Source organism: Podarcis muralis, chromosome 12, assembly GCF_964188315.1.
Source record: "Podarcis muralis chromosome 12, rPodMur119.hap1.1, whole genome shotgun sequence".
NCBI lineage: Eukaryota > Metazoa > Chordata > Lepidosauria > Squamata > Lacertidae > Podarcis > Podarcis muralis.
The window spans coordinates 25,153,625-25,441,982 of NC_135666.1; the positions used below are offsets into that span (position 1 = coordinate 25,153,625).

General features: G+C 43.5%; 6 protein-coding genes across 11 annotated transcripts; 2 read left to right on the top strand and 4 right to left on the bottom strand.

The window, feature by feature from the left end:
- Window positions 1–3,606: 3,606 nt before the first annotated feature.
- Window positions 3,607–47,049, bottom strand: LOC114607795 (macrophage mannose receptor 1-like). The gene is made up of 30 exons (XM_028751272.2): window positions 46,920–47,049; window positions 46,140–46,535; window positions 45,536–45,709; window positions 44,476–44,640; window positions 44,033–44,146; window positions 43,363–43,506; window positions 41,667–41,849; window positions 40,114–40,271; window positions 38,444–38,557; window positions 38,097–38,212; window positions 36,399–36,547; window positions 36,119–36,315; window positions 34,444–34,562; window positions 33,045–33,123; window positions 31,164–31,296; window positions 27,146–27,181; window positions 25,190–25,359; window positions 23,434–23,501; window positions 20,913–21,013; window positions 18,776–18,918; window positions 17,127–17,241; window positions 16,206–16,354; window positions 15,539–15,644; window positions 14,420–14,652; window positions 13,295–13,460; window positions 11,559–11,711; window positions 9,707–9,817; window positions 8,101–8,310; window positions 6,850–6,888; window positions 3,607–4,072 (listed from the first exon to the last, which is right to left on the bottom strand). Exons 1-30 carry the CDS (start codon window positions 46,978–46,980, stop codon window positions 3,843–3,845), a joined length of 4,332 nt encoding a protein of 1,443 aa, XP_028607105.2. The 5' UTR covers window positions 46,981–47,049; the 3' UTR covers window positions 3,607–3,842.
- A 5,434-nt stretch (window positions 47,050–52,483) lies between these two features.
- Window positions 52,484–105,074, bottom strand: LOC114607521 (macrophage mannose receptor 1-like). The gene is made up of 30 exons (XM_028750808.2): window positions 104,805–105,074; window positions 98,880–99,281; window positions 96,475–96,648; window positions 94,705–94,869; window positions 93,344–93,457; window positions 92,642–92,788; window positions 90,608–90,790; window positions 84,790–84,947; window positions 84,569–84,682; window positions 82,533–82,648; window positions 80,322–80,470; window positions 79,219–79,418; window positions 78,223–78,347; window positions 77,324–77,411; window positions 75,557–75,701; window positions 72,710–72,751; window positions 72,177–72,340; window positions 71,351–71,418; window positions 69,719–69,819; window positions 69,405–69,547; window positions 66,678–66,792; window positions 65,544–65,701; window positions 64,770–64,872; window positions 63,642–63,871; window positions 62,086–62,251; window positions 59,998–60,147; window positions 58,733–58,849; window positions 56,767–56,934; window positions 54,848–54,889; window positions 52,484–53,027 (listed from the first exon to the last, which is right to left on the bottom strand). The coding sequence occupies exons 1-30, from the start codon at window positions 104,863–104,865 to the stop codon at window positions 52,777–52,779; spliced, it is 4,359 nt and encodes a 1,452-aa protein (XP_028606641.2). The 5' UTR covers window positions 104,866–105,074; the 3' UTR covers window positions 52,484–52,776.
- Window positions 105,075–112,502: 7,428 nt separating this feature from the next.
- STAM (signal transducing adaptor molecule) lies at window positions 112,503–136,632 on the bottom strand. Its single transcript, XM_028751204.2, has 14 exons — window positions 136,396–136,632; window positions 129,738–129,822; window positions 126,179–126,254; window positions 125,993–126,088; window positions 124,812–124,958; window positions 123,167–123,257; window positions 122,688–122,880; window positions 122,004–122,098; window positions 119,936–120,024; window positions 117,615–117,702; window positions 117,325–117,379; window positions 116,268–116,421; window positions 115,563–115,738; window positions 112,503–115,250 (listed from the first exon to the last, which is right to left on the bottom strand). The coding sequence occupies exons 1-14, from the start codon at window positions 136,433–136,435 to the stop codon at window positions 115,010–115,012; spliced, it is 1,626 nt and encodes a 541-aa protein (XP_028607037.2). The 5' UTR covers window positions 136,436–136,632; the 3' UTR covers window positions 112,503–115,009.
- On the top strand, window positions 136,190–158,696 carry HACD1 (3-hydroxyacyl-CoA dehydratase 1). 5 transcript variants are annotated; one of them, XM_028751209.2, is made up of 7 exons: window positions 136,190–136,244; window positions 144,282–144,399; window positions 146,872–146,890; window positions 146,972–147,060; window positions 152,004–152,125; window positions 155,413–155,591; window positions 156,359–158,696. In XM_028751209.2, the coding sequence occupies exons 2-7, from the start codon at window positions 144,304–144,306 to the stop codon at window positions 156,439–156,441; spliced, it is 588 nt and encodes a 195-aa protein (XP_028607042.1). In that variant the 5' UTR covers window positions 136,190–136,244; window positions 144,282–144,303; the 3' UTR covers window positions 156,442–158,696. The 5 variants fall into 5 exon arrangements, with proteins under 5 accessions (XP_028607042.1, XP_028607041.1, XP_028607039.2 ...); XM_028751208.2 differs by lacking the exon at window positions 136,190–136,244 and adding an exon at window positions 136,787–137,096; XM_028751206.2 differs by lacking the exon at window positions 136,190–136,244 and adding an exon at window positions 139,340–139,660 and having other exon boundaries at window positions 146,975–147,060.
- Window positions 158,697–194,697: 36,001 nt separating this feature from the next.
- On the top strand, window positions 194,698–239,925 carry ST8SIA6 (ST8 alpha-N-acetyl-neuraminide alpha-2,8-sialyltransferase 6). 2 transcript variants are annotated; one of them, XM_028750489.2, is made up of 9 exons: window positions 194,698–194,822; window positions 195,092–195,202; window positions 207,457–207,555; window positions 220,091–220,177; window positions 230,090–230,234; window positions 231,652–231,761; window positions 232,357–232,449; window positions 234,414–234,888; window positions 235,481–239,925. In XM_028750489.2, exons 1-8 carry the CDS (start codon window positions 194,728–194,730, stop codon window positions 234,880–234,882), a joined length of 1,209 nt encoding a protein of 402 aa, XP_028606322.2. In that variant the 5' UTR covers window positions 194,698–194,727; the 3' UTR covers window positions 234,883–234,888; window positions 235,481–239,925. The 2 variants fall into 2 exon arrangements, with proteins under 2 accessions (XP_028606322.2, XP_077793020.1); XM_077936894.1 differs by lacking the exons at window positions 194,698–194,822; window positions 195,092–195,202; window positions 207,457–207,555 and adding an exon at window positions 226,306–226,594 and having other exon boundaries at window positions 220,089–220,177.
- A 12,394-nt stretch (window positions 239,926–252,319) lies between these two features.
- On the bottom strand, window positions 252,320–266,454 carry VIM (vimentin). The gene is made up of 9 exons (XM_028750563.2): window positions 265,785–266,454; window positions 264,290–264,350; window positions 258,028–258,123; window positions 257,757–257,918; window positions 255,974–256,099; window positions 254,898–255,118; window positions 254,762–254,805; window positions 254,197–254,279; window positions 252,320–252,684 (listed from the first exon to the last, which is right to left on the bottom strand). Exons 1-9 carry the CDS (start codon window positions 266,342–266,344, stop codon window positions 252,646–252,648), a joined length of 1,392 nt encoding a protein of 463 aa, XP_028606396.2. The 5' UTR covers window positions 266,345–266,454; the 3' UTR covers window positions 252,320–252,645.
- Window positions 266,455–288,358: the final 21,904 nt, after the last annotated feature.

Consider the following 288,358-nt stretch of genomic DNA (forward strand, 5'->3'; position numbering starts at 1 on the left):
CAAACCATGAAGAAATGTGGCTCTCTGGGAAAGATGGTTCGTCACCCATGAGATACAGGACTGTTCTGTAAAATTGTTGTGCATACTGATGTTTCACATAGTTAGTAGTTATGTATTCATTAACTTTGTAGATGTTTGTAGTTTCCAGACAAGACTTAAAGACCCACAAAGAGTCCACTGCAGTAATCCAATCTTGAAGACTAGCAGACCTCCAAGTGTCCCTATTTTCCACGGACGTCCCTGATTTAGAGAAGCTGTCCTGGTTTCTGATTTGATCCCAGAATGCCCTGCTTTTCCTTAGGACATCCCTATTTTCATTGGAGACATGTTGGAGGGTATGGAGTTATATCACCCCTGAGCTGTCTGAAGGCAATCCTGTATAGGGAAGGGTGTTTTTTTCTCTAATGTTTAATGTTTTATTATGTTTTTATATATGTTGGAAGTGGCTCAGAGTGGCTTTGGCAACCCAGTAAGATGTGTGGGATATAAATAGTAAAATTATCATTATGGAATGGGGTGTCCCTATTTTCATCTGAGAAATGTTGGAGGGTATGAACTAGTAAGGCAAAGTTATCCCAGCACAGTTGCAGCTGTTGTAGTAGCTGAGGGTCGTAAAAGGAGCTCATAGCAATGGATGCCCTAAGAATCTATTGAGAAGTTACTGTTCTTCTCAAACATTTTTGCGTGTATTACCAGCAACATCCTGCTGCTTAGAAAAATTGTGCTATTTGGTGCTATTAAAACTACATTCTTTGACACAAATATACATCTTGAGACATGCATTTTAATGTTTTTAAATAATCCAATGTGCTCGAAAGGAGTGTAAGCAACAGAAAATAATGCAGCCAGTTCCATCAGGTAATCAGCAATATAACTTATAACGAGGTCTAACAAGAGGATCATAATCAGAAAGCGATTGGTGGACATTGAACCCTCCCTCCTGTTAACTTCTTTTCCATGTGGCTGGGCAGATTGTGATAAACACCAGCAGTAGCAATACCTGGAAAAGTGTACTACTAGATATGGCAACTACCACACAATCAGATCAGTTCAACCAGGAATCAGATTTGTATTTTCAGAGCAGCATGGAACCCTGATAACATAGAAGCAGTTTTCACCCCATTGCTGTGATTGTGAATCAAGCCTAGACCTGTGCAGATAACTCGAGTGAGTGGAGTCTAGCTTTTTATTATTTATTATTTAGCAAGAATCACTTCCCTGTCAGTGTCTGATGCCAACAATGGAAGCTTATGACCAGAAAGAACCTTTAGGTTGCAATCGCCTACACATTTAAGGCCTGTTAAAATTGATGAGACTTACTTCTCAGGAGCTGTTTAAAACAGCTGTCCTGGCAGCCAGTTCATTTCTGGGTCGAATTCAAAGTGCTCATGCCCCAAATATCTCAAAGACCACCTCCTTCCATACAGACCCACTTTGCTGCTGAAATCGGCAGAGAACAGCTCTTGGTAGTTCCCCCACCCTCAGAGGCTCAGGGGAGAAGGTAGCCAAGAGAAGGCACTCTCTGACAGCCGCTAAACTGTGGAACTCCTTCCCCACAGAGGTGCACATGGCACCTTCGTTATATTGCTTCTGAAAGATGCTGAAGACACACCACTTTCCCCTGGCTTTTGACCTTTGAGGTATTTTTGAGGGTCCACCTCATTTTAATAATTGTTAGTTGTTTTCAGTTGTTTTCAATATTGTGTTTAAGTGCTGTAACCCTCCCTGGTACCTCTGCTAGCTCTGCTCCCACTCTTGCCTTCATATTACAAAATACACAGACTTTGTGGTGGGCAGGGGGAGTAACTGTGAATCAAGTTTCTCCCACCCATAAGAAGAGCCCTGCTTGATCAACCAAAGGCCCATTTAGCATTCTATTCTCAGGGTGGCCCTCCAGTGCTTCTGATGGGGATCTCACAAGCAAGACATGAGTCCAACAGTCTTCTTTCACTTGTGGTGAGTGATCAGAGGGATTCTGCCTACAGTAATGGAAGTAACATAGCCATCATGACTAGATGCCACTGAAAACTTCCTTCTCCTTTGACAGCCTCTCCACCCCGCCCAGTAGCATCTAATTCATTGCACTTTGAGAGCCAGTGTGGTGTAGTGGTTAAGAGCGGTAGTCTCGTAATCTGGTGAACCGGGTTCGCGTCTCCGCTCCTCCACATGCAGCTGCTGGGTGACCTTAGGCTAGTCACACTTCTCTGAAGTCTCTCAGCCCCACTCACCTCACAGAGTGTTTGTTGTGGGGGAGGAAGGGAAAGGAGAATGTTAGCTGCTTTGAGGCTCCTTTGGGTAGTGATAAAGTGGGATATCAAATCCAAACTCCTCCTCTTCTTCTCCTGGCCTCATTATGTTGAGAGCAGCAGCCAATGTGAGTTTCTGGGTTAAGGGAGCAAAGAAATATTTCTTTATCACACTGAAGGAAACAAAGAAAAGCGTAGAGCTTTAAGCCCTAATCAGAAAGGCATCCAAACAAGTAAAATGGCTGAGGCACAATCCAGATGGAAACAAATTGCATATACAAGGAATTGTTTTGCATGCAGTTGCTCTTTCTGAATCAGCACCTTGGCTGCACATATGGAGTCTTTTGTGAATCCTGACAAGTCCGCTCACCCCTTTTGGTGCGGCAGCGTTGCAGGATGGCAGAGGTTCCACAAGGGTCCTGACGACGGAACCATGGCTTCAGTGCCCTTCCTATCAGGAGCCGGATCCTGGCCTGCACCCTGGCGAATGGGGATGCAGGCTGGGATGTGGGCTGTGCCAGAGGTTGGAGCTGACAGAGCGTGGAGGCTCCACTGGGTCCACCCCTTGGCCATTTAAGCAGCCTCCACTGTTTGTTCCTTCGTCAGGTTTCCCCACCCACCCTTGGTTTAGGCTGATAGTCAAGAAATTTGCTGTGGCTACGGTGGTTGCTGTTCTTTCCGGGGCCAGGTAGGAATTTGTCCACTGGGCAAAGTGCCTCTGACCCGATGGTTTTGCCTGCCTCATAGCAACCGTCACAACTGGACTTGGGCATTGGGGAAATCCGTGGTCTTGGATGGAGGGGAAGTTGTAGTCTCTGCCTGCCCCTCCCCTCCAAAAGCTGGGGGAGCCTTTTAAAGGGATCTAGGGGAATGGTCATGTCCACATGCCCAGGGAGGGCCAGGGCCAAAGGCACTCCCCCAAACGGCAGTCCCTGCGGGGGTCACCCTATTTGATGCAAGTCTTAGGAACCCCCATCTGGATTGACCTAGGCGTCACTTCCAGCGGGCAGGCCAGAAGGATTTTGAATGTCCCATGCCCAAGCCAAACCTCTTTCATCTGCATTCAATAAAGTTGTGGCCTGTTTTCATCCAAACTAGTCTTATTGGTCTCTTATTTATCTGAGTTGGGGATTGGGGAGCACGATGCTTGGACCTGCAACTGGCTCTTCAGAAAAGAGTGGAGGAGGAAGGAAGTAGGTTCACCATCCTTGGCCCTTTTCTCCCCTACCTGATGAGTGGGTTCTTAGCTTTCTTAAAGGGCTTTATGTGTGAATGGTTCACTGTTTTGTGGCAAAACTGAAGGATACCAACAACATGATCCTTAGCTTGAACAAAAAAAAAAAAATTCCAGTAGAAAATACTCTGCATAGAATATATTTTTATTGAATAAACATTACACATTCAGAGCATTCTGCATCCTGACTCCGTTTGTAGAAAGTGCCCCTGCATATTGGGACAATTCCCAACGATGGTTACTTCTTTGAAATAAATGAATTATCAGTATAATCCTAAACCTGCTCATTCAGAAGTAAGTCCTATTAAGTTCAGTGGCACTTACTCTTATGTAAATGTGCATAGCATTTGAGCCTGAATGTGTTAATCCCCCTCTTGCTTCTCCACAATAAATTCTGAGTACTGATTCTGAGAAACTATTGTGCTGCCCTGATGCGAAAGGGTCTCGACATCCGCTAGTAAAGTTTGTGGCTGTCTGTGTCTTCTTCTGTAGAAAATATAGACTGCAACACCCACAGCAATAACGATGAGGAGAGCCGGGAGAATCACCATCATCAGTCTGCCTTGCGGTAATGCTGGAACATCATCTTGCTCTGCCAGGGGGGGAAATATATATATGTAAGACGCACAGAGAGAGCATCAAATACTTTCCCCAGCAGAACATCCATACAGACCCATACAGAAGGTTGAGCTGTTGATTCTGCCTGCCATGTCACTACTAAAGACATAGGGTTGCCATATTTCAAACGGTGAAAATCCGGACAGAAAAGTTGTTTTGCGAAATCTCAAAAAAGCCATTTTTAAACTATTTTTATGGGAAATCAGCAAAAACGGCACTACCAACATGGGCTGCCATTCACCCAGATTTCCCCGGACATTTTCCCGATTTCCGCCCAGACACTGCTGCTGACTGCAGTATTCCGTGTATGTCTGGGAAATTCCGGACATATGACAACCCTAAATGAACACTTTCAGAAAGAAGGTGAACAAAATAGTAGTGAACAACTCAGAATTCTTGTACTCAAGAAGAAGGAGTCACCCAAGATGATGAGTGATGCCTCAGTTTGAGAGTTCATTGAGGCCCCAATTATCCCATGTAAAAGAGGCATCCATGCTGCTACAGCCCCTCCAATATGGGGTCAGAGTGAGTGCCAGGAGTGCCAACTTGGCCCTGTGACTGTGGGGGCCACGCAGTGTCAGGCTTCAGGGCTTGGCTCCCCCCCCCCCCCCGGCTGTAGATAAGCAGTACAAAGAGAAAGCAGTCTCTTACCAGTAATAGAAATGTTTAATGAATGCAGCAAAGGAACAAGCGACCATTCTCAGAGTGCAGGTGTTCCCAATTAAGGTTCCTCCTACTTCCCTCTAGTCACTTCCATCCTCTCGTCTCCTAGCCACCTGACCTCTCAATCATTGAGCCTTTTGCACAGCCAGCTTATCTTATCAGTCCCTAGCCTTGGGACTGAGAGGCTGCACATCTTCCAGCGCAAGAGAGTCTGCTAGCTCACTCTCTTCCTGGTCTTCTTGCTTTCACCTCCCAGTTCTGCCCAACTATTACCTTCTGAACTGTGCCCCTCAGTGAACCATTGTTCCAAATCAACACTACTTCACTGCTCCAGAGGAGTTTCAGGATCCTGGCCATGAGCAGGGGGAGGGGTAGGCTCCCACCATTCCTCATCAGAGTTGTACTCCTCAGCCTGGTCTCTGATACGCAGCATGCATGGCCCTGGCACCGAAATTAGTGAGTGCCCGGCCCCTTCATGGGGAACTTTGTGGGTGCTCGGGCATCCAGGGCCCCAGGGAGGCACCTATGGTGAGTGCAATGTAAATTTAATTTAATTACGAACTTTGGACTTTAACTTGTTGTTGTTGTTGTTTAGTCGTTTAGTTGTGTCCGACTCTTCGTGACCCCATGGACCAGAGCATGCCAGGCACTCCTGTCTTCCACACCTCCCGTAGTTTGGTCAGACTCATGTTGGTAGCTTCGAGAACACTGTCCAACCATTTCATCCTCTATTGTCCCCTACTCTTTGTGCCCTCAATCTTCCCCAACATCAGGGTCTTTTCCAAGGAGTCTTCTCTTCTCATGAGGTGGCCAAAGTATTGGAGCCTCATCTTCAGGATCTGTCCTTCCAGTGAGCACTCAGGGCTGATTTCCTTCAGAATGGATAGGTTTGATCTTCTTGCAGTCCATGGGACTCTCAAGAGTCTCCTCCAGCACCATAATTAAAAAGCATCAATTCTTTGGCGATCAGCCTTCTTTTTCTTTATGGTCCAGCTCTCACTTCCATACATCACTACTGGGAAAACCATAGCTTTAACTATACAGACCTTTGTCAGCAAGGTGATATCTCTACTTTTTAAGATGCTGTCTAGATTTGTCATTGCTTTTCTCCCAAGAAGCAGGCGCTTTTATATTTTTTGACTGCTGTAACCATCTGCAGTGATCATGGAGCCCAAGAAAGTAAACTCTCTCACTGCCTCCATTTCTTCCCCTTCTATTTGCCAGGAGGTGATGGGATCAGTGGCCATGATCTTGGTTTTTTTGATTTTGAGCTTCAGACCATATTTTGTACTCTCCTCTTTCACCCTCAATAAAAGGTTCTTTAATTCCTCCTCACTTTCTGCCATCAAGGTTGGGTCATCAGCATATCTGAGGCTGTTGATATTTCTTCCGGCAATTCTTTTTTCTTTGTGGTCTGGGCTTTCTTGTCATTTTTTGTCACATGCGTTATAATAGTGGGACCCAAAAAGGACTGTGGTGGGATAAGTGCTCCTCCTGTGCTTTTTAGATTTATTTTGCAGTATCTACATGACAACATTGGCATCAAAGTACCTATATCTCCCCTCCACCCCAATTTAATCTAGATTTACTCTTTCTGTGAAAAATCTGATCAGATAAAAACAAACAAAACCTGCATCCTATGTCCTATTTGTGATGTGTGATATTAAGCTCCCACATGGAAGTGAATCAGAGTACAAGCTTGCCTTTGGAGTCTGTGACAACTTACAGTTACTAGTCTGAAGGGGTTTGGTGCAGCGATTCCTCAACATAGCCTATGTGAGTAAGCAGCTAGGAGGAGTGACACTTCTGTTTCTGTGTGGCAGCTGCCGTTTCCCTCCCAGAATGCCCTAGAACAATGCTACATCTGGATAATTAATTTTTTTGGGGTGGGATGGGAGTAAATGGTTGCCAGCAGTCATTTTAAAGATGCCCACTACCTGTCAAAGGTAATCCTCTCAAAATACCCTCAGACATTTGTCTCTTTAATTTTGAATTGGAAGGTTTTTTTGGGGGGATGTTTAGTCCAGTGCTCCAGATAACATACATGCCTATACTTTTAACTTGGTTATTTTCATAAAACAGTCTTACCTGTACTTTTTGTAGGTACTCCACTTGCCTCTTCAAAAACTGTAAAATAAAGGATATGCTTAAGGGGCAATAAAATATACCATAGCAAATTACACAATGAAGCTAATGTAACAAGGGGTTTCTAGGTTCCCTTATATAATCAGCCGTGGTCAAGAGTCTGGCTTCATCTCTTTGAGATAGTTGAGGTTTCTGAGCACTTTTCAAAGGCAGACCCACTTAGTGCACATGAAAATAATCCAAGCAGGATTTAACTAAGGTGTGTGGCCAAATGAGATATCTCAAGGAATGTGAGCAGCTCATGCACTGGCTTTAACTGCGGAGATGCACTCCTGGCCACCAGAGAGACCTAGGCATCTGTGCTCAGAAGCATGTCAAAACTGTGAACCTATGTCTTCAGGGGGCATGTTACCCATTCTGGCACAGGCTGAATCCTTATTCCCTGTTCTGCCTTCCAACTGACCAAGAGCTCCTCTATCTTGCCGGATTGAGTTTCAGTTCGTTCGCCCTCATCCAGTCCATTGCAGATGACAGGCATGGTTTAGAACCGAGACAGCTTCCTTGGATTTAGGTGGAAAGGAGAAATAGAGCTAGGTAGGTGTCATCAGCATATGGGTGACACTGAACCCTGAAACCCCAGACAACCACCCCCAGAAGTTTCATATAAATATTAAATAGCATGCGGGGCAGAACAGAACCCTGAGGGACAACACAGGACAACAGCCAATACTGTGCCTCCAAGTCCCATCCCAGCAAGTCAGCACAAAAGGATACCATGGTTGGTGGTATCAAAAGCTGCTGAAAGGTTCAGCAGAACCAACAGGGCCACACTCTTCCTGTCCAACTCCTGGTATAAGTCATATGCCAAGGCCACAAAAGCCATCTCAGTCCCATAAGCAGGCTTGAAACTGGAAACCCGCCCCATCTGGGCAGCAGAACCATAGACGTGAATTCATGGATAAATTTAAGAAGAGGACAGATAAAGATATACTTCTAGTACTATGAATCTAGCCAGAGAAAAGTTAGACAGGAGTGTATTATTGATTCTATACAAGTCTCCAGTCCTATTTTTCTAGAAAAAGAGATGCCGGAACTCACCATGAACGCCTCTCTTCTCTTATAATGGCAATGGCACCCGCCATGAGTTCCAGTGAATTCTGGCTGAAAAAAGACCTGCAACTCTTCTCAGCGTTCAGATACTGCTTTGTATCATAGGTATCACTAAATCAACTATAATAAACATTGAAGTCTTACCTTTGTTTGTTTTACAAATAAATCCACGCGAATGTACGCAGTCTCCCCGGATCCACTCTCCACTATCTCCGTACATGAAAATGCATTCGTTCACATATTCAGGAAAAGCAGAAGAAGGTCCCATAAATTCATATTCTGGATCAAATATGGGGTATTCACCTTTCCAGTTAATAAAATCCAGTGCAGTGTTATCTTCCCATACCCATTCTCCTAATTACAAAAGTACATGATTGTTAGAATGACTATAAAGGGAAGAGCAACACGTTGCAGTGCATTCTATATTGGAAATTCATTTTAAAAGTATACTTGCTGTTCTTCTTCTGAAGCTTTTTCAGTCTGGAACATATGCATGCAACCTCAATTATTGTATAATACTGTACATTGCTGATATAAGCTTATGTCCTACATTTTTCTGCTTGTGAAAAATGGTGAGGATATCTCTGATTTCTGCCATTACTGCCCTCCTTGTCCCCAAACCATATATTTTCGAATGGCTGCTGGCTCTCAGAAACAGCATTTTGATAAAGTTATGTGGTTGTCCTGTGAAAGATGGGGCACTTCAGATCAAAGCCATAATTAACATTGTCAGTTGCTAAACCTCTTGTTCTCCTTTCTCTAAACTAGGAATTACATGTTTTTCATACTTGAAAACTGTTTTGCTAAATCAGTAGCAAATCCCAACAACTCTGTTTTGGTGGCAAATGACTAGCTCTTCTATCTTCATATAATGAACTGAATTAACAATCAAGTAGTAGAATGAGAAGAGGAAACTATCTCTCCCCCCTAATTTTATTAAGTCTGACAATATGGAAGTTTCAGGCAGTCAAATGCAATGCATGTTTACTCAGGCAGAAGTCATAAATGGCTTGGGATCAGGCAACCTGAAGACTACCTGAACCTATTTTAAAAGTGCGCAGATCTTCCAAAGATGCCCTTCTATCTGTCCCACCTACACCAGGTGTCTATTTTAGAGGAAGTTGATAATGGACCTTCTCAACAGCTGCTCCAAGGATTTGAATTCCCTGCCAAGGAAGGCTCATTTTGCCCCCTTGCTGAAGGGACTACATGCTTTTGAGTTAAAGAGAGTTTTGGCCTACTAAGATGATGTGGTTGGAAGTACTCTCTGTTTTCTTCAGTAATTTAATTTTTTAAAAAAGTTTTAACATGCAGCCAATTTAAATGTTCTTCTTAAAGTTGTTTCTCCAATGGTTTGATATTGCTTCTTTATCATTACTTTTTATTGTGGATTTAATTATTGTTAGACACCTCTCTTCCATGGCTTGCACTAGGATGTGGGGAAAGGGTACAAGAAAGCAAACGACAATTCCCTTGGAGGGGCAGAAGGCAAAATGATAATGGACATGCCAGGAGATATTACTCCGAACATGAGTGAGGTTCCCCCCCCTGAATGCTTGCCAAGAGTAGTCATAAATGCAAACAGGGATGAATTTGCTAGCTCTGTTTGCTAACACTGACGGTATTTCCAGCTGAGCTCTTTCATTTCATAAAGAAATAAATGTGTGCCATATTTTAACATACTTATATACATGGATAAATATTACAAATCTGTTATCTTAAAAATAAATATTAAATGTAAAGCAATCACCATCTATATTTTTGAATAATCCTATCCAAAATTCTCGTTGACGGAATTGCCGAGTGTGTTCCACCAAAAATTCCTGCTCAGCTAAATCTTCTATTGAAGTCAAGGTGCTACCTAGAAAACATCAAATGGGTAAAGTCAACTCATTAAAATTTGTCTTCCCATTAAAAATAAACATGAAGGCTAAGACTGGTACTGGCAACAATATGAAGTTATAGAGATCTAAGAGAAAGTGTCTGCCCAGGGGAGGCTGATCCTTTCAGGGCACGTAGGGCATTGCCCCACCAAACTCAATGTGCCCTCGACCAGCCCCACTTTTTTTACTTATAACTGAGGGGCTGCACTTGCTGTCTGTCTCAGAGTTGCCTTTGTATAAGTCAGCAGGGAGGAGGATGGGGACAAACTGGAGCTGGTTGGGTTCTGCCTATCATTGGCTTTAGCTCTGCCAACTTGTGTTGGCTACACTTACTCTTGGCTTCCCTGCCTTCTGCCCTCCGAGTCCAAATGGGCACCAGCCTCTACTGTATATCCATGTCTTTCAAATCTCTGCGATTGCTGTTCAATTGGTTAATGTTTTAGTGGAGAAGAACCTTTGTAACTTCGTCCGTTTATTAAGTGCATAATGAAAAAGAAAGCCATTCAGTCAAATTTCAACAGAAAATAATTTGCAAGGTAGATGCTTCACAAAAAATGGAGCTTTAATACTTAAAAAAAACCACCATAATTCGCCCTGTTCTTCAAGTTACAGTACACTAAAAACATTTCTACAGCTTTCTAGCATCAACCCAAGAGAAAGCTAACACTCTATCAAGATATTTTATATTGATAAGTTGGGGGAAAGATCATCAGAAGACAGAAGCAAAAGTACAGTGTGCTTTTGATGTCGTGTCTGCTGTGCCAGCCTCTAAAGCAGAAGCAATTTAATTAATTCATTTTTTTAATCAAATAGAAATTGTTGCAATGTGATCCATCAGTCTGAAGCAGGATACAAGTTTCATTTAATGAGCTGCAGTGATGCAAGGAGAAATAATAGTATAAGTAATCTGGACTGGTAGATATGGTGGGCAGGAAATGAAAACTGAATGGAGACTTGCTGGCAGACCAAGATGGCAGCAACAGTGGGGTGGGTGACAGCACCTTTCTAGGGAAATGAAGACATGAGTTAGTGAAACTCATTTTCAAGGCACTGGCAACTCTACCCACTTCATCTCCCCTATGTTTGCCTTCATTTGCCAAGTCTTGCATTAGGCACCTACATCACCACCAAGAAAAAGGCACTGCCATTTGCACATACCATTGTAATTCCCCCAACAGTGGAGAAATACTCAGTCTGGGCTCATATGTATTTAGGGGAAATTAAAATGGCAGGCCACAGAAACCAAGCTTTCTGACCACACCATGCCTGCTTGGGGAGAAAGCAAGTGAAGGGGAGAAAGACTGGATGGTGAGTCCATCAGAGGAGAAGGCTCAGGACAGCAGCCTAATGGTGTTGATTCCTGGTGTCCAGCCTGTATACTGGTCTCTCTCAATATTCTTTTAATGCTAAAACTTTCTGTTGTTGGATTCAGGAAATAAGAAATAAGTTTCTGGGTGAAGGGTTATTTCTTCCATTCCTCCTGGTTTGTCCAACCTTATGAATCTTACTGATTAAAACAACACAGTTTTCATCCAGAGAACCCCACTGCCCCAAAGATAACACACATTTGTTGTTGGCAGGAATTTCAGCCTCTGTCTCTGGTCAAAGTTCAGAATCCTATATCCACTATAAGCCCCACTGAACTCAAAGGGACTGTTCTATCTATAGTATTGGATACTAACCACCACTACCACTGATCTGATTCGAAATGGCACCCACCTAGCTGAGTACATCTTATGAATGCTTCTGCCCATGTATTTGACGTAGGGTAGAATTGATAGCAATGAGTCCGAGAAGGAACCCAAGCTTTTGGGTATCCTTTTGATGAAGGGCATTCTCCTAGGTGCTGTGGTTCTTCCGCTGGGATGTCACCTGTTATGGAAAAAACATATTTTTCTTTTTTTCAAAAAATTATAGTTACCTGAAAAATCTATAAATACTAGGGATGTGAAAAACATTTGGACAAATCATGTACAGTGGTGCCTCGCAAGACGAAATTAATCCATTCCACGAGTCTCTTCGTCTTGCAGTTTTTTCGTCTTGCGAAGCACGGCTATTAGTGGCTTAGTGGCTATTAGTGGCTATTAGCGGCTTAGTGGCTATTAACGGCTTAGCGGCTTTAAGAAAAAGGAAACAAACTCGCAAGAACTCGCAAGACGTTTCGTCTTGCGAAGCAAGCCCATAGGGAAATTCGTCTTGCGGAACGACTCAAAAAACGGAAAACCCTTTCGTCTAGCGAGTTTTTCGTCTTGCGAGGCATTCGTCTTGCGGGGCACCACTGTATCAGGAGATGAAGCAGGGTACCTTAGAGGAAATTTGGGCTTGTACAAGGTGAAATGGAATCTGTTCGCACTATTTGCACAAAGCAGGGACCATGGAAGAGCTTGATGGCCATCCAGATATTTGTGCAGCAGCTGCAGGTTTGCAGCTTGTGAAGGTAAAACAGGAAGACACCCAAAGAGTTTGATGAAGTACTAACACCGAGGGGAGGGGCAGGTCAGGAAGCATGGTCAAGAAAATGGTCCCGACAGATGTGTCTTTGGGGCTTTGAAGCCCTTGGCCCACCAGCCCCTCGTGAAATCCCTTGAGACTTCTCAGCCTCCAACTGGATCTTGAAATTGCCCTGTGAGAAGCAGGAAGCTGATGCTCACCCCGTCCTGGAGCTGCCATCCCACTGGACAAATGTGCTCCACTCACAAGGGCATGTAGAGCAACGACTGAAACAAACTGCTTCAGACAAGAGCTTGCTGAATGTGAAAATGAGTGTACCAGAACACCAGCATCACATGACGGGGGAAGGTACAGCAGACATCGCAGTGGGGAGGGGACAAGGAAGGGGAGCTTTGTTTTGATTGACAGGTCAAACTCGCATCAAAGGAGGAAATAAATTCCTTTCATTCTTTCTCACCACAAAATGAATTTTCAAGGTGTCTAGCTCAAACACCCCTGGACAGATGACAGGGTGTGCTTTTTAACCCACATATGCTTCTCTCATGTTTGCATTTTTCAGACCAATTTGTCTACAAAGAATTATGGGATAATGTTATGCATCCCAAAACTGTAACATCTGCTCTTGTGGGTAAAGCATTGCAGTGAACCTCCTGAAACATGGAAGGATTAATAGCTTTAGAAAGTCAACATCACCTGAAAATAAAAATTAGAAAGTTGTAAATGTTTTCTTAAAAACAACAACGCTCCTATGTCTCTTCAGTTAAAACTAGTGGGACCTAAATGGAGTTATCTGATACTGGATTCTTTATTGTAAACTCCACTCTATTTTCACTGATCAATTTGTTATCATTTGAAAGTTTGAATAGTACCATATTCTTCATTTATTTCCTATGAAAGAGGCAGAAGTACCAAGAACACTTTTCTCATCTCTGTGCTCAAATGGGGACCTTATTGAAATTAGAGTTTGATGTCTCATATTAAAACAGATATTTTTCTTTGATTACCATGATGTCGGTCACAGACAGTGAAGAATGTTTCATTGCAAGTTCCTGTTTTCCAGTGACCATCAAGGTCTAGGTAGACACAGGCTATCTTCTGCTTTGGCTCTTCAGGAGCCCAATTAGTATATGTCAGTCTCCGGTTGTTGATCCACTTGTATTGCTCACCAGTCTAAAATACAATTGCACAGTGGAACAACACTTGAAAAAAACCTTTGAGGTTCATTTCCCATAAGATGCACTTCATGTGATTTACTTTGGTTTCTCCTTCATTCTAATGTCCACACACATTCACTCCCTTAATAATCTTTCAGGAAAGTCATTCTGGTATTGTTATATTTATAACATCTGAAGTAATATGGAAAGGTAGTTGCCTCCATTAATATATGCTGGTTGTAAGCCCTTGTGTGTTCATTTGCTGCAGAAAGAAGCAGCATGAAGAAAAGAGAATGTAAATGCAGCTGCACAGCAGAAAACATCTTGAATTGCTTATCTTCTTGCCTGACAACTGACCTTTATATAGGACTTATAAACATAATGTATAATAATTATTATTTTATTATCTGACTGGGTTGCTCCAGCTGCTCTGGGAGGTATAGGATTTACAAGAGATAAGACATATGCGTTGGAGAATTAAGTTACTGCATGAGGAACCTTTTTCTTTTCACAGATGAGAGTGAAGGCAAAGGTTCTTCTTCTTCTTCTTCTTCTTCTTCTTTTGTTTAATCACATGCATGCCACCCTAGCAGGATTCTGTACAGGAGTTGGTACTTCTGAGAATGCTCATGAAAGGTATTACTGTGCTTTAAATGATATTATTTAATGGATATTATTTCTGAATGGGCAATTCCTCTGAGGGTGTGTGTATGAGAAACAGAAAAGGATTTTCTCTCTGGGAGATAAACAAGAAATGCAGAGTGGTTGAGTTGCCTTTGGCTGGAGGGACTCTCTTGGCAAAACCTTTTGGGTTATTATGGATGTTTATACATTATCAATTGGTTATATCCACAGCTGTTTGGGGGAAGTTATGCTCAATAAAATGAGTTAATAAAAGCCCTGCACTTTCTAACTACACACCTTTGAATACAAACCTTTGATGTGAATACACTAATGTTAACTGCATATACTCACCATTTTGCTGTTCAAGCCAATCCACATGGGCTGCCTATATTTTAACACCTGTAGCCACAGGAATGACTGAATGTAGGGATTCCAAATGCTGGCAAGCTCTGCCTGTTCAGAATTGCATTTTTTCCTGGCCTCTTCCCATGTCATTTTGGGGCCAGCAAGAGAGTAACTGCTGTTTCCAAAGAGGGTATAGCCAGAGACTGGAATCGTCATTTCAGAGCGTGATAATGCAAGGTCTATAGGAAAGCAATAAAGAGAAAAGGCAAAAGCTCATTTTACACATTACACTATCCTTAAATTTCATTTCACCTGACACCTAAACAGTTCTGTTTTAAACTGAGGTTGGAAGGCCACCTGCCAGGGATTCTTTAGTTGTGATTCCCGCATTGAAGAGGGTTGGACTTGATGGCTCTACCATTCTATGATTCTGTTAAATTTCTGAATACAATCATCCTGCAACATCTTATACAAAGCTGAAATGAAACATTTAGAAACCTTGTTGTGTACTTTTAAATGTGGACAAGTCCAAGTTTTAATTAAAGACAGATCTGGATCAGACCACAGAATACATTTTCTTTACAATCAAATTCCTAATAAGTATTCACAGACCTATTTGAAACCCATCTTCATTGTTTCCAAAGACTATGCAGTTTTTCAAGGTGGGTTCAATAAACACCCTCCAAGGAGTGTGGCTGTACAAATGGGGTTTGGGTCTTTTTTAAAAAAAAAAAATAAAAAATTGAACAGGTCAGTGGAGAAGCCTGTGATTTGATAAACTGAACTGGGCTCCATATTATTACACTAGAAGAGAACTAAACCTATGTCAGCAGCCTCATACTGTCCTATTTTTAGGATGAGCTGTAGAAAAATCAAGTTGCATATCGGTAGGCACATATAGTAACTATGGTTCTTTGGCATCACGGTTCACTTCAGTGCATGTATAAAATTATGCTGTCATGACTGCTGCTTTCTTTGCTGTATAATAGGGAGTATGGAATCTCTACTACATTGCTGACAATCCGGTTTCCTTTCTGGCCAAAATGAAATGGCACAGAAAACAGGTTGGGACTCATTAAGAAGGATTTAGCAATGTTGTCTGTTACTTCTCTTCTAAACACGTACCGGTGTTTCTTTGGCAGATGTAGCTTTTCTTTGAATAACAATTTCCACTTCTCCAATTTCCTGCCTCTCTTTCAGGTTCCTTCATTATAAAAACGCAGACGGTTTTCTAAGGAACGAAAATGTAAGAAAGTAACAAGTCAAACAAGAGCCACCTTCTCTCTGCCTTTGCACACCTGATGTCTGCCTCTCTTCCCTACTTAATGCTCCACCCACTGATAACCATGGATTACTCTGGACCACCCAACCAGGTGTAACCCACAGTGATCCAGAGCTATATCAGCTTTACTCAACTGATGCCTGGATCTCCCCAAATCAGCCTGTTTTGGTTTGAAACACACCCACCCCAATTTTTTGTGATTTTCATCATTCAAATTATTTTACATTCATTATAACCATACATTAAAGAATTAAACATTGACTTCCCTTCCACCTTTCCACAGCTTCCTCCAACCATCCATTGCAGCTGCACATTCTAGTCATTCCTTATCTTTTCTTTCTCATTTTATCTGTTATAGGATGCACGTAATTGGGGATTTCTGTGTTCTGCCTTTCGACACCAGTTTTACTTGCAATTTTGCAATCTGCTGGGAGGGATTAGATATCCACTATGACAGTAGCTTCATGGATCCAAAAGAAAGAGATGAAAGCCCACACAGGCAGTACTTACATCATAATTCCCAAGTGGGAAGCCTTTGGCCCAGTTTGTATAATAGACAACACTTCTATCTTTCCATACAAATGTGCCTCGACTAAAAGTATTACTCAGTCCAATCCAAGGATCAGTGGAAGCACTTTGTAAATGAAGTGTCAGGAATGCTGAATGAAAATAAAGACACATATTTACATGACAGATTTGTTAAACTACAGTGGTGCCTCGCAAGACGAAATTAATTCGTTCCGCGAGATTTTTCGTCTAGCGAATTTTTCATCTTGCGAAGCACGAAATCCCATAGGAATGCATTGAAATTCAATTAATGTGTTCCTATGGTCAAAAAAAGCCAAACAAAGCCAAATTTGAAGAGGTGCGCAACTGCACCTCTTCAAGCAATGCACCCTGGGTATTAACGGTTTTACTAAAAAGGAAACAAACTTGCAAGACGTTTTCATCTTGCGAAGCAAGCCCATAGGGAAATTCGTCTTGCGAAGCACCTCAAAAAACGAAAAACCCTTTCGTCTAGTGAGTTTTTCGTCTTGCGAGGCATTCGTCTTGCGGGGCACCACTGTAATGTCCTTTATCTAATAAATGGTTAGTATCACTAGATACTAGTCATGGCTAGAATCACATTCCAGTAATTCCTCTGACAGGAAGATACCTTGAGTAGGAGTGCCAGGACTATTCAAATATGAGGCCACTCCCTATACAATATTTGCACACATCTGCAGTCACGCTCATAACTGGCTGGGTGTAATGGAGAATAGGGATTGGGGTGGGGGTTTGTGGAGCTGTGAGGGGATGGGGAACATGGAGCTCGGGTGAGGTGGTTACATAAAGAAAGAAAAGTTGGCAATGGAATGGAAACTGGTGGGTAGGCAGAGTTGGCTACTAGGGGCAGCAGCCCCGAGAGTGTTTTAAAACAACTGACCGCACCTTGAACGACTTTGTTTGGAATACTAGCCAGGTTTCCTCCTAGATCTTCACAAGTAGCTTGTGCATCAGACCAGTTTTTTCTTTCTTCTTCATGAAGGCCAAATAGTTGGAAGCACTGTGAGGGAGAGGGTGTGATAGGAATTTTATGGTCTTAGATATATGGTAATGTTCATAAGCGTACCAACCAAGCACGTATATATATCAGCACAAGAAGACCAACCTGGAACCATTCCTAAACCGACCAAATGTTTTCTCTGCAAGGTCAAAGGAAAATGGAAAAGCCTCCCCATTGTCTTTTCCTTCACAAATCCTGTCTTAAGGGTATGTCTTTGTTTGAATAGGGTGTGACCCTGTGACCTGGTCCAGGAACTAAGTATTTATCACTACAAAAGACTGGCCAGGCTACCCAGGCAATCCAATCAAGTAACCTGCCAGACAGGAGATAAACAACAACAGGAGAAAAACAACATTCAAATTTCTGTTTTAAGACTGCCTTTTCTGCCTTTTTCTGTGATGTAGGTATGATGTATCTGAGGGGTGGTCTTAGATTACACCCCTTCTGTGATGTATGTATGATGTTTCTGGGGGTAGTCTTGATCTACAGGGTGGCAATTTCAAAAGTCTTTATAAGGCCTTCTGCGCCATTTTTCTGGGTTCCTCCTCTCTCCTGCGGGTGAGGGGAGCACCCTGTTGCAACAGATCAATAAAGATCAAGCTTACTAGCTGCTTTGCTTCTCAATATTCTCTGGTTGGCCTCTGTTATTTCTCTCCTACCAATAGGGAACCTATGTAACGACTCTATATGGGCTCTTGGATACCCCATAAAGGAAAAGGGCAATTTTTGTTTACAACAGGGGAAACTTCAAAATTCCATCACCCATGAATTGTTTAATGCAGTCAAGAGTCACGAAACGGTGCCAGGATAGCAGTAGCAGAAACTGATAGTTTAACTGGGTTTTAGAGTCATTGTAACCACCCCCACCCCCGATTCACGAACTGGAGGGGGAATCCCATGGGATCAGGGTTGGGGAGAAATCATGTACTCTAGAAAGGGCAGTTATCTCTGCTGATAGCTCTGCAAGTGCAGATATGCCATTGAGAAAGGGCCTACATCACATGATGCCATCAGACAAGGATGGAGGAGGAAGGCAGAAATGAGGAACAAGGCTCTTCAAAGTGTTGGCTCTAGGAGGCCTGGATAAACATCATTTGGGCTCTGCGTTAGGGAGCAAAACAGTCTGTATTTTTTCAGATGGCCATTTAATAAATGCTAATTTAACTTTAAAGCACGAAAAAATGCTGAACACTTAGTTTGAAGCCACTTTCAATGCTCTTTTCTGTAGCTTGCATATATCTTGAGCTTTTAAAATGCCAATTCCCCTATTTGACAATTAGGTTTTGTTTTGTTTTAGTTTACATTATTTATCAGTTTCACTGTGACTTCCTTTTTTGCAGCTCAACAGACCTTTTCAGTCTTCATAGCATGTACTGAAGGCTGAGGGAGGATGTGGAATCTATAGAACAGAACTATGGACATGGAGGGCAATCTGTGCATATTCAACTACTCTGGAAAAGTATTCATTGTCTGTGCCATAGTATCTGAAAAAAGGCTGATATACCAATATATTTGCAATAGCTGTATTAGTCACCTTGTTACCGAAGAAGTGCCAGCCTTGAGGACAGCCCCCGAGAGCTTCAGGCGTTGTCGGAGCAACAGTTGAAGGGGCAGAACTGTTACGCCTTTCGCAGATAAATCTATTCTCAATTTCACAATTGATGTCATTCCATAAGCCTGAACAGAGAAGTTGTTACAAGTCAACAGGTAAGCTCAAATCACTAGTACAGCCCATCAGGTACGTATTCCAAGTGATAGCTTAGCAACAAAAATAAAATGCAACAATAACAGCTGTACTGCAAGTATACTATGCAGTTTCATATAGGAGGTGATTTATAATGTAATATATATATGGAGTACTTCATATTAGAAATGACTTAATTAAAGCCTCCAAGTTATTAAAACAACATATAAACAACAAGTCGGGGTAGTATTTCCTAAACTCTCTCTTGCTGTACTCCTTTGCTCAGAGAATGCTGAATTACAACCCAATCCTAACAATGTCTAGTCAGAAGTATTTGATTGGTATCTGTGATGGAAAGCTCAGGTAGGCCAGAGTGTGGTGAGGCAGAGAGCTAAGTTGCAGCCTTACTCTGACTGGCTGCGGGTGCAGCTAGCCAGAGCAGGGCGGGCTCACCACTTTGGGAGGGAAAAAGGAAAAGCAGTTGAGAGTTGAGTTCCTGGCATTCATCTGGATGCTATAAATAGCCTCTGAGCAGGGTGAGGAAAATATCCACAGCCAGAGAAAGAAGTCTCTGAGCTTAGATTGAAAGCTAGTGATGAGTGTCCTTCAAGAGTATAAGAACCAGGTAGCTGAATTCGAGGCAGGAGAAGTGGAGTTGCGAGGGAACACTCTACGTGGGTCTCAGTTCAGTAGGAAGGGAATAAAACTTCCAGTGAGAGAAGTATAACTCCCAAAAGATAGGTTGGGTGGGGTGATCCCCTGGTCTGGTATACTAATAGAGGAGCCTCAGTAATTTGATTTACAGAAGGCTGGGAGACTGACAGAAAGTACCAACTTGTTTCAGACAGGGGCGCAGCTTGGTGGGCACGAGGACCATAGGCCTGGGCCCACAAATTTGGGCAGGGGGGGGTCACAAACCAAGTGCCCTACACAGGGATTCCCACCCTGCCCTGCCTGCTGCCGAATCCCTCACTGAATAGCCACGTGGCCAACACGGGGGGGGGGGGTACCTGACAAGTGGCCGCCTGGGCTCCCCCCTACACAGGGAGGCAGGCAGCACAGCGCAGTCCTGTGACCCCTCCGTGACATCTATTATTATTATTATTATTATTATTATTATTATTATTATTATTATTATTATTATTATTATATATTATTATCCAGTGAGAGCTGGACCATAAAGAAGGCTGATCGCTGAAGAATTGATGCTTTTGAATTATGGTGCTGGAGGAGACTCTTGAGAGTCCCATGGACTGCAAGAAGATCAAACGCATCCATTCTTAAGGAAATCAGCCCTGGGTGCTCACTGGAAGGACAGATCGTGAAGCTGAGGCTCCAGTACTTTGGCCACCTCATGAGAAGAGAAGACTCCCTGGAAAAGACCCTGATGTTGGGAAAGATGGAGGGCACAAGGAGAAGGGGATGACAGAGGACGAGATGCTTGGACAGTGTTCTCGAAGCTACAAACATGAGCCTGACCAAACTGCAGGAGGCGGTGGAAGACAGGAGTGCCTGGCGTGCTCTGGTCCATGGGGTCACGAAGAGTCGGACACGACTAAACGACTAAACAACAACAACATTATGATGATGATGATGATGATGATGATGATGTTTCTTGAAAGAACTATATCTCCTGTCAAAATCTTTTGTTTTACCCATTTTGTTATAAAATAAAATCCTTCTCCTGTTTAACTTCCCTATGTCTCCAAGTCCCAGAGTTTTCTTTTGTATAATAGCAAAAATAGCTAGTAGTATAGTAAGAGGCCCCATGCCTCAGTATCCTTTAAAACACTTTAATAACCTGTCCTATCCAAAGGAAGACAATTATTGAGGTTTAACATAATGGATTATCCTCGGTTTAATGTTTTAATTTTGGATGGAATAGTGATTGTGATTCAATGTGTGGTGCCTATTCATATTAATCCTCACCGTTAAGCATGCACATTCTCAACAACTGCTTATAATAGTAACAATTTATTCTAGTTACCTGTTTCACGATACATGATCACACAAAATTCGACTTCGTCTGCAAAGTTAGGTTCCCAGGGTGCCCAGGCTACATAGGTCACTGGAGTTCTATCCACCCAGCTATAGAAAATAACATGCGGTATTTAGTCCTTCATTCGCACTTCATAAGTTTACGATGACTCTTGTTTTGTTTTTAACAAAGAGAATGTCAGGCTAAGAAAAGAAATATTTAGGTGTTGAATTTCCAAGCCTGAGACTTGGCTCTTTAAGAAAAGCTGGCAGCACTAAGAATGCTGAGCAGGATTAATGGATATAATGGCAATTAAAAAACACATTACATTGAAAAACCTTCCTATGGTGAGGGATCAGTGAATGTGGGTCAGTGTGATAGGAAGACCAGTTGAAAAGTACTCTCACCCTCTTCTGGTAGTGCCATGAAAAGCTGAACGTCATTGCTGAACCACATTCAGAGTGTGGTTGGGAGCAGAGGGCAACTAAACTAGGGGTGCACAACATCCAAGCTATGTACAAGAACAGGAGGATTCAGGAAGAGAGGAGAGTGGTGCCCTCTTTCTCAGAGGTGAAAGAAAGTACAGGGAGAAAGGAGTGTGACAGCCTTGGAGGAAATATAACATTGTATGATTGTAATTAAGAGGTTGGCACCGTTAGCCCTAATGCAAATAGGAGAGGCAAAGGAGTGCTGACAGCCTAATAAAAGAGATAATTCTTAGGGCTTGTCAGGGGTCCTTTACCTTTACCTACCTGGAAAGAGCAGGGCTCTATAGGGCACACCTGGCCATAGGGCGCACCTAATTTTCAGAGGGGGAAATCAATAAAAAAATATGATTCCCCCCCCCAGCTCTGGGAGCAGCGGACAGGCTGAACGCAGCCTGTGCACTTCCCCCAGACCTTCTCTCTGCTGTTGCGGGAGGTGGGGGAATTCACCCATCTCTCGCAAAAGCCCACAGGAGGGAGAAGGGACTGACTCGGCCAGTCAGTCCCTTCTCCCTCCTTGGGGAAACGCCCCCAAGAGCGGTGCACTCTTTAAAGGCTGTGCGGCTCCTGGGGGAATTCCCCCACCTCGTAGAAAACCCGCAGAAGTCGTGCAGCCTTTAAAGAGCGCACAGCTTTTGCGTGCTTTTGCAGGAGGTGGGGGAATTCCCCCATCTCCTGCAAAAGCCCACAGGAGCCGCAAACCCTTTAAAGAGCGTGCCGCTGCTGCGGGCTTTTCAACCGAGCTTGTGGGGCTGGCGGTGGGGGGAAGCGCTGCTTTTCCTCACTGCCAGCCTCAAAACCAGGTCGGGGAGCAGCGCGAAGGCGTCACGCGCCTTCCCGCTGCCCCCCGAGCCTGTGGGGCAGCGCTTCCCCCCACCGCCAGCCTCAAAGACCAGACTCTCCTGGCTTCGCTTTGCTATCGCTGAAGCCAGGGAGCCTGCATTCGCTCCATGGGACGCACACACATTTCCTCTTAATTTTTGGAGGGGAAAAAGTGCATCCTATAGAGCGAAAAATACGGTACCTTTTGCCCTGCTCTTTCCAGGTAGGTAAAGGTAAAGGACCCCTGACAATTAAGTCCAGTCATGAACGACTCTCGGGGTTGCGGCGCTCATCTTGCTTTAAAGGTCAAGGGAGCCGGCGTTTGTCCGCTTCCACAGACAGCTTTTCCAGGTCATGTGGCCAGCATGACTAAGCCACTTCTGGCAAAACCAGAGCAGCGCATGGAAATGCCGTTTACCTTCCCACCGGAGTGGTACCTGTTTATCTACTTGCACTGCATGCTTCCGCACTTGAAAGCTCTGTGTCCGAGCATTGTTGTTTTCCTTGCCCAGAGATAGCCCCACGAAGACCTCCTCTTTAGTGCTCAATTGGAGCAAACAGACATTCAGAGTGGAGGGTGGTTTCCAGAGTCTGTCCTTAGCTCTGATTCAGCAGTAAAGAGTGGGTTTTCATGGCAAAAGCACTGGGAAGGGGGTGCTCAGACATGGACACAGAACTTTAAAGCATGGATCATGCCTGGAAAGCAGAGTGCAAAGGTAAGTGTGGGTAAATCCATACAATCCCAGTGGCAAGCCAGAGATGGACGGGAATGGATAGAGGGAAATAAATCCCCCCCCCCCCCCGACCATGAAATTATTTCATTTCCATTGGAAACATAGATTTCTCCACAGTTTGGGGGCATGTGGGTGCTGGATCCTTTGGAGCCAGGCTTTCCCCCTAGCCTGTTTCTGGCACACTCGCTTTCCAGCTTTACTGACATTGATCTTTCATAGCAATGGGACAAGATAGGGACAAAGTAGTTGAATGGAATCTCTCTCTCCAAGATCAGACCTCCCTCTGCACTCCCAGAGCAAGAAATGCAAGCTTCCTATGGCCTCTGTAGCACCATCGCAGTGTATCTGCTCAAAACAGTCAAAATGTTGGCAGAACATCCTTATATCCAGATTATTTTAATGCCAATCTAGCTATTATCTAAGAGAAACTTAATACATAATTACCATTTTAAAATCTGATTTCCATTTTTTATTTTTCTGTTCGCTTACCCAAAACTTCTATCCGGACCCAGAATTAAACCAATGAAAATGTTTCCTTCAGTTCTGAAAGTAATGTCCTACAACATACACAGGGGAAGATGGGGAAGAAACACAATAAAGTACTGGTGTTCTCCAGTTGAAAATATGTCAGTTATTCCACATGAAGTTCAGAGTTTACAAATCAGGCCATATGGAAAGAAGCTAGTAATGATAAACAAGAGCAACAGTGATTGTGCTCTTCAACTGAGTTTAAAAGCAGGGCATGAAACTCATTTCTTTTCTTCAACAACTGGAATCCAGACTAAGTTAGAGAGCAATCCTGGCTCCTCTCTCAATTCATACCTGGACAGTGTGTGTGTGTGTGTGTGTGTGTGTGTGTGTGTGTGTGTGTGTGTTTTAGGGTGGCATATGGTCACCTCAATGCTTGCCCAGAGAGGAATGCTGCTGGTTGAGATGTCTCTGCTGTGGCAGAGATCCCAGCTTTGCCCAGCAGAGTGGGAAGGTACCATTGGTAGTCGTCATTGTCCCGTCCCCTGTCCCCACACTAGCAGTAGTCAGCAGAATCTGCTGATTCCAAAGTCCCGTGAATTTCCCAAGTGCCCTGATTGTTAAGTATAAGTGTTTAAGTGTACATTGAAATGGAAAATAACTGTGTTCTCTGTATGCATTCTGCTGAAAGCGTAGCATGGAAACTTCCACTGAAGCTTAATGCTAGAGAAGCAGAGTGCCTGACAGTTGATAATTTACGTAGAATGTATCTCTGCTGACTCTCACATGAAAAAGGTATTCAGTTACAAATCTCCGTTTTTTGTGTGGGTCGGTCTTTGATCTCTCTTTCTCAAGCACCAGAGAAGAAAGGATGGGCAAATGATTCTCTCCAGGGACAGAGCCTCAGGCTGCAATGGAGCCTGTGGGAGAAACAGAGCTTTGATTTCAGTGCTGAGTGAAGTGCTGAGTGACCCTCCAGGTGTCCCTATTTTCCAGGGATGTCCCTGATTTAGAGAAGCTGTCCTAGTTTCTGATTTGATCCCAGAATGTCCCACTTTTCCTTAAAGGTAAAGGTACCCCTGCCCATACGGGCCAGTCTTGACAGACTCTAGGGTTGTGCGCCCATCTCACTCTATAGGCCGGGGGCCAGCGCAGTCCGCAGACACTTCCGGGTCACGTGGCCAGCGTGACAAGCTGCATCTGGCGAGCCAGCACAGCACACGGAAACGCCGTTTACCTTCCCGCTAGTAAGCGGTCCCTATTTGTCTACTTGCACCCGGGGGTGCTTTCGAACTGCTAGGTTGGCAGGCGCTGGGACCGAATGACGGGAGCGCACCCCGCCACAGGGATTCGAACCGCCGACCTTTCGATCGGCAAGCCCTAGGCGCTGAGGCTTTAACCCACAGCGCCACCTGCGTCCCACTTTTCCTTAGGCTGTCCCTATTTTCAACGGAGAAATGTTAGAGTGTAAGGATCCCCCCCCCCAGCTGTCTGGAGGCAATCCTGCATGGGGAAGTTTTATAAATGTTTAATGTTTTATTATGTTTTTATATATGTTGGAAGCTGCACAGAGTGTAAGATGTGTGCAGTATAATTCGCATAGGATTGCACTGTTAATCTCTGCAAGCTTCTGGTGACACCATCCTGAAGAAAGGGTTTAGCAGGCAACAAAATGGTCACGATCAAACAATTCATCTGGCTTTTTTAAAAAACAAAAAAACCCCAAAGCCTAGTGATATGTGATCAGAAGGGGAAATATATCTCATATATTTCTTACATATTTCCACAAAAACTTGTTTTCACTTCCACTTTCAATAACAGCAAGATCTCCAGCGTGCTTTTTGCAGAATCTCCGGGCTCTTCCTGCAGTTAAAGTTGTGTTACTGAAATAGTACTCAGTGCCATTGAATGCAATCCAGCCGTCTTCAGTTACTTGAAATGGATATGCTGCAAAAGAAGAAGAAATGTCCCCCCCCCCCCGTTTAATTTAAGATAATTTAAATATTATAAAATGAAATACAAGAGTACAAATAAATTTACTTCGCACAACCAGTGGTGAAGCCAAGCAATCTTAATAGTCCTAACTGGGGTGACCCCAACAGTGATGTGTGTTATTTCAGTTTTGAAGCACACCGTGAACACGTCCACCCTCCTGCCCCCAGCACTCCATGCTTTAACACTGCTACATTAGAGTAAACCAACAACAAAACAGCTGTGTGGCCGTAATAATATATACTTGCACCTTGGAGCCATGAACAACAGATTCTGAAGAAAAACTTGACTAGTTCAGTGGTGATGATCATGGCATGATTTGGGGTGGGGGTTGAAATGCAAGTATGTAAGATTGAAGAAAAAGCACTCTGTGCGTGCTTAAAGGTACTAGCTTATATCTCCACATATTGTGGCTAGTCAGCCACCCATATTTGTTTTTGGGCAAGGTGCATGAAAGGTTGGTCATGGTTCAGATGCTCTTGAGGAGAACTGATGGTTTTGACCTATTTCAGTCTGGGCTAAGCACCAGATTAGCCTTCATCCCCGGTGGATGGTATTGTTTGTGACCGAGAAGGAGGGTAGGAATGGAATCATTCCTCTTTAACATAAATCAGTGAAATTTACTTCCAAGTAGACGTGCAGAAGATTTGGGCTAGATGATTCTCAGGATCTCTTTCCAACTCTACAATTCCACGATTCTATGAGATAATTTCTCTCTTAACTCTCAATCACACTCAATAGTTGCCTAGTGCAACTAAACTTCAGACAGTCAGGTTTTTCTGAAGATCCCAGCAGGAGAACCACTCCCAAGGCTCACTAATATGAGAATATGACAATGAGCAGCCAATAATACCTGAAACTTAGGAACATAGGGAGCTGCCTAAGCCAGACCACTGCTCCATCTAGTTGAGTATACTGTCAACACTGCCGGGTAGTGGTCTCCAGGGTTTCAGTCAGGGATCTCTCCCAGTTCTTCCTGGACATATGGTGGACCTAGGACCTCCTTCATGCAAAGCAGATGTTCTACCACTGAGCTACAGTCCTTTTGCATTTTTGTGTAACTCATTTCAGAGGAGTGAGGAAGCCCAGACCAGGGAGATCTACCATTGGCTCCTCAGCCTCGGCCCAGTATACCTGAAGAAGTGTCTCAGCCCAGACACTTAGGTCCACCTCCGATGGCCTTCTTGCGGTTCCCTCACTGTAAGAAGTGAAGCTATAGGGAAACAGTCAGAGGGCCTTCTTGGTAGTGGCGCCCTCCCTGTGGAATGCCCTCCCATCAGATGTCAAGGAAATAAACAACTAGCTGAGTTTTAGAAGACATCTGAAGGCAGCCCTGTTTAGGGAAGTTTTTAATGTCTGATGTTTTATCATTTTATTATTATTATTCTTAATATTATGTTGGTAGCCACCCAGAGTGGCTGGGGAAACCCAGACAGATGGACGGGGCATAAATAAATTGTTGTTGTTGTCGTCATCATCATCAGAAAACTTTCAATGGCTGTAGAGAACTGCTAGAGCAGTCCCCCCCCCCCAACATTCCTTAGGGCTACTTAAAATCTGCTTGTTCTGAGGGAAGGCAGGAATTGGAGTGCCCAGGGTCAAGGAGCACAAATATCTTTGGCTCCTGACAGAAGCATCCTTGACTTGAGAGAGCTGTTTAAGCAGACCCACCCCCACCTTTCATGATGCTGCTTAAGGAAGACCTGTGGGATGTGAGAGAAGACAGTATGGGCCAACATACCAAAATCATTGCTTGGTTCCGGTTTTAATGGTACACCTGAAAAACGAAACATGACAATGAAAGGAAAGGGTTATTTCTAGCATTTCACATTTCTACATTTCTGAGACACAGCTAATAACCCTACGTGAAAGAACTATCAGAAGCTTCCTGTATTCACAACGAGCTTGTTCTCATCAAAATGGCAGCCAAAGCTCTGAACTCTGCAACATTCATAATGAAAGCTAAATTAATTTCACATTATTTTTTCCCTCATCTCAGAAGGCCAGGTGAGTAGCAAGCATGTTTTTTAAAAATAAAAATAAAAAGCCAGTTTCAGCAGTGCAGAAAAAAGTCCTCTTCACTTTGCTTCACGAACTCGTCGTAATTTAAAAGTAATCTTACCAACTCCAATTCAAACCTTGATTTTGTATATCCAAATCCATTTTTGTTTTTATCTTCTTTAAACATCTCATTGACTTGATAATAACGCAACCAATCATTCGCCATACATTTTACATCTTCATATGGCTTTAGCTTCCATTGGTTCTCCATCTCTATTAGTAATTGTTCATAGGTGGCCCAATTTTTACTCATATTTCTCTTTTTTACACTCATTGCCTCAAGCGGCGAGAGCTACCATGGTATCTTACGTTCTAATAAATTTTTATATCTATCCCACACCTCATACAATGACTTTTGAAATATGTGGTTTCCAAATCCTTTATGAACTTTTACTTTGCCATACCATAGATATGCGTGCCATCCGAATCTGTTGTCAAATCCTTCTAGATCTAAAATATCTGTATTCTTCAAAAATATCCCGTCCCTTAACCAACAAAGGCATGATGCTTCATAATACAATTTCAAATCTGGTAGGGAGAAGCCTCCTCTTTCTTTTATATCTGTTAACCATTTAAATTTATTTCTTGGCTTCTTCCCTTGCCAGATATATCTTGAAATTGCTTTTTGCCACTCTCTAAAGATACCAACTCCGTTAATTATCTGGATTGATTGAAACGAAAACAACATTTTCAGTAGCACTCTCATTTTAATAACTGAAATCCTACCAATTAAGGATAGTTTCATTCTTCTCCACACTTCTAAGTCCCTTTTAATACCATTCCATACCGGTGTGTAATTGTCTTTAAATAAATTTATATTTTTTGATGTTAACCAGATTCCTAGATATTTAACTTTTTTAACAACCTCTATTCCACTCAGATGCGGCAATGTATCAATCAAATCTCAGTTCATATTTTTCACTAACATTTTTTTTCTTGTTTAATTTGAAACCTGCTACTTGTCCGAGTTGTTCTATTCTTTCTAGTGCTTTTCTAGCACTAGTTAATGGTTCTTCCACTGTTATGACTAAGTCATCTGCAAAGGCCTTTAACATAACCGCCATTCAAAATCTTGCCTGATACCAAATTTCTTTTGATTTACCCATAATACTGACCTTTGACGCCTATTTTGAACATATGGCTCAACGTTCTGCGCCACTAGTCTGTTACATTGTACATATATGACCACTCTAATAGATTTATTTCTACCTTTTGAATGATATCATTATTCTATTATATATGATTTAACAGTTATTAGCCTACGTGTTGTGTCTATATTTCTGTGATTGGTTCTCATTGCAACACAGGGGTTTGTTTTTGTCAGCTTAAGAAGAGTGGCAAGAGAAATTGATGAACTACCGTATTTTTCGCCCCATAGGGCTCACCGGCCCATAGGGCGCACCTAGTTTTTTGGGGGGGAATAAAGGGGGGAAATTATTCCCCCCCCCCGGCGTGGGGCTGGGTCGGGGGAAGCCCAAGCTTCCCCCGAAGTCGCGCCGGGCCCCCACGGCTTGCGGAGAGTTGCGCGAAGCTCACCCCAGGCTTCGGGATGCAGAGGAAGACCCTTCTGTCCCTCCTCCAGCTTCGCAGGACAAGCGCGTGGCTGAAGGGTCGCTGCACAGCAGAAGGAGACCCTTCTGTTCCTCCTCCAGCTTCCAGGCAGGCGTGTGGCTGAAGGGGCACTGTGCAGTTCTCCCTCTCTGCGCAACACCTCTCCTGTGAAGGAGAGGCGCTGCGCGGAGAGGGAGAACTGCGCAGCGCCCTTCAAGCGAAGCTGGAGGAGGAACAGAAGAGGCAGCTGCCATAGCCACGCGTCACCTCTCCAGCTGGGAGAGGGTCGCAGGGCTATTCCTTAGCCCCGTGCACGCTCTCCGGGCTGGAGAGGTGGCACACGGCTAAAGAGGCTGCTGCCATAGCCGCACGCCACCTCTCCAGCTGGGAGAGGCGGCGCGCGGCTATGGCAATACTCCCACCTCCCGCAAAAGCCCACAGGAGCCGCGCACCCTTTAAGGAGCACGCGGCTCCTATGGGCTTTTCTACGAGGAGGGAGAAGGGACTGACTGGCCGCGTCAGTCCCTTGTCCCTCATGAGGAAAAGCCCACAAGAGCTGCGTGGAGCTTGTGTGCGGCTTTTGGGAGCTTTTCCTGCCTGCACCCCCCCCCATAGGATGCACACACATTTCCCCTTCATTTTTGGAGGGGGAAAAGTGCGTCCTATAGGGCGAAAAATACGGTCTGCTGAGATGGCAAGATTAACCGGGGAAATTTGGAACCAGCAGGACCAGACTTTCCTAAAGTTTGGCCCCGAACACACTGACCAGATGCTTGGAAGCTGTGGCTGGATGGTTTCGTGGGAGCCGATTGAAACTAAATCCTTCGAAGACAGAGGTCCTATGCCTGGGTCAGGATGGCATGGGGATGAGGGACCAACTCCCTTCTCTTGCGGGGGCCCAATTAGTGCCATTGCCTTCCATTAAGAGTTTGGGTGTAATCCTTGACGCCTCCCTTTCCATGGAGGCGCAGGTTACAGCAACAGCCAAGGCGACATTTTTCCACCTTCGCCGCATCAAGCAGTTGGTCCCTTACCTTTCCCGCCCCGACCTGGCCCCAGTGATCCATGCGACGGTCACCTCCAGGCTTGACTACTGTAATTCGCTCTACGCGGGGCTGCCCTTGAAGCTGTTCCAGAAATTCCAGCAGGTGCAGAATGCTGCAGCGAGGCTCCTCACGGGGTCTCTGCCATGGGAGCATATTCACCCAGTGCTTTTCAAGCTGCACTGGCTCCCGGTGGAGTACAGGGTCAGATTTAAGGTGCTGCTTTTGACCTTTAAAGCCCTTCACGGCCTAGGACCCTTGTACCTACGGGACCGCCTCTCCCAGTACACCCCATGGAGAGCCTCAAGGTCCATAAATAGCAACACCCTAGTGGTCCTGGGCCCTAAGGAAGTTGGATTGGCTTCAACCAGAGCCGGGGCCTTTTCAACACTGTCTCCGGCCTGGTGGAACACTCTGCCTCATGAGACCAGGGCCCTGCAGGATCTGATTTCTTTCCGCAGAGCCTGTAAGACAGAGTTGTTCCGCCTGGCCTTTGGCTTGGAGCCAATTTGATTCCCTCCCTCCCTCTCTTTCTTTTTTCTTTTCCTTCTCCTCCTGCGATGAGGCTACATTTTAATATTTTAATGTTTCAATATTTTAATGTTGTATTTTAATTTTGTTTTTTAGTTGTAATCATTCAACTTGTTTTTATTATTGCTTGTAAACCGCTCTGAGCCCGGCGTTGGCTGGGGAGGACGGGGTATAAATAAAAATTATTATTATTATTATTATTATTAAAGGAATGGAAGAAGTTTTCGACATATTTGGAAAGCAACTGTAAGCAATTGACATCGCTTGTAGGGTTAAAAGAAGCTTTGTAAGAGTAATATATAAGTTATTGTGAAAAGAATTAAGAATAGGTACTAAGATTTGAATTTATAGCAATAACTCTAGTAACAAAATGCATAATTAGAAAAGATTTTAGAAAAACATCGGTCAAGGTTGAAGGAAGTCTTATGCTGTGATAGCCAAAGATTTTGAAATGATGTTTAAAAGGATGATATGCTGGAAAAATATGTGTAAAAACCAATAAAACATTAAATAAATAAATAAATAAATAAATAAATAAATAAATAAATAAATAAATAAATAAAGTAATCTTACCTCTCTTTATTTGACAAACCCAGTTGTAATAATTCTCACACCATTCCGGTTTCCACCATGAATAATGTAGAATCACTCCTCTGCAATCTTTGTCTTTGTAAGAGTTAGGCGAAAAGTCTTTTTGAAAGTCAAGCTACAATAGGAATAAAGATTTCATTAGTGATTTACAGAAAAGGAGACAGAGGACTCAGCTACACTGGCAAAGACAAAGTGCTTTATATGCATTGTTTATGCATTCTCACGCTTTGACACCAGATGGTGATATGGAGTTCCATTTTTGCTAACCGGAATAATTAATAATAATAATATATTATTTATACCTCGCAGCGAGGGAACCGGCAGAAGGCCCTTGGAGCTGGACCTCAGTGTCCGGGCTGAATGATGAGGGTGGAGATGCTCCTTCAGAGGTCAGAGGGCCGAGTTCATTGAAGGCTTTAAAGGTCAGCACCAACACTTCGAATTGTGCTTGGAAACGTACTAGGAGCCAGTGTAGATCCTTTAGGACCGGTGTTATATGGTCTCGGTGGCCACTCCCAGTCAGGGGGGGAGGAAGAGGGGTGTGGTGGGGGCGGTCCGACCTGGGTGTCCTCACTGAGGGGGGTAACATTTGGCGCGCCGCCCGTCTGTGACTCACAAGCCTGCCCTGAACCGTTGGGGAAAGGGGGGAGCTGCGCCGCCTTGCCGGCGGCCTTCCCCCTTAGTTTTGACAGCTCAGGGGAGGCTTGGGTGTCGCAGGCAGGTGGTGTGCCGTTGCCACTGCTACCGGACTGCTTCCTGGGAAGGGGAAACCCCCGAGCTGTCAAATTGAAGAGGAAACGGACAAAGGCTGCTGGCAAATTATTGCAGCCCCCCCCCCCCAGGAAGCAGCCCGCCATTGGCAGCTCGATCCACCACCCCCCCTTGGACGCTCGCCTCGCCCCCATGGCCACACCCCCGGGTGCACAGCAGTAGCTAGCTCATCTGCTCCTTAGTTATAGTTTCCGGGTCACCTCCAAAGGTAGCCCCATGTAGAGCACATTGCAATAGTCCAAGCGGGAGATAACTAGAGCATGCACCACTCTGGCGAGACAGTCTTTCTCATACAAAGTTTGCAATGTGTTTAACTGAATGCTTTTTTTATGTGCCTAGATCCAGCCATAGTTTGGTTTGCACTACATGCAAACTGGGTTGTCAGTGTGTTTTTTCCTGTTAGAACATTCCTGCACCAAATGTTCATTTTTATGTAGTGTTCCTTGTTGTTGTTGTTTAGTCGTTTAGTCGTGTCTGACTCTTCGTGACCCCATGGACCAGAGCACGCCAGGCACTCCTGTCTTCCACTGCCTCCCGCAGTTTGGTCAAACTCATGCTGGTAGTTTTGAGAACACTGTCCAACCATCTCGTCCTCTGTCGTCCCCTTCTCCTTGTGCCCTCCATCTTTCCCAACATCAGGGTCTTTTCCAGGGAGTCTTCTCTTCTCATGAGGTGGCCAAAGTATTAGAGCCTCAGCTTCAGGATCTGTCCTTCCAGTGAGAACTCAGGGCTGATTTCCTTAAGAATGGATAGGCTTGATCTTCTTGCAGTCCGTGGGACTCTCAAGAGTCTCCTCCAGCACCATTCCTTACTTAATAATAAAACTATTTTTTTAAAAAAATAAAACAAATCCAATGGGGCAAGCAGCAACTTGAAGCAACTCTGCAGGAACTGCTGTTAAATATTGGGTCCAAAAATGTTATAGCATACAAAGCATATGTTCAAAGACTTTAATGCTGGATATGTCCGTGGCTAAACATTTAAAATACTGCTATGGGATCTGTCAGAGTTTAGTATGAGGGCAGGAGTGCTTGAACCTTAAAACTAATAATAATTTTGGTATCAATACATCAGCATTAATCATTTACTTACAGGGGATCCATCAGTCCAAGAAAATCCTTTATCGGGCTCCAACTCATTTAAACCAATCCAACACAAGCGGTCACAAATTCTAAAATATATAAAAAATAATTATAGAGTGCAGAAAACTGGAAACAAAGAATGGATTTCAATACAGAGATTTGAAACTTTCAAAATAAGGACTATTGATACTTTCTAGGTAAAGGTATTAGGTCCAGTCGTGGCCGACTCTGGGGTTGCGGTGCTCATCTCGCTTTACTGGCCGAGGGAGCTGGCATACAGCTTCTGGGTCATGTGGCCAACATAACTAAGCTGCTTCTGGCGAACCAGAGCAGCGCACGGAAACACCGTTTACCTTCCCGCCAGAGCGGTACCTATTTATCTACTCGCACTTTGACGTGCTTTCGAACTGCTAGAACAGCATAAATGCAACAGTCATCAGTTCATTTATTGAAAGAGTATCAGGTTTCTAGAACAGGTGTGCCATTCAGAGCAGGAACTCCCTGTGTGTTCATATCACATGTGGTCATTTCTTAGGCACACCCACATTTAATGCTGAGTCTGGATCTTTACAGCTGACAACTTTATAAACCCTGAGGCCCCTGTCCTTTTGGGCCCATGGGCACATTTAGGAATTTGATAAAAAAAAATATCACAAGCAACCCAACAAAATATCTGACTAATCACAATGGACATCCCAGTCCTTTCTTCATTATATACAAAAACTGTTTGGTGTTTCTTGACTGTGCCTGATCCTTATACTGTTAGTCCTCAGTTAAAATAGGTACTGAGGCAGCACCACAGCCATTCTCTCCTCTGCCTTCTTTCTGCTATTCTATCACATGTGCCTATACGAATATCTGCAATATCTGTTACACTACTGAAAAAGAAAGGGGCAATTCACATTTCAGATTATGTGGTTCCTTCTCTGAATAGGATAATGATGAATTGAGTGGTTCTCCACAATGAGGCACAAATCTTTAAGGTGATTAAAGGTACTAAGGCTGAGTTGAAATGCTTGCCCTGTTCAACGTTTGCTGCACTGTACATTTTAAAACAAACAAACAAACCCCACAAACCCACAATTTTATGACCTAACAATTTAATGGTATAATAGCAGTGGTACACCTTCTAGGAGCTGCTGGCTGGGAGCTGCCACTTCAAACTTCCCAGAGGCTCTCCCTTTCAAAGAACAGAGCTTGTTCTGTGAGGAGGACTTCTAAGAAACAACATGAATGCGAATTTTTAAAAAGATATGAGTTTTGCTCCAGCTACTGGTTTAGGGGTGTAAATACATAAAATTGGGAAGTTCACATTAAGATGCAAACAGAACAAATTTCTTCCCCATCCCTAACCAGCATTGCTTTTGATTCTGAGGCAACGTGAATAAACATTTTATGGAACTTCCAACCTTCTTAGCAGCTGATGCTCTTCGTTATTGTGAGCAGACATGAGGTTCCCCCCAATTGTTCTACAAAAATCTTCTGCTTCAAACCAAGTTTTCTTGTCCCGAAGGTCTTTGTTATAGCCCTAGATGCATATGAATACAATTAGATATTTGTCACAAACACCAGCTTTTAGGAAGATTAATTGGGATTCACTTCACTTGCTGCACACGGAGACACAGCAAAGTCAGGTGGTACCCAGTGCATTTTTTATTTTTATTTTTTGGTCACCTCACCACCACCACATCGACAGCTCGGGGTAGGCTTGGGAGTCGCCGGTGGGTGGTGCACCGAATGTCAGCCTCCTCAGTGATGACACCCAGGGCGCCCCCCCCTTCCTATGCCTCTGCAGAGACAAGGAGTTGTTTTCGGATGTGGAGGAGTGTTTTGGAGAGAAGAACCACCATTGGGCCCAGACACTGCGCAATAGCCCATAATAAGGTTAGCCCTTAGGGCATCAGGTCAACAAAACTTCCCTTCTTTTTTTTTTGAGACTGGAACTAATGACAACTGCTTTATCCAGAACACAAATTAGCTGCTGATGTAAGAAGAGGCATCAATTAACAGGCTGAAGAACAAAGCAAAAAGCTTATCTTAATTATCGATGATTACAAAAGTTTATGATGGACAAGGTTGCTCTAGATTTTTTTATTTAAAAAAAAACGCCCTTCATGTTATATCACTTTTAATTCTCTGTCCTGTCTGTGTGGAGTGTTGGGAATTCCATTCCACCCTTGCTGCAGATATGTGGGATTGTTACATGTCACATATCTGTGTTTACATTCCAGCACAGATTGCTGGAGTCCCGTGAGCGGAACATCTGCTCTGTATTACAGTGGTACCTCGGGTTAAGTACTTAATTCGTTCCGGAGGTCCTTTCTTAACCTGAAACTGTTCTTAACCTGAAGCACCACTTTAGCTAATGGGGTCTCCTGCTGCCGCCGCGCCACCGGAGCACACTTTCTGTTCTCATTCTGAAGCTAAGTTCTTAACCCGAGGTACTATTTCTGGGTTAGCGGAGTCTGTAACCTGAAGCGTATGTAACCTGAGGCGTATGTAACCCGAGGCACCACTGTACTTTTGTTTGTCTCTCTCTCTCCGAGAAGAATGACAAGGAGAGAAGCCATGTTTTCTTTGTCCTGATTTATGTTCAATAAACGTAGCCTAGTATCCACACCTCAAGCCAGCACTGTTGTGTGTTTACACTGCTGAGTAATGTGTGCTCATGTACAGTAGCATGAGTTGCAGACGCACCTCGGAGGAGGGTGGCTGATGGATCTCTGCAGCGGCAAGGCTGAGAAGGGAGACGGGGCAGTGCATCCCGTTTTGCTGCTTGTGCGCTGGCAGGAACAATATCAGCATTTTGTTGCTGATAATGTTAAAATATTTGGCAGGCAGAAATCCTTCCCAGCCTTCTCCAAACCAGTAATCTACCTTCTGCCCTCTAAATCTTGAACTTCAAATAAACTTAACGAAACTGCACAATAAAAAGAATAACAATAATGTGTGCTGAGCGGTTAAACTGAAACTAAAAGTAGCACTCCCAAAAACCTTTAAGCGTTCACTGACAGACAAAAGCCACTATTTCCCTCTTTGCTCTGCTACTGAAAAATACAAGAACTTTGACTCAAGAGTCAATACTTTAAAGCACACGCTTCTAGAATTGCTTGGGTGCCATCCTTCTGGGCATGGGGGAAGGGGAATTGTTGTTGGGGCAGGAGTTGTCACAATTTCTGCCAGTTGTTTGCAGATGAAAGGTGCCTTCTCCTCACAGTTCACAACATCCCACAATCCAGCTGCAGTCCCAGTTCTCATGGCAACACAGCCCGGAAGCTGCCCTTTTGGAGACACAAGACAAGAGCCACTTTAGTTGAAACCCTTTGTGAAATACAATTTCAGTTAGGCTTCAGGCAGCACCTACCAGGCATTTCTTCATTCCAGTGGGTGAGCAGAACACGGTCTCCATTGGTCCAGTGGAATGTGCCTGGTTGCTTTACATCTGAAAGGCCGATCCAGAAATATTTTTCAGAACGAAAGCCAACTAGACTAGTCAGGTAGGCCTGCTCGTATCTGTGGAGAAGAATACATAACAATTGTATTAAAAAATACATTTGTGTTTCTGTGTGTTTGTGATTTCTAATTTCCAGATTTTAAAATTAAATTAATGGCTTACCATGGGTGGGCCAGCTCTCATCAATTCAAAGGGCAAGGGGTGGATCACAGTGGCCAAGGGGGAGTGGCTACGCTTATAGCTCCATCATCATGGATCAATACATTTACACATTGCAACCTGAGCATGTAGCTGAAAGTGGGTGAACCTCAGCTACACTCAGGTAATATATGGAACCAGTCCTTTTTTTCTGGGGGTACACAAGGGTACACATACCCCTAAACGTTTTGTGAATCTAAGTTTGGCCTCATTGAGGGGCAATATTTCAAACTGAGCAGGAAAATGAGAGTACCCCTAAACATTTTTTTTTTTTTAGAAATAAAACACTGTATGGAACTCATATTTGTACAGCATAATATTAAGATTTTAAGAAGATATTCTAGAAAGCACATACATATTTAAGGTGGTAACACATGGAGGCTGAAAGTCTTAATTGTCCAGGTCCACCAGTAAATCTATAACAAGGAATTAAAGGCTCTCTAGGTAGGAAGTCAAGCCACAGATGGCAGCTCAAATAGGAAATTCACAAGAAACGCAGAACGGATAATTCAAAATGGCAGTTTAGAATCCTGAAACATAATTTGTTGGGCTGAGCTTGCCTGGGTTACAAGTGGAGCTCAGCCAGGCTATGCCAGTACATCTCCCAGGACCCTCCTGGTTCCTCCTAGCCTGGAGGGCCTTAAACCATCATACGCCCTGAAACAGGGACATGGGATGGGCAGCACAGGAGGGAGGAGGATTCAAACTGGATCTTAGGACTGTTCCACTCAGTCACGTGACCTGAGAAGCTGGTGGGACCGATGCCAGCAAAGAGGGTGATCCACACCATCCAACATTTCTCCAATGGAAATAGGAACGTCCCATTCCATAATGATAATTTTACTATTTATGCCCCACACATCTAACTGGGTTGCCTCAGCCACTCTGGGCGGCTTCCAACATATATAAAAACATAAGAAAACATTAAACATTAAAAAAAAACTTCCCTATACAGGATTGCCTTCAGCTGACTTAGAGGGTCAGATAACTCCATACCCTCCAACATTTCTCCATTGGAAATAGGGACATCCTAAGGAAAAGTGGGACATTCCCCGATTAAATCAGAAACCGGGACAGCTTCTCTAAATCAGGGACGTCCCTGGAAAATAGTGACATTTGGAGGGTCTGGGTGATTTAATCACAAATCACAATAGAAGTCGATGGAGAGGGGCTGCTCCTAGGGAAATTGGCCCAGGCTCACCTGGTGACCCTGTCCAGGTCCAAAAAGGGTCTCTGCTCCAGAAGAAGTTTCTGTATCCTGCAGATCTTTGGCCAATCATAAGGCAGCACCTGCAGGTTTCAAACTGAGCATGTTCAAGCCTCAGCTTACCTCACTTCTTGATTCCCATGACATAAATGTTACTTTGCATGTCAACCAACATCAGGCAGGGTGGGGGGAGAGAATAATACCTGTTCTCCACAGAAGTCAGAGATCCCTTGTTTGTTTCACAGAATGCCTGTGCTTCTGAAAATGTTGCAGATGTTTGTCCAATTAAGTAACAATAGGATCCATGCCTTTTCCAGCCCTGTCAAAATATTCAAAAAGTCAATAGACACACGTTATTGCCATATTAAGTTCAGGGCACCTAATTTACTTGGAAAGACCTGGAAAGCTGTCTGTGGACAAACACCGGTTCTCTCGGCCTGAAAGCAAGATGAGCGCCACACCTCATAGTCGCCTTTGACTGGACTTAACCTTCCAGGGGTCCTTTACCTTTTTTCTTTTTTCTACCTTACACAGTTTACTTTAGACTTACTTTCTGGCAATCTGGATTGGCAGTTTCAGCTTCTTCAGAAAGAAATGCCAACGGTTCTCTTTTGCAGATGTAACCAAGTTCCTCTTCACAATAATTATCTGCCCAGTAGCCCCTCTGGAGACAGAAAAGTGAAGAAATATAAATCGCAATCAAGAAGGATCCACTGCCTTAAACATTTTCACTTTTTAACTTTGATGCATTTTTGGTCAATGCAAAACTCTTTATTGTTGTGCATGCTAGAAAACTGCATTTCGCAATTACATGAAATCTATAGTCTAAATCAACGAGGTACAATTACCAAGAAAAAATAATGAGAAGTTGCTAATGACAGGCAAACAGGAGTTTGTAGCATTTGAAAATACTGTACATTTCTATCTTGAGAATTTAAGGCTAATGTGGTCTAATTCACACTTATGAAAAATTTTAAAACACAAAAATTCAGGACTGCATTCATTTGTTCTATTAAAAAATATTTATCTAGGCAATCCAAATTCTGCTATAAGAGCAGTTGAATCCCACTCTCTTTATACGCTGTCTTTAACTTTGCAAAATGTATTCTGCAATTTATTTTTTAACTAATTGCATAATTCATTTGGGGGTTTTTCTGGTTATGGTTAAGAACATCAGAAATGCAGGGGATTGAAGCATTGCCACCCAAAATAGGATGCTTTTCAACTTTTTTGGCTTCCGAAATTTCAACAGACAATTTGCACCCAAGCACTGGTACCAAAGCTATGAAATCGCTTTTTAAAAATGTGAGATTATCAAGACAAATTGTGCCTCTAGCACCACGCTACATGCTATTTTTCTGTTCTCACAGAATTCTAACATACACTCTCCAGAAAAGTGGTTGGCATGTTGGGGCAGTGTTGCAGAGCCACTCTCCTGACCCCAGTGCTACCGCTTACCTGGACAATGCAAAGGTAGCACAGGATAGTTGCAAGTTGGGGCTGTGTGGGCACACCAGTGGGAGTGCAAGATAGATCCTCAGTATTTTATTAGTCCAGTCTTTCACACAAAAATGAATCCAATGGAAATATCCATCATGGATAGGCTGGATGTTGAGGAGTGGTGGGAGGCACCAGCTGGGGAAGCTCCAAGGGAAGAAGGCTCAGAGCCAGGAAATTGGTTGTGGGGCAACAATGCGTGGTCAGAGGAAGAAGAGGGAGCAGAACAGGAGGAAGAGATGTCAGAAGCTGAAGAGGCAACAGGCTTTAGTGAACAGGAAGAGACTGGGGCAGAGGGCAGTCTAGACTCAGAGGCAGGAGAAAAGAGGGGGCGGGAGACAGAGATGAGGTAGCCTGCTGAAGAATCCAGGGAGCCTCCCTCCTCCTTCTGTCACCAGCTCCCCTCTCCTCTGGTCTCCTAGAAGACAGAGAAAAATGAAGAGGGAGGAGCAACGAGAGACACGACAATGGAGTCTTAGGCTGCCAGGGAAGGAACCAGGAGGGGAGCCTTAGAAAGCAGTGGGAAGGCAAGGAACTTCAGTCCTCGCTACTGGTTCATTGGGGCAAGACCTATTGGGAAGGGTTGCTGTGACCACTAGGACTGAGCTGTTTTGTTTCTTTGAATCAAAGAGAACTTCACTGACATCGGGTGCTTTATTGTTTTATTGCTGACGTACGCCTGACTCCAGCTCCTGACAATATTAGAGGTTCCATATTTTTTACCTCTCCATTCATGATGACACAGTCGCTTTGCACACCATTAATTTGTGTGGGTTTTCCTTTTTGCCACTTGGTGAATCTCACTGTAGAGCCATCGCTCCATTCATAATACATCGGAGTCTTCTGGTCATTTAGTCCAATCCATAGAAGATCCGTTGGCTCTAAAAACACAAATGTATCTTATTTGTTTGCTTCCAGATTTTATTTTCGAATGTGTTGAACAGGAACCTACCACACACAGCTTTGTGGTGTACGGTAAGTGCGGCAGAAGAAAGTATTCACCACTCCTTTCCAATTACGCATGTTTGAGTATAGCAAACTACACTGGCGACCATCAGTCCTGAAATGCAGCACTACAACTAGACAGCATCTAATGCCCAGCTTCCCTCCAACCTGGTACATCATTCCTGATCATTGGTTACACTGGCTGGGGTTGATGGGAGCTTTGGTTCAAAACATATAGAGGGCTGGATGAATTAATTGGGGCTGGATGAATCCCTAGCTGGAATTAAGATTGCTGGAAGAAATATCAACAACCTCAGATATGCAGATGACACAACCTTGAGGACAGAAAGTGAGGAGGAATTAAAGAACCTTTTAATGAGGGTGAAAGAGGAGAGGGCAAAATATGGTCTGAAGCTCAACATAAAAAAAAATAAATGAAGATCATGGCCACTGGTCCCATCACCTCCTGGCAAATAGAAGGGGAAGAAATGGAGGCAGTAAGAGATTTGACTTTCTTGGGCTCCATGATCACTGCAGATGGTGACAGCAGCCACGAAATTAAAAGACACCTGCTTCTTGGGAGAAAAGCAATGGCAAACCTAGACAGCATCTTAAAAAGCAGAGACATTACCTTGCCAACAAAGGTCTGTATAGTAAAAGCTATGGTTTTCCCAGTAGTGATGTATGGAAGTGAGAGCTGGACCATAAAGAAGGCTGATTGTCGAAGAATTGATGCTTTTGAATTATGGTGCTGGAGGAGACTCTTGAGAGTCCCATGGACTGCAAGAAAATCAAACCTATCCATTCTGAAGGAAAGCAGCCCTGAGTGCTCACTGGAAGGACAGATCCTGAAGCTGAGGCTCCAATACTTTGGCCACCTCATGAGAAGAGAAGGCTCCCTGGAAAAGACCCTGATGCTGGGAAAGATGGAGGGCACAAGGAGAAGGGGGTGACAGAGGAGGAGATGGTTGGATAGTGTTTTCGAGGTTACCAGCATGAGTTTGACCAAACTGCGGGAGGTAGTGGAGGACAGAGGTGCCTGGCGTGCTCTGGTCCATGGGGTCACGAAGAGTCGGACACGACTAAATGACTAAACAACAACAACAATTGGGGAAGGCTGTAGAAGCCAGTGCCATGTCTCACATTTAACTGGCTTGTGCCTTGTTGTGCTTCCAAAAGAATATCCCTCCATTGTGTTCTTCATCAGGGCAAGGTCTCAATAACATTCCATACTCACATGTGGTAGCAAAAAATGTAAACGTCTTGCTCCCACTCTCATACTCACACAAACATCAAACAACAGGAAAGCAGAACTTGCTGGATGTACGTACGGTAGCCTAGCTGTGAAATGACAAAGCTGTGTTCCATAGTGTTGTGAATACTTAATAAATCTCCACGTTCCCTTCGACAGGACAGCAATGCCCCTTTCCATGTCTTGGGGTGTCTGTTAAGGCGGTAACAATGGCCAGCATATGCAGCCCAGCCATCTGGACATTTAATAGGCTTTAAGCCATCTAAAAAGAGAATAATAATATTTAAGGCAGCATGACTTAATGGATTTTAAAAATAGGAATTATCTGCTGTTACAATGTCATTGACTCACATCCTTAATTAAAATATACAGAATTCAGCAGAGGCAAATCAAGACATCAGTATTAACAAGACAGGGTGATCTGTTTCATCCTGTGAATATATTATTGCCAATGTGGTAATCAACAGTCCTTGTGGTCACTCACACTAAATTTGCGTAGTTTTGCATAGTGGAGCAAGTGGGAGAGGCAACCATTTTGAAGATCCCCTCCTCTACTGAATTAAATGGTAAAATTATACCTGAAAGCATCATTCCACTTGCAGAAGATAATGAGCCATTAGAAGCATGAGGAAACATGCCATAGCATCTATCATCTTGTTTACCCTGACATCAACTTGAGAACATATCTCCTTTCACCAATATCACAGTAGTTTACATAAAAATATAGCTTTAGCAAGGTTTCTGCAACATATGCCTTTAGACCATGCTTGAGATCTTTCCTGATAGATAACTTATTTTTGGCTACTGATAAAATACCCTCTGGCATCTCAATCCACTGAAACGTTTGGCATCGCATACACTGCTACAAATAGCAAAAACCTCCATTACTAGAAATAAGTTTTTGAAATTTAGTTTGGTAAATGAATAGCATTGCAGGACCGGGCATCGGACTTCCCATACCCCAACCTGTATAATAAGAGACCAATAAGACTGGGTTTTTGGTCAAATCAGGCCACAACTTTATTGAATACAGATGAAGGAGGTTTGGCTTGGGCATGGGGCAATCAAAATACTTCCGGCCTGCCCACTGGAAGTGATGTGTAGGTCAATCCAGACGGGGGTTCGTAAGACTTATATCAAATAGGGTGACCCCCGCAGGGACCACCATCTGGGGGAGTGGCTTTGGCCCTGGCCCCGCCTGGCCCCACGGATATGGCCACTCCCCCTGGATTTCTTTAATGGGATACCCCAGCATTTGGAGGGGCTGGCGGAGACTACAACCTCCCCTCCATCCAAAACAAGGTAAAGGTAAAGGTACCCCTGCCCGTACGGGCCAGTCTTGCCAGACTCTAGGGTTGTGCGCTTATCTCACTCAAGAGGCTGGGGGCCAGCGCTGTCCGGAGACGCTTCCGGGTCACGTGGCCAGTGTGACATCGCTGCTCTGGCGAGCCAGAGCCGCACACGGAAACGCCGTTTACCTTCTCGCCAGTAAGCGGTCCCTATTTATCTACTTGCACCCAGGGGTGCTTTCGAACTGCTAGGTTGGCAGGCGCTGGGGCCGAGCAACGGGAGCGCACCCCGCCGTGGGGATTTGAACCGCCGACCTTTCGAACGGCAAGCCCTAGGCGCTGAGGCTTTTACCCACAGTGCCACCCACGTCCCTATCCAAAACAAAGGATTGCCCTAATACTACAAATAGCAAAAACCTCCATTACTAGAAATGTTTTTGAAATTTGGTTTGGTAAATGAATAGCATTCTCGGTTTAATCTCCTACCTGTGGGAATAAGAGAAACATCAAATGAAGAGTTTCCTTTTTTGCAAATGTATCCAAGTTTCTGCTGACACTTTTCATTCTGCCATTTGCCATTCGTAGACTGCATTGATCCACAGATTTTTTCTGTTTCTGGGGATGGGCTGCCTTTAAGCAAGAGGGATATAAACGATCATTGTTTATGCCCTGTGCTAATTTCATTTATGATTTATTTGAAGACTCCACCTTTAGAAGATATCACCACCCGCCTTTAATAAAAACCTTTTTACACACATAGTCAAAACAATATATTTTAAAGTCACCAGCATAGCACAACAGTAAGTTAGCCACTTAACTATAGTCACTCGTAGGTTTTGTAAACCACTTTTTATTGTTCTCTACAATCAAGCATTATATAAATGTTATGAAATAAATAAATGTACATGTACAAAAGTTTGAAAAGCCTTCGTTAACAATGTGAGAGACGGGTTCTGCCTCATCCCAGCAGGAATTGCATTCTAGACCACAAAGAGTTATTTTCAAATGCCACCTGGGCTATTTAAAAGGAATTACTTTAAGCACTATCCACTGGGTTTTAAACCACCAACAAATCCTTGGAAGTGCTTTACATTGGTGACTGACTGTTAAATGGGGGTGGCTTTCAGTATTGATCTCATTGTAGATGCTCACTCACCTGGAGACCAATTTAAATATCTAAAAGGATGGTTGCCAATCCACTGCCATCCATTGTCAAGATCCAAAGCATTCAGACCAATCCAGTAGTAAGTAGATATATCATTTATTAATCCTATTTATGGAAAAGAAAAATTAGTTGAATTGCATTTTGTTGCTGGGGGGGGGGGTATATTTACGATGTGGGGATGGGGTGGGGTGAAACAAAAATCTCATTCCAACATTACTAGGGTTCCCAGCTTTCCTTCTTGTGCAAGAAGAAATTAATCAGATGAAAGCTTTCAGCCGGCATGCTGGATCTAAATTAAATCGCCTTGTGCTGTGTGGGAGGATACTTCAGTATTATGCCATGTAATGTCTGCTTACAGTTTAGACAGCATTTCTTAACTAGCAGAAATCAAATTATACCAATCTTTTCTTTGGGCATGCCTTGTTATGTCCTACCTGTCAGGTACGCTTGTTCCTGTAGATCTGTGATAGTCAGTAATTCTGCATTCTGTTGCTGACAACTTTTTCTTGCTTGGTACCATGTTAGAGCTGAGAGGTAATTGATCTGGTAGAGATCCCCTGTCCATTGGTTTCTGGTCCAGAATAATTCATCACGGTCATCTGTAAACGTGAGTGTCAAATCATCAAATTACCAGTGATGAAGCTAAATCTTCCAGTGATTGATATTTGAATATTTATTAATCTCGATGCCACTTTTCAGAAGAATGCCCAAAACAGTATGCAGAAATAGAGGTGCTTATGAGATCATGGGGAGAACCACTGGCATTGCCCCTTAATCCTACAAGTGTTCCTGCATTTCGTGTTGATATTCAGCATCCAAGGAAGAAACCGACACATATACATACACATATAAATAACCTGGAACCCCACATGCAATCAGTGTTTTAGATCCTAGGCTAGTTTTTGTGAATTGGCTTTCTCCCTATAGAGTCAATGAATGGATGAATAGCAAGCCCTGCCTCACAGGCTTAAACATTAGTGTGTAAGCACATCCTGAAAACTGCACACAAGCAATTTCAAAATGCACAGATGTATAGTTACAAGGAACACAAATCTTCTGAGACATTTCCCCTCTGCTTTGATTTCCTTGCCTCAAGGAAGGAAACTGCCATTGCATGTTTGGTACAATATCAAAATCTTTCCCTCTCTCAGATGCTCCCCAGCAAACACCTAGTGTTTGGGATGTAATCTGTCTGCTTCCTTTATTCAGTGACTCTCCACCACAGCTCCGGAACTCAATTTTGATCTGAATGGAACTACATCCTCCCAAATGAACAACTGCAGGCCTGATTCTGTTGGGGAGCCCTGACATTACGTACAATTCATTTTGCTTCAACTCACAGGGGGGAAGTGTCCCCCACCCATTTCTGCTGTAGTTGCACAATTTTGCAATGGCACCAGTTTCCCTTTTCTCTTTGTAGGAGAAATTTTCCTCTAAGCAGCAATCACATGGTGGGAAAGTAAGGCCTGAAATAAAACCTTGTTAAGTGTTTACCTTTCCTTGGACAGTATCCTTGTAAAGAGTCTCTATCCACATCTGCAGTTGTTCCACACCAAAGTTGTCCATGTTCATCGTCCTCTCTTATGCACTGAGCATGCCATTTATTCCGATACTTGAATGGAAACACACAGGGGGCTCCAAAACCATTGCCTCTTAAGGTATACAGAGCTGAAAGAAATTGGATAGATACCAGTGAGAAAACTGGATAGATACTGGTGAGAACAGAATTAGGCAAAGCGGAAATGATGAAGACAAAGTCCTCAATACAAGAGCTCCACGAATGCTCAGATACACACAGGCACTTTTTGTGTCTGTCAGTTTCCACCATCCATGGAGTTTTCAGCATCCAATCCTTTGCATGGTTGGAGGAATACATGGATGCACCTTTCCACTTTAACTGAAGCGAACCAACACCTGATATCTCCAGGTAGGGGTGGGGAAAACTTGTGGCTGAAATCCAAATGCTATCCAGTTTGGGTTGTTTATTGACATGATTTGAAGTTATGCAAGTAGCATCATGTCTATTTTCACCCCAGATGCAACATGCTTGAACTGCATATACAAGCTGATCATCAAGGACAGATTCTCTTAATCTTACCTTCATAGCCCTTGGAACACAAACTGTCTTTCATTCCATAGACCTTCCAGGTACTGGTGGCTGCTTTAGACAGTGTAACACGGCTTTGGGGGCCACTTTCAGGATTTAAAAATAAGTCTTCCTCTTTGAGAGCAAGGAGGCTCTCATTTCTGCATTCCCATTTCTGAAGTTCACTCGTCTCATTGCAGGGGGAGAGGGTGAGTGCAACCAGGTTTGACTTGGACGGCACTGCCAGGCATAACTTCACTGCCATGTTCAAAATCTGGTCATTGGAAACCCACTTGAAATGTTGCCCCTCATTATCCTCATCACAGTTGTCCACGATGATGGAACCAGATTTCTGAGGTTGTATACAAAGCTTGAGGTTTTCATTATGTATCAGAAAGCTGTCACTGTCTGTAAAATTAAGAAAAATAACAGGAACATGGAGAGAATGTTTCACATACCTTCCAATATGACAACTGCTGGTAAAATGATAATACAAGGATTCAGAATAAGAGGCAATAAGATTGATGGAGAACAGAGAAATGCCTCTCATGCTAATTCTGTAGTTTATTTTAAACTATCCAATGCTGTGCCGTATTTATCAGTGGTCCATAGTATTGTTCTCATGTTTAAAATGCATTTTGTTCTTTTAAACAATTATCCTTGTAGCTGAAATTTCATTGATTTAGCTTTAATAGTACAACTTTAGCTTCCATAAGATGCTTTAAAAGTAAACAGTTAAAAATGCACCTAGTGCTAAGTTCACAATGGTGATGGAAGTGAAAAAGATCTTACCTGATACCTGAAAAGCCGGCTGGATGAGAAGCAAGAGATTTAGGAGCAAAAAGGAAGACATTGGCCACAACCAAACCTACCACACCACTCCCATGGAAATAAGACAAATCAGAGTTTGCTGCCTTTCAAGAATTCCTTGATAAATGAGTCAGGCAGAATGAAAATTTCACTTCTGTTTTTGACATTAGGAAATGCACCATAACATGGCAAACACACACACACACACACACACACACACACACACACACACCATGATCTTGCTGATCTGTTAATCAGCTTCCATGGAAAAGACAGAAAAAACATGGGTTATTGAGGCCATTTCCCTTCACTTAGCCTAGTGCAAGCCCAGCAGATTGTTGGATGAACAGTTTAAAATGTCTTCAGATTTCCCACCACCCGTTTTAGGATTGCATGCTTAGCTCAATACTAAACTTATCAAACAACAAATGAAATGTCTTAGGAACCAACTGTAACTCGTGTAACACTGGGGAATGTAAGAGTGCCTCCAATGCCCTGTTAAAAAGCAAAGATGCTCCATAATTCAGGAATTCAGAATGAAAAGCTGGCATGGGAAGGTGAGGTCACAACACTCGCTTTCTCTCCATTATTCCTCCACTACAGCCTACCTCCAAGTCAAATCAAATCAAAACATGTTTTTTTGCAACGACAGACATGCATGTGAAACCCTAGGATGGGTAGGTGAGAGGAAGTCACTTACGGCGGGCAAATCTGATTTGGCCACTGTTATATACAATTCATAGGTAAGAAGTAGTTAGCCCCTTATTTCCTAGTAAATATTCTTAGGACTGCAGTTATATTAATTTAAAGTTATATTTAAGTCAAAGGAACTGTTCTCAGGAAATTTGTTTCGCAACAGGATGTTAAGAAACCCGTTTCCAACTCCCCAGGAGTAAATTGTAACCAACAAGCAAATGATATTTCCTCTGCAGCTGTGTCTAAGGTGAAGTAAGTTCAAAAAAGAAGAAGAATTTAGAGTTAAATTATTAAAAGGCACTACAGCAAAGAAACTTAAGGGGCTATTTTTTTTCTATTAAATTTATATCAGGCTGCCTGCAAGCTTAAGTATTTTCCCCTAGAAGTAAGTGCTTTTGAACTCAGTGGAGTTTCCTTCTGAGCAAATATATTTAGGATTAGGCTGCCAGAACAATTCCTCCTCCCCCCCCAAAAAAAATGTAAATAGCAAAGTCAACACACATTCAGCTTATCTATCAGCTGTATGTGAAAGCGTGGCATCATTCTTGCGACTGAAAATCTCTGCCTTATTTGCGTTATATCTTGCCTTTCCTCCATGGAATTCAAGATGGCGTACGTGGTTTTCCAACTTCCAATTTCATCCTAAGAACCCTGTGGGTTACATGGAAGTACAGTGACTGACTCATGGCCACTCCATAGCCAGGCTTCCTTGTTAGGTGGGATTGCCACATTTTCAGGTAGAACATTTTTTGTGGGTGGGTGGGGCAAGTTTGTTGAGCCTCATATTGCCATCTAAAAGGAGAAGCCTGTAAGACCATTGACTGCAGGGTCTATAATTACCAAGCTGCAATTCTGCCCTTCTCCAATCCATATACAGAAGCTGATTGGTCTGGCAGTTGAACCTTACTTCAACACTAGCAATCGGGTGGCATCCCGCACTGCACACAATGGAGCAGGTTAGTTTGACCAGCTAACCATCTTCCAAGCAGTGGGATTGGTCATGGCCTTAGGATGATTAGACAGAGGACTGATGCCACCGCCCCCAACATCTGCCATTTGAGGTGCTCCTGATATCTTCTTCACATTACCAAAAAAGCAATAACACAAAAAAACAGACTTGGAGGAAGAGGAGCTGTGTATCAAGTTGCCTTTCCCATAAGAAGAGCCTGGTTTAGACCAAAGGTCTGTGTAGTCCAATATTCTGCTGTCGGAGCGGCCAATCTCATGCCCATGGAAGTCCACAAGCATGAAGTCCACAAGTGCAACAGTATTCTTCCACTTGTGGTCCTCAGCAACTGCATCTGATACTGTAGGTAATATTGCCATCATGACTAGAAGACACTAACAGCCTTCTCCATTGATGCCCTCCCCCAGCATCTAATTCATTAGGCTCTGTTTCCTCTGGGCATCATTACACTTTTCCCCTTGTCCTCACTAGTAGCCACCAATGTGGGGCAGGGGCAAGAAACAACACCAGATTATGAGATTTAAAGAACCACGTGTTATAGGGAGAATGAGGGGGAAATCGGGCTGCTGTTCTCTCGTGTGCATTTGAAGTAGTGCCTTGTTCCACCCTGAGTGTTAGCTGGAAAATAAGAAACAAACGCAAAACAAAAATGAGACAAAAAAGTGAAGTGAAAGTAAACTGATATTAAGAAGTTCCGTAAAAATTTTGAAACAATTATTCAAGTAACGTCTTCATTCTGGTGGCTGCTGTGATTGTCTTGGTCAGGTGACTATCAGCTAATTCAGAAGAACTAACTCAACAGATGTTGAAATGCTGAGGGGAAAAGTGCTAGTAATTTCCAGATGTGCCATAAGAGGTGTGGGTGGGTGCATTTCGATATAAAAATAATCTACAACAGGGAGCGGTTAATGCTTCACTGTGTGAGGGAATGGTGTTTGCCATCTTAAAGGAGGTAATAGGACTGCCACTATTTTAAAAAGCCAGTGCTTGACCAAATTGATTGTCACAACTATTGCATACTTGCAAATACCCACTTTCTAAGGAAGCAATTTCAGGTGGAACTAATGGAGACATACATTCCTGGATGAGACTGTTTATCTGGATCCATTCCAGATAGGAAAAGAGGTAGTAAGGGAACACCTAGCTACTATAATGAGTTCAAATATCCAGGAGAACATATTCAGAGGGGAGTGAGGGGATATGGAGCACCTGTGTTGGGCTACAGTCGTCTTCTTTTTAATGCCAAAGTTCCTCTCTTGACAATATCTGGATAATGTGAATCAAACGGAAACGGAAACACACACACACACACACACACACACAGAGAGAGAGAGAGAGAGAGAGAGAGAGAGAGAGAGAGAGAGAGATGAAAGTAATCTCTGCTATTAAGAAGCTTCCTGAAGATTTTGGAGCCATTATTCAAGTGGACTTTCTTATTCCAATCCCTAGTGTCAACTGTCTTGTCAGACTATTGCTAGATAATTCAGAAAAAGACATAAATGTTATATAAACCTCCTACTAGCAGTTTTTTAGAACTGTCATCAAGTGGGTTTCAAAAATATATAATAAAACTACAACGCTAAGCACACTTACGTTGGAGTAAGCCCTTCTCAATACATTGCATGTGTACGTAAGTAGGGTCTGTGTGTGTAAATTGTGTATGGATGCCTTGGCCCCGCCCACTTTCTGCTTTGACCCCCACCAACCACTGCCAGGCAGACCTCGAGAGCATGACCAACATGGCCCTCAGGGTAAATATGTTCCCCAGCAGTAATAAAACAATAAGACAAAGATAAAATCAGCAAAATTTTAAAAGTCAGTACGCAATCGCATAACTAAATTATCTGTCTCTGTAGGCTTGCTAAAATAAAGTTTTTAGAAAGTGTCTAAAAATATACATCAAGAATACCCGCCTAATGCCAATAGTCAGGGAGTTCCAAGACATATATGCTGCCACATTAAAAGATTGACTGCTTGTAGATGTGGAAAGAAAACTGGTCCGAAGCTGTTAAGGGGCTTTATATACCAATACAGTGGTACCTCGGGTTACATACGCTTCAGGTTACATACGCTTCAGGTTACAGACTTCACTAACCCAGAAATAGTGCTTCAGGTTAAGAACTTTGCTTCAGGCGGCGCGGCGGCAGCAGGAGGCCCCATTAGCTAAAGTGGTGCTTCAGGTTAAGAACAGTTTCAGGTTAAGTACGGACCTCTGGAACGAATTAAGTACTTAACCTGAGGTACCACTGTAGTAAAATGCTGAATAAGGCCCAGTAACAAACCAGCAGCCAGAACAGATCTTTGCAGGGGTACTATTCTGCCAGAATCTTACCCCTGTTAGCAATTGTGCTGCAACATTCTGTACTAAGGATAGCTTCCAGACTGCTTTCAAGGGAAGACCCACAAATAGTGCATTGCAGTAATCTAATGCTTGAAGTACTGTGGCCAAGCCATCCCAACCAAGACTGGCAATAAGTGCCAAGCTACCTGGGATCTCCAGTGGCAAACGTGGATCCAGGAACATCTCCAGATTGCATACCTGCTCCTTCAAAGTGAGTGCTTCACCTTTAGATTGTCACTTTTCAATTGAGTGCTGAGATCAACCTGCTACCTGTAGCACACGACTTTTATCAGCTGAGTCTGAGGCTATGCCTGTAACACTTGCTCAAACCACACACACACACACACACACACACACACACACACACACACACACACACCACTGTCAGCTGTAAGTCCTCAGGCCAGTAATGAAATAGAGCAATTGTTCTTATCTGAGGAGTACTGTACTGTATTTCTCTTTGGGTATATGAAGATCATCAAATGGGGTTTGGTTTCCCTCTAGTGGCTGAAGGCAGGAAGACCTGAGATTCACAGAAAGGAGTTGAGACTCCGCTATATAACATTTTGAATGTGTTGTAAAGTGCAATATACAATTGTGATACTAGAAGGCGAATGTGAGCTATAGCAAATTCAATGCAATTTTCAAAACCAATTAAAAGAAAAAGCATTTTCACAACATTTTAAACATGTGTGTAGATTCCACCTGAGTCTTCTTCATTTCCCTCAACACTGGGACCAGAAGAGGCAGTGGTGAAAATGTGGAAAAAATGAGAGCTAAAATAGGATGCTGTGCACCTAAACAACAAAGAAAATGCAGTACTGTACAGACCCAAGAACTTTTTATTGCTAAGTAACTTTTTATTGCTAAGTTACCTTTACCTGGACTGGAACCTGAGTGTTGGGCTAGAGATACTTGCTAAGTATCCTGTGAACAGAGGAGAAAAGGTAAAGGTAAAGGGACCCCTGACCATTAGGTCCAGTTGTGGCTGACGCTGGGGTTGCGGCGCTCATCTCGCTTTATTGGCCGAGGGAGCTGGTGTACAGCTTTCGGGTCATGTGGCCAGCATGACTAAGCTGCTTCTGGCAAACCAGAGCAGCGCACGGAAACACCGTTTACCTTCCCGCCGGAGTGGTACCTATTTATCTACTTGCACTTTGACGTGCAACTTTCAAACTGCTAGGTTGGCAGGAGCAGGATCCAAGCAATGGGAGCTCACCCCGTCACGGGGATTCGAACCACCAATCTTCTGAGTCCTAGGCTCTGTGGTTTAACCCACAGCACCACCAAGAACACTGCTAATGGTAACATACCTCCTGAATGCTGCGAAATCAACCACACACCCGTGAAAGAAATTTCTCCAGCTAGTTGAAACTTTTCAAACCTCCATGCACTGAAAGAATATCCCTGTGCCATAAGAACACAGGCACTTAAGGTCCATCTGCACTATACATGTAAAGCAGTGCTATACCACTTTAAACAGTCATGGCTTCCCCAGTTTGTGAATATGCAGATATACAAATAAGCATAGCCATTTCTCCATTATTATTAATTCAGCATTTATTTGCTGTATCCATCAGCTCAGTCGTCAACTCAGCGCGGCCATTGGGCAAAATACTAGCTTTGCCTATTTTGAATACAAAGCTGCTGAATTGCCACAAATACCCAGCGAAACTATTGGTGCTTCTAGCATGCAAACAAAAGTTCTGAATCAGGTGGCATTTGGGCAACTATTTTGTAAAGGAAAAACCAGGTTTGGATAGAATGCTTGTGGATTTCAATATGTGGCATCGGTGTTGTTTTCCTGAATGACGGACAGTTTGTATTATCCTGGACTAAATGGCAGCGTGCTCATTGCACTCCATGTTCATCACCAGGTCCTTTATGTCGCTCGTTTCAGGGGTGGAGCTGCTATTGAAATAGAGAGAGTTCTCGAAGTTGTCTTCTGTGAGGACGAGCCGGCTCCTTTTCTTGTAGAAATAGTAACATGCAATGGCCGCTACCATCACAACCAGGAGAGTCACGACAATTGCAGCGGTAACTTTCCTACTGGAAGGCACAGGAATGTCATCTGTCTTTCTCGGTTCTGTAATTAATGCACAGCAGTTACAACAGAATGGTGGAAATTATTATTACTATTGTATTTTGAACTCGGCCATCTTCCCAAGAGCTGTGTGTGGCGTTCAAGGTCCTCCCCTCCCCATGTAACCTTTACAACAACCCTCTCATGTAGGTTACACTGAGACCAAAGGTCACCTATGAGCATCGTGTTAGTTTAAATTTGCTGAAATGGGAATGTTTAAAGTATATTGCCGTGGATGTTTACAGAAAGCCCTTTGAGTTTTGATTGGTTAAATAGCTAATCCCAGTATGTTCTCTAGTAAGCTCTCATGTGGTTGGTTAACTTTGGTCACAAACTCCTTTTGTGTTCTTGAGTTCTCTGTGATGAACACAGGGAGCATAGGAAGTTGGCTGTGAGTCAGTAAGATGTTATAAATACTGCTGTGAGAGAGGGCTGTATAAAGAAGATTCTCTGAACAATGCTGAGAGAAACAGCATTAATGTTCTTTTTCTGAATAAAGAAGACAGAAAGGTCTCTCTAAAGGAATAGAGGGGGAGAGAGCAGTGCCACAGTTAAGGAGGTCTCTGAAATTAAACACTGAGAAAGACTGAAAGAAAATGGATTTAGTCACACAGCTGCATGGCCTATATGGAGTGCAAGGCTGGAAGAGGGAGACAGAAAAATAAAGCTTCTGATTTAAAAAACCGAGTGAAACCTGGATAAGCATATGTCTTGCGAATCCATATATATTATTCTTTACCATCTGTTCTGCAAGTAAAGCTTTTGAATATTTAAGGAATGTCTGGACGATAATGTATTTCCTAAAAGGGAGTGGGTCTCATAAATATCATTCCTCTGCAACACATCATGGCTGAGGAAGCATCCTAACATTGGTTCTCCTCAGTTCTTGTACGGCACTAACACAACCTCCCCCAGCCTGGCATTTGCTCAGTGTTTTGGTCTTCAGCTCTTATCATCCCTGACCTTGACCATGTTGGCTGGGGATGATGGGAGCTGTAGTCAAAAACCTCTGGGCAGCACTAGGTTGGGAAAGTCCACTTTAACCACTATGCAGCACTAAGAGACTAAGAGTCACTCAGGCATAGGAATCATTAGGGCAGGGCTGGCTAATCTGTGGCCCTCAAAATGTTGAACTACCATCAACCCCTGTCAGAATGGCTAATGCTCAGGGATGATGAAAAATTTATCATTCCCTGCATATTCTAAATTAACTTATTCTTTTATTCATCTATTTTGATTATATATTCTTTTGAAACTGCCATTTATTACAGTAATCCTGCCAATGCCTTTGTCTGTTTACAATTTGTTTGTAGATATTCAATCAACCATTTCCATTCTTTTATTAAAAAAAAGTTTGTTATCTTGTTTTCTTATTCTTCTGGTAAGTTAGCTCAACAACATTTATAAAGCACAGCTCCCCCACCTCTGCAGTAGGGGATGAATAAGGGAGTCAATTCGGTGTAGGAAACAGTAGGGGACCAAATATTATTTACTTAGGTCATTTTCTATCTCCAGAATATAAGGTGGTATAAAGGATCACCATACATTTTTGGCATTTCATTTTTATTTTTATTTTTTGAGACAAAAAAACCCAAAACAACAACAACCAATATCAAATGCCAATCTAATTATCGACTGAAAGATATTTAAATTTTAGACAACAAGTAGAAGTGGATGAAGGGAGGCTGAAATGAAAATGTTCTATTCTGCAGGAAATATATTGGCTTTTTATATAAGATACTCAAAAGATAAATTCCACCACGGTATATCCTTAATTTCTCATTTTATTTTTTCTTTATTTTGATTTTATTTCAAAACCTTACCTTTATTTTCTGGAACCTTCTCAGTAGACACAATTTCAATAACTAAAAATTGGAAGAGAAAAACCAAATGATCATGTGTCAAAAGCCTTTTTATTGCATATTCTGATTCAACTGAATTATTCAGCAGGGTTTGAAATGATCTTGGGCAATGTTTTGTAAGGGTATGGGAGACTCCCTCTGGATTTAAAGCATTGGTTCAAAGCATTAAAAAATATCATCCAAGTTTGGTATAGTTTATTTCTGGAATCACTCTTAACTTCAGAAATTGCCTGTTAACTCCCACCACTCTCTCTCACCTCAGAAAGCCCCCAACATTTCCACAACCTCCTTTCCCTTCCCTTTAAACTAGTGATGGGGAACCTCTTCTGGCCATTGGGCCAGATCCTTATCTCCATGAACCCGGTGAGCCAAATCGGAGAGATGGTAGAGTTTCCCACCTGTTAATCTCCTGGCACTACTGTTTGAGCCTTTGGTTTTCCGGGGTTAGGGAACAGTGTGGGGCTGTTTGAAGGCGCTTTTGCAAAGTGCCCCATGCTGCTCTTTAAACGTTGAAAGCCAGAGGTTAAAAGAGCACTACAAGGCTGTCAACCAGCTCCACACTATTCTTTGAACCTTGTTCCAGGAGCGGGTAAGTGCTTTCTACTGAAACTAGAGTTAAAATGGGAGGAAACATTCTCCCATTTCAGCAGCAGTTTCAATGGAAACCATTTTCCTCTCCTGGAGCAAGGTACAACCATCTTGATGGGTGGGGGAGCATGACTTGTTCCAGCAAAGAAATGACAGGAAGCTCGCTGCAGGCTCCTGGTTGTTCCTTTAATGCCACACCAGTACATGCCCCACCACTGATGTAATATATGACAATAGGTGTGGGGTGAGTGGACATGTTTGGGGAAAACGCCTTGTGGGCCAAACTGAGAATGCTGGTAGACCAAGATTGGTCTGTGGTCTGGAGCTTCCTCCTCCTTCCTTAAAACGCTTACATATTGGCTCTACAAACTGGCTGAGCAACCTATGGGGGCAGTGGGGGCAGCAGCACTAGCCCCTCTGTAAAGATAGGGAAGGCGGAAAGCCCACCCCCTGTTCCCCAAGGAGAAAGGTCCCAGCAGTCCTTGGGAAATGGAATTTCCCCAAGGCCTACTGCAATGGAGATGGCACTCCTTTAGATTGCACTGTGGTCAGGAAAAGACCTCCAGTAAAAGGCAAGAATTGATGCTTTTGAATTATGGTGCTGGAGGAGACTCTTGAGAGTCCCATGGACTGCAAGAAGATCAAACCTATCCATTCTGAAGGAAAGCAGCCCTGAGTGCTCACTGGAAGGACAGATCCTGAAGCTGAGGCTCCAATACTTTGGCCACCTCATGAGAAGAGAAGACTCCCTGGAAAAGACCCTGATGTTGGGAAAGATGGAGGGCACAAGGAGAACGGGACGACAGAGGACGAGATGGTTGGACAGTGTTCTTGAAGCTACCAGCATGAGTTTGACCAAACTGCGGGAGGCAGTGGAAGACAGGAGTGCCTGGCGTACTCTGGTCCAAGGGGTCACGAAGAGTCGGACACGACTAAATGACTAAACAACAACAACAACAAAAGGCAAATCTCAACCCCAACCAAGCAACCTCTTGATGGTCAAGGTCTCTGAGGAAGCCGGACACTTCAGCTTCATTATAGAGTTTTAGACATGCAGTGAACTCCCCTCACTTTCCCCTGTGGGTGCTTGCCACCTCCACTTGGTTTTTAAGAGATGGCAACTAGGTTGTGGGTGGGGGGCAAGCTGTGAATCTTTCTCCAGATTGGATTTCATTCAAGATCAAAAAGAATTTGGGCCAAGGCTAAGGTTCACTGGCATCGCTTTTTGCAATGTAATGAATATTCCCCAGAAACTACTAAACAAAGTAAAGTATAATAACTGTATTACATACTTTTAGGTCTTTTGCAAATATACGCCCTGTAGGAACTGCAGTAAAAATTATTCCAAGTCCCAGATGAAGAATACATTTCCACACAGTCTTCATTAGTTTGAGGAGAGGGCTCTCCTTCGTTCCAGTTAACAAAATCCACTACGCTGTTGTCGAGCCATAACCAATTGCCTACGGTTAAGTTAGAAAATAAATGAGAGAAAGAGCTCTAGCAGGTCTGCTTCTAGTACAGTGTTCCCCAACCTTGGGCCTCCAGCTGTTTTCGGACTACAATTCCCATCATCCTTGACCACTGGTCTTGCTAGCGAGGGATGATGGGAGTTGTAGTCCAAAAACAGCTTGGAGGCCCAAGGTTGGGGAACACTGTTCTAGTGTATGTTGAACAGGGTTTTCTGAACAAGGATGTGGAATTTTCACTGTGTATAATATATCGGAACTGCTGGGCATGCTCATTGAGAACTTGATTCTTAATGATGTCAATACACTAAAATAAATGGGTGTGTGATTTTCAATTATGAGACTAAAACACGGGAGCAGGTGATTTCCTGGCCTACATATCTGTGCCTGGAGGACATCATGCATGATGCAGTGCTTGGGCTGGCCACCAGATTTTGCAGATTTTTATATCATTGTGGCAAATTCAGCTGCTCCCCCCACCCCCGATCACTTTGGAGCCTCTTCCTACAGAATTCCTCAGCAGACAACTAAGCAAATATAAAATGAAATTGTGCACAATATTGATTTGCTTCTTCTCTCAGCTGAGTTACTTGCCAGTAAAGATGTTGGGACAAGATGGTCATGATCTCATTGGTATAGGGTAGGGGTGGGGAACATTTTTGGCTCAGCGGGTGAGATTATCTTTTCCATATCTTGCACAGTAAGCCATCCACCTGCCAATCACCTGGTGTCACAATCACGTTAGGTGATCTTTTCAAAGCATTATTTTGTGCAGCGCTTTGAAAGCGGCTCCAGAAGATCAGCTGATGGTATAGCCCTTTCCAGGATGTCTGTACACATCCTTTCAGCTGAGCCAGGTTTTTACCTGCTCCGTATCTGGTGACATATATGGCATCAGGTATAGGGCAGATGGGCACGCCCTTTCTAAAATGGCCTCATGGGCCAAATGGGGAGGCATATGGAGGCTCATTAGGCCCACAGCCTGGAGATTCTCCCACCTGGTTCAGAGAGCCTAGCATAATTGGTGGTACAGTCAATAAAAGACTTACAGTGGTGCCCCGCAAGACGAATGCCTCGCAAGACGAAAAACCCACTAGACGAAAGGGTTTTCCTAGTTTGAGTTGCTTCGCAAGACGATTTTCCCTATGGGCTTGCTTTGCAAGACGAAAACGTCTTGCGAGTCTTGCAATTTTTTTTCGCTCCCCCCCCTTTTTCTAAGCCGCTAAGCCGCTAATAGCCTTTTAGCCGCTAAGCCTTTAATAGCCGCTAAGCCGCTAATAGCGCTAATCCGCTAAGCCGCTAATAGGGTTGCTTCGCAAGACGAAAAAACCGCTAGACGAAGAGACTCGCGGAACGGATTATTTTCGTCTTGCGAGGCACCACTGTATTTAAATTGTAAACCCAAATGTCTACTTGTTCATCTTCCTTAATAACTTTCTATCTGTTTAAATTGTCAGTTAGCTAAGCAGGATATACTTAAGACTTGAATTTTGTAACTGGTTCAGCATTAAAGCAGTGCAATTTGTAGAATCTGATTTTTTAAAGAAAAGCTTACATTTTGGGCTGTGACCAGGATGATTGCAAATACCAGGTCATCTACCCTGGTTTCCTCAACTTTCACTTACAAAGGATGATGTGCTGGTGAAAAAGTGGAGTTTTTAAGACGGTAGAGTTAAATTTCTGTCTTTTGAATTTGGCCAGATATGATTAACATTTAGATTATTTAAGTGTATATGATAAAAACATTCACTGATTACATAAGCATACACTAAAGATTAAACAAAAAATGTACCATGTATATTTCTGAACATTCCTGTCCAAAACGTTCGCACTTTACTTTCAAGAGCTTCCACATTTTCTGCCAGAAAATGTGATTCAACTGCATCAACTACTGAAACCAGACCACCACCTGCAAAACATGAGTAAGAATTTAGGTGATTAGAATGGCTAATTTCTAATTCTCATGCTCTGAAGACTAACTCCTGGGTGGGACTGTTAATCGGGCAAAATGAATTTTTGCAATTCAGAACGCTAGATAGTATTTTGACATTTAAGGAAAAAAGATCATCTCCTTCCCTATGTTTGATACTATTTATTTTTCAAACACTTGCTGACATCAAGATGGGCTGACCATGGCAGATTCTACACACGCCACTGAAGTATTTTTATTAACCCACTCACTGTGTTTTCTATGGAGTTACGTATATTCACAAACCGCTTTTTCATATTCTAATCTCTTTTATGCAAGACATACTCTCTTTCACTAAGCTGAGGTTTGCAATACCTCCATCACTTGTCTCTGGGGGAAACTGTTGTAAACGTAAGGATGGGGAAGTTGGCAAATTAATCACAAAGCTTTGAAAGATATACACGAAAATGTTCACCCAGCACCTGCACAAAGCACTTCAGGTTTAGAGTCTGCATTCATCATATTTCAGCTATCCCAACCTTCCTCTGTTGTCTTTCTCTCTACTTTTCACTACTGCTGTTTGTTGGGACTCAGCCTTTATAATGGTCTTTGGAATTAAGGAATAGGCCTTAGACAGCTGCTAGAAAACAGTTAGGGCCAGAGGTGCCAGCTTGCGAGGGCAATTGGAGCTGGGGGGGACGTCACAAACATGAGCATTGTGCCTCCCTCCCTAAACCAGGCAGAAGCTTCCTGGGCTTTGGGAAGGAGATGCCAGCTTTAATACTTTAATACTCTACTTTACTGGGAACATTTAGGGGACTAGCCTAGTCCCCCTAGTCCACTGATTGCTAATAATCGAAGGTTTTTGGATACTCGGGTACATATTTCTCAGGTCAAGATATACTAAGTCCCACCTTAGGTTGAAGTTTCTGTTTGTACTAGATCTCTCTCTCCTTCTCTCTCTGATCAACAGAACGAAGCTTTCTAAGATGCTACAGTTTAGTGTATGATTTGCTACTAATCTTGCATTTTGTATAGGCCTTTTGCTGCTAAAAGCCAACTCACTCCTAATGGAAAGGGGGAGATTATCGTGTAACTAAACAAGATGTAACGTCTTGCATCTTGCATCTATATGGAAAGGTACTTACCTAATTGTAAACAAGCTAAAGAAGCCTGAGGCCAAGATTTTTTAGATGACGTCTCAAAGTGGTAGCAGTGGCCACGGAAAGGAATCCACGGTGTCTCCAGGGATTCTGGGCACTTTCCAGGTAGTTGAGGTGGCTCAGTAGGTGCCTTCACTATTTGGGGGGGGGGAGGGGGAAGCAGCAACTTGTAATTCAATTAATTTTCCATCAGATTCTCTATGCTACATCACAGATAGGTTTCTTGCAGGAGGAACTTAATAGAAAGTCTGCTGGCGCAATTGAGACAGTCCTATAACTGGTTATCAAAATGCCATTTTTAAATTAAACCGTTCATAGTGCACAGGTACCAATGAATTGCTAGTAATTCAGTGAACTGGAAAATCCAAAAACGGTGATTCAAAAATAAAGGCAACTAACATTGTATTTCAATATCTATACTCTGCTTGGGATAGTAGACTTAAAGATAGCTGTAAATAGATTCTGAAAAGAGAACTTGGTTACCTGACAAACTTCCTCTCCCCCAAAATAAACTAAGGGTACTTCCACACACTGTGTTTTAATGTGGAATTATCACTCTTTGCCTTGTGAAAAGTGAGGAGAGATTGGCATGATATTGAATAGGGGATGTACCAACCGAAGTGTAGAAAACAGTGCAGCTTACAGTAAGGTAAAGGTAAAGGACCCCTGGATTGTTAAGTCCAGTCAAAGGCGACTATGAGGTTGCGGCACTCATCTTGCTTTCAGGCTGAGGGAGCCGGTGTTTGTCCACAGACCACTTTCCAGGTCCTGTGGCCAGCATGACTAAACCGCTTCTGGCACAACAGAACTCCTTGATGGTAACCAGAGTGTACGGAAGTGCCATTCACCTTCCTGCCACAGCGGTACCTATTTAACTACTGGCACTGGCATGCTTTCAAACTGCTAGGTTGGCAGGAGCGGGGACAGAGCAACGAGAGCTCACCCCTTCACAGGGATTTGAACCACCAACCTCCTGATTGGCAAGTCCAAGAGGCTCAGTGGTTTAGACCACAGCACCACCCACGTCCCTACACAGCTTACAGTGGGAGACCAATGACGGGCCAATGCTAAAAACAAAACCCCCCAATCCCAACCCAGTATGGAAACATTCAGAGTAAGAATGGAAAAGGCACTAATTCAGTTCCTTTCCATGTCCTCTTTGAATGACTCATGATATTTCCCCCTCTGGATCATGGTAATGAGCCAAGATATGACAGGCTGCTTTCCACCATGTGACATGAGCAGGAAAGACTGGGCACATGCTTCCCCTACCCTGTCCAACCACATTCGGCCAACCTTCACCCTTGGGTTTAATGTGGGAACTTCCTGACCACCAGACTGATGTTGAACCATGCAGGGATTTTTCCCATACCAGGCCTAGATTGGACCAAGGTTTTATGGAGGTGGTGGGTTCTGCCCCACTGAGTGAGGTGGGAGGGCATTATTAATTTGTAAAAGTATTTATACAACACCATTCATAACATATTATCAAAGTGGATTACAATGACAGTACTTAAAACCACACAATTAAAACCATCTAAGAAGCTTTAAAACATGCATCAGTTAACTATTGTGGAAAGATGTATTCTTAATCTCCTATTTAGGCAGAATAAAAAAGTTTTCAGCAAGTGTTTAAAAGTTGAAACGGAAGGCGCCTGCTGAATCTCTGTTGGTGGAGTGTTCTGGGCTGATGACACTTAAGGCGCCATTACTTGTTGTTGTCAAATAAGCCTTGCCAATTTAGGGAATGGCATGTGATGCTCCTGCAGATGGATCTCAGCGATCAAGCTGGGATATAAGGGCTCAGGAGGTCCCAAATGGATAAGTGGGATAATCTTAAGGAATTAGCAGGTAGAAAAATGCTACAAATTTAGTCCTTTGGAAAATGGCCCAAGTTACACAGGGGTGGACCTTTCAAAATGTTTTTGTTTATATAAACGTATTTTGAAACCTCTGTGAAATGCAAAAGCCATGCTGTTCACTGCAAAAAGGCTAAATTATCTTGCCTGTGTGGCAATGCTTCAACCTGAAAGACAAGTAGTGAATGAGAAGTGTTGCTCTTCATTTGCTTACCGTCAGAGTGTTTACAGAGTGGGAAATAATGTTCATTGCATGATCCTGTCTTCCAGGTTCCATCCAAATCCAGATAAACACAGCCAAAATTTTGTTTTGGTTCCCCTGGAGCCCATTTTGTGAACTTCATTTTGAACTTGTCAATCCATGTATATTGTCCATCGGTCTGAAAAAATTAGCACATTAGCAAAATGCATTGAGTATACAGGCTGAGACGCAGACCATTACAATGGTGTCAAGAATCACTGCCATCTAAAGTACAATCTCTAGGTTTGTGCTGGTTGTACATTCTATATATAGAAGGAGAAGATGAGAGATTGTAAACAGCGAGGTCAGAGGACAGGAAATGCAAAGGTACAGGCAGTGATAACAACTTTTTTAACAATGACTGTTCCCAAAAAAAACCCCCAGTGACTGATAACATAGAACTCCTGGCATTGGTAACCCACTTTACACATGTCAATTCATCCCACAACTGATAGCATTGAATATCTTGATGTATTGCAATTCAGTGAAACATAGCAGATAGTTTGGTGTCAACAAACCCTGTTCTCTGCATGTGATTCCCACTGCATGTGATATTCTGAACAGGGCTTTTGTCCTTGTAGCATAGGACAGGAAAATCTAACCGACTCAGTATACTGGAAAGTGAATTTAATATTAATCTCCTTCACCTAGGCTTCATTTGGATTGAACTTACTTACTTTGCCAAAACTATATTAGGCATTACAAATATAGGCCATCATAAAACATCCATATATACAATTTCAAAATATATACAAATAAACAGCCATGTAAAAATATGTAACTAATGATTTTCACTAGAGTTTCTTCCTGCTAAATAGTGCCATTCATCACCCTAAGAGATACTATTGATAAAAAGTCAGCTTCCAGGTTAATATCAGACAGATAGAATCTGATATTTTCATTGTGCCATGATGTTAGACTATTCAGGAAAGGGGATGGCATGTGTTTGTGTAGCTGGTTGTTCAATGGATAGTAGAAAAGAATATGTTCTACTGTGTCCGGCACATTCAAAAAACATCCACAATGTCTATCATTTCTGGGGATGTTTATATATCTGTCCTTGACAAAAGCTGAGGGGGAAAGTTTCAGTTGGGCTAACGTAAAGGGCCTGTGTTGGACTGGAATTATTAATTTTGAAATATGGGACACTGTTATCTGTTGTGTTTGAATCATAAAACTTGGGGGAGCAAATTTTATTTACAGCTGACTCGTTTTGTTTTTCAATGTCCCTTAATCTGATTTGAATATTACAATACATATATTGGTCACTTGAATTGTACAAGAGTTCCAAGTCAATACCGATACGATTTTGCTATGTAAGAGTTGGAACCATCTGGGTTTATAAGAGTCCTTAAGTAAGTTAGAAAGCAGACTTGAAATGTTGGCTGGATTGAACTGAATGTGTATTGTAACCTATTGTCCTATTTTAATTGCATGCTGATTGAATGACCTGAGATAAACAAATAACTAGAAACAAATATAAGCATCCATATTAAGGCCCCTTCTAGATAAATATGTGATGTACTTACCACATTAGTATTGAGGCCAATCCACACTGGGCTTTTATACTTCAGCAGCCGCAACCAGAGGAATGAGTGGGTGAAAGGGTCTAAAATGCTAGCAAGGCTAAAGCTTTGTTGTTCACAACTTTTCTGAGCATCTTTCCACGCCATTTTGCTTTCAAAGAAGAAGTAGGTATTGTTATTGTAACGGATACGATATGCTGTTGTGGGTGTTGGAAGAACAGGAGTTTTGGGGTCTGCAAAAGGGAAATTAAAACCAATGCAGTGTTACTTTAATTTAAAGAAAAAAATATAAAGGAGAAAAATAACTTTATAGACATGGGGCACTATCCAACTAACTTGCTCCATCAATTACGTTTTCCACTCATGCCACAGAATGCCCCCCTCTCTTCCCCCATATGGCCTCTAAACCTATTCTGGGGGTTCCACCAACCCTCCAGTGCAAATTTGGGGAGGATTTGAGGTACATGTGGAGAGAGGGGAGGGGACAGAATCCGTTGCGCAAATGGAAATACATGCGCTGACAGAGTAAGTCAGTTGGATGCTGCCCATAAGCTTGTGACAAGATGTAGATTGGATAAGTCATTGCATGGAGGTAAAGGGATGGAATGGAATGCAGCGGCCACTCCTTTGAACTGGGATATCATATGCAGAAATGTACGTAAGGAAAAGCCACAGCTCAGTGGTAAAGATAACTCAAACGCAGAAGGTCCCAGGTTCAGTTCCTGGCACCCCCAGTTAAAAGATCTCAGGTAGCTGAGCACTGCAAGAAAGACCACCACCTGTGACCTTGAAATAGGATGCCCATAATATTTTTCTGTACGCATATTATACAGTATACTATATCACTGGGCCAGAGGTGCAGAAAATGACCATAGCCATGCCTTGAGGTATACCTTGGCAACCTCCAAGATCCAAACTCGATGTGGCAAAAAGTGCTCTAAAACTGTTCCATGTGTCCAAAGGCCACCTTGCTATCTGGGCCACTTTAAAACCATCGAATTGGAGAACTGGAGATTACCTTCTGCAATGCCCTTTACTGAAGCACAGAGGAAACCATGAAAGCTTAATCAGGGCTTGCAAGAGATTTTCTTCTAATGTAAGCAGGGGAAACAGATTAGCAGAAGTACCCACCTGTATCTGTCTGGCAAATGTAGCCTTTTTTCTCAGAACAGTGAAAATGTCTCCATTTCCCCGATTCTTGAAGAGGCCTGTTTTTCATTGCGACACAATCTTCCTATGAAAGGAGAAGGAGGAGAAACAAGTACTAGAAATAGTAGTGGGATATTCAGAGCATCTTTGATTTCTTCCCGAGCTATATAAATCTAATTGCAGAGAGCCACCAGGAGTAGAGTTGGGACATTTCAGATCTGTACGCTGTTGCCCCTTATGAAACCTCTTATTTATTCCCATGCTCCAGGGTGATTCCACTAACCCAACAACCTATTCATTTTCCTTAACATCATCAGGCTTCTGAGTCAGGCTTGGGCTTTGGCCAGGCAAAGTGTCAGAATTGCCCTTGCCTTCCTAGCAGCTACCATAGGATCTTGTTTCCCTACCTACTAGATGTCCCTCTGCCACAATTCCTTCTTGGAACTCCTGCCTCAAGTTCAAAATACAACTTGCAGTCTGTGGTGCATAGGGCCTGGTTTTATGGCAAAAAGTAACTGAAAAATACTGCTTTTCAGTATTATATTTTTCCAATTCAGTATTGCTGGAAATTTTGCTGTTACTATTAACAATTAACTTACTTTTTGCTCCTTCACATTGCCTCTTTTTCCCTCACGGTATGGTTCTGACTTGAGGCCATGTACAGGAGAAGCTTGTGGGAAAGGAAGTGTTGAGGGGATGATATGGAGCAGTCTTCCAATTAACATTTGCCATATTGTGCGTTCATCAAATACCTACCCTCTCTGCATCGTAATTAGATGATGGGAAGCCTTTTGCCCAGTTGGTGTAACTGACTCTGCTTCCATCTGTCCAGAGGTACATCTCTTCTGAATTGATATCATTGAATCCTATCCATGCATCCGTTGGGAAATTGTTCAACTGGGAAGTAAGGAAAGCTAAGGAAGGAAAAGGAAAAGTGGAAGGAAAAGCTGACATCTCCAAAAACTGAGACACTATTCAAAACCAAACAGCCTTGAAAAACACTGAGTTTTGGAATGAATGAAAGGAAAGGGGAATGCCTTGAAAATTAAATATATATACTATTATTATTGTTAGAAAACACAGAGGACTATGAGAAATGTTAAAACCACAACTGTATGTTTTAGATTCTGCTTGAGAGTGCAGAGAGAATTTCAGTGTTTCATAACTTCAAATACTGAGCATTATTACATACTCAGGCATCAATTGTATTCAGATGGTATTTTGAACACAGGCAGACTCAAGCCTACATATTTGGTTTTCACATCTAAAGATGTGAAGGTCCTTCCGCTCCTCCTGGAAAAATTGTGGGAAACTCCATCCTCCCGTTTTTTGGTTTTTCAACATTTCAGAAACAAATGGGGGAAGTGTCCTTCCCCCAAACACACCTGGAGAAAACTCATGGTTCCCCCCCTTCCTGCTCCCCTTCCCAGGTGTCCCCATCCCTACATGAAGAAAAGAGCTTTGAAGTTTCCGTTTTTGGCTTCTTGAAATTGTTGCCTTCCATTCCCAGGTCCCTGCAAACAACAGTGTTTACAATGTTTGTGCAAACAATATTTGCCTCAGGATCAAGCGGTGATTTGGGATCCAAGCTCACAGGCAAAGTATGGTTTGCCATTATGTCTAAATGAAGTAATGGGCAGGTGGCCATGCTGTCAAAAACGTTTTTGTAGACTTTGTTGTATCATTGTTGCGCTATACAATTCACATTTTGTTTTGTAATCAATAGAAGATGAGTATCAGTATACGATAATACTATTACAGCCTTTCATTGCATACTGAAAGAGATGGGTGTGCAGACTGATGGCACATTAGCTCCAGAAAATATAAAACTGAAGCAATATTTTGCAAGTATTACTTGTGGTTGCATCTATAGATGCAAATGTGGAGTACCTTGAACCCTTTCACTAGATATGGTGGCCAGGTTTCCTCGTAAGCCTTTGCAAACTGTTCGTGCAGAATCCCAATTATTTCGGTCTTCATCTGCCAACCCAAATACTTTGTAGCACTAAAGAAATTGAAGAGAGAATGATTAAAAAATAAAGAAATCTGAGTATAATCTAGGTCTAGGTAGGATTGTCATCTTCGAACTCAGAAAACAGACTTTGGCATTTAATTCTCCCTTTACTTTAAAGCTGTGTTCTTTTTTGCGCTTGAAATATGAACATTTTGAAATGCTTGCAGTTGCTTTCCTCCCCTACCCCCCAAGCTAGTGAACCAACCATAAGGGTTGGTTCAGATGCCATGCTAAGCCACTGCCTGGCACATAAATAGGACCTCTGTTCACATGCTCCATCCTTCCATTTGTAACTTTCTGGTCTCAGTCAACCATAGTTTGCCATTACTTCCAAATCAGTAAACCGGCCCCAACAAACCAGCATTAGAATCAAACTATGGCTTTATGTTACATCTGAATTAAGGGTATGTTTACATTACTGCTGGAGAAGTAAGATCTGAAAACATCCAGAAATATTTGTAAGAAGAACCTTCCCAAAACTCAATATGGAATTTGTCTTTTTAATTAAACTCTTTATTAAGCATTTTCTTTTTCAAAATAATTGGTGAAATTAAGTTAATTGTACCACAATTGTGGTTACCTTAAAATATTTGTGATAAGTTATTGAACCTCATATATATAGACTCATCTTAGCTCAAGCATGCAAATACTATGTCAGCTTCAGATATTTAAGAATCCCAGCTTTTTCTCTGCTAGGCTGTTTTCCTGGACACAATAAGCCAGCAAATTAACCTCTGATTTCTTTTGTACACTGTAGCTATTACAACTCAAACTTTAGACATTGTCAAATTGGGGTGAAGACGGAAACGACGATTCACAGGTGACATCACTTTCAGTGCAGGATTGTCAAAAGCAAAATTTCATGCTGAGCCAATCTGTTGCCAACCTTGTGCTGTGAAAGGCACAACCTTCTCACATGCTTCTCTATTAACACAGAACATAGGAAGTTGCCTTAAAAGGTAAAGGTAAAGGACCCCGGACAGTTAAGTCCAGTCGCAGACGACTCTTGGGTTGTGGTGCTCATCTCGCTTTACAGGCCAAGGGAGCCGACGTTTGTCTGCAGACAGTTTTTCCGGGTCATGTGGTCAGCATGACTAAGCCGCTTCTGGCGCAACAAAACACCGAAACCAGAGCAGCACACGGAAGTGCCGTTTACCTTCCCGCCGGAGCGGTACCTATTTATCTTTTATATATATATATATATAAATTTTTTATTAAAGCTTCAGAAGTTTTTTATAACAACAAAACAGAACAATACAATAGCACAGACAAACAGAAAATAAAAAACAAGTATAATTTCGACCCTTATTTTCTTATAACTTACTTCCCCGACTTCCTCATACCTCCCCTTTCTGTATTCCAATTTCTAATTTATTATTCAGCAAATCCTTCCCTTGTTTTTCACTTAATTTTTGACCTTTCTTTTCTTTTTTACTTATCCATTACCTATTTATCTACTTGCACTTTTACGTGCTTTCGAACTGCTAGCTTGGCAGGAGCTGGGACCGAGCAATGGGAGCTCACCCCTTCGTGGGGATTCGAACCACCAACCTTCTGATTAGCAAGCCCAAGAGGCTCAGTGGTTTAGACCACAGCGCCACCCACATCCCATAGGAAGTTGCCTTATAACAAGTCAAACCACTGGTCTGCCTAGTTCAGTATTGTGGCTGCTGACTACCGGTGACTCTCCAAGGTTTCTGGGAAGATTCTTTCTCAGCCCAGCCTTGGGGACACTAGGAATTTAACTTGGGACCTCTTCCACACAAAGCATACCACTGAGCTAAAGCCATTCCCCTGTAAATTTATATAAACAAAAACTTTGCAATTAGAGAGATAAGAGGGGGGAGGGAATTATTAATATTACAGACACAAGGCCTCTTTTTATTGTGCATTCCAGATGATTTGTGCTCATAATGCTGTAGGAACTGTGACACATGATGCTGCTTTCAAACTTTTGCAGCACTGCTTCATTTCCAATTAGCACACATCCTATTGAAATCCCATACCCTTTTTCTTTTTTACCACAAATGTCCTGCTTCATTTCTGTCCCACTTCTCTTGTTCTATTGCAACTCCCAGCAACAATAATGTGGTAGCGCTGAGGAAGCACCACAGAAACAACTGAAGCAGAATGAAGCCACCACTCGTGCACAATTATAGTGTCCATAACATGTTGGACCACATACCCACAACACCAACCTGGAGGTGCCCCAAACAAATGATACACAGCGCAGAATGGAAAGTACCAGATAAATGAGATCCGTGCTCATTTTGATAGTGACCAGCTGCATGAGCAGAGATCAGTGGCGTAGCGTGGGGGGTGCAGGGGGGGCCGGCCGCACCAGGCGCAACATCTGGGGTTAGGGCAAATCCACGGGTTAGGGGGCGCAAATCCACAGGTTAGGGGGCGCAAATTACTTGCCTTGCCCCGGGTGCTGACAACCCACGCTACGCCGCTGGCAGAGATGCATTATGATGGGGGTCTGCCAATACACATTTTGAATATACAAAAAATAAAAACAGACAAAGCCATGTGGGACAGCAATGTACATATTTATAGCTGTTTCCCAGTGTTCCTTTGAAACAAGAACATTATAATGGTACCTTGTTTTCAAACGAAAGCCATGATTCTGGACATCCTCCCGGAACAGAAGGGGCTGTAGGAGCAACTGTTGCATTGATTGAACTGTTGTGTCTTTCACATATGAAAGGATTGGGGTGGCCACAGTTTATATCATTCCAAAGGCCTAAACAAGAAAGAATAAGTGATCTGCCATAAAAGTTAAACCGTGCATTGCATTTCGGAATACCGTTCACCCTGTACAAATAAGATGCCTTATTATTTTTCCTGGAAATTTCATGTGCACGATGTGTTGCCACAAAAAAAAAAAAATGTCGGCAATCGGCAGACTACCCACCTGTCCTTCTGTAAATGACCACACAGTTTTCATCGTTGTTTGCAAAGTTGGGTTCATGCGGTGCCCAGGCTAAATACTGCACGGGGGTTCCGTCCATCCAGCTTAAAGACAAATTATTCGGTTATCTTCATTTGTTTTCAACATGGCTTAAGGTGCAAGGGAAATTCAAGGGTAATCTTTAGGGAGCGGGGAACCAATAGCAGCTTCGCAATAATGACTGCAGCTTAAAAATCCAAGCTGTGGCTCTGAGAGCTGAACTAGATACAAAGGAAAAACACTGTGTTTGATGAAGATTCCTTGTCAAAGAAATATAAAGCAGGATTACGAAGTCCTGTGAAGGATGCTCAGGGGTTGGTGTGGATGTGAATCCCTCCTCTGCCTGCAACCTCTTCCCTATCTGCTTCCATCATAATTTGTATTTCAGTTCCACTAAGCAGCCCAAATATGACCTGGTTTGGAGTTTGAGGGCTGGGTGTCATCAGGATGTGAATTCCATGTTAATTTCCTTTAGTCTGCCCATGAGTCAGCTTCACTGGATCAGTGGTGGACTTTGGGCTTTAATATTTCAGCGGTGCCTTGTGCAACCCCAAAATTCACCCCCCCTTCCATTGTTCATCATTTTTGCTGCACCCCCTGCAGCACCCTCTCGGCTTTGCACCCAGTACAAGTGAATGGATCATGCTCCCCTAAATCTGCCTCTGGCTGGAACTAGAACCTTAATTCTAGTATTCTAAAAAGAGAGGGAGAAGGACTTCCCTCTACTTTTTTTCTACATCATTTTATAAACCTTGATCTTGCACCCCCTCAATTCCATGCCCTTTTCAAAACTAGAAAGCCCTGCATGTTATACAGTGGTACCTCGGGTTACATATGCTTCAGGTTACATACACTTCAGGTTACAGACTCCACTAACCCAGAAATAGTGCTTCAGGTTAAGAACTTTGCTTCAGGATGAGAACAGAAATCGTGCTCTGGTGGCGCAGCAGGAGACCCCATTAGCTAAAGTGGTGCTTCAGGTTAAGAACAGTTTCAGGTTAAGAAGGGACCTCCAGAACAAATTAAGTACTTAACCCGAGGTACCACTGTATCTGTGTTTGCACCATACATTTAAAGCACATTCAAAGCATATAACCCTAAACGCAAAACTTTCAGTTTACCACTTACACAGCTACCCTTCCCAGGATGGGGAAGAAGGTTACTTTAAATTTATACAGCATACACATTATATACATCCCCACTAAGTTGCTGCAGCCTTTTTCCAGCTCTGCAATATGTGTGCACACGCGCAGAGAAGTTACAGAATATACTGTATTGGGCTTGATTCTCTATATAGTACTACAATGGTACCTCGGGTTAAGTACTTAATTCGTTCCGGAGGTCTGTTCTTAACCTGAAACTGTTCTTAACCTGAAGCACCACTTTAGCTAATGGGGCCTCCTGCTGCCGCTGCACCGCCAGAGCACGATTTCTGTTCTCATCCTGAAGCAAAGTTCTTAACCTGAGGTACTATTTCTGGGTTAGCGGAGTCTGTAACCTGAAGTGTCTGTAACCTGAGGTACCACTGTAAGCATATTTATCTAGTGTTAATAAATTGAGTCACATAATAAGCGCCAATGTTTTCTGTTTACTTACCTGACGTCTTTATCAAGGCTCAGTTTTAAGCCAATGTAGTAAGCGTTGGTCCAGTCGTTTTTTGAGATCTAAAGCATGAAGATGAAAATGCTATGTCTGAGGCAAACATTAAGTTTTTATACAACAAATGGCCATTGTAAATGTAATCCCTTCAAAAACACATCGAGAATAACTAAAGTCCCTAGCTACCCAGGTAACTGGGCCTTCTGAAACTTATTTAAAACCCTGAAAAGAAAAGAAATTTGTTATTCCAGGTCTCCTTCTATTGGACTGAACCCTGTGGAGGCCTCTAGGCACTCAAAACCTCGGGGGGGGGGGGCTTGTAAAATACCTCCTAATATGTTTTTGATTTTTAGAGAGAAATCAAGCAAGCATCTTCACTGTTCTCTTCTCAATGCTTGCTAAAAACATTCTTGTTTAGACAAGCCTACCCAAATACATAGAAAGCTTAGGGAATTTTAATCTGTTTTAAGTATTTAAACTTTTGTATGTTTGAAAGTACAGTTGTGAATATTTCTTGATTTTACTGTTTTATCTTTCATAAACTGTTTTGAGGTTTCTTACAAATCAAGCGGTGCATGAATCTTACAAAATAAATAAATACATAAATAAAATAAAATAAAGATGTTTAATTTAAATGGCAAATTGCTGTTACTCGGGGATAACAACATGAAAGGGAACAAAAGGTATGCCGAATTTCTAAAGCCAAATTTCTAGAGCAAGTGTTTCACGAAATGAAATTTCTGAAAAGGCATAGTCTTTTATAACAAAGAATGCTTACTACTCTGAAGTATTTATTTGAGGAAATAATAAACTAGCGCCTTACATATTTTGTTAAGAATCTTCTTTCAGTGTAGCTTTCAATGACTGCAAGATCTCCAAAGTTCTTCTTGCAAAACTCACGTCCTGTTTCCATAGGAGCAGTGTAAGTGCTGAAATAATACTGCTTGTCTCCATTGATGAGCCATCCATCACTGCTATATTGAAATTCTGCGAGAGAGGTGGTATGGATTAGGGGGCGTGCATCGCTAACCACCCCTACCTGGGTCACTTCCTGCATCAGATCTGGGCTTTGAATAAACTTCTTAAAGCAATAGGGCACAGTAGGGTAGAGCAACGAAGGGGTGTGTAAAAATTATCTGAGTAGGTTAGATCCATAGATGCCCCATCGCGTCTAGTTTTGGACTCTGAGCAACTGATGTGGGAGAAGCTGTGCTTGATAACCTTATTCCTGAAGTGCAGCTCTCAAAGAAATTGGAAACCTCCATCTGCTTGGGTGGAAATGGCAACACTCACTTAGCTTCAATCCCTAGTTATTGACATGACATGATTTCTTCAAAGGAAGCAATGCAAACTTACTTGGTAGAGGTGGTTCTGTTGGTTCAGGCTTTGGTTCTTCTCCTGGGGGAGGAAATGTGATCCACACATGCATTATGCTATTAAAACCAATAATTAAGCAATGCCTTGGGGTGATCAAGGCAGTAGGAGCCCCTGTGCTGCTGGAGTTTGGTGAAGAGGAAGTTCAACAATATCTTTTTAAAAAAAATATATTCTTAGTTTTTAATTTAACTATTTGTACACATATTCCATTTGTTCTTCAAAACATGTTATCTTATTCACAAATGCAAACCAAAATAAATCAGTATTTCTTCACGTGTGAGTTCCCTCCACCTCCTTGCGACTCCTTACTTCTTCCTTATCTTTTAACTGTGTTTTTCCCCCTTAGTTCACTTCTCTTACATAAAGTATACATTATCTATCTATTATTTACCTTGCAAAATTTAGTCAAAACACATCAAAGATTTTGTTTGAGAACAATGTTTTCCCAAGTACTCTTTGAAGCAGTCCCACTCCTTTTTAAACCTTTGGTTTGGTTGATTCCTGATCACCTCTGTCATTTTTTGCTAATTCCAAATATTCGCACAATTTAATTTGCCGTTCTTCCTTCGTTGGTGTCCTATCCCCCTTCCAATTTTTAGCAACCAGCATTCTCGCTGCTGTTGTAGCATATAATAACACCCTCCTCTTATCAATTGAGATATCAATTTTCAGAACGCTCAGAAGAAAGGCTTACGGTTTTTCCACAAATGTTTGTCTGAACATTTTTTTAAAATTCATCATAGACAATACCCCCCCCCCCTTTTAAAATTTTATCACAACCACACCACATATGGTACATTGTTCCTTCCACTTGCTTATACCCCCAGCATACATTTGTATTTGTTTTGTATATTTTGGCCAATTGGGAAGTTCAACAATATCATCCAGTATGTTGAACTGGGGGTTAGGATTGCTCTGCCCAATTCCCACATTATTTCCAAGTGGTATTTTAATATTATTAAGTTGAATTTGGATTTCTGTGTCACTCATATTTCAAAAGGATCTCATTTTGTAACAAAAATAATAATAGAATGACTCTTCACAATGGATTTTGAATTTGACAAATGGTGCCAAAGAAAAAATGGCATAACTTTTTTGTATAAAAAAATTGAAGTTCACAGCGATCCCTGTGAAGGTGGCTACATAATATGTTCAGGCAGAGTTTGATAGATTGCATACAATAACTGAAAATGTGAAAACTGGTGATCATATTCTAAGGTAGTGGTCAAACTATTGGGTTTTATTCTTTTGCAACTTTTTTTAGCACATCCGCTTACACTTAATTCCTCCCTAATGCATTCACCTTCCTCTAGTTTGGAACAGTGGTCTAAGGTTGTGGTTCGAGGACCCGACCCCCGCAATGTGGAAAGAATACACACGGACACGTGATATAAGGTTAATGGGCAAGGAAAGGCCACAACTTTATTGATTACAGCAGTGAAAAAGGTATTGGCTTAGGCATTGGATTTGAACAAGTGGGTTTATTCACCAGTAGGTGGAGCCTGTTGATGCCGATCCAACTATAGGCTCACCCCTAATGTCACCGAGGGTCGTGCCATGGCCTCCCGCCAAGCAGGCATCGGACAGAATACACGACCGCCAGATTCCTTTAACGGAATACCCCTAAAAATTGAAGGCATAGGCGATGGCCACACCTAGCTCTTTGACACAGCACAACACATTATTCCAATGCCTAACCGCCACCCGAGCCGCAAGGCTCGCCGCCAATACCCTCACGGCTGTAACCAATCCCGGATGCTATTAATGACGCTATCTAACCAAATGTCGTTCCCCAGGTCTGATAAATGCACCCCGTCATTCCGATATAAGGCGTGCTCGCCAATACGGATACGGTCATGATAAATGATTCGGCCATACATGAAGTGCACCCAACGGGCCACTGCCCGATTTACGAGTTTCCTAGCGAGAGGACGAAGAATGAGGCCGGGCGAAGGCTGTCGCCGCAGCAAAAGGCTGCTGAACACGCCCCCCCTCAGGCACCTGGTTGGATGCCTGCTGAGGGGCGTGGGCACCAGCCAGGTGAGGTGAAGGCAGGGGGCTAACGCGCCCTGCTAGGGGCGGAGCTCGGGCTCCCGCCCACAACCACTCCCCTCTCTTGCAGGGAGGAGAATCTATGCTTCAAGGTGGTCTGTTTATTGAGATTTGTTTGAAAGGTAGGTTGGATGGCATTTGCTATTTCATGAGCATTTATTTGTTGGTTAAGGTTGCATCAAAGCAACCTTAACCAACGGAAGCAGAAAGCAAGTCATCTTGCTAGAGCTAAAATGGAAGTCTGCGAAAGTTGATAGAATTTCAATCAAAATTTTGAATTTAGAGTTTGGCTTCTAACTCCGAAATTCAAGAGGATTCCAACAAAAGGGGGAAAGAAACTTTTGACTAGCTCAGCTGAGCAGGATTACCACCAGATATGCAACATGACCAATACCTTTTTTATATAAAGGATTTCAGTACAATTAGGGCATTCCTTGGAGAAAAATTATCCAAAGGTTATTCACTAGCAATGTAACCAATATTTCTTTTGTCTCTGATCAATCAAGACTCAGGGCTGATTCCACTCGCTTTGCTGCCGACTGTATTTCAACTCTGCTGACGCCTGGTATGAAGTATTTATGGCAGCTTTCACACCATAAACAGCCACAGATTTATTATTGTCCACATCTTTGAGATGTGTATGTGTGTGTGTTGAATTAATCAGAATGCTGATTTGTTTTTAAAACATTTTTAGTATTTATTTATTTTTAAATACCGTAGTATCACAAGCAATCTTCTGGTGACGTTACAGCTTAATAAGGCAAGAAATCTTACCTTTTTTAATCTGACAAATCCAGTTGTACAAGTCCTCACAGTGTATATCATTCCAGCGCATCCGATAATTTGCATTCAACTCTCCACAGTGCTCAATTTCATTGTAGTTATTGGGCTCTCCATACTCCCAGTTTGTATATCCAAGCTGAGGAGATATAAGTTCGTTACATTGCTTGTCTGGAAATAAGGTGGTTTCATTTTAATGAAGGGTGCCTTCACACAGCAGGTTATTGCATACTCAGCACTGATCAGGCATGCAAATTCTTTCGCAGTGTCCACACTGCATTGTCCTCATCAAAATGCCATCTACAGCCTAGGACTCTCGTACCTATGGGACCACCTCTCCTAGTATGCCCCACAGAGGACCTTACAGTCTGCAAATAATAACATCTTGAAGGTCCCGGGCCTCAAGGAGATTAGACTGGCCTCGACCAGGGCCAAGGACTTTTCAGCCGTGGCCCCAGCCTGGTGGAACACTCTGTCACAAGAGACCAGGGCCCTGAGGGATCTGACATCTTCCCGCAGGGCCTTTGGTCAGGGTTCAGTTTGACTCCCCTTTCCCCCATAAGAACTTGCATGAAAGTGGCCTCCCAACTTTTCGCACAAGCTCATATAAGTTCAGCACAAACAGCAGGGCCTGGTGAGCATTGAAAGTCTAGGATGATTCTAGGATGTATTTTAATTGATTGCTTGATTTTATCTTGATGTGTTACATAATTGATGTTAGCTGCTCTGAGCCTGGTTTTGGCTGGGGAGGGTGGGGTATAAATTTATTTATTTATTTATTTATTTATTTATTTATTTGTTGTTGTTGTTGTTGTTGTTGTTGTTGTTGTTGTTGTTGTTGTTATCTCCCCCCATTTTAATATGTATTTACAGTGCAGGGGGTTACACAACAGATGGAAATGTTAAATCCAGATGAAGTAGGAAATTAATATGGGATGGCATTTTGTACAGATGATGCAATGTAAACGCTGTGCAGAACCTGCACAACATAAGCAGCACTAAATCTGCAATAAAGTGCCATGTAAAAATGCCATTATTATTATTATTATTATTATTATTATTATTATTACCCCACCCATCTGGCTGAGTGGCCCCAGCTCTCTGGGCATCTTCCAACACATAAAAACACAATAAAACATCAAACAATAAAAACTTTCTGATAAAGGGCTGCCTTCAGATGTCTTCTAAAAGTTGTATAGTTGTTTATCTCCTTGGCTGGATTTATACTCACTCTTTAAGCATTCTAGAATGATGTTTTTGATATCATTCTAAAACATAAATACATCCTACTCTTCCTTTTCTACAAGGTCTACCCACTTATTTCACACGGGGAGAACTCTCAGCGTCCTCTGGTGTATCAACTTAATAATGCATTGTTGATGTCTTAAAATAACATTGTATGATTATCATAGTTATCCTTAAAAACCACAAGTATAGACGAGTCCCTTGACATCTAATGGCAGGGCGTTCTACAGGGCGGGTGCCACTACCAATAAGGCCCTCTGCCTAGTTCCCTGTAACTCCTTGCAAACTTCTCCTAATGGAACTGCCAGAAGGCCCTTGGAGCTGTATCTCAGTGTCCGCGCTGGTGGGGGGTGGAGACACTCCTTTGGGCATTTAGCATTTTGCAGTATTTGGTTTCAAAACTTTATTTTTAGCATAATTTTCAGGCTCTGTATGTTCATTTGCTTCTCTTGGTTTTTGGCACGTAAGTAGTAAAATTGGAACCACAATATTTTAAAAACAGTGCAAGTCACTCACTGGAGAGCCATCGCTCCACGAAAATCCTTCAGTTGGACTTTGTAAATTTAAGCCTAGCCAGAAATGTGAAGAGCTGAATCCTTGGTCCCTAAGATATCACACAAACATAAGGAGACTTGGGTAAATAGACATGTTGCTTTATGAAATCACTTTTAAACTAACCCAACTATGTTAGCTTGTAATTGTAATGCTTAGTTTCCAACTAAGCTTCTTGGCTTGTCTTTGAAATAAGATTCACTTTATGCAGCTCAGTATTCCGCCTCAAAGACCATCTGCTTATTACGACATATGTTATTTGTCACAGAGTGTGTTGTTTGCTATTTTTCCAATAGTCAAGTCGTCTACTGGTCTTATTTCTGTCAGATCAATACATTTCCCATCTGAGGCAGAACCACAAATATTTCCCCTTGCCTGCTCTCTGCCCAAATCGAGGTGCATAATGCCCAAGATGAGTCACGTTGTTTAGGCACCTTGATGCAGAAAATCCCACAAACACAAATCTCCCCTCCTTGACTAAAATCTACAGTTATAGTTACATTGAATAACTAACAATTCACCCAATGGCACCCAAAATCAGCTGATTGGAAGGACTTCCCTCATTTGTGGATTCACACAAAACGGTACTGCACAAGAGACTAAATGGCCATTTCCATCTTCTTATATGTAACATCCACACCATGGATGCACTCTTCTGCCTCTTTAATAGTCATGGCTTCCCCGCAAAGAATCCTGGGAACAGTAGTTTACTCCCCACAGGACTACAACCATCAGCATCCTTAGCAAACTGCATTTCCCAGGATTCTTTGGGAGGGAAAGCCACAACTGTTGAAGTGGTACAAGAGTGCTTAAAATGTGGGTGTGAAATAACTATGATAACATGGATAAATCAATTTACTCACGACAAATAGCGCTGCAGTGAACGTTCCTCTTGTGAGCTACTAATGGAGGCCAGCTCACCTCCCATGGCTCTACAAAAACTCTGAGAATCCGCCCACGATTTTTTATCATCACTCCTCATGAAAGCCTAATGATGATATATTATTTTACAGTTAGGCACAATAATATCTGCACATGACAAAAGTAAGAAACATTGCTTCATAATAAGGGAAGTTATAAATTATGTTCATTATAGCAAAATAAATCTAATATAATTTAGATATTTTCAGTTCAGCTCAGCCAGTGCTTTTCTTCTAGAAAAAAATGGTGATGGAACTGTGTACCCTTGAGTACCCTCAGAAAAAGAACCACTGAGTTCAGCTAACACATTGTTATCATCATCTCTCTTAAACCAAGTCAGATGATTGGTTCACCTAGCCTATTATTATCTATTCCAGCTGGCTGCTGCTTTCCAAGACCTCAGACAAGTCTCTAACCCTTTTTCAACAGAGAGGCTGGGGATGGAAGCTAGAACCTTGTGCATGCAGGACAGATGCTCTATCATCAAGTTATCTATGGTACTTCAGCTATATCTGGAGTGAGAAAGGAGGACCACCTGTGTTACTGAGCTAGTCCAAACTTCACTTGCAATTTCTCAGGTATTTCCCCTCCAAATTGTATCCAAGCTTTTGCGCTATACGTTCTTTAATAGCCCCGTGGCAAAGTTGCCAGACACAACCTTTCGTTAGGGAAACTACAGGTGCTGTGTATATCCGTAAATGAACACAATTGTTACAAAATGGCAATAAGCCTTCAGTGACCTCTTTCCTAAGTGCTGTATCTCTGGACTCTCCCACTGCTTGGAAAAGTGGGAAGAACATAAGGATGAGGGAACACAACATGTTTTTAACAAACGTTTCCTGTGCTAACTACAAAGACAAATAGATGTAAACAAACGGCAGCACATACCGTATTTGGTAAGATTCATTAAAAAAAAAACTTGCAATTGAATGTCATACTTTGAAGCACAAGTTCCTACTGTCACTTGGACTCCAGCCGTCAGCGCATCTGGGGGCAGCAGTTGTCGTTGGTATCGGCGGAGGAGTCACTCCATCAGCAAAGCGCTTGCAGAGGAATTTTGCCTTTGTCTCACATTTCAGAAGATCCCATAAGCCACCTGTGATTCCAGTCCTCATGGCAACACAGCCTGCTTTTCTCCCTTCGTGGGACATGAAGAGAGACACACAGGGCCATGTAATTGACACAAAAAAGGAAAGGGGAAAACACATCCACTGCCAATTAGCAACTTAACCCCTAGATTTGTTTTAGCATAAAATCTCAAGGGTTGAAAAAAAAACAACCAAATTGTACAATCAACACAGCTTTTTTTCTTGAGATCTGTGCTGGAGGGGTTGCTCAGAGGTGCTCAGCTGTGGAGATCCTGGTTTGGTGGCTCCAGTTGTGGGACCCTGCCTTTTAAGAGATTTGGCAGGCCTCATTCCTAGCAATCTTTGAGAAGTGTTTGATGTATATTGAGGGTCTTGTGTGAGCCTCTTGGATTTCAGTTTAATGCAGTTTCATTGTTTTATTTTGATAGATTAAATATAGAATTATTATTATTATTATTACTGCTGTTATTCATTATTACTATTGTCATTAGCCACAATTCATGAGCCGATCCCAGGGTAGGCTACAACTATTTAAAATTCAGAATTTGTAATGCTGTAATTTTAAATATAGTTGTAAGCTACTTCCTAGAGAAAAAATTCTCAAAGAACAGGGAATAAATTTATGAAAAAAATAAATTCCTTTTGTTCTATACTGCAACAAAGCTGAGGTTTAAGCAAGGGGCTTTCAAAAGTAATACATTTTCAGATCTAACCAGGTCTGCAAAAACTTAACAAAGCAACTTACTTATACCTTGAGCAAGCAGAATGGAAAGTTTAAATGGGGCAAGGTAAGTGCCAAAGAACAAATATATTTATTTGTTCTTATGTCTGTGAGCAGTTCTGTCTACAAAACAGACAGAACATTCTGTGTAATAAGGAGAGTAGTCAGAATTTTGCCTTTCTGCGGAAAATCCAGGCATTTCACAGTATCTCTATAGAATAGGTCTACAAACCTGGCATTTCAACATTCCAGTGGGTATATTCGACAGTTTCCCCACTGGCCCACAGGAATGTTCCTCTTTCTTGTATGTCAGAAAGACCAATCCAGAAATATTGTTCTGGCCTGAGCCCAATCAGACTAGTAAAATACGCTTGTTCGTATCTGCAGAAAAGGAATAAAAGGCAAAAGTAGCATTTCATGTCTATGAAATGTTTTGTAACAAAACCCCTGCAAATGTAGCCATGAAGTAGCATGGGCTTGTATATCCATCTACTGTACAAATAAACGTGTTGGCTCCACTGAGATGGCACATTCATCCCTATGGGAATAAAATAATGTCTTTTTCAGGAAGGAAATATTACAACACCCAAGAAGGTGCAAGGGACCAGAGGAGGATGTTCAATGTTCAAACACTGCAGAATTAATGTTCAGAAATAAATCTTGATCCTGGGGGCATGTTCTGCCCTAAGCCTCCATATGCTAACCGTCTAAGCCTACAGGGCTTGGATCCTAAATTTCCATTTGTGAATTGAAGATTTCAGATTTATGGAATGGGCCTTTCCCACATATCCTTTCCCTTTGAAGCCCTCCAACCCATACCCCTTAAAAATGTTCTCCTGGGGGTTAGAGAACAGAACCGAAGATGTTGTGGGGGCAGGGGTCCTATGGAAGAGGGAATGGGCAGAAATTACAAGAATGGAGGAGCAATTTTAAATAATAATAATAATAATTTATTATTTGTACCCCACCCATCTGGCCAGGTTTCCCCAATCTAAGGTATGGATTCTCCAAGTTTGAAATTAAATGTTCAAGTTGTATACCAATGACTTCCTAAGTAAAACATAACACTATCACTTCGAGTGGATGCAGTTAAACACGCCTAAATTCCATGCTCCCACCTTCCTAACCCTTCCCTGGCATGTTCCCGCCTACCCTTCTCTTCCTGGCCTTAACAATAGCCAAGGTTTATGCTGCTACTGCTCTAAACTGTGGTTAATAGACACCACAACTACCATTTTTTATCTGTGATATAGCAGGGTGAGCAACCTCTGGCCTGTGGGCTAGATACAGCTCTCTGGACCCCTTCCTGCCCATACAGCCCTCCTGGTCCCCTCCCATCCATCAGTTTTTCAGAGGAGAGTAGCCGAGAGGGAAAAGAGCTGTGGAGTTGTGCAAAGGGTACAATTGCAGCTCCTTCCTCTGCAAGAAGGTCTTGCTTCAAGAAGACCAGAGCACGGAGAAAATATTTCAGCAGAGACAGGTGTTCCCTGCAAATACGCCAAAAAGTCATCCATGAATTTTTCAGTTGCGTGCATGCATACGATTTTTACAATGCAATTGCGTTTTGAAGTTTTCTTTTTTCTTTTCAAAAGCCCTAAGACTTGCAGTTGAGCTTGCATTTATGCTATGTACATATTTTTGCTGGGATTACAGTGGTGCCTCGCAAGACAAAATTAATTCGTTCCGTGAGTTTTGTCGTCTTGCGATTTTTTTCGTCTTGTGAAGCACGGTTTCGGGAAAGTTTTGGAAAAGCTTCAAAAATCACCAAAGTCTTCAAAAACCTCAAAAAAGGCTACCACACGGCGTGCTATGAGTTGCTCCTCGAAGTCAAGTCGCAACTGTATTAACGGTGTTAAGAAAAAGGAAACAAACTTGCAAGACATTTCCGTCTTGCGAAGCAAGCCCATAGGGAAAATCGTCTTGCGAAGCAACTCAAAAAACCAAAAACCCTTTCGTCTTGCGAGTTTTTTGTCTTGCGAGGCATTCGTCTTGCGAGGTACCACTGTACTGAATTATTTTTGACTTTTGCATATTCTGGACAGAAAAGGGGCAATGCAGTGCTTTTGCATTTTATAACCTATTAAAAAATGACGTAAAAGACGGAATGTGCAACTTGAGTGAAATTACTAATAAATCAATGCCTCTGTTTCCATGAGAAATAGCTTTGTTGCATAATATTGAGGTATGGTGTATGAATCTGGCTCCTCCCATTTTTATGTCTAGTCCCACCCACTATCGGCATGTAGCCACTGGCAGCTTTCCAACAAAATTATGTGGTCGTCCACCTGAAAGAGGTTTTTCATCCTGCCTTAAATAGAAGACGTTTTAGGGAAGAAAGAATCCTGAGTTTTCTGCATGATGGCACCAGGCCTTACCTTAACAAAAATGTCATATTTTCACTTCAGACAACTATTATTATTATTATTTTAAACAAAATAATTACCTGTCTGCAACAGAAGCTAAATGAGCATTGTCCTTTATACATGTTTGATTTGCTTCTGCAAATGTTGAATATACATTTCCAATCATGTAGCAGTATAAACCGTGTCTTTTCCAGCCCTGTTTGGAAGGAAGAATAATGTACTTTACAGACAGCCTGTGAGGTCAAGTGTGCATATTATAACCTTTTAAAAACTCTGTTGAAGACTGATGAAGGTTGAGTAAGACACAAAAACAGAATGAAAGGAACAAAAACTGGGTGAGTGCAGAAAGTAATACAGATAAAATACTTCCTTAAATGAAATAGGATATTAGGAATGTTTAATCAGTAAAAAGGCGCTTTCCTGTAGGGATATCCGTTTCATTAAGAGTCTATTGTTTTATAGGGATATTAAACCAATTTGACTTATTATTGCATTTGCTCTGCTCCCTTGTGCAATTATGTTTGTTTGTTTTTTCACTTTCTAAGCATGAATTCTGTTGAAATGATTTTTTGGTGGATCTGACAATTGTCTACTGTTGATGTTGGAAGATGGTCAGTTCCAGCTAATCAAGACTTTATTTTCCCAGATTAAGGGTTCATCCAGACTGCCTTCTGTACAGCATTTCTAGGCACACATCTGGGATTTCCTGGTCTGTGCCTGAGAGGGTTTTGGTTTTTTGCCCCACCACTTTCCCCGGGAAAGCCCATGTTCTACCCCTGAATCAGAGCAAATAGCAACCGGGTTGAGAACTTGATTTTATTTAATTATGCCAAGCGAATAACAACTGTTTATTCCTGTCTTTTACTATTTCCCTTCCAATAAAATAGCTGAGAGAAAAAACTCTGCACAAGAGTGAAAAAGACCAAAAAAGGAGGGGGAAAGGTTAGGATCCTGACAAATGCCTGGCGCATAAAACAAGTTTACAAAATACCACTAATTCAATCTGCATTTTCCTAAATTAATGCTTCCATGGCCAAAATACAAAACTTACAGTGAGATGATTGGTTTAATTCCACCACATCGATAGAGATGGTTTTGTTGGTTTTTTTTTTTTTAAAAAGAAGGCTTACAGTTACAAAGCAAGTAAGATAAAATGGCACATAAAGACACATAACTAAAGACACATAACTAAAAAAAAGGGGGGGTATCAGGCAGATAACATCAAGACGGTTAAAGGTCTCAGATTCCAAAAACTTCAGCCAAACAACCTCCACCGTAGACCAAACATTAAAAGCCCGGATGAATAAAACCATTTTTACCCCTGACAAATATCCGTAAGGCTAGAGGCCAGGAATATGGACCTGAGCAAGCCTCAGACAGGAGGATGTTGTGCAGGTTTGTTGCATGTTTGTTGTGATATGCTTTTTAAAAGATAAGCTGGTCACTTGCTATGGTTCTGCAGAGCATAGTGGAGGTGGTTGGAAGAGAACCTGAAGAGAAGGGGGAGCCTGGGGGATTTTTTCAAATGAATAACCACAATGTACAGTAGCTACAAAGGGACACGGGTGGCACTGTGGGTTAAACCACAGAGCCTAGGACTTGCCGATCAGAAGGTCGGCGATTCGAATCCCCGCGACAGGGTGAGCTCCCGTTGCTCGGTCCCTGCTCCTACCAACCTAGCAGTTCAAAAGCACGTCAAAGTGCAAGTAGAGAAATAGGTACCGCTCCGGCGGGAAGGTAAACCGCATTTCTGTGTGCTGCTCTGGTTCGCCAGAAGCGGCTTAGTCATGCTGGCCACATGACCCGAAAGCTGTACGCCGGCTCCCTTGGCCAATAATGCGAGATGAGCGCCGCAACCCCAAAGTCGGTCACGACTGGACTAATGGTCAGGGGTCCCTTTACCTTTTTACAGTAGCTACAAGGTTTCCAGAATAACTAGTTATTAAGAGCAGTGACTGGTGGCAACAGCAGATGACCACCCCAGTGTTAGGTAAGCAACCTGCAGAGGACACAGGAACGAGGTTTTATCCCTTGTTGCATTGTAGGTGCTGCTCATTGAATGTGAGCACAACAGTGGGCCAAAGAGCCACTGGGAATTCTGTATTGATCTACTTACTTTCTGGCAGCCTTCTTCGACTACATCTGCATCTCCCGGAGTTTCTTTTAGTGGTTTGCTTTTGCAAATGTATCCATGTTTCACATCGCAAGGTTGATCTGCCCAGAACCCTTGCTGCATTGGACAAAAGGAGTTTCTTGGATAAGATTTGTGACATATTTAGACAGGAATATACTTGGTATAGTAGAAGCACATTGAATGAGCCATCTGCTTCACTTTACCTTTCCTTTCATAACCACACAGTCTTCTTGTCTGTTGTTAGCATGTGTTGGCTCTCCACGCAGCCAGTTGGTGTATGTTACAGGAGTCCCATCCGTCCATTCAAAGTACATTTGAACCTTGCGGTCATTCAGCCCAATCCACAATTCATCAGATGAGCCTAACAGGATGAGCATAGGCAAAAATGACACTCCGTTGGATGCAGATGAGCAAGGGGAAATGTAAGTAAATGCAGTACATGTGAAAAGGATCTAGGAGTCTTGGTTGACCACAAACTTGACATGAGCCAACAGTGTGACGCGGCAGCTAAAAAAGCCAATGCAATTCTGGGCTGCATCAATAGGAGTATAGCATCTAGATCAAGGGCAGTAATAGTGCCACTGTATTCTGCTCTGGTCAGACCTCACCTGGAGTACTGTGTCCAGTTCTGGGCACCACAGTTCAAGAAGGACACTGACAAACTGGAACGTGTCCAGAGGAGGGCAACCAAAATGGTCAAAGGCCTGGAAACGATGCCTTATGAGGAACGGCTAAGGGAGCTGGGCATGTTTAGCCTGGAGAAGAGGAGGTTAAGGGGTGATATGATAGCCATGTTCAAATATATAAAAGGATGTCATATAGAGGAGGGAGAAAGGTTGTTTTCTGCTGCTCCATAGAAGCGGACACGGAGCAATGGATCCAAACTACAAGAAAGAAGATTCCACCTAAACATTAGGAAGAACTTCCTGACAGTAAGAGCTGCTCGACAGTGGAATTTGCTGCCAAGGAGTGTGGTGGAGTCTCCTTCTTTGGAGGTCTTTAAGCAGAGGCTTGACAACCATATGTCAGGAGTGCTCTGATGGTGTTTCCTGCTTGGCAGGGGGTTGGACTCGATGGCCCTTGTGGTCTATTCCAACTCTATGATTCTAATTTCTGTGCAGAATGTCTAAGGTCCAGGCACTTTGCTATTGAAGCAGCACCACGTCAGCCACTGCATACCTAAGAAGAACTATTTTCTCCAAGGCCAACCTGCTGGCAATAAATGTTACTCTGGTATTCAATAATGGGATCTCAGTTTCCTCTACCCACACATGAATTAAAATCTGCTCATTATTTTTAGCTTGCTGTTCTGAACTATTTCCTGTAAACTACTCCAGCTCTCCCCAGTGTGGTGTAGTGGTTAAGAGCAGTAGTCTCGTAATCTGGGAAACCAGGTTCGAGTCTCCGCTCCTCCACATGCAGCTGCTGGGTGACCTTGGGCTAGTCACACTTCTCTGAAGTCTCTCAGCCCCACTCACCTCACAGAGTGTTTGTTGTGGGGGAGGAAGGGAAAGGAGAATGTTAGCCGCTTTGAGACTCCTTAAAGGGAGTGAAAGGCGGGATATCAAATCCAAACTCTTCTTCTTCTTCTTCCCCAAAAAGGAAAAGGTTTCTTTAATAGTGAAAAGGGACATTACGCCTCTTCTTTAATTAACCAAAGTGGGGGGATGAAAAAATTAAATGTCCTTTAAGCCAGCTTTCACTAACTTGATGTGCTGGCTGGGGCTGATGGGCATTGGGAAAGCAAGCAAACTGAGAAGAAATGCAATTTGGATTTGGTAATTACCGTATTACTGTTCTTATCCTTTGAATTATTTGTTCTCTTTGGACCAAGCTTCCTATGAACATCCCATGGGATGTGAAGCAGAGCCTCTCTTACAGACTTTAACATCTGGGCATGTTAAGTACATAAGCACATAAGAGCAGATCATTTCAGTTCAGTATCCTGTTCCCCACAGTGGCCAAATCATATACCTCTGGAAAGCCCACAAACAGGGCATAACAGCAATACATCCCATTTGCCACAATGGTCCTGTAGTAGCTTGACTATCCCATGTCATTTCCAGCAATTGGTACTCAGTAGCACACTACTTCTTGTACTCAGAGACATATGCCTGACCAAGATCACTTAGATCTTCAAGGATTTGTGCTTGGATTGGAATCCAATGGAACTGGGCAAGAATTGCTTTGTGTGGCCAGAAGTGCCAGCAACGAAAGCAGAATCTGCGTTCTGAGCCAGTGCAGCTCTCAAATAAATTTTGAAGAACAGCTGCACATAAAATTGTAGCGTTGAAAGGGACCTTAGGGTTACATGCAGGTGACCCGTATGGGGAATCGAACCCACGACCTTGGCCTTATCAGCACCACGCTGTAACCAACTGAGCTAACTTTAGGGACAATAAACATAAAGTGTTTGCTGTATCTCAGACCTATTATTGATAGTACTTTAGTGTGGTGGCATCGTTCTTTAACTCTAAAATCTGCCTTGGGCTAGTGCATAAATCAGAATATAGATTTCAAAAGCAGTAGCAGTGGCGTAGAGACTGAGTAAAAAGTAAAAAGTAAAAAAAGTAAAAAGTAGAGTAAAAAGTTGAGGCATCACCTTGCCAACAAAGGTCCGTACAGTAAAAGCTATGGTTTTCCCAGTAGTGATGTATGGCAGTGAAAGCTGGACCATAAAGAAGGCTGATCGCCAAAGAATTGATGCTTTTGAATTATGGTGCTGAAGGAGACTCTTGAGAGTCCCATGGACTGCAAGAAGATCAAGCCTATCCATTCTTAAGGAAATCAGCCCTGAGTGCTCACTGGAAGGACAGATCCTAAAGCTGAGGCTCCAATACTTTGGCCACCTCATGAGAAGAGAAGACTCCCTGGGAAAGACCCTGATGTTGGGAAAGATTGAGGGCACAAGGAGAAGGGGACGAGAGAGGATGAGATGGTTGGATAGTGTTCTCGAAGCTACCAGCATGAGTCTGACCAAACTGCGGGAGGCAGTGGAAGACAGGAGTGCCTAGCGTGCTCTGGTCCAGGGGGTCACGAAGAGTCGGACATGACTAAACGACTAAACAACAACAACAACAAGCAGTGGCGTACAGCCATTGGACTAGGGGAACTAGGCTAGTCCCCTAAATGTTCCCCTGGCACCTCTCCCCCAAAGCCCAGCTTAGGTAGAGGGTGTGAGCCTTCAATGGGTCCAAGAGCCCTCCTGCCACCTTCCCAAAGCCCAGGAAGCATCTGCCCAACTTAAGGAAGGAGGCACGATGCTCACGGGCATGACATCAGCACACACACACACCAATCACCCTTGCAAGCTGGTGTCTCTGGCCCTAACTGTTCCCCTATGAAAAATTTCACTACACGCCACTGAGCAGTAGCAACAAGGAAAGGGAAATTATAAGGGGGGGGGGGAGACAATGCTCTGGGACATGAGAATTTGCACAGAGGGATGAAGGGTCACTGAATGGGCTGGATGAGAGACAAGCAGAGACCGCTGATTTCCTGCAATGATCTCTCACCTTCTCTGTGCAAATATCCATGCATACCCATAGACAGAGGAGCAGATATGAAGAGGGAAACGATGGAACTGGTAGGAATCTTCCACTCATGGGCCCTAGCACATCAGTCATAGGCTGGATGGATTGTTCTTCAATGATAGTTTCCCAATATATTTTTTTTAAAGGCTGCATGCAGCAATATTCACTTGTCACCATATATTTTTAAAGAACCAGCAGCAAGTTAATAGCTAAAAGTGTGTTCATGGAGTTTCTTGTCCTTAACTGTAAGAGATGTCACCACTGAGGCTGAATCCTGAACCCGAGCCCAAACATAACAGGTGTTTCCTTTCCACTGACCTGAATCACTAAGAACAAGATGGTGCTGCCAAGATGTGTACACAGGACTTCCTCTGACTAATTCAACATTCAAGCAGAATGTAGAACACTGTTTGGTTTTTCTGGCACCCACTGTCATTATAACCTCTGCTTCATGACAGAGATATTGCTTTTAAATGAGATTTTCCATTGCTCCTGGTCCTGCATTCCTGACACTTACATAATGTCCCCCCCCCCCCGTTTGTTCCCGCAACAAGGTCTTCTCCCTCGTTTTCCCACTACAGCACATCTGCATTACGCTGCAAGACACAGGATCCAGCCAGCTAGCGCAGAAAGCTATGGCAGAATCCTCAAAACATCACCTCTCACTGAAACAACTTTCTAGACTGGTTCTTTGAACGGCTTAGTTGCCGAACAAATCAGCTCCTGAGCGCCACAAACCCAGAAGTAAGCGTTCCGGTTTGCGAATGTTTTTTTGAAGCCGAAAGTCTGCCGCGGCTTCCGCTTGAGTGCGTCTTGGTTTCTGAATGGTTTCAGAAGTCGAACGGACTCCTGGAATGGATTAAGTTCGAGAACCAAGGTACCACTGTACATACAGTATTGACTAGTATCTATGTACTTCTTAAAAATCCCAAAGGTCTGTATCGAAATAATCCCAATTCTGCAGCAAGAAAAGATGTACTTTGTGATGTACACAAATTTTAAATTTTGTATTCTGTTTTGTTCTGTTATTATACCCACGAAGAATGCTAACAAGTTGTTCAGGGTTTCTGATGTCCCACCACTGAGCATGATATCTTATTCAGCAACCCCTTCTAGCAAGCTATCTTATTCCAGGTCAGACTGCTGGCCTATCTAGCCCAGTATTATCCTCACTGACCTGTAGCAGCTCTCCTGGATCAAATGAAGTTGTCTTCCTCAGCACCTGCTACCTTTGAATCTGGCACCTTTTTCAAGCAAAGTGTTTTCTCTACAGCTGAGCTAGATAGAAAAGCTTCCTCCTATTGAGTCACACCACTGGTCTATCTGGCTCTGTATTATCTGCATCAGGGGTGAGGAACCTGTGGTTCTCCAGATGTTGCTGGACTACAACAAAGACACTGGACATCTCCATACTTGGAGATGCTGGGATTAAGCCTGGAATGATTCGCATGCAAAGACACAGAGTGATGGCCCTTCACTGCCAAGCCTTCTCTCCCAGCTGTACCGCCTGCTCTGCATTTTCTGCCCTTGAACCAAATCATAGCACTGGCACAGCCCAGTCAAAGCCATTAGTCCAGGGGTTGTCAACCTGGTCCCTACAGCCCACTAGTAGGCGTTTCAGGATTCTAGGTGGGCGGTAGGGGGTTCTATGGCACAAGCTGAATCCTCCTTCCATTGAGCACTGGTGGGCAGTAAGGAAATTTTACCGTCATGAAAGATGCATTAGCGGGCGGTAGGTATAAAAAGGTTGACTACCCCTGTGTTAGTCCTTGGAACCTTCTGAGCCAATGCGTTCTCTTTTTCCCACTGGCTTAGCATTGACATTTCATTAGGTCACTACAGATAATAATAATAATAATAATAATAATAATAATAATAATAATAATAATACCCCGCCCATCCAGGTGGCTCCCAACAGAATATTAAAAACACAATAAAACATCAAACATTAAAAACTTCCCTAAACAGGGCTCCCTTTAGATGTTTTCTAAAAGTCAGGTAGTTTTTTATTGCCTTGACATCAGAAGAGAGCGCATTCCACAGGGCGGGTGCCACCACCGAGAAGGCCCTCTGCCTGGTTCCCTGTTACCTCACTTCTCACAGCGAGGGAACTGCCAGAAGGCCTTCGGTGCTGGTCCTCATTGTCCAGGCTGAACAATGGGTGTGGAGACGTTCCTCCAGACATACTGGGCCGAGGCCATTTAGTGCTTTACATCTATTGTACCTCAAGCAGAACAGCCTCTCCGCAGATGCATCTTAATTCCCACAAGCCTGAGAAATTGCTAGGCTGACACATATGCAATCACAGACAAAACACTAGAGAAGAAAGCTTTACCCAGTTGAAAAATGCTGCGAAATAGCCACTAAAATTCTTGATACCGTTGTAATATTTATTAATCCTAGATGGAATGAAGCAGGTGCCAGTTATGTAAACTGCTGCTGCTACACAAACATGCTAATTGTTAAGATACCACGTGCAAATACTCACTGTACCCAAGCTGGGAAATTGTAAAGCTGTACTCTTCAACATTGTGTATACTCGCCAGATCTCCACCTTCTTTTCTGCATGATGCTAAGGCATCATTCCACAAGGCCGTTGTTCTGTGAATCTTGTAACAGTGGCCTGCATATGATATCCATCCCTCAGGACACTTAATATTCACATTTGTTTCTGGGAAAACAACAGCCACAAACAATGATCAAGTAGGCACCTATGCACACAATGCTGTATAGATTCCACATAATGTTAGGGGCATGCACATCAGAAGGTTGGCAGTTCAAATCCCTGTGACAGGGTGAGCTCCTATTGCTCTGTCCCAGCTTCTGCCAACCTAGCAGTTTGAAAGCACACCAGTGCAAGTAGATAAATAGGTACCACTGTGGCGGGAAGACAAATGGCGTCTCTGTGTGTTCCATCACAGTGTTCCATTGCATAAGAGGTAGTTTAGTCATGCTGGCCATATGACCAAGAAAGCTGTCTGTGGACAAATGCTGCCTTCCTTGGCCTAAAGTGAGACGAGCACCGCACCCCATAGTTGCCTTTGATTGAACTTAACCATCCAGGAGTCATTTACCTTCTTTTACCTTACATACACACACCTTTTCCTCATCACTTAAGCCCCATCTTCCTCCAAAGATTTCCTTTTAGTCCCCAATCCAGCACACACACGATATTGGTGATCTAAGCCTCCTCCACAAGTTTACAAACCATCATAAATTAAGTCTGTTTCTTGCACATGCCCTATTGATAAACAGGTGCATCAGCAGGGAAACTCTGCTAAACAAGCTCCCCACTTTATTTAATAAATATAATGATTGTGTCACTAAAAGGAGCAGGGAAATCTTTTAAATAACGTAGAAATGCATTTAGGAAACACCTGGGCATGTTTGCGTAGAATGCTGAAAGGGAGTGGAAGGAAACTGTGACAACGCTTTGGCTTAGCACACAGGGATATTTATCAGAATGTGCTTTTAAGAGCAAAGTGGTGTTTTCCTGTCTCTCAGTGTCAGCGTCTCTGTTACAAATAATGGAATTTGCTGCCATAGCTGTCTAGGATCTGGATGCTTCCTTCTCACACTGAAATGTAAATACAATGCTTTAAATTCCAACTTCTGATGCTGAAGACATACACATTCTTACATTTCAGGTGGGCTCTACCATAAGGGGGCCCAGAATTGTCTCGTCAACAGCAGACTTCTTCAAAACAAAATATTTTGCATTCTGTTTTCCTCTCATGTTCTCTTTGGATAATACAGCAATAAATAAACCTGAAGCCATGGGCCAGTTCATAAAGAAGACTTTGAGCATGCAGAAGCCTTTGGCTGCCAGCACAGGGAAGGAGGCACTACTGAAGAAGGAGGATGGATTATTGAAAGTGGAAGCAGCTGCTACTGCTGAAAGGGCAGAAGAAGGTTCTTCATGGATGGCTGCAGGAGCTGTCAAAGTTTTAGCTGAGATGCTTGCACATACTAGGGATGCTGACTGTGTAGACGCCTGTGTTAAGCAGCCAATAGACCCTTTTGTAAGAACAGAAAACAATACTATCCTCTTCAAGAACTGGGTGTTTTAAAGACTCCTCTTCGTAGAGCTTTTTGAAAGAACTCCAAAATGTGAAGCTTTCCCTTTTTTCATCAGCCTACTGCCACTGTGGGTGGCGCTGTGGGTTAAACTGATCAGAAGGTCGGCAGTTCGAATCCCCGCGGCAGGGTGAGCTCCCGTTACTCGGTCCCTGCTCCTGCCAACCTAGCAGTTCAAAAGCACATCAAAGTGCAAGTAGATAAATAGGTACCACTCCAGTGGGAAGGTAAACGGCATTTCTGTGTGCTGCTCTGGTTCTCCAGGAGCGGCTTAGTCATGCTGGCCACATGACCAGGAAGCTGTACGCCAGCTCCCTCGGCCAATAAAGTGAGATGAGCACCGCAACCCCAGAGTTGGCCATGACTGGACATAATGGTCAGAGGTCCCTTTACCTTTTTACTGCCAACTTCTTAAGTACACACTGTTGTATATTCATCAACCTACCTGAAGAAATAGTGATGGAGTTCAGACTGGAATTCTCTTTTTTACAAATGTAACCAAGTTTCTGACTGCATTCTAGAGTTTCCCATTTGCCATTTTTACTGGGATTAAATGTTCCACAGGTTTTCCCAGGCTCTGGAGAAGGACTCCCTTTAAGAAACGGGCACAAATAAGAAGGATATTCACTTTACAGAGTTCAAGGTCTTGGCTACAAAATTCCAATGTAGCCAACGAGCGTGTAAGAGGCGTTTTCTACATAAAGTCAGCTCAGTAATCAGATCAGCACATTGAAGTGATCCAGGCTGCAATTTTGCTCATGGCAAAAGTGCTCAGTTCAGTGTTTCGCCTCAAGATTTCAGGCCTTCAACCTATATTTGTAATGAACATATGAATGATTTCTCACAAGTCATCATGGCCAATGATAGAGATGATGGTATGTATCATACATACATATGTTCATATCTGGAAAGCAATAGCATATTGGACCCAAGAACACATGTTTTGGAAATCTAAACAAAAATTTCAGGATGAGAAGATGAAATGGGGCATCATGAACTGCATTCTTAGTGGGGAAGGGACATTTGAAATTGTGTGGTTTTTTGCTGTTGTTGTTGTTCTCTACTGCAAAAAAAGAAGAAAAACTAACAGAAAATTGAAAAGATGAATGCATTTAGAATATATAAACACCCAAACAACAGTGGTTACCTGGTGCCCAGTTTAGGTATCTGAAAGGATGGCCACCACTCCATTGCCATCCACTGTTGGAGTCCAAACTGTTAAGACCAAACCAGAGTTCAGTAGTCAAAGTGGAAGTTAACCCTAAATGAGCATGCAAAACACAGCAAGCCATCAGTCTCAGGAATGCGGACTCCACAACAGGCAGTAGTAATTACAGGTAAGTGGGTAAGGATGAGCATCAAAGTTGCAGAGCGGAGGAGAATTTCAACAATCAAAAACTTATTTTACCACTGCAGCGTTAAGAAGGGAGAAGCACCATCTGCCAATAGTTTCCTTTGTGGGCACAACAACCCCTTACTGAATTTGGTAAGTCTACCTCTAGACCTGCCTTTCATGCTTACGACAAGAAGAACCAGACAAGATGGAGCCAAGTTCTACCAGGCTGAAGTTTAAGCCTTGCAGAAAATAAGCATTTGCAATCAGTCTCATGCACTCACTCTCCTGGATCGTGGTTATCAAATACATGAAGTAAGATTTAAAATGTGCAAAGTGCTTTTGGCTCACCACTAAGTCTCCATAACCTGTTCCTACATATCTGGTGTCAAGAAGTGTGCCTCCCGCAGCAGAGGGTATGAAACATTGGCTGTTTGGACTGGGGCATCCGTTTTCAGAGATTAGGCAATAAATTTGATCACTTCACATTGAAATTGAAAATGTGAAAAGAGGATTGAGCAAATAGTTCCTGGTGAATGAAAATCAATTTTTCAGTATGTGCAAGAGAGTCAAACAACAAACAGGACTCTATATAAGTATGAGTGCATGAGTTTAAATTCATTGTTGCTGTGATAAGGCAGTGCAAAAGTAGGATTCTTAAGCTTGCTTTTGACATTTATGAAGCAAAGCTACAAGATCACTTTTCAAATGTTACCTTCACACAGGGGAGGCAGAAAACTTAGGAGTGCCATTCTCACACATTCAGCTTATTGTGTTCATGTCTAGATATTATATAGAATCATAGAATTGCAGAGCTGGAAGGGACCCTGAGGATCATCTAGTCCAACCCCCTGCAATGCAGGAATAGGCAGCTGCCCCATATGTGAATCGAACCTGCAACCTTGGCGTTATCCGCACCACACTCTAACCAACCGAACTATATGGATACACTTCTTTCTGTGCGATTGGGAATCCTGCTTTTTCAGAGTTCTCAGTCATAAAGACAAACAGACAGGCATCGCAGAAACATAAGATCTATGCACCTGTTAATGCAGAGAGATCAGGAATGGGGATAATGCAAGTTCTGTTGTGCAACTTTCAAGTCTTCCACTTTAATTTATTTGGGATATAATATATGACATGCTACAAAATATCCGCGCACGTGGATAACTTACCTGTTAGGTACATTTGCTCGTGTAACTCAGTAATTCCCAACAAGCGTGCACCTTGTTGCTGACAACTTTTCCTCGCTTGGTACCAAGTTAGAGCAGCGTTTGAGTTTATCTGGTACTGAACATTGGTCAAATGGTCTGTATTCCACAGCTTGTCCATTCCGTCAGCTATAGGGGGAAATAAAGACAGGCTTCCAATGTTCGTTATGACGAAACAAAAAAAGCATTATTTAGTTATAGAGTCTGAATCCATAGTCCTGAAATTAACATAGACATATAACTGTTTTCTGAACTGAACTGAGGGACCTCAGAAACACACCATTTGTGGTAGGTGACTTCTGCTTTGTTTTTTCTAAGGTAGCTTGGACATGCCCTCTCAAACAATGGATATCTAAAGCGTATAATAATATTTTCCTGTTTCTGTCTGGATGTTTCTGTCAAATCTTCACCTCCTGTGGTCTCTATTGAGCCAGACAGTTTGTGAATTACTTCTACTCAGTGACACAGACTGCTTTCTGAGCTGGCTGGATCTATAGGTTTGGCCATTCCTGTTAGTTTTAGCTGTTATCTTTCTGCTTTAAACATCAATAAAGATTTATTTAAAATGGAACGACAAGCTACAATGCGACCCCAAGCAGTGGGACTGTAATAATATAGTGCTAAAATTCATAGGAAAATTCCTCCCGAGTTGTTCTTGGGCTGTGTAGAAAAATACAAAGTTTTGACATTGGGACAGTCAGACATGTGATCTTCTTTGATTTTGCCTTTATGTGTTTCTTTTCTTTTTGTTAAATGTGGTGACTTTTAACCCTTTGCCCACACCATGGTCCTGATAGAAACTGCCACATTCCCCCCACCCTTGCTATCCACAATGGAAGCTTTTCTCCAATTGCAGATAACAGGCACAAGGACACCCTAGCTCCAGTCAGGACCCCGGCCAGAACAAGCAGTTAATGTTGGTTAAATCATTACATCCCTGCCCTTTTCAGAAAAGTTGCCTATCTTCACACTTCGATAATATGCACATTTATGTATGTTTTATTGACTAAATGATCAATTAAAATAGTCAGTGGTTTTAGCCATCCACATTTAGCCATATATTTAAGGCACAAAACTTCCACCAAGGAATCAAGGAACTAGAGTTTGTTAATGGTTCTGAGAATCGCAACTCCATGATGTAAACAACAGTTCTCAGGACTCTTTGGGAGAAACAATGTACAGTGGTACCTCGGGTTAAGAACTTAATTCGTTCCGGAGGTCCGTTCTTAACCTGAAACTGTTCTTAACCTGAAGCACCACTTTAGCTAATGGGGCCTCCCGCTGCTGCTGCGCCGCTGCTGTGCGATTTCTGTTCTCATCCTGAAGCAAAGTTCTTAACCTACTATTTCTAGGATAGCAGAGTCTGTAACCTGAAGCATCTGTAACCTGAGGTACCACTGTACAGTCACACCTTGGATCCCAAACGCCTTGTGACTCAAACATTTTGGCTCCCGAACGCAGCAAACCCAGAAGTAAGTGTTCTGGTTTGCAAACATTCTTTGGAAGCTAAACATCCAGCACGGCTTCTGCGGCTTCCTCTTGAGTGCAGAAAGCTCCTGCAGCCAACTGGAAGCCAGGCCTTCGTTGTCGAATGTTTTCGGAAGCCGAACAGACTTCTGGAACGGATTCCGTTTGACAACCAAGGTGTGACTGTACTTTAAATATATGGTGTGTACATAGCCTTAGATAGTGACATTTCATGATCCAGGCTAGAGAAACAACCACAGAACTTACATTTCAGTGGGCAAAAGCCATATTTCCTGTCTGTATCATAGTGTCTAGTAGTTGAACACCACAGCCAGCCATCGGACCTGCCAACATTTGTACACTCTGCGTACCAGTTACTATCAAACTGGAAAGGGAATACACAGGGTGCTCCATTGGCATTGCCGCTCAGAGTGAACATGTCTGGAAAGAAAGAGAAAGAGAAAAGTGTAAAAGCAACAAAAGAACCAGTAATAAAGTAATCAAGTATACCATTACTCTGGTATACTTTAAGACAAAGTGTTAGCCAACTAGCCATGGCTTACAGCAGACATGGAACAATAATCGTGTAATACTTTAGAAGCTAGCAGATGCATTACAGTGGTACCTCGGGTTACATACGCTTCAGCTTACATACGCTTCAGGTTACAGACTCCACTAACCCAGAAATAGTACCTCAGGTTAAGAACTTTGCTTCAGGGTGAGAACAGAAATTGTGCTACTGCGGCAGCAGCAGGAGGCCCCATTAGCTAAAGTGGTGCTTCAGGTTAAGAACAGTTTCAGGTTAAGAACAGACCTCCGGAACGTATTAAGTACGTAACCAGAGGTACCACTGTATTCCATAAGCTTTTGTGGATTATCAAAATGATGCACCTGATAAAGAAGACTTTAGCCAAAAAAACCCCACTTGTGCCACAATAAATTTGTTCCTCTTGAATACCTTACGACCTTAAGTCTTTGATACAAGCACTGTTCTCTTTGTTGTTTTGCTCAAATTGTATCGCGGTCTACTTTACAGCATTGTCACGAGGATAAAAAGACTAAAACACTTTGGCAAATGTAAAAAGCTATTCCACAAAAATGGGATAGTGCCAGAAATGTTTTAGAGCAAAGTGTGCAAAGTTCATATGTAGGATGGCAGTTTACATATATGCCTATGCAACCCAACCAGCAAACATGCCATTATAATAGGCCTGAATATCCTGTGTTCAATATTCTTATTTCTTTTATTTTTAGAGTTTTTTTATGATTTCAAACATGCCTCCTTGCCCGAGTTCAAAACCAGAGACAGGCAGACTGGAGGGAGACATTTCATTTCATTTATTTGTTTATTTGCTTGCTCTTTATTTATGCCTATATCCCTTCACCTTATTCCACATTCTGGAAAAAGGTATAGAAGTGAATAAGCTGGGAGGGAAATAATCTTCTCCCTTGGGGCTGGACTTTTAGAAGACATCTGAAGGCAGCCCTCTTTAGGGAAGCTTTTAATGTTTGATGGATTACTGTGTTTTAATATTTTGTTGGAAGCTGCCCAAACTGGCTGGGGAAACCCAGCCAGATGGGCAGGGTATAAATAATTTTTTTTATTATTATTATTATTATTATTATTATTATTATTATTATTATTATTATTATTCTTGACAGGCATGTGCGGGAGGGAGCTAGGCTACAGTTCATAATAACATGAAGATGCTGCGGCGAGGCAGGGGAGAGAGAGGATGACTGAATATGGCTTGGATGCTCTTCCTGTCTCCGTGTTGTCATGGTTACTGGCTGGTATGCCCTGGTTCATAAACTTGACACCGAGTTGTCACAAAGGAGAGGAACTGTCTGAGCACTTCCCCTCAATGACACATCCAAGTGCAAACCTGGCATCACTTGCACATATTAAATTGAGTAGAGGTTTCATAGAATTGTGGAGGGGAAGGGATCCCAAGGGTCATCTAGTCCAATGCAGGAATCTCAGCTAAAGCATCCATGACAGACAGCTATCTATCTGTGCTTTGCTTTTTAAAAAGGGAATTAATAACATTTTGAACATCTCCACAACTGGATATTTGCACGTTGGTTCTGCCTTGCCCTAGATGTTATCTATTGTTCATATAATTGGACATGGCAATTGAGTCATGCTCTAACTCAGGGGTAGCCACACTTCAGGTGTTGCTCGACCACAACTCTCATCCTAGCTGGCCACTGGCCATCAACCAATTGGGTTGACTGTGGCAGATGGGAGTTGTAGTCTAGCAATATCTAGAGGTCACCATGTTGGCTACCCCTGCTGTGACCACTTGTTGCTTATTCTGACAGAAATGATCTTACAGCTTGGCATTTCATTATACTTAGGCATTCGATGTGTGGCTAAATTCACCTTGCCTATTGGGACAATTCAGATAATTATGCTATCCTAGTTGTTGAGCTTTTTTAAGGAAGCCAATTTTTGATTGACTTGATGTATAGCAGCCCTGTCCTAGGATGACAAACCTCTAGGGGCAAGTTACTTTATTTGTATGGGCTCTTAGTTCTGTGCATTATAATAATAATTTATTATTTATACCCAAGCCAACTGGCTGGGTTGTTGGCTTATATAACAACATGACTAAAGATTCAAGTAGCCAACTCAGAAGGAAAATGAAACAACAACCAGGAAGATTTACCTTCATAGCCCCGGGAGCACAAATCGTCTCTGGTTCCATAGACCTTCCACCGACTCCATTCGCCAGATCCCCGGTACAGCATAATTCTTTTTTCATTTTTGTTGCCATAGTTGAAATGCAGATCTGCTCCTTGGATGGCGAAAAGTGTGTCATTTTTGCATTCCCATCGCTGGAGATCGCTTGTTGAGTCACATGGGTACAGAGTAACTGGTGTCCAGTCAACCTTTGAAGATACTCCAAAACATAACTTTAAAGACACGCTCATCAACTGGTGGCTGGAAATCCATCTAAATTTTTGTTCATCGCTTTCATGGTTGCAAGTACTGGTAGTGACATAGTTTGCAGACTGTACATGAACACAAAGGTTGTGGTTTTCGTTATATATTAAAAATTTGCTGGTATCTGTAACCAAAAACAAAAAATGTAAGTTCTATGGCACAGAAGACCAACTAGTCATGTATATCACAAGCAGAAATCTGGTTCAAGAAGCCCTTGAACCAAATTTGCACATTAATATGGAGTGAATACAAAACACAGCTATTAGGGCTCAGTGTGATCTCTCCAACAGATCTGTCGAAGCTCTATGAAAGTGTTTAAAGGAGAGAGAGAGCATTCTGGGAAATGATATATAATGAACTGGGGGAAAAGTTTAAAATAACTTTTACAAAAAACCCAGAAGCTTTTCTATTAGGAATTCTAGGTGCCAAAATCTCAAGGGAACGGAAGAGATTGTTTATGTACGCAACAACAGCTGTGCAGATGCTGCTAGCCCAGAGATGGAAAGAAGACAAAGTCCCCACCAGAGAAGAATGACAGATCAAGTTGTTGGACTATGCCAAAATGGCAAAAATGACCAGAGAAATCAGGAAGACCAAAATTTTAATAAGGAATGGGGTAAATTTATAATTTACCTTGGAGACCACTGTAAACAGTTAAAATCGTTAGCGGGATTGCAATAACACTTGTAATGTAACTAGAACTGTTGATACAATGGAGATATAAAAAGATCTGGATTACTATAAAAGATGCAGCAGAAAATGTTTAATAACGGGAACCACAGAGGGAAGTCCAGAGATTCATGGGAATCTTGTATTTATGGAAGGTGTTGTGGTATGATTGTAAATTTTAATATGTAAAATCAAATAAATCTGTTATACACACACACACACACACACCAAATAGATGGCTCCACAACTGTTTTAAGACGCAATGGCTAGCTCTTCTGCAAACTGGAAATGAATGTTTTTTTGTTTCAGTGAAAAAGCTGACCTACACTTATCTAGAAGCTGGTTTCTTCCTCTTGTCCTCCTTGGCTTCCAACCCCTTAGGAAGCAGCATAAAGTTGATGAGTACTGGAGACACAAACCCTTGCAGTTTATCAGTCAGTTTTCCTTACAGACAATACAAGGAAATGTACAATTATCACCGACGGTGATAAAGCCTTTTACTATATTGTTGTACTAACAATTGGTCCCCGTTTTTGTAAACTAGTATGTGCAATGCTTGCAAATTCTTCCTAAATACTTTTAGGGGAAGTCGAGCACAAAGTGGAAAAAAAGAAAAGGCTACTACTAATTGAAACACTTTTTTAAAAAAAGGGGTAAAACTTTTCCACAGTTGCTGGAACTAAGACAGAATATTTGAACCACGTGCTTAAAAACATATTTATACATTTGTATCAAGGCTGCATACCTGTAGTTGTATTTTTTTTTTATTTTGTTGAAACAGATATTTGACATTTCCTATGGTCACAACACAAATATGTGAAGAAATTTTTAAGCATATGATTCAAATGTGGTTTTGAGATTTTGGACTTATCATGCATGTGCATTGAAGTATGAATATAACTAATGCCATTTTTTAATGTGTTTATGTTGTCCATTGTTTATAGCTTCCAAAGAAGGATCATTTGTATTCCTCAACAAAGCAAGCTTATGTTTAAGATTGTTCCAGTGAGTATAGGCTTCTCCCCCCCCCCCCCGATGGGAGCTATGATCCAACAACAGGAGGGCCACAGGTTCCTTTCCCTGCTCTGCCTGCTGCATGCCATATTCCAGGGGTGGAGGGACCTGTGGCCCTCCTGCTGTTGTTGAATGACAGCTCCCATAATCCCTATCCACTGGCCGTGCTGACTAGGGCTGACGGGAGTTGGAATTCAACACCTTCGGGAGAGTCATAACTTCCCCATCTCTGTTCTGTCCCTTTATTTTGCTTAACTCTGTACTTCATCTGTTGAAGGAACCGGAACTAGAGACGTGAGGAAAAATAAGAAGCAAAATGCGTAGGGGTGGGGAATTCAATTCAGTTCACATTTAAAGGTGAATCTACCTAATTCTCACTTTTTGAAATAATATTTGTAAATCGCTTTTTATTATTTTGTAAAAATGATTGTGATAATAATTTATTATCTGTATTATCTGACTGGGTTGCCACTCTGGGCAGCTCCCAACAAAAAAATAGTAAAAACACAATACAACATCAAACACTAAACACTAAATGCTGAACAAGGCTGCCTTCAGATGCTTGTTTTTTTAAAAATCACGTAGCTGTTTATCTCCTCAACATCTAATGGGGGGGCTGTTCCACAGGGTGGGCGCCATTACTGTGAAGGCCCTCTGCCTGGTTTCCTGTAGCTTCACTTCTCACAGTAAGGGAACCACCAGAAGGCCCTCAGAGCTGGACCTCAGTGTCCGGGTTGGACGACGGGGGTGGAGATGCTCTTTCAGATATATTTTACAGTCAAATGGAGTATAAATTTTTTGAAATAAATAATATGCGAGTTGAAACACAACCATACTTTGAAATTCACAAATTTCTCTGAATGTTGCAATGCAGTTCTTTGCCCATTTAATATTTACGAAAATGTATGTAAACTGCATAAAACCCAAGAATTAGTGAAAGCAACATTAAAAATGTGTTATACTGGGGAAAATACAAATGTTAGGGAAATACGCTTTGCTATAATATGTACATTAGGCAAAACTGCACAGACAAGTTATTAGAGGAAATAAGCACTAAAATGTCGAACTTTCATGAATACTTCTTGTAAAAAAGAATCACAAGCTGGAAAACAGAAATAATGAGAAACCCAGAGAAAGGAAACAACTCTGGACAGGAATGAGCAGCAGCATATAAAGCAGGGATGGGGAACCAGCAGGCCTACCAATGTTGCTGAACTACAGCTCCCATAATTCCTGTTCCTTAGCCATGCTGGCTGGGGGTGATGGGCGCTGGAGTCCAACAACATCTGGAGAGCCCATTCTAAAGGATACAAAACAGCAAACTACCAATCCCAACACAGTATCTTGCTGCAGAAGCAGCTACTAAAATAAAGCAGCAGGACTGAGCCATAGTTTTAAAACCCTACAAATTTAAGGCAGGTAGGGTAGTATAGCAGCCAGAATAGAGTCACAAGCTCAAGCTCCATCCCTGATATGGCACCCCTGTTGAGCATGGGGCTTCCTGTGTTGAGCATGGAGCTCCAAGGAAGGGATCCTTCTTGCAAGGATCTGCTCATGCCTAGGGGCTCCATACAAGTAAAACACCTGGTTGGCCAGGTGTCCTGCTTGCATAGAGTGGCTGCCCATGCAACTTTTCTCATCCTTTTTGTTCTATCTGGAGCAGCTGGAGGAGGAGGAGGAGGAGGAGGAGGAGGAGTTTGGATTTGATATCCTGCTTTATCACTACCCTAAGGTAAAGGTAAAGGGGACCCCTGACCATTAGGTCCAGTCGTGACCGACTCTGGGGTGGCGGCGCTCATCTCGCTTTATTGGCCGAGGGAGCCGGCGTACAGCTTCCAGGTCATGTGGCCAGCATGACTAAGCCGCTTCTGGTGAACCAGAGCAGCACACGGAAACGCCGTTTACCTTCCCGCTGGAGCGGTACCTATTTATCTACTTGCACTTTGACGTGCTTTTGAACTGCTAGGTTGGCAGGAGCAAGGACCGAGCAACGGGAGCTCACCCCATCACAGGGATTCGAACCGCCGACCTTCTGATCGGCAAGTCCTAGGCTCTGTGGTTTAACCCACAGCGCCACCTGCGTCCCAATCACTACCCTAAGGAGTCTCAAAGTGGCTAACATTCTCCTTCCCTTCCTCCCCCACAACAAACACTCTGGGGCTGAGAGAATTCAGAGAAGTGTGACTAGGCCAAGGTCACCCAGCAGCTGCATGTGGAGGAGCGGGGAAGCGAACCCAGTTCCCCAGATTACAAGTCCACTGCTCTTAACCACTACACCACACTGGCTGTAGGGTGAAGAAAGAGCTCATACCCTCCAACATTTCTCCGATGAAAATAGGGACGTCCCATTCCATAACGATAATTTTACTATTTAAACCCCACACATCTTACTGGATTGCCCCAGCCACTCTGGGCAGCTTGTAACATATATAAAAACATAAAAAATTAAACATTTTAAAAACTTCCCTATACAGCAGTGATGGCCAAACTTTTTTGGGACTACAACTCCCACCATCCCTAGCTAACAGGACCAGTGGTCAGGGTTGATGGGAATTGTAGTCCCAAAACGGCTGGAGGGCCAAGTTTGGCCGTCACTGCTATACAGTATTGCCTTCAGACGGCTCAGGGGTCGGATAACTCCATACCTTCCAACATTTTTCTAATGAAAATAGGGACATCCTAAGGAAAAGTGGGACATTCAATCAAATCAGAAACTGGGGTGGCTTCACTAAATCAAGGATGTCCCTGGAAAATAGGGACACTTGGAGGGTCTGAGAGCTGTGAGTGGAGGGTGTCCTTTCCCCCTCATTTAGACCCCCTGGGAAACTCAACAAACCTGCTGTACCTGGAACTGGGTGTGGAGACTACAGCTGAATGGACAGCCTGAGGAAGTACCATCCACTTTGGGCCTGCCCATAAAAAGCAAGCCTAGGGTGAAAGGCTAGGATGATGCTTGCTCTTTCCAGGAACCCTACTCTTCGTAAGGCTTTTGTGGATGAGCTGAGAGTTTGTTTGGATCCTGGGTGAGAACCCGGAGGGTGTGCCAGAAGGAAAATGAACTGATACCGATTTTTATATATTAGTAACATGCTATTAATGTAACATTTTAATATGTATCTGTGTATTTTTGTAGGTGTTTTTTTTAAAAAAAAAGTTGTCTGTTGCTTCAGTTTTCTGTACACCGCTCATAGATATTTTTAATATATTAAGCTGTACAGAAATTAAATAATCACTCAATCAATGCAGAGATTCTCTTTTCAGGAATTCATGATCAACGCAAAAATTTAGTATAAGGGTCAGAAGTATAGCCCACAGCTCCTGCTGCACATTAGTGTGCTGCATGCAACTAAATGTGTGAATAGGCCAGGGCATCTGATGTACTAAGCAGCTAGTCACGTGAAAAAAGAACTATTCTTGCCTTCAAAGCTAACCTGCCCCCCCCGCCCCGCAAAGAGACAGACTTGTACGTAAAACCAGTACATTGCCAGGTGCCCAAAATTACATCCTCAGTCCTAATTTATTTATTGCATTTTTATGTGTATTGATTTACAACAATTAGGTAAAACCATGAGCTAATTTTAATTTTCGAATCTGCATCTGAATATTACGCAACATGGAGAAGCATTCAATATATTCTGCACTCACAGCAACAACAACTCTGACTATTTCAACCTTGCAATTGTTAATTCAGGTATGAAAACTTGCATATCAAAACTGACAGCTGCAGTTAGCCTCAATAAACCTAATTTGGAAGGTCAAAACACCAAGCAGCAGGAAAAACCCAGTTGGGCTGTTTGCACATGCCAAACCAGATTACAACTCTCTCGTAACACTCAGCATGCACTTCCAGTTGCTATACTAAATATATACAGTATTTGAAAGTTTTAATGATCCGAAATAGAAATCAGATTTGCAATTTAATATTGAAAGCCCCATTCTTGGCAAAGAACTGATTGGAACTTACCTACTAGCGAAAAAACGCAATGTTGTAAGGAAAGGAAAACCAGAAGCAAAGAAACAGGCATTTTACGCAAGCTTACTACTGTCTTCCCTTCCGCCAGAATGCGCCATGCAGGGTCTCCCTTTTGTAGCAGATCTTGTTGAAGCCAGCAAGGAGGAAAGCCGTGTTCATTTCTGAGAACTTATAGTTGAGGGAGTGCATTCTGGTAGCCTAATGATAAGGAAATGCCCTGCCACACAGGGCATTGTGAAATAACAGGAATTCACCGTTCAGACTTTGCTTTCCTAAGCTAATTTCACTGCTGAAGGAAAAAGGAAGGAAGAGCTTCCACAGAATGGCAGGTGATAAAGTGATGAATGCTCAGCATTATTTTTTTTTCTGGGAATGCCTCAGTTGCATGTGGGAAACAGATTGGCTCATCAAATGTCTCCAAGAATTGTGTGTGTGTGTGTGTGTGTGTGTGTGTGTCTTATGATAGCTTTTCTACTTGTTGTGATTGTTTTGCCTGTACTTGTTAATTTTTATTTCTTATTTCTATCTTGCGTTTCAACATGTGAAGCCAAACTTCAACATGTAAAATCAATGTAATTTAAAACAAAAACATATTTAAATAGAAATGCCTCAAAATGGACTTTACTATGTTGACTCATTCCTAGATGCAGCCCTTCATGTAGCATTATAAAACAGCTTAAAGCAATATTGAACATCCCACAGTGGTTCATGTCTTCAAGGGGGAAGATTGGAATAATTAGTCTTAAAAAAGAAATAACAGCAACTCAGCAAAACACCAGAGCTATCAAGAACAGCAAATGAATACAAATCAAGGCAAGTGCCACCCCATATCATCAGGCAGAGAGAGGTAGTTGCCTCAGGTGGCAAACACTATGGGGCAGAAACTAGGCAGAGCTATGTGTGCCACACAGCCTGTCCTTTGCCCCCAAAGCCAGCCTGTGCCCCTCGGGTGCATTTTACTTCCTGGATTTATATTGCACCTCAAGAAACCTGTTGCAGTCAGCAAACAGCCAGAGTATGTCTATGCTCTATTTTCAAAGTGCAGGTTTAAACCTTTAAAGTACTTATGTAACCTTGGCCCAGCTCATCTTAAGAGAGTAAGCTTCTGGTCCAAGGGCCACTCACTCCAGGATTTCATCTGGCCCTCTGTGTCTCCACCCATCAGCTCTTCAATGGAGAGCAGATGAGAGGGAAGTTGGCTTTGATGTTGCACAAAGAATGCCATTTCCGCTCTTTCCTCTGCAAGAAGATTTGCTCCAAGTGGAGGGAGAAATGCCTTAATAGATTCATTGCTGTGCCGGGCCCGGGGGTAACCTGAGCAACGCGAGGAGTTAGTCCGACAGGGCCAAGGCAGGACACGAGGCAGGAAACCAGGCAAGGTTAGGCACAGGGTCTCAGGCAAGTTCTGGCAAACAGCAATGTTGCTCCCGCTACCTGGGGTGGGGTCCAACAGCCTTTTATCTTTGTCAGGGTAATGGCCGGTCCTGATCCCCTGGTGACTCACCTCCCTGTCTCACCCGAAGGCAAGCACTCCTGCGGTTACTCAGGTCTCTCCTTTTCTCAGACCTTAGTTGCTGCAGCTTGGGAGATGTCGGTGGGTTACCAAACCCAGAGGCCGCCTCAGCCTCTCCTGACCCAACTGGTAGTGGAGCAGCTGTGATTGCCCAGCTGAAGGCAACAAGGTAATCCCCGCATCTGGAGCCAGGGCAGGCTCAGGCCCCTGACTCGGCCCAGCTGGTGCTTGTTGCAGGGGAACCTGTGCAGACTGGGGCTCTTCAGAATCAGGCCCCAGACTAGGTTCAGCTGCCGCCTGAGGCAAAGGATCTGGTGCGGACTGAGACTCCTCTGGTTCCGATCCCGAGTCGCAGGCCATCACAGTTGCAAACATGTAAGAAGGCATCCAGGCATTTTGCAGTTGCATCTGGATTTTGAAGTTTACAGCTTTGAATAGTTGCAAGAGAGAGCTATTTCAAGATCAAAAATTATTTGCACTGTTCTGTTCACCCCTGCCTTAAGACAATGTCTCCTCCTGTATGAAAACCCTCCTTCCTGCCACACACAAGATTCACCTGAGCAGATCCCATTTTTGAATTCCAAATATGCATCTCCTTCTACAGAGATGCCACCCACTTTAATTTGAGATGGGTTTTTTTTGGGGGGGGGTTATGATTTCTGCTCTAGTAGGCCTTTGAGAAGTGGCACCTTGTTGATAAATGGCCCAGTGCACCATATCCTGGGGGTTTGGAAAGAGTTCTTGCTGTGTGGGGAAGCCTTGCAACAGGCTTCTCCTAACAACCGGAGCCAAGAACTTCAATAGCTGTACAGATGTACCTTGGAAGTAGAATGGAATCCATTCCAGAAGTCCTTTGACTTCCAAAATGTTCGGGAACCAAGGTGCGGCTTCCAGTTTGGCAACTGAAGGAAGGCTAATTTAAACTCTGGCTTAAGGCAACGTCCATACACTTTAGCTGAGTGCACAGATTTATTAAATTCATTTGCTTCTCCTTTTAAAATAAAAGCTTTTAAATAAGAAACTGTATCACCTGTAACATTACTAATAAATGTAATTACGTCTGGGTTGGTATTTTGGGAATCTAGCAATCCCTGAGTCTCAGGAAGTTTTCAAAGCAGATTTATTGGGTTCACAGGAATCAGAGTTATGGAGAAGTGAATGTTTTCACATGCCTCCAATCAAAACCTACAAAAGCCAACATGAACCTTTCCAGCCACACCACATGTCTGTACTCTGGAAGGAAGCCTACACACCCGAAAGGTCAGGCAACTGTACAAAACAGGTGCCGTTTCCAGCAACAAATTTGTCCCGTTTTGAAAACAATGTGTTCCAGTCAGTTGTTGATGCAGTTGTTGATATTGACATCTAGGCTCTTTCAATTTTCATTCAAAACATGATACTCATTGCTACATAGGAGAAAGCCTCCTTAAATTCATTCCCAACTATCATTGTCCTTGAGATCTTGACTGGTGGGACTGTGTACACATTCTGGCTGTGTATCCATTCTCTTAGATCTTTAAACAAGTGTGTTTTCTGTTGGTGATTTGTGGAACATTTAGAACAGTGTTTCCCAACCTTGGGCCTCCAGCTGTTTTTGAACTACAATTCCCATCACCCCTGACCACTGGTCTTGCTAGCTAGGGATGATGGGAGTTGTAGTCCAAAAACAGCTGGAGGCCCAAGGTTGGGAAACACTGATTTAGAAGACCACATATGATGGGAGGCCTCTTCAGGGCTAAGGCCAGGGGTCAGCAAACTTTTTCAGCAGGTCGGTCCACTGTCCCTCAGACCTTGGGGGGGGCTGGACTATATTTGGGGGGGAAATGACGCAAGAGCACCACAAACCCCAGTGGCTGCTTACCTGTGTCTTATGAGCGGCAGGGGCTGGCGATGACAAAAGAGCTCTGGAGAGGGGCTGCTTAAAATGGCGGCCGCTTAAGTGCTGCTGCTGCTGGCACCAACAAAGCCCAGCCCCCTTCCTCCTCTAGGCAGGGCAGGGAGAAGCCAGAAGGAGGGAGGGAGGATGCAGCGGTGCCATAGCTGTGTGAGGGAGAGAGAAAGAACGCGCACTGGTATCCATGCAGCGATTCCCGGACTGTCCACAGGCCAGATCCAGAAGACAATTGGGCCTGATTTGGCCCGCGCACCTTAGTTTGCTGACCCATGGTGTGTAGATGGACAGGGTGTTCACACAAGCCCCGTCCCCAGTGTTCCATGTGCACAGGCTTTCCTCTCTGTGTGCTTCCTAAATCTGTTCTAGGGGTTCCTCTGATCCTCCAGAGCAGATTTGAAGAGGATGCAGGCAGAGGGAGGCAGGGAAGTTCCATTGCGCAAGCAGAAATCATGAAGCAGAATGAAGCAAGTTGCTTCCACTCACTTCCTTCCTCCATGGGTGGAGTTTGGTACAGTCATACCTCAAGGTGAATGTGTTTCGGGTTGAGCGCATTCGAGTTGCGCTCCGTGGCAACCCGGAAGTAACGGAGCACGTTACTTCCAGGTTTCGCCGCTAAATCCACCTCTGTCCACTACACACCCCTTCCACTCCTGCCTCCCACCCCACTCCTGCCTCACACCCCACCTCTTGTTGCTGCATTTCCCTTTCTCAGGGAAGAGAGGTAGCTAATGGAAAGGGCACTCAAAACCACCAGCCTCCTCCTCTGCTGTGTGCCTGCTGCCCTGTTTCCTGTTATTGCAGCAGCCCATCAAGTGGTGAAGGAGCTGCAGCATCTTGTTCACATTATAACACGTATTCTTCCATGTGCTGGGGCGGTTGGGAAAGACATGGGAATATGCTTTATCTTCTTATTATTTCTATTCCCTCCCCTCCTTATCTCTGACATAAATCAATTAAAATTGGTGGAGAGGTCAGGCACACACACACACACACACACACACACACACACACACACTGTCCTTTTTTTGGAAATGGGAGTCTTTGCTATGACTGCACAATTTAAATGGCAAGTTCACAAGATAAGCACTTTGAAGTATAGCTTGCTTATAACATGTTTCTATGTTTGCAAGAATGCATGTGCCTAAGGCTCGGATCTAGAGGACAATATACATGTGTACGTCATGTGAATACATAAAGAGGACACTGCTGCATACAATCAGCTACAAAAACAGCTTTACGTTTATACTGAAAATGTCTGCACCCAATGAAGGCAATGATGAATACAAAACACTTTGTATTTATCCCTTATTTCAAAGGAAAATGTCACCAATCCACTAAAAATTATTTAATTGCAATGGTTCAATATCCTGCATTTTTTATATAGAGCATGTGGAGTGTTTATTACTTTATTGCAAATTGATCCTTACACTTGAAGCCTCACTGAGTTTAATGGAGCTTATTCCCATGTAACTGGGTAAAAAAGTTGCAGCCTTACACAACAACCCTAAGCATTTTTGCTCAGAAATTAAGTCCCACTGAGTTCAGTAGGACTTATTTTTATTATTACTATGTTTACTTATATTCCACCTTTCTTTAATAAGTCAATTCTTAAAAGCCTGTTGGAACAAGAAAGTCCTCACCTACTGGTGGAAAGGTAACAAGGAAGGAAGGAATCAGTTTAATTTTAAGAGACTTAATCAGAAATGAAAAGTCACTGCGGTTTACAATACCCCGAAAGCAAGAAATCCTGCTATTAAAGATTTTTTTGTCCTTCAAGGGGGAAGTTCTGTGAAGATATTTCATAATAGCCGGTTCTCCATTTTTTAAAGAAATGGTGCAATAGCTCCATCTTTGCAAGAGAGAGACTAATATTGTGTTGCAAATACATCTTTAAAAGATTTAATTAAAAAATGTGTATTCATATTCACAGACTTGAATCTGAACATCAGGAATTGCAATTAGATCAGCTTTTGCCCAGATTTAGAGCTGAACTAATTCAGTAGACAATACTGGGCTGGTTTTCTATGTGCTTACCTTGAACCCTTAGAAATCAATGTAACTTAGTGAATAGCATGACCTATGCATAGCTCAGTTAGAGTGTGGTGCTGGTAATGCCAAGGTTGCAGGTTCAATCCCCGCATGGGACAGCTACATATTCCTGCATCACAGAGGGTAGGACTAGATGATCCTTAGAGTCCCTTCCAAATCTACAATTCTATGGTTCTGAGATTGATTTCAGTGGAACCCAAGTTCACTTACTTGATCTGGTTCTAGCTCATAGTATTTTTACATTGGGTGGGGGCACTGCAAGCAAGATTTGTACATAAAGAAATGAGTTTTATTTCAAGAACAGGACTCCTGAATTATGCAATCCTGAATCCAATTCTATTTTAAAGCACTTAATCCACTAATTGCCATTTATATGCTGCTGAAGACCACTAGCTAGATCTTCATCTGAAGATCACTGAATCACTACTCAACATCAATACTGACCATAGTTTTATTATGCCGTTTCAGAATAACAATAGCATTTTGCAAATGTGTTTAACATTTTGCATTTTAGACATTGGTTGTTGTTTAGTAAACTGTGATAGTAAACCCAAGTAAAAATGTTTTTATTATATATTGCAATAAATTGTCACTCCTGACAATTTGTACCATGCAAGACCAGTATTTCCTGCTCCAGACGGCAGTGGCTCAGAGGTCTCTGGTGCAAGTCTTTCCTAGCTCTTCTACTTGAGTTCCGTAGCCAAAAATGTTTACGAGTGATTTATGGGTCTTCCATCTTGCTGTATTCAGTAGATATTCTCCCAAGAGTCATCAGGCAGGTGTCCTCGTCACTATTCTCCTCCAAGAGTCCTTGCCCACTTCAGGCAGAGCAGATGGTAGGGGTACTGCTAAGTTGTGGTTAGACTGAACACACAGGAAGACTATGTCATTGACAAAGGATCACGACTGCTGTTTTTCTGAGGATAAGAGACAATCCATGGGGTTTACTTGTTCCACATATAAACTTAGACCATCACTGAGGAAAGATGAGTTAGACAACAGTTTGGCAGAAGCTCCAAAGCTCTATCTGAAGTGATATGATGGACCTAGAAGTTTATCATTAGTAATCCATTGAAAAACAGGAAGCAGGGAACTGTAAGTGAACACTTTTTGAAATGCAAGACAGACACATATGGACTTTCTAAAGATCTGTACTGGAATCAGTGCTAATTAACTTGTTCCTAAGTCAACTGGAATTAGGGGGGAAATGGACAAGCTTGCACATGACAGCAGTTTAGAATGGTGAAAAACAAAGCTGACTGCACAGAGCTCCAAAAGGGCATCTCCAAAACGGGGAAATGGGCAATAATAAGGCAAGTGAAGTTAAATATAAATGAAGTTGTGCATACTGCAGCAAACAAGCTGCATGTGGCTGTATGTACAGGCTAATAGGGTCTGAAAGATCTTCGGGTCATGATGAATAGCTCAATGAAAATAAGTGGGCAGCAACTGTAAGATTATTAAAATAAAACAGACCATATTGTAATGACCCGTGGTACAACTGCATTTGGAAAATGCGACCAAAAAAAGGCAACCAGAATGATCATGTGATTGAAGCAGATTCCAGATGAAGCCAAACTGGTGTTTGGGGCTTTTCAGTTTTGAAAAATACACTGGGGTGGTGGTGGGGAAGACATGAGAGGTTGAGATTATTATTTGCATGAGAAGAACATGATTTTTTTTTGTTCCTCGCTCATAATACCAGGTGTTGGAAGTAATTGGCAGGATTCAGGATGGACAAAATAAAGCACATCACATAATTAAGGAACAGATTGTCCTAGATGTGATGACCACTAGGCTTAAAATAGCATAAAGGAGGGAAGACAAACTAGTGGAGGATCATTTTATCAATGAGTATGAGCCATGCTAGCTACATCCAAACTCCAGGGGCAAGAGAATATGCCACTGAATATCAGTTGCTTGAGGATAGCAATGGGGAAAGGTTTTGCCTTCCCACCCTACTTATCGCTTCCCTAGAGGCATCCGATTTGTGACTATAAGAAACAGGTTATTTGACTAGATGGACCTTTGGTTCATTCAGCAAGGCTCTTAAGGTCTACCTAGTAATGGGAAACTTGCAGTCCTCCAAACGCTGCTAAAACACAGCTCCCGTCATTCCTGACCTCTGGCCATGCTGACTGAGGCTATTGTGAACTGGAGTCTGACAACATCTGGAGGGCCATAGGTTAGCCAACCCTGGCCTGCACTTATATGAGAATCGCACTTGGAGGGATAAGGTAACAGTCTACTTTATTCAACGCTAGGACCATACAACACAGTGGAGGGTACACATCAAGAGCAGGAGTAAAGAGCTTTGGAACATAAGAAGTGGCTACCATAGCAGTCAACAGTGACCTTGGAATCCCCACTGTAGATACCAAGGAGGAGCCAGTTGTTGGATCAGCCAGAATTGGAAGAAATGCTGTGCAATTCTATTATATAAAGGCAAGTCACTCAAGTTCAGTCTTGGTTATTCTCAATGCTGCATCTCTGTAAGGTAAGCAGGAAAATGGTGATGCTTTAGAGGACCAATCCTAGTCAACATCATTGGGATCTTGCTCTTCCCAAGCCACTAATGTGATAGGTGATAGAATCTGAATGCTGATTCAGCATTCCAATTGTGTCTGAAATTTGGATTTGTGGTCCCAAGAGCTAAGAGGAGTGGCAAAGCTCAGAGGTTCCCAAACTGTGGTCCACAAGCTTCATTCAGGTGGTCCATGGCATGTCTATAAAAATACAATTAAAAATCACACAGCACTTAGCACAGCACATTCTAATTGCTAGAACAGACAGAAAATCCGCAAGGACTCTCAGCAATGTTCAAATGGTCAGAGTGGGGGGAAGAGTTTGGGAACCACTGACTTAAACAATATCAGGCAAAACAGAGACATAGGTGCCTCTGGCTGAGAGCAGGCAGAAGCATTCTCAGCATTCTCCTTGAAGACCAAGATGAGCACATGGACTTATCCAAAGTCATCCTGTAGTCCTGGGGAGGAATTCAAAGAGGTATATAAGTTACTGTCCTCCATCCTGTGTGTAGGTTCCTGGTTAGTCTGAAGGTCATTCACAATCTTTATTCATTGCCTATTAGATATTGCTTTATTGAGGCAAACTTAGAAACCCAAACCCAAAGCAGCTATCATGCTGGCGTCAGAAGCAGATACAACAGCAAAAGGGATAGCAGAAACAGATGTGGTGGGTACCACAACAGGCGCCAAATGAGCCAATAGTGGGCAGATTATCTCCTCTGTACTCACAGATCGAAGATCCATTGTTTGATCTGATCTCATAATGCCCAATATTGTTTCCTGCAAGGTGGGGAATTCTTAAATGCATACCAGGCACTACTTCTAAAAAGCTATGCCCTAAGTGTGCAGCAAAAGACAGAGATAAATACCTGCAGGGAAATAGCAATACCTGCAGGTAGAAAGAAATAAGTGGAATTTTTTAAAAAAAACAGAGAGAGAAAGAGGTACCCACTATTCTATGTTCAGATAAATGCTAAAGTTCGCTGATGAATTCTACAGAAAATGTTCCCCAAGCTGCTGCGAAGAGAGAACTAAGCTTGCTCCACTGCTCAAGGCACGAACAGTTAATCAGAAGTCTCCCCATGAAAACAGAGGGCATAAACACCATTTCCATGGCTAGAACTTCAGGATGTACTTGGGAGATGATCTGCATTAGGTGCAGTAGACATACTCTGGAACTACACAGAGACTATGAAGGATAAAAAGGCTACAATATTTTAACACCATACACATAACGAAGCAATCTGACAATTATGGCAGTCCTTAACAAGACTTTAATAAATGTAGTGTTTCTTCTTGTTCCAGTTTAAAAATGCCACTCACTCACATCCAAAATGCCCCCTCTCTGTCTTTGGTGTGATCTCCACCAACGTACACAGAATATAACTATTCAGCATTCAGGTGACACAAAACTAGCATGAAAATGTAAGTTACATAATTTAAACAATAAAAGATAAAATGGTTCAGATGTGTTTCATGGTCCCATATGTTTAGCAGCTTGCAAGTTATTATTTTGAAACCATTATTCATAAAAGCAGAATCTTTTCTGAATGCAGAGTGTCTGAAGTTCTAGACCCCTTACTTTGGTAGATAGTGTCATCTAGTAGCACCCAAAGGCTACAGGAAGGAAGGACACACTCACATTCAATGTACAATTAATGAAAAAACTAGGCAATTCAGTTTCAAGAGCATATCCATAGCCAGTAAGTATTTGTGATATGCAGGTTAGAGCCTTCTCCTACACTCTGAACAAACATCCTTATAAAATCCATGAACATGTTCCATCTGTTCATGATTAATAAAACAGTAAATTATTTTAACACTGTGTTATATATTCACATGATCACCATAGTAATTCAAAACGGCCACTAACACAAACACACTATATGTACATAAACATATATGCCACAACAGTTTGCCAAGTTGACTCGTCACAAACTAGCCAGTTTCAGCAGACATAAATAACCTTGTACCAATTTTAGGTATTTTTAAAGGAATTAAATGTCCTAAGTATTTTAATTCCTTTGCAAATTAAAAAAAATAATAATCCTAAAAAGTCAGTGCAAATAGAATCATTATACTTGTTCACCAAGAAAGATTCCTATTAAGCCGAGGATAACCCACGTTTAAGATATTAAAGGAATAAACTCATAACATTGTAAACTGCCGTCAGCAGAGGTTAGAGTAGATTAGGAATCAGAAGTCCTCTATCCTATAGTAGTGCCTTCTGGGAATAAGTGTTTTGTTGTGATGATGGAGGTTGTTGCTGTGGTGGTGGTTGGCTGCCTGGTGGCTGCGGCAGGGATGAGGCGACTAAGTTATAGTTTGGCACCTGAGATATAGTTCCAGAATTCTGGTAAGCAGCAACATCAGCAGTAGCAGCAGTTGGGGGTGGGCTGTAGACTGAAGCTTGGCTAGAATACGTGCTTCCTGGAACAGAACCAACCATTGTGCTAGAGGTAAGGGTGAGAGGGGAGAAAAAAGAGTAAGTAGACTGAAAAGAGGTACAAAACAAAACAAATGGAAATTGGATCCTTCATCTTAAAAAACAAACAGGTCTCCCCACCCCACTGCACGCCCTGAGCCTGTTTTGCAAACCTAAGGAAAGCAGAGGTTTCTGTAACCTGAAACAGAATGTCCAATCCAAACATACTGCAGGTGTCACAAAGATAGCTTTAGTGATCAAGTTGTCAATTATTATTTCCCTTAAGCATTTCTAGCTAACATTACATGCAAGTTTTGGATATTTGAAGTTTCACAATTACTTTGTGTAAGATGTCTGAACTGGCTGACTAGGTAATCCAGAGCTTGCTGCTGGAGTAATTGTGCCTTGATTCAGAGGTGGTAGCTGCTCTGATGGAAGACTGTAGGCTTGAACATGACCCATCTGTGCATTTCCTGCCACCAAATATGCATTGCTTTGAGGTTGTCCTGGATAAACCTAAACACACAAATATTGGGAAGAGATAAACACAGGAATAAGCTAATGTCAACTGACGCTTATTATTTTGCTCCACTTAAAGCCATAAAAACAGGATTCGAAACCATCTTAATAGTCACCGCTTTAAAAGCTAGTTTATGTAAACAGTGCTAACTAATGACTCTATCCCGCCCCCAATTGTGAGCACCCCCACACCACTGGGCTTAACCCCACCCCTACAAACTCCAGAAGCCTGGATCAGTTCCTCCCAGAATGCATGGAAGTTGCAGTTTCTTGTGTCTCTTGATCATATACAATGAATTGGGAGGCATAGTAAATGATGTTTTGTGAAATCTGTTAAATAATATAACCTCATTATATTTGGGTGCAGGAGCCCTCACAAGTTATTAATTTATAAATGTTAATGTTGAAGGGTTCAAGTATACGTAACTGGCTTTATCACTTGAATTATCCATTATCCACCAGTTTCTTGGATCAATGCCACAACACAATTATCTACCTCAGATCTTTACAGCCTCCAAATACATACCTGAGAGCCAGAAACACCAGACTGAGCCATATAATATTGTTGGTTTTGTAGTTTTGAGTACATTGAATACATTGGATCCTCATTCATCAACTTGGTATATAAGGAGAGTGCCTCCATCACTTTCACATTGAGCTCTGACAGCTCAGAATGTTTCCTGAATGAAACATTTCAATATCAATGAACATTATTTTACACAAAACAGATACTAGCTTTATAGTTTATCATAGGGTGGCTGGACCTCCAGATCCTTTTGGAATACAACTCCCAGTCTAGCCAATGATCAGGGATGATGGGAACTGTAGCCCAACATTGGGATGGCCCCAGGCTCCCCAACCTTGACTTATCCACGGAAGGAGGCATCATTTTACTGCAAATGGAGGGAGGGTAAAGTTGCAGTGAGAGTCTTTAAAAGAGAAAGAGCGCTCTCATGCTTTTTGACAGCAGCAACTAAGGCAACTTCCATCCTCTTCCTCCAACCTCCTAAAGAACCGAAGTGCTACACAGAGACAGCGGATGTTTCAATTTATGCAAGGGAACCAGGTATGGAGACTTCATGAAAGGAAGTAAGACTGAGAATTGAATGCCTGCCCTAAAGTAGTACACAGACACTCAAAGATAACTAACAGATAGCTGCCAGGGAAGCCACCCATACCTCCTACTATGAGAAAATGACCACAGTTGTGGTTTTTTTTGGGGGGGGGTTGGAGACAGGGAATTGTGATCCTTACCATGAAGAATTAGTACAGGATATAAAGAAAGTTGTCTATGTACAAATACTAGTCAAATGTCTGGTCCATAACTTTAAAAAGCTGCATTAGCTGTCATTACTGAAAATGCACAAGACCTTCTGTTTTGAAATAGCTACCCTATCTCTAAAGATAAACCCATTTCATTTTAAAGTTATTTATTTAATTTAAAGGGTTTTTTATCCCATTGTTAATCCAAAAAGGATTCAATAGTAGTTTACGAAGTTCAGAAGTAAGACACATAAGTGGTTAAAACAAAACAATTGCTGCTTTGCAATATCAGGTGTTTCTCTCTTGATATCTGTTCTTACCTGTCAATGTCTTCTAGCTTTTCATCAATGAGAGGTCCCATTTGATGGCACATTGCTAGAAACACAATGTAAATAGAAAAACTATAAATCTCAATAATTTTTTTAATAATGAACATCAAGCTAGCTAAGAAAAAGTTATACTAAAAGAGAAAACTTTCCACAAAACAAACAAGATGACTTGAGATAATCAAGTAAAGATTTTAGAGAAATGATGAAGTTAGCATCCTGTAGTCCTTAGGTGGGAACTTGTTTGTGACTATGAGGACAGAACAGGGGGAAAGAAAGCTTACTTTCAAGGTGGATCAGCTCTGGGAGGTCTGGCTGATCATCCCCTGGATCTGCACTTTGCAGCATCTGCAACAGTTGGTCCATTTTATCCTAGAATAGGACACACACATTATTTATTTGGGTTCAGATCTATGAGCAGTCCATAATTTATGTTTCAAAGAATTACTGTAGGCACTCCCAGCAACTTGAGCACACGCAATGACTTCAGCACAGCCAACAGCATTAAAAATTTTTTTCCAACAGCAGACCTCCATGACATATCAGAAAGTGCTTTCAAAAGATCAGAAACTTTTAATTCTAAAAGTTTTCTGGCATGTAGCATGTGGGTGGCTGCTGAATCGGAAATATTAAGTCCAGGGTCCACTTCAGCATGAGAAACTATTTGCATTTTTTCTACGGGCACAGCTGAAGTGTTACAATAGTTCTAATAAAAACATTACATGAACCGTTTATTAGCTGTTAATGTTCTGTCGTTCTATGAGAGAAACAGTGCCAGCACTGACAATACATTCTACAAGCAGGTTTGACAATAGGCATGTTTTCCTCTCAAGGTCTTAACAATAAGGATGTCCCTTCTATGAACAGCCTGGTGGAAGTTTTCAACTAAAATTTTTATAATGCATATACTGTACTGGAGTCACCCAAACAAATAATCTAAAATTATACGGACCTCAATTACTTAATTCACTAAACTGCACAGCATTTTAGTTCTGAAGGGGGGAAAACACTTTATTTTAAAAGTGCTGCAAGCAGCATTCCCTCTTCGAAGATGCTGCCTCTCATCCACGGTTTTTGTAAGTTTGTACAATAATAAATAAATGAGTCAATTAATTGGAGACTTTTCTAAATATTTTAAATTGATTAGTTAACTGGAATACAATAGAAATAACAGTCTCTGGAAACTGCACATCTACCAACATGGCTCTTAGCAACTTTTTATATGCAAGTCTTTTGATATACAAGTAAATAATAATACACCCACATCCACAACACACTGTGGAATTAGTTCACAGTGTCTATATCCTTCAAACACATAAGCTGTTTTCAACTGTCACTCTGTAAGAATTTCTGAAGTGGAATGCCAGTAGTTAATGTTACTTTATACTAGCATCACTGCCACCTAGTGGTGCATCTGCAAATATTTATGAATGTGACAAGGATTTTTTTTCTGGCAGAAATATCCCAGGATATGATCTGAAGACACATGAGGCCACTACCTTACTGAAACTAAGCAGATCTGGGTCCGGCCAATGCCTAGATGGGTGACCAAATCTGGGAACCAACTTGGCTTCCATGACAAAAGAGAGGCAGGATATAAAAATAAGAAAATAAAAATAGAAACTACACAACACAGAACACAGCCATTCAAGCTCATAATCCAGAAGGCAAACACTTCACAAAAGACAAGAATTTGCTATGAATACACTGTGAGAGTAAGCTAGGTCTCATTTAATAAAACAAATACAGAAACACTGTAAAAAAAAAAGGTAAAGGATGGTTAAGTCCAGTCAAAGGCGACTATGGGGTTGTGGCGCTCATCTTGCTTTCAGGCCGAAGGAACCAGCGTTTGTCCATAGACAGCTTTCTGTGTCCTGTGGCCAGCATGACTAAACTGCTTCTGGCACAACGGAACACCGTGATAAAAACCAGTATCAGGTATTCAGCATGTAATATTTGGTGGTCTCTGCTAAAAAATGTTTCAACAGAGTTCAAGATATAGGTGTTTTCCTTTCTTTTTTCAAAAATCTTTATGCAGAAAAGTAACACACTGGACTTTTAAGATTTATAATCTTCCCTTTTTTGTACTTCACCTGTGCAACACTACAAAGGTTTACCTGAAATAAGTCTTGCCATTCAATGGGAATTGTTCAGAAGTAAGTGTGTTTAGTATTTCTAATAAAGGGTGTGTCTGTGTCCAACTAAGTTCTACTCAGAATGCACCCATGGAAATGTTAGCCATGACATCCATTTCAATGGGTCCACTGCAAGTATGACTAATGCTGAACACAATTCAGGAGAACTGGTTACTGAATACAGGAGAAGTCAGAACAAGACAGCTTAAGGAAGTCCAGACAGTAGTGTGGACTACTTCTTTAAATTAAGACAGAAAGTGAAGCACAAAGATGGGGAGACACAATAAAACCATTATATTCTGCTTCAAAATAAAAATATTTGAAGTTATTATAAAAATCTAATCACATTTTAAAAATGAAGGAAAGCATTAGTATTTGTGTAAGTTTAAAAAAGTGCTTCCAAGTCTCAAACTGAAAAGTTTTATAAATATTATCATATACCCCTTGTTGGTCTACATTTTTGTACTTACTTCATCAATATAAACTGGTTCAGGCTCCGGTTCAATTGTTTCAACTTGAACTTCATCACTAAATTGCACGGTTTTCTTCTCGGTTTTCACTGTGAAAATATAAGTTGACAGAATACTGAACAGAAACACAAAGTTTTAGACTGAGAAAAAAAATGTAATCGAGGCATTTTGTTTATAAGGTAAAGGGTAAAGGGACCATTAGGTCCAGTTGTGGCCAACTCTGGGGTTGCGGTGTTCATCTCGCTTTATTGGCCGAGGGAGCCGGCGTACAGCTTCCGGGTCATGTGGCCAGCATGATTAAGCCACTTCTGGTGAACCAGAGCAGCGCACGGAAACGCCGTTTCCCTTCCCGCTGGAGCGGTACCTATTTATCTACTTGCACTTTGACGTGCTTTCGAACTGCTAGGTGGGCAGGAGCTGGGACTGAGCAACGGGAGCTCACCCCATCGCGGGGATTCGAACCGCCGACCTTCTGATCAGCAAGTCCTAGGCTCTGTGGTTTAACCCACAGCGCCACCCGCCTCCCTATTTTGTTTATAGTTTATAAACTATTTTGTTTATAGTTCATGACATAAAGGTATTTGGTTTCAATATGATTCTGTGGACAAGATCCTGCATCATCACCAGCAAGTGGAAAACACTGTTCACACATGGTGGCAAGAACAACATTTATTTCCGACAGTCGCCTCTTATGGTGCCACTCTGAAAGGACCTCAAACCTTGGGTGGGTGTGACTTTGGGAGTATAATAAGTGGGACCTCTGTGCATGAGTGCAGCAGTCACTCAGGATCCGGATTCTAGTCTATAGATATTTGTTTATATGTTTCTGTGGTTTTTAACAAATTATCATCACCATCTTAACATTTGCAAGGTACTTTCAAGTATTCGTAGCACTTCACATGCGTTCTTATAATTGTTATAACAGTCTTAAATTGATATCGCTATCTCCTACATTGCAGATGGGGAGATAGGCTCAGAGGGAGTGTGCTGGGTTAACCAACTAGGGGATGGCAGATTTAAGATTCAGGCCAGTGAGTTGTAACTCAAGTCTCTTCACTGTTATGCTAATATTGAAGTTTTCAATAACTGGAATCTTCCAAATGGAAAAAAGGGGGAAAAAGAATGAGGGGATCATTTTCAAAAACGTATTTCATGTACAGATGTACAATACTGAAATTACATGCAGTACTGCCTCAAAGCACATTTAGAATTAAACAAAGGAAAGTAGAAGTACCCACCTAACACACACACCAGTAAAGCCAATGGGGGAAAATAAGATTGAAGATAAAATGGGTCATCGTCACATAAGTTTAGACATTCATGTTTTATTCATATTATACTCAGACTAGGAAAGACTTATGTTTTGGATATCTAGGCATTCCAAGGGTTGTAGACAACTAAGTCTACTCACAGTGGACCCAATGAAATTAAGTTTGTCGCGAGTAATACTTTCCATGGGTCTACCCAGAGTAAAACTTACACAGAATACAACCCTAACTTGCCTTTGGACTGGCTCTTGGGGATAGCATGCTAACGTAATAAGATTAAGTGAATGGTGGAAGGAGGAGCCTTTTACAAAACCTGTCTGACTTTGCAAGATGGCACACACGATCAGAGATTCCCACATTAAAAAAATTACAGAATACTTTTCTTTCATATTTCATTTCCCCCTGCATCAAGGGATCAGTGAAGGGAATAGGCCATATTTAGCATAACCCAAGGTATTCTATTGGAGACAAAAGGCACCCTCTTTGCCTATCTGAATTTGTAACAATATTAGAAAATACGCAGAGGCGGGAATCGAGCTTTCTATTACATGAACTTTCACATAACTAGTCCTTCTGAGAGGGCTAAATTATGAAATTATAAATTATTCTAAGAGGACAAAATTATGAAACGTTCCTATCAAATAATAAAGCTAACAATTCAAGAAATAACTGTTAAGACTGTTTGTAAAATGATATAATCTATGTAGAGGGGGGTGTAAAACAGGGACTTGCATTTGATGTATTAAGCTTTAATGTGCTAAAAGCAATGCACTTTTCTATGTGAACATTACATTACTCACTCATTTCTGGTTCAGCAGTAAGATCAGCAGTTACAAAATTAGAAGGAAATAATCCTGTCCCTTGATGCGTTTCACCTTTCCACCAGTTTGGATCACTATAGGTTAGAAAAAAAAGAATTAGACATAAAAGATTGGAAAACATGAGCCTCATATTCTCAGGGTTGTGGGTTCGAGTCCTGCATTGGCCAAAAGGATTCCTGCATTGCAGGAGGCTGAACCAGATGATCTTCATGGTCTCTTCCAACTCTACAAGTCTATGATTCTATGCATGTGAGAGGAAGAGTTCAATGGTCAAAAACATTAGGCCAATTCCATCTCTATCCACCCTGAAGGACAAATTTCAAGAGGCCCTTTCATCATTCTAGCAGCCATTTGGGCCTTTGATTTTGCTTCTGGTTCATTACAGTATGGAAGGAAAGACAATACAGGACCCACTTTTATGGGAATGACAACATACTCTCGATCCAATCCAATGAAGTTAAGATATAAAACTCCTGGGTCTCTTTGGAAGTAAGCATGCAAAAAGGGCTTCAAGATTTATATCACAATCCTGTACGGTTGACAAAATAGAAGCGCTAGTAAATGGAGCTTGCAAGTGTGTCAACTGTGAATTGCAGCTTCACGAGTCTGCCTGTCCCAAATATCTACTGTGCAAATGTGATTTGTGGACTCCAGCAGATTTACCTGTCATCAAGTACAGTGATAAGTTCTCCAGCTTTAAATGTTAGTTCATTATCTTCAGCAGCTTCAAAGTCATAAATAGCCCGAACCTTTCGGCCCTCATGCTTGTGATTAGTTAAGAGGCTTGAGGTGCTTGGATAAAGAGTGGAAAGCGGCGTTTGTTGTTGTCTTTGTTCCTTAAGTGACAATTCAATAGCTGGAAAAAAAGTAATAAATCCAACTTAAGAGTAAGCAAAACAAAATAAGGATTTCTCTCTGAATTTATTCACACGAGGGAAATCTATGGAACAGCACTGAGGGGATGATGGAAGCTGCAAAGGGCAGGGGGAATCTGCCATAATCACCTCCCTCTTCCGTCTCTATCAGAATGGTACTGTTCTATTCACAGTATGTAGATCCAGCCCCTGGGGAGAGGGGTTGAAATCTGGAGCCCCAATCATCAGCTGTGATCATCTGAAGATTCTGATCAAGCAATAACCAACCTTTAGCTAGATCCTCTTCCTCCTTCTTGTTGGCTACTATCCCAGGATCTTTGGCTACTAGAGCTGGGCTTGCTTTTGCTTGTTCTGCAGCCTTACAGGAGCAAAGAGGGTAGATGTTATTTGAAAATTCAACGCAATATATTAAATCCAGCATTTGTGGCCATATCAGAAATATATTAGTAAAAAAAAATCAGCTTCTTTTGAGGAAGGGGCGGGGGAAGCTGACCTTTTAAGAGTTCACCTTGCAGTAATGGTTAGTGGTTGGATCAGCGCACAGAAATGAAAAACCTTCCTCAAAATGAGCCGTGTAACTCATCTCATGTTACATCTGAATTGGCAACTAGAAACCATGGGTAAATTACCGTTACAGTATTTTCTTGGCAGGTCATAGAACATTTTGTGAATGGTCTGTTAAATTAGCAAGGTGGTATTAGGACAGGGAATGGGGAACCTCTGGCTTGTGGGTTCCCCCTCTGGTTCAACAGCCTTTTCTGTGGCCCCTTTACTTCTCTCCTTGGACACATTGCTCCCAGATGCTGTAATCTCTGATCAGTGAAGAAGTGGAGGGGGGCAATCATGGAGAAGTTTTAGACATCTGAAGGCAGCCCTGTATCAGGAAGTTTTCAATGTTTGATATTTTATTATGTTTATATATTCTGCTGGAAGCCGCCCAGAGTGGACAGGGTATTATTATTAATTATTATTATTATTATTCCATATTCCTCTTCTCCCAGCCCTGTGGCTAATTAAACAATCTATGGCCTTTTAAACTTAGAGGGGAGGCTCCTGTTTTGTCTGTTATCTATTTCTTTGTTTTTATATTGTGAACTGCCCTTGGCTGAATTTAATTATTTGGCAAGCAAGCAAGCAGGCAAACTTATTTACTTACTTATTTTAAGAAGCTGTAGTCCCCCAGATACTGCCAGACTACAACTCCCCTACCATTGAATATACTGAATGGGGTTGATGGGAATTGCAGGCCAACAACATTGGAAGGCTACAAATTGCCTACCACTGCTTTACACACACGTCCCCTTGCCATGAAAATAAGCAAGAAAACATGGACTAGTAGCGTGCATCATTTGCACTTATTGCCTTCCAAGATGTAGGCTTGAGCCATTTTCAGATAACAATTTAAACAATTACAAAGGATATGAACTTGGAAGCCACGTGGATGTTCTTAATAATGATGGGTAGGGATGACATTTCCACCACTCAAAAATTGAGACTATAAGCACTTTCAGAATCATGTTGCCCACCCATATATTAAATTAATGAGCTCAAACTTATTTCAATGAAAGCCTTTGACATATCAAAGCTCTCATCTTCACTCATGTAAATTAAGGCTGTAATCTGGCAACACCATTCTGGCACACAAAAGTGTTTGGACCTTCTTCTCTGACTTTTGCATGGCTACCAAGTCGATTTGGCATTGTAAGGGTCTGCATCAGAAGATGAAAGTTTTAAAATGAGAAAGAGATGTTTCATTGAAAACAATGACTTGGTGTGCATTTCTATGAACAGTGACATGGGAAAGAATCAACAGCAGCTATATTCAGGAAGCAAAACAGCAGACTGATAATTCGTAGGCCTTCTTAGTATTACATCTCACATTAACCACAGTTTTTGCAAATTAGCACTTTACCTGTGAACCAATAACTGGAAACATAACACCCTGTTCCTTAAGGTTCTTTATCATTGCAGATATCAGACTAAGCTGGGGATCATTCTTGAATTCGTCTGTCCATTCCACCATGAGCGCTTTCAATTTTTCACAGACTTTTGGATGACCCTGTAAAAAGGATAATGCTAATATAGTTTACAAGTATATTTATTTGTAAGCAGTCATTTATTCATAAGCAGCCATTCTGGACTATGTCCACTGAATGAGGCAAATAAAATACAAGTATAAAAATAATGTAATAAAATTTGAACATTAAAAAATTGAAAAAAACCCTCCAAAAAAATCAACTAGCAAAAAACCATTTCCAGAGCCATAGCAACAAAACTGGGTCTAGTCCATGTTAACTGCACTTGGGTCCCACTTAAATCAGTTTGATGTAACTTATAACAACTAACTTTTCACACTGATTTCAGTGCTGTTTACTATAACCCTCAAAAAGAAGCACAAATTGTTTTGCTATGTTTGTTCATATCAACCCCAAACCAGTTTAAAATCTACCCCCCACGTCAAATCATTAAGTGCGCCTTTAAAATATAAATAGAGCCACCATGTGAAATCAATACTGGGATATATATTTAAGTTAGCAGCTTTCGGGATGTTCAAAAGGCTTCCCATTTATTTACCAACTAGCTCTAAAATGGCTCAGATTTCCCAAGCCATAGGTGTGGCCTGCTTCCCTAAAATCTGAGAGTCCTTAGCCTTAATCCTCACCCATCTAAGCACTGTATTCAGATGACAAGACGAAAGAGAGATGAGATTCTGTCTCTGGGAAATCACCCAAACCCAACTAACTCTAGTTTGGGCCAGCATTTGACAACAAGAAGTTAAATCAGAAGAAAGAAGGATCTTCTGATTATCTCGAGGCAGAGGAAGTATTATAGATTAACAACTTTATCTCGGAAACCACTCTAAAGTTACAAGCAAGAGCCCTGTGGTAACTTAAAGGCTTAACAAATTTATGGCACAAGCTTCTGTGGACTGAAGGGCCACAAAATGCTTCTTGTTTTTGTAACAACAGACTAACAAGGCTATCCCTCATTTCGTCCACATGTATATGACTCCATTGCCCAAATGTATTTCACCCCACTTCAGGAATCATTTAACTTGACATAACCAAATTTAAAAGACTCAAAACAGAATACCTTATTTAGCACGTTGCTTACTTCACTAGCAAAATCTCTTGAACATACTTCTAAATGAAATATTTTACCGCAGTTTGAGACACATGCTCCTAAAAGCTAGAGAGAGAGAGAGAGAGATTAGAACTAAAGTATTTTATAGTAGAACGTGAAAATTAAGCAAAATTATTTTTTTCAAAGGCCACGTACGGTCAGCGCTTGCATAGCAACATGGGGATCCTTGTGGTTCACTCTCTTCATAATAGACCGAAGACAGTCCTTAGGCCTGATAAATAAAATAAGCAGTTCTTTAAATATACTGGCATAAACAACAATATGCATTACAACGAAAGGGATGGACACACCCAACAAGAGAGTAAGAGCAAGCTTTTGATTCAGCTACTTGGGAGGTAGCAAAACCCTCTCTTACAAGCTAGCAGCTAAGGAAAATGTGTTTGAAAATGACGAAGGCACTCCATAACATAATTTGCCTGTTTTCCAGTGGCAAGAGTCCCTGTGGCACACCCTCAATGCAATGATCCCCTTTCTCAAGGGCTTTTGCAAGGTTCTGATGTTGCTTTCTCCCCCCCCCCCCAAAAAAAGGAAAAAAACACCTGTGCAAAGAAAATACAGTACTCATTTCCCTTAATGAGATTTTTCCGCTTCCCGAGGAAAGAATAATCCAGTGAAAAGGGCAATGGCAAGTAGCAAGTCTTGGTTGCTGGAGAGCACAAATAATGACTGGTTCAATGCACTAAGCCAAAATTGGTGCACTTCTATCCTATGTATATCCTCCTATGGCATCTCAGTTCAGGAAATTTTTGTAGCGTGACTTTCCATAACAAATACTTCAATTTTTTCTAGGCAAGATGAACAGTTCAATTCTGTATCAAAGTTAGCTCCCTGCAGAACTTGGGAAGATTTGCTAGAATCTAGAGTTTCTCAGCACACATAGCGCACCACCTAACTGAAAAATAGCAAGAGATCAGTCGTTTACTGGCCCAACATCTACAGCAAAGGGCTTGAATGACTAACAACTCAAACAGAAGGATGAATAAACTTAAGATTCAGAGTTTAGGTACAAATGCCAATGTTCTAGCCATCCCAGACAGCAGCCTATTTACAGAGGTTTCAGCATCGGATAAAGTATGAGAAGACACAGGTCACTGTAGAAGACCAGAAGCTAACAGACTGCATTACTGTCAGTCAGAGTGTAACTAACTGCTACCAAGAGATATTTTGTATATGAAGGAAATAGATACTGTATTTCTTGAAGTATGGAGTTGCAATTATACATGCCATGTTTTAGTGAGAAACAGGAGAGTAAATGTGGCCCATCTTCACTACATAACAGAATCTGCTTCTTCAAAAGACTCCAGTGAGGAAATTTAGCTGTTTCATACAATATTGACTAATGTGACAAATAGCAGCTAACATTTAGATTTCTATCTTTAAGAGATTACTTTAAAAAAAATATGTTTGCAGCTTTTTGGGGGGGGGGGTGTATCCATGATTTCATTTTAACATAAAGCACTGATACCCAGCCACATAAAGGAAGCTGTAGTTTAAGTTACACTGCAGCTTTCAGTAATCTATATTTGGTGGTGTCTGTTTTACAAACCACTGCTTCATACGTAACACTACTAATTATAGAAAATGCTGTGACATAGCATGGTCACTTCACTCTGCACAAAACTGTGAACTTGTCTTATTCCAAGAAGCAGCTGCTGTCAAGTTTTCTATCAAAATAATTAGGAGGAAAATGAATAAATTGCATTTATGAACTCATATGCAAATAAATAGGGAAAACTTCAACAAAACTTAAAATACTTATCAATATAACCACAATCAATCAGTTTATTAGGGCCTTAGACCAGCAGATTATAATCACAATCTGTTAAGGTAGCACTAAAAACTAGCATTTATGGTGATACTTTAATTAAAATATATGCTCTAGTCCAGGGGTCTGCAACCTTTAAGACAAAAAGAGCCACTTGGACCTGTTTCCGAAGAAAACAACAACTGGGAGCCGCAAAACTCGCCCTTGTAAAAATAACTTTTTTGTCACTTTTTTTAATTATTTCTTTGTTTGACCCCTCAGAATTACTCCTCCTCATAGAAATAAACGTTAAATTAACAAGTTACCTTTTTGTGTGTGTGTGTGTTATTCACTCCCCTTCAAAACAGTGACCAGCGTACATGCCCCTTTTCAATGCAGTGACCAGCGTACATGCCCCTTACAATGTAGCGGGCGGGCGGGAAGGTGACGTTGGACGGTGCGTGACTAACGCACGCACCGCCCCCATGCGACGTCACAGCCAGTACAGCACCCGCCACAGTGGGGAGTGTCGGGGCACACAATGCGCCTCCTCCCCTCGCTAGTATCCGCCCCGGAGCCGCAGCAAAGGTGTAAAAGAGCCACATGCGGCTCCGGAGCCGCGGGTTGCAGACCCCTGCTCTAGTCCATAAGCAGCACATATTTCATTTTCTTGCAGTCAGCAAACCTGTTGAGTCTTCAGTTATAAAAATATGACATTCAAGGCCTTATATTTAAAGAGTTTATCAAATTATCAACCGGAGTCTCAGATGGCTGTATTTATATGTTTGAAGCTGCCTTGTGTTTGACCCTAAAAGACAACCTAATAATATATTAAATGAAATAAACTATCATGCTGTAAGGCAAAGTTGATTCATGGAGTGACAAGATTTGAAGGGATCTGTTTGCCATCTGTCCAATCTGTAAGCTAAAGGATAATTCTCATATCAACATCCATCCTTCTCCCCCAATTCCCAGACTGATTCAAATTGCTCAAGTTTAAGTGCACTAAATAGAACTAAGTCCACAGAACACTTGCAGATAAGAAAAAGTTGATAATTATTGGCTGAAGGGAAATTAGGCAGATCATAAGTAATATTCTCACTAAAACTCCATATAGGGAGACAGTAGCACAGCATTTTAAGGGAGGAATTAGGCAAATCCATCTTCATTTTCAACAGTTGTTTCTTTGAATAATGCAGACACTAGACTTAGAATTAATTAATTTAGGGCAATTTAATCATGTCAGTAATGATGGGTTTGAGTTACATCCCAAACATTTTGCTTAAAAACTCCTACAATATTGAACTGCAAAAAAGTTTCAGAACCAAGTTGTAAAGTGCACTACACTCTTACACATGCCGATACTGTGACACATTGGTACAGGGGAGAGGAAAATGAGTTGATAAATTACATCAATCAACTAAATGGTTCTGCTAAGATGAGGTGTGTGCTCTAAGCTCTTTCTAAAGTGCTTTTAAATGGTATGAGAAATTATTTTAAAAAGAAACGCTTTATTCAACAGGTGACAGTATTTAGATAACTCAGAGGAAAAATTAGATGATAGACTGCTTGATCATTTCAGAAAGAAGATTCCAGAAAAGGGAACTTTATTTCTGCCAAAAAAAGGTGATGAAACAAGATTTCAATATCCAACTGATTTCAGCAATGCATTACACAAATACAGCAAAACACAACATAAAATTTCTAATGAAATTTTTTAGAAAATACTATGCATTAGCCACATAAACAATTCTGCTGAAAGCGCTCTCCAAATTTCCAGTGCCTTTCAAAAATTCTAAGGCTATGAATGCAGTGTACATAACTTGGAATTAACACATTTGGTTTTCTAGTTTTTCCAGCAGGTGTCATGCAGTTTGATCTTATCTAGTTTTATTTCTGCTTCTTCCAAATGAAATAACAAAGTGTTTTAAACAAGAAGTGTATACTTACCCAGTTCGTGACTGTCCAACTTTATCACAAATATCTAAGATGAGCCCCCAGTCTTCAGCAGTATTCATTTCACTAGTTGCTTTTTCTAAGTGACACAAAAATGCTTGGAGTGAACTTTACCAAGTAAGTGAAACTTCAGTATCAACTCTAAATAGAAATGCATCAAAACTGATATGGTCATCCTACTCTGAATTATGTTGACACATTCCTAGATGCAGCCCTAATGTAGCAGTGTATGAAATTCGGGTTGAAACAAAGCAATATATGAACTCTGAAGAAAACATAGCACACTTGTAGTTCTGAGGGTGTGAACATGTTCAATAGCGGCATCTCATTACTCAAGACATTAGCACATTGGTTTGTCAAGTCAACACATTTCTGCTGCAGCCGCTCCAGTAGATCCTGCAAGCCAATAATAATCATCTACACTATCATGTACTTGCTTGAACTTTGCCTTGAAATGTAGCTCAAAAACACCATTCCTCTGACTTATAGTCAGACCCAAAGGTGGGGCTAGGAAGATTTGAAACAAGTTAGAACAGGCCAAATCAGATTGGGCTTTACCACCTTACCACCCACTGTGTAATACCTCTGCTGCTACCAGCCCTTCCTTCTTTCCAACCCTTACAACAGAGTTGAAGAACCTGTGGCCCTCTAGATGTTGGGACTCCCACCATTTCTGGCTCCGCCTTATGAGAATTAAGAGGTCAACATCTGGTGGACCACAGGGTCTCCATCGTTGCCTTACAAGCAGGGACAGCAATGGGGAGCAGCTCTCAGCATTGGAGGCCTCAGGCGAGGCTTGAAACTCTCTACTCCCAGGAGTCCTCCATACTGTCGTTCTCTTTCCTAAGGATATGTTTGGAGAAAGGGGAAGGAGAATGACAAATCAATCATCTTTCATATCAGTCCTGCAACGGGCGAATGGAATTGGTCCCAGAGGCAGTAGCAATGAGCAAAACCTTCAGTTTACCATTTCATTCCTGTTTCTGAAATTCAGTAGTATCATTACTCCCATCTTTTTCAACATTTTATAACTGATTGGATAATCCCGTGCTATCGTTAGCTGGCCAGTTTGCTAATTCAACCTTTAAATACATACAGTTCTGGGGGGGGGGGGGACAGTTTTCCTCCAAGTCACAACACTTGGCTGTGCATAATGAACTTAAGCCCTTAAAGATTCATCTGCAAGATTCATTCTGCAATACATATGCTATGGCATCCCACATAGCTACAAGTGGAATGAAACTACCAAAAATAAACCATTTGCTGTATGTCCTGGAGTAGCGTTAAGTTGTAAAACTTACGTTTGTTATATACCCAATACGCAATCCTAAATACGCATTAAAAACAGAATTAAGGTGATAATAGCTAATGTAAAGGTTTGATTTGCATAATAAACTCAAATTTTCATGTCTTTCTACAAAGAAATCAAAGATCTGGCATCAGTATAATGTTAGTGCTGCTTCTGCAATGAGCAAGACTATTTTTATGAATTCATTGACAGATTTATTTTTTTGTAATGTCAGCTGGCTAGAATGCTTTCCAAACAATCTTGGACACAGTCTTATATGGCTCTGGTTCTTCAAGAAACCTCTGGTTGACAGCTATGCACACACATAATATTTTCCTTTCCAAACCAGTTCCCTCCTACTAGCACACAGCCAGATGAAGCTACATCTCTACTAAAAATTAAACTACACCCCCATCCACCCCACCAAAAAAAATCTGGGAAGAAGTCAAATCAGAATGCTGTCTTATGACTTGTTAGAACTTCCAAGACTGATAATCTGAAGAATGTATTACAGTTTGTCGCCTGCCTTATTTCCAAGATATAGAGCAGACTGAACAATATTACAGGCACAAGAGACATGTGGGGTCTTGGCAGGGGCTGGGTTGAATTAGACTGCTTTCTTATCATTACTGTTCCTTCCCTTGAAAGTCTGCTGAGGCAGCTGAGACCGTTCTGCACATCCTGCTCTGCCAGGAAACCAGCAATTCAGCACTATGGCAGTTGGGCACATGCTTTCATTCTCATGTATCTTTCACAAGCTGACCATTCTTTTGCTTAATCTTTCAATATAATATTTCACACACAACAAAGTTAAAAATATTTTAAATAAATAATTACAGGAATTATTAAACTAAACCATTTTGTACTATGTGATAGGGTCTTCGATAACTTTAATATCCAATACAGCTTTTGCATCTAAATATCATGGCTTGCCCAAAGACAGACATTATCGCCATTTAAGTTAAAGTAAATACTCACTAAACAAAAATGCTTACCTCCCTCAACCAGGACTAATGACAGAAAACAGAATTTCTGCCTTTGAAAGTTTCCAGACTATAGTAAACCTGCAAGATGCCAATACTGCTATCAGCCCAGACTGGCTCACTCCTCTAGTAGGAGAGGAAAAACAAAGCACTGTCCTGTCTACCAACACTAATACATATCCAACAGTAATTAGGTCAAGCACCAGCTGTCCACAATAAACAAACCTGTAACAAAATAAATCCTTGCAATAAAAAGCCACCTTAAGTATTCTAACTGCAAGTTAAAACCTATACATTTTTTAAAAAATGTAATATAGCATTCAAGGACCCAGGAATAAGGCATGTGAGCCTTATGGGTTTAATAGCATTTGACTGCCATCACAGGCCTAAAGTGCTTGAACACCAAAAAAGGCCAGAAGCCCAATGGTGGTATAACTAAAAATATGTAATACTGCATTATTTCTATAATCCCTGGTATTAGTAATTTAAAAAATAATAAATGCTGTATACTATGGTAACACCAACACATTATTCAAAGCAGCACTAAATTAATTTGTGGCTTTATTTTATTTAATTAAAATAATTACATTAAAAAGGATCAAACTCTGCCCACAAGCTTATGAACTAAACTAGAGGTGGGAAGACTTCAGGCCTGTTGGACCTACTTTGTTTGTTTTACTTCCACACAAGGATCTACCAGTGCCACATGCAAAATATATACAGTGATAATTAAATAACAGGGTGCATTTCTGAATACCTTTTGGACTTTGAACTTTATTTTCACTACCAGAACTGAACTCCCAGTCCTTTCATATGAAACCCCAATCCCAGTCAACTTTCTTTATTAAAGCAGCCTAATATAGGTGGAAAAGACATTTTGTTGTTGCAATTAACAACCAAGTAAGGAATCCTTGCCAATCTATTGCAAATCCTGATCTACTTTCTGCCCTCTTCTAACCTAAACAACTGTATTTTTTTCACTGATCAGATTTCCTGGTTTAGCCCAGTTCGCAAACAGCAACTTTCTCTGGTAAGAAAGCAATGGCTTCCGCACAGGCACCACCACAATGCTATTTCAGTTGAAGAAAGAAAAAGATAGTCATATTGAAGCTACACGACTTCTCTTCTAGCTCCTCCATGGAATTCATTCTCAGGAATAGAATCTGCAGTGTTGCTTCCCAAACAAAATTAAATACTTACTATTAATGCAAGATGCAGCCTTTTACTGTGAATGTTTACTCAAAAGTAAGGCCCACCATGTTTACTAGAACACACACAAATGTGTGTGTATTCAGTTGCAACCCAAGTTTTGACAGTGCTGTAGTTAGCTTTTTGAGTTCAGTGACTGTGCTCGCAAAGTAATGTTAAAAACTATGGTGGAAATGAAGTATCCTTTTCAAAGAATGTTGGCTTGTCACGTTGTTTGAACAAGGAATGCTGACAGGTTAATTACATAAGTCACCTTTGCAACCAATGGTTTGAAGCTGGCATGTTTTAGAAACTTACTAGAGTTTATCATAAACTGTGTTTTCTAGCATGTGTAACGGAACAAGCAAAAATTATCTGAAAGGGAAACAAATCTCTGAAAAGTGATATGGATGAAAGCTTGTAGGCCCAATGCTTTGCTTGGACTCACTGCAGTTCATCCATACAGCACTACACAGTGTGGGACAGAGGGAGAGAAGGAAGAGAAGAGTTTGGATTTGATATCCCACAGTATCACTACCCTAAGGAGTCTCAAAGCGGCTAACATTCTCCTTTCCATTCCTCCCCCACAACAAACACTCTGTGAGGTGAGTGGGGCTGAGAGACTTCAAAGAAATGTGACTAGCCCCAGGTCACCCAGCAGCTGCATGTGGAGGAGCAGAGACGCGAACCCGGTTCATCAGATTACGAGACTACCGCTCTTAACCACTACACCACGATGGAATTCAATGAAGCACCGTGTAAGCTCTGATAAAAACAAACATTATGTTTTTACATGTCATCAGTTTATTCTACCTTCAATTCAAACATTACTAGAGTGCTGGACAACTTCATTAGTGAGCTACACCAGAAACACTAAACAAATCCAGTGCATTTTATGGTAGTGCACAATCCTTCATTGCAATCCATGATGAATCAGCCATTACATCCATCACACCTCATTTCTGAGGTTTGCAGCAGCATCTGGTTGACCACTTCTTGGGCCTATCTGGACATCCCTTTGACACATATTGTGAAACTGGAAGGTCTTAAGGCTTGTGCAAACATATTCACTCCCTCTCCCTGCTTCTCTGTACTGTGGGAGAAACAAACATTTGAACCTTAACATTCCAGTTCTTTTAACACAGGAGCTCCCCTGATGCTGGCACATTAATCTTCCCCTGTGGGAGGAAAGTGCAGGACAGGCAGGAAAGTTACTATATGAACTTGTCTGTTCCCAATCTTTCCCCAGGGAAATCTTGATACAAAAATAACATCTGAATAAGATTGTGTGCTCAGCTATCCAGTAGCCCATCTTTGGTGTGACAGAACAAGGAAGTTCTTATTTGCTGGACATTCTATGCTCAGTCTCTTCAGAAACAACCGTTTCCCCTGGATTTCTGCATCTGAAGAAATAATACAAAAACTGCATTTTGCATTCATACTTTGTTTCAGCTCCTCTCAGACTATCCCAAAATAACAGGTGTGGCCTTGTGACAAATATCCACATGTTTTTATGAATCACTGATGACTCTACATAAATACTGAAGTCAGCCAGTCATGAGCTGAATGAATTCCAACTTACAACTGACAACAATCTTGCTAAAGCTCTGTTGTCATCAAACTACGACTGCAAAAGCTGCTCCCTCTCTACATATTATATAGCTGCTTCCAACATATTAATTTCTTTAGTGTTAAGTTCTGTGTAGTATTGACCCTATCTACCCCAAGCCTTTTGGCCTTTAGTTCCCCTTTCTCTTACCAAAAAGAAAAGATATTTTAGAGATAAGCCAAATATGAATGGGTAACAATTCAGAGTGTGTGGCTCATTTTCAACAATTCTTACAATGAAGACACTGTAGGTTATGAATGTACCATACAGACCATAATATACAGTGATCCTGTGTATGTATGTATGTGGGAAAGGGAGCTGGCCATATATATACAGTATACACACTGGTAGGTCACAGATGGCTGTAACTTCCAAGTGCATAGCTAACCCTATCCATGATAAGTAATTTTAATCAGGTGGTAAGGATTTTATAAGCCACAAGACTTTCTACAAAACAGTTTATAACAGCAAATACCGCCTGGCAAACCACTAGAACTGGAAGCCGCACACAGTTAAAGCCCATTACTTCACCTTTGGTGGACCTTGGGAACCATAGTTTGTTGAGGATGCTGAGAACCGCACCTGTGCATGAAGCAAACTGCAGTTCCCAGGATTCTCCCCTGTCCCAGGAGGGGTTGTCAGGGCTTTAAATGTATGGTGTGTATGCAGCCTATTTAAAAATCACATCCGTCTTATTACAGGAATTCTGAAGCAGCAACAACAAAAAAGTTACTGGATAGGCACTCAATGAGGACTTACTTTAGTGGGAGAAGAGGAGATAGAAAGGGCTGAGAGCTACCAAGTGTAACCAACTTATTTAAAGAAAGAACACATAACTTGTGAATGTACTGTGGTACCTCGGGTTAAGAACTTAATTCGTTCCGGAGGTCCATTCTTAAGCTGAAACTGTTCTTAACCTGAAGCACCACTTTAGCAAATGGGGCCTCCTGCTGCCACCGCGCCGCTGGAGCATGATTTCTGTTCTCATCCTGAAGCAAAGTTCTTAACCCGAGGTACTATTTCTGGGTTAGCGGAGTCAGTAACCTGAAGCGTCTGTAACCTGAAGCGTCTGTAACCCGAGGTGCCACTGTACTTATCTTTGGGCAAGTCACATTCTAGTCAATTTAAGCTACCTCCTAAGATTTGCTGCAGCGATAAAAGGGAGAACCAACCTACACGTTTCCTGAGCTCTGGGGTGGATTTTAACCTTAGTTTTTTTTTAAAAAAACAACAACCTGGAAAATAAAGAAGTGTGGCGTGGTGGGGTGGGGAAGAGACCCCTTGTCCTCTCTTAAAAGAGCTTTAAAGGATGGAAATAAAGGCGATGAAAAGACACATGACGCGCCTTTCAAGAGCTAAGCCCCACCCCGCCTGACATATGGGAAAGGGAACTTGACAAAGGCGAGACCCTCGTGCAGGGAGAAGAAAGGCAGGTGGGAGGCGGGTCGACCCCCGAGGGGAGATGGGGAGGGGGTCGCACCCAGGACGGAGGAGGGAAGGAAGGGCTGGCGATGGGGCAGGAGGGCGAGGGGGGATCTGTGGGTCGGGCCCAGACTGACTGCCCGGGCCTCCTTCCTGACTCACCCACATCCTGGTCGAAGGGGTTGCTGGTGAAGAGCGGCATCTTCCCAGGGCGGCGGGGGGAGAGCGGCGGCGGCGGCTGAGCAAGGCGAGCTTCCCTGCCGCCCCTCCTGGGCGGAAAACAACAAACAGCCACAGACGCCTCAGCGCAGCGACTGACGGAGCGAGGCCCCGCGGCGGCTTAGGCTCCGCCCCCACTCGCCCTCCTCCTCCTCTTCCTCGCGCTCCCTCTGTCCGTTTGGTTCTCCTCTGTCGCCGACGCTTCCGGGCGCGCGGTGCATGACGGGGAGCGGCGGGGAAAAAGAGGTGTCTACCGCACTTGCCTGACGGAGAGGCGGGCGCAGCGAGGCTTCCCAACGAGAAGCGCCTGGGAAACAGCGGTCGTTTTTATCTCTCCCCCGTCCCAAGTTTCCCAACCCTGCTTCTGATTGCCAGACAGGGTTGTGTGGATGGGTCAATGGAGTAAAAAGCCCTTCAGGCGCGCTTAGGAAAGCCGCTTGCGTGCCCCTCCAATGAGATCTCCTGGGTTCCAGGTGTGTAAGGATGGCTGGTCTGCCAGGTGAGGATGCGGAGGCTGGACCAGGCAAGTGGGACCCGAGTCAATGCATAGCAAACCTGTATGCACACACACTCAACAATCAGGAGAAACTATGACATCGGGGACAGCCACCACTCGCAAAGAAAATGGGCTAAATGAATATATGGTAGGATATTCCACTATTGGGCAAAGCAAACTCTGGCTGGGCTGGGCAAGAAGGAAGCATGGAAACTCCACCCCCATCCCTGGCAGGCACAAGCTAGTGGCCAGCAGATCGAAAGCTGCAGCACCTGACATTTCTGGGAGCTGTCCAGCATGCCTGAGCCTCAGGGATATGGCCAGACAGCAGCTTACATTGTTGCCCACAGTGCTGCTGGATCATGGACCAAGGAACGGGTGAGAGACACTGTAGCCTTGCTGTTATAGGATATTGAGAGGAAGGGCATAACTCTCCCATGGAGGTCACAGCTGACTCAGCTTACTCAGGACTGGACAGGTATATCCTTCTCCTCCCTCTTTCTCTTTACTTTAGCAGTGGGTACTGTGGCAAATTGTCACACTCACTCTTCAGGCTTTAGGGTACTCTCACAATTAAGGTGTGTGCTGAATGATTTGCTACCTGCCCTTCTTATTGGGCATCAGCTTAAGGGCAGAAACACATGTTCAATGAGACAGAAGAGTGCCAATTTCATTCTTCAGCAAGGATGTCTGAATGGTCACTCCTGGAAATACTATAGGAAAGGAACTTTAGGATGAGCCAGAAACAAAAAATCATGAATCTGTTTTATATTAGGATTGCTTTGCACATTAAAAAAGAGAATTTGACACACGTTCAGTCTCTCTGGGTGCACATGTATTCCCAAGTTGTGGTCCCTTATCTTAATTCAGGTGATCTGCAGCATGCTGATATTATATTAATTTATAAATGGGTTTGTATTCCTTTTTTATTTCTCATATTGCATTTTATTGTATTACAATTTGAATTCTACGGAATCTAAACCTAAGACAATAAAATTTAAGAAACAGAAGAAGCAATAAAAATACAGTTAAAAATCATACAGCACCTAGCCCAGCACATTATGATTGCAGAAGAACCAGTGAGTGGTCTGCCAAGACCATCAAGCGATTTTCAAGAGGTCCATGGGGGGAAATGGTTTCGCAACCATTGCATTAGGAACAAAAGAAGGGTCCTGCTAGTCCGACCAAAGGCCCATCCTATATGTTGCATTCCCACAGTGGCCAACCATATGCATGTGAGAAACCTTGATATTTCATATGGGTTAGTAAGTTATAAATATTGTGTGTTTGGGAGATTCCATTGTTGAAGGAGCCAGGCAAGTTTCTTGGTGAGTTAATCACCCTAAGTAGTGGTCCTTAGTATAAGAAAGGAAGTTGCTTTCTACTGGATGGCCAATGGGTGGCTAGTAGTGAGAAGGACAAAAGCCAGAGTTGAGTTCAGTGAGAAAGCTGGGCTACAGACAGGCAGAAACCGGAGAGTGAGAGCCATGCCTGATTTCTGCTTGAATCCAAAGCTGTGACTATGGGAGAAGCAAGACCTTCTGGGATGTTAATGCTGTGAACCATCACAAGTTGTTGTTGTTGTTTAGTCGTTTAGTCGTGTCCGACTCTTCGTGACCCCATGGACCAAAGCACGCCAGGCACTTCTGTCTCCCACTGCCTCCTGCAGATTGGTCAAACTCATGCTGGTAGCTTCGAGAACACTATCCAACCATCTCGTCCTCTGTCGTCCCCTTCTCCTTGTGCCCTCTATCTTTCCCAACATCAGGGTCTTTTCCAGGGAGTCTTCTCTTCTCATGAGGTGGCCAAAGTACTGGAGCCTCAGCTTCAGGATCTGTCCTTCCAGTGAGCACTCAGGGCTGATTTTTTTAAGAATGGAGAAGTTTGATCTTCTTGCAGTCCATGAGACTCTCAAGAGTCTCCTCCAGCACCATAATTCAAAAGCATCAATTCTTTGGCAATCAGTCTTCTTTATGGTCCAGCTCTCACTTCCATACATCACTACTGGGAAAACCATAGCTTTTACTATATGGACCTTTGTTGGCAAGGTGATGTCTCTACTTTTTACATCACAAGTTGTATACATGTGTAAATAAACCATATATCCTAAAGACAACACAGTCTCTACTGTCCCTCATTGCAAGGAAACCAAACTCTGGGCGTGCAACAATATGTTTTATTTTTAAAAATAATAAAAAATAAAAAAATGTATATTTCCACCACAATTGTCAAGGAGGATGGTCCAAGAGGATGGTCCTGTTAGAGTGAAAGAGCAACGTGGCGCGGGGAGGGTGCGGACGAGTCCCAGCTTGAGAGGCGAGTCTCGTCATCCTGGCGCACAGAGGCAGCCGGGTCTCTGGTATCCTCCGCAGTCCCTGCGCGGCCGGGAGGGGGCCGGGCGAAGCCTCCGAGCAGCTGTCCAAGCAGCAGCTGCCGCCGGGCTCAGCGAAGACGGATGGGGCGAGCGCCAGAGCCAGCTGCCTGCGCGCCCGACTCCGCCTCCGCCTCGCCTCCTCCGGCCGCCCCCCACGTGTGTCCGTCTGTCTCCGCCTGGCCTCCGGGGAGGGAAAGCATGGCGTCCAGCGAAGAGGACGGCGGAGCCGGCAACGGCTCGCTGGAGGAGAAGGAGAGCGGCAAGGCGGCCGCCCCTCGGCGCCGCGGCTCCGTCACCACCGCCTGGCTCATCTTCTACAACATCACCATGACGGCGGGGTGAGTGAGGGAGAGCGCGCGCCCGGCGGGGCTGGTCGAGCTGCGGGGCTGGGGCTCTGCCGCCGGCCGCTCTCTCGCTCGCCCGGGGAGGAGAGAGGGGCAGCCGGGGCGCCCTCAGACCAGGGGCGGGGGCGGCGGGCGGCACAGAAGGGCGGCGGCCGCGGGGGGCGAAGCTCTGGCTTGCCTGCATTTCCTAATACGGTGCAGCCTTCCAGCGAGGCGAGCACGTCATGCCTCTAACCCGCCGCAGAGGTTAAGTATAGCCCCAGCCCGGAATGCCGGGCGGGGGTGCACTGGGGCGGCGGCTGCATGGGGCAGACTGCTTCCCTCGGCATAATTTACGGCGGCTGCCGCGCAGGGCGCATCCCCGCTCGGCCACGGGCGGCCGCTTGCTTCCCCTGGCGAGCCGCGCTCCCCTCCCACTCCCGCAGGAGCGCAGGCTGCGGGGCCCTGCGAAGAACACCTGCCCGCCGTGCCAGAAGCTGAGCGGGGACAGGCTGCGGGTTACGCCACAAGCCAACCCTCAGCCACCCTCCAAAACAGAAGAGCCCTGTGCCACCTTGAAGTGTGCTGCCCAGCTTTCGACGTGGACTCAAAGAGCAGAGAGGCGGCAAAGCGCTCTTGTTCTATGGGCAGCTTCTTCCCGAGCCAACTAGACGTGGCTGCTGCACTAAGGATTCTGTAGCACCCCCGGCCCTGTTAAATGGAAAGATATATTAACACCGTTGTTGTGATCTCCTTGGAAGGAAAAGTGGGATATAAATAAGTGGGATAATAAATGCACCGCTGGTCTGGCACTTCCACAAGCCCTGCATATGCTAAACGTGTCTTGCATGAGACTTACCAACACAGGGGGTCACAGTGTGCATTTTTTTCCTACTTGAAAGTGCTCTTCATATACTGTAGGAACTGTGGCATGAAATTATTGAAAGTGTGGTTTTTCAGTATGTGTGTATTGTGAGGAGTTTCAAAGGATCTGAGCGAATAGGCATTAAAATTGCAAATGTGGCTTAATGTAAGCAAATGTAAAGTGATGCACATAGGGACAAAAATAAACAAATCATTACTTCACATCATAATGGATTCTGAACTGGTGGTGACTGACCACCAGAAAAGAGAACTTGGGGTGGAGGGTTCTTAGCAAATAGTGTGATGAAAATGTCGGCCCTTTGCAGCTATGAATAAGGTGAATTCTGTCTTGCAGATCATTAGGAAAGCAATTGATAGGGGCAGTAGGAAACTACCAATAACATAATACTGTTATACAAATCTGTGATGCAACTACACATGAAATACTTTATGCAGTTCTAATCCCTGCACCTCAGAAACAATAGAGTTGAACTGGGGAAGGTACAGAAAAGGGTAAACCAAAATGACCAATGAAGAAAGGTTACGACCTTTGAAGCTTTTTAAGTTTAGGGGGGAAATGAAAGGCTTGATAGAGGTGTTTAAAATTATGCATGCTATGGGGTCAAATGGACATAGTTTTTCTCTCACTTTCCCATTGGGTCATCCAATGAATCCGAATATTGGAATATTCAGGACAGACAAAAGGAAGTAAAATACCTAGTTAAACTATGGAATTCACTGACTGAGGGTGTAGTGATGGCCACCAACATAGGTGGCTTTAAAAGGGATTAGACAAATTCATGAGTGATAAGGCTGTCACTGACAACTAGTCATGATGGCTAAGGACCAACATCAGTATCCAAGGTAGTATGCCTCTGAAAACCAGTTGCCAAGGGTCACAAGTGGGAGAGGGCTCTTGCGCTCATGTCCTGCTTCTTGGCTTCCTGTAGGCACCTGATTGTCCACAGTGAGACCAGAGTGCTGGATGAGTCTCTCTGGTTGGGGCTCTTCTTTCGTTCTTTTGTAACCAGGAGGACTAGGGGAACATGCTGGTGCCTTTCGCCTGGCACATCTTCAGTGTCTGTAGGAGCTGGTCCATCTGTGCTATGTCAGCTAGTAAGCAACAGCATTCTCAGAAGCGCCTCCCACATGCAGATCACAAGACCAAGAGTACATGTGAAATTTCAGCCTGAAGAGGAACTACAGGAGCTACAGAAACCAGGGTAGTTGGTATAGAAGTGCCATAGACATTCATCATTGTAGAACAAGGTGTCTTGTATTTGCTTTTTGTTTAGATCATGGACCTTCTGAATGCACACCACAGTCCTGATAAAGAACAGCTGCCTTAGCAGGATGGATCTTGAAATCCTATTGCACGCTTATCATAGGAAAGTTGAATTGGAAGAGTGGCTCTTTGTGTTGGATTGGCCATGGGAATTTGAGCAAACCCTGGCCTCAACATCTTGTATTCCAGAACAAGAGTAAAAAGCCCTGGTTGGACTTTGGACTGGGGTTGAGACCATGGTTTCTAGATGTTTCGCAAGGAAACCTACATGTGGAATGAATGCTTTTTTTTAAATGGTGGCAAATATGATAGCACTTTTTGGGTGCCCAGATGAACATGTGTAGGTCTAAAGGAAGGGGAGTTATACTCACAAGCCTCACCCCTCAATGTCCACACGTGTTCTAGCTCTGCTTTCAGCATGTGAAGGTCTGAAGGGGGATTTCAGATGCTTTGGGTTGAAGGTGCTTAGAATCCTCATTGGGTTCAGGAATTCTGCATATTCAGGCTTCTCCATTCAAGGGTGGGTTCTAACCATATTCAACAAAGCACAGGTCAGGAGAGGTGTGGCCAGGGCTGGTACGCACATAGATGTCCAGCGCAGACCCAGTACAACCTCCCACATAAGTCTGAGCTCTCACACATTCCTTTGAACACCTAAGGGGTCTTATATCAGCTATGGAAGGAATTTCTAATTAATATATATATATATTATTACATTTATATTCCACCTTTCATTCAGTAGTGCAACAAATAATTATCCAACAAACCTGTGAGATAGGTGAGCCCAGGGCTTTTTTTTCAGGAGGAACTCACAGGAACTCAGTTCCGGCACCTCTCAGGTGGGCACCATTGCCATTCTAAGAGAATGAGGGAGGTGTTCATAGTGAGTTCCGGCACCTCTTTTTTCGAGGAAAATAGCACTGGGTGAGGCTAGTGAGCTCTATGGCTGATCTCCCTTTCTGTAGCCCTCCTTTGCACAGACACCCTCCATGGTAACCTCTTATATTTTCCTCCTATGACACATTGCAACAACTAAACACCCTTTTCATCTTCTGTCCAATTATAAAGCCACTGTTCCCTCCTATTCTGCAGCCTCTTTTGTACCCCTGCTTTTATCTCCGCCTCCCTTTTCATGCTTCCTGCGCCCTCCTTTTTGCAGCTGCCTTTGCACCCCCCCCACATTTTCACCTTTACTTTTTTCTCTCCATCCTCCCTTTTCTCAACTCCCTCCCTCTTGCCCACAGCCCCCTGCTATTTCCATGCCTCTTCCTCTTTTCCATTATACAGTCTCCTTTGCACACCCACCCACCCACCGATATGTTACTGTCTCTTTAAGATGAATACAATCTTAAGAGCAAGAGTTAGAGATGGAGAAAGTTCAGTTCAGTTGATTGATGCTGTACATATACAGGTGTTTGCTTGGTAATAATTCCTACATTGAACCTGGAACTTCATGTTGGACAACACATGGTATTGGGTATGAAAGTACTATTGGATATTTGAGGGTTCTTAATCCTTTATCTCCCTCATGTGAGGCAACTGAGGAATGGAAGTTTGAGTGCAGCAAAAAGGAAGTGACACTGAAATAGTCCCCTTTATTTTTTTCCAGTGCCCCCTTTCACTCCTCCACAGCACTGCACATGTCCCTTTTAATTCAATTCACTTCCATCTGCCCCCTCTCCAATTTTGTGTCTTAAAACTCTCTTCTCTCACACCTCCCTCCCCTACCTCTCATATTATCCTACATTCCTCCAAATGCCGCGTTTACCTCCACTGTTCTACCTGCCCCTGCTCCAATTCCTCTTTTCTCTTCTCCCAGTGACCAGAGGTCTAAAACTGTCACACACAGAGACAGTCTTTCCCCCACAAGGCATTCTCTTCACCCCTGCATCAAACCATTTACTACAGACCTGAGTCCACTCCTTTTTCATCCTGCCTGCTCCTTCTTCCCCTGCCTCTACTTTCAATCCTTGGGAAACAGCGAATAAAAACAGTGTGATGACAGACCAGTGCAAATATAGTATAGAAAGAAAGAATTTTGCTGAACAGAGTTCTTGAATCCGCCCCCCCCCCCATTCTACTGAGGCACATTGGGGTTCTAATCCTACCACAAACTATGTGGATGAGCCTAAGTATCTGTGAGGAAACTTTTGTAATTGTAGCAGTTCTATTAAATGTGGTAAATGTCAGCTGAGGTAGATTAGATTTTGTGTCAAGGGTGCAGTGAGGTAATTTACGCTCTGAACTTAGTGGACTTATAGGGGAGCTGTTGTTTAGATGCCAACATATTTTATGTCATTTACTTCAAAATGTGGTAAGCCAAAAAGTTTGTGAGGCCATTCTGCTCATGCTTTGGAATGGAGTGCTGGACTCCTGCTTCAAAGGCCTGACTGGAAAGTAGCACTGCTTGGTAGAAGGTCTGGTAAGAAATAAGTTAACTGCACATATTCATTATTCCATTAAGAATACTGCTTCTTCTCTTTCTAGGTGGCTGGTTTTGGCTATTGCCATGGTGCGGTTTTACATGGAAAAAGGAACACACAAAGGCTTATACAAAAACATTCAAAAGACACTTAAATTTTTCCAGACTTTTGCTTTGCTTGAGGTAAGTTTTTTAAGCAATGCATTTTTTTTTAATGGGACAGTGGTGGTCTGGGAATATACTTTCAACGAAACATTAACGGACCCAAAGAAGTTTAGTCTGTTGTCAAGCTAACAGAAGTTCCCATACCTTCAGCCAGAGGGAATGGTTCTCATAAATTAGGCAGCCTAAATTAACTGTCTCTGGACTGCTGAGTTTGAGGTCAGAAGCTCTATACATGGAGACGAGACCATCCTGGCAGCTACCAGTCCATGTGACATGCTGACTCTAGGCCTGTATGGAGGTGCTGTTTGTATCAATGGGTGCCTCCTCATGGAGGCTGTATTTTTAGCTCATGGAATATGATTTGTGTGGTTGCGGTGATCCTTTATCTGAGCTGTCATCATTATGCAACTTTATTATTCATTTATTTCATACACACACACCGACACCACTTTTTCCATGACATCTAAAATGGCATACAATTTTAAGATATTAAAACATGCTCTGATGGCACTCAGTGTGGTTGGCTGCCAGCTAGTATGAACCAGGTCATACAGATTTATTCTTGACACAAAGCTAGCATACAGATTTGCTAAACATTATTAAACATAATAAATGTTTAAATAATTTAGAGTGACTATGAGCACTTTGTGAAATAGCTTGCAAACTATGCAGAATTCGGAAGAAAGGCACTTTAACTTGGGCTTTTTGTAAATCACCAGTCTTTTGAGTTTCCCACTGATTTGAAATGGAATTTTAAGTTTCTCACCCTCTTTTCCATATAGTTCGCCGGCAGTTATTCATGGAACCCCTGCTGTTTTTCTATATCAGTTGCCTACACTTTGTGTGTGACTGCATCTCCATGAGTTCCCAAGGTGGTGGTGGAGTTGCCTCCTCATGCTGTGATTCTGTCCCATAGTATGATCCTGGGCATGAATATGCTTTACAGGCCCAATGCTGTGTTCATCAGCTACCTGAGAGGGAGGGAATTAAAGTGCACCACACAATGGCATTTATCTCCAATAGGGGTGGATAGCTACATCCACCTCCACTTCTCCTGACATTATATATGGCATCAGGTGTAGAGCGGTTAAAACGGGGCTTTGCAGGCACCGCTGATTGGCACTGCCTGCAAAGCCCCATGCACAGCACTTCCAAAGTGTCTACTATCAGCTGATTGTTGGCAGTTGGAAAGCACTGCAGTTTTTTGCCTGCATAGATTGATTTCAAACTGTGCAGGGCAGAAGGAGCCACCTTATATTATTGTGATGAATGATCAGCAGGTGGCCTTAGTGGCTTGGGGTGCTTTTTTCCAGCTCTGGCTGGTTCGCCAGATGTGGCGGCGGTTCAAATCCCCGCGACGAGGTGAGCTCCCGTTTTTCGGTCCCTGCTCCTGCCAACCTAGCAGTTCGAAAGCATGTCAAAGTGCAAGTAGATAAATAGGTACTGCTCCGGCAGGAAGGTAAACAGTGTTTCCATGTGCTGCTCTGGTTCGCCAGAAGCGGGTTAGTCATGCTGGCCACATGACCTGGAAGCTGTGCGCTGGCTCGCTCGGCCAGTAAAGCGAGATGAGCACTGCAACCCCAGAGTTGTCCGCGACTGGACCTAACGGTCAGGGGTCCCTTTACCTAATATTGTAATATCCTCTGTGTGGGGCTGCCCTTGAAGAAGAAGCTTCAACTGGTCCAAAATGCGGCAGCCAGATTACTGGCTGGGGATCCATTTAGATCTCACATAACCCCTGCTTTAAAACAGCTGCACTGGTTGCAAGTTTGTTTCCAGGCCTAACTTCCAGACCATTGATTTCAGTGGCTCTATTGAGAATATGACTTGTGTTGCATATACAACCCAATTTAAGCAACTTAAGGCAGTGATCAAAAATTGAAATTGAGTTACGAGCCCCTTTAACATTGCAAATGTCGTGAGCTGTTTGGCTTCTGGGTTCTAGTGCCATGGCTGGTCAAGGGATGCATGGCTGTACACGTAACAGCAGCCAGTTCGCGGTCATAGAAATATATTGAGATAAATAGCAGAACATTGTACAACCCAAATAGTGCAGCAGCTAACAATTCTAGTAATTTTTATTTTATTTTTATGCTCATTGTATTCCAAGCCTTATGCTTTCCAGTGGAGTGGTTGAAACTTTTGCCAGATGTTTTACCTTTCCTGCCCCTACATGTGCAACTTAAAAAAAAAAATATTTTTATTGTTTTGCTGTTTATGAAGTGCCTAGTTTTGCAACAGGGTGGTGGTATTCTCCATGCTGTCATGTGCCCACCTGCCAGTAGAGTCATCTCCTGATGCTCATTTCTCCATGATTGCTGTGAGTCTTCTATAGCTTGCATTTTCCATGTTAAATTCTATCCCAGCCTAGAAGTTCCATTTCTGTGTTTTATTTCTCACATGACTATGATGCTAATAGACCTGTTACGGTTTTGCTTTTGAAATACTCAGTTGTTCATCCTCCCCATCTCTCTCTCTTTAAATTTACAGATAATCCACTGTGCATTTGGTGAGTCATGGTTTCAGTTTCTCAGTTAACTAAACAAAATCCTGCCCTGTGAGACAAAGGTGACCTGTTTCTCTTTTTAAGGAGTAGTGCACACTTCTATGCTTGTGACCGGGGTCCAAGTGAGTTCCAGAATCTTCATGGTGTGGTTTATTACACATAGTGTAAAGCAGGTAAGTGTCGTGAAACTGGTTGTCTCTTCAACTCTGCGGGCGTTTTGTGTGACAATTCGCAGTCTTCTAAAAGTCAGCAGAGATGTGTCTTCAGCAAGGCTTAAGGAACCTTCAGAGGGCTGAGGCTGACTTGTAACAGCACACAGCTCTGCAGGCAAATCTTAAAAGTTCCTCATTTGTGTCTGCCTTACACTTGGGAGATGAGGACTTAAAGGCCATTGGAGATGGATATCTGAGCTAGGCTGGCCTCCTGCCCGGTTTGCTCTCTCTATGAAACAAGATCAAAGGCTGACACATCTCTTTGGCAACCGATTCACCAAGCTGTCGGGCTGTTCCTGTTTCAGAGAGGACTTAAAATTAGCACATGTTGAATGGACTAAGTGAAAGTAAGCCTTAAGCTAAATGCATGTGAATTAATCTTTCATGCAGGTGTTTTCCTAGTTAGCATTAATGTCATTGTTCTTAGGTATGTGCAGTAAGTGCTTATAATAGGTATAAGGAAAGACTCCTACCATTCCTTTATAAGCTCCCAGGGGAAATTAGCTGAGGCTGGTGAGGTGTATATTACAAAGTTAAATTGGACCAGAGTGATTTTATGTGAAAGCCTAGTGCTTGATGTTAATTACCACTAACTAACATCATACTGATTTCCATTGGGGTAAATGTTAAGGATGTGCTTCCATTGGAAATTTGTGCAGGAATCCTAAGCATTCCTACTACGAAGGCAAGTCACACTCAACCAAACTCAGACTTAACTTCTGCTTAGGATTGCCCTGGAAAGTGTGGCGTGGTGGCTGGACAGTGCCCAATCTTTCACGGAGTGTAGAATGTGCTTTACAATAGTTCATAATTTCAGGCTGTGATAGTTGCTCCACAATTCAGTTTTGTTTTGAATATCTTAATGGTTACAACCAAAATTAACCCTAGCTTTCTCCCCCCCCCCATTTCATTTCTGTATTCATTTGCTGTAAAGGGCCCAGCCATTAAATTGTATCACCAGCAGGTGGCAGTTTTGACTATCTGCTTATAGTCATGAACGGCATAATTTCTTCATTCCTTTTTATGTTTGTTTGCAGGTGAGAACTCTTGGGCTGATTATTATTTTTATTATTTTTAAAAAATTGTATCCCAAACTGTGTGCAGTTTGCTCAGAACCACAACAGCTTGTTTTTAAATTATAGAACAGGTTTAACATTCAAATTCATTTTTCTTTATTTTTATGCCTTGGTACAAATGTTTTCCATTATTTCCTAAGATGCCATGTCCGCATTTGAGGAGAAGGAGGAACTAGATTCATGCAGTCATTGGCATATATCAGTGCGTTTGGGAAGAGGCCCTGCCTAGTAGGAAGTTCCCCCTAAGTAAAGGTAAAGGGACCCCTGGCCATTAGGTCCAGTCGCGACAGACTCTGGGGTTGTGACACTCATCTCACTTTATTGGCCGAGGGAGCCAGCGTACAGCTTCCGGGTCATGTGGCTAGCATGACTAAGCTGCTTCGGGAGAACCAGAGCAGCGCACAGAAATGCCGTTTACCTTCCCGCTGGAGTGGTACCTATTTATCTACTTGCACTTGACGAGCTTTCAAACTGCTAGGTTGGCAGGAGCAGAGACCGAGCAATGGAAGCTCACCCCGTCACAGGGATTCGAACCGCCGACCTTCTGATCGGCAAGTCCTAGGCTCTGTGGTTTAACCCACAGCGCCACCCGCATCCCATCCCCCTAAGTAACAGTCATATAATACATTTACTAGCACAACCGAAAAGCAGCCTTTTGAGATAATTTAAACCTGTGGTGGAGAACCTCTGGGCCACAGACCGAATAAGGTCTGCTGGGACTCAGATGATGGTCCATCAGGCCATCTGGGGCCAACCACGCCAACCCTTCCTTGGTCTCACATCCTATTTGAACTCAAGCCAGGGGTGCAAAGGATTCTCCTTTGCAGATGTGACTTGCACTCCAGCAGGGGATGCAAACAAAGAATCTCCCTTTTCAGCCCTTTGCAGCCATCTTGAATTTTGAGTCACCTGGTGTCATATGACATCAGGTGACTGACAGGTGGACAACCCAGCCCACCCGTCAGAGTGGTCTGTGGAGGGTGGCCAAGTTCGAGGTATGGCCAGCATCAGAATCTACTTCCACACTCCTGATCTAAGCTCTTAAGAGGCTGAATTTTAAAGCAAAAATAAACCACGATTAAGGTCTAACATAAAATAAAGAAAGAAAAAAGGTCAGATAAATAATAATAATGTTGCTAGGTATGATGAATAAGTCCCAGTCTGCAACTGATAATTAAAATGAAGGAGGGAAGGTGTTATTCAAACGCAATTAACTTAGATTGTGCTAGGTGTAAAAATGGATTTTTGATTCTACCAAGAGCAACATAAAAGACATGAAACATAAAAGACAGCAATTCCATTCTGCATCTAGCACTAATCGAAACGCAGGGGTCTCTTGTAGGGCAGGGCACAGAAGATGCTTTTTTGCTCACAGAAGATGCTCACAGAAGATGCTTTTTTGCTCACAGGGAGTTCCCTGTGAGCCTTTTTCCTCTTGCAGGAGGGAAACCAGCCAGTCTGTCCAAAATAAGCTGATAACATTGGCATTGTAGAAAGAAGTGTACTGTATCTGCCTTTCTGCATCTTTGCCATGTTTTTTATTGTGCTAGGATATTGGTCTACATGCTTTATGCTAAGCCATTATTTTTCTGGTGCAGAGAGTTGCGGGATGTGGCTACATATGAGCTTAAGCTCAAATGCTTAACTGTAACTAGATTGCTAACAGAACTATTATCAAGCTCATCATCCATATAAACTGTCAGCTCGCTCTCTTTTTGTAACAGAATGGATAAAATCCAAAAGATTAGATCCCCACACATAAATGAGCCTTATTACCTGCTGTGGATAAGACATTGCAAAGAATCCTCCCGAAAACCCATACTCATCAATTTGCTGAGAATGGAAACTCTTTGAACAAGAGCGAAGTTTGATCAGTCAAGGTTTTAAATCAATTTTTGTATATATTTGCTTGTTAAAGCTGCTCTTTCTTCAGAATTTAGGTGGGCAACAGCACATTAAAAATAGAAAGCTGTGTATAAACTGTTAAAAAACAACAACACTAGACTGCAATTTTGTGCACACTTACCTGGGAGTAAACCCTTTACTGAACAGAGTAGGACCTGCTGCTGAGTAAGCATGCATAATGCAACACATTTTTTCCTTACATTTTTCTTTTATTTTGTTTTAGGGATTTACAAAGTACAGCCACCTCTTAATCAAGTCTGCATTGCCATTCCTCTTATAAACCAAATTAGTTTGTCCATTTCTGCTAATTCTAAGCATTTCAGAAACCATTCCCATGGAGATAGAACATAAGGATATTTCCATTTTCTGGCCTGCACTACTCTGGCTGTGATTAACAAGATTTTCACTAAAGAATCTGTTCTGCAGACACATCATCCTCAATCTTACCAACATTGGAGAAAGACTAAAATTTGCTCCTATCGTCAATGCAATCTGTTGTATAATATGTTTCCAAAACCCATTGGCAAGTTGACATTCCCACCAGTATGTTAGGTGAACATCAATACAAAACATTTGAAGAGCAATAGTAAACACTTGGTGCTACTCCTTGACCTTATGTGGTACTTGAGATGTTCACCTGTCTGAAAACTTCACAGTCTTTGGATTTTGTCAAGTAGTTGAGCATGGGTTCCCCTTCTGGTCTTGTAACAAAATCTGTGTTGCTTTATCTTATTTCACAGACACCCACGGAGCTTTTATTAGTTTTCAGGCACTTTAACGAAAAAGAAAATTACTTATCTGTAATTCCTCTTCTCACAGTGCAATAAAAGAGATCCCTGCCCCTCCTTTGCAGAGTTAGAAATTAATCTGTTGTTGCTTGTTTCAACAGCTCTGGGTAGCCTCTGATAATCTTGAAGTGGTTGGTAGATGTCTAGAACCTGCAAAGACAGTAGAAGGACTTGGTTGTTGACCAAGCTGCAGATGAGCATGTAGTCAGCTACAGCGCCTAGTTCCTTGCGCCATGTTGTCCATTTGGAGATCTTACTGCCTAAGCGATCCTCTTGCAGAAATGATTCCAGCCAGCATTCTGGCATTGGGTTCTTTTTGCAGCCTGTAGCCTCCTTTTGGTTGCACAAGGCAAAGTGAAATTATCTTAATTTCTTGGAAAATAAAACATGTGGAGAGGAAAAAGCTACAACGGCCTGTTGAAGAGGACAGGCCTGGCACCAGAGAATGGGAATATTAGGCCTGGAAAGGCCAGGGCCCCAGAACCAGCAGATGGCTTATCATGGGCACAGTGGTACCACCTCTACTCATCCAAGAAGGTCAGATGCAGCCTAAGAGTGTTCCCACTTTGTATGTCCAGCCCCTTTTTCTGATTAGGGTTGCCCAAGGGCCCCCGCCCCCAACTCTTAGATCAAGCACTGTAAAGAGGAGACTATAGAAGGTTTACTATACTAGACGAGGCACGAAGGCCAAAAAGGATGTGCAAGCAAAAAAGTAGCTGGGTTGAAAACAGATGTGTTTTGTCAGCGATTTAAATCAGGGGTGGGAACCTGTGCCCCTTCAGATGTTGTCAGATTCCATCTTCCATCTGCCCCAGCCAGCATGGCCAATGGTTCAGAGTTATCAGAAATGTAGTTCAGCAACATTTGAAGAATAACAGGCCAAAGAAGAATTATTTGGGAAGGTAACTAAAAAGGTTGTGGGGGAAGGGGGAAGAGAACCATGTGCATATGTGAATTTGCTATATTTAGTTATTGCTCTGTTCCATAGGCAATCTCTCAGTTTGGTGCGGGATGTTTAGCATAACATGCATTCTTCTTAAAAACATTGATTTGGGTGTACTGCCTTGCCATTCTGTTGCCAGCTTTCTTTACAATTTAAGGATGCAGAAAATGTTGGTTCTTTATACTTCTACAGATCCAGAATGAGGACAGCGTTATTCTTTTTCTGGTCGTATGGACTGTGACAGAGATTACTCGATATTCCTTCTACACATTCAATATGCTCAACCACTTGCCATACTTCATAAAATGGGCCAGGTGGAGAATGCCTTGCAGTTTAGTCTCTCATTGTTCTGTGCATGCTAATTTTCATGCATGCTGAATCGGCAAAGAAATAAACAGTGTGTGGTTAGTTTTTAAAGCTGAGAAGTTGTGTTTGTACTTTTGGGTCTGCTTTTAATGCAGAGTTTGCTGGTTTTAAAAAATTAACCTGTCCTGTGTTCATGCCATTAATATTTCTAGAGGGTTCTTGTGTGTCATTTGAAAATTGCATATTGAATAAGATAGAAAAAAATGTTTGTTCACAGGTGCTTTGCTTTTGCTTGGATAATATGCTATTTTGGGATTGCCTATAGATAAACAAGGCCTTTTATAAGTGAAAGTGCAAAAGCTTGCAAAATGCAACACCTGTGCGAGTCTTTCTGTTATGTCAATTTGGGGATATAATTCTGCTGGAATTCGATGCAAAAGTAGACTAGGTAAAAGAAATACAAGGGATGCAGTTTGGGGGAAGGCAGCTGCAACCTTAACTGAAAATCTTCCTACCCCAGGGGTGAGGAACCAGTGGCCTTCCAAGTATTGTTGGACCAACTCCCTCCCTGATACATTGGTCATGCAAGCTGGAGAGTTGGAATCTGTTGGCAACTGCGGTTCTAGCCTTTTGCCATGTTGCTGCTGTTGGCCAGTGTGCTTGTATTGTAAACATTGAGCGAAGTATTTTGGGTCAATCATAGACATATTTACTTGGAAGTAAGGCTCATGTGTGTGTTCAGTGGGCTTCTCCCTGGTAAATGCATATTATTGGCAGTTTCAGTGGCTGGTGCTGTCGCCATTTTGTTTAACAGCTTGCGTCAACTGAAGCAGACACTTTCAACTGCACTCTGGTGTGGTGAGCATGTGGTAGTTTAGAGACCCAGTCATACTGACATACATGGCAAAAGCTTCTGCAATTGCAACACCTGCAGCTCTCTTCTCTCAGGATAGATATTTTTCCTTTTTAAATAAAAAAAATACAGCTGGATAAGTGATCAGATTTCACTAATCGAGAGTTCTTTTCTAAACTGAGCTTTCAGTTTCATACATGGCATGTTTAATGTTACGCAATGTGTATGCCAAATCATAACAAACTAATGCTTCTCCTTTTAGCATCATATACTCTTGACTAGCAGTCACTATCCAGTGTCTTGCTGGAGCTCCTTCCCATCACTAGCTACTTTTAAAGTGGAGATGCTAGGGCTTGATCCAGGATTTTCTGCATACAAAGCATGAGCTCCATCACTGAGTTTTGGTATCTCTCCCCCCCCCCCTGCTGAGAAAACACTACAAAGCAAAGCAGACAACCATATTCTGATTCCACCGCCCCCCTCCATTGTGTATTATCTCTTAAATGAGATTTCAGAATTCAAAGGAACTCATTTAGCACCTTGCCTTTCAGCGCATTAAAAAAAATGTGACAAACTATTATTCCGTACTTCTTTGTAATAGTTTGGGATTTTCTAATCCTCTTGTGTTTGCTGCCAGAGGAGCTTTGCCGCTTTGTGCATAGGAGAATATGTGCAGCTTAGCTATATGAAAACTCTCCTTTCATTAATTGGCTTCTGATGTGCCTAGGCAGTATTATTGAGTTCTCTTTCTTTCTTTTTGCATGCCGCTAATGTGTTTGGTTCTCTTGTGCACCCCATACAGTCTACTCGAGTTGAGTTCTTTTGAGGGTTTCGGGTTCCCTGGCTGCTCCAGTTTTGGTCATGGAATGCACATGGTGCATTTCCTTCTGACCCTGGGAGCAAACCATCTTTGCCTTTTCCAGCCTGAGTTCCAGAGGCTGGTTCTTTATGAATGGCTGCATTTGTATGCTTTTACCTTGTGCAAAAAACAACAACAACCCTCTGTCAAAGTATTTATAGCTTTAAGTGTCCGGCATGTAAGGTGACAAATATAAAAAAGATAATATCATGTTTATTAAAGCCAGTACTTTTTGGGGGGGGTGTAAAAAATGAGGTGCAGATACCTGTATATTGATAAAAGTGCCAAAGGTAAAAGTGCTCAAAATTGCTTCCATGGCTAGCAGGAAAAAAGAGGTTCCAGTATTTTGTAGCAGTGAATACTTCCCCCACAAAATGCTCTGAATAAAGCAGTTGCGCCTTTCAAGACCAGTGTTTTTTATGGTTCGGAATTGACCATGGGCTCTGCCAAATGTCCATAGTAAAAGGTAAAGGGACCTCTGACCATTAGGTCCAGTCGTGGCTTTATTGGCCGAGGGAGCTGGTGTACAGCTTCCGGTTCATGTGGCCAGCATATTTCAAAAGGATAGTTCCCAACGTCATTATTTTTCAGTTATTTTTGAACACAGTTGTACTATTAACTATAAATCAAGCCAGATGAGTGTACTAGGGTAGAATCTAGTTAGCTTTCTTGGGCTCATGGAAGGGCTTTCGATCCAATGGATGCCTTCTCAAGAGGATCTTTTGGCAATTCACCCTTCCCCTTGCATCCCTCAGTGACTTCCAAAAACCAGTCCCAGAGGCTTGGGAGACCCTCCAGAACAGGGTGGAAGGTGGCTGGGGGCTTGAAAGATTGCAGGGGGGATAGGCAAAAATCACTTTGCCCCCTTTTCCATTTTGGAGGCATCTACTTGATCAAAAGTTCTTTCATGAGCACAAGCACACCAGTTGAATCTCACCGCTGTATGCTGCTCCGTTGTCCAAACAGCAGCAGCAGTTGTATACACAAGTGCATTGGCTGATATTTCTCTACTTAGGATGTGTGTGCTTTTAGTATCTTCAGGGTAAATGTTTAAAGTCTGATCTTCGGGGCCAAAGTTTAAATTCAGATCTTGATCGAACATTTCCATGTTCAACAAATAAAAGTTCTGACTCTGCCAATGAAATGAAATACTAGGCAAATCAGACCATCTTTCCCAATTCCAGACTTAGGTAAACCTGATTGCAAAGGGAGAAATAACAATATATTAATAACCCCCCACCAAGGAATTCTTCATAGGGATTAAAAACTCCATCCCAAAATGGAGTTGTTCCATTGGTCCCTGGCGATTGCTGACAGCCAACACAATTGAGGAAGACAGTAGGGAGACCCATGGCTGCCCACAGTTGACTAGTGTGTGTATTCAGCTGTCTGGCTCATTCATCCGAGTTTATAGCTTTTGAGGAATTTACAGCATTTTGCTCAACCAGAACACATGGGCAGCAAGCATGGTAAGTTCCATTGCATCTAGGGGAGCTTACTCCCAGGTAAGTGTTGTAATCCAAAGCAGAAAATCAGAAAGATAATGGTTGGAGTGATTTGTTTAGTTATATTGTTTCTTCCAGGTACAATTTTTTCATCATCTTATATCCCGTGGGAGTCATCGGTGAGCTGTTAACCATTTATGCTGCCTTACCTTATGTGAAGAGATCGGGGATGTTTTCAGTGAGACTTCCCAACAAGTATAATGTCTCTTTTGACTACTACTATTTCCTTCTCATCGTCATGGCATCCTATGTACCACGTAGGTATCGATAGAGGCATGTGGAAACATTTGTCTTTTTAAAGTCCCATTCAAAAGCTTATCCTATCTTCTTTTATTACTCAGTTACCATACCTTGCATCTTTCCATAACAAAGTAATATGTAATAAACCCAAACCATCCCCATTCTTCCAAATTCAATCACGCTAACCACCCTGTGCTTTCTGCCTTCAATGAATTGCTCAGGATGAAACACGGCTTTGGGCTACATGTTCTTTCGGCTTATTTTCATTGAGAACTGTTCTCTTTATGATTGCTCTTTTTAGAAATTGTTTCCATCATTCTCTGGTGGAGGTTTTAAGACTGCTGCTTTAGGACTTGGCTGATGTATGCATTTAAAAATTATTGCATGATTGTTTGTAAGCTGTCTTGAATCCTTAAAAAAGAAGCAGCTGGGGCATATGGCTGAAATTCAGACTTTGAGTGGGGTGGAGCCATTCCTCCACCAAGCCCACCTCCACCCCATGGAGCGATGCCCCAATCCCTCTGTGATTCCCTGTTCTGTCCCTATAAGAAATGCTGTGGTTGGATCCCTGAAACTGGGCATTCCAGGTGTGGGGACAGACTGAGCCAGCCCCATTACCACCTCTGATTTGCCTGGCCTCTCCCTGCCTTGCTTCCTGACCAATGTGAACAGCAAGGCAATGGTGACCCTACTGCAGCCATGGTGGGGGGTTTGGATGACATAAAGTACCCAATTCCGTTTGCTACAGTTACACATCTCTGCTCTTTCTTTTCTTCCCTAATAGTGTTTCCACAACTGTACTTCCACATGCTTCGTCAAAGAAGAAAAGTGCTTCACGGCGAAGTGATTGTAGAAAAGGACGATTAAAAACAAGCCCTTTTAACCACGGTGCTTCTTCAGAGTAACAAACCAAAATCCAGAAAGTGTTGCACGAGTCCAAGTGTGAAATCATGGAACAAAAATAACTAGTGCACAAAACCAACATAGGTCATATTATTTAGTAACGCTAATATTTTTCGGACTTCGCTATTTCAAGTCTGCATTAATTTTTGGTACTGTCACCACCCCCACTTGTCAAATTTAGGGTCCTTTTCATATGTTCAAAACACTGCATGTACTTGGAGGGGGCTCCTTTCTTCTGTGGAAGGGTCCTCCTAGCCATTAGGAGAGCTTTTCAGGGGAATGCAGGAATGCTGTTGGGATCCCTTGGGATCCTGGCCTGTGGCTTCCTTTAAGTGTCATCATAGGCCTATCAGATTTCCCGCCTGTTAATATCTTACAGGGGGAATTAATAAAATGTACCTTTTATCTGCGTACATATAATAAATTAGAAACTTAAGACCATTTCAATGGCTGCAAAAACCTGAATGCAAGAAGCATCTCCTTGAAACTGATGCCAAGTGGGCTGTTCACTGTAAATGGAGATGGGAATGAGCTCAGTCTTAAATGCTGCAATATTTATTTATTTTTAAGCTCCTGGAAGGCAGTTGTCCTATTTAAAGGAATTCACTACTAGATACCTGCAATATGTTCTACACAAAAAAAGATCAGATCAAAAATTCAGCTGTCCAGATAATTTAAGGACAAGGGATATTTTTGTTCATTTTGAGAAATGTTTATGTGCCAAAATACAATCAAAAAGAGAAAAGTGTAATGTTTGCCCTCTGCACATTGGCAATCTGTGATACATGAAATTTTGGTTTACTTTGGTTTACATGACTGTTTAGCAGTTTGCTCAGTAGGCAGGATCCAAAGAACCGCACAACTAATATACCCATGGGACCTTTGGGCTTTTATTTTTCAAAAGGCAGTCCTCTATGTAATATAGAAAACCAGTTTTGAAGCTGATGGTTTTCTGCTCAAAAACTGGCGGGGTGGAGTCAAATGATTGCATGTGCATTATGCAGATCTTTAGATCCCAGCCTTTGTGCCTTATTGTAAAAGAATGTAAAATCGTGATAAAGAAAGTACAGTGGTATCTTGGGTTAGTACTTAATTAGTTCCGGAGGTCCGTTCTTAACCTGAAACTGTTCTTAACCTGAAGCACCACTTTAGCTAATGGGGCCTCCTGCTGCCGCTGCTGCGCCACCGGAGCACAATTTCTGTTCTCATCCTGAAGCAAAGTTCTTAACCTGAGGTACTATTTCTGAGTTAGCAGAGTCTGTAACCTGAAGTGTCTGTAACCTGAAGTGTATGTAACCCGAGGTACCACTGTACAAGTAAAGGAAATTCAGGGAAAGAAAAACACTGGATATCTCCACCCAGCACCTGCAGTCTAGTCTCACACATCCTGAAATCTGACTCAAGGGTCAGGGGATTCTACAGAGCACCTGACCTTGGGAAGCTGCCAATAGGGGTGTGTGATCCCTTTCTGCTTTCTGCTTGTGCTATAGGATCTTTGGATCCAAGCCGTGATGTGATTAGAGCTTGTGGTGAACTCTTTCTTCAAATATACTTGAGTTTATGTGTCTAGTCCTTTCAAATTGTGTATTAGCAAGGTTTTAGCTGGGGGGAGGGGGGGTGCAGCTCTTTACTGTACACTTTTTACTGTAAGTGCTTTTCCGGCAATGTAACAATTTTATTTTGGGGGTGGGGCCTCTGCAATTTAAAAAACTCACAAAGGTGCTCTAACCATTTTTCATGTTATGTAAAGCTTTTAAAATATAGTATCACACAAAATCATTCAGCTGTGTTTAGATTAAAGGGTTTCAAGTTGCATCAATTATATTTTTTGCAGTTACTGTTTAAGCCTGATTTTTTTTTTCCTTTTAAGAACGTCAAACTATTTCTTACAAAATATCCAGGCAGCTCTTTGGTACATGTTTCTGAATTAGTACGGAGAAGAACTATGTGAGAAGATCTACTATTTTTTCAATGGTTAATACGGTTACCTTTTCTAGCATTTCAACTTCTTAATGCCTAAGTATATTATGTGCCTCATCCTGTAATTCTTGCTAGTCTAAATTGGATTTTCTGAAGCTGTTCTTTAAGTAGAAATATTTGGTTCTCATGTATGCTGTCGTTAAACCTGAGGATGTTGTCATGCAGTAAACAAGGAAATATTGTAGGTATTTTTTTACCATTTTGTACATCCAATATTAAAATAATACAATTTCTTGCAATCATGATTTCTGATTTTCCACAGAGGAGCCATGTAGTATCCCTGGGTTATATTTTAAGGAAGAAAACATTTTAAGGTGATTTTACTCTGCTAATACTCTGCAAAATGGCACTTCAAATAAACTATTAAATCCACACCCAAATGTTTTTATAGTTCTGCAGTTTCCAGATGTATAGAACATAAAGGTTTTTCAGTGCAGGACTGATGTGATATTGTCACTAATATGTTATTAGCTTCAAACATAATAATATTTCTAACACACCACCCACCTGACTGGGTTGTCCCAGCAATTCTGGGCGGCTTCCAACAAAAATACAGGGAAAACAACACTTTGTGTCTCCAGATTGACTAAGAAATTATGAATTCAATACATCCTAGATAATCTGGAGATAGTTCCATTTACATAGAATGTATTGCTTAATTTTGGCAACAGATCCCACCAAGAAAAGATGATAAATGTAAACAATGTTTGGTTGCATTCACACAATATTATTCTCATAACTATCTCATTGTCTTAGTTCTGAGCACTGAATGTATGTGGGGTTACTCTAGTTATAGAATCCCTTTAGGCTGTGGTTGTTCTCCATCTGTGAGAATCAGGTCCCCAAGTTAAGTGGCAGGGGTGTGAACTTGAATAAAATATGGGTGGGGGGGGGGAGATAAGCCCCGACCTGCATAACCAATCACAAGACAGGGCGCGCGCACACTGTTTGAATGGCAATACCCATCAACTTTGCCCTCCCCCCCGATATTTTATTGGGTGGGGGGCAAAGGGACCTCAGCCCCTAGGAGTTGGCTCCTATGCTAAGTGTCCTGTATTGAGTATATTTTGTGGCTTGATAACAAATGATTTCCCCCTTTTTGTTTTCAGAAGTCTTCTGCTTAGATGTAATCCAATCATTTCATGTAAAGGTATTTCATGCTGTAAACATAACTCAGTCTATAAACTTGAAGTTCACCAAGGTGTATTTCCCCAAATGCTGTTGTACAATGTCAGTTCTCAAAATGGGGTGGTTTTTTGGAGAAAAGCAGAAAAACTGAACTTTTAAGCAAGCTAATTTCACAATGTTTACATAGCACCATTTTTGGGATTTGACTTCATACTAGCCTGCAAACTAAAGCATATTGTATCTGGTACTGTGGCTAATTAACTTAACAATTCAGTTACAATTTGTGCTTCCTGTTAATTTGGATATGTCTGCTTTTACCAAGCATTGACCAAAGGGCACCGGTCGGTTTATGCAGCTGAAGTTTTTCAGAAGGTTATAGCAGTCATTGCATGGATACAAATATTATGTTTCCATAACCAGGATTACTGCACACTCAAGTTCACCTTGAGATCCTAACTGCAATAAATTACAGCACACTTTTTGGCACATATCCATCTTATATCCTTCCTCCAATATCCTTCCCCTTTAAATTCAGATATTACCTTATTTAGCAAATAGATCTTATATTTGTGTAGCCTTTAAAAACACACACACAAACTTGGAAAGACTGGTTTGCTGCTAAACCTTGTTGATAGCCATTTATTTGTTTACTAACTACCTAGGGACTTACACATGAGTCCGATCCTGCAATGTGCTGCTGCGTGTGTTAAATACCAAGCACATTCCAGTGCTACAGATTTCAGGAGCTCTCGAGAACGATCCCTTCCTCCAGTAGTAACTTTTGCATGTTTGATACAACCTTCACTTAATGGACCATGAATATTTATCTTCCTTTCCTCAAATAAAGCTCTCTTATGTGTTTTGATCTGTAAATTAGTCTTCAACCAGTCATTTTGCTGTGTATGTATCTAAGTCTGTCTCGCTCCCATTCCTGTTTTGTAACTAAACATAGGTCCAAGTCTTTCTCAGCATAATCCTATACATGTCTTGGTTCAGTGGGCTTGCTCTCAGGAACTGAGTAGAGCATTGGAGCCTCAGTTTCTCTACACTGAAAGGTAAAGGGACCCCTGACCATTAGGTCCAGTCGTGATCAACTCTGGGGTTGCGGCGCTCTTCTCGCTTTATTGGCCGAGGGAGCCGGCGTACAGCTTCTGGGTCATGTGGCCAGCGTGACTAAGCCGCTTCTGGCGAACCAGAGCAGCGCACGGAAACACCATTCACCTTCCCGCCAGAGCGGTACCTATTTATCTACTTGCACTTTGACATGCTTTCGAACTGCTAGGTTGGCAGGAGCAGGGACCGAGCAATGCGAGCTCACCTTGTCACGGGGGTTTGAACCACCGACCTTCTGATCAGCAAGTCTACACTTATATAGTGACTGTTCCATTTCTTAGAATGCATCCAGTCATACTTGATAATATATTCTACATAGGTTGCATCCCTCTACAGTCATATGTAAGATTTCTATCCAACTCACTTTTCAAGTTGTTCTTGAATGTTTCATCTGGGAATGATGCCTTATTCTTTGGGACTCCAGCAAGCAAAGTTGAAATCCGATAAATCAGTTGCAGCAACCTGTGCTATACCACAGAGGATGCTAAACCCTTTCCCACCCCGAATAATAGGTTTATAGCAACTCCTAGGATACAGTCCTCAGGTTAGGGGCTACTGCTACTTGGGGTAACAAAAGGATGTGGCTGAACCACAGAGGTGGAAGACTGTACCTAGGAGGAGGAAAGACTTTGCATCTTGAGGTCCTTCTGATTGAAAGTACAGGCAAGGTGGGCTAGCACCATAAGCACCTACCTTCAGCAGCAGCATCTGTGAACTTTAATGTGGCAGTTGGGAGACCATTCAAGGAGCCCACATGGGTTTAGAGAAGGGAGCTAGGGACTACATTTCTGAGAGCATAGATGAGGTCACATGGTGTTTACACAAGCAGGAAAGCAGGATGGCTGGAATCCAGATTCTACCGAAACTGACAGCAGAGCTTGGAAGCAGTGCTGATGTCATGATGGGTGTTCTTTTCCCATATAGGTTCTGATCTATAGAGCAGGGGATTGCTGCTTCAGTTATAAGATTTCTGATGGCTTGTTTGATAGTTCTATAATCGAGTTGGGAGCCACTTCAGTTAAATGGCCAGCTAGGTGGCACTGTGCTAACATTACTGTTATCCAGCTAAGTGGAAACCATCCCATGGATGTTTTGTAGGAAGTGGGTCTGGCAGAGTGAGCAATATATGTGACTTTGAAATCACCCACTTCTGCTTATTAGTTCAGCAAAGGAGGAAACACTTGGGCCCACACACTTACAGAAATCATCTCAAAATGCAATCCTCCACGAGGAGTCCAAGTCTAAGGACACATCCTATTAAAAATAGGCAGTGCCGTCCAAGACTCAGCTGCTGTGACGTTCCCAGCTTGGAATGCTGTGCCTAGTTAACCTCCTTAATTTTCTCTCGCTGATCTCTCCTCATGCCATTCCAACATAATGGCATTTTGCCTGTCCTGAAGGCAGTGCTCCCGGCTACAGGATGTAGCAGATGGCAGGTTACAGAGGAGAATGCAGACAGAATCTGCTGACCAGTGGTTCTTCGCCTTTAATCTTCTGCCCACCAAGTACACAACATTATCATCAAATGCTCCCCAAGTCATGAGCAAACAAAACTAAGTAGTAGTAGGACTACCCATGCTTTTGCTCCCAAGGCCTGAGGGGACAATGGTAGAGAATCAGGGATCAAGGTGGGTCTCCGCACAGGGGAGGCATCTCTGAACTGGGGCTCTTCAAGGTGGCTTTGGGCTGGTGCAGGTTCCTTTATGTTTTCAGAGTGAGAGAGGTTCTTCCTAAGGGCCCAAGTTTTTCCAAGGTCTCTCCAGGAGATTGGCCAAGATCTTGGCAGGTGTTGGCTATTGTTTTCAAGCTGGAGTGGCAGAGCACAGGCCTGGAGAGTGTGGCAGGAAGTAAGGCTGGGTGGATGGTCATGCAATTGTTCTTTCAGGTGTTATCAATTACACACACACACACACACACACACACACACTATATTATATATATATATATATATATATATATGCTTTCGTAGTATATATATATATACTACGAAATATAGTATATATATATATATATATATATATATACTATATATATATATATATATATATATATATATATATATATATATATAGTATATATATATATATATATATATAGTATATATATATAATTTTTAATGTAATATTACATATACATATATATTATACTTGCAAATTCACATTTTTCATTTCATTACGTATCAACATTTAGTCATTTCTTACTTGTATTTTATCTTTTCCCTATGTCTTAACCCTGTGTCTTCCCTCCACCCATGCATGACTTCCTAATTTTTATATTATAACTTTATTATTGTGATTGTACTCATATCTTAATAATTTAAACATATGTTCTTGTATTTCTGTTTATATTAACTTTGTGAGATCAATCTATACATATCAATAATTTTTGTTGGAGCATCTTTTAACCATGTATTCGTCTACACACTTCCATTCCTGTTGGAGATTTTGTTTAGATTGCATTCTAATTGTTGCCGTCAGTTTTGTTTCAGGTGTTGTTGGAATACAGCTTCCATCCTCCCTGACCATGCTGGCTGAGGAAGATGGGAGTCCAACATCTGAATGGTTACAAGTTCATCATCCCTGTCTCAAGTGGTAGAACAGAGAGGTGGCAGACTCTGGTAGATTATACAAATGGAGAAACACTCTCAATTTTTTAATTTTTTTATTTGCTAATTTTTACCTGAGCCTAACTGGATTGAATTAGTCTCAGAAGCAAAAAGGCAGCTAATGTAATTCTTCAGGGATTGATATAAAATGCCAGCACTTCCCAGAAGAACTGACAAGGGCCTTATACATAACTGAGCTTCTGTGGTTAAAGAGCACTTCATGTTGACATTGTTATCTTGCCATGATAGGCCCCAGTGTCATGAGGTGAGCAATCTCATCTCCCCCATCCCACTAATTGCCGGCATCTCTGCAAGACGACATTAGAAAGACTAGCGCAGGGCTATGAGGTACAGTGCTGCACAGGGAGTTCACCCCCACCCCACATCTCTGCATCAGTTCATCAGTAAGCTGAGCTGCTTGACCTTTCTTCCTTTCCTCTCTAGACTCTCTCAGAGCAGAAGCTTCAGTGATGAGCTAGGTACCAGGTTGTGCGTGAGAAAGTGGACTGCTGGGGGCAAAGGAATGCTCCCCTCCCTTCCCTCATGGTTAGTTAGTTAGCTTCAGTATATGCTTCCTATAGAATATCTCAAAGCCATTTAACTACAGAAACCACAACAATATAAAGCACAAAACCATTTCAGATGTAAAACCAATTGAATCAGTAAAAACAATTTCAAACCTAATCCTGATACAGATTGGGGTAAGAAGAAGAAAAATACATCCACTTAAAAGGTTTGTTGAAAGAGGAAGGGCATCAGTAGGTACCAAAAAGCAACTCAACTGATGTGTAATAGGAGGCAGTTTCAAGGGGCAGGTGCCACCACACTAAAGGCCCACTTCCTGCACTGTACAGGTCAACTCTGCATGAGATGGAACTCTTAATGAGATGGAAATGGAAGGCCAGGAAGGATAAGGAAATAGGTTTGGTTCTCACTTCAGTACAAACCTACCCAATGCATGCCTCCCAAAGCAATATGTGAACCAAAAGAAATCCCACCCTTTCCTGAAATTTGCAAAGCATTTCTCCAATCCAAAAACTATGTAGAAAAGCATGCATCATAGGGGACAGTGGGCATAAAAATGCACATATTGTTGAAAATAGCATTTAAATGCATTATATGCAAAAATGTGCCATATTAGGCAAACTTGCATACAAAAATGAGGACATCGGGAGCAGTGTGCACTAAAATGCTGACCAATTTCTGTTAGGACCTTTAAAAAAATAAAAAATAAAAATTGCAGACTGATGCAGAAATGTGACAAATTGCACTTAAGACTGGAAAACAGAGAAACCTGCATTGACAGAATCATCCATCCCTAATCCCGGACTAGGCAAGTCAGAAATAAATTGCACAATAGCTCTCATCATGACCTTGAATAACAATTCAGAGTCTTCTTTTGGAATATTTTCAGCGATTGTCTTTTGTCCTAGCATTCATTCATTCTGCACATTAAGGCTGAGGGCAAAAATAAAGTAGATTGGCAGAGCGGATTGGAGATATGATAATGGAAAGCCTGGCACTTCCTATCAGAGGAGCTCTTGCGGAATTTGAGAGATCTTGCTAATGTCTTGTCATTGCTAGCTCTTAACGTATGATGTAGTTGTACATATTCTAATGCATTTGCTCTGCATAAAGAGAGGCTACAAAACAAGTTGTTTTTAATGAAAGCAAATTGTTACACATTAAAGCAGCAAATGATGTTTCCCAATTTGTTTTAGTTTTTACCAACACAAATGCACAAGAGGGGTGTTCTGGGAAGCGTTCTGTAGACAAGGGTGAGGAACTAGAAATGGCCACACGGTACAGGGGTTGCCAAATATTTTGACCCAGTGCGGGCACATTTTGAGAAAGCATCACAGGCACCAGTCTCAAAATGACCACCAAGGAATTGTGGCTTAATGCAAAAGGACTGCTATTGAGGTATGTAATGATGCAACATGGTTGCCATGGAGGCGTAGCAGAAGGTAAAAGAAGAGGAAAAGAGGCAGGGGCATAAAATGCCATGGGCATGGCTGCCGTCAGCTCCTCACATCAATGGGGTAAAGGCCCTGTTAGCCAGCACTGCATTTGCTCATAGAGAGAAGCTACCGTATTTTTTCGCTCTATAGGACACACTTTTTCCCCTCCAAAAATTAAGGGGAAATGTGTGTGCGTCTTATGGAGCGAATGCAGGCTCCTTGGCTTCAGCGATAGCAACGTGAAGCCTCTGAAGCGCAGAGGGAGAGTTCCCTCCGCGCTCCGGAGGCGCTTTTCTGAAGCCTGGAGAACAAGAGGGATCGGTGCGCACCGACACCTCTTTCTCTCCAGGCTTCAGGGATAGCTGCCTGAAGCCTTTGGAGAGCAGCGGGAACTCGCACTGCGCTCCAAAGGCTTTGGGTTCCTTTTGCTGAAGCCGGGAGAGCACTTGACTGGTGTCCTACGTACACTAGTGTGTTTAAATCTGGAATAGAAAGTCAAATTGGGAGAAAGAGAAAATGCAAGCTCAATATTGCTTCAATATATTTGATTTTGGAAGCCACTGAAAATGTTCCATTGGCACTATATGATATATGCCCACAGAACATTGAACAGGCTTTTATAATAATTCCCCCAAAGGCTCTTTTACAGGAGAAACATCATAACCATAGGAAACGAGCCTGCTTTTCTGTGCAAATTTTACTAAAAAAACATGAATACAATTGCTCACAAGAGCAACATAATTAACAATAAAACCCATTTAGTTGCAAAGGGAATATTATCCTATTTCCATTCCGTTTCCCCTCTTCTTTCAAGGCCCTTTTCTCATTTGGTTTAAACTAGAATCTGAAACAAGGGGGAAAGGCCAAAGTAGATTTTGGTTTGTTTTATCCTGCCAACCATATTTCACAAACACGATCCCAGCATGTTTCTTCATCAGGTGAAAATGGATTCTGTATAAACTATAACCTGACTAGAGCTGTGTACAGTACACATTATTGGCTTAAAATGCAGCGAGGTTGTTTCTCTCCTCTGCATTTCAAATCTCATTTTTACATTGCTGTACGCACCTGAGAAGGTGTTTGTCTTCACCTAATGCTCAATACCTGTGCATGGTTTACAACCAGGCTGTCTGAAGGACTGCATACCCCTGACTTAATTCGCCCAAAATTTTGAGTGAATCTGGGGAGACCCTTTTAGAGGTGCCCCACCAGCCGAGATGAGCTTAGTGGGGATGAGGGATCGTACCTACTCAGTGGTGGCACCTCAGCTCTGGAATGCCCTCCCTGGGTCCATATATACCTAACAGTTCCCTACATGCAGTGCTTTTTTCCTTAAAAAATGTTTGCAATGCTTTCATTTTGACTCAAGAAAATCCCCATTTTATATTTCAAATTGGGAAAAATAAATACAGTAAATGGACAAAAGTACAAAGATTCACAAAATGTTTAGGGGTATGTGTACCCCTGTGCCCTCCCAGAAAAAAAGCACTGCCTACATGAGTTTTAGTTCTATTTGCTACTTTTAAGAGTTTTCATCTCTGCATTTTAGAGTTACTTGTTTTAATGTTCTGCTGCTAGCTATTTTTACCTCCTGCTTTTTTCTTTTACTTTACTTTTATTCTAAACATTTGCTTCATGCTTTATACACAACTCAAAAAGCCTCTTGAAGAAGTGGAACATGAATCTATTAAACACACAAATTTGTCTTTTGAATCAGGGAAGATATTTATAGATTTATTGTATCGGTACCCGTGTGAGGGGAGATAAAACTGTAGTAAGTTCACACTGGACGGTGCTGATGTCCTTATTTCTTTCTCTCCTCATCTGATATTTGTAAATGCCTTCGAGGACATGCAGAATGTTACATGGTGTACTACAGAAACTTAATACTGTCTGCTGAACAGAAGCAGTGAACGGAGGGGTTTCTAACAAGCACTGCTAAAAGGCACTATACCAGAGTTTCTGAAACATTTGATACCCAGGCCAACACTCCATCGCCCTTGATTAAAACTGGGTGGAAATGTCTTCCTTAGACTGAAGATGAAATGGGTTGGTCCTATGTCACAGCAGGATTGAGCAACCTGCTTCAGTCAATGCTGCAGAATACATGGAGGCATAAATTTGTGTCCGAATGGTGCAGCAAAACAGTTCCAAGTGCTCACCCTGATAGTGGTGGGTGGGAACATTTTGGGCTCCATTTTAGGCAGCAAAATGTCTTGGGCCAGCAGTGGAGAGTCACATGACAGTCACTGAAAAGTAGGGTTGTTCCAGAAGCATATTTGCTAAATGCAAGGTGCTGCCAGACAGGGACTTCATTTGGCAAATTTACATCATTAATATATTGGTTATTTGGGCTTTTCCCAGAATAGGAAAATTTCAAATTTAATGAGGCAAATTTTTTGATGCCAGCAACACCATGTGGTTACTGCAAAAATGTGCATTCATGAGGAGCACCAATCCCATAATAAATATCCATCTGGCAGCACCCATAGTCCAAATGGTGCCTATTCCTTTCTGCTCATGTGAATGAGGATGGGGAAGTCTTCTGCAAGTTTCAAGCAGATGTCTGCAGATTGCCTTCCTTCATGATGTTACTGAGACCACATCCATACCATAGGTAAAGGTAAAGGGACCCCTGACCATTTTGTCCAGTCGTGGCCGACTCTGGGGTTGCGGCGCTCATCTCGCTTTATTGGCCGAGGGAGCCGGCGTACAGCTTCCGGGTCATGTGGCCAGCATGACTAAGCCGCTTCTGGCGAACCAGAGCAGCGCAAGGAAACGGCGTTTACCTTCCCGCCAGAGCGGTACCTATTTATCTACTTGCACTTTGACGTTCTTTCGAACTGCTAGGTTGGCAGGAGCTGGAACCAAGCAATGGGAGCTCATCCCGTTGCGGGGATTCGAACCGCCGACCTTCTGATCGGCAAGCCCTAGGCTCTGTGGTTTAACCCACAGAGCCACCCACATTCCACATCCATACCATACAGTCCAACAAAAGCTGGGTGGTAAGTACTTGCCTGGTGCTAAAAATATGCCAGGGAAGCACATTTCAAGCATGTAGCTTAACAGAGAATCCTCGGAACCATAGACCGCCCCCCCCCCCCCCCGTACAGAGCAGTTTACAAAGAGCAAGTATGTAGGAAGAAGTCAAAAATGTAGGATGAAATGCCCAAAGTCTGATCACATAAGCAAGAGTGGGGGTAAATAATATTTATTTTGCAATTTAACATCCTCTAAACATGACCTAATAGGGAGCTGTGCCAGAGATGTTAATGGGTTCAAAGACTTTCAGAAATCATCCTAGACAGCTGTGATAATGACAGTCTTGGTTTAAGTGAGAGATTTAGGTGTAAATTATAAAGTAATGCAAAATGCAACCCCACAGCTAGAAATGTGTTGCTGAAGTCCAAGGGCACACTGGGCAGTGGGGGGTGGGGGGTGGAGCTGTATTATAAATGGATGAAAACACACACACACACACACACACACACACACACACACACGTCAAGTTATCCAATAACCCTTATCAAGCTGGTGCAGACGGTAATATAAAGTCAGGCTCATATTTCAGGCTCATATTCCTTCCCCTTGCATTTCCCATATTGGCCCGTGTTCTCCTCGACATCCCCTTTCATAGCCAACCATAGTTTTTCACTACAGCCAAACTGGGCAAACATTCAAATATGAATCCAAAGACCTAGTTTTGATTTGCAGGCAGACTGCGGTTTGTGCAATGCATAGTTTGCCCACTTCAGATGCCCAACAAACTCTGGATTGCTGTGAAAGAGAAAGTCAGGCAAGCCACAAGGCGAGAGAGGAGGCAGCAAATGAGCCCAAGGTGCCCTCACGTAACACCAAACCACAGTATAGTATTAAATTCCTAGGGGCTGAGGTCCCCTTGCCCCCCCAGAAAATATTTGAGCCCACACCAGTTGATGGGCATTGCCATTCAAATGGTGTGTGCGCGCCACATCTCGTGATCTATTATGTGGGGCAGGGCTTACTCCCCCCACCCTCAATATTTTATTCAAGTTGGCACCCCTTATTCAAATCAGCCCCATTGGCTGGAATGCAGGAATCAGATTTCTAGGGCCAGCACAAGACATTTTGCTGCCTGAGGCACAGGATACTGTGACATCCTCCACAATCCACATACAGATGCTGACTGAAGTGGCAGCTGAATCTGACTTCAACACTGCATCTCCCATGAACCCTTGGGCAACAGGCTAACTTAGGAAGCGCAGGAAAGGTGGTGTAGCACACATAGCTTTGACTTCCAACAGAGGGGAAGAGTGGGACCTTAGGAGAAAGGCCTGGGGGCTGCTGCCACTGCCCTTCCACACCACCCAGCATTTTCCATATGATGGTGGCCACATCACCCTGCCTAGTAATAGTAGGGGGTGGCCCTGGCCTTTATTCCTTCTTTGTTAGCAATTAGATTGGATGCTGCCTGCACATTTCCCCTTATTTCTCAATATATAAAAGAATTAGAAATTTACTTTATATGAAATGACATCTGAAAATGCAAGGAAATGTCCACACATGCCATTGAGAGGTCCAGTGCTATTTTTTCTAGAAAAAGAGGTGCCGGAACAAACGCCTCCCTCGTTCTCTTAAAATGGCAATTGTACCCCCTAAGAGGTGCCGGAACTAAGATCTGAGACCACATCCATACCATAGGTAAAGGTAAAGGGACCCCTGACCATTTTGTCCAGTCGTGGCCGACTCTGGGGTTGCGGCGCTCATCTCGCTTTATTGGCCGAGGGAGCCGGCGTACAGCTTCCGGGTCATGTGGCCAGCATGACTAAGCCGCTTCTGGCGAACCAGAGCAGCGCAAGGAAACGGCGTTTACCTTCCCGCCAGAGCGGTACCTATTTATCTACTTGCACTTTGACGTTCTTTCGAACTGCTAGGTTGGCAGGAGCTGGAACCAAGCAATGGGAGCTCATCCCGTTGCGGGGATTCGAACCGCCGACCTTCTGATCGGCAAGCCCTAGGCTCTGTGGTTTAACCCACAGAGCCACCCACATTCCACATCCATACCATACAGTCCAACAAAAGCTGGGTGGTAAGTACTTGCCTGGTGCTAAAAATATGCCAGGGAAGCACATTTCAAGCATGTAGCTTAACAGAGAATCCTCGGAACCATAGACCGCCCCCCCCCCCCCCCCGTACAGAGCAGTTTACAAAGAGCAAGTATGTAGGAAGAAGTCAAAAATGTAGGATGAAATGCCCAAAGTCTGATCACATAAGCAAGAGTGGGGGTAAATAATATTTATTTTGCAATTTAACATCCTCTAAACATGACCTAATAGGGAGCTGTGCCAGAGATGTTAATGGGTTCAAAGACTTTCAGAAATCATCCTAGACAGCTGTGATAATGACAGTCTTGGTTTAAGTGAGAGATTTAGGTGTAAATTATAAAGTTATGCAAAATGCAACCCCACAGCTAGAAATGTGTTGCTGAAGTCCAAGGGCACACTGGGCAGTGGGGGGTGGGGGGTGGAGCTGTATTATAAATGGATGAAAACACACACACACACACACACACACACACACACACACACACACACGTCAAGTTATCCAATAACCCTTATCAAGCTGGTGCAGACGGTAATATAAAGTCAGGCTCATATTTCAGGCTCATATTCCTTCCCCTTGCATTTCCCATATTGGCCCGTGTTCTCCTCGACATCCCCTTTCATAGCCAACCATAGTTTTTCACTACAGCCAAACTGGGCAAACATTCAAATATGAATCCAAAGACCTAGTTTTGATTTGCAGGCAGACTGCGGTTTGTGCAATGCATAGTTTGCCCACTTCAGATGCCCAACAAACTCTGGATTGCTGTGAAAGAGAAAGTCAGGCAAGCCACAAGGCGAGAGAGGAGGCAGCAAATGAGCCCAAGGTGCCCTCACGTAACACCAAACCACAGTATAGTATTAAATTCCTAGGGGCTGAGGTCCCCTTGCCCCCCCAGAAAATATTTGAGCCCACACCAGTTGATGGGCATTGCCATTCAAATGGTGTGTGCGCGCCACATCTCGTGATCTATTATGTGGGGCAGGGCTTACTCCCCCCACCCTCAATATTTTATTCAAGTTGGCACCCCTTATTCAAATCAGCCCCATTGGCTGGAATGCAGGAATCAGATTTCTAGGGCCAGCACAAGACATTTTGCTGCCTGAGGCACAGGATACTGTGACATCCTCCACAATCCACATACAGATGCTGACTGAAGTGGCAGCTGAATCTGACTTCAACACTGCATCTCCCATGAACCCTTGGGCAACAGGCTAACTTAGGAAGCGCAGGAAAGGTGGTGTAGCACACATAGCTTTGACTTCCAACAGAGGGGAAGAGTGGGACCTTAGGAGAAAGGCCTGGGGGCTGCTGCCACTGCCCTTCCACACCACCCAGCATTTTCCATATGATGGTGGCCACATCACCCTGCCTAGTAATAGTAGGGGGTGGCCCTGGCCTTTATTCCTTCTTTGTTAGCAATTAGATTGGATGCTGCCTGCACATTTCCCCTTATTTCTCAATATATAAAAGAATTAGAAATTTACTTTATATGAAATGACATCTGAAAATGCAAGGAAATGTCCACACATGCCATTGAGAGGTCCAGTGCTATTTTTTCTAGAAAAAGAGGTGCCGGAACAAACGCCTCCCTCGTTCTCTTAAAATGGCAATTGTACCCCCTAAGAGGTGCCGGAACTAAGATCTGAGACCACATCCATACCATAGGTAAAGGTAAAGGGACCCCTGACCATTTTGTCCAGTCGTGGCCGACTCTGGGGTTGCGGCGCTCATCTCGCTTTATTGGCCGAGGGAGCCGGCGTACAGCTTCCGGGTCATGTGGCCAGCATGACTAAGCCGCTTCTGGCGAACCAGAGCAGCGCAAGGAAACGGCGTTTACCTTCCCGCCAGAGCGGTACCTATTTATCTACTTGCACTTTGACGTTCTTTCGAACTGCTAGGTTGGCAGGAGCTGGAACCAAGCAATGGGAGCTCATCCCGTTGCGGGGATTCGAACCGCCGACCTTCTGATCGGCAAGCCCTAGGCTCTGTGGTTTAACCCACAGAGCCACCCACATTCCACATCCATACCATACAGTCCAACAAAAGCTGGGTGGTAAGTACTTGCCTGGTGCTAAAAATATGCCAGGGAAGCACATTTCAAGCATGTAGCTTAACAGAGAATCCTCGGAACCATAGACCGCCCCCCCCCCCCCCCCGTACAGAGCAGTTTACAAAGAGCAAGTATGTAGGAAGAAGTCAAAAATGTAGGATGAAATGCCCAAAGTCTGATCACATAAGCAAGAGTGGGGGTAAATAATATTTATTTTGCAATTTAACATCCTCTAAACATGACCTAATAGGGAGCTGTGCCAGAGATGTTAATGGGTTCAAAGACTTTCAGAAATCATCCTAGACAGCTGTGATAATGACAGTCTTGGTTTAAGTGAGAGATTTAGGTGTAAATTATAAAGTTATGCAAAATGCAACCCCACAGCTAGAAATGTGTTGCTGAAGTCCAAGGGCACACTGGGCAGTGGGGGGTGGGGGGTGGAGCTGTATTATAAATGGATGAAAACACACACACACACACACACACACACACACACACGTCAAGTTATCCAATAACCCTTATCAAGCTGGTGCAGACGGTAATATAAAGTCAGGCTCATATTTCAGGCTCATATTCCTTCCCCTTGCATTTCCCATATTGGCCCGTGTTCTCCTCGACATCCCCTTTCATAGCCAACCATAGTTTTTCACTACAGCCAAACTGGGCAAACATTCAAATATGAATCCAAAGACCTAGTTTTGATTTGCAGGCAGACTGCGGTTTGTGCAATGCATAGTTTGCCCACTTCAGATGCCCAACAAACTCTGGATTGCTGTGAAAGAGAAAGTCAGGCAAGCCACAAGGCGAGAGAGGAGGCAGCAAATGAGCCCAAGGTGCCCTCACGTAACACCAAACCACAGTATAGTATTAAATTCCTAGGGGCTGAGGTCCCCTTGCCCCCCCAGAAAATATTTGAGCCCACACCAGTTGATGGGCATTGCCATTCAAATGGTGTGTGCGCGCCACATCTCGTGATCTATTATGTGGGGCAGGGCTTACTCCCCCCACCCTCAATATTTTATTCAAGTTGGCACCCCTTATTCAAATCAGCCCCATTGGCTGGAATGCAGGAATCAGATTTCTAGGGCCAGCACAAGACATTTTGCTGCCTGAGGCACAGGATACTGTGACATCCTCCACAATCCACATACAGATGCTGACTGAAGTGGCAGCTGAATCTGACTTCAACACTGCATCTCCCATGAACCCTTGGGCAACAGGCTAACTTAGGAAGCGCAGGAAAGGTGGTGTAGCACACATAGCTTTGACTTCCAACAGAGGGGAAGAGTGGGACCTTAGGAGAAAGGCCTGGGGGCTGCTGCCACTGCCCTTCCACACCACCCAGCATTTTCCATATGATGGTGGCCACATCACCCTGCCTAGTAATAGTAGGGGGTGGCCCTGGCCTTTATTCCTTCTTTGTTAGCAATTAGATTGGATGCTGCCTGCACATTTCCCCTTATTTCTCAATATATAAAAGAATTAGAAATTTACTTTATATGAAATGACATCTGAAAATGCAAGGAAATGTCCACACATGCCATTGAGAGGTCCAGTGCTATTTTTTCTAGAAAAAGAGGTGCCGGAACAAACGCCTCCCTCGTTCTCTTAAAATGGCAATTGTACCCCCTAAGAGGTGCCGGAACTAAGATCTGGCAAGTTCCAGTTGAAAAAAGCTCTGGAGAGCTTGGAGTGGAGTGGAACAGGTCTAGACTGTCACCAGTTAGCCATGGCTTCATGATCTGCTTGTGTCTCCTACTGAGTCCTGCCAGGAGAAAATTATTTGCTGGCCTAGGATTCAACCTGACTTCATTCCCTTCATTGCTACTGTACTCCTCTCTGCGGGGGATCGCCTTACATATTCTTAATTGCACAGACAGCTTGTAAAGCTGGCAGCAGTTTGTACTGAGAAATGGATTTTAACAGTGTGCACTTCATTTACTGCCTTGGAATTGAGACCTGAATCACAGCACCCAGCAAAGGCTAAGCTGACAGCTCTTGTCACGGAGGGGAAAGGGGAGGGGGGTTTAATGGAGGCACTAACATTTTACTGTAAGCTCTCATGCTCTGAAAATGGATGGTCCAATGTGAAGGATTGTTTCAATGCTTGATTTTCACACCACAAGACTTCTGACACATCCATCTAAAATACCAATTCTCGTTCCACTACATGTCGTCTCCCACAGCAAGAGGTGTTTTCTCTATTTATGGGAAGAGAATAACACCATCTCCACAGTCAATATGACTAGTGGAAATGTGACAACGCCAGTGATGACCTTCCTTAGGGCACCTCCAGCCAGGTATTTTATTGCAAGTGTATTCTATAGTCTGCCACACGCTCTTGACCCAGTAATAGGGCATTAGTGGTGGACTTACTCTGCTTCAGCTTCTTCTGCAATGCATTCCCAATGCTACTACATTATTGCTCTCTGAAGGGCCTATAGTGCAACAAAAACAGGACAAAATAAGCCAGAGCATTTGTAGGCCATGAAATTTCAGCAGGAAGTTGTGGAATATGCGCTGATCAGAAATGAAGCAGTGTGACTGCCCCAAAACCTTTGCAGGTGCAAACAGTATTAAAGTAGGATCACATGTGACCATCTCAGTACCACAATGAGCACACAAATAATTGTGAATGCACAATAAAAAGGATGTCTGGGGGGCCCTTAGAATTTTAAGAATTGTCCGTGTAGTGTGTTGGGCTAGTTCCCCATTCTTGCCTGTCTGTGGCTGTCAGTACTGTCAGTGGCCCAGTACATAATTACTGTAGGACATTCACTATTACAAAATATGATGGCAAGTATGTCCACATGCCATTGTTTTGTTTTTAAAAGGGATAGACAAATGGCAGATACGTTTATCCATAATGTTTAGGCTTGACAAGTGGGATTTGCAACGGCATGGGGTACCTGTTTCAGCCAAGCAGCCATGCTTTCTTCCTGAATATTTCTGTCTCTCTTTCCCCCAGCAGATTTTGCGGCCACTGAACATGCTCAATACTCACTGAACAGCTTTGTGTGTCCCCTGCTACATTTCAAAACAATATCTTTTTCAACTTCTGCAAAAGTGGGAGTTCTCTGAAGCCTGCTTGAGTGTGGGTTGTGCCACTTTAGCATTGACAATAAGGATGGACAGGCCTGTCCATTTTGCTTCTCTTGGTTTCTCATTTTTTCCTGTTCTTAAATTTGGTTCTCTACATTTCTTGGGTGGGGAATGCATGATACCAGTGGTGGGCAGAGCCAAAACTAGCATTGCCCAGGACCCAGAGCCAAAAGTGGGATGCCATCACTTTTTGTGCTCTCTCCCCCCCCCTTTTTTTTGCTCACATCTCCTAGGCTGCTTTTGCCAGCGGTCTGAACAAATCACTTGCAGAAGGCTTTTCCTCCTCCTTCCACTACTTCATCTGTTTTGGCTCCTTCCATTTTTCTCCTCCTGTCCTGCTTCTGTCCTTCCAAGAGCCCCGCATTAACACCCATTAAATTATGCCAAGGGCTGCATGTAGCCCAGGCTTCCTCACCCTCGGCCCTCCAGATGTTTTTGGCCTACAACTCCCATGATCCCTAGCTAGCAGCACCAGTGATCAGGGATGATGGGAATTGTAGTCTCAAAACATCTGGAGGGCCGAGTTTGAGGAAGCCTGATGTAGCCCAAAGTCATAGGTTGATCATCCCTGCTATGTATTTACCCACTGAACTCAGTGGAACTTCCTTCTAAGTAGAGATGCATAGGATTGGGCTGTCGATTTACCTAAGGCTGAGTACACACTATGGCTTACTCTGGCTTCTGTATGCTCCCGCTGTTGGCGGGAATAGAATCATAGAATCATAGAGTTGGAATAGACCACAAGGGCCATCGAGTCCAACCCCCTGCCAAGCAGGAAACACCATCAGAGCACTCCTGACATATGGTTGTCAAGCCTCTGCTTAAAGACCTCCAAAGAAGGAGACTCCACCACACTCCTTGGCAGCAAATTCCACTGTCGAACAGCTCTTACTGTCAGGAAGTTCTTCCTAATGTTTAGGTGGAATCTTCTTTCTTGTAGTTTGGATCCATTGCTCCGTGTCCGCTTCTCTGGAGCAGCAGAAAACAACCTTTCTCCCTCCTCTATATGACATCCTTTTATATATTTGAACATGGCTATCATATCACCCCTTAACCTCCTCTTCTCCAGGCTAAACATGCCCAGCTCCCTTAGCCGTTCCTCATAAGGCATCGTTTCCAGGCCTTTGACCATTTTGGTTGCCCTCCTCTGGACACGTTCCAGTTTGTCATACACATGACATTAGCTGCAGTCCTGAGGGAAAACTACTGTTTGCTGCACTTTCCCCTCAAACCAGCTTCCATTCGATTAGAAAATGGAAGCTGCAACCAAGCTGAGGTGTACACAGTTCAGGTGGCCATTGCACATGTGCAGATTATAGCTTCAGTGACTGAGGTTCAGCGCAAGGAAACAAATCAGGTAATGGGAATAGGGTAAATACATCCCCATGCATTGTCTGGTCTGTACAGCAACTTAAAAGTGCAACTTCAAACATAGTGAGGGGAAACGACCTTCCTGCTTTCCAAGCCACTAATGTACATAGCCTAAATTTAAGTTGATGAGGCATTTGAAGGTGCCATCCATGAAAAATAACAAACGGAGACCTACAAAAGATTGCCCTTCTATGTCTTTTCTTGAATAAAAAAATGTCTTTCTTAATAACTGCTAAAGTCAGCCATCCCCCTGTAATGCAGATTAGAAACCTCAATGCCCAGCATTTCAAGAAGGAAACTGATAATTCAACTCCGGAAATCTAAGGCCCCTTGAGCAGGCTATTCCATTGCAAGACATTAATTAAAATCTCACTTCTACTTTAAATTATTATCACGCTGCAAAAGCAGAGTGCTGAATTCATCTTTTGGCAAGCCAGCAGCAAGCTGAAAAGGAAGGTAAGGAGAAATGGTAATATTTATAGGATGACAGAAGGAAGATTTGGGACCATTTAATGGTAATAGCGAAGCCCGCAGCAATCTGCCAATGTCAGAAAGGAGCCTGGCTATATTCAATATTAATGCCAATCGCAAATGGAACCGTCTTCCTAGATTAAGGCATGATGTAATTCTCTCTCAGAAAGAAAAGTTCTGTGATCTCTCTCAAGCTGCTGCAGCTCAAGTTTCCAAGTACAGCTGCTTCACCAGCAGCCTATGACTTGGAAAGAATGGAAGAGGTGGCAAGGAAATTAAAAAAGAGGAGACAAAATTAAAATAGTTGTTGCTTTGCTTTACTCTTTCTAGAGTTTCTCCTAAAAGTAACCTGTGTTTGTCAGCACATCTTGCGTGTTCTTTTGCTATTGGTAGCTGGAGTTAAACTTGCATTTCAGTGTCTATTAGCATTATTCTCGTGTTTATATATATTTGAGGGGGAGAGGACAGAGCTTTGAGGCAGCAATTCTATGCATAATAACACCTACTTCTGAGTGAGTATACATAGGATTGCACTATTAAATCTGAATGCGAGTGCCAAGATGAGGGGATCTTAATTCAGATTTGTGTTGCAAGAATTACACAAAGGATTAATGAGGGATAGTGCAATTTCCCCCTAAATTAGAAGTGGGGAAGCTCAGGCCTGGGAGTGTGTGTGTGTGTGTGTGTGTGTGTGTGTGTGTGTGTGTGTGTGTGTTTGTGTATAGAAGAAACCTCCAACTTCTACCATGCTGGATTGTAGCCTACTGAACAAAGGTCAGGAGCCAGTCAGCCACTACAGGATTGGAATTTGCCTCCCGGAAGTTGTGTCACAAGATAATGTGGCTTCTGCCTTACAAATTCTATGCAGACTGATCTGTTCTGTAACTCCCAGACTAACGTGAAGATTTGAAAATAGGCTGGATCCTCACTTCTCCAATTATCATGAGGTGATTTTCAGCTCAAAACCAGAATCATATTCTGACATAAAACACATTCAGAAATGCATGTTTTGAGATGGACTACATTTTAAGAGAAAGTAGATTATATATATGTATATAAAATGTATTTTTGCATATTGATGGTATCATATTTATAAATTGTAATAAGTGATCTAACAGAGCAATCTATATACAAGGACCCTAGCTTGTGCCATTTGTGAGTTGTTGTTTCATTAAATCAAATACAAATTGTAAAACAAATAGTAAGTAGTACAATATGCATAATGATGATGATAAAACACACAAGAAATGCCTATTTAAATGTGAATTTTCACACAATTTTTTTTTAAAAAAGAAAATTTGCAGAAAATGTGTTAGAACAGAAATGAACATTTGTGGAAGAAACATGGACTAGAAATAGACTCATCCATCGAACGACATCAACGGCTGTTTTGTTTCTCCTAACTGAAGTATTTTGATCCATCTGGCTCAGTGGTTTATTAAGCATCCGCATTGCATGTTGGTTTGGAACAGTTACCATGCCATCTAGTGTTTACTTTACCTTACTGATGGATGATGTGCAAAATGGCAATGACATGATAGCTTTCTTTTTTTAAAAAAAAAAGTGTTATAATAGCACCTCAGGAGTTTCAGGAAGTTTTTAATGTTTAACGTTTTATTATGTTTATATGTGCTGGAAGCTGCCCAGAGTGGCTGGGGAAACCCAGCCAGATGGGCAGGGTATAAATACTACCTAGTTAATAACAACAATTACAGTGGAACCTTGGTTTTTGAACATAATCCATTCCGGAAGACCGAGGATCAGTTAATCAAAGTTAATGGGGGAAAATGAAAAACGCACCTCATAAGCTGTTCAACTTCCGAGGAACGTTCGAAAACCAGAGCACTTACTTCTGGGTTTTCAGCATTTGGGAGCCGAAATGTTCAAGAACAGAGCCATTCGAGTTCCGAGGTTTGACTGTAATAGTCATCTTTGGAAGGGATTTCTTCCAAAAGACCCTGTGCACTAATTTCTCAGGGGCACTGAAGGGAAGTCAAGGCATATTAAGAAAGACGTCATTCACCAGATGCCATTGGACTTCAACTCCCACCAGCATGGTCAATGGTAAGGGATAATGGGAACTGTAGCCCAATAGAATTGGGGGGGTATCACTTTGCCTATATTCCTGCCTACATGGTTTGCTTCTGAAGCAACTCAGCTCGTTCAGGTCTTTGTGTTAAGGCAGGATCCAGAGCCAGAGACACAACAAAGCCAGGAAGACCAACGTTCCTCAGACAAAGCCACAATCCAAAGCACAAAGCCATCCACCCATCCATTTTATTGCATATACATAATTTTCCCCTCCCCGTGTTATCCACACAACTACCCTATGAGGTAATTTAGGCTGAGCCTGAGTGACTGGCCTCAAGTCACCCAGTGAGCTTCATGGCCGAGTAGGGATTTGAAGCCTGGTTTCTTAGGACCTAGTCTGACATGCTAACCACTGCACCACACTGCCTCTCTTTATAGCCCCTTCCTTCCTGTCTGAGTAGGCAGGAACAGTTGGGAGCCTAAGAGCCTTCTCTGCCAAATGGTTCACCACATAGGGCAGCTGCACTCAGAAGGGAAAGTTCCCAGTTGCCCCTAAACTTGCTGCAATTAGCATTTGAATAGTATATTTGCCCCCATGCTATTTAAAAATAATAAATCTCCTACATATCAAATCCTGTTAAAGGAACAGGAAGAAGACCAGGCCATGTTTATCCCCCTCGTCAGTAGCCCTAGTACAGTGGTAGGCTTATTATGGCCATGTAGTGTTTATTCCATGAGTGTCCTGTACCCCTGGCCTACCTGGAAGCAATTCTCGCTGGCATATACAGTACATCAAGTCCAAAGTTCAACAGTCAAGACCAGCGCTCTGGCGGTCAATCCAAGTAAGCCAAGTCCAGAGTCAAACCCAAAGCACAGTCCCATAGAGGTCCAGGAGCATCCAAGCCAAGTTCCCTCAACATGGGTACTTGAGCAGACCAAGCACCTCAGCTCTGCTTCCCTTTTATGCCTTGCATCTTGATTGCAGCACCTGGGCTTAACGAGGAATGTGACCTTCACCTGTCCTGAGCCTACTCCAGCTGAGGAATCACCCCTCCTTCCCAAGCTAATGAGCCCCACCTGGGCTGTGGGCTGCTGCCTGCCTCAGCCTCTTAGAACATGCCTCCCCCTACACCTCAGAGCTTGCCTTGTTCATGGAGACAGGGGCCTCTCTCGCTCTGATTAAGGGTCCTGCTCTTCTGATCCCTGCATACTGACTCCCATCCCCTTGCCATCCCGTGTGTACTTTCACAACCCCTACCTCTCTTTTCCCATCCCCGTCTTGGCCTGGTGGGTCCCAGTCGTGGCTGCACCCCTTGCTGGGATCCTCTTCCCCTTCCCCATTGTCCTGCCAGTTCACGGCAGTGAGGAATAGTCCTCTTGGATCTCACCAGCCAGATTCTCCAACCTTCACCTTGCATTTGCACTGTTTGCCTTGACAAGACCTGGAAATTTTATGTGGGGATCCGAAATTGACAAATGACTCTCTCCTCACAGAGGCCGGGGAGCAAGGGCTTTTCCTCACATTGCTGTGGCCATTTTGTGTTTCTAGAACAATTGAAGGGTGATGGTGTAGGGCTGGGCCCAAAACATTCGGCTCCTTGAGGCAAAGGTGAAACTGCCTCCCCCTCCACATACAACAACTGCCTGAACTGGCAGCTGAATCTTACTTCAATGTGGGCAGTGGGACAGCATCCTCCATGCACAGCAGCAGGCTATCTTAGAGAGTGCAATGCGGCATATACAGGTATTATGTATTATGTGGCATATACACCTCTGTTGCTATGCACCCCTCAGTATCTGGCACTCTGCCCTGTACCGGACTACAGCTCCCATAATCCATGACCATTGTCCATTATGTCTGCAGCTGATGGGAACAGGAGTCCAACAAGATCTGAAGGGTTGTGGGTTCCCCACCCTTGCTTAACAACAATGTTGTTTACCATGCTGAACTATGGTGAAATTTCAGCTAACAGAGCCATAAAGGGGGGGGGGCGCAAACTGTGCTGATTTTCTCCTGTCGGGTTTAGGAGCTTGACCAGAGAGAGGGATAATTCTACTCCCCGTGGCTGAATTTAAAGCAGCCTTTTGTGCATTTGAATACACCCTCAGATAAATGTAGATGACTCAAAAAGATCAGAAACGGCTGCAATCCATTAGCAGGGCAGTAGGTAACAGAACAATCCTTAATGCATCCCGCTTTTTGCAAAATCAGTTCTTCACGATTAGCTCCATGCCTATAGTGACTAAAGGCACCTCACCCTTCCCCCTTTTCAGATTATCAGTTTCGATGCTCGTGGCTTTCACCACAAGTGTCTACGCCTTCCACTCCATTTCTTGACAACTGCGCAAAACTCTTAAATGATGGCAATACATCTTGGAGGAAGCCAAAAGAACAGAATCTGCTGTACCTATAAATACTGTCCATTTTCTCTGACACTCCTATAAGAGCTTGTTTGTTTGAGTTGCATGCATGCATACATGATGAGTGTTGAAAGCACAGGAGATCTCAGTCTGTGCAGTGTTTTCTCATCCACTATAGTAATTTCCGATAAAGCTGATTGTACTTCATGTATAGAAGGGAGAACAAACCAGAAAATTCAAGACAAGGTGATACAAAGCATGTTACATCTTCCACATCTTATAAACCCAGCTAGAATAAATAACCCCTTCATGGATCACTGCCTTGCCGTGGCGAAGGGGCTTGAAGAACTCAGAGAAGCTATGAACTATGCCGAGCAGGGCACACAAGATGAACAGGTCATAGTGGAGAGTTTTGACCAAATGTGATCCACCTGGAGGAGGAACCGGCAAGCCACTCCAGTATCCTTGGCAAGAAAACTCCATGGACAAAGACAACATAGTGATGTATGGAAGTGAGAGCTGGACCATAAAGAAGGCTGATCGCCGAAGAATTGATGCTTTTGAATTATGGTGCTGGAGAAGACTCTTGAGAGTCCCATGGACGGCAAGAAGATCAAATGCATCCATTCTTAAGGAAATCAGACCTGAGTGCTCACTGGAAGGACAGATCGTGAAGCTGAGGCTCCAATACTTTGGCCACCTCATGAGAAGAGAAGACTCCCTGGAGAAGACACTGATGCTGGGAAAGATGGAGGGCACAAGGAGAAGGGGGCGACAGAGGAAGAGATGGTTGGATAGTGTTTTCGAGGTTACCAGCATGAGTTTGACCAAACTGCGGGAGGTAGTGGAGGACAGAGGTGCCTGGCGTGCTCTGGTCCATGGGGTCACGAAGAGTCGGACACGACTAAACGACTAAACAACAACAAAGAATAAATAACTTTTACCTACAACATTCCACAGCTGATATATGTGTCCTAACATTATCTTGTACAAATCTTGTCTCCTTAAATAAATAAAACAAATATCACTCTTGAAGAAAATGACTGTCATTCTAATCTCCCTGAACAGGTATGGATAATTGCCATGATCTTGCTAATAATTTTTACATGCCACACTTTTTGAAGCTACTTTAAAAAACGGTGGACTGGGTGAGCTGTGTACCTGCTCAGTCTGCTGCCCAAGTGCTGTTAATGGGCAACTTTCAGGCCCCTCTGTGCAGGATCGTACCTGGGCAGCTTCTGTTTATGGGATGGGGTAGGACATGTTGCTCTCTGCCTTGAGTAGCAGAATGTATTGGGTCTGCCATGCTGAAAATGAATCTCAGAAACTTAATGCTGTGATTTCTGCTTGCAAGGATTTCTGCTTGTGCAACAGAATGTTCTCTCCCTCTCCTTTCCCCATCTAGTCCCTAAATCTGTTCTAGGGGTTCCCCCAACTCTCTAGAGCAAATTTGGGGAGGCCAGAGGATGTGCATGGGGAGGAGGGAAGGAGAGGGAGGAATGTCTCATGGCGCAAGCAGAAATCCTTGCACTAATGGGATGTGTTAGTTGGATATTGCTGCCAGTGGACCAAAGGCTGAGAAGATGACAACTCTAGCCCTGAATAAAGTAAATCTCCCTGTCTCAGAGGCATCCTTGAATGTGTACCACTCAGACAAAATGACAAGACATGACCCTGCAGGAGATCTCAAGTATATGCTGTTTGTCTGGCTCTGATCCTGCCATGACTTATTTCTTCTCGAGGAGCCTCATCCTGCCCATATTAAACATGCTCTCCAAGGCCACTAGTGCTGCATCTATTTCTCTTTGTTCCATCCGCTCACTGTACATACAATCGTTAAAATTAGCTCCCTGAACTCTGGAAGAAGCTACTACAAATGAAAGGATATGGTCCATATACTTCACATTTCCTTATACATCAAGGAGGCTCAGGGATGGACTTTTATTCATGAAGCAATTGTCAAACATCGGAGGTTATACATTACACAGCAGGTTAACATCTGAGTCTAATTAATTCAGATGAGCAGAGCTGTCCATATGACTAACTGGTGGGACGCAGGCAATTAGGCTCCAGAAATGATGCAAACTACTGAATAGTGCGTAATAGGATTTATTAACTCAAGCCAAATCTTCTGACTGCAATTAGGGCTTATGCTAAAAGCCCCACAGATGTATTTGTATAAGTGTTGGTACAATATAAACTCTTAGGTTTGAGAGAGTACCTTTTTAAATTCAATTTGGAGAAGACGTATGACACTTCTTGTTTATAGCGTCAAAGTTGATAAATCCAGATGACTGGTGTATGAAAAAACCAATCTGAACTCTGCAGTATATGCAGGGAAAAAATCCATTCAAATAATTGGCAGTGCCTTCTATGTAAATGTGTTTAGAAATGGATTTGGGTTGCATTTTCCTCTGAAAATCAGTGGGATTTCAGCAATTAACTCAGGGTTTGAAGCCCATTGATTTCAAAGAGATTTGCAGTGCAATTGCATATGTGTTTTCTTGGAAACAAGTCACCTTGTTTTAACAGGACTTGGTCCCAACTAAGTGGAAATAAGATTGCCGCCTAGGCTATACCATATACCTACTTACCTGGGAGCAGGAATAGCAGGTGGTGAAGGCTGTGGTAGCAGACCTGACCTCCCAGCCCTGGCATCACTGCTGCTTACTAGGACAGTGCAAAGGCAGGACAGAGCGGTGGCAGTGTTGGGAGAAGGCAGTGTGGGCACACCAGTGGCAGCACTGGATTTGCACCACCCAGACCTCACTGCTGTGCCCCAGCTCAATAAGGGGCAGTGATGCTGGTGTTAGGAGGTCAGGTCAATTATAGTATCACTCCCTGCTGGGCATAAGGCTGTAGCACTGACCCCACTAACCTGAGAGTAAACCCTACTGAATTCAGTAGGACTTACTTCTGAGTAGGCATTGTTAGGCTTGCACTGTTCTATTTAATTCCATGTGACTTTTGAGAAGGCATATATAAGATTACACTGTAGGAAACATTTAATCTTCTCTGGGTTGCAGCCAATAACATCTTGTCACTTACTGTTTTCCTCACATTTCTTCAACTTCAAAGTTAAGAAAGTGGAATAAGTGTGTTATTCTACACTGCATTCCCAAGGCTGGAATTGAATCCTATGCATATTAAATTGGGGATAAATCCACTGAATTCAGTGGGGTTTATTTTTGAATAAACATGTATCGGATTAGACTGCAAATTTCAATCTTATACCAGCTGCCCTGCCAAAAAGCAGGTATCCTTGGAGCAACAGAAATTAGCACCTACTTTTCATGATACTGAAGGCACAAAATCTTCAGTGACTGGGAGGTTATACATTTGGGGAAACATTCCAGCTACAGGGGTGGCAACAGTGGTCTAACAATGGTCCAGGCTTCCACCTGCTTGTCTTTGAGAAGGCTGGCTCTTTATACTTCCCTTTGTCATGGAGGTTTTATCTATTGAAATCACCTTGCATATTCACAGCTCAGAACAAATACCGGTAATCATTGCAATCCTTCCTTTTCACCATGTGGCCTGCTCCAAGTTAGATAGCACACACTTTCAATAAATCATAGTTGGGGGGGTCTGCAACTGCCAGAAAACTGCAGCACAGAGGGGTGGCTTATAATGGCCCTCCTGTGAAGCTACTGGCACCAGGAACTACAGTAATGTCTAAGTGTTAGCAAATACCTGGAACAGCTAGGCTGGTGGACACTCCCAGCAGCAAATTGCCTATGTGTTTATCTCCAAATTATCTCCAAATATCTCATTGTAGACATTTTTAATTACATGTAAAAATAAACAGCTCCCCTTATGTGGAATGCGCTTTAGACTAACAAATGACATAAATTAACAAATAAGCATCAAGAAAAGAAAATAATAATAATCAGCAATGGTAAAAGGTACAGCAAATGTTTCATCGGATCCATATCTCTTACTATATAATAAAATTGTAAAGCTGTTGTCATGCTGCCGTTTGCGTGGCTACTAACAGGACAGGACAGGCTGGGACAGCTCCCAAACAAGAATGCTGCCATTGTGCATGTCATGCTGACACTGATATTTTGACCTCAGCAGCCGAGGTGGAGGACAACAGAGCAGAATGGATCCTGGGGATCTGTCAGCCTGTCTTGCTTGTTCCTCTGCAGCTTGCCTGGGCCACAGTTTGGCATAGCTATAAGGGGAGGAGCATGGTTTGACTGAGGAGGCAGGCAAGCGAATGAGTTGCTGAGGCCAGCAAGGAGGTGAGGAGGAGGTAACTGGAGGCAGGTAGATGGAGGTGGGCAGAGTGGAAAGTAGAAGATCAGATTAGTACAGCTGCTTGTGGGAGAAGGTCAGATCCCCTGTTGCAGCTGCTTGTGGGAAGAGGTCCTTCTTCCCTTCATTCCCCTGCCCTGGCACCACCACTGCTATAGATGATGTGTGAGTGGACTGGGTGTCCTCAGCTTCAGCAATCCAAACCTGCAATCAAGGTTTTGAGTGATTTGTAAGGGATGGGGTGCAGGTCTGGGCAATCTGTAAAGTGAGGGGCATGCAGCTTGGATGATCTCTAAGGGAAGTGAGGAAAGGTGTTGGGTTGAATTTGTTTTACCAGCCTTCCTTCCCTCCCTCTCAGTCCCTTTTCCTTTATGTGTCATGTTCAGGCATTGGCGGTCCAAGCACTGGTTACCTTGAGATAGGATTACTCCAGTGTGTTCTGTGTGAGACCAACCTTAACACTGATCTGAAAGCTACAGCTAGCACAGAACATGGCAGCTTTCTGTTAATGGGTGTGGACAGCAGATAACACCCTGGCTGAAGGATCTGCACTACTAGTGGGCCAAATGGAAGGTGTTGGTGCTGGTTTATAAAGCCCTAAACAGCTTGGGACCAGTTTACCCAAGGGATCATTTTATCCCACTACGTTCAACAATGGAGGTGCTTCTAACAGTGTCATATTATGTCTGTTCTCTAGCCAACAGGAGTTGAGCATTTAGTGCAGCAGCATTAGTGTTATGGAGCTCCCTTCCCATGCATATTAAGAAAGCTCCCTCTGTTTTATCCTTTAGATGCTTGCTAAAAATGCCTCGTTTAACCGAGCTTCCCCTGAAGTGTAACCAGCTTTTGTATTATCCCTTTATTGGATTGCTGAATTGTTTTTAGCATGCTGAATGCTCATATTTATGCAATTCAGTTGTTCAGTGCTTATGGATAATTTTGAGTGGCGGTATGCAAAGTGGTATAGGCCTTTCAGCAGGGCCTGCCTGGTTACCGACTGCTGCAAGCAGCTGTTGGTCTGAAGCGGAGTGCAAAAACACGGTAAATAAAACAAACAAACTACCGTTTCTTTTTTAGCTGGGCTCCACTTCTGCAGTCTAGGCTGCAAAGCCAGTTCCTATAGAAAAAAATGGCACGCTGAAGAGGACTGGGGAGCTGTAATTTGAAATGGGTTGTTTCAGAGCTGATTTGATCATGTCAATTTGTACTCTTAATGGCAGTATTAGAACTAATTGCCCTGGCTGGAGTTCAATATCATGCCACCGGCCAGTTAGGATCTGCTGGAGTGTGATGTGCTCTGCTTAATTTGCATTCACAGTGTGCTTCATAACGATTCCTTGAGAAGTCATACTGCGAGTGTGTAGGAACAGCCGAGCAGATTTGGAAGATGTGCTGCAAATGTTCATACGCAAAAACAAGCAAGCAAACAAACAAACCCTTCGCTACCCAGGCTAATGTAGGATGTCTGGAATTGCCAGGATATAATGAAATTTGTACTTGTTTCTTCGTTTCTTTGTTGTGTGAGTGTGTGCATGGATACTGTATACAGAAAAATCCAATGATGGAGAGACCGGCCTTTGGGGATGTAGAGTGGAGCTGTGCTTGATCGTTTCATGCTGCCTTCTCTTTAGAATTCTCCCGCATCCCTTCATATTCCTCCACGTGTGATCTGAGTGTGAAGCTGTCTTCTAAAAGCTCACCTCTAGGCAGTTAAGTGTGATGGGGCAGGATGAGGATGGGCAGGGCTTACAGGGAGCTGGTTCAATGCAGCTTGTCTGCTTCTGGGGACTGAGTACTTCTAGACCAAGCAAGATCCATGCACCACCAGATTCCAAACCCGAGCCCGCGAAAACACGGTTCATTTTTTGTTTAGTTTTCCTGAAAAAGCCATGTTCGAGTACCTAGGCAAGCACTGTGCCTTTTCTGTGCAACCTCTGTATGTGTGTTGTGACAATATTCTTCATCTGTCTAGAGAAGTTTGCTTACTTCTTTGCTTATTTATTTGGGAAAGGCACTTAAATTTATCTATTTAAAGCACACCCAGGGCTGCTTACAGAAGATCAGCAGCAGAAAAGACAGCATTCTCTCCCCCCCCCCCGCCCTCCGGCTTCAGGCTCACAATGTAAAAGACATGACTCAAAAGGAAAAAGGGATGGTGGGGTGGGAAGAAGTGGGGGGAAGTAAGTTCATGCCCCAGGTCCTGGAGAGATGATCTTGCCGTGCTTGCTACTTTTGGAATAGTATACTGGCTAAGGAGGAAAAACCTGAGACTCAGACTGTTTATTCCCCCACAGCTGGCTTTTGAATCTGAGTACTCATGACAGTACTCACGACACAGGGCTATCCTTGGGAAATATTGAGAGAGATATTTTCCAATGCATTTCAATTTTCAATGGATGTTCAATGCATTCCCCCTCAAAGCAGCTTCAGTCCAAAAGTATAACCTAAGCCACAGTCACCTTGTGTGTACATTTGCACATGCGTGGATGACAGCACATGTGCAGGGGACAGCTTCAGGGATAGTAGTTGCAGTGGCAGTCGATCACTAATGGTCCATGGACCATGGCCTGTGGAGAAATAGAATGGCACAATAGGATGCGGGTGCCTCTCTTGTTTCCTCTGTTAGATGATAGCTCACGCTTCACTGAGTGCTTCCCAAATAGGCCTTCAGAAGCTGAGCAATTTAGCTGTTGTGAGATGAAAAGAAGCAAAAGGGGGTCCATATGACTGACAACAGGAGTGAGGTTTATTCCATCCTCTACACTGAAATGGAGAACACACATGCTTTGCCCATTGTAAAAGCCAAGGCTATTTTGCAACTGCAGCTACAGCATCACCCAGTACTGTGTAACAATGGGGTCTTTCTGGATTACAGCTTTTTTCAAGGAGCACACAGTCAGTACTCAGGGGTGATGGAGAATCCCTTTTCTCCAAATGAAAGGCATCCTCAGGATTCTCCTCAAGTGACAGGATCCCCTGGAGGTGATCCCAGTACACTGAGATTTATAGCAGCTGGCAGGTTGACGTGGGAAAGAGCAGTCCTTCGGATTCCCTGAGGTTCCTCCAGATGACCTGTCTAGTGAACATTCTGCCTACTTTGCTTGGCCAAAGCTTGCACAGAGATTATACAATGCCCAGTCTTCACTGAAGATTCATCCTGATTTATTTGTGTGGAGATTACAGTATATGACTTCCGGTCAATTTATCCCACACATTTCAGTTCATTTTACAATCTCAAAAGTATGTTGGTGGGTTGTTGTTTTTAACTGAATTTGCTGTACCGGAAATCTTTAATCCATTTTAATTAAACATAGCTAAATGTCTGGAATGTGACGAATCTCTTCCACAAAATAGTGACAGTCTGGAAGAGACCCAGATAAGCACCAGCTCTTGTAAATAGACTGGGAGCTCTTTATGCTCTGGCAAGATATGCTCCCAATTACCAGTTTAGGATTTAAATTTCAGCAACCCACTGATAATATTTTTCAGAAACCATTTCCAAAAAAAAAGCTCTACTGTACTGTGTTTCCACATCCCCCACCCAATGTAAACCACCTAGGAATCCTTCTGGGTCAAAAATCAGGATAGAAATCAATTGATAATTTTTTAAAAATCCAGACAAGATGCTGGTAGCTAAATTCTGGGGATGTCTAACACAGTGCTGTTTGCTGTTGTGGCTCTTTGGGTTGTGAGCAGTGGTCTTTCCCAACATAGTTGTTGGGGGTTTCTCTAGGATGGAGATGACTGAGATTGAGTCAAGGATCTTTGGCATTTAAGGCCTGTCCTCCTGGAGAACTGAGATGTGGCCCTTTCCCTTTGTCTGCATCAGCCCAGATATTGCCCTCTGCAGAGTACAACAGCTGGAAGGCCAGCAGAGCTTCAATGAAGTCATTTGCTCACCAGAAGGCTTCATCAAGATGCATCTTCAGATGCAGTCCTGGTCTTATTAAAACCAATGGGTAAACTCCCATAGATCTTAATGAGATGGTAACTTGGGACTCTGGTTACCAGTGTCCTCAGTGCATGGCTGGACCAAGACATTTTTCTGTTTAAGGTATGTATAGCCAGCCATGAGGCACACACACATCTGTCATAGGGCCATAGGAAGAGGCTGCCTAATAGTATTGATCAAGCTCAGTACAGTGGTACCTCAGGTTACAGACGCTTCAGGTTGCAGACTCTGCTAACCCATAAATAGTACCTCGGGTTAAGAACTTTGCTTCAGGATGAGAACAGAAATCACGCGGCAGCAACGGGAGGCCCCATTAGCTAAAGTGGTACCTCAGGTTAAGAACAGTTTCAGGTTAAGAAAGAGACCTCCAGAATGAATTAAGTTCTTAACCCAAGGTACCACTGTACTGGCAACCTTGACTGGTAGTTGCTGTCCAGGTTTTCAGGCGGCGTCCCACCTAGAGATGCTAGGGACTGGAACTAGGACCATCTGCTTGCTCTACCAGTGAGCTATGGCTCCTTCTCCACATTGGACAAAAGATTCCTGCACTGCAGTGGGTTGGACTAGATGAGCCTTGTGGTTCCTTCCAACTCCGCAATTCTGTCTCCCCACTCCTGTGCACCTGCTGACTCACTTTCCCATTATGGCAGAGCCAGTCCTCCCTGAGATCTTTCATCTTTCAAATCAGTTGAAGTTGGAAAAGTGGATGCACTTTAAAAATAGGGTTCTAAAAATAGAATCCTCCATAATTCACAACAGGTCAGGTGATCTGGCTTTTTACCATGCTTCCTCTCGCTTTGTTCAAACCTGTTGTTTTTATGACACTGCACAGCAGCACAATAGCTAAATATTAATATAATTGGGAGATTCTGATTGAAGGTATCCAAGGAAATGGAATTTCTCCTTGAGCAGTTGATAGTTGCCAGTGTAATGCCTATAGAAATGGACCTGAGAAGAGACCATCATCTTAGGCATAAAGGTAAAGGGACCCCTGACCATTAGGTCCAGTCGTGACCGACTCTGGGGTTGCGGCGCTCATCTCGCTTTATTGGCCGAGGGAGCCGGCGTACAGCTTCCGGGTCATGTGGCCAGCATGACTAAGCCGCTTCTGGTGAACCAGAGCAGTGCACAGAAACGCTGTTTACCTTCCCGCAGGAACGGTGCCTATTTATCTACTTGTATTTTGACGTGCTTTCGAACTGCTAGGTTGGCAGGAGCAGGGACCGAGCAATGGGAGCTCACCTCGTCACGGGGATTCGAACCGCCGACCTTCTGATCAGCAAGTCCTAGGCTCTGTGGTTTAACCCACAGTGCCACCCGCGTCCCTCATCTTAGGCATACCTACCTTGTAAACAGCTTTGAGATTTCATTGCAATCAAGCGGTATATACATTTTGTTACATAAATAAATGAAATATCAGGGATTCCACTGAATCGATTGGAATTTGATGACTGCCAACACGAGTTTGTTCTGTACTTCATTACAAGTGCCTCCAGTCCTGTTCATATTTCTTATGTAAGAAGCATGCATGAGATAGGCTGCCCAGCTATGAAAGGCACATACAAGCGGACTCCTGTTGGAAATCCATTCAGCATCTACAATAGTTGAATTGTGACACAAGCTCCATGTTCCGAAATAGCAGGCCTCTGAATGTCAGGTTCTGGGAATGGACAATAGTGGAGAGCTGGCATGACTAATGACTTGACTAATGACTTCACTGCATGCCCTGCGTGTAATTTTCCCAGAAGCAGCTGGTTGATCACACTGCTGGAAACAAAATGCCAGACTAGATAGACAATGTCCTGATTCAGCAGGACTCATTTTATGTACTTAATCTCTCCATAGACTTTTCCCTTTTCTTTCTGCTTTGCTTTGTTGAATGCCCTGTAGCTATTTCAAATTTACTGTAAACCAACTTGAACATTCCAGACACTCAGATCTGTCTGCATGACTAAATTATGCCAGAGTTTGTTCTGAAATATACCATTGATGCATGCTGCCCCAAATCTCCCAGCGGTGTGAGATTCTAGGGGGTTCTTGGTGGCTTACCCAGGGTTCCTGTTTCCTTTTGGAAATGAGGCACAGCTGAGACTGTGGTGTCTTTATGATAGATGGTTTATTCACACATATATATACAGGGTGAGTCCTTTAAAAGAGGCCCCATGGATACAGAGCACATATGTTCCACGGGGCCTCTTTTAAAAGACTCACCCTGTACAACCTGAGCCTATGATGGAGCAGTTCGCAGCATTAATACTGCAAGAGGGTCTTGCTTCTCCTATATTTGTAGCCTTGGATCCAAACAGACACCAGCCAAGAATTTCTCTCCAGCCTTTTACAAACTGCTGCCTATACCAGACTGCAACGTGTTCTCACATCACAGCCAACACTGAAAGCCCAGGAATTTGGTGTGTATGTGTGTGTGTGCTCCCTCAACCTGCTCTCTTGCCTCATCCATCCCCATGATGGATGAACCCCACCTCCCTCTCTAGGGTTGTCAGAGCATCATCTCTGACACACCCATGGTGCTTGTTGTGCAACCCACCCTGGCGTTATCAGATACCCAGAAGGTGATATTTCACCAGTCCTGGCCACCTCTCAGAAGACATAGTCACCTCCCTCTTCCCCTAGGTCCAGGAGGATCCACTATGCCGACTAGGCATAGTGAGAGATTGCAGAAACACTTACTGCCCTAAGATGGGTGCACCTCATTCCTATACCAAAGGTGTGTGATGGTGTTGCAACAACATCCAAAGTTTGGGCAGTTAAAAGCACCCGCCTTTTGTTGCAGCTGTAGTTAGGATTAACCATGTGCATTGCCTGAAACCAGTGATTTGCATATGTACCAAAGTGATCTAAAGATTAATGCCTTGGGAAAGAATCCTTCTTCAAGGCTTTTGTTTTTTCAGCAACTGGGAGCCAGGACATCTACTATTCTACCACTCTTTAAGTTCATACGCTGGCACAATAAAATGCCCACTTCAGCAGGTTATGCCTGGGACTGACTTAGACCCCCCCCCCCAGTTGAATAGGTACTTGGTGGACTCCTAATTTATGATATGCCAAAAATAGATGTTCACTGGAGCACCAAAATCCGTCTCCCACCTTGTACAGACACCTTTGAAGGGCAGGAATAAAACATAGTTCCTTTCATTGGATCACCCTGATGAATATCTATTGCCCAGTGCCATCGCTGTATTGTAGAAAATTCGATGACACTCATAAAAGCGGCCCAGGACATTCTGGCATCTCCAGGTTTTTTCAGCACATCAGCCTCTTCTTATGACATTTATGGCTTCCCTTAAGGGACTCTGGGTATTGCAATTGGTGTTCGCATTCACAATGTTTATCAGATTCCTATTATGAACCTCTCACAACACTATATATATATATATCTATCCTGCAAGATTTCTTGCATGATCAGGCACGTTTTCACACATGTAATTTAAATCACCTTCTGAGATTTCCTCATGCTCTTTAGAAGAATGTGTCATCGTATAAATCGAAAGCACTGATGGGGGCTGTATGTCCCCCTGCCGCCAACATTTCCCCTCTTTCTGTGCCAAAGTACAATTAAAATACAATACAGAACAACAATACAGTCATTAAAAGCCAGTAAAAATTAATCACAGGCACAAGCCCTTGAATGTAACATGTATGGCAAGCAAGAGGCTGGGGCAAAGAGTCAAAGCTCTCAAGCCAAGCAGGGAAAAGCCTTCACTCTGGCTCCTCACCTTGAGGGTTTCCCTGGAGGTCCCCAGAGTTTAACAGGACAGGGCAGAATGGCGTGCCTTCTCTGGTTAAAAGAGGAGTTTGTGACTCTGCTCTCCCTATCTCAAGGGAGCCAACTTGAATAAAATATTGGGGGAGCCCAGGGAAGCCCTGCCCCTGCCCCGCATACCACACCATTTGAATGGAAATGCCCATCAACGGGGGGGGGGGTTTCAATTGTTTTATTGGGGCGAAGGGACCCCAGCCCCTATAGGGGGCTCCTATTCCCCACCTTGTCATTTCCCCAACATAAATCCTACTAGGCTGCGATTTGCTGGGGGGGGGGGCTGGAGGAAGAGGCAGATCTAAGGCAGCAATTGCTCCCCCCCCCCCGCTTCTTCTGCTAGTGGTAACTTTAGAGGGGTGGGCTAAACCGCTCGTGACAGCCGCCCACAGCAAGGGGAAGGGTTGGCAAGCCCTCCGCCTGGGCTGCGAGCCTCCATTCTGCCTCTTCCTTCATCAGCTGAGTTCCCGTCTACTTTTGGCCCTCGGCTGACTCTCTGCACATGCTCAGAGGCAGCCATTGCCGTTTCCAATGAACCCGGGTCTTGTGGCTAGGAGAGCTCTCCCGCCTCGATCTTCCCAAGGCACAGATCTCCCCCGACCCCCACCCCAACTTCCCCATCCCTTCTCTCCGGATCTCTCCTCCTGCCTCTGTGAGACACGAGCCAGCGAGAGTTTGAGCGACTAGCTAGGGCTGCCGAGGGGCTGGGATGAGCTGAGGCCCCTCCGGCGGCTGCTGGCCTCCCCAGACCCCGCAGGAGGCGAAGCGGATCCGCCAGGAGCCGGAGGGGGGCGGAGCCAGAGCGGCGTCGGGGGGCGGGAGCGAGCGAGGGGCGGGGGGCGAGAGCAGGCGAGCAGCCCCGACCCTGCTCTGCCGCTCGCCGCCGCCCCTGCTCTGCCCGACGGGGTCGCCTTCGCTGCAGTGGGAGGCGGGCGGGCGGGGGCAGCGGCGACGGCGGCCGGATCCCGCGGCAGGCAGGCAGTTCTCCTCCCCACGGCGGCGGCGATGCGGGCGGTCCTTGCCCTGGCGGCTCTGCTGGGCAGCCTGCTCCTCTGCCTGTGCCTCGGGTGGCTCTCCGCCGATGGCTCCGGCGGCGCGAGGTACTGGAGGGGTCTTGCCTGGGGGGCTGCTGGGGGTGGCGGGATCCCACGCGGCGGGGATGAAGTCACGGGGATAGGGTCGGGAGAGAGGCCAGCTCCAGCTTCTCTGCACGAGGGAGGCTTCCCCAAGGCAGGGGGCGCGCTTTTTTTGCGGGGGGGGGGCATGCACGAAGGTGCCGAGGTCTTTGCTGTGGCTGGACTGGGCTTCTTCCTGGCGCCACTTAATGCTCTCGGCTGGTCAACTTGGGTTTGTCTCGCTTGCTTGCCAGGGGCTGGGAGAAGGAGGTCAGGGCGACGACGGGGGGCACCCCCAGGGTGATGCGATCTCTCCGGGCGCCGTCGGCACCTGCCCAGCTGGAGCCTCCCTTGGCCACCAACAGGTAAAAAGGCTGAGCTGTGTTGTTGTTGTTGTTGAAACGGCTTTTCTCGTCTTCGTGTTGGGTTGGACCGAGAAGGGAGAGTTGCGCTGGTCCAGCGTGAGAAAGGCAGCTGCGAACATCTGGATTGTGGACCAGCGGTGTTCCAAGAAGGGCCGATCATCTTGAAAACGCCCACGAGTTCCTGATATTGTGGTTGGTCCCTGATTGTCCTGCTCTCACTTCGAGATCCCAACTCTCAGGGGTCAACATACGGTGACCTTACTTTTTCCTTTCTTTTTTTGCAAAACATTGTTCTTGCCTTTTGGCTTCACCAACAGCGGTGAAAAGCTTGGTGGTAGATTATCTTATCCCTGTATTATTTCAGTTACTTTTAAAATTGCATTTTAAAGTGTTAATGATATATTGCAACTGAAGCAGCACAAGGAATCATTTGTTCATTTCAAAATTTGTAACTGGTGGTGGAAACCAGATTCCTTTCCAGGAAAAAATGAAATCAGAATTATTTCCCATTTAGGTTAGCAGAGGAGCCATCTTCAGCTTTGAAGATATTCTACCCCCACTTTTGTTTTCTTTATTCTTTCTTACTTACTTTATCCATCATCTTCGCTTCGCTTCAATCCTTTCTGCTGTGAGTCACCATCCTCAAGCTCAGGTGTTTCTCTTTCAAACACTTTAGCTGTGATCCACGAGACCACAGTAATTTTTTTCTTGAGACGTTTCTTGTCTCCTCAACCCACTCATTAAACTCCCACGGCATAAAAAACAAAAATAGTTTTAAGATTTGGTGTGAAAACTTGCAGAAATGGGAAATGTCACCAGAGTAAGATGAACAGTTTTACACAATTTGACCTTTGGAGAGTTCTCAGGTCCAACCCCCGCCTGCTTTTAGAATCCCAGCAGTTTGTGACTACAACTCTATACCAGCCTCCCAATCCCATTTAACCAAGAGTCTTACTTCTGAGTAGACATGTATATGTTTGTACTGTAAATAGCCAGTTAGGTTCAGGTTTAAGAGGAAGATTCTGAAAAGGTTTTGCATGAAGAGAGAATTCAGATTGAAAATATTCTTGTGTCAGCAATTTTTTTCCAGCTGGATGGGACTGGTAAGGTTTCTTTTGGGTCTCTGTTTCCATTGTTTGGTTCTACTGTTTTTAAACCTAGTAGCTTTTATTGTAGGATTGTAAATTGCCTTGAGATTCATGTAGTTCATATAACAACAAAATGCTGTATTGCCCGGAATGGACTTTTTGAGAAGATGCTTCAGAGTACTGTGATCATTTGGGTATATAAGGGGTGAGACAATCTTTCAGGTAAACTGGTCCCAAGCTGTATATAAGGTTTTATCCACCAAAGCCAATACTTTGAACATAGCCTAGTAGCTGATTGGCAGCCAGTGCAATTTCTCCAGCAATAGAGGTAATGAGCCATTGAGTCCCTGCATTTTGCACCAGTTGCAGCTTCCAGAATCCAGATCAACCTCAAGGGTAGCCCCGCAGAGAACACATTGCAGTAATCCAGCCTGGAGGATACCAGTGCATGGACAGTAGAATCTATAGGCAAGATCAATTCTATTGAGCTTGGAGCTGATCACCATGCAAACTCCATCCCTTAACTGAGGGCTAAACAGAATGTAAGGGGTGGGTTATCAGGTTTGGAGCCTTGCATTACAACACTTGATGGATGAGCTCACACTATGCCTTCTAACATTTCGATCAGGGCTTTAGAGAGGAGTTATTGCCTTTGAGTGGGTTCAGCAGCAGGTTCAGACTCCACACCCAGAAGATCTGAATCCCTTTTCTGATGCTAGCAACAATTTCTGATTCTCAGGCAGGTCTACAGGTTATTCTTCCCCTGTATTTTGGGTGGTTTGGGGGCTTTCTCTCTATATTTACATACCGCTTTTCCTCCAAGGAGCTCAAGCTGGTGTTGATGGCTCCCCCACATCCCATTTTATCCAACAACCTTGGGCGTTGAGTTAGGCTGAGAGATGGTGGCTGGTCCAAGGTCACTCCGTGAGCTTCACGACTGAGTCGGGATTTGAACCCAGGTCTCCCAGCTCCTAATCCAACACCCTAACCGCCACTTCACTCTGGTGTTCAATTCCATATGTGACATGATTCTCCTCAACCTGACATTATAGGCTGCTCTGCATTGGTTTTAAGTCTCCCGGGAGAGAGACTCATTCTTCTTATGTAGCTAGTTCCTCAGCTGATCTGTGCCTTTTGCAAGTATTTCCCCCCCAGCGTTCAACTGACATTTTTCTATTACTAAAGCGCTCGCTTCTACAGCACTTCCAATATCAAATAAGCCTTCCCACCTAGATTTTGATGCTGATTAAAGGTATAAATGGAGGTCTTACAAGTTTTATTCCATTACAATTAATAAAGGATTTGCCAAGTTAAGCCAAGCAGTGATTTCTTTCTTTCTTTCTTTCTTTCTTTCTTTCTTTCTTTCTTTCTTTCTTTCTTCTTTTTAAGCCATGGCACAGAACATCCATTTTCTTTGTCAAAACTCTTTTACAGTAAAAAAGAATGTTTTCCTGTCTCTTTGGCCTTCTGTGACTCCTGTATTTTCAAATTACTTTAGGGTTCAAAAGCAGTGAAGGACTGACAATATTTATTTCATTCTGTGATTGAATGTTCAACATTTGCTGCACTTCTGTAGAACACTGGGGACACCTCCAGGGGCAATAATTGTCAATCCACTTATATAAATTTCCCAACAGCTTTTTTAAGAGTTCCTTTTGTTTGCTTACATCTAGTGTTTAATTGTGTGGAAGCAGAGATAAGAAAATACTTTGCACAAAAAAAGCAACCACAGGAGTAGCAATGCAACAACAAAAGCCTTCCCTGGTAAGCCTTTCCCTACCAGGATGCCAGGTGTTGAACTGCAGGACACACAAACAGATGTGGTGCCTCTTACAGTTTTCCCCCAAACATTCTTGACTCTCCTGTCAGCTTCCATTAAAGTTTGTAATGTGCATGTTGTAGGAGCAGCAGTCAGGCAAGAGAGATTAACTGACTAATAAAGAGGGGAAAGTACCTGTTTCCAGGGATGAAACATTACATCAATATAATGCACTAGAGTTATTTGGCTTAAAATTATGGCTGATTATTGTAGAAGTGTTAGCAAAGTCACTTAAGTAATGCAGATGGAGTCCAGTGAAAAAAGAATCTTTGTAACATTTTATTGAGGAAAACTGAGGGAAATGGTGCATAATTTGAAGAGAAAGGAACAGAGGGTTTCAGTCCTTGTTTTGGTCAACCAAATATACAGAGGAAAACACTCTCAGGACATTTGCCACCTCAGTGAACCAGCCAAATGGGTGGTGTATAAATAATAAAATTGTTGTTGTTGTTGTTAAAGAGCACGTCACTCTGGTTGGTAAGCAGTACCTCCACCCACCCACCTCTTGGCTAGTTGACTTTAACATTAACAGAATTAACCCCTGAGATCCAAATAGATATTTCTCTGCTATTGCACTTCCAGAAAAATGATTGCGTGAAATTCTTTCCACCAGTTGTCTACTCAGCAGCATGTTGCCAGTCCTATTTCTAGGCCCTGTGTGAGCTGTCTCTTCCCTTCTCCATCCTGTTTTCTGACTACCTCTTCATCTGAATTGAATTGATTTTATAATGAAATGATTTTAGTATATTGTATCATTTTATTGTTGTTAGCCGCTCTGAGCCCAGCTTCGGCTGGGGAGGGTGGGATATAAATAAATTATTATTATTATTATTTATTATTCCTCTACACCCCATTTATTTATGCCCCCATATCCTCTATGCCCACTTCTGCCCAATTTTATTATTTTGTTTCTACTTTGTTGCTCGACAGCTCCTCTATACCACACAACCTCTCCAGGCACTTGGCCAGGCAAGAAGGGTGTTCTCCAAAACTGACACTGCACCTCCGGCACAACCCCTGCCCTGATATTTGACCTTCCACAATGACAGACTTTGTATTTAGAGCTTAGAGTGCTTATAAACCTTCCATGACATCACAGCAGCTCATAGGCGCCGACTCCATGGGGCCTGAGGGGGCTCGAGCCCCCTCAAAAAATTTTTTGGGGGGGCTCAGCCCCCCCAATAATCTCGGGCGCCCTTCCAGCAGAGCGCCGCCGCCGTCCCCCGCCTCCTCCCCACCTGCTCCCTCGCCAGCCAGCCAGCCAGCCAGCCGCGCGCCCTAGTCGGAGAGCCCCGGCCGTCCCCCGCGAGATTAGGGAATCCCCGGGGGCGGGGGCTCCTGCCTCGCTGCTTCGCAGCACCACCGCCACTGCCAAGGCACTGCCGGGGGGAATTTCCTTCCTCCTGGCCCCCGCGAGAACAGGGGAATCCCGACTGGCCACACCTCCCAGCCAGCCGATTGGCTGGCTGGGGGGCGTGGCTTGCCCTATTTAGGGCCGGAGCCACTTTATTTGCATATTCATGAGCTTATTTATTATTCATGAGCTTTCCCGGGCCCCCCCAATATTTTTTATAAGTCCGCGTCCCTGCAGCAGCTCAAGCAATGACCTGGCTTGTGTGTGCTTGTTATTTTTTTCATGGCTCCTGTCTACAACAACAGACCCTTTTGGAGAGGCTGTGAAATAATTAACCAAATGTAATTAATTATTAACCGTGCTACAGAGACCTCTATGTTCTTTCTTCTGTCAGAATGTTGTACCCCTGAGGGTAAAATAGTTATTACAAAGAATGGGAATAGTTACTTAGCACATAAGTAATGGACTGCAATATACATTGCTCAGCAAGCCTGGCAGCTGTGCTAAATTGACTGCCATCATTAACACTCTTATTTCCTCCCAGACTACGTCTTTTAGACACATTATGAAATAGCCATTCTGGGGTGCACCTGGTAGAACTGATATGCCGGAAAGCATCGGCCAGCTATCCCCACATTTCTCCTGCAGGGGTGTTGACTTCTGAACTCTCCCTTCTATAGCTGTCCCTTTAACAGGAATAAATAGGTGATTATGGCCACATTCACACGCTGCATTTAAAGCACTATGATACCACTTTAAACAGTCATGGCTCTCCCAAAGAGTTCCAGGAGCTGCAGTTTTTTTAAAAAAGGGCTGAGAGTTAAGAGACCCACACCCCACCCCGTTCCCCTCCCAGGGCTACAAGTCTCAGAGTGGTTTCACAGTCAATCCTCACAGGGAACTCTAGGAATTGTCATTCTCAGAGGGGCACAGCGGTCTCTTAACAACTCTCAGCACCCTTCACAATCTGCAGCTCCCAGAATTCTTTGGGGACAGGAACCATGATTGTATAAAGTGGTATCATAGCACTTAAAATATATGGTGTGGACGAGGGGTATGTTCAGCTTCACTTGCTGCCAGTCATACATCTCTTCTGCCAGTCATACATCTCTTCTGCTAAAGGGGCAGAAAATAATCCCCAATCCTCTTTTCTTCCTGAATGACATCTCTACACCCTTGACAAGCGCAGGAGAGGTGGAACTTAGCAGGGACCATGCTTGTCTTCCAAACGCAGAAATACTCTTGAAGAATCTGTGGACCCCATTATGGAAATTAAGTTTGTCAACGTGATCTCAAGTCAGTGTTCTACCTCAGGCTGTGTTGTGGGTGAGCTTGGGGGTTGGCTTCTTTGAGCCAAATTCCATCCCAGCGCAACCCTGCATGATCTTAAGGCTCCCATGCCACAGCTGCTACCTCTCTGCTCCTGTTTCCCCTAATCTAGTTGCATAGGCCTCGTCTTCCACATTGTCTCTTGCATGTTCACAAAGTACTCCCTGGTTCGGAGGACAAAAGGCACCTCAGCTTTTCTGGAGCACATACCTTTGGAATAAGGTGCAACCTCTTTAAGCCCAAGCAACACCCCCCCCCCCCCGTCCAGCTTAGAGGAAGCAGAGCTGGAGGCACCCACCTTGCTGTGCAGGACCACGTAGATCGCCTGATCTTGAATGCACAGTGAGCTATCCATGGTCCTGACTCTTAGTCAGCAGATCCATGCTTTGGCTCCTGGCTGGCCAGAAGGCCCCTGTGAACCACAGCAGGAGACCAGAGCATGGGCAGGAGTGGGTTTATTTCAGAGCAGCGCTTAGGGCTCATCTACACTTGTCCCATGATTCCTAAGCACAGGCTTGAGAGGTCTTCCTTTTGTCTCACTGCTTTCCCTGGGAAAACACATTGTATACAGTGCTACTTCGGGTTAAGAACTTAATTCATTCTGGAGGTCTGTTCTTAACCTGAAACTGTTCTTAAACTGAGGTACCACTTTAGCTAATGGGGCCTCCTGCTGCTGCTATGCCGCTGGAGCATGATTTCTGTTCTCACCCTGAAGCAAAGTTCTTAACCCAAGATACTATTTCTGGGTTAGCGGAGTCTGTAACCTGAAGCGTCTGTAACCTGAAACGTCTGTAACCTGAGGTACCACTGTACTGCCAAATTGGAACAAATGTCAACCAGTTTTTCTGAGGGTTTCCCAGGGCAAGCAGCAGGTGAGAGCTGGGAGGGCTCACCCTCCTTTGTGTGGCATAAGACTTAAGATGCAACCTTGATATAGGGGTTTGTATTGTTTTCTTTTCTTCTTTTGTTTTTCTTCTTCTTTTCCTGCTGTCTTATTTTTATTTGGATTAGTTGGACCTTTATTCTATTCTATGTTGAAAGCTTTTTTAAAAAAAGAAAAGCATTGATTACATGAAATCTCAAGATAAACAGAAATGTGAATGAGTCCCCTGTTGCAGTACATGCAGTGTGATGCCTCATTTTTAGAAATGACAAAGTTCCCTTATGCAGAGTTTGCTTCACCCACCTTGAGCAGGCTCTGCACGGATGAGTGAGGGGTTCTGGGGAAGAGGCCGTCATCCCATCCTCACCAGCTGCTGAACCCAGAGTAGCTATCAATTGAATTCGGCGTTCAGTAGTGTTCTTGCCCCTCCAGGCAGAGTTCTGATTTGATTAGGCTCTCTTTTCACTGAGCTTGCTCATGTAATCTTGCTGCACCTGAGTTATAGAAGAAAATAAGCTTGTGCTTGAAGAGGAGGGAGATCACAGCCCTGAGGCTTCCTTGCTTCGCTTTATAGTCTCTGTGGACATCACCTTATTACCAAGCAATGGCATAGTTCAGTAATTTTAGATTCTTGAGTTAATGGCCTTACAAAGGCTCTCTCTTTTAGGGGATAATTACTTTCCTTTGAAATGTGGTCATCCAGCCCTGCCGCTGTTGCATTTGAGGGGCCTTCCTGCTTCTGCTATGTGGGGCCCTGGACCTCTGTCTCAGAGTCTGGCCCTGATGGCACTGCTGTTTCCCAGACTTTGGAGCACATGCTATCAGTTGGCCACTCCTGCCTTAGAGGAGAGTGACTTGTTGATGATCCTCACCACAGCATTTTCCAAGGGTCAGTCTCTTCTTTTCCCGTGGCTGGAATGAGCCCTTGAACTTTGGTTAATGCACAGGGGCCTTTACTTATGGCAAATATGCAACGCTATCAAGTTTATGGAACAGGCAGAGCCAGCCCTGCCATTAGGCAGAATCAGACAGCGGCCTCAGGCACTGATTTTGAGTGCCATGAATTGGCAGCAAAACTGTTAGTTACTTAATTGACTGCTGTGACTGTATTTTGACTGACCGGGAACGTGGAGAGATACTTGTGGGATTTTCTGCCTTAGGTGCCAAATGAATTTTATTGGCCTTGTGGGGAGGAGTGGGGAAGCACTTTCTGCTGACCCAAACCAGCTTGGCTTTGTTTAAAATGTCCTGAGATTTTTCTGGATTTGCTGCAGAAACTGGAAATCAGAATGCTAAGTATGCTTATTAATTCCCATTCCAGTGGCTTAACTAGTTTGAAGGTTTGATCTTGCTTGGGGCTGTCCCTACTCTTAGGAAGAATGAGGCAACCGCCACAGGCAGTAGTTGCTGGGTGGGGTGTGTAGGAGCAACATGTTGGAAGGCAGATCTGAATGTGTCACTAGGCCTACTAGCCTGCCATCCTCAGATGTTCCCCCATTGCCAATGTCAAAGACAGATTCAACTGCCAATGCAGTTGGCTTCTATACATGGACTGTGGTGGAAGGAGTGGAGTTCAATGGTAGGGCATCTTCTTTGCATGCAAAAGTCCTAGGTTCAATTCAATGGTCTGACTCAATATTGAGAAGCTTCCTAGGAGTTCCATATTGATCTTTGCATCAGACAGCAAAATGTCTTGAGCCAGCCATGGGGCGTGGGAAGGAGATGCCTGCCCGTGATGTCTGGCTTCAGTAACCTTTCATTGGCCTAAAACATTAGTGACAATTCCATTGGGGGAAGGGGGGAGAATGGGAAGAAAGTGTCAGACAACCTCTTACACATTTGCCGTGATTAATGTCGGAAGACAATTTGTTACTTCTGCCGTTTAAGATTTTACAGTCCATTTCACTGAGCATTTAGATTGCATATTACCTTATTAATCAAAGTGTCACGAACCCTAAAACAGCAATGCAGTCTCATTATCTAATTCGACAAAATTAGTGGCAGAATACTTAAGAAGTTAAAAGCATGTATCCTATTGGGGAACAACAATTGGTTTATAATGGCCATGGAGTAGCTGACTTAATAAAAATGGGAGAGAATGAAGAATGAATAGCAGTGTTAGAAATAGAAGAACATGGCACGGTATTTTCAAAATTTATACATATTTTGTCACTTTGGGGAGTGTCCAAACTGTAACATGGGGTAGGGAGCCTCAGGCCAGTGGCCAAATGAAGCCCTCCAGTTCTTTCTATCTGGCCCCCAGGACTCTTCCCAGACCACAACCCTCATTGGCTCTACTTTTCACCCACCTTGGGTGTTTTCCCATGGCTGGAATGAGTCCTTGAACTTTAGTTAATGCCCCTTGTTTGTCTGGGATGGGTGATAGAGAGTTGTATGTGCAGAAACTAGCCTACATACAAAGGTATGATAACTTCCATTCTTCCACCCATTTCCCCTCTGGGCCTGCCGTCCATTGCCATGTGGCCCCAGGGTGGTTACACAGAAGGGAATGCGTCCCTCAGGCTAAACAGCACTCTCCTCCCCCCCGGCTGTAATAGCAAGTGAATCCTGGATTTGGGGAAGAAGGATCATAGTTGGGGTAACGACCGTATTTTTCGTCCCATAGGACGCTCCGTCCCATAGGACGCACCTAGTTTTTTGGGGGGGAAATAAAGGAATTTCCCCCCTTTATTTCCCCCCCAAAAGCAGGTCGGGGAAACCGAACCAGGTCGAGGAACAGCGGGATGGTGGCGCTGCGCCTCCCTGCTGTCTCCCCAGCTTGTGGGGCTGGCCAATGTCTGCCCGGCACGAGGGGCGCCCTGCTTCAGGGAGCCCCGCCCGCCGGGCAGCAGGCTGCTATCCGCAGCGTGGGGAGCCCTGCGGGGAACTCCTGCAGGGCTCCCCACGCTGCGGATGTCTGTCCGGCGGGCGGGGCGCTCTGCTTGAGGGCGCCCCACCTGCCCGGTGGCAGGCTGATATCCGCAGTGTGGGGAGCCCTGCGGCAAACTCCTGCAGGGCTCCCCACGCTGCGGATGTCTGTCAGGCGGGCGGGGCGCTCTGCTTTCAGGGCGCCCAATGCTCCGGGAAGCAGGCTGCTATCCGCAGCCTAGACAGCCCTGCGGGACCTCCTGCAGGGCTGCCTAGGCTGCGGGTGTCTTTCCCGAAGCACCGGGCGCTCTGCTTTCAGGGCGCCCGACGCTCCGGGAAGCAGGCTGCTATCCGCAGCCTAGACAGCCCTGCGGGACCTCCTGCAGGGCTGCCTAGGCTGCGGATGTCTTCCTGAAGCCTGGAGAGCGAGAGGGGTCGGTGCGCACTGACCCCTCTCACTCTCCAAGCTTCAGCGAAAGCCTGCATTCGGCCCATAGGACGCACCCAGATTTCCCCTTCATTTTTGGAGGGGGAAAAGTGTGTCCTATAGGGCGAAAAATACAGTATGTGGGTGTCTATCCAGTCCATATGCCAAGATCCAGCTGCCCGTGTGCCAAGATAGTGCCAGGCACTTGAGACAAGTGTAGAGTCCAGAAGGAGAATTGTAGCCAGCAATCAGGGAATCTATCTGCTCTTTCCAATAGTTTTTGAAAGGAGAGGGGAAAGAGTGCAAATATAAAGAGCATGTATTGTGAGCTGGCACAGTTTTTGACTTCCCACTTGAAATCCAGAAGCTAAGACGACTAGAAGTAATGAGTTTTAGGCAGTATGAGAGTCAAGGCTAAGAAAGAAGGGAATGCTAATATGCAGAAAAGGTCAAAGTCACCCAACCTTTGAAAACTGGAGATTATATTGTGATTGGGTAAGAAAGCATTGGACCAGGAAATATAATATTACCCAGCTTTTGGGAATCATTGGCTACCGCAGAGGAACTGCAGCACACAAAGCTCATTTTTCATGTTATTAGCTTTCATTTCCCCCCCTAGAGGTGGCAGTCATTTGCACTCCCATGCACTCAGAAGGAAACTGAAAGCGAGATCCATGTTGTGTGTTTCCCAAGCACAAAATGTCAGGAATGGCTCCTGGATCTCAAAAACCCGAAGAACAAGAGCAAAATGATAGGTGGCCTGGAGACTGGAGCAGAACTAAGTTGAGTGACACTGGGCTGTTTGCATTTCTACTATAAGTAATGATGGATTTTATTTAAAGCCTGTCACCACTCTTAGGACACTCTAAGGATCGTTGGCTGTGGAAGATGGAGCTTCTTTGCTTCAGTCCCATTTCTGCTTTACACACTCCTCCAAAATATTTGAGTGGGCACACCTGTTTCTCATGACAGCATAACACATTTGCAATTCTTGCACAACCTCATGCTGGGATAGCTGTGAACTCGTGCTGTTCATAAGCAATTGCATTCTAGCATGTTGACTTGGTCTGCTTGCACTGTCCCATTAAAGCTATTTAATAGAGATACATTCAGAGATAAACTCAGTGTGTGAGTTTTATGGTTGTGTGTGTATCTCGGAGCCAATTTTCAACACTACTTTATTTTCACTTTATTTCTCTTGTATTCTTGTGTGCTTGTCATTCATTCCTACTGTGAAGATGAAAACTATGTATTTGGAGACATCATTGCCAGGGGAATGAACAGCAGTCTCCTTCTGAAGGCAGAACCAAGGTTGAAGGGGAAGAGGAATTCTGATCCTGAAATCTCCACCCACCTGACAGAACCATGAACTTATTCAGGGGAATAAGATGAACAGAGGTGATTTAGAGTAAAAGGGGAGTAGGGCCAGGGGTGGGGATGGGTGAGATGTCTAGGAGAACAGTAAGAGCTGTTCGACAGTGGAATTTGCTGCCAAGGAGTGTGGTGGAGTCTCCTTCTTTGGAGGTCTTTAAGCAGAGGTTTGACAACCATATGTCAGGAGTGCTCTGATGGTGTTTCCTGCTTGGCAGGGGCTTGGACTCGATGGCCCTTGTGGTCTCTTCCAACTCTATGATTCTATGATTCTATGATTCTAACATTTGCCAACTTGGTGGCCCTCAGATATTTTGGAGTGCATGCTTTGGGTTGTGGCTGAATCTGGTGCACAGCCTTAATATCTGAAGAGAATGCAGGCAAATTAAATTCTCTGTGTGGAGCATTTCTTGCCATATTGAGGTGGTTGCCTGAAGTCAAGGCCTAGAAAGTAGGTTTAAAGCAGTGGGTGGAAGCCTTTGGTCCTCTGAATGTTGTTGGACTACAACGCCCATCATTCCTGGCCACCTGAAGGGCTGAAGGTTTCCCACCCCTGTCTTAAGAGCACACACAGCAGTAACACTGCAGAAGTGAAGCAGCACAGAGTCTCAACATGATACAAACAAAAGGTGGCCTTGAGTTCAATCATGGAAGAAAGGTAACAAATACAGCTATAATAATGCTATTTGAAATGCACATTCGTATTTGAAATGAGTATCTTGGGTCTTTGTAAAAGCCATTAATGTTTATTGTTAAAATAGATGTGCCTTTTTGAAATGTAATTATGTTGAAGCTGTGTGTGGTTAGATAGATAGATAAATAGATAGATATCACATTTCTGATTTACATCAAAATCAACATAACACACTGAACAATGGAAGCAAAACTCACCTCTTTATAATAAAATATGCTTCTGGTGGCAACTCAGAGCAGCCCACTTCTGGACAGAAACCATAGAATGAGAGTGAAACAGACTTTGCCATCCTGAGTTTTCTCCCCTCACAAGCTGGAGCTGCTGCTGCTGCTTATCTTTGCTTCACAGCCATCCATTGTGCAGCTGCTGCCAAGACCATTTTTATTCTTTCAAAGACTGATTTTCCCTTTTATGTTAACAGAACGGCTCCCAATCAGACTGGAATTCAGAAGTCTGAGCAAGCCTCAAAATGCAAAGAGTTGTGGAACAACAATTGGTCTTCATCTATCAAGAAAAAAAGGTAGGGAGGTCTGCTTCTGTTCTTAAATTCAGTTGGTTTACATCCAAATACAGCTGCTAAACACAACCCAGGTTACCCAGATGTGTGTTGGCAGAATTTCCAAGGGTGAGATGCTCATTGCAAAACCAGGGCTATAGTGGAGTCGCATTGTAAAGAAATGAGTTACAAGACTGACTGCGGTTGCAGATCAAAGCGCAGAGTGGCCAGACCTGAATCTAGACCTAGAATGCATAATCTCCAAACCTGAGTCCCTCAGGCCAGTGACAAAAGCTGGAGTCAAGGATTTGAACTGGAGCTTGAAGTACACATAAAACAGGCACAGGTAGAATCCCAGGTTCCCAGTATTTATATAATTGACATCTTGGGGCACCTACCAAGGCCCACTGCTGATGCCTGTCCTGGGCAACTGGGAGGTTGAGTCTAGCCACCATTAAAATCCCCCCACAATGTCCTCAATATAGTATCACCCTGCGAAATTGTGGGAGATATAATTGGTAGCTACTGCCATCTAATTTCTGTTGGAAGTGCAACAGCAGGAATCGTGCTGCTTGTAACTTAACAGTTAGTTCTGCTATCAATATGTCAGTTAACCAAATTGGGGGGGGGGGTGTTGTTTAAGCAAAAAGGCAGAGTGGAATGATATTTGTTGAAGTAGCATGTGACATTATTGGCATTGTGATTCTGAGGGAGCATTTCCTCTGTATGTTTGGTTGAATGTCTCCCTGCTTTGTACAAGACCTCAATGAGAAAAGAAAAAACTTCTCTGTTCCTTTTTCAAATTCAATGCTTTTCAAATTCAATGTTTCAAATTCAATGCTTTTCAAATTCAATGTTTCAAATTCAATGCTTTTTCAAATTCAATGTTTTTGTGTTCCTCAGCAATGTGTTGTCAGGATTTCTTTTCTCTCTGGACTACATTATTTAAATGACTTTGCCAGCCACCCCACCAGCACCTATCAATGGCACCCTGGCGATCTAGGAGCATAATACTTCTGGTCAGGTACAAGGGCTGATGCTTCACATCTTACCCCTCTTCCTTTCAGTGCTTGAAGAGGCTCTGAGGCTGGAGCTCACACAGTTTCCATTAGTCCACCAGCCCAAGTTCAACTCAGAGCAAACCCACTGAAATTAATCAAGAACTAACTTTGGATTCAACCTCAAATCCCTGTCTACTTCACGCCCCAGAGTTCCTGAATGTATGGTGTTCTTTGTTGTTGTTTTTCTAGCCCAACAAGCATATTACTTCTAATTTCTTCCCTTTCTTAGTCCCAGAACTTCTGGTTCCACTGTAAAACAGATGAGCAACCTGTGGTCTAATTTCAAAAAGTCTTTTGCAAGCAGCCTGTTGAGTGGGAAGGAAGACGCACCAGATGAGAGTGGAAAGCAGGCAGTGGAAAGAGGGGCTGGAAGAAAGCAGGGTGGCAGAAAACAAAAGTGGTAGTACTGGCTTGTTTTTGCTCTGGCCCTGCCTCCCACTGGATTCAGCCCTGCCCACTGTCAGGACACAGTCCCTGACAGATTACCCAAAGGAAAAGGGTTGTCCCACCATGTCCTCTCACATGATGTGTCCACAAATCTTAATACACAAGGACAAAGCAAGCCTCTAACAAACACCCTCAGTGTTTTGTTCTTTTCTCTGTGTATTGATTTTTATGCTGCATAAAAGCAACAATGACTATACCTATTTCAGCGAGGTATTTCATTTACTGCTTCTCCCGAGAAGTCTCTCTCTCCCCCATTCCCTTATTTTCTTGTTAGACTTCAAACATTCCAAAATCCTTCATTAGGACAAAAAAAAACATCAAGACACTATCTTCATTTAGGCTTCTTCTTTTTTAAAGTGTTTTGAACAGCAGATAACGTTTAAAAGTTTGCCTCAGTTGAATGAGATGCCTCTAGGTCAGCTCTCGCATTCAAATGGCTCTGACGAGTCACAGTGTGATGGAAGAGCACACAGCACAGCATATCAGAGCAGTAGCCCCTCGCAAGGACATGTTGTGCAATTCTGGACCACCACTAGGGAGTGGGGAGCAAGGAGAGAAGTGCAAAGTCGTGATTCTGATGGCTCAGCTATGGTGACAGGCAAACTCTGCAGTAGTCAGTGGACCAGGTTGCTGGTGCAATACCTGGCTGCTAGGATGGGGTGTGGGGAAATGCCTGCCTATATCCAGCCAACCCATGAACACATTTGCAAACCATAGAAAATGTTTTGGACACCACCTCTGTGATGCAGATCTCTGCTTTTCAGATGTAACCTCCCCTCCCCATAGCATAAAGGTAAAGGGACCCCTGACCATTAGGTCCAGTTGCAGACGACTCTGGGATTGCAGCGCTCATCTCGCTTTATTGGCCGAGGGAGCCGGTGTACAGCTTCCGGGTCATGTGGCCAGCAGGACTAAGGCGCTTCTGGCAAACCAGAGCAGCGCACGGAAACACCGTTTACCTTCCCGCCAGAGCGGTACCTATTTATCTACTTGCACTTTGATGTGCTTTCAAACTGCTAGGTTGGCAGGAGCTGGGACCGAGCAACGGGAGCTCACCCTGTCATGGGGATTCGAACCGCTGACCTTCAGATCGGCAAGTCCTAGGCTCTGTGGTTTAACCCACAGCGCCACCCGCGTCCCCCCATAGCATAATTAGGCTTAAAAAAACTTTCTATTGGTTATGGAAATCTTCTTTCACACTTGTTCAGATGGGAGCCTGTGGCTGTCAAGGGAGTCCTGTTATAGCACATGTGTGCTCACAGGCATCATGTTGGTGACCCATGCTTAAGGCATGAATTGGGGAAAGGATGTAGCTCAGTGACAGAGCATCTGCCTTGCATTCAGGGGTCCCGGGTTCAATCTCTGGCATCAATATATGTAGGAACTGTCTGTTATCCGCAGATTCCAAGGTCATTAAGGAGACACCTGCTTCCGAATGAGTTTGTAACATATGCAGGTTGGGAAAGTGATATCTCCACTCTCCACATTGTGGCGTGCAGCTGTGTGCTGTCCCCATCATCTCTATCTCAGAGCTACTTAGTTCCTCCTTGAAGGCTTCTGTGACTCCTTAAGGCAACTGAATTTGCAAGCAAGTCACTCAGCTTACCCAAGCCCATTAGAGAGCCAGTGTGATGTAAAGGTGAGAGAGCCAGACTGGGAGATTGGGATCTGAATCTCCACTCAACTCACTGGGTGACCTTGGGTCAGTCACCTTGGACCACTCACTGCCTCTCAGCCTAATCTACCTCATAGAGTTTTTCTGAGAATAAAATGAGGAGGGGAGACCATTGTACACCACCTTGAGCTTCTTGGATGAAATGGCATGGATAAATGAATGACAACAGCTGGGCAAGATGGGAAATGCTAAACTTTGGCCACAGCTTTATTATAGGGAGAGTTGAGGAAAGGCAATGCAAGGTCATGAACGCCTTGCTGAAAAGAGATGTGTGTATGCAGGAGTGCCCAACACTGACATGGTTAGGCCTCTCCCTTTGTAGAAAGCAGCCACGCACTGGCAAGACTAGGCCAATTGATGGAGGATATGACTTTCGACAGCTATTAGGCAAGATACATATTGTGTTTTGCCCCCATTATGTAGGCTACTCGGGGCTCAAAAATCAAAATGGAGACTGGAGTTCACCAGAGGTCACCTCACCATCCCTTCACCAGATCAATTGTTGAAATTATGTAAGACCGTAAGAAACTGCCATATACTGAATTAGACCACTAATCAGACAGCCCTGTCTAGACTTATTGGCAGGGAGTGTACTGCAAAGAGGTCTTTGCTAGCCCAGCTAATTGAACTCTTTTCAGCTGGAAATTCCAGGGATTGAACATGGGAAATTATCCATGCAAAGTATAGGCTTTTTCACTAAGCCTCTTCATTTTATGTTTGTTCATACACGTCTCCTCATTATCTGAATTCATTGTGTGTCCTTCTAGTAGATCCTTGCCAACGTAATTGGAATTTCCATTGATTTAAATGTCTGATTAGCAGATCAGTTTTGATGACCTTTAAGTTGTTTAGCTACATGGTTTCGTTCTATTTCCCTCCATTATGGCTATAGGATTGTCGCCTGCTGTTCACCCTTGTGCACCATTTTCTGCAGGCTGCATCTGGAGACGTTGGTCCTGGATGTATGTATCATCTACCCACATTTGAAGCAAAACACTCCACTTGAAACACCCAGTTCGTATTGGGTTGCATTTTGAATATGTTTGTAATCTCATGAGCACTGATGGGATAAATGATTGTCATCTTATAAGTAAGAAAGAAAGAAAGAAAGAAAGAAAGAAAGAAAGAATAGCTGTCTTAAATAATTACAAAAATAACAAACAAAAATGACTGCCCTGGCTGTTCAAAACATGAATTATTTTTTTTTTTAAAAAAATCAATGGAGACAGAATGAAGACGTTTCAAAAAGTGCTGTAAACTGAAATGCTTATCTCCTTCTGCAAAAGCTGTCAATAAAGGCTCTGAAGTCTCCTTGAGAAACAAATAGGCACTTAGAGACCCAAGCAGAGCTATTTCATGTTCAAAAATGAAAGGTAGGAGATTGAAGACTTTTTCCCTTTTTTGTTTAACTGGTATTGAATGGGCATTGTGCGGCGCAGCACGCAGTTAATGTTTGATTCTAACACAACCTCAATAAAACCTTGCGAAACTCTCAGTCCTGCCCAATTTGAGGGGCTTTGTGGATTGACAGTAAAACTTCTAAAGCAATACAATACTTAAAGGTATCTTGTTTATTTCACATTAGGATCTGTTTTCTCCACCACCTGCCACTGGCTACAGATAAACAGCCAGTTTGGAAGCCTCTGTTGACTCAAAAGTTGGGTAAAAAAATTGTTGGTTCACTAGCATGGGGGCAAGCAATGGAGGATGCCTTCACCCTGGTGTGCATCCCCTTCATTATACATACAGCACAAGAAGACTATGATTTATCCTCCCCACCAACAGCATGCAAATCAATATGGCTAACCTGACTCAACACACTCACCCCACACACATACAACCAAGTAAAGGTAAAGGTACCCCTGCCCGTTCGGGCCAGTCTTGCCAGACTCTAGGGTTGTGCGCTCATCTCACTCTATAGGCCGGGAGCCAGCGCTGTCCGCAGACACTTCCGGGTCACGTGGCCAGCGTGACAAAGCTGCATCTGGCGAGCCAGCGCAGCACACGGAACGCCGTTTACCTTCCCGCTGGTAAGCGGTCCCTATTTATCTACTTGCACCCGGCGGTGCTTTCGAACTGCTAGGTTGGCAGGCGCTGGGACCGAACGACGGGAGCGCACCCCGCCACGGGGATTCGAACCGCTGACCTTTTGATCGGCAAGTCCTAGGCGTTGAGGCTTTAACCCACAGCGCCACCCATGTCCCACAGCGCCACCCACGTCCATACAACCAAACTACACTGCAACCAACGGAATGCAACCAACCAAACTCTGGACCCTCCAATCTCTTGCAATGCCCACAAAAATAAATAAATATTTAAATAAAGGACCTACCCACGTGATGCTGATACAAAAACTCTGAACAAAGACTTTGCAATAGAATGAAATATTGTTATCCCCCCTCTCTCTCCTCTCTTCCCCCCCAACTGCACTATGTATATGACTACAGTGTCTCAAACTGAAAGCAAACAAACTGTGAAAAAGATTCTATGAATGGAAAGTGGAAACACTATATATGTACTTTTTAAGTTTAGTTTTATTTTGTGTGTTTGTTGCACAAGAAAATCTTTAATTAAAAACTAATTATTAGAAGTTGGGTAAAAGTACCGTATTTTTCGCTCTATAACACGCACCAGACCATAACACGCATGTAGTTTTTAAAGGAGGAAAACAAGAAAAAAATATTCTAAACAAAACAGTGGATGTATGATTTTTGTGGTTCATGCTGTGGCCACAGACATGTGATCTGACGGTGAGTTTGGGGTAGCCCAATGCAAAAATCCTGAGGATCCATGTGGATCCATGCTAAAGTCGCCCTAAAGTCGCAGGGGCGCTGGGGGAGTGAACAGGAAGCAGGAGGAGGAGAACAATCCCTCTCACACACACAGACACACGGAGTATCAATCCTAAAGTCACAGGAGAGGCAGGGGCGCTGGGAGTGGGAAGCAAGAGAAGGAGAACGATCCCCCCCCCTCCCTCTCTCTCTCTCACACACACACACAGTATCAATCCTATAGTCGCAGGAGAGCGTAGGGGCTGGGAGTGGGAAGCAAGAGAAGGAGAACGATCACACACACACACACAGTATCAATCCTAAAGTCGCAGGAGAGCGCTGGGGCGCTGTGAGAGAGAACAGGAAGCAGGAGGAGGAGAACGATAGCTCAAGCACACACTCACACACACACAGCCCCTACAGTGGCTGATCCAAAATCGGACAGCAAAAAACTGCAGGCAGGGACAGAGAGCACGGGGTTGTTTTAAAGCAGCCAGCGCCGCTCTGCTTTTTTCCCTCCTCAGCTAGGCTGGCTGAAACGTTTTGCTGCTACGTAGCAGCTCAGTGAGGAGAGAGGGACAGAGAGCACGGGTTGTTTTAAAACAGCCAGCGTCGCTCTGCTTTTTTCCCTCCTCGGCTAGGCTGGCTGAAACGTTTTGCTGCTACTTAGCAGCTCAGTGGGGAGAGAGGGACAGAGAGCACGGGTTGTTTTTAAGCAGCCAGCGTCGCTCTGCTTTTTCCCCTCCTCGGCTAGGCTGGCTGAAACGTTTTGCTGCTACTTAGCAGCTCAGTGGGGAGAGAGGGACAGAGAGCACGGGTTGTTTTTAAGCAGCCAGCGTCGCTCTGCTTTTTTCCCTCCTCGGCTAGGCTGGCTGAAACGTTTTGCTGCTACGTAGCAGCTCAGTGAGGAGAGAGGGACAGAGAGCACGGGTTGTTTTAAAACAGCCAGCGCCGCTCTGCTTTTTTCCCTCCTCGGCTAGGCTGGCTGAAACGTTTCGCTGCTACTTAGCAGCTCAGTGGGGAGAGAGGGACAGAGAGCACGGGTTGTTTTTAAGCAGCCAGCGTCGCTCTGCTTTTTTCCCTCCTCGGCTAGGCTGGCTGAAACGTTTTGCTGCTACGTAGCAGCTCAGTGAGGAGAGAGGGACAGAGAGCACGGGTTGTTTTAAAACAGCCAGCGCCGCTCTGCTTTTTTCCCTCCTCCCCGGCTCCGCTCGCTGACAGGAGCCGCTTACACCCGCTTTGCAGTTTCAAAGAGAGCCACGGACTGCTCACAACTGCAGCGGATTCCCCTGCCATCCGTAGGCATTCGCTCCATAACACGCACAGACATTTCCCCTTACTTTCTAGGAGGAAAAAACTGCGTGTTATAGAGCGAAAAATACGGTAAGTAAATTTTAAGTGGGTGCTGCTGCATCTGTTGTTGCAAGAAGCTTTGATCTCTTAATTCCTTTTATTCAACTTTTGCATCACAGAAGGGACGATGACTCAACCAAGGACTATTGCTGAGGACGAGGAGTCTGTGCAGAAGCAGGAATGGTGCTGATAATCACTTCTAAACCTCAGGATAAATGGGACTTGGAGGGATTGGGATAGAAAGTGTTGAGAGGGAACAGAACAGTGTCAAGGTTATCACGCTTCTATCTCCAGTTAGCATCTTCAGGGTGAGAGATTTGTTGCTCAAGGGCTCCAGTTGCCCTTCTGAACTTAAGTTTCTTTCAAGAGTTGATGTTGCTATAAAATCATGTGTGAGGAGACGTTGGGGTGATGCAGCTGGAAGGTGACAGAAAGGGATGAAGTGGGAAGAAGGTACTGATGATTCAGCCTGGTGGAGGATACAGGTGGGGTCAAGAGATGCCTTTGATGTGGGTCCCAGCCACTGAGAAAGAGAAGGGGAAACAGGAGCAGGCCAACTGACATATGGGAAGAGAAGTGGGATCAAAAAGGACAGCAGCAGCAGCAGCAGCAGAGAGTGTGTGGATGAGTTGGAAGCTAGGAAGAAGGAAGAAGAATGAAGAAGAGAGACTGAGACGAGCTGGAATGGAGAAAGGAGTGGGAATGTGTGAGTGAGCATGGAGGAGGAAATGGAGGAGGAAACAGAGAGTCAGGGAGTAAACGGGGGGTGGGGGCAAGGAAAGTAACAAGGGATAAGAGACAAATTATGTTCTCCAACACTGAGCTAATGTCTGCTCCCTAGTCTATGCAGTTGTACAGTCATACCTCATGTTAAGTCCGCTTCACGTTACGTTCTTTCAGGTTATGTCCCGTGGCAACCCGGAAGTACCGGAAAGGGTTACTTAAGGGTCGCTTGTGCATGCGCAGTAGCACAAAATGACATCACACGCATGCGCAGAAGTGGCGAATCGCAACCCACATGTGCACAGATACGCTGCTGCAGGTTGCGCTCTTTTCATGTTGCGAACAGGCCTCCGGAACAGATCCCGTTTGCAACCAGAGGTACCACTGCTTCCGATTGAGTGTAGGAATCTCCTGCAGCCAATCGGAAGCCGCACCTTGGTTTTCGAACAGTTCCGGGAGTCAAACTCCTGGAAAGGATTAAGCTCAACAATCAAGGTACTGCTGTGTATCCCCGCACTAAACGTAATGGACAGTGTGACCATGCCAGATACTTCTACATAGTTGGAAGGATTCTGAAGCTGTCCAACTTCCACACTAAACAAGAATCTTCAAAAACCTTTTTCGATTAATCTCTGTTATCCATATCATGTTCTACTTGAGCATGAGATGGTATAATCCATCTTCTGAGTTCTATTCTTCAGGATCTATTCCCTCACAGAGAATAAATTTGCTTATTTATTAGATTTATTTATACCCTGCCTTACAGCCCCCCATGGAGTCCCTGGAGCAGTCCACAAACATACATGTATTATACTAGTCTCTCTCTCTCTCTCTCTCAGTAGGTCCTTCATGTGACCATTGAGCTGGCGTCTAAATGGAGTGCTTTGATGTGCTTCAGAGCTAGACATTGGTTCTGTGGCTTTTTAATATGTTGCCAGTCCAATGACATCTCTTCCAGAATCTGACAGTTGTTCTCATTTTGTGATCTCCAGCTTGCTGATGTCCTGAGGCAGAAGTCTGCTTTTAGAACCGTGCAGGAGTTTCCCCTCGACAGCATAATTGCCCCAAGTCACACACACTCACAGTGTCCTATCTGTTGTATCAGCTTTATAGTCTTTCCCCTTAATTTATCAAGATTTCCCCCTTAGGCCTCAATCTTCTAAGTGAAATTATTTTGTGGTATATGATGATATTCAGCATCAAAGAATGGAACTGTCAAGCGGTTTTCCCCACAGCCAACTAATTCTCTCTCTGTCTCTCTCTGGCTGAACTGCAGCCTGCAGCTAATATAACCATACTTTTAATGTAAGTGGTTGCTTAGTAAAATCAGCTAAGTTGGAATGACTGGGGGGAGGGGGGTTGTTCTAAGAAATCTTCTTCGGATGTGTCTATCAGCTACAATGTGTCAATGTCTATTACTCTGAAATGTTTATTTTAAGAACAATTCTGTTCTGCTCATCCTGTTTGTTCTGGGTCTCTCTTTTCCTAAGTGTCCCTTTTACAAAAAGAAGAAAGAAAACTATTCAGCAGAGTCCCTCGCTTCTTGGCTTTAAGGCTGCATGACCTGCTATCTTTATATGTGCTGTAAGGGTGCCTGACCTTCAAGGCAGAGAGAGCAGCCACCTGTCCTGTCATCTCAGATGATCTCACCCTTTACATACCCAGCCGATCACTGTACTCCTGCAGATCCCATCTCATCAGGAAAACCCTTTCCATGTAATGTAGGAACTGGGCCTTGAATGTGACAGCACCCACCCTCCGGAACTCCCTCTCATGATATATCAGGCAGGTGCCATCTCCATGGTCTCTTCAGTCCCTATTGAAGACTATCCCTTCCAACGAGCCTTATCTCTAAACCACTGAGCCCCTTGGGCTTGCCAATCAGACGGTTGGAGGTTGAATTCCCCACAATGGAGTGAGCTCCTGTTGCTCTGTCCCAGCTCCTGCCAACCTAGCAGTTTGAAAGCACGCCAGTGCAAGTAGATAAATAGGTACTGCTGCGGCAGGAAGGTAAACAGAGTTTCCATGCACTCTGGTTTCCGTCACAGTGTTCCGTTGTGCCAGAAGTGGTTTAGTCCTGCTGGCCACATGACCTGGAAAGCTGTCTGTGAATAAACACCGGCTCCCTCGGCCTGAAAAGTGAGATGAGCACCGCAACCCCATAGTCACCTTTGACTGGACTTAAACTTCCAAGGGTCCTTTACCTTTTAACTATCAGTGAAGATTTTTTAAAAAAGAAAATATTATCTGTATTGGCCTATGAATGAGTGAATGAATATATATGGTTTATTATTTAGGTTTTGCTTCAGGGTGTTTCACAGGAAGTGATTCGTGCATGAAATTGTCACCATCTCAATGATGGTTCTCTGGGGCTGATGTTCTGCTGTACGTGTTCCATTATTGGCTCCAGTTGGTAGGAGACACTTGCTTCATCCTGGCTGTGTAGCTGGTGTGGCAGAGAACAGTGGTCGTTTGGAGGAGTCGCCAAGGATGGGAACTTTAACATGATAATTGCCAGAGTGTTTGTGAGTGGGATCTGAGGGGTCTCACTCTGCTCTTGAAATCCCCCATGCTATTTATTGCTAGCCAGCAGAGTTGCTCCAGCAGTGAGTGATTCCTGGTGGTCCCCTCGCATTGAGTCCCCGGACAGAGTTGTTGGGGCATAAGATTGCACACACCCTTACTTTGAAAAATGTACACAGGTCCAACTTAGACAACTTACAGTATATGTATTCAGGAGTCCAGCTTTTCTTGGTCCCTTCCCCCATTTCTTTTTAAATGGATCTTTCCCTTAATCCCAATCAAAGGAAGCTGCTGAAATCAGGGAGCTGGGATAGGGAAAGATGTGTGAACCTCCCCAGGTATACCAATGTTTCTCTCCTATTTTAGAGCTGCGAAACCAGGACCCTGCACTATTTTTGGAAGGGGTGCAATGAAAATAAGTTATTTTTATCAAAAAAATGTTGGAGAGTATGGAGTTATGCAACCCTCCCAAGCCAAGGAGATAAGTAGATTACAACCTTTAGAAGACATCTGAAGGCAGCCCTGTATAGGGAACTTGTTTAAAAAATTAATGACTAATTTTGTTTTTATATATGTTGAAAGCCGCCCAGAGTGGATAGGGCAACCAAGTCAAATGGGCAGGGTATAAATAATAAAACGATGATGCTGATGGTGATGATGATTGAATAGGACATTCCTATTTTCATCGGAGAAATATTGGAGGGTATGTACCCACTTGGAAGTAAGCGCCACTGAACTCAATATGGCTGCACTTTCAAGGCACAAACGGAATTAGCACTGGCAGCAAACACACAAAATATTTGTTTTTCAAAGCTGAATGAAGTCTTGTTTGCAAGATGCTTTATCAAGGGGTGAAACATTTCAAGGGCTTGCATCTTTGTGAGGCCTTTGCCACTGAGGCTCATTGCATCTGAATGTGGTGTTCTGCTTAGAATGCGTCTCGGCAGACAAACATTCATTTTTGCAACAAAAATATTGAACAGCCTTGAACACAAAAGGGAAGCTGTTGAAAGAGCCCAAGAAATAAATAAATGAACATTCAAGGCAGCGCAGGGCGGAATGTTGCTTCACAAGGCTTGCCTGTCTCTCCAAACATCATAAATGTTTAAAAACCTGGTTCAACAAGGAGGAGATTATCTGTGGCACAAATGGGAAGAGATGTGTGTTTCAGAGAGGCTGTTTCAAGTAGGGCTGCCAGGTTTTTTCTTCAGAAGCAATTCCATTATACTGTGGAGATCTGTGGAGCAATGTCCGTGTTGCTCAGCTGGAAACGCCCAGCTGGAAGAGCTCACATCACTTGCTGACCTTTTACCTGCCTGCTCAAAATCATTGCTCATCTTCTGCTGTGTATTTTGGAAAGTGGTTTGTCTGTCTGATTTCTACACATCTGGACACCTCTTCAGATACCATATATCCAAATTTTACATTATTATTCCTGAGATCAAGGAGCAGGTTTTCATCTATGCTTAGATAGAATTGACTGCCATTTGGAATCAAGATGGCGAACTGCGCCATTCAAAACAAAAAAAAAATTCCTTCCAGTAGCACCTTAAAGACCAACTAAGTTAGTTCTTGGTATGAGCTTTCGTGTGCATGCACACTTCTTCAGATAGGTGCTACTGGAAGGAATTTTTTTTTTGTTTTGACTATGGCAGACCAACACGGCTACCCATCTGTAACTGCGCCATTCAAAGCAGCATGGATTTTTAACCAACATTTACATATTTGTTTCTGAGATCAAGAAGCCGCTTTTCATCTATGTTTCCCTGGGAAGAGGGATTGATTGTTAAACCTCTGTGGGAATTGTTGCTGCTAACAATTCTCAACACCCTTTACAAACTACAGTTCCCAGGATTCTTTGGGGGGGGAGACATGGCTATTAAAATGCTATAAGGATGCTAAAAATGCATGGCACAGATGTGGTCTATGCCACACCATGTATCAAAGGGCAAAAAAATTATGCTTTTGATACACATTCATGTCTCTTTTTATTTCAATCTTTTCAGATATTCTGAAGACTATTATCTGCAGATAGTTGGGAAACTACAGAATTGTACCTGGAAGAAGAAGCCACAAGAGTATGCCAGATTCAGGTAAGTTTGTTCCCTTAATTCTACAAAACTGTCTGCAGGAGATCTGTCTATGAAAATGTGATATACTGAGATAATCAAAATCATGGGTTTTTTTACATCCATTGTACAGAACATACAGTTGTCTGCTTCTTGCTGCTTTGGGAATAGAATGCTATATTAGGGCAATTTTCAGCAGTGCAAAAGCTGAAGAAATGAATAGAAATACTGCTTTGTCTACCTTGCTGTCCTGGGAGGGAGGGTAGGATATAAAATAAATAGTGAAATACACTATATAAAGAAATGCATAGCAGAATTAACCCAAGCTATATCAGTGGGTTCAAAAGCAGTGTTCATTCTTTATGTATAGAGAATGGGTGGCATGTGCCTTTCAACAATGACACAGATTCCGTAGATTTGTGGACAACCATAGGAAATGTATCTGTCTTCCACCCATGCCTTTGCACTTTAACCTTGTGGGCGAAGTTTTCCATTAAAGCAATTTGACATCGTTCCCGATACCAGAATCCAAGGAGATTAAGAAGAGAAGTCTTCCGACGCTTTGCAATTATTATTCTAGCAGCTGTTAACTAGCATAATTATCAAATCCTTAAAGAGCATGTTCTTTGCTGATGAGAAGATTACTGCTGTGGAAAACCTCAGAGGCCCCATATTGAATTGCTGGGACACATCTGATACACACTAACAAAGATCTTAGTTCTCTGAGTGGTGGTCCTTATGTAGCCAGGGGGTGGGGGGAGAAGCACACCCCAGTACAGTGCAGTAGGAAAGTATCAGCAGACTGGAAGGACAGATCCCGAAGCTGAGGCTCCAATACTTTGGCCACCTCATGAGAAGAGAAGACTTCCTGGAAAAGACCCTGATGTTGGGAAAGATGGAGGGCACAAGGAGAAGGGGACGACAGAGGACGAGATGGTTGGACAGTGTTCTCAAAACTACCAGCATGAGTTGGACCAAACTGCGGGAGGCAGTGGAAGACGAGTGCCTGGCATGCTCTGGTCCATGGGGTCATGAAGAGTCGGACATGACTAAACAACAACAAACTGTTTGCAGAAGAACAGAACCATCTTTATAGAGGAAGTAGGACTTTGGGGTTCAGAAAAGGGTGACCAGAATGATCAATGAGATAATAATAATAATAATAATAATAATAATAATAATAATAATAATAATAATTCATTTATACCCCACCCATCTGGCTGGGTTCCCTAAGCCACTCTGGGCAGCTTCCAAGACATAAAAAACATCATAAAATATCAAACATCATAAATTAACCACAATAATAAAATAATAACAACAAACACATACATTTATTGTGTTTGTTTGCTAAGTAAGAAAACTAATAAAAAGCATATTAAAGCATAAACATCAAACATTAATAGTATCAATCTGATCCAATATAAAAGTCACAAAAACTTTAAAATAAGCAACTTATATCAAACAAAGCAACATTCAACAATCCATCCGAATCTAATAGTAAACAGTAAAATTAAACCTCAGCAAATAATAATTAAACAGTTCTGCTTCCATGGTCAGAGTCCCCAATGCTACTTAATGTCATTTGCTGGAAACCACAGGAAGGGGTGTTCTTATTGCGTTTGGGTCTTGCTTGCTGGTTTCCCACAGACATCTGGTTGGCCACTGAGAGAACAGGATGCTTCACTAGATGGGCCGTGGGCCTGATCCAGCAGGGTCTTATGTTCTTAACACTTTGGGGTGGGAGAAACTCTGCAAAGCAGCTGAACGAGAACTGGGCATGCCAGAGGCGCCAGCTTGCGAGGGAAGGCAATGCCCTGTGGTTAATGCTCTAAGCTGCACTGAAGTCTGAAGTTACTGGGACAAATACCTGAGTTTGAAGGGCTTTGGGTCATGCCGCTAAACTCTTGATGCAGATGTGTGGCAATGAGCAATGGGAGCTAATTTTAAACAGTACCCGATAAACAGATTGAAAAGCTATTTCATTATAACTCGCATGCAGCAGCAGTGACATTATCTTTGTAGAAGGTTACCAATTAGCTGCTTTTCAAAAACAACCCACAGATTTACTTATTTTTAATGTGCTTTTAAATATAAACTCAAACTATAGGTTCTGCAACTGGAAGATAATTAAGAAAATGAGGCAGAATCTAAGGCTTTTGTTTTTGGTCTGCTTTTCCTCTAATAGAATGAGGCAGGGTGACTTTTTGTTTCTGCATACATAACCAACTGGGTTCTGAGGGAGAAATGTTTCTTTAACAAGTGCCTGTTTTCATGTAACTCCCCCCGCCCCCGCCCGATATCTTCTCCTTTTTGCACTTTTCAGAAACAGGATATTAAAATTTCACAGAGATCTTGCTTTGACAACACATCAGAGGCTGGCAAGAGTTCTGATCTTTTAATACATCTGAGAAAACAGGCTTCGCCTGTTAGAACCGACTACATCCCCTGAATTTCTCAGTAATTGTGAAGACACACATGTTGTGGATTGATGTCTCTGTGCCCCCATTAGAGAAGTAGATCAACCAACCATCTGGGGTGCCAACATTCTTGGGGAGTCTGTTTCCGCTATGGAAATGTCTTGAAAAGGAAACTGCTGCTTAGAGGAGGCTCATCGTGACCCTTGTCTTCTACATGCTTAGGAGTAAGTCCTATTGAAAGAATAGATCTCACTTTGAGTAGAAGAAGAAGAAGAGGAGTTTGGATTTGATATCCCACCTTTCACTCCCTTTAAGGAATCTCAAAGCGGCTAACATTCTCCTTTCCCTTCCTCCCCCACAACAAACACTCTGTGAGGTGAGTGGGGCTGAGAGACTTCAAAGAAGTGTGACTAGCCCAAGGTCACCCAGCAGCTACATGTGGAGGAGCGGAGACGCGAACCCGGTTCCCCAGCTTACGAGACTACTGCTCTTAACCACTACACCACACTGGCTCTCAGTAGATGCCCATAGGATTCTGCTCAGTTGCTCTCCTTACAGCTGTGGCATAACTGAGACTCTTCTCATTTCTTCTGGCTTCTCAGCACATAGGCACTGAGCCAGCGGAGATGATACTTGGAAATGGCAATCCAGGTCATTTGCTGCCTCTTACTGTCTGTGCAAGGATGCTCCAACCAAGCGTAATTTCACACATGCAATATGATGTGCACAGCAGGCGCCTGGCTTTCATCTGGAAGTCAACTGTAGGTTTTTGGCTGACACTTGCAGGCTTTTGTGTAGATAGACCAGAGGTGGGGAGCATTCTCTTGGGGACAAACTTACAGAGGTGGCCACATGCCAGCTCTGGGGGTGGTCAGAAACAAAAGTGAGCGAGGCAACTGATTCCAACCTCTTCTACAGTAGGCTACGTTCCAGCCAAGCAGACGTCAGAGGTTTCCACACATGTACACAGGAGTGCCAACTTGAGTAAAATATTGGGGGAATTCAAGACAGCCGTGCCCTGTATAATCAATCTCAAGACATGGCATGCGCACACCATTTAAATGCCAATGCCCATCAATTTTGGGGGGACCCTCAAATATTTTATTGAGGGGGAGAAGGGACCTTGGCCCCTAGGAGCTGGTTCCTGTGCACACATTTATCTCTCTCCATCCAGGCAAGCAAGCAAGAGGCATTCTCACAGTTAAAAGACACCTTTTGGTCAAGCAAAAGCACTTGAGAATGCAGAGCTGGTAAAATATGGTTTCGGTATAGGTGATGTGGCCCAAGGTCCCCCATGTTAGTGGAATCGTTTGAATAATGCAGACAGAGTACAGGCAGAAAAGAAATGGATAAAACTTTATTGAGTAAAGAACAATGTATAACACAAGGAGATATAAACAGAGGGGTTTGGTCTTTCTTAGGTCAGGAGTTGTTCATAGCAGGAAAACATGCAAGGGGAGAAACTGTCCGAACTATACAGCCAATCAAGGCATGACTTACTTGAAGTGGTCTGATCTAGGTGGCAGCAACACACACACCAGTTGGCTGACTGTTGACAGAATTAACCCTTAGTTTACTAACTGAATGATCTCTCCTGTTGTACTTCCAACACCCTATCCATGGTATATAGACCATGTGCAGATGAGCCATCCCTAAGCCTGACGCTGGCTTTGCAAACTGACTCCAGGAAAGAGGGTGAATTGGTCCTTCAAGTGTTGTTGAAAAGCGGAGAAAGCAAGTGGCATAGCGTGGGTTGCTGGTGCCCGGGGGTGGGGCAAGTGTTGTGCCCACTGGGCAGCTGGGAGGAAGTAAGGAAATGACAAACATTGAAATATAAAGAAGCAAACTGCATGCCAGTCAGCTTTTGTTAATTCATATTATTCATTGTCTCATTGCTCAGCATATGATAAGGACAGACCTTGGGCTTTGCATGTTGATCAGCAATACTTGTTGCCAGGCACAGGTAAAGCCACCAGCAAGCAGCTCTGTCAGTGTTTTCTGGCAGTGTGTCATTACATTAGGTAAGAGGTATCAATGCGTGCAGATATTTGCATCAGTGTGGGATCTGCACTCCCATGCGTAGCAGGGGGGGAAAACCATGAACACAATGGGCTGAGTTTATATTGGATCTAAACAGGCTAAGGAGGACAGCCATGACACATCTGTAGCAAGTTCATAAATACAGACCTGAAGATAAAACTTGGAAGTAGAAGAAATCAAAGCTATTCACATTTCCTTCTAAATATTAACAGGGTGTAAAGGTCTTACACTGCTATAATTACCATGTTAGTGACTTGCTTTCTTGAAGCCTGTCACACATTCCCATCTATTATTGGCACTGTATCGAACATGCAAGAAGACCAATATTTAATTAATGAGCAGCTTGAAGTGGTGATCACGCAGAGAGGGCTTGACACATCCATCAACAGCAAATGTTCCCTGACACATAATTTAAAACCAAAAGTTTGAAACAGGGGAAAATGTCAATCACAGAGCACAGTCACAAATCAATTCTCTCTGGCTGCTCAGTGAACCACACGACATACTAATTAACCTACATTTTTGGTGTCTGTTTCTGCCCTAAATACAGGGCCGTTTTGATTCTAAGCTAAAGCAACTGTTGAAACAGGAAGGAAAGGTTGAGGGCAGAACTTGATGCACATCAAACAAAAAAAGCAGCAGGAGGAAAGTACCGTATTTTTCGCTCCATAAGACACACTTTTTTCCTCCTAAAAAGTAAGGGGAAATGTCTGTGCGTCTTATGCAGCAAATGCATGGTCCCTGGAGCCGAATTGCCCATCTAGAAGTCACCATGACTGCTGGTTACTGCCATATTTTTTTTTAAGCATTGGATTATAGGTAACTCCCAAAGCCATGGTTCTCCATCATTTTGAATCTAATGAGCCTGAATTTCTGCTTAAAGACCTTCTTAGTCGATTGAATGCAGCAGCAGAGCCGTGCATAACATGTCATTAGAAGCAAGCTTCTAAACAGCAGCGGATTAATAAATGTTTGAGAGACCGTTTGCCTGGGCAAACTTGCTGAGCAAGTGCAACAAGCAAGGAACCCCAATTCTTTCTTAAAAGATGGTATGGCTGTCATTTATATAGCTGCTGGTGAGCAAGCTTCCCCTAAGGCTGAATTACTCTAATTGTCCCACAAGCTTATACTGAGGGCTGTAATTAGTGAAATGATTTCCAGGGGGTGTTAACCTCTTGCAGCAAAAAACAACAACAGAGAGTCTTCTTTTGACACTTTAAAGACTGACAAATTCATTAAGGTGTAAGTCGTCATAAGCCACAAGCTTTATGCCACAATGAATTTGTTAGTCTTTAAGGTGCCACACGACGGGGTGAGCTCCCATTGTTCGGTCCCTGCTCCTGCCAACCTAGCAGTTCAAAAGCACATCAAAGTGCAAGTAGATAAATAGGTACTGCTCCAGCGGGAAGGTAAACAGCGTTTCTGTGCGCTGCTCTGGTTCACCAGAAGCGGCTTAGCCATGGTGGCCACATGACCCGGAAGCTGTACGCCGGCTCCCTCAACCAGTAAAGCAAGATGAGCGCCACAACCCCAGAGTCGTCTGCAACTGGACCTACTGGTCAGGGATCCCTTTACGTTTAAGGTGCCACAAGATCCTTTGTTGTCTTCGCTGTAATCAGCGGTTTTCCTTGAAGTAAGTGGGATAAATATTGCATTGTTACGTGTGTTCTTCCTTTTCACTGCCTGTATTTTAAGCTTTATTTCAGAATACATTCTGTGCTACAGACTGGACACATTTCAGTTGTGTGCTTCAGCCCAGAAGCAGGGAGGCAGCGAAGGCTGGACCTTGAGCCCCAGGACAGGGGACCCAAATGACTGCCCAGAAAGCAGCAGGTGATGAGGGCTGTGGCAAACAGACCCCACAACATCACTTTGGCTGGCATGGATGTGCCAGAGCCCCCTGGGACTGGTGCTGGTCTCCTCTTCTTCCCTTTCTTCTTCTTTACTTGGGGGGCTGGCCAGCTAGGCACATCCATGGTTACAGGTGATTTTGTTATTGTTACAGTGGTAGCTCGGGTTAAGAACTTAATTCATTCTGGAGGTCCGTTCTTAACCTGAAACTGTTCTTAACCTGAGGTACCACTATAGCTAATGGGGCCTCCCGCTGCTGCTGCGCCACTGCTGCACTATTTCTGTTCTCATCCTGAAGCAAAGTTCTTAACCTGAGGTACTATTTATGGGTTAGCAGAGTCTGTAACCTGAAGCGTCTGTAACCTGAAGTGTCTGTAAAGTGAGGTACCACTGTACTTTAAAATTATGCCTACAGCAAAATGATGCTCATTCCCAGGTAAATGTGCTTAAGCATCAGGCTAATTGGAAGTCAACTGTAGTCATGATGGTGCTGTGATTTAAGCAAGTTTAAAAAAAATAAAATGCAAATTTGCATATATATATATTTTTAAAAAACTTGGTTAGCTTGATCTTTTTTTCTCTCTCCAATGTATCAGGAATGTAGAAACAGTTGTAAAGTACAGAATGGTGGTGTTGGGAGGACAAAAGAAATATTTATTTGCTGCTTTAGAGATTTCAGAGAATCCCAATGGAAACAGAAGCTGAAATTGTCCATTTTGCCTTATTTGTCCCATATCCAGAATGAAAATCAATCCAACAAATATGCTCAGTATTCACTGTTGCTGTTTTCAGTCTGTAAATTATATGTAATTGTAGGTGTGTCCCGTCCCTCCATTTGCATTGCATTTACTATCCATTGAAATGAATTATCCTTTCAACTGAAATTAATGGTGTAGAATAATGTTGCCTTTGTCAGAAACTGAGCTGCAGCAGAACGGAAACAGCACTGCATGCACAGAACACAGGTTGGAACAGACATCCCTGACCACTGGCCCTGTTAGCTAGGGATGATGGGAGTTGTAGTCCCAAAATATCTGGAGGGACGAGTTTGCCTATACCTGGGTTGCAATGTAAAGCGATGCCACCTTACATGCTTAGGTGCTTCACATCTATAGTAATACACATGGCTGTGCAACTTGTTTTAACTGTCTATTAAGACCATGGAGTCCAGGGCCTAAACCTACCTAGCTGCACCATCACCTGGCAGGACAGAATCAGGCAGCTCTGCCTTAACAATAATAGAATTGCACGTCAATAGCCATGGAGCAAATTGAAATTTGTGCTGCAACATATGAAGCTGATCCATAGGATCTGTCTGCAAGAAAGAGAGATAAGACAGATGAGCTCAGTCTCAGTCTACAAAAACAGCAGGAATAGCTCTAGGGTACACAGAAAATATTTGCTCATTAGATAATGTCATTTTTTTTCTGTAAACATCAGAACTGGTCTGATGCAGCCTGCCTCACACAACCTGTGAGTTTGCCAACAGTGAAAACCTTTGGTTTAATAAGGGTGCCATTGTCAGCCTGAATCTATTTTAATGAAAATTTTGCCGTCACTGGTTTTATGAGTTGTGTTTGTTTTAAACCTTAGTGTTTCTTCTGTTCTGTTATTTTATTTTGCTTGACTTTGGACATTTTAATGATTAGAAAAGCCAACTTATTTGTTTCATAAAGCATTATAAACGATAATGATCTCATGCAAAGTCCAATGTCAAGGATGGTTAAGTTGCTGGGAATTTAACTGAATTTAATCATTGTATAGGGACGCGGGTGGCGCTGTGGGTAAAAGCTTCAGCGCCTAGGGCTTGCCGATCGAAAGGTCGGTGGTTCGAATCCCCGCGGCGGGGTGCGCTCCCGCTGCTCGGTCCCAGCGCCTGCCAACCTAGCAGTTCGAAAGCACCCCCCGGTGCAAGTAGATAAATAGGGACCGCTTACCAGCGGGAAGGTAAACGGCGTTCCGTGTGCTGCGCTGGCTCGCCAGATGCAGCTTTGTCACGCTGGCCACGTGACCCGGAAGTGTCTCCGGACAGCGCTGGCCCCCGGCCTCTTGAGTGAGATGGGCGCACAACCCTAGAGTCTGTCAAGACTGGCCCGTACGGGCAGGGGTACCTTTACCTTTTTAATCATTGTATATGATTCCCCCAAAAGAGAATGTGTCTACTGCAGAACATCATCAAGTTTTATTGTGTTTATTGATCTCTCAAGAAAGAAAAATGAATAATTTCAAACTACTCTTCTGTTATTCCCTCCGTGGCACAGCGTTGCGTTGCATTAATATCGCACTGCCTGACTGTGTTTTATCACATTAGCTAAACCATAGCATTAATTAGAAACAATTCTTTTCTTATTAGTTCTGAAATCTTTTATGCTAGACTGTTTCTGATTATATTGAAGCATTCCCTTTTATGCTGGGGGCAATAAAGAAGAGGGGCGCACCATCATTGCTAATGAACGTTATCCATCACAAAAGCATTTCATTTGATGCTCAGATCTTGAAAGCCCAAACGTGCACTGTGCTGCCCTAAACTTCTCTCTGGATTGCATGTGAACACTCCAGAATACCTTTGGAAAGCAGGAATTCAGCTTAGAGCTGCATCGAAATGGTCAACTTCATGGGTTCAACTTCATATTTTTCTGCCATGACTTAACATTGGCAGCTTTGCACCATATTCTTCATGGTAGTGACTGGGCTGGTGAAAGCATGAATGAAATTTTTAAAAAATAAAATTGCTGGCGCAACAGACAGCCAAGAGAGCTGGTGGAAGCAGCATGGATGCAAAGCACTTCCTACATATTCAAGCACTTTCTCGGGGAGTGGGGGACACAAATGTTCAGTTTAAAAATGGAAGTTTTTTCTTTCTTTCCAGGGAAGTAGTTTTGTATTCAAAGCACTTCCACAGAGCCTTGAATGCAAACTTTTTCTGCAGAGGGAGAAATGCTCTAGTGTTAGGAGTGCCTTCATTTAACTGAGGGGTTTTCCACACTTCCCTCCAAGTGGTTTTGCCTTTGGCCTGATGCTGCCTCCCCCCCCCCCCCTGCAAAAAACTAGATCAGAACAGCAATCAAAAACCTGATTGCTGTTTTCCAAAGCAACTTGGCAAATGGAGGCATAAATGACCCCTCACAATCTGATGACCATCAGTTAAAGGGAGCTTCTTTGAAGTTGCATTGATCAGCTAAAATGGAAAAAAGCAAAGTCTCAGACTTAGAGCCTAAAAGGATACAACACAAAAGGAAAGTGGATTGGAAGGAAGGAGGAAATAAGGAAAGTCAGAGGCAAGTTCTTTGTTCCAAGTTCTTCTGATGACTATCTGGCATGGAAAAATTCAAAGAAAAAACTGTGCCTCTGTATGGATGGGGTGGTTTCTCACCCCTTTTCTTTCCTCCTTTAATGGAGTCTCCTGGGCTGGCTTCTGCCAGGTGACAGGTGATGGAGCGAGGAGCCTGGCTTCTCAGCAGAGCTGTTCGTGGTCTTGCATCCCTCCTCTTCCCTCCTCTATTACAATCAGATGCACTGGGTGCTGCCAGGGGCCACGAGTAATAAAGCTGGTTTTGTTGTGTGTTTCTTTTCTGCCTCCACAACATTTATTATGCTGATCATTTATTTATTTATTGTTGTTGTGCAGGTCAGAGCTTGCCTCGTGCTGCGATGCCGCTCACAACTTTATCGCTTCTCAAAATAACACCCCGCTGGGAAGCAACATGAGTTATGAAGTGGACAACAAGAAAACCATTCACATCACAGAGGATATATTCAGAATGCTGCCTGAGGTAATAAGAGTTCCTTGGATGGTTTCATGGCCATAAAAATGTAATCTAAAAGGCGCACACACCTTCAATCCTTTGGTATTCTGTGGGTGCTGCCAGATCCAGTATTTTGCAAGAAGGACTCAAGCACATATCAAGAAATGTAGGTTTGTGTAATTAAAGTGGATTAAAGCAATCTGTTGCCTTAGTGCATCAAATCACTTAAAAAACAACTTTTTGTGATTAGGAAAGTGATGGGGAAATCCATTGGAAAGGGTGGGGTGAATGAATGATTAATTGGGAGGTGCATTAGTACCCAACAAGCAACTCAGGATGAAAGCAGGAGGAATGCTCTGTGCCATATAAGCTCTCCACAAATAAAACAGAATAAACAATCAATAAAGTTGGCATAGTTTAACCTCCATGCAAGCAAATCAAGATGAATACTCAAAAATCAAGTGGGGCATCTACAGGAAACCTCTGTGGTGGAGTCCCTCAATACTTTTGCCTTATTAAATATTCCTCTTTTTTTCTTCATTTATCAGTAACCCAATAGCCAGAGTTCTGTGGGTGATGGGCCAATTAGAACCAAAATTCCCAAAGAAGCCCAGTCAAGAGCAACAGAAAAAAAGTAAAGCAAAACAACCACGTCAAAGCAGAAATTAACACAGTTTAAGGCAAATGTCATAGGATACAGAGAGCCATGAAATGATCCCCCCACACAATTGAAAGCCACCACCCTAACACTCCAGTTAAGATAGAAATTAAAAAGTATAATCAATGTGTTGTATTCAAAGTCAGTTCTGCTCAAAAGGTAGATTCACTGAGATTAATTAACATGACTAACTTGGGTTCATTAATTTCAATGGGTCTATTCCAAGTAGAACTTAAAAGACCTAAAACCTTTTTTGCTTGGTGCCTAAAGAATGTTAACAAAGGCACCAAGGTGAGCCTCTCTGGAAAGGACATTCCACAGAAGAGGACATCTCCTTTGGAGCCACCCTCTGCATCTCAGATTGCGGGGGCCCTTGAAGAAGAAGGGTCTCAGCTGATGATATCAGGACCCAGGAAGAAACCATAGTTCAGTGGTAGAGCATCTGTTTTGCATGCAGAAGAACCCAGGACCAATCCATGGCATCCCCATGTTGGGTTGGGATAGACCCCTGCCTGGAACCCTGGAGAGCTACTGTCAATGTAGACAATAATGGGTTAGAAGGAATAGCAGCCAGATCCTATATAAAGAGATCTCCCTGTGTTCCTAGGCATATCTGGCTGATTCCAGCGTCCCCAGGTTATGAAGGCTCCTTCATCATTTTCAGACCAATGCTCAATAAATAACTTTTATAGCAGATTATTAGAATTAGTGGTGGTGGACACAGGACCTATGAACTCTTGGTTCTGCTATGCAAGAACAGAGTGCACCCGTTGTTTTTGTTTTCAGTCACAGCCCCTGGATTACCCATTCAAGAACTGTGCCGTGGTTGGAAATGGGGGGATCCTCAAGAACTCCAGCTGTGGAGCAGAAATTGATAAATCCGACTTTGTATTTAGGTAAGAAACTCTGTGATGAGTGCAATAGCTTGCACAGGGACATAGGCACTCTGACACCGGCATCCTTATTTTTGCAGTTTTTCTTGCCCATTTTCATAAGCCTCAGACATTTTATCAGAAGTGCATGATTTCTACTAAAGGACAAATTTCTGGCCACTTGCTTTTGTTAAGAGAATGGCTACTATGCACAGAAAGAGGGGTCTCCTGTTCTTCACTAGAGAGAATTTGGGCAAAAAAGAAGTACGGCAGTAGAGAAAAAATGCTGGTCTTTCAGCAAACCCTGCTGCCCTGTCTCTCCCCGCCACTGTTGTGTGTGTGTAAATATCTACATCAGGATCTGCTGTCCCTGTGGATCCTGCCACCTGAGGCAGTCTCCTTACCTTGCCTCATGGCTGGACTGGCCCTGTGTGTACAATATTTACAGCAGATGCATGTTGAAAGTCCCATTGCAGACAATAGTGCTTGCTTCCTAGTTACTTGTGCCTAGGATTGCAGCTGTAGGGAACAGACTCAAGTGACATGTCTAAAAGATGTCTGGATGCTATAACAATGGGATGTTTGAAGTGGCTCCTAAATGGCTCTTGTAAAACTTCAGGTGTAACCTTCCCCCAACAATGGGAAGCATCAGTCAAGATGTTGGCAACAAGACAAACCTTGTGACTGTCAACCCGAGCATCATAGCACAGAAGTGAGTATGACTGCAATGTTCTTTGTGTGACTCGTGTTTAATTGCTTGATTCTCCATTAGAGAAACGCATCGGCATGTCACCACTACAGCCACTGAATTGCAATTGCTTCGTTAGCGGTCCCAAGCTCCCTTTTAACTGGCAGCCTAATGCAGATTGAAAGTCCTTAAGCTTTTCGTGCTTTTGGAAAGAGCTGGAGCTTTGGTGAAAGGAATAAAGCAGCCATTTGCGATTTTGCTCCCACAAATTCTCTTTGCTGTGCGGCAAAGATGGTTTTACAAAAATCATAACCACCATCTACTGGTAAATCAGGGGGGACCATGGGGGGGGGGGTTGCATGCTAATGGTGGGGCAGGGGCAGAATGAGGGGTTGGGGGAAAATTCGATTCAGTTACCATTTCAAGGCTAATCTACCTAATTCACATTATCCAACACACTACCGTCCTTTGAAATTCACACTTCTCCAAATGTTGCAATGCTGTGCTCCAGCCAAGTAATTTTTACCAGGGTGAGGGTGTGCATAGAAATGCAAATGTTAGTGAAAGTAACGTTTTGTTAGAGGAAATGACGTTGGAAAAAAATGTGTTCATTGGCTTAAACTATGTACAAAAATATGTATATTAGGAGAAATTCACACTAAGATACACTGAATTTTCATGAGGACATGAAACAACGGTCTGTTGTTAATACATGAAGAACCGAACTTAAGACTGGAAAAACGAGAAACTAAACTTCAGGTTTTTGCCCATCCTTAGTCTGAACCTTCACTCTCTCTTTTTCTGCCACCCCATATTTTCTCTCCTCTCTTTCTGCCTCTCCTTTGTCTCTTTCCCCTTTTTCCAGCAGGCTGCAGCAGGTGGGACATATTGCTTTTGGAAAGGTTCTGAAATGATCACTTGCAGAGGACTTCTACCATCCCAGATCTAAATGGCAGTCAGATTCTGCTTCCAGAATCTGCTATCTTTCATATTCACCAAGTTTTTGTGTGTATGTGTGTGTTTTCATAGAAATTATATAAACCACTTGAGAGAGAGAGAAAGCCTCCAAGTAGCTCAAAGTACTGGCCTAGCTCACATGTGGCACTAAGCCAAACTATGTATGGTTTAACATGAATAAGCAATCATGCTAGTGCACAGTTTTAAAAACACACACACCTACTTCTCCCTTGCCACACCATTGGGAGCTAAGCCAAGGTTTGCTTTAGTGTTACGAATGAATCCAGTCATGTGGTTTCACTCCAAGCTTGTGGTTTAGTGCTTGTGGTTACTTTGTAGGAAAGAAACTATGAGCCCAGGCACTCATGATCAGTAGCATAAGACAAACCATAGCTTACTTCCTAGTAGCTGAGCAGCAGCAGCAGGACTGTGAGAGAACTGAAGTGGCCTCATTTTTCTTACTGTGCACCACCACACTTGCTTGTTGTTGTGTTTGTTATTATTTATTAAATTTACATACTGCTAAACTATAGTTTGGCTTAGCATTGCACACAAACACCACCACCATAACTCAGTACAGCAGCTAGTTTTGCCATACAAAATCAAGTTGATTAGATAATAAATAGCAAATAAACAGAAATGGGGCGATTGGCTCCTTACAGAACAACATTTAGTCTTCCTTTCTATGTTATTTGCTTCCAGGGGTGGGGTGCGGGAACAGTTTGCAAATAATATGGAATTGCGCTATATTCCATGATATTTCTGGAATATTCTTTTGCATCGTGTAAAAGCTTAAATATAATATGAAAATTAAGGAAATGTCAGGAAAATGGAACAAAATATCATGTGAAAGCAGCTGGAGTCTCACAGGACTGAACAGGGTACTGCTCCTGTTGTTTTTACAGGTGGGATTTAATTCTCATTCTGTTTCCAGTGGTGAGCGATTTATAAAATATAATAATTGACCCCACTCAGTCGCACCCAGAATATCTGTACTGATGAAAATTTCTCACGTCTTTTCATCTCTGCAGATATAACAAACTGAATGAAAAGAAACTCACCTTCCTGGAGAACATTGCAAGCTATGGTGAAGCTTTCCTTTTGCTCCCTGCCTTTTCCTTCAGGAGCAACACAGCAGCTTCTTTCAAAGTGCACCAAACTCTGAAAGAGTTCAGCGCAAAGCAGGAGGCCATATTTTTCTACCCCAGATATCTCAGAAATCTTGCCCAGTTCTGGAGGACTAAGGGCGTCAAAGCCTATCGGTTGTCTTCAGGCTTTATGATCACCAGTGCAGCTGTGGAACTGTGCGAGAACGTGAAGCTCTATGGCTTCTGGCCTTTCTCAAAAAGCATCGAGGGCACGCCTATCAGCCACCACTACTACGACAACCAGCTACCCAAGCCTGGCTTCCATGCAATGCCCAAAGAGTACAGCCAGATTCTCCAGCTCCATGGAAGGGGTATCCTCAAGCTGCAGTTTGGCAAATGTCTAACTGACTAGGCCAAGGTAGGTTTCTTTGTGGGAATGTCCTGCATTTCATTAAGCCAGGGGAGTCCCATGCCTCGCATCGGGGATGGGGAACCTGTGTCCTTCCAGATGTTCTTGGACTACAATTCCCATCAGCCCCAGCCAGCATGGCCAATGGTCATGTACGATGGGAGTTGCAATCCAGCAACATCTGGAGGGCTAAAGTTTCCCTGCTTCAAATGTTTTAGGCAGAAAAGTCCAGCCTGGCCCGGATGTTCTTGCAATGATTAAGCCTGCCGTGTAAATTGCCGGGCAGCCCTATAAGGTGGCCATTTCTTGCTTTGAAAGAAAAAGTGAGAGTGGCCAAAATTACATTATATTTGATTAATCACCAAATGCCAGAGAAGCAATATGGGATTTTAAATTGAGACAAAACTGAAGTGACTTGTCTGACTGCTCATTCATCAGTGAAGTGATGCAAGCTGATTTATTCATTTGGACTTCTCTTTAACCCCTCACCCTTTTTAACCCAGAGGCAGATAAATGCCAACTGTAGCTTGTGATGCACATGTGGTATGGTTTGCTCACAAATTAATAATGGTAGTGGCGTATTTTCTTGTTTCAATTCCAGAGTGATGATTGCTAAGAAGAGAATTTGTATGCACCGCTGCGGTTTGATGTTGGATTTGATCAAATGTCAACTTGTGAGCATTAAATTGTGCTACTATAAGTCAGAAATATTTTGCACTTCAGGATGGCAGCCTTTCCATTTTTTCTCTACCATAGTGGCGTGTGTGACTTTAGATTATTGTAACCTGCCCTTTTTCTTACATGGAAACAAAATTTTTACAAAACCCAGAATATCCACGAGAGAGAATCATAGAGTCATAGAGTTGGAATAGACCACAAGGGCCATCGAGTCCAACCCTCTGCCAAGCTGGAAACACCATCAGAGCACTCCTGACATATGGTTGTCAAGCCTCTGCTTAAAGACCTCCAAAGAAGGAGACTCCACCACACTCCTTGGCAGCAAATTCCACTGTCGAACAGCTCTTACTGTCAGGAAGTTCTTCCTAATGTTTAGGTGGAATCTTCTTTCTTGTAGTTTGGATCCATTGCTCCGTGTCCGCTTCTCTGGAGCAGCAGAAAACAACCTTTCTCCCTCCTCTATATGACATCCTTTTATATATTTGAACATGGCTATCATATCACCCCTTAACCTCCTCTTCTCCAGGCTAAACATGCCCAGCTCCCTTAGCCGTTCCTCATATGGCATCATTTCCAGGCCTTTGACCATTTTGGTTGCCCTCCTCTGGACACGTTCCAGTTTGTCAGTGTCCTTCTTGAACTGTGGTGCCCAGAACTGGACACAGTACTCCAGGTGAGGTCTGACCAGAGCAGAATACAGTGGCACTATTACTTCCCTTGATCTAGATGCTATACTCCTATTGATGCAGCCCAGAGAACAAAGCCAAATCTCAGGATGATAGCTGGCAGTTACAGTCATAAAACTATTTATTGTTTTTGTTTATGCCATCTAAGAAGCGGTCTGTCTTAGTATCTTGCAGCTATAATATGACTGCACCATTTTGCTGATCTGCAAACAATTACACGTGGTTACATCTTCAGCTGGCAGTCTGAAGCGCCGCAGCCCACAAACAGTTTTACCTCCTCATTGTTGTATCCAAAAGACTGTGATCCAGCTCTCTTACATTTTGTCATAATGATTTCTTTAAACACGGAGAAAGGGCTTGAATACCTGCTCGAGCATCTGAACAAGATGTGACAGGCCAGCTAATTTATCCTTTATTCTCACTTGTGGCATCAGAGCTGGAGTGGGGGGGGGACGACGGACTGTCCAAAACAACAAAGTGCAACAAGGAAATACAAGCAATTTTATTTCCGCCTCCCCTTTCCTCCTTTTTCGTTTAAAGAGACACCCACACCCACTTCGTAGTTGAGCTGAAGAGGTGTGTGGACAGCAGATCTGTCTGTTGAAAGCCAGGCATTCTCCAGGCATACAGTGTAGTGTTCCAATTTTAAGAGCAAGTGGGACTTGTGGGTGAGGAGCATAAAATATTCCCCTTGCCTGTGTGAGGAGCACAAAATTCTCCCCCCTGCCTATGGCTTACCTCCTTGCAGTTTGACCTCCAAGGTGATGCTGCCTCCAACTGGACTTAAGTTCTGGAAGTTAGCCCTACTGGGAGGAAATTATGGACTACACAGATGACATAATGGAGGGAGGCAAGTTAGAAGGTAAAACAAAATTAGATTGTTAATTGTTGGCCTATGTGTTAGGATGGGGCTGTGGGCAGGACTCTGAGGTGAGCCAGGAGCTCAGGAAGACCTTGTTGCTCAAAAGGGCTAACTGGAATAGGACACTGTCTCATGTTCCTTTCTATCTAGTTTAAGTGAGTAGAGTTAGTTCAGGTCTGAGGGTGCTTCACAGAGAAACTGCCACCTGAACTTCATGTTCTCACCACACGGGGCAGCTATCCAGAGACCCCATCAGCTCATGACAATTTCTGACTTACCGGTTTTCTGTCATGAAAGGTTGCTGTGGTTCCAGGCTCCATCTTGTGCACCTGTGAATCAAGGTATATTTTTCTAAAGCTACATCTGTATCTAATTGATGCATGTTTTACAGAAGATCTTCACACTGGGCTTCTACGTTTAAATTCTTAATGCTCATTTCATCAGACTACCTATTAGAATTAAATTATTTAAAAGCCCTGATTAAATTTTCTTCTATCAATTTGAGTCAAGAGGGAATAAGGTACATAATGTTACCTAATGAAAAACCATCATATGCCCCTAGAGTAACATTTCCAGGCCATTTGTAGACCTCTGTCATCTAATAAGGAGCATGGCTTCCGAAATAACTCTGTGGATTGAGTCTTCCCTAGGTGAGGTAAATGAGGGAGGGTTCTTTTTCACATGGACATAGCCATTTCAGAAGTGGAAGCTAGTTCTATGTTGGGCTTAATTTGGGCAAAACAAGCAGAAAGCAGTCTAACCTAGCATGGAAGTCCACTGGGGGCTTGATAAACCCAACTTTTCACTCTGAGACTGTAAATGTTTGGCTGGGTGTCAAACATCTGGCAGGCCATAAGACAAAGACTGGTGTCACAGGCTGTCCTCAGATTGCTGGGAGACAAGTTTTGCACTCCTAATATAAAAGCTCCTAACTTTGAAACGGAACTGGCAGTGTACACCTAATACCTGCAATCCACCATGTCAGGGGCTGAATACTGCCTCCCAAGCCTGTCTCTCTGGCCCTGTGGATTCTCTGCAGGCCACACCCCACCCTGGCCCTGCTTTGAATCTTCCTTGAGTGTCCTTGCCTGGCTGGGATATGTTCTTGAACCATGAGATTGTGCAGGCAAATGAGTGTAGAAAAAAACTAGCTTACTGTCCAGTGATAAAATTTACAACAACTGCTCTGCCCACCTGGCAGAGTCCCCTGGCACCACCAACACTGGCATATGACCCACAGAAGGTTGCCTGAAAAGAATGTGGCCCTTGGATTGAAAAATGTCCACCATCCCTGCATTGCATGCTAACACACACACACTCCATACTGCACACTGTTTTCATTACTGGAAGTATAGTATCGCCAGAAACCAGTGCTTTTTCTTCTTCTTAAAAAATAGGTGCCAATACTCACCATGTTGCTGTTACAGTACGTGCCACACTTTTTAACAACAACAAAAAGAGGTGCTGGTATTGCGTACCCTTGAGTACCCCCTGAAAAAAAAGCACTGCTCTTAATTTTTAAAGTTTCTTTGCAATCGTCAGTATGGTACTGTGGGTTTAGAATATGAGGAAATGGGTTGTTGGGACAAGATGTGTCGTCCGCATCTGACACAGGGTGTTTATCTCCCACAGACACAGAATCATAGAATTATAGAATTGCAGAGTTGGAAGGGATCGTGAAGGTCTTCTTATCCAACCCCCTGCCATGCAGGAATATTTTACTCAACACGGGGCTCAAACTTGCGACCCCGAGATTAGGAGTCTCATGCTCTTCCGACTGAGCTATTGAGCTGTGAATCCCACAGAGGGTCAACTGCTGAACAAGGTCCTTACAGGGAATCCTTATACAGACTTTTCTCGCCCTGTGATGACAGCAACAGGCGTCTTTCAGTTATAGTTGAAAGGTTGTCTTTAAAAGACCATTCTACGTATCTCAGTAAATATTTGGATATCCTTTCCTTTCGGCATGTGATACTATCAGGCTTCACCAACCTGGTGCCCTCTGGCTATTTTGTACTAAAGATTCCACTGGCGCATGCCAAAGCGAATGGGGATTGAAGTCTAAAACAGCCAGAGAGGACTGGTTTGCTGTAGGCTGGCCAAGATTGACGAACGTTGCATTTCGGGATATTTATACTTGAAAATTGTAGTAACTACTTGCGGCTTCTTGTCTCCTACAACTCTCATTGTATTGGGACCTCCCTTTTTCATGATACTGTATGAACATAAGAAGAGCCTGCTGGATCAGGGCAATGGCCCATCTAGTCCAGCATCCTGTTCTCACGGTGGCCAACCAGCTGCCAATGGGAAGCCCAAGCACAGCAGCAGGGCCCAAGCACAAGAGCACTCTTCGAACTTAGGAGTCCCAGCAGAGGTAGAACATAGCCATCATGGCTGGTAGCCATGGATAGTCTTCTGCTCTAGGAAATCTCCCCCATCAAAAGGTCCAGTGGTGCCAGGAGGCATTTGATGCTTTAAAATCTCAATGTGATATTATGGTCTGTTTGAAACTGTTGCTAAGCGTCTTACTGTATTAATGTATGGATAACTTCTCTTTCTGTGTGATTTATTGAGAGGAGTGCTGTGCCATACTTCTGTTTTTAATTTTATTGTACTTTGAGGTAAAGTTTTATTGTCAGCCAGATGATGTCGTCGATGCTCTGTATTGATGAAGTGCCTCAGTGCCAAAGACTGTTTGCTTTCATGTCATGGTGTATACAGTGGATGTTGCACTCATTGGATGTTGCACTAACTAGATGTGAACTGGAATATTTTTGCAATTTTATTTGGGAATTAAAAGAACAACAACGCTTTGTTATAGCCATGTCTTCCACTAGATTATACACATGCCTTTAGCCAGATCAGTAAGACTCCAGTCCTAAACACACTTACTAGACAGTAAGCTTCAAAATGGACTTAAAAAAGGTAAAGGGACCCCTGACCATTAGGTCCAGTTGTGGCCGACTCTGGGGTTGCGGCGCTCATCTCGCTTTACTGGCCAAGGGAGCCGGGGTACAGCTTCTGGGTCATGTGGCCAGCATGACTAAGCCGCTTCTGGCGAACCAGAACAGCGCACGGAAATGCCGTTTACCTTCCCACCGGAGCGGTACCTATTTATCTACTTGCACTTTGATGTGCTTTTGAACTGCTAGGTTGGCAGGAGCAGGGACCAAGCAACAGGAGCTCACCCCGTCACGGGATTCGAACCGTCGAGCTTCTGATTGGCAAGTCCTAGGCTCTGTGGTTTAACCCATAGTGCCACCCGCAACCCTTCAGAATGGACTTACTTCCAAGTAAATGTGCATAGGATTGCACAGGGAAAACATACCTCACCTGGGATTTCTTCTGCTCTAGCTATGGTGCTCTTGCACAGCTTCCATTTATTGCAATGAAACCCAAATCATGGACCTTGATGGAATCACTAGGGAGGGCCAGCCCAAGACAATGGGACACAAACAACATACACATATCCTGCACACCCTGTTTCCTCCTCTTCCACTGCCTGGGCCAACTGGAGGTGGCCCAGGGAAGCCCTGGCATGCTGAAAGCAGCGGGGAAGAAAAGAGGTTGGGCAGGAGCAGGCAGCAGCGGAGGGAATGTCTCCCTCAGGGTTACTAGGTTGGTGGCCATGGCAGCCATTCCTATTCACAGCCAAAGGAGAAGTGGAATTCCTCTTTCCATCCCTTCCAGCTACCCCAGCCTGCCGCCTGGGCTGACTGCCTCAGTGAGGCTAATGGTTGGGTGGGCTCTGCCCCTGGGTTTCTTGAAAACCTGTTTGGAAGCATCAGCCCATTGAAAGGTTTATACACCCTGGTTCTGAACATTTGTGGCGCTTCCTCTCTTCAGCTTAGTCATCATAACCATGCAACCAGTAGCAAAACCAAAAATGAGCACTGTAGGCCTTTGACAATGGCACATCATGTAGGGAAACACAGGAAAGATTCTGGACCTTGGACATTCAAGAAGACAGGAAGCTGCCTTACACTGACTCAGACCACTGGCACATCTGGGGCCATATTTCCTTCACTGACAGGCTGCAGCTCCCCAGGATATCAGACAAGCGTCTCTTGCTGCCCTACTTGGAAATGCCAGGACTTGAACCTGGAACCGTCTGCATATAAAGCAAATGCTACTGAGCTATGGCCCTCCTCTTAATCAGTGCTCCCTAAGGCTGCAGTCCTATGCATCCTTACCTACAAGTAAGCCCCTTTGGACTCATCAGGATCAGTTTCCGAGTAGACATGCATGAGATTGCTTTGTAGTCATGGATTTGTTTGGATGTGTAAATCAGGCCACTAGTCAATCCTCCTGCTTTTCTTTGATTAACTGAAGAACAAATAAGCTTAAATAATTTTTTTATGTTGGCCAAGTTTGCATGGTTGAAACTCCGTCCAGCCTCACACAGCCCTTTTGCTGCCGCCTTTACTTTTCCCATTGCATAAGCAGGGAAACAAGCCAGGAACTTGCAGTTAATAGCAGTGCAATGAGTCTTGGCCAGACAGTGAGGCAGTTTGGCTTCTCACCCACCCCGGCTGCCTGGGTTTAAGCCCCAGTGAAAAGGTGTGGATGGGGCCAATTCTGCTTTATAGGCAGAAGAGAATGTTGAGGAAAGAAGACAGAAGCAGGAAGGACTAGCTGGATGAGGTTTGTGCAGACAGTGTGAATTACCGGTAGGTAAGTTCAGTTCAGATGTGAACTGAAACGATATTCTTTTTCCACCCAGTGACATCAAAGAGGGGGCAGCGAACTCTCTTAAGATATTGTGCTCTTATGGGGAACACCAAACGTGCCTTCCCATCCTGGGCAAACCAAGAATGGTAGCTTGTGATTTGTAAACAAGCCAGAATATGAAACCATAATTTAAAGTTGACTTGCAGATCTTGCTTGGAAGCCATGAACTCTAATTCCTGGCTCACAGGTTAACTCTTCACTGCGACTTCCAAGCTTCTTTTCTTGCTTGTAGGAGGACTGAGTTGTGCAAACTAGGCCACTGTCTCACTGGAAAATATTAAATTGTTTCCCCTGTTGGAACAGCGGGAGGGAATATTAACAGTCCTTGACAAAATTCTGCTAAGCACATCCTGAATCAAGTGAGGGAACTAAATTGTTTACCGTGCCATCAGCACCTAGGACTGTTTTTGCAGGTGACAGCTCTGATTAAAATTTGCTGGGAAATTCTCATTTGCATTGCTTAATTAATTAACGCGCTCGGTCCTAGAAATAATGAAGGGAGGGGAGGAATGAGAGGAGCATCTGCTTTGATTCCTTTAAAATGTTTGCTCTGTTCAGTAGCAGTCTGTCTTTTTTGTAAAAATCAAAATAAGAAAACCTAGGGGGGAAAGTGAAGCATAATCCAGGGACCTTCCAGGACATTTGACTTTGGTTTTTTTTGACCCCCATTCAACCACAAACATGCACATACACACTGCAGCACAAATCAAATCCAAGTTAATAAATAATAAAGCTTTGTTGCTGTGCTGATCTTGATTGCAATCTGCCCACAAAAGAGGCTGTTAATTTATGGAGTAGGTTGTGTAGCAGGAGTCTCCAGCCTTTTCAGACTCAGGAACCACTTTTAACCAAACATCCCTCCCTTTTTTTTTGCCGTATATCTGTATGGTGGTAGTGCTGCCTTTGCAACCCTCCTCCTCCTCCTCCTCCTCCTCCTCCTCCTCCTCCTCCTCCTCCTTCTTCTTCTTTTCCCACCCTCCACCCTAAGGTCTCAGGATGGGTTGCAACATTGAAACACAGTGCTAAAAACAGCCTAAAACAACTTACAACCGCAGAAATATGTGGGTCCTAGAATATACATCTCAAATGACAACCAGGGCAGCTGTTCTAAAACAGGTGTTACATGAGAGCTAAAGGAAACCCCGGTCGGGAATCTGCTGCTAACTTTTGAAGCAACAGAAGTTTCCAAGTCATCTTCAGGGACGGCCCGTTGCACTGATCCAACCCGGGAGCTACTTAGATAAGGCTACCCACAACCCACCAGTTTAAAACCAAAGCTTTATAAGAAGGTCCCTATAAGGTTTCCAACAGGGACAAGGCAGATGTTTCTAGGCCGCTTATAAGCAGTACATGAAGGCAGTATTCTTATTTAACCCCCACCCCCAGTTGTCAACAAGTAACTGGCATATAGCCAACAAGTAACCGGCATACTGCCCCATTCTATGGTTCCCAGCAACCAGTATTCAGAAGCATACTGCCTTCCTGGTCCATTGAGGCAGAGCATAACCCCCATCGTGAACTTGTCTGATCCCTTTTTAAATCCAGCCAGTTTGATGGTCATCACTGCCTCCTGTATGAGCACAAAGGCATAGGGTTGGACAGTCATTTCCTCCCTGTGGAAAGGCACGCTGCAGATGAGAGAGATATTCCACTAGCTTGTCTGTACATAGAAATGTACAGTTCCGTCCATGGAAAACCTACAGAAGTGGGAGGCTGTGGATTCGTAGCTTTGCTTACGGGCCACATGTTCTCCTGCAATGATTTTGCAAAGTTTTTTGCAGATAAAATTGCTCAGATTCGGGAAGAAGTAGACTCCACCGTGGGAGCAGGGCCGGGGCGGGAGAGTGCTAGAGTTCTGTCTAGTCAAGTTGAGTGGGATCAATTCCAACCTGTTACCTCCGAGGATGTGGACAGGCTGCTTGGACGAGTGAAACCAACCACCTGTCTCCTGGATCCTTGCCCATCCTGGCTTATAAAAGCTAGCCGGGAAGGACTGGGCAATGGGCTTCGTGGGGTGGTGAATGCTTCCCTCCGTGAGGGAGCCTTCCCAGACCCGCTGAAAGAGGCGGTTATTAAACCGCTTCTTAAAAAACCATCTTTAGATGCGGCCACGATGGCCAACTATCGCCCAGTCTCAAATCTTCCATTCCTGGGCAAGGTGATTGAGCGAGCGGTTGCCGAACAACTCCAGGCACGCCTGGAAGAAGCGGACCATTTGGATCCCTTCCAGTCGGGATTCAGGCCTCATCATGGGACTGAAACTGCCTTGGTCGCACTGGTTGATGATCTCCGGCGGGCTAGGGACAAAGGTGAGAGCTGTTTCCTAGTTCTGCTGGATCTCTCAGCGGCGTTTGATACCATCGACCATAGCATCCTTCTGGACCGTCTTGAGGGGCTGGGAGCTGGGGGCACTGTTATACAGTGGTTCCGCTCCTTCCTCCTGGGCCGTGTTCAGAAAGTGGTGGTGGGGGATGAGTGTTCAGACCCCTGGGCTCTCACTTGTGGGGTGCCTCAGGGTTCTGTCCTCTCCCCCATGCTTTTCAACATTTACATGCAGCCGCTGGGAGAGATCATCAGGAGGTTTGGGCTGGGTGTTCATCAGTATGCGGATGATACCCAGCTCTACCTCTCTTTTAAATCAGAACCAGTGAAGGCGGTGAAGGTCCTGTGTGAGTGTCTGGAGGCGGTTGGAGGATGGATGGCGGCTAACAGATTGAGGTTGAATCCTGACAAGACAGAAGTACTGTTTTTGGGGGACAGGAGGCGGGCAGGTGTGGAGGATTCCCTGGTCCTGAATGGGGTAACTGTGCCCCTGAAGGACCAGGTGCGCAGCCTGGGAGTCATTTTGGACTCACAGCTGTCCATGGAGGCACAGGTCAAATCCGTGTCCAGGGCAGCTGTTTACCAGCTCCATCTGGTACGTAGGCTGAGACCCTATCTGCCTGCGGACTGTCTCGCCAGAGTGGTACATGCTCTGGTTATCTCCCGCTTGGACTACTGCAATGCACTCTACGTGGGGCTACCTTTGAAGGTGACTCGGAAACTACAACTAATCCAGAATGCGGCAGCTAGACTGGTGACTGGGAGCGGCCGCCGAGACCATATAACACCGGTCTTGAAAGACTTGCATTGGCTCCCAGTACGTTTCCGAGCACAATTCAAAGTGTTGGTGCTGACCTTTAAAGCCCTAAACGGCCTCGGTCCAGTATACCTGAAGGAGCGTCTCCACCCCCATCATTCTGCCCGGACGCTGAGGTCCAGCGCCGAGGGCCTTCTGGCGGTTCCCTCATTGCGAGAAGCAAAGCTACAGGGAACCAGGCAGAGGGCCTTCTCGGTAGTGGCGCCCACCCTGTGGAACGCCCTTCCAGCAGATGTCAAAGTGATAAATAACTACCTGACATTCAAGAGACATCTTAAGGCAGCCCTGTTCAGGGAAGTTTTTAACATGTGATATTTTATTGTATTTTTGGTTTTTATGGAAGCCGCCCAGAGTGGCTGGGGAGGCCCAGCCAGATGGGCGGGGTATAAATAATAAATTATTATTATTATTATTATTATTATTATTATATTTGCATTTTCCCCCATCAAAAGAAGCCATTTCATATCATTTCAATTACTGGAAATGTTTATTTGATGAGGTGCAGTTTGACTGACGGCCTCATACACTCATTTGCAAATCTAAGAAACCCCCACGGAATTTGCTATTAGCCGTGTTGATATGAAATAATTGCCGAATATTCTGAAGTGCAAATGTTAGTTTCTCTGCTGCTGGTTAAGCTAGGATTGCATGGGAGCAATTGCTTGGAACAGCCACATCGGAAAGACGAAAAATAATAATGAGAAAGTTGGTTTGTGGGACAGGAGGCAAGGGAATAACTCCCCTCCCCCCAGATTTGCTGTACAGAAAGCTCTCAAAAAGGTGAGCACATGCTCCAGATACTATATCCTCTGATGTGCATTTTTTGTTACTCTCCCCTTCCCACCAAGAAGTTTGGGGCTATACGCATGCCCTCCCATGAAAATCCTGCAATGTAGGCTAGGACTGAGAGAGACTGGCCCAACGGGCGAATAATGTGTCGCACAGCGGTAAATTAATCAAAGCAGAGTCTTCTTCATAAACAGAATAGAACTTTACTGAAGAAAATAAACTTGTTCATAAACAGCATAGTCAAAGAGCATACACAGAGTGCTCATAATAGCTAGCTGACTCTTCACAGAGGCACAGATCTTAAGTTACTGATTAACTGGAGTCCTGTCTGCAACAACACAACATACTGGCTGAGACACACACACACTCTACACAACAAATTGAGCAGAGACTCTGAAGGCTGGTTACATTTATAGGGAACCCGAGATGAGTCACGAGTCACAGTGACACAGTTACTGTTAACAGTTAGGCTTGAAAGATTTGTGTAGGCCTCGTCAAGAACCTTTGTCTCATGACAAAATGGACCCATGTGTTTACTTCCTCACATCCTCCCCAAATCACTGTGACTGGAGTGCACTGGGGACGTAATTCACATGATTAAAAACTAGACCTGCCAATCAAAAGTCCCCCCTGCCCCTCCCTCTCAAGCTCTGAGCGTTTCCCCAATCATCTTGGTTTCATCACCTCACTATTTGAGGTACACCCACAACCAATAAACACACCTGTACTAATTTCTACACCACACTGTCTCTAATTCAGAGAGGGCTTTCCTATTAGCCAGGAGAACACAAAGTGTCCTATGGCAAGAAAAAGGCAAGAAGTCTGCCATGCGAACCACTTGCCGCCTGCCCCCCCCCCCCCATATTTGCACTTTCCTACCCTGAGGGTAGATGGGCAACTTTTTTTATTGCTGCTGTGGGCTGCATTTTGCTGGGGGGTGCAGGGGACAGGAACAGGGTCAGAGCCAAAGGTGGAATAGGGTAACCCCCCTCTCACTGCCATTCATTTTTCTCTCTCTACTTCTCCAGAGAGAGAGCCAGAGTGGCATGGTGGTTAAGAGCGGTGGACTCGTAATCTGGTGAACCGGGTTCGCTTCCCCACTCCTCCACATGCAGCTGCTGGGTGACCTTGGGCCAGTCACACTTCTTTGAAGTCTCTCAGCCCCCCTCACCTCACAGAGTGTTTGTTGTGGGAGACGAAGGGAAAGGAGAATGTTAGCCGCTTTGAGACTCCTTAAAGGGAGTGAAAGGCGGGATATCAAATCCAAACTCTTCTTCTCCTTTCTCCCACCCCACAACACACACATCCCTATTTGCCCGTGCTATATTTCCTCCTTGATGCCAGCATGAAATTGGTCTAATGCTGCAGGCTGCCTTCCCCAGCTATAGCCTTTGACTCGACAGTGTTTGGGGAGTGCTCCTGATGGGCACAAACGAAAGAAGTGGCATGCTCAATGCTGCGTAGTTGTAGCACGCAGCTCACAAAGAGTGAAAAATCATTAACGATGGAGCTTTTTGTTGTGCGGTAGTGTAAGAGTGCCCCTCCGGATGGCAATAACGCAGTAAAACTGGAGAAGCATCGCAGAACAACTAATAAAGTGGAAATATGGGTGGATGGTCCAGTGTTGCATCAATGATATGTTTGCATTTCAGCTGCACGTATTGACACAGGCAAAAGCACAGCACATGCAGGCACTAGTTGAACCTGTGTTCTTTCTCCTGTGCATAATAGCACCCACACACCCCCTAGCCTGAGTGGGGGATATGCTGCAGAATTAAGGGGGAGCTGAGACCCTGCATGGAGTAACAATTCAGTGTTTCTTCCTCCAAGTTCAAGCCAAACTTCTTTGCACAGTGCCACCTCGTGGCTCTTTTGATTGCAATCACCACATCTCCCTTCCTCCGGAGAAAGAAAACGAAAAGCATACAGGAAGATGAGTTAAAAACCTGGCAGGACTAATACAGAGTCACTGTCAGGATTGTTGGCAATTTCTATTTTCTGATTGTCCTTGCATCTGTAGGCTGTGGAAGTCAGGCTGGAACTAGGATGAAAAACGGAGTGGAATCTAATTTCTCTTCCTTCAATAGCTTTGTCTGGCTGATGCCTCTCCTCAGCGGTCTTGACTCATCAGCCACCTAGTGGCCTTTGTGCTTACTTACACTTATTTAAAACTTTTCATGCTCTTACCCACAATGCGAGCTCAAGCTTGCCTGCAAGGCAAAAATTCAAACAACTCCCCTTAAAAAGTGTCAATAAAGCTAACTGTCCAATGTATAATAACAGTTAAACAATCCAAGAGCAAAGTGAGGCAAAAGCAGCGACACATCAAATAATAAAGAAAAGCCCAGAGAAATAAAAGAGTTTCCACCTGGTACTTAAATAATAACCTAAATCAGTCACCCCAACCTGGTGGCCTGCAGGCATGTTTGGATTACAGCTACTGTCATCCCTAGCCATTGGCCATGCTGGTGGACATAGCAGTCCAAAACATCTGAGGGCACCAGGTTGGGAAAGCCTGTGAAGTAGGCATTTCTGAAGTGGGCTACAAAACAGGAGGCTCATAACAGGGTTCATGGTGTTATTCCATTCTTACCTGTATTTGCTGGGTAGCTCTCTTCTTGCTCCTGAAAACGATAGATCTAGAATCACATCTAGTTCTTTCTTCGGATGGACTTAAAACCTGTTTGTCCTCTGCTTTCTTGAGGGGTCCCTGCTGGTGTACCTTCTACCCAGCTGCTGGTCAACTGACAATGCAGAGTGCCACTAGGTGCTCGCGGGATCATTCACATCCATTTGTCAGCTTTGTCACATTTCTTTTCTCCAGCGATGTGTGTGCATGTGATTTGACTTCGCAGACACTCCTGTTTGCTCTCCAACCACTGCTTTGGGAAGTGGTGTACACATGACATCCGCCACAGTTCACATCTATCCTGTTGTTTGTGCGGCAGTCACAGGTGGCAGCCCAGAAGGGCAGCAGGAATGAGCACAACCAACACACCTTTGCAGGATGAAACAGGCCGCAACTTTATTGGGCTTTACGCAACAATGGGTTTGCAATTGTATTAGTGCAAGGGTTTTGAGTCCATTGCAATCCGTTCTTGCTGCCAAAATGGTTAGAAAGTCACTGGAGCTGAATCATGGAGGGAAAGGCCAAAAAAAGCCCTTTGGAGGGTTGAATTCCTTTTCAACCCTGTCAATCAATGACCCAAGAGTTCTGTGAAGCACAAGCGTTGAGGGTGGGCTGGCTTTTAATCTCGGGCAGGATGGATATATATTTGGTATGTGTGTCTAAAGACAGGATGACTATTTGGGAGGGCTGATAAAATACAGTCAGCACCAGGAATTCTGAAAGCCAGGCTTGAAACAGAGGCCATGTTCACAGGGAGTGAATAAATACCATCCTAAATGTTAATATAATTTGCATGTGGACACCATATGAACATTGGTCTTCAAATGCCATATTTTCCTCGCCTACCCCTTTCATATCATATCAATTTATACAAATGAAATATTAATGTGTGGCATTAGTGTTAATGCTGCTCAATCAGAAATAATGGCTTTGAAGATAAGAAAAGGTTGCCTGATAAGAGATGCTTAGTAAAAAAGTAATTGGAGGCTGGTATCTTTTATATAGTCACTTAGGTGGGATATTATCAACAACGGGAAAATAGAAAAAGATGGGAGCGTGTTCTCCCAGCTACATTCAATCCAGTCTAGCTTGTTTGTTTAAAATGAATGGGTGTCACTAAGAAAAACAGGGATATAGACATAATTTCAGTGCAGCTTCATTTTCATTGTAAGCACATCTGGAAACTTTTTTTTAAGGGCATAGTAAAAACAAAATGGATTTATAATGCTAAATGCCTATAGTAAGTAATGGTTATAATAACTAAGCAGCAAGACCCAACAACCTTTTGTTCTCACACTGTTCTAAATAACAGTTCTTAAAGAAAAAAATATGGAAAGGCATTGCATCAACTGCTCACCTGTTCTCAAGCTATCATTAAGAGCTTTCGCTCCATAATAAACAGAAAGAGGGGTATTTATAATTTTTAAAGGCCTGCTCACCCATGCTCTCAAAGGCTGGGCTAAGCCACATGATCAGCCAACAAATGATTATATTAATTTACTCTGCTAACACTACCGGAGGCTTGACTTGCGTGAGACGAACTAGCAATTGGCTGTGTGGTCCCTACAGGGCCAAAGTCTGCTGGGAGGGAACAAGGGCCTAAGCCTTGTTCTCTGCCAGTCATGCTGGCACCACAAGCCCACCAGGGAAATCATTTGTGCTATGCAAAGCAGATGTGAGCAAAACAAGCACTCAGCTGCAAGAGCAAATGAATGGAAGCTAAACCAGCCATGAATACTGGCACGCAAGACACACACACACAGGTCAATGTGGTATAATGGCAGGAGTGTTGGGACTATGAGCTGGGAGACCAGGGTTCAAACCTCCACTCAGCCATGAAGCTCCATGTATGGCCTTGGACCAGTCCTACCTCACAGGGTTGTTGATATTTTTTAATTCATGAAGTTTGTATATACCTCTTGATGGTAGGAAAAAAAGCAGTTGTGAGGAGAAAATGAGGCAGGGAGAACCATATGCATCACCTCAAGCTGTTCCTAAAATAAACCCATTCACGTGTCCCTGTTAAATTAGTACATAAAGACAGCAAAAGTGGCATGAAAAGTTGCCTGCAAGTTTGATCAATTTGAAACTGCACATAAGATATATAGGAAGCCTGGCACTACGTATATGTACATAAATATGTGCTCTGTGTTTACTCCAATCAATGAGACAAATGGGGGCAATTTGTGGCACTCTCACATTGCCGAGTCAAATTGCGCCATTTACTAGACATGGTAAGGCAGATCAGGGAGTTGCAAGGAGATAAAGAGCCTTACTGGTTTTCACCCCGTACCAACAATGAATGCACCTGAACAGCAACAAAAGCAGTCTATTTTTTAAAAAGACTAGAGAGTAATATGCATATCATACCCACATTGTGGAACAGGCAGCTTTCAACAGATGGTTTGTACCATCAAGCACATTCCATGCAGGTTACTGTTGCAGCTAGTGATGTCAAAATTGGTGAGGCCATAAACTTCTGCCCCAAGCACTGGCTTATAACCAAATTGACCATAGTAGCACCAATGCCTCTTCCCTTCCCCAATAGTTCACCAGAAACAGTGGCAATGGCAAGACCTATTTGCCTTCACAGGCTCTGGAATGCCATGGCATTATTTCAGGCACCTGTGGGAAAAAGTAGCTTGCAGGACACCCAAATCTGATAGATAATAAATGTTTCTTGGACCACTGCTGTTGCATTTCTAATGCAAGGGGTGCAAGAGTCTTGTAGCTACCTTTCTTATGCATCTTCAAAGGCACTGCTGCCAGGTAGGGTTGGGGGCAAGAGAAGATGCTCAGTTCAGCTTATGGGAAGCACAATAGGGTCTGGTTTTTTTAATGACTTCAGGTGAGTGCAAAAAAAGAACTTCACAGCTTTGGGGAAGGAATACCTTACTATCAGTTCAGCCCAGTAAAAAAGCTGATCTGAAGGGAGTGTGTGTCTTGGTCACTAGGGGCAACTAGTGGGGGAGCATGGTCCACTTGAAGAGCAGATGGTTTGCATGCAAAAGGCTGCAGAGGTTGTTTCAATCCTATGTCTCTCCTTGTAGTGCTAAGACAGACAAAGCCATGTCATCAGCTGGTGTTAGTCCAGGGTCAACGCAGCCATCTACCAAGAGATTTTGGAGCACTTCATGCTTCCTTCCACAGACAAGCTTTATGGGGATGCTGATTTCATTTTCCAGCAGGACTTTGTCACCTGCCCACACTGCCAAAAGTACCAAAACCTGGTTCAATGCCCATGGGATTACTGTGCTTGATTGGCCAGCAAACTTGCCTGACCTGAACCCCATAGAGAATCTATGGGGCATTGCCAAGAGAAAGATGAGAGACATGAGACCGAGCAATGTAGAAGAGCTGAAGGCTGCTATTGAAACTTCCATAACACCTCAGCAGTGCCACAAGCTGATAGCATCCATGCCACGCCACATTGAGGCAGTAATTGATGCAAAAGGGGCCCAAACCAAGTACTGAGTACATGCTTCTACTTCTCAGAGGTCCAATATTGCTCTATTTGCAGTCCTTGTTTTGCTGATTTCATTTCATATTCTAATTTTCTGAGATTGTTAATTTGGGGTTTTCATCAGCTGTACACCATAAACATCACAATTGTAACAAATAAAGGCTTGACATATCTCGCTTTTCATGTCATGAGTCTATCTCATATATTAGTTTCACCTTTTAAGTTGAATTACTGAAATAAATGAACTTTTCCACAATATTCTAATTTTTCGAATTTCACCTGTATAATTACAGTGTTAAGAGTTAATCCTGACAGACATCAAATTTCAAAGAGCAGATGTAAATGTGTGTGTGCGTGCTTTCAATTTAAAAAAAAAATCCTGGAAGCATTTCTTGCTGCTACAATGAAAGTAGATCTATGATTGTTGCTAAAAACTTGCTGCAAATTAAGAAGACATGAGAAAGCAATTTCCAAAATGTTTATTGAAGCAGTGAGAGGTTGCTCATCATACTGTGCTGAAAAAGCAGTTTTATTCAATTCAGAAACTTAAAAAAAACAACAGTATTGCAGCACAAGATAGTGCTATCTGAACTAGACTCCCTTTTTTTTAAGCTCTTCTAACCCATCAAGAGAGTCAGTTTTGCATGATCTAAGACCTATATCTTCTAGCATAACCACCTTGCGCTCTTGGAAAAAACTGCAGAAAGGCACTTGAAAAGCTGTTTCTCTTTTTTTAGTTTTGCTGGTAAGGGTTCATTTCGGCACAAGGAAGATGTGCTGTTCTCTTCTTCACTCCAGTTCATCATGGTGAGAAGTTTCATTGATAACCTATTAAGACAAGCATCGTAAAGCATTAGAAGGGTATTTAATTGTCAATTGATCTCAGCTCCTAAACCTTTCACAGGGAAGCTTAACTGCTGCTTGAAATATTTTCCACTTGAAGCTAGTGACTAGGAATCTTGCACAAACACCACTATCTGGCTTGCCACATGGTCCACAGATTCTATAGGCAGCAAAGGGAAGGTGCAAGGCAACAGGCTGGTGCAACACTGTGCCCACCTCCCCTCTGATACCTCAAAGCATATGGAGGGACACCAGAAAGTCTTCCCAGCTTCCCACCACCTGCTCAAGATATCTACTTGGGAGCCAAGGGGGGGGTGTGTGTGGAGGGAAGAGTTTAAAACAAGGCAACTCAGCAATTTAGAGACAGCTGGCCTTCTGTCACCACATGCTTAAACCTGCCCAAGACATCCAACAAATGCAGAGCAGTCCTTGGAATTGCTACACCACACAGCATTTGAAGCACAGCATTCAATGGAAAAAAATATTCACATTGTGGAGGTTTTGAACAGAGACAGCAGCCTGACTTAAGGGCTCAGAAACCAGAGCTAGATAGGCTTTTTTATGACTTTTGGATGGAATTCTAGGCTTAACCTGGAATCCTTGTAAAATTGAGTCCCATTCATCCAAGTTTTCATGCCCTGTCACCAGTATCTATCCCTCCCACCGTTCCAATGAAACAACTGCAAGCGCAGAATCTAGATCCTTCGTACTCGACTTTCATTAAGCATCCTGGGCATAAAAGGTGGACCATTTCGACAGTTACTGACATAATATATTCCAATATCATAGAAACATAGAGTTGGAATAGACCACAAGGGCCATCGAGTCCAACCCCCTGCCAAGCAGGAAACACCATCAGAGCACTCCTGACATATGGTTGTCAAGCCTCTGCTTAAAGACCTCCAAAGAAGGAGACTCCACCACACTCCTTGGCAGCAAATTCCACTGTCGAACAGCTCTTACTGTCAGGAAGTTCTTCCTAATGTTTAGGTGGAATCTTCTTTCTTGTAGTTTGGATCCATTGCTCTGTGTCCGCTTCTCTGGAGCAGCAGAAAACAACCTTTCTCCCTCCGCTATATGACATCCTTTTATATATTTGAACATGGCTATCATATCACCCCTTAACCTCCTCTTCTCCAGGCTAAACATGCCCAGCTCCCTTAGCCGTTCCTCATAAGGCATCGTTTCCAGGCCTTTGACCATTTTGGTTGCCCTCCTCTGGACACGTTCCAGTTTGTCAGTGTCCTTCTTGAACTGTGGTGCCCAGAACTGGACACAGTACTCCAGGTGAGGTCTGACCAGAGCAGAATACAGTGGCACTATTACTTCCCTTGATCTAGATGCTATACTCCTATTGATGCAGCCCAGAATTGCATTGGCATGGGGGGGCTGCTAAAGTAGTATGTTCCACACCCCTAGAAGATATGTTTAACAGCATTAATGTAAATATGTATGTATATATACAACCCCACATATGTAATTGTTAGTAGCACTCACTTGTCCATCTCTAGTTTCAACAGTCTTGATAAGAAGTGTTCTCTTGGAGTGGGTGTCTATTGGGATAGACTCAAGGTTTGTTTCTGTAGATAAGAATAGCACAGTTAGAACTCTGTAGAGAATTCTCACTCGTGTTAGAAAGATGCCACAACAATGCTGATCTTAGATCAGTGCTTGGGTAATATTGCTATGCAAAACCAATGAGGTATCAGGCCTTTTGAAAGCTCTCCATTTAGGTTACCAACAAAACAATGTTTGAAAAAGCAAACAGAAAAGTCAACCCTAAGTCAAGACCATCCACACCCACCCACTGGCAAAAGACAGGACCACCCACCACCCAGACCCAGAGAAGGACACTTCAAGAATTCTAGTCCCAGATGACACATCTGATACAAGGTGGGCATTCCAACAAGGACTCAAGAGTGCATCAAGGGAAGTCCAGACCCTTTACATATATCAGATGCCAAAACCAAGACCTTCTATTGCTGATGTTAGTACTATTTACATAAAAATGGTTAATACACCAAGGAGGTCCAGCTACCAGGTATAGATGGCACTTGCTTACCTCTCAGGTTCAGGGAAGCAAAAGTCGGAATGGGCATTGTGATTCTGAAAAAAGAAGACAGAAGTCATATTTAGATAAGGCAGCTGAGACTGTTTTCAGATATGCCTGCTGAGGGTCCACCGGATGAATCTAGTACCTGCTCTCTTCTCCCTCCAGCAGTTTCCTGTAAGTGGCAATCTCAATATCAAGAGCCATCTTTACATTCAGCAGCTCTTGGTACTCGCGCAGATGGCGAGCCATTTCTTCCTTCATGTTTTGGATCTCATCCTGGAGTCGGGCAATGTTGTCTTGGTAGTTAGCAGCTTCAAGATTAAAGTTCTCCTCCATCTCACGCATCTGGCGTTCCAGGGATTCGTTCTGGAGAGATTTTACAAAAGTATACACTGAGGCTTCAAGCGATAGCATTCAGTTCATGGGTAAAATGGTGAAATCAATAGGTTGTATCCAAGCAATTGGAGAGTTAATAATGTCTATTAATTTCAATGAGTTTATACTCCGGTAGGATTAAAGCGGAACAAAACCTAATGGCTCAATTCATCCCTGACCATTAAGAAATGCTGTCCAGGGCTGATTCAAGTTTACATATGTAAAAACGTATTTTTTAATCCAGAAATATCTGGAAGGTCACATGTCTGCCAGCCCTGGTGTAGACAATCCTGAGTGAGATACAACTTTCTGGCTCAGTGTTAAAGCAGATTTATATGTTCCCAAGTGTAAACATGGAAGACAGAAGACTCCTTCACTTGCTACAAGAATGTGCAGAATGGACTCAAGAGTCGTAATATTAGATTCATTTTACGAGTGCAGAACATTCTGCAAAGACAACAGCTCAGCAGCAGATCACATGCATAATGAGGCTGTACATTCAATCCCTAGAATCTCCAATTGAAAGAATTTTTAGGGTAGCCTGAGATCTTGGCCCTAGTTTTATCAACAGCTTGAGTTCAGAGACAGAGGTGAATCACAGGCTCATTTCCACGTCAGAAAGCCCAGCCAGATGGGCGGGGTATAAATAATAAATTGTTGTTGTTGTTAGTATTAGGGCATATGCCAACTTGATTGTTTGAAAGGTCTCTTTTGCAAACATGTAATATTTAAGTTGCGCTATTCCGAAAGAATGGCTGAGAAATGCAGACCTAATCATACTTTTCTTCTCAAAAAACCATCACCACCTGCCAAAGCCTTCCCCTCCAAGCGTCATCTTTCACTTACAGTTCCTTTAAGTGCGTCCACTTCACAGGTGAGACTCTGAATTTGCCTGCGGTACTCATTCGCTTCTTGTTTGGCCTGGCGCAGGGCATCATTGTTCCGGGAGGCTGCTTCAGACAGATCTGCAAACTAACACCACACCAAGGTTATCAAGAGTCTACCTTTTAGCTAAGACACATATTAAGGACTGGGAGAATTAAACTCTGGTACCAAAGGGCATGATTGATGAGCAGAACTCAGCTGATTCACACCTTACAAGCCACTTTGGGTGGACTAGGCCTCTGCGTCATGAAGACTTGCATGCTATAACCCTCTCTTTTTTAACAAGCTCCTTTCACAATTGCAATGTGACCTCCCAATATATGTGTCTGTGAGACATTTGTTTACCATGCAGAGAAGTCCCTACAGAATTCCAACTGCTTTTAACAACATAACCAAACCCATCTGCAGCTTGCCAGATGCTCCTTAGCAACAGGACACAATACCTTTTTTAAAAAAACAAACCATTATGTTACTGGCCTGCAACTATCCCTTCAAGACACATCAAGGTACAAAGAGACACACGATCCTGTCACAGGATTCTAGTTTTATGGGGAATTCCATATTTTTCCGTGTATAAGACTAGAGGTTTTTTAACCAAAAAATTAGGTTTAAAATTGGGGCTCGTCTTATACATGGGTAGTGCTCAGGGGTGTTTTCTTAATTTTGAGTCCCCCAAAATAGGGGGTGTCTTATACACAGAAAAATACGGTATATTCTTAGAAGCATTGAACTTACAATGCTGCACCTACATTTTTTCAACTTTTACATGTTATTAAGTGCCACTTATCAAGGAACACCAGGAACCACCCTTATTTTAAAAATTGAAAATATGTATAAATTGAAAATATCCAAAATATAAATTAAGAAAAATTATATAACACATATTTGACACAAAATCTCTAAGAGGTTAAACCCAAGCAACATTTTTTTAACCGAAATATAAATAAAATCAGTGATTCTAACAAAGATATGTGTGTGTTTTCATGGCCCACCCTATTCCTGAAACTGTATTCTGTCTTAACTGCTTTTAATTCTGAATTTTAAATTGTTGTAACACACCCTGGGACCTGCTGGTTAAGGGTAGGCAATAAATAAGAATTATAAGAAGAATTCTAATGCTGATGATAAGAACCTAAAACTGCAGACTTGCCAAGTTCATGTGTTCACCCAATTCAGTTCCGGCACGGTTTCCGAAGTTGTGTGTTGTGTTACTTGGAGACTATGAGACTTGGAGACTATGAGTTGTTTCTTAACAACTAATGTTCTTTGGGGCACTGGAGGTTGGGAAGAGGCGAAGAGTGTACACCTTACATAGCCTGAGCTGAGTGTAGCTTGTAAGTGTCCCTCTCTTAAAACAAGAGTGAAATGCTCTCATTACTAATTATGATTTATTTTTAATGGATTGCTTTTAATGGTCTCATTTCATTAAATAATTAAGCCACCTCTCAGAATCCTTTTTGTGACAGAAAGTGTGGGACATAAATCTTCTAATATACACACAAGTTTGTTTTTTTTTAAAGAAATCTACAGTAGACCGCCTTTTTGAGGCAGTGCTTTCTGTAGTATCAAGACCTACTGTAGATCCCTAATAGTCCCATGACCCTCACATTCAGACAACTAGGATGAGCACTCTGCATCCAAATGACAAAATGTAGAACAACTGCTGAACTAAAGTCTATTTTATTTTATCCTGTAATTGAAACATAGTGTATAGGGGGCGGTGATAGTCAGGCCATTCGCTTACTTTGGATTTGTACCACTCTTCAGCTTCCTGGAGGTTCTTAGCAGCAACACTTTCGTACTGTTGACGCACATCGCGCAGGGCAGCAGTGAGATCAGGTTTGGCAACATCCACATCGATCTGGATATGTTGTTCCTGGATCTGGGCCTGAAGCTCACGGATTTCCTTCAAGGGAAAAAAAGATGACATTCCATACATTGAACGTTTTTACCAATGCAATTCATTTCCCCCCTAAGGAATCACATTGAAAAGCTGGTGGGAGTTCAAAAATTACCTCATCATGGAGCTTCTTCAAGAAGATAATCTCCTCTTGCAGAGATTCAACTTTGCGTTCAAGATCCAGGCGGTTCAAGGAGGCATTGTCAACATCCTGAGGGAGGAACAACAGAGGGAAAGGTGTCAGAAATGTTCATAAGCTAACTGGGAGAATGTTGTAATATGGGGCAAAAAATGTCTGCAATGAACAAACTACTGTCTAAATAAGGAGCGGCTTGATTTCACTTCCTTCCTTCAGCAATTGAGGTGGAGGTTTGACATTTCTCCATGGAAAATTGTCTACAGCACAGAATCTGACCAAAGCTCTCCACAGCTATATTTTTTCTGCATACAATTTTCCATTTTGAGAAAGTCATTGTTTCGTAACATTAATTAATGATCAACGAAGTCTAGTCAAATCTGAAACTGCAAACACTTTTTCTAGGGAGCTATCTTCAGAAAGGCTGAACAGCTTTCAGTCAAAAGAGGGGGGAGTATAAATCTTATTGGCACCTTCAATTGTTTTATTAATTAAAAAAAATACTATTGTCATGTCATGTCTTGATCATTCCATTATCAGTAATTTCCAATAAAATTTTTGATTATAATATTTTAAGTACAGCAAGTACACTTTATTGAATTCCCTAACTCTAATTCAGTATTTCAGTTCAACTATTTTTGGCTACTGAAAAAAATTTAAAGTTAGTATGACATACTTTTAGTTTGGCGTATGAATACCAGTTTGAAACATGCAGAATCAGATCAATATGAAGTAGCAGAAATTTTCCAGTATTTTTTCTGGAAAGCCAGCATCACTGTATCTAGGTGATGTCAACTTAGACTAAACACATTTGAACACCAGAAAAAAAGAGTTTAGTTTAGATAGAAGTTGTATGCAGTCCAAGATAAAATGAATGGTGTGGCAAGTTTTTGTGTGGTTAAAGTAACCTATTTACACACTAAATTCATAGCAACAGGGTCAAAGGCATACAAGTACTTTAGAGTACTTTAGGAACTTTAGGATATTATGTCAGAAAAGTTATTTGAAATATTAATGCACCTGAAACAAGCTACTAATGAATGCCCATGAACTTTATCATTCCATTCTATTTAGGACAGCAGGTTTGTTACACAAAAGAGATCGTTGGTGTCATTTAAGACTCCAGGCAAAGGATTAGTTGGGCTAGAGAAGGACGGCAAAATACAGTAGGGCTCAGCCACAACAGAAAAGCAGATAATGTTTTGTTGTGTGTACTTGGCAGTAAGCAAAAGAGATTAGAGCTCATCTCAGAACCTACTTTTGTTTTCTCTGCAACTGTGCAAAGCTGCCAGTTATTTCACACAGGAACTGAGCAATGCCATTTCAGAAGTCAGATTTCATGCCTGAAAGCTCACTGCTTATCCCAGACAAGTGTGAGCCCATGGCAAGAATTCATATCCTCCTCTCAAGGCACCTGTTGCAAGTATAGCTGAAAAATGAACACGCTCGGTCCATTGAAAGCTAATGCAGATTGCTCCAGATGCACCAGGCTAGTGTTTGTGGCCCACTCTCCCCTCAAAACTTGGAAAAACAACACCTTTAGGCAAAGAGTGAAAGACTACCATTGCCGGAAGATGTTTCTGGAGTGTTGTAAGTGGTCAAGCAAACTGTTATTTATTTTACTGTTAAAAGGGGGAGATGTTCTTGTGCGATTTTCAGTCTCAGGTGCTAAAGCAGGAGTAGTCAATGTGCTCCCTTCCAGATGTTGCTGTACTCCCAACTCCCACCAGCCCAATTGTCAGTGCAGTACCATCTGGAGAATAACTTCACAGGACAGGGGTAACTTCACAGGACAGGGGTAACTTCACAGGACAGGGGTATTGCAGATTTTTATCTGAGAGTCTAGGAAAGTAACACAAGCTCAGGCAGCAAAAGTATTAGCCCAGTTGTGGCTAGCGCGCGCACACACACACACACAAAATCCACATGCAAGTGTAACCAGAGTGCACTCTTGCAGCTTGATTTGAGATGACAGTCTGGGCTTGAAGTATTGGGGAAGGAGTTCCTTTGAGTCCAATAAGCAACAGGTGCTGGCTCTCAGTGGAACACAATTATGGAGAAAGCACAGAACTATGAAGGAAACTTAGAGGGCATGTTCATGTAGACAAGAGCCAATTTTAGCTCTGGTGTTGCACCTTCAACAACCACATGGTTCACTCTGCCTGTAGAAGAACGCATGTGCAGCTGCAAGCTGGAGCACATGCCTGGCACACTGCATGGAGCTCCTTGCACACTGGGCTTTTTTCTACATGCGGCGCATGCCATTGTTGGGGGAGGGTGACACAATTTGGTGGAGGGAGAGGTAAAAGCAGAGTCCCACTCTATGTAACTCTGCTGTACTTACTCAAGTTAACATGTGCAGAAGGCTAAGAGCTCAACTGTATATACACATATAGAGATGAATGTGTTGAAGCAGGTCACTAGCTGAGAGATACTGGTTAGGAACAAAGCATTGCTGAGTAATGGAGAGTTGAGGTTTTATGCCTGAAGACAATGGCTGGGGTGGGGAGCCCCTGGATGCTTCCGAGGTTGCAAGACCATGACTCCTATCATTGCCTGAACACTGGCTATGCTGGTTGGGGCTGATGGAAGTTGAGGAATCCTACAACAGCTGGAGAGGCCATTGGTTCCTCACCCATTTTAGAGGAATGCCCTGAGACATTTATAGAATACTAGAGGACTACAAGCTTTGCCCCCCACCCTCAAGCTTCAGGGATTTAGCATTTTCCTTCCCCATGTTTCAACCTAGGGCAGGGGTCTGCAACCTTTAACACAAAAAGAGCCACTTGGACCCGTTTCCGAAGGGGGAAAAAAAAGGGAGCCGCAAAACTGGGAAGGTGATGTCGGGACGGTGCGTGACTAACGCACGCACCGCCCCCATGCGACGTCACAGCCAGTACAGCGCCCGCCACAGTGGGGAGTGTCAGGGTGCACAATGCGCCTCCTCCCCTCGCTAGTATCCGCCCCGGAGCCGCGGCAAAGGTGTAAAAGAGCCACATGCGGCTCCGGAGCCGCGGGTTGCAGACCCCTGACCTAGGGGAACAAAGCTTATCCTTCCTAAGCTCTTTCCAGCAGAACACCCTCATCTCTTTCAAGTCTCACTTTACAGACTTCAAAGACAGTTTGCTGAACACACCCATTGTGAGATGCTATTTCATTCTGAGCTAAATTATGGGGAGGGAAACTTGACACCACACACACACACACACACACACACACACCCTTAAACCCCTATATTTGGGAGGTCACAATCAAATTTGGGATCCATAGTAAATTAAACTTGTAAAGGTATCTGGCAACTTCACTGCCGCAAAGAGTTGTGGCAGTTAGGCAATTTGGATGTGTGTGTTGGTTCTTCCATGGCCTCCATCTGTCAATCATGCACAGTAAAACGAGGAAGCAATTCTTACAAGCAGACCAGCCTGAGTATGTGAAGCTCAAGTCAAGCTAGCCCAGTGAACTCCAGCAGAGTTGTTTTAGGCCTGCTGCCAAAGAGCTTGTCAACTGACAGTAACCTAGGACCCTTCTGTCTAGGACAAGCTATGGCCCTGTCCCAAGTCAAATGCCCCCTAAATGCCTGAGTAAAGTATATTTCATTCAATCTCTCTACAACACTGGTTTCTCTCTTCCTTCCCACAAGGTGTCCTAAGCATACCTAGAGATAGCTAGGAAGGTGGAAGTGGGGAATCAGTCTAGTGGATTCCAAAAGCTAATGCTTAGCTTAATGTTAAGGATTTTAATGATTTCACCACCCTAAGTAAGTTCTGTTCTTTTTCTCTTTCAAATGCTATACAGTGGTATTGTGCCAAATGTAACATCTTGCCAGCAAAATGTATGCAGCTTCCTACATGGTAAGTGTTTTACCAGATCAGATATTGTACCCAAAGGTTCACTTCATTACATCATCTGTGCATGACCATCTCTTATCATATTATTCCATGTGCTCAAGAACGCTGGAACATCGCCAGTGTGCTTTAGGTTTACAGTATGGCAGAGATAAAAGTAAAAAGAGAATAAGCTCCTAAATGTTGCATCTGCATTATGGGTCTGGGCTAAATAATCCTCAATCCACATTGCAAACACATGAGGAAAGGACACAACACCATTGTGCATTGTTCCCTTTATTTATAGCTCCCCCAGTCACATGGCTCATGTAGGATAGATCAAGTGTCCCAGCAAAGCAAAGGGAATGAGTCAAGAAGGCTCAGTATTTGGTAATCTTTTTCTGCCTGAGTGGAAGTCTTGGAGAATACCCACAAGACAGATGTGGTCCTAGCAATGTGCTATGTTATCCCGTAAGTCACCCTTCTTGGATTCCCCACACTCAGAGGAAGACAACCATGCAAATGGAACTATCAGGCCATGCACAAAGGAGCTCTGAGCTACACAGAGACTGAAGCTCTCTGCAGTACTAGACATATCCAAAGAGTACCAAGACTCAGTTTAGGGTCACTCTGGGGGCTCACTCTAGTAACTGTAGAAGACAACTTTGCAAGTCACATGTCTCCTTCATGCTTGCGCACCCAGCCATCTCAAACTTCACCTTCCTCTTCTATTACTTGAAAGTCTCAAACCAAATGCGCTATCCTACTTCAACTCTAAAGTAATTCCCACAGGATTCAATGGGCTTACTACAAGGTTGCGTATAGAAGTATGGGCTAAAGATGTTTCTTCCACAAACTGAGAATCTGGCTCAAAAAAGGGGGGGGAGATATAGTCAGCAAAGTTGCAAACATTTTTATTTTAAGTTAATTGAAAAATGCAACTTATTTCATGATTTTTGCCCAAACTCAGACTCACTGTCTTATGGCGATGGCTTTACTTAAAAGGATCCGTTTCTATCTCACATTCTCCTTTGAAATAGAGGTTTGAAAATTAGTTATTGTATTAAAAATTGGCACACAGAGAACTTAAGGCAGAAAAGCTTCATTTTTCAAAGCAAAATGGCTAAGGATTGAAAGGCTCCAAATGTTATTTACTTCAAATGTCCAGTGAACCAGTCTAGTGGGACGGGAAGGAATGTCTGAAGTATTAATTATTATGCAGTCCTAAATTAACATCCTTGTTGATTTTAGGTCGGTCTTCATGTCAGCAATATAATTAGTGGACAATCTTGTTCAATAATCAGTTAGAGACTGGACCAGCTGAAGTGGCCAATGCTTTAAATTATGGGTTTCTAAGTATGCTTGCATCATTACACATCCAGCAAGAATGCAGCCTGCCATAAGCACCCCCAGAACACAAAGGCTCCTATTATTTCAATCTGCTGCCACCACAGTCGCTGTTAATGCCTGCATCGGCATTCCATAGTGAATCCCATAGAAACCATTAATACCTTTCAGCCAAGCGAACAGATGGCTCCCTTTCACCCTTACCAATCTGAAAAACCGATTCCACAGAGCTTCTCTGGGTAACAGGCTAGACGTTGATAAAACAGAAACAATTCTTAGCCCTTGCAAGAGCGCTATGTGTTTATAAGGGCCTCTGCTAAATCCAAGCACAGCTCAAAAAGCTGGACACAGCTGGTGTTAACATAGTGCCTGAAAGCATGACCAGCAAGTTTTGTTAAATAGTTTTCTCCGCCACAAACTTACTACTTGGCCTTTGGCAATATGCTATCCTTTCATCTTCAGCATCTGAATGCAACAATGCTGTTATATGACAATGTGTCTAGATCAAGGTCAGCCAATATTGGTGCCCTCTAGATGTTGTTAGACTACAACTCCCATCAGTCCCAGCCAACATGGCCAATGGTTGGGGGAAATTGGTTTAGGTCAACATCATCATGGTGGCTACCCCAGTATAGATCTTCATAGTTACTAGTCATCATGGTTAGATGAAAACTCCAGGAACAGAGGCAGTGTGCATCAGACTATAAGTTGCTGGGGAGCAACCAAGATAGCCAGCTTCCCAGAGGAAAGCCACTGTGCAAAAGCAGAAAGCTGGTCTAGACTGACCTTTGGGTTTGATTGAGCTGGGCTCTTATGATCTTAACATTTCAATACTGCTCAAAAATGCAGAAATACTGTTTCGTGTGAGTCAAAACACAATGGGAGTGAAAGAACTACTTAGGCAAATTAGGGGGAAATGAATTTGAACGGAAGAACCAGAACACTCCCATTATCCATTTTCAACCACCAGGTGGCTTTCCGTTCCGTTTCTTACTTGTAAGCGTTTTAGCGCTAGAATTTAACAAACACTTAAAAACTTTAATGGGGGGGGGGTGTATGAAATTACAAACCTGTCTGAAAGATTGCAGGTTGTTCTCAGCTTCTTCCCTCTGAAGCATCTCATCTTGAAGTCTGGAAAAATTAAAGGACCCATTCAAAGAAATGAAAAAAGCTGACCAAGTGAAGTTCAGATTTGATGGACAGTCAGCCACACCCATGAGGGAAAGAGAAGCAAAAGGGGGAAGAGTGTGTGAGGGGGAGGTCTTCCACACAAAAGCACCCCATGCCTCCATTTGTGTGGCTCCGTTTTCATTACAGTGTGACCAGACTTGGAGCAGAACTCTTGCAGAAGCAGCAGCGTTAAATCCACCAATAAACATAAGCCCAGCAAAAAAAAAAAGGGGGGGGGGAAGGCTACCCCGCTTATTCAACTAGCTGAGTGGGAGGGAGAGCTGACCTGCAATTGTGGATTGTTTGCCTAATACATTTTGTTAAAACTGGAGGTTTGCAGCAGCTCCCCAAACCATAAATTCAAACTTAGCCCTGATCTAGACCTTATAATTCTAATAGCAATGTGGCAAATTACCAGGCACTTGTAACCATGCAACTTCAGAAAGTACCAGCATAAACTGATTCAACAATGGGCAGCGTAATAGTGCAATCCAATCTATGCAATTTTACACAGAAATAAGTCTGAGGAATTGCAGGCTAGCACCACAATCCTCTGCAAGTTTACTCAGAAGAAATTCCCACCCAGTGCAATGGGCCTTGCTTCTAGCAAAAAATGCAAATTGAAGCCAAAGTAAAGTCTATTGAACTGGGTGGGGCTAGCAGCCCAATTCTATGTGCACTTACATGGGAGTAAACCACACCTCTCAATATTTGCAAGTAAGTCCCCTTTAATGGAATTGCCCTGCTAGAGCATCAGAGTAAAACAAGAATGGAACTTCATCCCTTGTTCTTTGTGCTGCAGAGTGTGATTAACGGGACCCACCACACTGCAGATTCCTAAGACAAAGGCGCTTGCCCAGCTGCCTCCAGCCAGCGCAGGCTCAGCTGTGGAAAAGTTTTCTGAACTTTTTCACGTGACGAGTCCTTCATGCGATTCACAAAGTGAATGTGATCATTCTGAATCAGCCCACGTGACTGAATTCACAAGCTTTCTGAATTAAAGGAATGAATGAACGCTCAGACTTTGATATTTGCTTAGCGCTGGTGCGACAACTTCATTCCTAAGGGGAGAGGGATGGATGGAGACAAGCAGAACGAGGGCTGTAACCGGAATGAGGAAGTGTTAACCATCCAATCAATCAATCAATCAATCTCCTGGCTGCATTCGTACAAATTTGCAGTCATTTTGAAACGAGAAGCACATTTCCTTTGTTTGCAAAGGATGCGCGCGCGCCATCACAGACGGAACCACTACTCGGAGAGCAGGAAGTCTGCCAGGGCAAGCCGCTAATCAAACCCCAAGTCCCATTGGGGCCAATGTAGTTTACTCGCCCAGCCCAGCCCTCGCCCCGGACTCCCCCCCCCCCCGCCCCGTCCAGGGGACCCGCGCCTTACTTTTCCCGCAGGCGCATGATGTCTTCGGCCAAGTTGTCGCGGTCCACCTCCACGCGGGCCTTGTCATTGGTGAGCTGGTCCACCTGCCGGCGCAGCTCGCGCATCTCCTCCTCGTAGAGGTCGCCCAGGCGGGAAGTGCCTTTGCCCTTGAGCTGCTCGAGCTCGGCCAGCAGGATCTTGTTCTGCTGCTCCAGGAAGCGCACTTTGTCTATGTAGTTGGCGAAGCGGTCGTTGAGCTCCTGCAGTTCGGCTTTCTCGTTGGTGCGGTTGGCCTTGAACTCCGTGTTGATGGCGTCGGCCAGAGAGAAGTCCACGCCGCCATCGATGCCCAGCATCCGCATGGGCGGCAGGCTGCCCCGCAGGCGCACGGCCTTGGAGGCATAGAGGCCGCCGCCGCCGGGCGCCGACGACACCAGGCGGACGCTGCTGGGCCGGGCGCTGCCCAGCGAGTAGCGGCTCGACGACGTCACGTAGCGGCTGCTGCTCGAAGAGCTGGGCCGCCCGCCCGCCCCGCCGAACATGCGGCGGTAGGAGCTCCGGCTGCTGCTGGTGGTACTCATGGTTGTAATCCCAGAAGAGGAAGGTGGACAATCCCGGGGAGAGAGCGCGAGAGAGCAGCGCCGTCGAGCAGCGGGAGGAAGAGGCGCGGGAGAGCGGCCGAGCGGGCCCTGCGCGCCTCTTATACGCCAGTCACGCCCTCCCGCCCCGTCCAACAAAAGCCAAGCCCCGCCCCGCCCCGCGTGGCGGCCAACCGCTGCCCGACGGGGTCCCCCGGGACGGGCGGGGCGGGGCTGGTCCCCCACAATCCCGGCCCATCTCTGATTGCAAAAGAAAAAAAAGCAGAAGCAAAGGCTTTTCCTGCTCAAGGGGAGGGGGGGATGATTAATAGGGGAGAAAAGCCACGACGGTGGGGAGGAGGAGCGGGGCGGTGCCCACCCCCTGGCCTTGCAAACTCCTGATTTGTGGCTGCGCAGGGTGCAGGAGGGAGGAGGGGAGAGAGTGAAAAGGATGGAAAGGACGGGGGCGGAGAAGGCGGGGGGGGGACACACACCGCAACAAGGGGGGTGGAGAAGTTGGAGGGATCTCAACGAGAAACAGATGCGGGGAGGTTGAAGGCGAGACGTGGAGATCGGAGCCTGTGGAAAGTGGAAGGAACTGGCTGCAGGATGAATACCATGAGGGCGGGGGGGGGGGATGGGAAGGACGCCCAAGCTAATGGGGGAACCGTCGCGTCCCCTTTTCCTCGCGCAGAGGTTTTTGAGAAGCGAGGGAAACGAATCCGAGGGAGGGAGGTGCTGGGCTGGGTGGCGAAGGAGTTCCCCTTTGCTCTGGGGAGTCCCCGCGTGTCGAGGCGCCTCCAGCCCGAGGAGAACGAGCCTCTTTGCCTCGCGAGCAAAAACCAGCCAGGTTTCCTCGGGACAGGCGCTTGCAGAGACGCAAGAGGCTGCGCGCGTCATTATCAATCCCTTCCACATGGCACCAGCCGGGGCCCTATCTGAGGCGCCGGGGCCGTTATTTGGATGGCTGGTTTCTCTCTTTTCCTTTAAAAACAAAAACAAAAAACCTTTCGCAGCAGCTGAGCTGCATTTTCTGGTCGATGCTTCTCCTGCACTATTGGAGACGCATCCGAAAAGGGAAGGACATATAAGTTTGCAACTTCCCTTTAAAGCTGTGCGCCAGACTCGGCGCCCACACAGCCTATTTGCCCTGGAGCAAACTCCGCTGAACTCGGTGGGACTTGCTTCTGAGTAACCAGCTGCTAATGGCAAAAATCGGTGCGGGGAACATGCCCCCCAGATGATGATGGGTGCCTATCTAGCCCAGCCAGTGGGATGGTGATGGGAGTGTGCGTGAGCTATGAACCCTGCAGGAAAGACTACCTTTCCCCTCACACCCCCCCAAGCCAGCCTAGGCAATGGGAGTTCTTCACGAGCAACATCTAGGGAGCCACAGATGTTTTCCCCCCTGAAAACGTACATCTTTTTGACATGGATTCTGCTGCAACTGGCTATCCTTTGCTGAGGCAGCAGAAGTCATAACAGCCCTGTGCTTGTTTTACTCAGAAGTAAACCCCAGGAGGGCTTAAAAATGAAACATAAGAAAATCTCTGATGGATCTTTCCAAAGGTCCACACAGGGCAGTGTCCTGTTTTATGTAGCAGCAAACCAGTTGCATTTAAGAAGCCTGAAGAAGGGCAAGCACAGCAATAGCTCTCTCTCTCCTGCTTCTCCTCCCATCAGTTGACATACTGTATCTGAACCTAACTATTCTGTATAACCCTTTTCACCCAGAGGGCTACACTCCCATCTGGGAAATCTTTGGAGAGCTGCATGCAGTGGTGAGTGGAGCCAGAGGCAAAAATGGCAGGAGCCTTTGTTCTGTAAGCTTATCCTCCATCCAACCAAGCATTATCAGAGTTCAAGGGCACCTTCTAGCCAGGCAAAAACACTCAGTGGGGATTGTGATGCAGGGCTAGTGAAGCATGTGGTCCGGAGAGACAGTCTAGAGAGACTGGTGGGTGGGATGCCCAACATTAGGTCCCTGGGCCTGAGGTGTGCCACTTCTGTGCATAGTCGCCACGGAATTTACCCAGTTTGGCCTTCATCTCTACAGCCAAGGGGCGTTTCAGTGCAGTGAAGAGGTGTATTGACATGCCACATCCTTGGCTGAAGGACAGCAACAGAAACTTGGCCCTTGAGATTATAATAACCGTACATAGCTAGCCAGTGGGAAACAAAAGCCCAGTGTCTCATGCAGAATTCTTTACTGATAATTTATGCAGTTGACAAAAGTGGTTCCCCGCCCCACGTGCTCCTCTATATTTGTTAAATCTTTAAAGCACCCTGATACGGCTCCTGTTTTCTTTCCAAACTACAATTTAAACTTTTTAAAATAAAATAAAAAGGCAGATGAAAAATATTAAACTTATTACATGTGTCGTTATTGCTCTTATAATCCATGCTCCTTTGAGGGAGCTCAGGATGGTGCAGTGTTTCTCAAACCTGAGTCTCCAGCTGTTGTTGGACTACAGTTCCCATCATCCCTGACCACTGGTGCTGCTAGCTAGGGATGATGGAAGTTGTAGTCCAGCAATAGCTGGAGACCCAAGTTTGAGAAACACTGAAAGGGGTTTCTTTTTTCTTGTGAGGAAGGACAGGGGTGGGGACCTTCTGGCCCAGGAGCCTAATCATGCCTGTTAGACTTCAGGCTATTTTTCTTAAGCCACACCCACCTGCCCTACACCTGAAGTCATATACAACACCAAATGAGCAGGCCTTATTAGGCCCAGAGGATCCCCATTACTGGTCTATTCTGATGACCTCAGTCAAATTCCAGCTGCTTGCAAACATTTGGCACATGAGCTGGTCATCTGCATGCTGCTGCCATGTGTCACATTCAGCCTGAATCAGCTCTGGTCAGGCCACTAAATTTGTAGCTTGTGACTGTCTCTAAAAGGATGGATGCTGAAATTGCTGCTCATGGGAGCTACAGTATTGCAAAATGTCAATCCCAGCAATGGCAATGGGATACAGTAGATACAGTATATTGAGTCAGAGCAGGGAGAATTGGACAGAAAGGACAATTTGCTTACACATGTAGAACTTGTTCATAATGCATTGCTAATTCCAGTTCAAATTCATAGCACTTGTGAAATTTCAGCTTATGAATAGCTGAAGGTAAATAACGTATTACATTATCGAGACAGATTAACCTTATTCCTGTGTGGGGACAAAATAACAGCAATTGCAGCAGTGGAGACGACCTTCACATCCCTGCCCTATTGCTCCATAACTCTTATGAAGACGAAGATACAAGCTGACCATGAACATGTTGAAATCCCAACGGTGTTATGAAATTTTCAACACCGAAGCAGCTTTTGACAGGAAGGAAGTGCTCAACCCATTCTCTGCCTGTTATAATTCATCGTCTTTTCTAAATGACTCTTCCTATGCTACACTCCCCCACAGGAATCCAGGGGAATCCGGTGGCAATCAGGGAGCACATGCCCCAATCACATTACACAGTGCACAGCCAGAAGTGGGGAACTGAATCTGGGCGATGGATCAGCTGATTGACAGCATCAGTGAGCTTTACTTGCAAAGGTACAATGGGAAGTCCACTTTAAGAATGCAATTCTTTCTTTAGAGGTGGGTCCTTAACTGCCCCACATCATATCAGGGCATGATTTGAGGGAAATTTCCTTGCAGTCCAAATTGCTATCCATGCTGGGCCTAATTAGAGCTGTTGGCCAAAGGATCCTCACCCCTGGTTGTACACTATCTCACACCCTGTACAGAAGTTCACCAAGCCAGTAGAGCCCCATGTTGGGCAAAAGATTCCTGCATTGCAGTGGGTTATGGTCCCTTCCAATTCTTAGTGTTCCTTTGGTGTATACCTCAGCAAAATAAGTATAAGGGAAAATATCCCAAAGCACTCAGGACATGTACCCTCTTCAAAAGAAAAGGGCTGCAATACAAGCTCTTTAGGAGGCAAGTTTTAATAGACATCGTGGAAGATTTTTATTATGGGGTGAGGAGGCCATTTGTATTATTACATGCAGTAATTAATTTCTAGCTAACAGTTTGCTCTAATTCTCTTCTTGTCTTTAATACTGACCTGGCTCACACTTGAAAGCTACCTATGCCTTGGCTTTGACAGAAGCTACTTGAGAGACAGCGGAGGCAGCTCATAACCTTATAAGGCCAAATAACCATTTTCATTATGGCTTAATAACTTTTTGGGCTTGTGACACATTTAGCAACCCCCCAGAGTCCATGCACTACCCAATTCATTACCTAATTGCTTCCGCTGATACTGAATGTTGATCCATAAGCAATGCTGATGCAAAAGTTGACTGTTTCGCAGTGCACAGCCTTCGCTCACTGTGTTCCACAAACCTAGCCAACTTGTTCCTGAACAATTTCTCAGACAAACTTGAGCAATGTTGCTATATGCATTCATGGTGTTCCTATAGGGGCAGCTAGGGCTTTTGGGAGTCATGGTCCAAAACAGCTGGAATAGGGAACCTTTGGGCCACCTGATGCTGCTGAGCTACAACTCCCATCACCCCTAGCCTTTGGCCATGCTTGTTTGGAGTTGTCATTCAACAACATCCAGAGGGCCAAACATGCCCTACACCTAATCTAAAGGGTTGGCAAAGGCTGGCTTAAGCCTTGCAATTTCATATCCTACTGGTAATTCGATAGATCAGGAGTGAGGAACCTCTAGCCCAGGGGTCAGCAAACTTTTTCAGCAGGGGGCCGGTCCACTGTCCCTCAGACCTTGTGACTGGACTATATTTTGAATAATAATAATAATAATAATAATAATAATAATAATAAACGAATTCCTATGCCCCACAAATAACCCAGAGATGCATTTTAAATAAAAGCACACATTCTACTCATGTAAAAACACGCTGATTCCCGGACCATCCACCGGCCGGATTTAGAAGGTGATTGGGCCAGATCCAGCCCCTGGGCCTTAGTTTGCCTACCCATGCTCTAGCCCTTTGGATGTTGTTCAACTCCCATCAGCCTCAAAGACTTGGAAGGGACCCTGAGAGCCATCTAGTCCAACCCCCTGGAATGCATGGATGTGAACACGCAGCCCCTCATCCAATTTGAAACCATACCAGACCCTACTTAGCTTTGCAAATGTCCTAGCAGGGTTTTTTTTTATAAAAAAAAAAAACTTGCCGGTTTGGGATGATGGAAATGGTAGCGCAGGCACATCTTGAAGGATACTCTGCATAGAACTATGAACAAGATGCTCCTGTTTCAGTTTATTTGTTGCATTTATATACATTTATATCCCACCTTTCCTCCAAGTTGCTGACTGTGGCATACATGCTTCCTTTCCCTTTTCCATGTTATCCTCATAACCACCCTGTGAGGTAGGTTAGGTTGAGAGTGAGTGACTGGCCCAGGTCACTCCTGTGAGCTTCATCGGATTTGAACCCTGGTCTCCCAGGTCTTAGTCCAACACACTAAGCTACCTCTACACCATGCTGGCTCTCACTGCAAGGCAATTGTTCTAAAAACTGTGACCTTGGCAGAAGAAAAATGGTGCTGGTTTTAGACGTGCCGGCAGCAGGGCACCACTTATTAGCAGATGCCTAGTTTAAACTTTTGAGAATTGCGTCACTGAGAATTGCTCCGGTTTCATCTGGAGTTTTTCCCCCCGCACCCCAGAACTGCTTTGTCAATGTGAAGGACTAACTTTTGATTCTAGATGGGACACACAGGAGTATAATAAGGTTGTTTTGCAACTAAATAAAGAGATTTGTTTTAGCCCTCTGGGCTAACTTTATTTTGTTTTATTTGTGTCATGCAGTCCAGAAAACGAAGCTGACGAGCCTGAATTGAAGGAGTATTGGTAGCGCAAGCCCCATACAGTAGTCTATTTTGTTCTCTCATTCAGTGGGGATCAGAGGTCACACGAAAAGAAAACATTGCTGGGCCTAACTGTACTGGCACCCAGGACTGTATTTTGTTGAGCTGTCCAGTTCTTTGAGAGCTCTTTAGTTAAGCCGTCAAGTTTGAGCTATAATCCTTTGTGAGCCTCCCAAAACTCCTGGTACAGGCAAAAGAAAAAGAAATCCCTACAACGATCCTCTGCAAAGAAAAAAGGATGAGGGCAAGGCTGTTCAAGCACTTAATGAGCAGGCTCTCCTCTCAGGCCAAATATCCTCTGAACTGGTAAGTGCTCATGTCTGTGATTCAGTATGTTTGTTTCAACAGCCGACTATCTTGCAACCGTTAGAAACAAACTAGTAGCCAGAGTTAGTCAGACTTAACGTTAGTCATTCTGTGAGACTAATCTAAGTATGACTAGGCCAGGATCCAACCCTACTTCTGCAGTATAGGTTTCCCAAATCAAGGAAACAGACAGTTGTGTGTAGCCTAGCAACCACTCAGATGTGCTTGGTCCTTCTGAGGTAACTCAAGCTCTACTTGGTTTGTGGCCATGCCTATTTCCCCCCTTGTGTAGGCCTGTAGAATAAGGCAAAGCTTTGCATATTTCTCCTCATGTTGCACTGTTTTGTTTGCTTCACCCTCAGTAAAATACTACCAGTTTCTTTTCTGTCTAATTTATTTCTGTCACTCTGGTAACATACCCAATCTGTGGATGTCCACTGTTCTTCCAGCTTAGATATGGCAGCTTAGATATAGCAAATAACATAACCTAAGATAATTTAAATAGAAATACTTGCAGTTACCAGATTGGCTTAGGATTTAAATATGTGAACAATATGTTTAAAGTTAATATGAAAAATAAGAAAGATGTTACTTGATTAAATAAATTTTATGAGAAGTTAGTTTTGGAAAACTGTTACAATGATATACATTGAAATTCAGCCAGGGGGATTTGAGGAAGTCATTCAATAATGTTAACAAAAGTGGAATTATTACAGTTAGGATTTATGTTTGTTTGTTTATAAATTTGGAAAATCAATTAAAAAAATTGGGGGGGGGGAAATAACATACCCTCCAACATTTCTTCAATGAAAATAGGAAAGTCCCATTCCATAATGATAATTTTACTCTTTCTATCCCACACATCTTACTGGGTTGCCCCAGCCACTCTGGGCAGCTTCCAAAATATATAAAAACTGAATAAAGCATTAAACTTTTTTTTAAAAAAACGCTATACAGGATTGCCTTCAGATGGCTTGAGGGTCAGATAACTCCATACCCTCCCAACATTTCTCCAATGAAAATAGGGAAATCCTAAAGAAAAGCAGGACATTCTGGGATCAAATTAGAAACTGGGAATGCTTCTCTAAATCAAGGACGTCCCTGGAAAATAGGGACACTTGGAGGGTCTGAAATAAATACAAGGGAAATAAGTGTTTTTAAATTTTTGTGTTTTTTAAAAATAATTTTTTATTAAAGTTTCAAATGTTTTTATAACAGCAAAGACAAAACATAACAATACAATAAAAACAACAAACAAAAAACAAGTACAATTTCAATTCTTATTTTCTTATAACTTACTTCCCCGACTTCCTCGTACCTCCCCTTTCTGTATTCCAATTTCTTATTAATTATACAGCAAATCCTTCCCTTATTTTAGCTTAGTTTTAATCTTACTTTTTCTCTTTAACTTATCCAATACAGCTAATAACCACATATTTTCTAATCCAGTGTCATTTTAACATTCATTAATTTTATAATATTTCTTTAGATAGTCCTTAAATTTTCCCCAATCTTCTTCCGCTGTTTCTCTTCCCTGGTTTCGGATTCTGCTCGTCATCTCTGCCAGACCCATGTAGTCTATCACCTTCATCTGCCATTCTTCTAAGGTGGGTAGATCTTGTGTCTTCCAATACTTTGCGATGAGTACTCTTGCTGCTGTTGTAGCAAGTGTTTTTAAATTTTTGGATCACTGTGTCGGTCAGCTGTTTTTGGGCTTGCATTTATTTCCTTCAAGCGTAGGAGAAAAGCTTTTTCTTCTTCTCTGTTTCTTCAGGAACATTCTTGGAGCTGATGGCCCATGTAATTGCTGTTAGTAGTACTGGTGTGTGCATGTTTCTGGGTTTAATTTGTCCCACACTGAAGCTTTGGAGAAAACAAAGGTGCCAATCTTGAAAAAATACACCTCAGTTCATTCAATCTTTTGGTGCTTATTGGTAAGCAACATTTCTTTTCCTTTCTTGGTAATAATTTATTTAGTAAATGGAACCAAATACTTTTTTTTTTTGGTTGCCATGTAACCCCCCAAATACACATAACAGATCTCTGAGCAGTAAGCTGGTGATTTAGCAACGGAAATGACTGGGGTTTTTTTCCTCTGTTCAAAACCATATCTCTCTCTTTTTTTGGTCTGGTGTACATCTATGACTCTCTCACTCTTTTTCTTATTCAGAAAGGAAGCAGCCTCCAGATGATTCATTCTACACAAACCATACTGGTGCCATCTCCATAGTGATTGTGTTTGGTTTCTTATGCTCAGTTCCTCTGGTCTTTCAGCTTTACTTTTGTAAGCTCTACAAATGGAACGGAAAGAATCATAGAATCATAGAATCATAGAATCATAGAGTTGGAAGAGACCACAAGGGCCATCGAGTCCAACCCCCTGCCAAGCAGGAAACACTCCTGAACCTTATCCAACTGCCTGCTGAACCTTATCCAACTGCCTGCTGACCTCCATTCTTTCCTTATTTTACCCAACACAGACCAGTGTACCTCTGGAAAGAGTTGCCACAAGAAGTTTAGTCGCTGCCATATAGGAGGTTCTAACCCTTATGCCACATAATCCCCGTTGACTAGCATAGACTTGCTCAAGAGTCCAGTGGCTCAATATTATGAGTCACAATGAATGGGCAATAAATATGAAGGATAAAGTGCAAGGGTTTCATCACCACTGCAAATGTTGCAAGTTGTGCTGGTGCACCAATTTGATGAGGCAGACCCAGGGTATTTTGTCAGTGCTGCAGCAGATGTTCATATTGATCTGCCTCAAGCAACAACTGTTATTATTTTTGTTGTTTTATGGTGTATCGGCAATGTAAATTCTGCTTTACAAAGTAATGTGAGTAAAGTAACAGTGCCCCTGTGTCCCCAAGGACCGCATTATGCTTTACATTTAGACAGTGTACATGTGTGGGTACAGGGGCTGGAAACATAAACAGGAGGGATGAGGCATGGGAAATAAGACAATGTAGGGATAAGGCAATGAGAACAGCAACAACATCAAGTGATAAATGCAGGAAACAGTTACATTAAGCCAGGGATGCAGACCATGTGGCCTTCTAGATGTTTGGACTTAAAACTCCCATCATCCTTGACTATTGTTTATGCTGGCTAGAGGCTGAGAGCTAGAGTCCAATATGCCTGGAAGGCTTTTCCAGAGGGGAGGGCCCACATCAACACGTTTTCAGCAAAACACTCAGAACTTCCCAAAGGCATGAACTGCTGTGGCAGGGGAATAGACTGCATTGGAAGATGAGAGAGGTGGCATCATGTGATGTATTCATAGAGGGCATTCGAATGGCATGGTGGAGGCATTTATCACTGCCGAGCTACCACAAAATTAATATGTGGTTTCTAAAATTCCTGGCAGGGGAAACCAAATATGGCCCTCCAGGAGTGAGTCTCTGGCCAGTCGTTGGGCTTCCCCTCCCCAGCACCAGCCCCTGCCCTTGCCTCCAGGTTACACCCTTCACCATGAAAAGATATGATCACCAGATGCTGTATAATTGGAGGACAAGAGATTATCTGCAGATATCGAGATCTTTGGGCTGTCTCAAATACATCCACTGGCAGAGGAATGGGGGTGCAGAGGGAGCGGACCGACCCCGGCACCACCATTCTGGTAGGGTGCCATCGTGGTAGCCCCCTGGACACACGCCGCACACCTCCTCCACACTGGGCACCATGCCCCCACATGTGGCGCATCACGCCCCCAGAATGCTTGCCACACCCCTGCGGATGGCGCGTCATGCCCCCATGGGCAGCGAACCATGCCCCCGCCTGTTCTCCGCCCCCGGTAGCGGAGCATGCAGCTTCGCCACTGAATACATCTGCAGCTACATGCTGTGCTGGCCAGTCAACAATGTCCAGATATAATTCATTACAATTAGTAATGTGTTTTAGAATGAATTCAGAACTAGGGGCTCCAGCACGGGGCCTGCAGGCAACATGGTGCCTGCGAAGCCTCTGAGCCCATCCACCCTGCACTGTGGTTACTTCCTCCCCTCCAAAAAAGACCTTGAACTAAAGCAGGAAGTGAGAAGAGCAATATCATTTCCCGCTTCCTCTTTCAGCTCTTACTCGCGTTTGGAGGCTCAGATTGGCACTTGGGAAGCTGAACATAAAACAGAGAGTCCGAAAGGGGTGGGAGGGAAAGCAGAGAGCAGTCTGAGGGACTTGGGGGAAGAAAACAGGGTGACTGGGAGGAGGTGGGGTGAGAAAGTAGGGCACCATAGGAGCTGGGAGGAAAAGGGAGTGAAGCTCCAGAAAGAATGAGGGGGGGGGGGAGGAATGGTGTCCTTGAGAAGGGGAGAAAAGGTACATGTGCATGTGTATATGTGCCATTTAATGCTGTGCGCTCACTATACATTTAAAGCACATTTTCCTCCAACCCCAAAAAAGAATCCGGTCAACTGTTTGTTAGGGGTGCTGAGAACTGTAGTTCTGTGAGGGGATAAGCTACAATTTCCAGGATCCTCATGATTTTTTTATTTTTTTCACAGACCTCAAACCACTATCAAATCATAGATGACATCTATCTCCATTTACTGAACTGTACAAATCAGGGCTCCCGTGCTTTTTGGGACCGCCAAGAATTTAGCTCCAAGGCATGGATCTTCATAAAGTTTACAAGGCACCCCCTCAAACATACCATCTTGTTGTAGGCTACCTCTGTGTCACAGAAGTGTTCTGTGATTTCTTGGTAGCTTTGTCCTGTGTAAAAAAACAAGAAGGGTCTGTGTCTAGGATACATGTTGTTTGCATTGCTGGCAAGCACTGGGTCTGCAGTGTTTACTGCACAATCTACCAACGTAACCCATTAATTTGACAGTGCAAAACCATACAAATTCAGGAGGATCCATTTTTAATTCTGCTGGGTCTAACTTTTATCCAGACCCAATGAAAAAGCAAAGTGTGTGTGCATGCAGACACGTTTTCTATTAGGGGTGGGGAGCAGTTGTGGGGAGCAGGAAGAGAAGGGTGGTGCCCATGGCAGTCTCCCAAAGTCCCAGAAAGTTGGAGAGCCTTGGTTTAGAATTACACAGTACACTAAATTATGTGATTCCCTTTCCTTCCAAAACGTTTTTCTTCCCCCCCTCTTTTTTTAAGAAAAAGGCAGCTATGTTAAAGGCTGCAGTTTGAAACAGAAGACCAAAACAGGGGGAAGGGGATGAACTAATATTTCCCCTTTGTGCTGTTTCTCCACAAGAGGAGCCCTACTGGATGAGGCCAAAGACCCATCTAATGCAGCATCCTTTTCTATAATAATAATAATAATAATAATAATAATAATAATAATAATAATAGGTAAAGGTAAAGGTACCCCTGCCCGTACGGGCCAGTCTTGCCAGACTCTAGGGTTGTGCGCTCATCTCACTCTATAGGCCGGGAGCCAGCACTGTCCGCAGACACTTCCGGGTCACGTGGCCAGCGTGACAAGCTGCATCTGGTGAGCCAGCGCAGCACACGGAACGCCGTTTACCTTCCCGCTAGTAAGCGGTCCCTATTTATCTACTTGCACCCGGAGGTGCTTTCGAACTGCTAGGTTGGCAGGCGCTGGGACCGAACGACAGGAGCGCACCCCGCCGCAGGGATTCGAACCGCCAACCTTTCGATCGGCAAGTCCTAGGTGCTGAGGCTTTAACCCACAGCGCCACCTGCGTCCCTAATAATAATAATAATAATAATTTTTTATTTGGTCTCCCCAGCCACCCTGGGTGGCTCCCAACAAAATATTGAAAAAGCAATAAAACATCAGACATAAAAAACTTCCCTAAACAGGGCTGCCTTCAGATGTCTTCTAAAAGTCAGGTAGTTGTCTATTTCCTTAACATCTGGTGGGAGGGCATTCCACAGGGCGGGCGCCACCACCAAGGAGGCCCTCTGCCTGGTCCCCTGTAACCTCAGTTCTTGCAGTGGGGGAACCACCAGAAGGCCCTCGGTGCTGGACCTCAGTGTCTGGGCTGAACAATGGGGGTGGAGATGCTCCTTCAGGTACGGTATATTGGACCGAGGCCATTTAAAGGTCAACACCAACACTCTGAATTGTGCTCGGAAATGTACAGGGAGCCAATGTAGGACTTTCAGGACTGGCGTTATATGGTCTTGGCAGCTGCCGCATGCTGGCTCCCACCGCTGTTATTTATAACCTGGGGTAGTTAGAAGATTTTAGACTTGGATAGATGGGGGAGAAGCTGTTTAGATGCTTGTGTACTTGTGTGCTTGCTTCATTTGCTTCTAAAAGCATTAAACCAGCCCAACTTCCTTTGGGGACCCTCCTGCCCACACTGCTGAGTGGAGCACTGGCCACAAATCCTGTTATGATGGTGCCACTGTATTCCCCATCCCTGGGAAAAGACGTTCCTGCTCATATCCTCCCTTAGGCTGCTGCTGTAGCATTGCATATCTGTGGGACGAAGAACCGAGTTCCATTGTTCTATCCTAGGCCAATAGCATTTTGGTTTCTATGGCTACAACCCCCAGATGACTTGCATCATCCTATTGCAATCAATAGGAGCTCGATGTAAATGATTTAAGGTTTGCAGCTCACTAGGTCCCTTATGGCATACACCTGCTTCACTGCTCTCTTCAGTGAAACAAAAAATAAAAAATGTAGCCCTCAGCTGTTTTGGGACAATTGCTAAAAGCCAGATTAGATATGTGTAACATTTGTACCATGTTACTTTATTTTTTTTAAAAAATAAATACAACTTTGCCGTTATATATTGTATTTTTTTTTTTTTAATGAAAAACAGCCTCAGGAGCAGAAAAATAATAGGAAAAGCAGCTAGTGGGGAAATAGTTAATGACACCCCCCCCCAATTCCTCCTCCATTCCTGACTGCAGCCACTTGAGATTTCTTTCCATTAAAATAAAATATCCAGGATACTTATATGTAGACATGAGCAACATCTAGTATGACCTTAAGCTGCTGCTAGATTGTTGCAGTCCACAATTGCAGATGTGAGCCAGCTTTGTTCCCCACCAAGTCAGAAAAGATGCTTTGCAAAGGCCGTGGTACATATTAAAAATGTGTAGGTGAAAAACAGCCCTCATTTAGTTCTCTGGAGATGGATGTGGGGAGCAGCTTGAATTGTTGAAGAAGCTCCCTGAGGGCTGCGTTAACAGGAGACAGGTCCTGTTCTTAATTTTTTTAAGGATTAGAGAACCTTCCTTCCATAGCAATGATGGGCCCTCAAACACTCCCCAGAAGCTGTTGAGCTACAGATCCCATAAGTCCCAGTCAGCATGGCCCATGGTGTCATGGGCCAGGAGTCAGCTTCCTCTGCTAAACAGCAGCTTGAAGGTAGAGAAGGTGGAGTGACTCTACCCGCAGCTGATCAGGAGAAAGCACAGATGAGAACCAGCTGGCTTCTGGCTTCTGGTAGCAGTCAGACACTGGAAACAATGCCTGTGATCAGTGGCGTAGCATGGGGGGTGCAGGGGGGGCTGGCCGCACCGGGCGCAACATCTGGGGTTAGGGCAAATCCATGGGTTAGGGGGCGCAAATCCACAGGTTAGGGGGCGCAAATCCACGGGTTAGGGGGTGCAAATTACTTGCCTTGCCCCCGGGTGCTGACAACCCACGCTACGCCACTGCCTGTGATTCCCAGCTCTACCTTGCTGCTCCCCACTCCCTGTTTGGACCCTTGGCTACATGTCCATTTGGATTCCATGACCCATGGATGGTTGGATTACATGGGCAGCTGTTTGCCCAACCCTTGGAATGGACTGGACTTCACATGTGGATTCTTCTTGCAGAGACTCCTATCTCTTGTTTGTTTGGCCTCGCATCCCACACACTTTGCACTCCATTGTTCAGCAATGGGATTTGAGACAGAGCTATGGCACATTGGTCAGGGATGGTGGGGGTTGTAATCCAACAACAGTGTGGTGCAGTAGTTAGTGTGTCAGATTAGGACCTGGGAGACCCAGGTTCAAATCCAGTCAGCCATGAAGCTTGTGTGTGTGTGTGTGTGTGTGTGTGTGTGTGTGTGTGTGTGTGCCTTGGGATAGTGATTGCCTCTCAGATGAACCTACCTCATAGGGTTGTTGTGAGAATAAAACGAGGAGGGAAGAACCATGTATGTCACCTTGAGCTCCTTGGAGGGAATGTATAAATGCAGAAAGAAAGAAAGAAAGAAAGAAAGAAAGAAAGAAAGAAAGAAAGAAAGAAAGAAAGAATATGCAGGACCATAGCCAACCTAGCAGTTTGAAAGCACGTAAAAGTGCAAGTAGATAAATAGGTACCGCTCCGGCGGGAAGGTAAACGGCGTTTCTATGTGCTGCTCTGGTTTGCCAGAAGTGGCTTAGTCATGCTGGCCACATGACCCGGAAGCTGCACGCCGGCTCCCTCGGCCAGTAAAGCAAGATGCGCGCTGCAACCCCAGAGTCAGCCACGACTGGACCTAATGGTCAGGGGTCCCTTTACCTTTTACTAGGTTCCCTATCCCTGTACTTTTCTTTTTTTAACCCAAAGTTAAAGATGTGCATCCCTTTTAGAAGGCCAGGAATTTATTTTTAACTGTGTTGTGCAGAGCAATGGTAGAACCATATGCCCCATTCAGGAGAACTGGCAGTCAACTGCTGTTTAATTTCATCTTGGAAGGTTAACAGAAATCTGACTTCAGGGGGTGGTTAAGCAGCAGCCCAATAGATTTTGTAGGAAATGTGTTTAGATCGGACCCTCCTCCCTCCCTCACCTATGCAGAACATAACTAACAGTAGAATGTTTTTGTTAGGTGGTTGGAAATGATGATGCTATTCCTGAGGATGAGGCAGAGCCCAGTAATGGAATTGCTTATCTGGCAATGACTGCCTCTTCCTCTGAGATGCCAGCCAGAGCAGCTGCCACCTTAACTGACGGCAGTGCTTTCGGCCAATTCCTGATGCCAAGTGCCCAAGCCAAATTCTCTGTGCCAAGAGGACTAGCAAACTGGCGAAATGCTGATCTGGCTATTTGGGGGTTGTTTGGCTTGGTAGACAAAGGGAGGGAGGGAGTCTTATAGGCCCCTCAGTGAGAGGCGGGCCAGTGGAGCTGCTCTGTATACAGGACATGTTCTGTTATCCCTTTTTACCCAGCCTATATGTCAAGGGAAGGAGATACTTTCCCCCCTCCTTCTACCAAGGGCTGCTTTACCTAGGTGTACATGGCTGGAGTGGTTGTCAGTGGGCAGGAGCAGTGGTGGATTGGGTCCAAAATAGGGAATAGTGTGTACTTCTCTCCATTTCTCTTTTGCAATCTTAAATGAAGGTCTCCAGATTTCCATATTAGTTTATCATCATAATTATTTTCTATAAAAAAACATCCCCATGAAAATTTATCAACATTTTAGTGCAAATTTCTCCTAAGGATTGAATGCAATTTTGCCCACTTTATCCATTTTTTAAAAAGCATTTCCATACACTATAATGCATTTTTTTTTGGGGGGGGGGTTATTTTCACTAATGTTATTTTTGCATGTTATTTTCATATGCGGTTGTATGCACACTCTACCCTGGCCCATGCATTTTTGTGCATGTCTCTTGGCTGGCTTGCAAAACTCGGAGAAGTACAAATTTTAAAGGAGCGTTGTGTTTTGATTCTTATATTGTTTCGGAAAGGCCAGATTATGTAGGTATGTAATTAAACGAGGGCTGAATCAAATATCACCCCCCCATCCATAATCCAGAGTCAGAAGTGAGTGGGGTACCCATTATCTGTCTCCCCCCCCCCACTCCTGCACTGGTGCCAGACACTGGGTGTGTGTGGAAGAGGGCATTTTGGTGCCTTTTGGAGGGACAGATAGCAGGAGTCCAGGGCTCAAAGTGGGTGGGGGTGCCCCTTTTCTCTCTATTGCCTCTTTCCAGGCCTGGTACCAGACTTGGGGCCGAGCTGAAGATTTTACCTTGGCACAGGAGTAGCTTCCACATGTTTTCTCTGCCACGACTCCCACTTTGTTTATATTAATTTTTTGTATTTTTATTATATATATATATCTTCTTTTTTATATCTTAATATTCACGTGTAAATAGTTCAATTTCGTTCTATCCTTTTTACGTTTTATTTATTGTTTAGGACTACAGTGGTGCCTCACAAGACGAAAAGAATCTATTAGCGGCTTAGCGCTATTAGCGGTTTAGCGGCTATTAAAGGCTTAGCGGCTTAGCTGCTAAAAGGCTATTAGCGGCTTAGCGGCTTAGAAAAAAGGGGGGGGGGATAAAAAAAAATATCGCAAGACTAGCAAGACGTTTCGTCTTGCGAAGCAAGCCCATAGGGAAAATCGTATTGCGAAGCACCTCCAAAATGGAAAACCCTTTCGTCTAGCGGGTTTTCCATCTTGCGAGGCATTCGTCTTGTGGGGCACCACTGTATTTTTGTTATGTTTGTAGCTATGTAATTTTTTTATGTTGTAAGCCGCCTTCAACATGGTTTTAACTTTGGAAAGACAGTATATAAATAAAATTGTTGATTAGCACTTTAGCAGAGGATGAGCTGAGACTTTAAATGGCAGTTAACAGTGGTGTCCACTGACCATCTTAAATGTAAATTACCCCAGGACATGCATAGATATTATAGATCTATAGTCCTACCCATGCTGAACCTCATTTCACACTCCAAACTAGATAACAATTTCGGGAGGAACTTTGCTTGATTCATGAAGAGTTGGACAAATTAACATTCCAAGATGGGACCACCTAGTTTTGTGCAGATTTGCCTAGCCCAAGAAGGAAGTATTAGCTGTAACTTAAATTGCAGGATGATGACATCAGCTGGAATATTCCCATTTACTGAAGTGGGCTTCTGAGTCAAAAAGCATCTATGATTCCAGAGCTTGCATTCCTAAGGAAACTTTCTTGAATTTAGATAAATGCAATCAGTGCTCCACTTTCCCCAGTCAAAAGAGACTAGGTAATGAAAGTGATGGGGAGGTACTTTTGTTAGAACTGTGGGCAATTTAACCCACCTGCTTCCTTTGTCTTTACAGCACACCTGCAATATTGTCATGTCAGTAAGCAGATTCCATCCTGCTTGTCTTTGGTATATCACATGCCAAAGAGAAGGCAGATGATTTCTGGTCCTGTGTTCTCAAAGTTTCCCTTTGGGGAGAATCGGCTACTCATTTGTTCAGTTGGAAGGGTTCCCCCCCCCCTCCTTCTTTATGATGTTTCCTGTAAGCCCACAATGCTAGTAATTTCTAACTTTGGTTGCAAAATTTCCCTTCTGCAAAAATACTTAGAAGAAATAGGCAACTGTTAATGTCAGGTTCTGATGTGGACTGACTGTGCCAGAAACCTATTTTTCTCTTTCTCTTGCTCGTGTCCATGGCACTCAGCATGATGCAAAACACAAATCTGTGGGGGGGAAAGTGTATTGTTGATGGATTCCAGTAACACCCTTGGCATACTACTGGGAAGATCCCACAGGCTTCCCTTGTCTAATTCCCCCCCCCCCTTAATGTGATTGCCTTCTTCACCCTCAAAAGTGTGATGTCTGTCTTTGAAGTGTTGAAAATAGATCACTCCAACAGCATTGCCAAGCAGGAGTAGGGGGCAGCAATTCTCCCACCTACACAAAGCCTTTCAATTAGCAAGAGGTGTAAACTTCCACCCCTGCAGCCCTTAAAAGAGCAAACAGCAAAAGTCGTGTGTGTGCAGTAAGATATCATATCATTTTCTCAGTTATACTTGGTGGCAGACACAAGTGAAGTTACAGCAGATGGATGGGGTATAAATAGCAAACAAACAACTATTATTATTATTATTATTATTATTATTATTATTATTATTATTGAATCAAAACCAGAAATCTGCATGCTTGCATCATCAATTCTGCAATAAGCTGCTGCCTGGAAGAAAAAGTCTAACATGTGAAAATACAGGCATTTGGCCACATCTTCAGGGGGAAATGTTAGCATTGTTGGTCAGTGTACCATGCTAGCTGCTGATCTTTCTATTCAATGGATCCAGTTATGTAATTTCATCTTCATCATTAGAACTCCTATTGTGCATGTGTAATCAAACAGGTTCTGGGCAATGTCAACATTCTGCATTTGTTCATGACTGTGACAGGTGAACAAGAGCAGGTGCAAATAGAGAGGCCAGCTGGGATAACAGAGATGCTCCAAATTAATAGACACCAGATGCAAGAAAAACAGGCAGGGCAAGGGGAGAGTTCAAAGGCAGTCCGCAGGGGACCGGAGGCCCCTCTAAAAGAAGTGATGATGGATTGCACATAGATAGAAGTGCATGCTTTAATTAGATTGTGCAGATAGAAGGGCAGACTTCCATTACCAAAGTTTGGAATGTATTGAGAAAAATAAATTTACAGTGCCAGACTTCTCTTCTTGCAGTTCATGCATCTTGATGCAGGAAGTATTCCCATGTCCTGAATGCTTAAGGATGTTTAATTTGTGAACTTGTAGCATAGGTCTGATACACAAATGCAGCCACAAAATTTAAAGCGGACTCTGAAGTCACGACTCTGTTGACGAGGATGGGTACAATCTTTAGTCCACTTACTTCTATGCAACATCACCAAAATAATCAGAATATAAGTTAACTGACGTCCGTGGAGATAAAGAACAAAAAATGGATGTGGTCTTTTAAACCTGTTTTCAAAGAAACCACAACTTATCAGTGGAAATATGAAGGGGGGATGTTTTATATCATGTGCTCCCAGAAAGTATATCTTGCGCATAATCTGTCATACACAAATGCAAGCGGAGGATAAACTCCCCTTGGATGAAAGTAATGATTTATGATGCCTAATAGTTTACCGGATTTGAGGAAGGTGCCTAGCATAAGCGATGTATCCTCCTTGTGTTTTCAGTTAAAAGGCTCCCCTTTAGAATGTAAGCTTGTTTCTTACTTCCTTTCCTCTTGCATAAACCGCTTGGTTATCATACTTTTATTCTTTCTTTCTTTGCTTTTTTAAAAAAGCATAGGAAGCGAAACAGTTTCACCACTAACTTCCTTCCTCTCCTGCTAGGCAGAAAAAGAAAAAAGAACTTTTAAGAAACAATGTTACTCAGTAAAACCATTGCTATAAAAAGAATGAGACTGAAATGTGGCTTCCAATAATTGGGGGGGGGGGGGGGAGAGAGAACAAATCTTTTGTTTTAGCTCTGTGGTTTGCATCAGCACTGAAGACATCAGTGCTTTGATAATTTCATTGCTTCTAGAGGTGCAATTCTGCAGCTGGGAGCAAACTACACCAGGGCTTTTTCTCGGCTGTAGGGGATCACCGCAAAGGTTCTCAAACTTTGCCTGTCCTGGTTAGATGATGGAAGACATTGCTTCTGACAAATGTGTATGTGTGTTGTAGTTTACACGCTTTCTTGTTATTGTGTCTTAAATGCTGTGACCCATCTAACAGTTTTGCAGCCTCAAGACTTTACCTATGAGTTGGATAAGCATTTTCACTAAAAGTATGAATCAAATTTTGTTCCCCATTCTGAAGCGAGGTACATAAAGAGCTAATGTTTTATGAGCAAATGTCACACTTATGGTCATGCCTATTGGAAACTGTAGAGAAAAGGCTTTCTGGCAAATGACCCGTGACCAATGTAACATGTGACAATCCAGTGACAAGACAACCACAAATAGATGCCTCCAAAGCATGATCGTGTGTATGTGACGCCTTATTATGCATTCACAAGTTGCTGGTCAGCATCAAGTCCATGTAGAAACTTGCAGTGCCCAAGGGAATTTGCGTTTAGCTATGGCAACACCCTAATGAGTTGGTTTTTTTTCAACATTGTAATGTAAAGACTCCGCTTGATTTATTTATTACCTCTATATTCCCTGAAGTGTACATAATTATCCCCCTTCTGCATTTTAACCTCAACAACCCTGTGAGGTGGGTTAGATTGAGATGCAGAGAGAGAGAGAGATAATGAAAAATAGAAAACTAAAAGGATACAAGTCAGTTGGTTGGAGTGCAGTGCTGATAAGGCCAAGAGGTTGAAGGTTTGATCCTCGTATGGGACAGCTGCATATTCCTGCATTGCAGACGATTGGACTAGATTATTCTCAGGGTCCCTTCCCTTCTATGATTCTATGAAATAAGTAAATGTTTACTTTTTTTCCCTTTGGGGGGAAAATGATCCTTATAATCTTTTTAAAAAGAGCCAAAACACATGTCTGAGACATGTTTCATTGAACTTAACGGAACATGAACATCAGAAAGACTTTGCATGTCCAGGCTCTGATCCTCACCTTACCCAAGTGGGTATGAATGATGGACATGACACACCTAGATTAGATCAAATAAGGCCACAATTTTATTTACAACGGATGTCAGAGGTTTGGCAGATCTCCAATGAAAATAGGAATGTCCTACCATACCCTCCCTCCAACATTTCTCCAGTGAAAATAGGGACATCCTGAGGAAAAGTGAGATGTTCTGGGATCAAATCAGAAACACACGTTTCCAGATATATTGCAATTGAGCAAGGAAGAGCCAGTTTGGCAGGAGTGTGTATTTCAGTTTATGCTGTGGCCAGTCCTATGGAAAGCTTTAAAAAAACACACACCACTACAAGCATTTCATTGTATTCTGGATTTGTAGGGTGTTGTACTTTTCTGTAACAGCATTTTTTACAGCTTAGGTTTTTCAAAAAGAAAATTAAAAAAAGAAAATCATTTTCTGCACAGTCCAAACTATAGGTATGCTACAACGACTATTTTGTGAAAACTAGGATTTATTGCTCTAGAGACTGGTTTTAAAAATGGATAATAAGGTGCTTCCTATGCGAAACGCTATATACACTCGGTCCCAGTTTATGCACAATCCCATCATCTTGGTCAGGGGTGGGGAACTGGATCTTCCTGGTGGGGCAGGCCCTTATCTTCCCCCGTCCCCCATTGTCAAAGTTTGGCAGGCAAAAGCACAGCTTGTAAAGGGCTGATAAACATCTGGTTGTGGGGGTTTGTGAAGTCCAGTGCACAGCATTCTGCAAGACCCAAAGATTTTAGGTTTTATGCACATTAGAGTGTAGGAGAGAGAATGGGTTTCCTCACCAAACAAAGAAGCTTCAGTGTGAATTTAGGTCTACACAGGTAAATGCTGCAACTAGTCCATCACACCATTCCTGCACAGTTGGCCATCTGTCCCCTTTTTCTGGCGAACAAGTTAGTGATTCACACTGCAGGGTCTATATACAGCAGATGTTTTTTTTTAAAAAAAGGTAAAGGACCCCTGACAGTTAAGTCCAGTCGCAAACGTCTCTGGTGCTCATCTCGCTTTATTGGCCAAGGGAGCCGACGTTTGTCCACAGAGAGTTTTTCCAGGTCATGTGGCCAGCATGACTAAGCCACTTCTGGTGGAACCAGAGCAGCACATGGAAATGCCGTTTACCTTCCCACTGGAGCGATACCTATTTATCTACTTGCACTTTTTGGTGTGCTTTCGAACTGCTAGGTTGGCAGGAGCTGGGACCGAGCATCAGGAGCTCACCCCGTCACAGGAATTTGAACCACTGACCTTCCGATCGGCAAGCCCAAGGCTCAGTGGTTTACACTACAATGCCACCCGCGTCCCACAGCAGAAGTAGAGATGTGCATACCTGAGTCCCCCTCCCCCGCCCTATGATTTGTAAAAATATTCTGCTGAGGCTCATTTCAACCAGACCACAGAAATATTTCTGGGGCTTGCAAGATATAATTGCACCCATTAATGTGTGAAAATTGCATGGTCTTTTGATATTCAAAGATGTATTTTCATAAAGCAATATAATCTCTTCATTTTAGCAATGTCCCCCTTTCAGTATTGTATTGTTTTATTTTGCTTTCCTTTCTCTCACTGTTGAATCTCCCAGCTGAAATTATGCAGAAGCTGGTTGCATAGATTTAGTCAGTTTCACTGCTATCTAGGGGTTTGCTAGACATGGTCTG

Coding starts and splice junctions, on each gene's coding strand:
- LOC114607795 (XM_028751272.2), bottom strand. CDS start 46,980: ATGTCTTCCTTTTTGCTCCTAAATCTCTTGCTTCTCATCCAGCCGGCT. Junction 23,502..25,189: donor ACAAGTTTTTGTGGAAATAT/GTAAGAAATATA, acceptor TGTATGTTGTAG/GACATTACTTTCAGAACTGA. Junction 4,073..6,849: donor AGTACCTACAAAAAGTACAG/GTAAGACTGTTT, acceptor CCCCCCTGGCAG/AGCAAGATGATGTTCCAGCA.
- LOC114607521 (XM_028750808.2), bottom strand. CDS start 104,865: ATGCCTGTTTCTTTGCTTCTGGTTTTCCTTTCCTTACAACATTGCGTT. Junction 96,649..98,879: donor GTGCTCCCGGGGCTATGAAG/GTAAATCTTCCT, acceptor CTTTCTTTCCAG/ACATGTTCACTCTGAGCGGC. Junction 71,419..72,176: donor GAAGATTCTTAACAAAATAT/GTAAGGCGCTAG, acceptor TTCATGCTTTAG/ATCTCAAAAAACGACTGGAC.
- STAM (XM_028751204.2), bottom strand. CDS start 136,435: ATGCCGCTCTTCACCAGCAACCCCTTCGACCAGGATGTGG. Junction 117,703..119,935: donor AACCAGTTTATATTGATGAA/GTAAGTACAAAA, acceptor GTCCTATTCTAG/GATAAAATGGACCAACTGTT. Junction 116,422..117,324: donor AAGCTAGAAGACATTGACAG/GTAAGAACAGAT, acceptor TGTTTCATTCAG/GAAACATTCTGAGCTGTCAG.
- HACD1 (XM_028751205.2), top strand. CDS start 139,404: ATGGGGCGAGCGCCAGAGCCAGCTGCCTGCGCGCCCGACTCCGCCTCC. Junction 147,061..152,003: donor TTACACATAGTGTAAAGCAG/GTAAGTGTCGTG, acceptor ATACTTCTACAG/ATCCAGAATGAGGACAGCGT. Junction 152,126..155,412: donor TACTTCATAAAATGGGCCAG/GTGGAGAATGCC, acceptor TGTTTCTTCCAG/GTACAATTTTTTCATCATCT.
- ST8SIA6 (XM_028750489.2), top strand. CDS start 194,728: ATGCGGGCGGTCCTTGCCCTGGCGGCTCTGCTGGGCAGCCTGCTCCTC. Junction 207,556..220,090: donor TCATCTATCAAGAAAAAAAG/GTAGGGAGGTCT, acceptor CAATCTTTTCAG/ATATTCTGAAGACTATTATC. Junction 231,762..232,356: donor AAATCCGACTTTGTATTTAG/GTAAGAAACTCT, acceptor GTAAAACTTCAG/GTGTAACCTTCCCCCAACAA.
- VIM (XM_028750563.2), bottom strand. CDS start 266,344: ATGAGTACCACCAGCAGCAGCCGGAGCTCCTACCGCCGCATGTTCGGC. Junction 257,919..258,027: donor TGAAGAAGCTCCATGATGAG/GTAATTTTTGAA, acceptor TTTCCCTTGAAG/GAAATCCGTGAGCTTCAGGC. Junction 256,100..257,756: donor AAGAGTGGTACAAATCCAAA/GTAAGCGAATGG, acceptor GTGTGGTGTTAG/TTTGCAGATCTGTCTGAAGC.